General features: G+C 41.4%; 14 protein-coding genes and 1 long non-coding RNA gene across 16 annotated transcripts; 14 read left to right on the forward strand and 1 right to left on the reverse strand.

Annotated features, from left to right (window-relative positions):
- The first annotated feature begins 10084 nt into the window (after positions 1–10084).
- Positions 10085–10378, forward strand: LOC123781917 (keratin-associated protein 3-1). Its single transcript, XM_045781693.1, has one exon. The coding sequence runs from the start codon at positions 10085–10087 to the stop codon at positions 10376–10378; it is 294 nt and encodes a 97-aa protein (XP_045637649.1).
- A 6356-nt stretch (positions 10379–16734) lies between these two features.
- On the forward strand, positions 16735–17034 carry LOC123781903 (keratin-associated protein 3-1-like). The gene has a single exon (XM_087854428.1). The coding sequence runs from the start codon at positions 16735–16737 to the stop codon at positions 17032–17034; it is 300 nt and encodes a 99-aa protein (XP_087710554.1).
- A 2813-nt stretch (positions 17035–19847) lies between these two features.
- Positions 19848–20144, forward strand: LOC148107955 (keratin-associated protein 3-3). The gene has a single exon (XM_087854429.1). The coding sequence runs from the start codon at positions 19848–19850 to the stop codon at positions 20142–20144; it is 297 nt and encodes a 98-aa protein (XP_087710555.1).
- Positions 20145–25923: 5779 nt separating this feature from the next.
- LOC123781883 (keratin-associated protein 3-3) lies at positions 25924–26220 on the forward strand. The gene has a single exon (XM_045781652.1). The coding sequence runs from the start codon at positions 25924–25926 to the stop codon at positions 26218–26220; it is 297 nt and encodes a 98-aa protein (XP_045637608.1).
- Positions 26221–32330: 6110 nt separating this feature from the next.
- LOC123781953 (uncharacterized) lies at positions 32331–178223 on the reverse strand. The gene is made up of 11 exons (XR_015721292.1): positions 178128–178223; positions 169228–169360; positions 139172–143759; positions 130011–130070; positions 124773–124896; positions 121000–123096; positions 117573–117797; positions 82214–85563; positions 75194–77069; positions 40517–53958; positions 32331–40343 (listed from the first exon to the last, which is right to left on the reverse strand). It is a non-coding gene; the product is annotated as an uncharacterized LOC123781953 (long non-coding RNA).
- KRT40 (keratin 40) lies at positions 36750–42517 on the forward strand. Its single transcript, XM_045781675.2, has 7 exons — positions 36750–37254; positions 38136–38218; positions 38482–38638; positions 39980–40141; positions 40221–40346; positions 41664–41884; positions 42418–42517. Exons 1-7 carry the CDS (start codon positions 36808–36810, stop codon positions 42515–42517), a joined length of 1296 nt encoding a protein of 431 aa, XP_045637631.2. The 5' UTR covers positions 36750–36807.
- On the forward strand, positions 49267–55697 carry KRT39 (keratin 39). Its single transcript, XM_087854432.1, has 7 exons — positions 49267–49716; positions 50575–50657; positions 51317–51473; positions 52131–52292; positions 52405–52530; positions 53842–54062; positions 55445–55697. Exons 1-7 carry the CDS (start codon positions 49267–49269, stop codon positions 55695–55697), a joined length of 1452 nt encoding a protein of 483 aa, XP_087710558.1.
- Positions 76116–91780, forward strand: KRT23 (keratin 23). The gene is made up of 8 exons (XM_045781739.2): positions 76116–76511; positions 82239–82321; positions 83878–84034; positions 85213–85374; positions 85462–85584; positions 88326–88546; positions 89672–89703; positions 91302–91780. Exons 1-8 carry the CDS (start codon positions 76116–76118, stop codon positions 91385–91387), a joined length of 1260 nt encoding a protein of 419 aa, XP_045637695.1. The 3' UTR covers positions 91388–91780.
- KRT20 (keratin 20) lies at positions 122886–131379 on the forward strand. The gene is made up of 8 exons (XM_087854431.1): positions 122886–123319; positions 125639–125721; positions 127026–127182; positions 127450–127611; positions 127734–127859; positions 128810–129033; positions 129777–129826; positions 130352–131379. The coding sequence occupies exons 1-8, from the start codon at positions 122915–122917 to the stop codon at positions 130447–130449; spliced, it is 1305 nt and encodes a 434-aa protein (XP_087710557.1). The 5' UTR covers positions 122886–122914; the 3' UTR covers positions 130450–131379.
- Positions 137352–142474, forward strand: KRT12 (keratin 12). The gene is made up of 8 exons (XM_045781741.2): positions 137352–137957; positions 138345–138427; positions 139383–139539; positions 140406–140567; positions 140664–140789; positions 140927–141147; positions 141827–141897; positions 142383–142474. Exons 1-8 carry the CDS (start codon positions 137367–137369, stop codon positions 142472–142474), a joined length of 1503 nt encoding a protein of 500 aa, XP_045637697.1. The 5' UTR covers positions 137352–137366.
- On the forward strand, positions 174752–179176 carry KRT10 (keratin 10). Of its 2 annotated transcripts, none has more exons than XM_045781740.2 (8): positions 174752–175385; positions 176185–176267; positions 176636–176792; positions 176882–177043; positions 177134–177259; positions 177576–177793; positions 178178–178506; positions 178817–179176. In XM_045781740.2, the coding sequence occupies exons 1-8, from the start codon at positions 174759–174761 to the stop codon at positions 178921–178923; spliced, it is 1809 nt and encodes a 602-aa protein (XP_045637696.2). In that variant the 5' UTR covers positions 174752–174758; the 3' UTR covers positions 178924–179176. The 2 variants fall into 2 exon arrangements, with proteins under 2 accessions (XP_045637696.2, XP_087710556.1); XM_087854430.1 differs by having other exon boundaries at positions 178178–178486.
- A 7339-nt stretch (positions 179177–186515) lies between these two features.
- KRT28 (keratin 28) lies at positions 186516–194238 on the forward strand. Its single transcript, XM_045781653.2, has 8 exons — positions 186516–186965; positions 187409–187491; positions 188042–188198; positions 188962–189123; positions 189212–189337; positions 192313–192530; positions 193532–193587; positions 193859–194238. Exons 1-8 carry the CDS (start codon positions 186516–186518, stop codon positions 193999–194001), a joined length of 1395 nt encoding a protein of 464 aa, XP_045637609.2. The 3' UTR covers positions 194002–194238.
- Positions 194239–207200: 12962 nt separating this feature from the next.
- On the forward strand, positions 207201–212058 carry KRT27 (keratin 27). The gene is made up of 8 exons (XM_045781655.2): positions 207201–207809; positions 208269–208351; positions 208951–209107; positions 209377–209538; positions 209631–209756; positions 211164–211381; positions 211605–211654; positions 211770–212058. Exons 1-8 carry the CDS (start codon positions 207396–207398, stop codon positions 211910–211912), a joined length of 1353 nt encoding a protein of 450 aa, XP_045637611.2. The 5' UTR covers positions 207201–207395; the 3' UTR covers positions 211913–212058.
- A 7860-nt stretch (positions 212059–219918) lies between these two features.
- On the forward strand, positions 219919–225027 carry KRT26 (keratin 26). Its single transcript, XM_045781662.2, has 8 exons — positions 219919–220389; positions 221058–221140; positions 221540–221696; positions 221827–221988; positions 222073–222198; positions 222549–222766; positions 224219–224286; positions 224876–225027. Exons 1-8 carry the CDS (start codon positions 219961–219963, stop codon positions 225025–225027), a joined length of 1395 nt encoding a protein of 464 aa, XP_045637618.2. The 5' UTR covers positions 219919–219960.
- A 9367-nt stretch (positions 225028–234394) lies between these two features.
- KRT25 (keratin 25) lies at positions 234395–241588 on the forward strand. The gene is made up of 8 exons (XM_045781643.2): positions 234395–235101; positions 235612–235694; positions 236116–236272; positions 238612–238773; positions 238863–238988; positions 239335–239552; positions 240364–240431; positions 241288–241588. Exons 1-8 carry the CDS (start codon positions 234673–234675, stop codon positions 241395–241397), a joined length of 1353 nt encoding a protein of 450 aa, XP_045637599.2. The 5' UTR covers positions 234395–234672; the 3' UTR covers positions 241398–241588.
- The last annotated feature ends 12582 nt before the right edge of the window (positions 241589–254170 follow it).

Consider the following 254170-nt stretch of genomic DNA (forward strand, 5'->3'; position numbering starts at 1 on the left):
AGAATGGCTGTACCAACTTGCATTCCCACCAACAATGTAGGAGGGATCCCATTTTTCCACATCCTCTCCAGCAATTGTTGTTTCTTGCCTTGTCCATTTTTGCCATTCTAACTCGTTTTTGACGTAAAGTTCCATGATTCATTACTTGCGTATAACACCCAGTGCGCCATGCAGTACGTGCGCTCCTTAACACACATCACCATAAATTTCCTTACAACTTATAGCCCATTGACAAGTATTTGATACAGACAGAGTGACCTTTCTCCAGGAACTCAATTGCCTCCATGTTAATACTTTGCTAGAGGCAAAAGACAACCTTAGCTTGACATTAGCCAGACCTCCAGGATCCTGTAAAAAAATCCCTTTGGAAACTTCCTTTATCTCTACCCCAACCCACGATGCATGTTAGCAATCATCCTCCAAAGCATACGGTCCACTGACATTCACCTGAAGGGTTTCATGATTAAGGTTTTACTAGACAGTAGTAAATGGATTTTTCCTAACAACTCCTAGCCCCTCAAGGTCCTAGAAACCTTGCTCCCAAATTTCCTTAGAGACTTAATGCTATCCCTAACACCCTCCCAACTTGAAAGTATGCAATCAGCCACTCTTCACAACTCTTTTTCACAACCCATTTCAACTCTTTCTGACCACAGGTCCTGTCCCCATGCTTTAATAAAACTACCCTTCTTACACCAAAGATGTCTCAAGAATTCTTTTTTGACTGTTTGCTCCTGAACCCCAACATTTCACATTAGTTACCAGAGGTTCAGAGGTGGGGAGAACTGAGGAAGTAACGGTCAAAGGACACAAAGCTTCAGTTATGCAAGACGAATAAATCTTAGAGATCTACTATGTACCATAGGATGTAGAGTAACAATACTGTATAGTATGCTTAAAAAAATTTGCTAAAAAGATGTATATTATGTGTTTTTATCACACAAAAAAAGAGGAAACTTTGGGAGTTTATGGCATTGATTGTGCAGCTCATAAGTAAAAACTAAAATATGAACCTAACTCTGACTCCAAAACTCATAATGAGACAATGAAATTAAGGAACTGGTAATAAAGAATGGTGTGGGGAGGTTCAGCGGATTTATTTTTTATTTTATTTAAAATAAATTAACATAGAGTGTATTATTAGTTTCAGAAGTACAGTTTAGTGATTCATCAGTTGCATACAACACCCAGTGCTCATCATATCACGTGCCTTCCTTAATGCCCATCACCCAGTTACCCCAACCCCCCTACCCACCTCCCCTCCAGCAGCCCTCAGTTTGTTTTCTATACTTAAGAGTCTCTTATGTTTTGTCTCCCTCGCTGATTTCGTTGGTTCAGCTGATTTAAAAATGCCTATCTGGGAAGCTGTGGGCTTTCAGAGAAAGTTCCTCTGTGCCAGGTGTTAAGTTACTGTCCCAGCTCCATGCCCTCCCGGCTATTCTTGGCCCTGTGATGCTCTGCACACCACTCTATCGGGCTTTGCCACTAGGGGGTGACAGAGGAAAGCTGCAAAGCTGAAGAGGAGGAAGGCACGCGTTCCTTCCTTTTTGCTTCCTTCTGCTTAATCGGGACTTCCTGAATGCTGACAATTCCCAGGATTATCTCTCAGTCACTCCAGCAGCTGCAGATCCTTTTCAGAGAAGCACCTAAATCCAGTCTGCAGTTTTCTCAACACTTGCAGAACCTGCTTCACCGCACACCCCCCTCAGTCACCAGCCAGCCAGGTTCCCTGACACATCTGAGTCTCAGCTCTACAGGACAACCCCCTCTCTAAATTTCTAAGTGTTAATTCCCTCCCTCTTGCCTTGAAAAAAACTATCATTCCCAGGGTTTTCTGCAGTTCCTACATTTGTAACATCTCAGTATCCCCTTTTAGGCCTTTTAGTTACCTAAGAACTTAGCTTAAAATTCGCCATATAAAATTTACTTGATTCAAATAATGGGTGTGGATCTTGTTTCTTGAAGGGACCCTTACTGTTATACTCTTATTGCCTTTAAAAATTCAGGTTATTTACTGAACCATTTGTTCAGACTTTCCACTTACTTTGGTTAATCCTGGGAACAGACTGTGGAAAAGATTAGTCTCTGAGCTTTGGAGGTGGCAACCAGAGAATTACATTGTAGGCCTGACAGAATCTGACTGAGGTATAAGAAAGATTACTCAGCACCATTCGGCTCTGTAGTTAAGAAAGCTCTACCATTTCCATTAAAAACCTTCTATGCAAAGTGGGCTGTGCCATGGAGACCTGAGAGCAGGTGGCCCTTTGTTAATTACTGACTTATCCCCAAAACCATAACTCTGACTTGAGAAACCGGCTTTCCATCATGGTTATTCTATTAAACGCTAATAGGCAAACTTAGTTTTAAACGCCCCAGAATACAAAGGGATTTTGAGAAACTTCAAGGGAGAAAATGTTGAATCATCACATCAACCGAACCATGAAAGCCTTAGGTGAGCCTGGGGATTTGAGAGTTAAGTAAAAGTGTTCTTGTGAGATTCACAGAGACTAATCTGAAGCACCAAATATTTGTCATACTGGGGCTCTTCATTTTTTTAAGAGATTTTTCAATATAGTGTTTATCTTAGGTCAAAGAGACAAATTAAATCTTTTCTCAAAAGGACGGGAGGAATCTTGGTCTGAATGGAGACAGAATAAAGTAAAGATAATATTCATTTGTTCAACAGATGAGACTTGTAGTCCTGCAGGAAAGATCCTAGTAGGCTTATAACATTGTGGGATGGAGAAGTGAAGGAACTCGGGATTTTCAGAGCCCCTCAGGTACTGAGCCATGAGAAAGTGTGAGAAGAGTCAAGATGACAGAGGCTTATGTAGAGTAATAGCCAGGAAGATCTTGAAGCAGGAGGAATTCATGGTTCTCCCCTGGGGGGCTGCGTGGGGGAGGCAGGAGACAATATAATGAATCCTAAAGATAGAATTCAGGAAACTCTGAGATTAGAATTTTGGAACTTTGCCCCAACACTTACTGTTTTATTGAACAGAAGAGAAAAAAATGAGAGAGAAGAACACACAGGTTAGGAATAGAAATTAGTGTGGACCAGAGGCTGAGACTGGAAGTAAGCCAAGCAAATATCTTGTTATATTGTATTTGAGTATAGACTGTGTACTTTGATCACTCTAAAGACCTTTTTACCTGCAGGAAGGGACAAAAAAAGGAATCAGAAGACCTAAGATGAAAATCACAAATCTACCCAGTTTTATCTTGCCTATCAAATGCGGGTTCTAATATCTCACAGCGTCCCTGTTTCAAATAAGTTTATCAATAGTAATATGCTTGGCATGTAAAAAGATTAATTTTTTTCTCTTCCTCCTCTCCATTCAATTGCACATCTTTAGGAGCACAAAACCCTGTTGCCTATTAGGAAGCTAACAATACCCAGATACACAAGCGTGGAGGATAAACCTGAGAAAACTGGAAGAGGGCTGCCCAGGGTGATGGTTTACTCCATTTGGGTGGTTGCTCCTTCTTTATCCAATTCACCTGCACTCTGAAAAATCAAAACACTCTTCATATTTGTGGGAATTTTTTTCCCCACATGTGATGCTCCTCTCCTTTCTGTTCTTTTCTTTCTTCACGTCCTTGTTCCCAACTGACCAAGAAGCCAAATTCCTCCTGATGAATGTTGACTATGATTATAAGCTGTCCTAACAGATCTTGGTTTTCCAGTTAAAATTTCAAATTGAATTTCAATGTGAATTGCATCATTTCCCATAAGCCATAGGTATTAATGAGAAATGCAGAATGGAGAAACCCATACTCAAGCTGACAGAGATGGGTTTCAGTCCCCTCTAAGTAATTAATCTCACTGAGGGTTTGCGGGGACTACCTCCACAAAACGGCAACATGGCAGAAGGTACTAGAGAAGGAGACACTGCTTCCCAGTAGCCTCACAGCGTTCTGGCAAAGCAAGGCTGAGGGCCACTAGTCCTTCCTTTGTAGACATGGAGCCCCTACTAGTTGCAAAGTTAGAGTGAAGACTGAACAGGCAGAAGACTCTTCAGACACTGAGAGACTGGAAAGCTAAACTCCTGGATGTACCCCTAGATCACCCCACTGTTAAATAGAAAGAACTCCAGCTTCCCTTCGTTTACTTACCAACAACTACCCTTTATTTAGAACCATTTATTGAGCACTATGTTCCAGACACTGTGTTAAACATTTTAATGCATTAATGTATTCCTTAAACACTCTAGCAATGTGATATTTTATAAATGGGGAAATAAATGAAGTAATTTCCCTGCTTGAGAAAAACATGCCAGTGGCTCTCAATGGTCGATCTACTTAAGTTTAAACTCCTCCGCCGGCAAGTCAAGAGTCTCCGTCTAGCTTTTGACTCACAAGACTATTTTCCAAACACAGTGCACTATCCACTGCTTCCTAATGACAGTTTGTTCTTTTCCACATCTGTGAATTTATTGCAACTGCTCACTACAGTTGGAATGACTTTCCGACTCTGCTTCAAGTCCTGTGTGCCCAATGAACTCCAGGAGAAACTAAACCACTTGAAAGTACACCTGTGTCCTGCCCATCCCTGAGTCCCCTAAATCTCTTAGCACAGTGCAATTCAAATAGCAGGGGCTCAACAAAGACTGGCTGAAATAAACTAAATTACGTATTTTCTCTTCAAAAATATAATAATCAGCAATGGAGAGATTATGGATTAGTATACAGAGAGTAAGAACACAGACTCTGGAGCCAGACAGCCAGAGTTCAAATCCCAACTCCACTATTTACCAGCTGCTGACCTTGAGCAATTTATTTAGTCTCTCTATGCCTCAGTTTCCCTCATTGGTAAAACAGAGGATACCTTCAATACCAATCACATAGGGCTGTTGTAAGAATTAAATGACATAATACATGTAAAGCACAGAAACATATCTGCTACATAGTAAATGTTACATAAGGGTTTGGTGTTGTTATAAAATCACATGTATATTACAGTAAACTAACAACTCAAAGTATCTTTTAAAGTTGTCATGTCAATCATCGAGCCTTACATCGAAAACCGGGGATGTACTGTATGGTGACTAACATAATATAATAAAAAATCATTATAAAAAATAAATAAATAAATAAAGTTGTCATGTCAGCTAATATTTAAATACATAAACATTTAATTATCTTAATTTTTAAAAATTTCAACTACTTACAGGAATTCTTTGGAAATCCAGTAGCTATTTAATTCAATCCAGTAATCAGATATGTCTAATCAATGGACAAAAATATCTGACTTAAAATAAGATATAACTATTGTTAGCAAATAATTCCAAGGATGAAAAACCCTAAGTTTACTATAGAAAAATTGTGTTTAACTATCTCAGTATTAGATTTCACACAGTGAACAGCTGAAAATTTAATTTTCCCAGTGCCTGGCATATATTAGGCATTCAAATTTTATTGAACATCCGTTTTCCCAACCAGGTTAATTTTACTTAACACATGTATTTTATACCTTCCTTAAGTGTGTATAATTTCCTGTTACTATCTACACATTCTACAGCCCACGAGGACACGAGAATTAACCCCCCAAGAAAAACAGGCAGCACTGCCAGTCAGCAGAAGCTAGGCAAAGCGTGCGCGTGCCAAAGTCCTGTGAGACCGGCTCTGGCACGTTGCACCAGGATCGTACACGTACACGTGAGATAGAACGGAAGGGCTCACCCCCTTTAAATCAGTATCAGCTGTCTTCAAGTTGCAAAACATTACCTCCGTCTAAAAGAAACCTAATCAGCACAGGCTAGTAAGCAGGCAAGCATTGTATCTATCTTGGTTATAACCACACACTAGAAAATATATGGAAAAGGCCCCCAAAGTCCACCACTTAACCCAAACCCAGAATTCTTTGCCTGCCTGCCTGCTCAGCGAAGAATAAAGTGGACATTATGCAATGAAAGGACTGACATCCATAGCCATCCTGATGCTGGCTATTTGTTCTTCCAACTGATACTGTAAAGGAGTTCATCAGAAATTAAAAAGATCATGCAATTCAGAAAACAAAGACCAAATGTTTTTACTTACAGGCATTTTTATTAGGATGACAAACTGAAAAGGCTCCTATAGCCTGCTTTTGTGAAGGGATGAAGTGCTCCATCAGGCTTAAGGAAAACTGAGTTGCCTCGAAGTGTGAAATCTCCCCACACTGACATTCCTGCTGAGTCGGAGGTGCCGTCATGGGAGGGTTTTCCCAACAGCACCCCAGAAATCCAGGATGTTGGTAAGGCACCTGAAGGCTCACAACAAACTGTGACTAACACACATAAAAGTGACCTTTCATCCCAGGCCAAGAACTTGGCAGTAAGCACATTCTGCGTCTGGGTGTTGGAGCCTCCCGTGTCTTCAGCCCTCCCTCTCGTGGGCTTTAGGCTGCTCACCCTGCAGGTCCCACACTGACCTTATCATCCACCCCTTCCCACCACCGCCAGGTGGCAGCTCTGTGGCTCAGCTCCCCTCTCACCTATGAGTAAATCTGAGACCTAAACATGGTCCATGGTCCTTGGTCTCTCTCCACACATCTTCTTGATCAGCACGACCCACAATCTCTACTTTCAAAAATGTCTCTCCAAGTCTTCCACTTCTTACCGGTTCACCCACTACTGGCATCATGGTTCATCATCTCACTTGGACCACAGACTGTTCTGCCTGTTTCCACTTTGGCCCTGCTGCACCTCCCTTTCCCCAGAACATAACACATGTTATCACCCCCTGCAGCAAAGCATCCAGTACATTCTCAGTGCCTTTACAATAAAACCTCAGCGCTGTTGAACCTACAACATCCTACAGGGCCCAGCACCTGCCTACTTCTGTGAACCTCATCTACTCTCACACTCGTCTTTTCCGCACGCACAACAGCCACCTGGCAAGGGCTGTCGCTGACCACCCTGACCAGCGGAGTGCACTTCCTGCATCACCCCCAACCACTCTGTCACCTCACCATTTCATTTTCTTGTGGCACTTGTCACTTGTCATGGTCCCTCCTTCATTCTTTTATTGTCTGTCTTCCCCTACTAGAATGAACCCCTTAACAACAAGGACTTTATCTGACCTGTTAACTTCTGTATGCACAGCACCTGCCATGGTACTGGGTATTCTGCTGAATGAATTAACTAATTTTAAAAAATGAATGAACACAATTTACAGTTATGTAAAATTTATCCCAGAAAAATACTGATTTTATTAATAAGTGTGAGGAATTGCTATTAGACAAGGTGCCATTCACTAGCTGTATGACTTTAAATCATCATTTAATATCCTTACTCTCAGTTTTGTCTTCTGGGAAGTGGGTGTAGTAACAGTCCTGGTCTTATAGGGTTGTAAGAAATAAGGAAGAAAATGTGCATAAAATACTATGCACTATGCCTGGTATGCCTGGCACATGGTATATATATTCAATAAATGCTACCTATTGCAGAGGATAAGATGACCATATTGTAGTCATCTTAAAAACAAGAATATTACTTTTGTTGTGGAAACTGATGTGCCACCAGTGGTCCCCAGTAAATTGAATAATGTGATGAGAAATCCCAGATATATCCCCTCTTCTCTCTGATACCCTCTAAGACAGAAATCACACGCTCCTCAACATTTCCGCAGAACACCCAAATAGCTTCCCATTCCTTGTCCCTGCCTTCAAATTATCTCCTTTCTACCACCACCATTTTGGTTAAGAAAACAGGCTCTAAAATCAGCTCCCTTTTTATGGTCCCAAGACCTTCAATAACCTGATCCCACCCTTCACACCAGTCTTACACCAACTCATCCTGAGGGTTGTCCTCACTGTAGTCAGAACAACACGCCCGCCTGCCCACCCAGTACGAGAGAATATGGCACAGGGGTTGAGAGCGCAGCATCTGGAGCCAGACTGCTTGGCTTCAAATGCCAGCTCCATCACTTACTCACTTACTAGTTACTTAGCCCGTCGATGCCCCGGGTTCCTCATCTGTAAAGCGGCAGGGATAGCAACACTGTGTACATCATAAGCTTGTGGTGAGAACGGTATCACACACATTAAGCACTCAGCACAAGGCCTAGCACTTCGTAAGAGATGCTGCTGCTCAGCCTCCTCAAAAACTAGCCTTTCTAAAAACAAATCCAAACACGTCCCATACCTGTTCAAAGCCTTTAATGTCCATTGCCAAGAGGATGAAGTTCCACATCCTGAGGGCAGCCGACTAGGCACAGAGCAAATTCTTCCTACGGCAGCACTAACCCACCTTTCCAACTCCATCTCCCACTGCTCTCCTGCACAGCCTCCCTAAGCAAGGGAGGTCCAGAGTCCGTGCTCTGTGCCTCCCCCAGTCGACACTCTTGCCATCCCACGAACGCACCGTGGCATTGTTTCCCTACTTTACTTGCTGAAATTCCCTTCCTACTCCGCTCTACCTGCTAAGCCCTTAATCGTATTTCGCTACCTACACACTGTTCCCTTTCCATGAAGTACTTCCTGAGTCTTCCAGGTAAAGTCAGTGGTACCTCTACTTCCAAACTCCCACACGTCACCCAAAAAACGAGAATGTACAACCCGGTTTTGTCATTTGCCGGTTTACTTCTCTGTGTCTCTTCTCTACAACTTCCTCAAGGGCAGGCACAAATTTGCTTCTTTTTTTTACAAAACGATTGACTTGCAGCAGATGTTCAACCAATGAGGGTTTGACTGAACTAAGGGACATCTACGGAAGTAATGTGGACCACAAGCAAAATTCTAGCAGAGGAGTCCAAAACCACAAAATCATTTTAGTAGTGAGAAGATGGCTAAAATGAAAGCAGTTTTAATGTTAAACATCTTTTGGGTCCATCATCTTGCTGATTTTGGCTTCTGACACCTTTATGCTGTACAATTTTCTACTTATTTTGTTAAAGCCTGAGCCATTTTATATGAAGATGGGTCAAGAAAAACATATTAAGACCTTCAAAGTAAAATATTTCTAAAGGTTTACTGGTTTAATATTTTTCCTACTCCAAAGCAATTCTAAAACATCACAGTAAGTTTTATACCTTTATTTATCTAAATAATTCTATCACTAGGGCTCTAGTAGTTTAGATGTAACTTGGAAATCTCCCCAAGTGTGCTCCACAGAACGCTAATTTATGAAGCTAACCTATGGAAACTAACAAACGAAATGATTCCATGGCCAAGTGAGTCTGGAGAAAAATACATGTTATATCTCTTTATTGGAAAGCCACAGAGCACTTTAGCATATACTGAAGGCTCTGGAAGGTCCACCAATGAAGAACTCTAGTTCCCAAACACAGATGTTCACGGAACTCATTTGAGGAAATACTGCACTGTTTAGTCGCTACATGGCCCCATACGACTGGTCTTTGGGTCACAAATAATCTTAATCCATAACATCGTTAGATGGAGTTTTAAAGGCTATCTGTCACTGCACAGCTCCTGGCTTCCATCTGCCTGTCCCTGACAAGTTATCGTTCACTGCACGCATGGAGGGAACGGAAAGCAAATGATTTTTACAGCTAAGGAAGTGTTTCTTTACACAGAATCAGAATATCCTCCCCTATAGATCCCATCCGTTCATCTTAACTCAGCTTCTTGGAGCCATGAAGAATAAATCAGACTTTTATTCAGCCAGAAGACCTAAATTATCACATAGAATCTTTGGTTGCTGGTAGACTAGCAATCAAAAAGCCTACTTAACCTCTTCATCTGAAAAGTAGACAAAGAAATGTGGGGATGATTTCCAGATACCTAGCATACCAGGCCGTCACTAATGATGTATAATGATTAGAGGATAATGACTTGGTGCCTTTGAAGACTGAAACGAAATGTCCTTAAATTGACAAAGAGCCAACATGAAGAGTCCTAATTTGACAACAAAACAACATAAACCCCTTTTATGAGGTAAAGAATGTGTCTCAGATAATAAACACTTAAGTAATTAGATGGTTTTAATGGAGATAGCTATAAACTGAAACACAGGGAAAAAAATCTTGGTAATAGGCTGACGCCCAGGGAGGTGAGTATATAAGAGCCAAGGCAGAAGAGAGAAGCATTGAGACACCAACAGACTTCTCTTCTCAACCCAACAAAAACCTAACTCCTGACACCATGGCTTGCTGTGTTCCCTGCTGCTGCAGCGTCCCCACCGGCCCCGCCACCACCATCTGCTCCTCTGAAAAATGCTGCCGGTGCGGAGTCTGCCTGCCCAGCACCTGCCCCCATGACATCAGTCTCCTCCAGCCCACCTGCTGTGACACCTGCCCCCCACCCTGCTGTGAGCCTGACACCTATGTGCCAACTTGCTGGCTGCTCAATTCTTCCTACCCGACTCCTGGAATGAGTGGGATCAACCTGACCACCTATGTTCAGCCTGGCTGTCAGAGTCCCTGTGAGCCCTGCTAAGCAGCCACATCTCTGCACAGGTTCAGGGATGTGGGGCTCATCATCTGGCCTTCAACACCTGCTACTACCTACATCAAGCTAAATCAATCCCAAGTCCCTGGGCCATGTTTTCATGAATTTGCCTAACTTCTTCTCTCCTCCTCTGAGTGGAGCTGGACACCTTCTTTCCGTCTTTTAGGCCATTTCATTGCTCTTTGAGAAATAACCATTTTGACTATTCCTTAATAAACTTTATTCTTGCTTGGCAAATGTGGCTTTGTGATGATTCATTCTCATGTTTCCTCTCAGGGAAAGTGGAATGCCTACCTAAACCTGAACAGCAGGTCATCATATCCAAGATTTATCCCAGCAGGAGAGTATGTGCGGTGGAATCACTGAAAAATTAGATATTGGCTCTTCGTGATGGGTTGAAAAGCGAAAATTTTACTAGGTCATTTCGTAGGATATTTTTACTCAATAGGTATTTTTTGAAGATAACTACTATGCCAAGCCCTATGCTGGACCCTGGAGATTAGTATGTTTTTTAAATGTTTTACTTATTTTAATTTCCATTGTCCCTGAGATTGATTTTTCTTTCTTCCTTAACTGACTAAAGAAATTGATCACTTTGCTGTCACACAGAAATAATTTTGATTCCCTTATACTCATCAGTGAAATTCCAAGCTCAAAATGTAATGCAATTTGGGGAAGAACAAATACCCATTTCTTGATATATTCTGTCTCCTAGAAAAAACAATTCTGAATAAATATTAGCATTTATTGGGTATTCCTTGCTCCCTCAAATGAGGCTTGGTTTATATTAGTCAGAATTATCTTTAGACGTTTACTAGTCCAAGTGACATATAATATCATGGTGTTGAAATGAACTGAAAATATCAGGCTTTAGAGCAGTATTCTTCATCCACCAGAAATAGGCACACAATTCTGGAAGCAAAAACACACAGTTCCTCTTAGAACAAAACTTTTATGATGACCATTAATTCATCTCCTTAGTTGTACTGGAAGATTCCAAACATGTAAAGTTTTTACAGGAAGTGCCCAAAGTGCAATCTCCTATATTTTCTTGGACTTGCCTTGGAACTTTGGGCCATTCACTTCCCTCTCAGCCTCAGTTTCCTTGTTATCACAGCAGAAATGATACTCTTATCCCTGCTTGTGTCTCAGGATTATTGTGAGAATCAAACGACCCAACGTGTCGACAGCCCCGCTCTGGATGGTGAGAGAGGCTCGCCATTACTGCCACACAATGGTTCCCAACTTTCTCATCAAAAGGCATCCCCTTATTTCTTGAAAAACATTATTTTTCCCATGTAACTTTGTAAAATAATAATTCATTGCTTCCTTCACGTTTGTTCATAAATAACATTTATAAGCATCGGTGAGAATTTTAGGATTCATATACCCAAGTTACCTCTTTTTTAGTCAAAAGCAAAGAAGTTTGATGTTTTCATACATGCTTGTAAGATAAATATTTAGACTTTATTTTTATTTTTTTAAAAATTTTTTTTAAAGATTTTTTAAAATTTATTTATGTGACAGAGAGACAGCCAGCGAGAGAGGGAACACAGCAGGGAGTGGGAGAGGAAGAAGCAGACTCCCAGTGGAGGAGCCCGATGTGGGACTCGATCCCAGACGCCGGGATCATGCCCTGAGCCGAAGGCAGACGCTTAACAACTGCGCTACCCAGGTGCCCCTAGACTTTATTTTTAATACTGAAAATAAGTCTGTGTGTCCTAGTACTACCACTGTGGACCTCTAGGCATTCAAAGACCCTTGGTGGCAGTTAAAACGCTCTGGATGGAGCCCAGGACATGAGTAGCTCTGCCCTTGAGCTGCCTCTGCAGCCCTGAGCCGGTCACTTGAGCTCTGTGGGTCTCAGGTCTTAAACGGGTTGGTTGACCAGAAGCTCTCTAGAGACACTTTCAGCTTTAACATTCTATGGCTCTAGATCATCCAGAAGCATTTTAAGTAACAAGTACTCCATGCCACTAACCAACTCCATCCCACTTTATCACTTCTGCTACTTTCGTTCATAATAGCTAACATTTGGTGAATATCTACTGGGCATTCTAATATGTACTTTGTGGGCATTATTTCTTTTATTTCTAACAAAAGACACAGACAGGTAGCTACCAACATTCTCTCCACCTTACAGGAGAGAAACCTGAGACTTGAAAAAGTTACACAAATAGTAAGTGACAGAGGGGGAATTAAACCTGAAACCACCTGAATCCAAAAGCCACTTCTTTTCCCACTGCACCAAAGCACACACCTCCTTTGCAGACAGCAATACATCCAAAACAAACAGGATTATGTAGCTCTCTTTATCCAGGAGAAAGTATATGCCACTTAACAATGCATTTTCCACTATCCCCCTAAATTGTATATTTGGTTGTATATAGTAACTCACTTTCTCTGGAGTGATTACAGTTTAAGACAAGATGAGTATACACAATGAGTCTAGGAAAAACTGTTTATGTTTCTAAGGTGAAAACAAGTCATCTTTTTTTTTAAAGTCAGACTTCAAATACTGATTAGCAACCTCAGCACAGGAGAAACATTGACTGGGTCATTAACCTTGCACTGAAATATGGAATGTTTGGCAACTCCAACACATTTTTGATTTTCTGATGAGTTTCAATAACCCAGTTCAAGGCAAAAACAAACTACCTATAAAGTTAATTGTTTATCCTTGATAACAGAACAGAAAACCAAGTTACGTCATCTTTCTTTCAACTTTATCCTGGCCTCCAGGCCTTTCTTTCCATCTTCACTGACTCTAGCCTAATTTAGACACTGATCACCAGACCCCTGATCACAGCCTCCTACTTAACCTTGGTTCAATAATCCCATGCCTCTCCTTTCATCCAAATTATACCTCTGTCAGACCAAGCTTCTATCCCTACTATAAATACTGGCTAAATTGAATTGTTCAAAACTCTAGGATAACTCAAGATTTATTTATTTTTTATTTTTACTGAATCAAGGCTAAATTCTTTAGTGTGGCTGTCAAAACCCCCAATAACCTGGTATAGTCATTTCTACCAAATCTTACCTGCTACTAATCTTGGGGCAATGTGCATCCTACACTCTTGTCAGAGCAATGTCCCCTCTATGACAGTCAAGAGCATAGTCTCTGCAACCAGACTGTCTTGCTTTAAATCATATCTCTATCACTTACTAGCTATGTGTCCTTGGTCATGTCATTTAACTTCTCCCTGCCTCAGGTTCTTCAACTGTCAAATAAGATTAAAAATAGTTTTATCCTACCTAACCAGCACACCACAGAACTGTTCACATCATGAAAAACTAGGAAAGCCTGAGAAAAAATTGTTACTGACCAGAGGAGACTAAGGAGACATGATGACTAAATGTATTGCGGGATCTCAGATTGGATCCTGGAACAGAAAAAGGACAGTAGTGGAAAAACTAGTGATATCTGAATAACATCTGAAGTTTAATTAACAGCAATGTACCAACATTGATTTCTTAGTTTTGACAAACGCACAATGGTATTATAAGATATTATCATTAAGGGAAACTGAGTGAGAAGTAGACAGGAACTCTGTACTATCTTTGCAAACTTCCTGTAAATCTAAAATTATTCAAGAATAAAAAGCTCATTTTTGAAATGTATGTATAAATACAGGGAACTGGTGGTTTCCAGAGTGGAGGGGGTGGTGGGATGGGCAAAGGAGGTGAAGAGGAGTGTGAGATACAGGCTTCCAGTTATAGAATGAAAAAAATTATGGGGATGAAAGGTACAGCACAGGGAATACAGTGAATGGTATTGCAACAGTGTTGTACCGTGACAGAGGGTAGCTACACTGTGGTGAGCACAGCGCAAAGTACGGATCTGTCTAATCACTGTACCCCTGAAACTAATGTAACACTGTGTGTCAGCTTTATTTCAATTTCTGAAAAGTTTTTAAAAAGTATATACCTCCTAAAACCGTAGCGACAATTAAATGAATTAAAATATGTACAGCCCTTAGAACAGTGTGTACCGACTGTCAACCTCCAGGTCCACCTTTTTATACCTTGTGACACTGGGGTGAGGACTCTTAAATCTCCTTTGCCTGATTATCTAACAGATTCCACCAGTAGGGGAGCGCTAGAAGGAGCCTGCAAGGCCTGAGGAAGAGGTCTTGCCGCCCCAGCAATAGCTCTTTATCTGGCAGCCACAGTAGATTCCAGTCTCCAGCTTCTTTCCACTGCACCTCCTCAGAAACACCCGCACCAGTAAGGGGGCACCTCCCACCTCCCATCCAAGAAGGCCCACACCCTGGCCCCACAGGGCCTCTTCCCTGAGCTTCTGAGGCAAGAGCACCAGGGGGGCAGCCCTTGGGGTCTGCCCCCCAGCTCTGCAGGGCCACTCTTCCAAGCATCTGGGTTCAGTCACCGCCAACCTCTTCTCTCCAGTCCCTGCCTTAAGGCTGGCAGCCTCCTTCTTACATTTGTTACTTCAGTTTTCCTTTTTGGCTTTTTCGGTCCCCCAATACTTACTCAACCAATCCCCTATCTTAAAACTCTCTCTGTTGAAATACTTTGTGTGAGGGTTTTCTTTTCAGCTTGTTTTCCTGACTAAACTTGATACAGAAGCATTTGCATAAATGTCAGTTGTCATTACTTTCCAACCTTCCTTCCTCAACCATTCATTCCATGTGTTCCAGCCCCAGAGACTCCACCCCATGATCCAGGCCCTACAACTAGGTACTGCAGAAACCAAGAAAAATAAGACACAGTCTCTGCTTTAAAGAAGCTTACATTCTAGTTAAGAACGAACACGTGTACAAAAACTGCAGCCAAGTTTTATGAGTAGATAAGGATTGCAATCGAGGCACAAGAAGGCCTGGCCAACTCTACTAGGGACAGGGGCAGCCTCGGGGAGCCACTGTTTCCCTTGCCCCAAAGGCACTTATCTCTTTTCTAAGCATTGTCTGATCAAAACAACTTACTCCAAACCCTGCAGGCATCTCTGATCACTGAGCCTCTCCACCATATCTCCTCTTGTAGGCCTTCTCAGAGGGCCCAGGGGAGAAACTGCACCGAGGAGAGAACTTGACTGTGCCACACACAAGGCTGAATGATTTGCATAAGCAATTCTCAGTTCATCTTTTATTTAACTCTTGCAATAAGACTATAGTAGGTGTGTATTATTATTTTTCCCAAATTTGTAGTTGAGAAAACTGAAGCCCAGGGTAACTTGATCTAGGGTTCACAACATGTAATTTATAATCTGGATTCAAACCTAGCTCCAGAACTCCTCCCATTACCCTGTCTTGTACTTAATTATACATTGTTTGAGTCATACGCAAAGGGATTTCCAGCCTTTTCCATCAGACCTTGTACTCTTGGAGGACAGGCACCATGCCTTCTATTTTTCTATCTCTCCCACACTTTTCAGAATATAGTAGAGATTGAATAAATATCTGGCTTATAATGAATGGATTTGCTTACCAGTGTCTTTTACTGCAGTCATGTACTAGCTTTGGCCATGACATGTTACCTCATCACTGAATTAAAGTGGAAGGAATTTTTTTTAATGCTTGATAGCAGGTGACTACCAGCTTTGGCAGTAGTTTTGAAAAATGAAATAGGCAGGTCAGCAGTTTATTCTGAAAAGAAAGGACTTTTCATGTTGTTTTGCAAAGAGATGCAAGCACATTTTTCAGACGATATATAGTCTTACGGACCTATGTTTTAATATGTACAGGCTCCTGGTTAAAAAAAAATGTCCTTTGAGAGCTTATTTAAATATTTATACATAATTGCGTACAGAGATAATGCAGTGGATCGGTATAGAAAATCATCTAGCAGGCTCTGAAGTTCCCAATCAAGATGATGTTTTTTTTAATTTTTGATATTCACTTATTCCCTCAAATCCATGAAAAGACAGCAAGGTGAATCTGGCAGGAAAAAAGTCCCAGAGGTTTTGACTTCCCAAATAGTCCAGAGCACACATTTTAAGAAGGATCATTTCTTACTTTCCAGGGAAATCACTCTTGATTCTTAACACTCTGCATTTGTAAGAACAAATTCTGGTTGGTAAAAAAGAGGAAAGTTAGAAAAGACAGTGAAGTATTTACCTGTGATTGAGTAAATGGAGAACCTACGCTGATACCATTTTGGAACCGCGACAGGAAGCACATTTGAAATGTAGCAACATAACCAAATAAAACTGAAGGAGAGCTCATCCCACTGCTGATAAATAAGAAGTTAATTATTTGTATGGGATTATACAAACAACAACAGGGAAACATTCTGATGGACAGAAGCTGTGTTCCCTGAGACAGCTCTATATAAAAGACTCACAGAGAACAACTTTGTAGAAGAAAATCTTCCTTCGCAACAAAATGTCTTGCTGTGAGTCTTGTCTCCAAGGCTGCTGCAGTATCCCCACTGGCCCTGCCACCACCGTCCGTCCCTCTGACCTATGCTGTCAGTGTGGAGTCGGCCTGCCCAGCACCTGCCCACATGAGATCAGCCTCCTTCAGCCCACTTGCTGCGACACCTGCCCCCCACCCTGCTGCGAGCCTGACTCCTACGTGCCATCGTGTTGGCTGCTCGACAGCGGCCACCCTCCTCCAAACCTGAGCAGGATCTCTGTCACAACCTGTGTCCAGCCCTGCGAGTGTGAAGCACCAGGCTGCTAGCCAAAGATAACATCCAAGAGCTTGCCCACACTGCCCCAAGGGACAAGAAGTCATTAAGGGACGTTCACCAATGGTCTTTAATTAAAAGCTCTGGAAGAAAATGTTCTGACCCTGTGCCTTCAGTTTTGCAAAATTGTTCTATATTTTGAACGATGATTTCCAGTGAGAAGTCAAATAAATGCTGTCATGGACCTCCTCACTTTAAAACTAAATAAACACCACTGCGCCACGACCCACGTGCTGTCTCGTGTTTAACGCTGTAATTACCAAACAATTCTTGACACGTGTGCACATCATAAGCCTATAAATATGCCCAGCAGAATGACACTATCTGATGACATCAACATAAATCTCATAGGCAAAAAAAGAGGACTCACAAGCATATGTACATACATGAAGAAAATTGCCTGAATAGTCAAATATATTAAGCTCTAAGCTTAAAATCATTTTAAATTCCAAGGTCAGCACCTACTTTTAATTTTAATGTTTCCCCTGCCTCTTTAAGTAACTACCTCACATATCTCCTTTTAAAGATTCTGAGAAACTGGCAATTAAACATCCACATACAGAAGAGACCCCAAAGACTGAGCTTAGCCATATTTTTTCATTGACTCATTTAGGTGAAGCTTTGAATGTAAAACTGTTTTGACAAGTATAAAAGCACTTCACAAATGAAATGAATTGTTCTGCTTCTGTAAAGTATTATTATTAGTATTATTAGTGTTGGTATTATAAGGGGCTATTCTAAAAATAAATACACACCTTTTTTCATTCTAATTTGTAATTTAATCCAAATCAATACACATTTATCAAATGCCTACTATGACCTAGGTACTTGACAGAGACAAAGAAAATGAAGACATAATTCCCACTTCAGAGAGTCTGCACAGGAGTGAGGAAGACAAAGATAAATGATAAGCCATAATATATATCAGACTGAAACGAGGTCTAAATGAAAAGACAGGCAGCATACTTTGTGAAAGCAAAGAACGAAAACATCTAGAAGAACAACCTAAAATTGCCATGAAGGAGATATTTGAGCTGATGCTTGAGGAATGAGCAGGATTTGAGAAGTAGAGAATCGGGAAGGACACTGCAAGAAACAGTCTGATCACAGAGATGTAAAGTATCTAGAAGGCTCTAACCTCCATTTTTATTGGTAAGCTTTGTGATACATATCAATATTGTAAGCAAAAGTCAAGCCAACTTCACTAACGAGTTCTTCTTCTCATAAAATGCATGGTTTATTTACCAATGACATTTAGTAGTTTCCACTGATTTGTCTCAGCCAGGTTTCTTCTCTTTTAAACAGGCCAAGTTGGTTTCCAGTAATGTCCCCTTAGAAACACCCCACTAAAGAATCCATATTCGTGTTTACGCGACAACAACTTGCCATCCAACAAATTATGTAATTTAGATTCTACTACCTGAATCGTTTTTGTGCTGATCAAGGGGAAGTATGTGGAGGTGCTGGAATCAGGATATTACACCCTGGAGATTATTCATTCCAACTTCCTCATCTGCCAACCTAGACTCCAGCAAATCAAGGCCAATTGAGGTGAAGAATGCTGTAAAAGGCATTCCTCAAAGGAATTTACAACCTAATTGAAGATCCAAGATATAAAAACAAATACGCACAGTAGGAAGTAGGTCCATGAAAAAAGGATTTCTATAGCTCTAAATCACACTGGGTCAGATGCACTTCCAGAACCAAATGGTGTTTTGTGAATCTTAGGACTTCTCCTTTTATTCCTTGTTTCAATTTATTTTAAATTTAGTACAGCATTCATTTGAAAATGAATAAAGATGAGGTGATTTTCTTTTATCGGTACATTTTTTTTTAAGATTTTATTTATTTATTTGACAGAGATAGAGACAGCCAGTGAGAGAGGGACACAAGCAGGGGGAGTGGGAGAGGAAGAAGCAGGCTCCCAGCGGAGGAGCCTGATGTGGGGCTCGATCCCAGAACGCTGGGATCCCGCCCTGAGCCGAAGGCAGATGCTTAATGACTGAGCCACCCAGGCACCCCCTTTTGACGGTACACTTAACAAAAGTCAGCAACTGAGTGGATCCTTCTTCCCAGTGAATTTACATTTTCACTACATATTTCACTATAAGATTGGTATAACTTTGAGTAAAGACTGTTAAAAAAAAAGAGTAATACAACCTTCAGAAACTTGGAATAGATTAAAAATGAAAAGGGGTTTCATCTTATTCCATTCTGGCTATCACCCCACTTACTCAAGATAACCTGAATTATAGCCTCAATAAATAAAGTATGTCTGAAATACATATATGCAACATTCATCTATAAGTAGCCATGTCCTTATTGACTTTATTGAGAGAATGGTCCAATTAACCATTTAAGTTATATGTACTGAAATTAGTAATTAAAAATTGTATCATGTTATGCATATTATTTTAAATTAAGGGGTAGAAAAACAAGGAAAAGAATATAGCCTCTGAAACTATAGCTAAATTGTCTCTCACACTGATTATCCATAATTCATATAAGGTTTGGCATTCCAGGACCCTGTGAAAATGTAATCATTCTATGACAAAAATGACAAGTCAATGAGTCAAAAACATGATTTACCTTAATAAGGGAAGGACTCTTAATGGACAAGTAAATACCAAACTGATTAGAGAATCTTAGTGAAGAGGGGTGGGATAAACAAAAATGAGAGGAAGCCTTCTGGTTGGACCAACACCCACTGGGGAGCGTATATAAGAGCCCCAAAGCAAGAGGAGACATTTGTACCTCAGAAACCTCATCTTTCCAAGAAACCAAGAGCAACCAGATTCCCAGCGTCATGGCGTGCTGTGTTCCGTGCTGCTGCAGTGTCCCCACCGGCCCCGCCACCACCATCTGCTCCTCTGAAAAATGCTGCCGGTGCGGAGTCTGCCTGCCCAGCACCTGCCCACACACAACTTGGTTACTGGAGCCAACCTGCTGTGACAACTGCTCCCCACCCTGCCACATTCCTCAGCCCTGTGTGCCCACCTGCTTCCTGCTCAACTCCAGCCACCCCACCCCAGGCCTGGAGACCATCAACCTCACAACCTTCACTCAGGGCTCTTGTGAGCCCTGCATCCCAAGCTGCTGCTGAATGATGTCTACTTTGCTCCGTGCCTGACAATGAAGAAGCCAGAAGCTGCCTATTCAGAATTCACTTGCCTCGGCAGTTTATCAGATGTTGAAGCAAACCAGATGGCTCAGATATGGAAAACCTACCTCTCATTTTAATGGAAAGAAAAAAAAAATCAAGAAATTTTTTATGGTTATTTGGCTGAATAACCATTTGGTTCATTTGGGCAGGTGAACATCATCTACTATCAAAATACTACTGAAATCTCTAAGAGCTCAGACTATATTTTCTGGTCATGTTGCTTCCTGGATCCCATTTCTTATACTGGATATTTTCATAGAGAAAAAAAATTCTTGATGGGTTTTCCAATAAACTTCATTTCTCTGGCAAGATATGTTGTTTGTGTATGTTAGAGTTCTGGGTATATTTCTTCAATTTTAAAAAAGGTAAAGATAAAATGATTATTTTCTTTAAAAAAAGAATCTATTAGAAGAACGCTTGGAACTAGCTAACTTGCTAACTTCAAATTGATTATCTTTTATGTTCTCTCCTTTTCCTCAGCCAAATACAATTTGGAGGTGAGCCAATATTTATTTACCTACACTTTGCTGGGTAAATCACATTATTAACTCACATAATTCTTAAAACATCACTCATAGATGAGAAAAATGAAGCTTTAAGAAATACTCAACATTCTCAAAGTTACTTAGTAAGAAACCCAGAATTCAGCTCCTTGTATGTCTGATTTTAAAGTCCAATTCTTTCTACCATATGACAAAGGCTCCAATACTAAGAGCCAGAAGCTGACTGAACAGTTACGACATCAACTTCAAATGTGCAAGAGAAATAAAAAAATGTAAGAATCTTTAACAAAATCATCACATCCAATTGTAACAGAAAAGGATCTATTGGCTCACAGATTAAAAGTGGCAGGTATTCGGTTCTAAGATCTGAGTCATTTAGGGGGCCTACTGATTTCAACTTCATTTTCCCTTAAAGAGAACTTCAGTGGTCAACTCTAGAAGCAGGGCCCTAGGAATATATCTCTACTTGCCACCGTCCTTGGCACAGAAATTCAACTCCAGTGATCAACAGAATGCCAAAACTTTTCAGGTGATGAGCTGAAAACTAGAGCTAAAGCCTTGATTAAACATGATTTAATGGGGTGCCTCGGTGGTTCAATCAGTTAAGCGTCTGCCTTCAGCTCCGAGGGTCCTGGGATCGAGCCCAACATCAGGCTCCTTGGTTGGCAGGGAATCTGCTTCTCCCTCTCCCTCTGCCCCTCCCCTTGCTTGTGCTCTCTCTCTCTCTGTCAAATAAATAAAATCTTTAAAAAAAATACACATGATTTAATCTATGACTTAGTTTTACTTGTTTTTAGCAACCTACTTAATTTTATCTTGAGATTATCCTTTACCCAGCCTTAGAGAGAGAATACATATATAATACATATATAACACATATCATGAGGTATACATGTGTAATACATATATAATGTATATATGTGTCATTCATATACAATGGCACAAGTCAAAATCTGAAAGCACTGAGCTAAAACCAAAAGAATAAAGGCAAAGAAGAAAAAAGGCAAGGCAAGGACGGGAAGAAGTAAATGCGTTTAAATAAATATGCTTCTCAATGTCCTTGGTGTTCCTGCCAGTCTCTCCAGAGACGGATTTCTCAGATGATCTCACAGGCTTATTAGTGGTTTGAATGAACAGAACTCACCAGCCATGGGATACATGGGACAAAACCTACAATAACGTCAACAAGAGATTTAGTCCATTCACTCATTCATTTGGCCAGTATTTCATGAGTGCTTCCCCTGTGCCAGGCACCATATCTGTGCTAGGATTGTAAAGATAAAAGATAGAGTGCTCTCAAGTTTCTCTCACATCTGGTTTTTTTTTTTTTAATTTATTTATTTGGGATGCCTGGATGGCTCAGTCAGTTAAGCATCTGCCTTCAGCTCAGGTCATGAATCCATTGTCCTGGGATCGAGTCCCACATCTGGCTCCCTGCTTAGCAGGGAGCCTGCTTTTCCCTATGCCTGCCACTCCCCCGGCTTATGCTCTCACTCTCTCTCCCCTCTCTCTCTGGAAATAAATAAATAAATTTTTAAGATTTTACTTATTTATGGGGCGCCTGTGTGGCTCAGTCGTTAAGCGTCTGCCTTCGGCTCAGGGCATGAGCCTTGGGTCCTGGGATCAAGCCCCGCATCGGGCTCCATGCTCCTCTGGGAGCCTGCTTCTTCCTCTCCCACTCCCCCTGCTTGTGTTCCCTCTCTCGCTGGCTGTCTCTCACTCTCCGTCAAATAAATAAATAAAATCTTTAAAAAAAAAAAACTGCCTGCCTTGGTCATTTCTTTAGGTCTCAATTTCATTATTGGCCTTCCATGTACACGTAATAAAACTATGCTGTTTTTCTCCTGTTAATCTGTCTCATGTAAATATAATTCTTAGGCCAGCTGGAAGACCTTCAAGGGTAGCGAAAGCATTTTTCCTTCCCCACAGCCCCACTGACTATAGATGGTATAATTAAAACTGGGCACGTTCGTGTGTGCGTGTGTGCATGTGTATGTATATAGATTTTCAGCAATTTGAAAATCTACCATCTAATCAGAATCACCATGTTTTTCCTGCATTTGCTTAAAGGAAAAAGGTACCTTTGTTTCTAAAAATAAAATGTTTAGTATCTCTGACACATACTTTAAAACTTGCAGGTTAAACCACAAAAAAGGTAGCTCCATCTCAATAGGTCCTATATTTAGTTTATAACAAGTCAGTCACCAGGCCATCTAAGGCAAATTAGCTCACCTCTCTAGGATTCACTGCTCTAATTTATAAACAAAGGAGAGTTATTCCCAGGTCTCTTAGTCCATGGCAAAGAAAAAAATTTTAATAAAGTATCACAAGTCTTTTCAATAAAAGAGATGAGTTTGCTATCATAAACTTATTACTTTACAACTGTTTCTAATCTATAACTTCAAATATTATTTAGAATTATGGAAACATTACATTCTACACAGAACAGTAACAATTTATCTTTATAAGCTTGACTCAAAGTAACACTGCATTCTAAATGAGAGAGATCTCTTTCTGTCACGAAATTCTGTGAGAGTCTGCAAACCCCTCTGTACCTTTCTTTTAAATGTCAAAATAATTTCCTTCTGCTTATAATTTTATGTTTCTATAACCCTTCCTATCATAATGTATAATAACAGCAACTTATAATATGTGCATGATAAACCTTCCATCAGACTCCAAGTTCCACGAGAGCAAGAAAGAGGTCGATTTTGTTCACTGCTGTATATCCAAAATTTATCACAGTGCTTGACACATGGGAACTGCTCCATAAATGTCTATTAAATTATTTTTAAAATACTGAAAATGTTCATCAGTCCTAAGTAAAAGAGTGAGCAATTGGCAGGTAGTCACTCAAAGATAAATCTGGTTGAAGTCCAAGGACACCAGCAGAGATTACAAATCCTTTCTTCCAAGCAGAGTCATAGAGAACTTTTTTAAAATTTGAAGTTTATTAATTTCTGTACCAGCTGTTTTCTCTAATTGTAGGTATGAACCTTCGGATAAATGCCTGCTGTTTCCTACAAGGTTGCTCTTTTACTTATCTGCTATTTTTTTTCTTCTTTAGACTGTTTTTTCCTCTTTTCTTACTTTGAATTTGATCTGCAGCTTACTTGGATAATGTTTACTGTTATGTAGCACTTTATGGTTGTCTATGGACAATAATCTTCCAAGCAGAAGAATGTAGATATTATGACCCTTATCTTGCAGAGGAGAAAAATGAAGCTGTAAAATGTGAATGACTCGCCATAACAAGGAAGTCAATGAGCAGGACTGGGACCAGAAAGAGCTTTCTATCTCCTAATGTGGTCCTCTTGAATCTACACGCCTTCCGGGAAACCACACAGACATGCCCCCCATTGTGCACAGATGCACAGGTATACTTAAAGGACGAGATAGGAAACAACTGAGGAGAATCATGGCTTGAAGAATGAGTGAGTCAAAGTTGAGTGGAAGTGGTGTGAAGGACAGGATGACCGAAGCCCACACTGTGTTGCCTCTTAAATACTGAACCATGCCTGAAGCCCAAACGGTGTACTGGAACTAAAGAGACCAGGTCCTTGCTACTATGGATACATTTGATTTGGGGAGAAAATGTACTACATTGGGGGGGAAAAAGTGAATAAAATCAAATGTAGACAGATTAACTTGGGCCTTTAACGTCGCTTTCTATTGGTAGTATTTCATGTGAATATTAGTAGCATGGTCTTGAATTATTCTATTACTTAGAACGTAGATCTAAGCTACAAATTCAACTTTCCCACACTTAGCAGTGAATGAAGGAAATGAAGCAAGCCAGTTCTCAATAGAGAGATAAACAGCCAATGCACACATGAAGGAATGTCTCACCTAACTAGTTATAAAAAAAAATACAAATACAACAGTAATGACACTTCATTTTTTTAGCCACTAAATTGGCAAACACTTTTAAAATAAAATATGCATCTTAAAAAAATAAGAAATAAAAAAATAAAGATAAAATAGCCATCAAAAAGTATAAGGAAACAGCAATTCTCAAATACAGTTGGTGGGAATACATAAATAGAGGCAAAAAGAACCATTCTGAAGGGCAGTAGGTAATGAATATCAAAGGCCTTCAAATACTGTTAACTAATATTTGTTCCAATAATTCTACCTACAATTATTTCTGTTCCTGAGATGATCAGAAATGTGCATAAAGATTTCTATCCACAGTTGTTACCACTGCCACAATTACCCCCTTGCAAATAACCTAAATGATCAATCATATAAAATTTTTAACTAACTTAGAAGTATAACTATATGATGAATGCTAGGAAACATTAAGAATAACATTATCAAATACACTTATGATTACAAGATAATGAAAATATGTATTTTAGGCAAAAAGGCAAGTTACAGAACAGTAGGTATGATTCCAGTAACATAACAAAATAAATAAATGTATAGAAAAATGACTAGAAGGATATACACAAATATTCAAAGAGACTTTCTCTTGATGATAAAATTATAAGTGAGTTTTCTTTATACTTTTCTATTTTGTCCAAATTTTTAAATATATAATATTTATAGTCAAAAATGGAATAATAGGTCTTTTCAAAGTCTGCCCAAGTTTCTCAGTAGAGCATTTCTCCATATTAATGTATGATCTTCAAAAGCCCCAACACTTAACTAATACAATGTTACATGCCGATTACATCTCAACAAAAAATTAAGTAATTTTTTTAAAGTGCCAAAGCTAAAAGAAAGTTACTAAACTTTAGTTCAACTTTTTCAAACAAGAATACATCATCAGGCCAACTGATACAGATAAAGGCAAAGAGAATAAACATTAGACCAGCACTAGAGATAAGATCTACATACTACAGGTATACTATTGTGCAATATTCCCCAGAAAATCTGGTGTTGGAATTATAATAGCAGAAGCTTTTGGTGATACGTCATAAAGCTTGTGTTCCAGTCACAAACAGCAAGAGTAATCAGCTCAGATTTAGCAAGGAACTCAAATAAATGTTAATTAGGAGAATAGAGACTCTTTACAAGCATCTAAATGTCAAACCAGTCAAAGGATAATGGGTACACTAATATAAACAAGAACCAGGAAAGAAGCCTTCTGGTTGGACCAACACCCACTGGGGAGGGTATTTAAGAGCCTCAAAGCAAGAGGAGACATTCACACCTTAGACGCCTCTCTGTCGTTACAACTAAATCAATTAAAAACACAGATTCCCAGCGTCATGGCTTGCTGTGTTCCGTGCTGCTGCAGTGTCCCCACCGGCCCCGCCACCACCATCTGCTCCTCTGAAAAATGCTGCCGGTGCGGAGTCTGCCTGCCCAGCACCTGCCCACACACAACTTGGTTACTGGAGCCAACCTGCTGTGACAACTGCCCCCCACCCTGCCACATTCCTCAGCCCTGTGTGCCCACCTGCTTCCTGCTCAACTCCAGCCACCCCACCCCAGGCCTGGAGACCATCAACCTCACAACCTTCACTCAGGGCTCTTGTGAGCCCTGCATCCCAAGGGGCTGTTGAATGATGTCTACTTTGCTCCGTGCCTGACATTGAAAGAATCAACCCAGAAGCTTTAGCATTCACCTGTCTCAGTACCTGCAACTCATCGCTTCTGCTTTCCAAGTTGGAACAAGGATGACATTATCTCTGACAACCATGGCTCAATAAGAAACGAAGAGACTTTCAATGGCCATGTGGTAGATATTAGCAATCAAGGGCAATCTGAATAGGTGGATGCTATTGGCTTCCCAAAGTTTTTCATTTCCTCCATAATAAAGTTTACCTTTCTGTGGGTGCTTTGGGAATTCTGTTTCCAGTGTTGGGTGGTATCTTTCTGGAAACTGAGGAACTTCCTCATGATCATACTAATAAATTTTACATCTCTGGCATAGCACAAATGTCTACAGTTATGTTTGTTTATTCCTATTAATTCATTAAATGTACTTAACTCCAAAAGTCAGCAGTTTAAGAACCAAGAACATCTGCAAAACTAAAAATGGTGACTGTACAAATATTTCTTGCTTTTATTGTTCTTGTTGTTTAAAGAAACTAAATGGCCTTGGATATAAGATGGTCCACTATATCAGCATACTTGCAAATAGACTTTTCCTGACTTGTCCTCCCAAGAAATGGTTTAAGGTAAATTGGGAAGAACTGAACATGATATGAAGACCTAACATATCAACTCCCAATGACCTGATGTGTTTATGCAAAAAAATTAGTAACTTTATAATGTCATTATTCACTTAGTAAACATTTATTAAATACCTAATTATGTGCCCTATATTTTATTGTCCCTGCTCAAAATGAGCAGACTGTGTAGCAGGTCAGGCAGATACAAACACAATACCCATTCATTCCTTCGTACAATTAACAATTATTTATTGAATGCTAGGCACTCTATTATAATAAAAAATATAAGTGTTCTACTAGTAGTATTAGTAAAGTGCTGTGATACCATAAAATTGAGGACAATTAAGAAATTAAGATTGCTGCCATGGTGGTAAACAGGAGAAAGACATAGTCAAAGACAAATTGACTGGAGCTGGTGGTCAAAGGGATATGAAAGAGAAGAAGGTGTCAACGACAGATCAGGCAGTGGGGTTATGTCACCAACCGAGCACAGGAGCAGAGAAGGAAGAGAGAACTGAAAAAGGAAATACTGTATTCTTGCTCTAGATATGTCAAGTTTGAGGCACAACTCTGTATCTAAATGGGAAGTTAGCGAGCTGGAATTTGCACAACAGTGTTCTAAAGAGGAAGAAGATGTATGAGGGAAGGTGCACCAGTCTGTGTAAAAGTTCTTAACCAAGTACTTGGCAAAGGGCTGGGCTGCAGGTATGCAGGATAAAATTCCGTGAGGCTAACAGTAGCTGCTGGGGGATAAAGAGCTGAATGGAGACCCTAACAGAGTGACACATCCAGAGACGACAAAGCTCTCGGTACCACTGGCATTCGACTGATGTTCCAGAAGGACACACCAAAAGAGTAAAAAATCACAAGCCGAGTAAAGAACATACCAAATTATACTTACCCTAGAAAAGTCCAAAACCAAGCCTGAGAGAATCAAGAGACTCTTCCAGTGATTAACTTCCTGTCAGAACAAAACACTCAGCACTCTACAACGTATCAAGACTTCCTAAAATGTATCATCCAGAATGAACGACATATAATTAAAAGTTGCCAAACTGGGGTGCCTAGGTGGCTCAGTCAGTTAAGCAACTAACTCTTGGTTTTGGCTTGGGTTGTGGTCTCAGGTTGTGGAACTGAGCCCCACTTGGAGCTCCACACTCAGTGGGGAGTCTGCTTCCTCTCCCTCTGTCCCTCCCGCCACTCATGCACGATCATTCACTCTAATAAATAACTCTAAAAAACAAAAACAAAAAAACCCACAAAATGTGCCAGATATGAAGAAGCAGGAGAATGTCATCCATAATAAAGAAAAAAAATCAGCCAATATAAACAGGTCCATAGATACACAGATATTAGAATTAGCAGACAAGAATTTTATAATAGTTATTATTATAAAAGTTATTATAAGTATTTTCATGGACATAAGGAAAGATGAACACAATGGGAAAGGAAAAGAGTTAATAAGATGAAGAAACTCACCAGAAAAGTGAAATTTTAAATTTTTATTTAATAAACTAATAACAAGCTAAATTGAATTTAAATTATTTAAATGAGAATCAAATAAAAATTCTAGAACTAAGGAGTACAATCTGAAATACAGAATTCAATAGATGGCCGTAATACCAGATGGGAAATTGCCAATTAGGAGTGAGATCAGTGAAGTAAGATAATTAAAAATAATCGTAAGACAGATCAACATTATCAAAACTAAAACAGAGAAAGGGATTGAAAAAAATGAACTAATCCGAGCAGCCTCCTATGAGACAGCACCACGTGACCCAACAATTATGAAATAGGAGTTCCAGAATGAAAGGAAAACAGGGCAGAAAACTGGGTGGGAAAAAGCTGATTTTTTCCAAATTTGGTGATACAACTTATTAACCTACAAATTGGAGACTCTCAACAAGCCCCAAACAGGTAACACAACCTACACACACACACCACCTAGATATACCATAGTCGAACTGTTGAACAAAAAAGATCAATAGCACACCTTAAAAGAAATAGGAGTAAATACACATTAAACAGAGAGCAGCAAAGAGAAAAAGAACGTCCGACTTCTAGGCAGAAAAAAAACGGAGGTCAGAGGACAATCAAATCTCATTTTAAAGGTCCTGGAAATTTAGGAAAAAAACCTATTAACACAGAGTTTTATAGTTTGTAAAAACCACTTTCAAAATGAAAGGAAAATAAAAACACGTGTAGAGAAGGCTGATAAAAAGCGTCCTCCGAAAATCACTTTCGAGCTCTGGTGCAAGATGGCGACGACCGGGAAGCTCCTGAACGCCCCTCCTCCCACAGAGGCTCCGGTCTACAGCTACACCGGGAACAACTTTCTCTTACAGAAACCTAACGGCTGGGGCTGAGTGCCACACCAGGCCAGCGCAGCGGGTAGGACAGGCGGGCGCACAAGCTGGCCATCAGCCCCCCAACCCTCCCACCTCTGACCCGCGACCAGGAGAGAACGCCAAACCCGGAGCCTCTCCCTGAGTAGCTAAGCGTTCAAACCCCACATCGGGGATCCCAATTTTCAGACACGCACTCGGAGACAAGCTCCCTAAACAGCCAATCCTGAAAACCGACGGGGGCTCGCATGCCAAGCCCCACGAGACAGCGGTCTGAGAAAGGGCTCGGAAGGAGCTCGCGCTTGGACTCACCGGTGCAGGGCCCAGCTCCAGGCAGCCGACGGTGGCCAGACTTCGAGGGAAGGAGGCGCTCCCGCTTGGTGAAGGGTGGGTGGCCGAGGGGCAGGCACTGCTCCACACACACCGAGGAGCCTGCAGGGACCGCACGGACCCCAGGCTGGTGGGCGCCATCTTGGCGTTCTCCCCCGCGCTCGCCAGCTGGAGCATTTCCCTGAACTGAGCGTTTATTATAATCAGCTGGTGCCCGGGTTATGCAGCCACAGCTGTCTAGCGGATGCGTCTGGATCACCTGGCTCTGGAGGGCAGGGGAGCTTGTGTTCCTGGTCCCATGGGATTGTAATAATCCGTGTCACCCAGGAAGGAGCTCAGAACCCTGTCTGGCACCCCGATTTTGGGGCGTGCTACAAGGGGACACCTATTGTGGCCAGTGAAGCTTATGTTCATGTGTCCCACAGGACTGTAACCAAGGAGGAAGTGTTCTTACCCAAGAGCTTGGTCTTTCCAGGAGGCCTTTAGCTAATCATCATGGCTGCACCTGAGGGGCAGATTTCTAATTAAACATACATCTGTAATCCTTTCTAGAGACCCCAGAGGGTGGGTGCCATATTCACCTTCACGCTCTGCAGCACTTCAGAGCACCAGTGTCCCCTGAAAGGGAACTTCACACACGTCTGGTGCCCCGGTTTTTGTCTGGTGCCCTGTTTTTTCAGCTGCTGCCTAAGGGACACCCCTTGATTACTTGGCTGTGGGGGAGGGGTTGCACTTTTGGGTTCCACAGGACTGTGGCAACTGGGGAGGCGGTTCTGTGGAGCTGCTCTCAAGGAACTTAGACTATGGACACCATCTTGGTCCTTGTCTCTGCCTTGCTCCATCGCAGTGGTATGACCCAGAAAAGGGCTTATGCACTCATCTGGAGCCCCTATTTTTGTGACGGCCGCTCAGAGGACACCTCCAGGTCACCCGGCTTTGCTGGCCAGTGGAGCCTATGATTACGGTCCCACCGGACTGTATATATTTGCATACTTTAAAAAGCTAATGCCTAAGGATCTGGTCTAGATGCCGACCAAGATCCTCCCCCTTGGGGCACGGACAGGTCTTGGCACATCCTTAACTGCTGGGAGCTATTAAAAATATAATAGGCTACTTGGACAAACACAGGGGTTTGAAACACAATCAAGAGCCAGGGCAGGGCTGAACGACAAGGTTCATCTCCTACATAAGGCCACTCCTTCAAGACTGGGACAGGTGGTTCTTTCATCTACTGTATAGAAACCAACACAGAGAGTCAAGCAAGATGAAGAAACAGAGGAGTATCTTCCAAATGAAAGAATAAGATAAAAACAAAATGGACTAAAGACTGGAACATAAGACCTGAAACCATAAAACTCCTAGAAAAAAACATAGGCAGGAAGCTCCTGGATATAGGTCTTGGCTATGATTTTTTTAAATTTGATCCCCAAAGCAAAAGCAACAAAAGCAAACAAGTGGTACTATGTCAAACTAAAAAGCTTCTGCACAGCAAAGGAAATCATCAAAAAAATGAAAAGGCAACATACTGAATGGGAGAAAATATTTACAAATCATGTATCTGATAAGGGGCAAATGTCCAAAATGTATGAAGAACTCATACAGCTCCATACCAAAAATACAATCCAATTAAAACATGGGCTGAAGTTCTGAATAGACATTTTTCCAAAGAAGACATACAAATGGCCAACAGGTACATGAAACGATGTTTACATCATTAATCATCAGGGAAATGCAAATCAATACCACAATGAGATACCATCTCACATCAGTCAGAATGGCTAGTATCAAAAAGATGAGAAATAACAAGTGGTGGCAAGATATGGAGAAAAGGGAACCCTTGTACACAGTTAGTGGAAATGTAAATTGGTGCAGACACTATGGGAAACAGTATGGAGGTTCCTCAAAAAATTAAAAATAGAACTACAATATGATCCAGAAATTCCTCTTCTGTATATTTGTCTAAAAAAAATGAAAATACGGACTCAAAAAGATATATGCATTCCCAGGGGCTCCTCAGTTGGTTAAGCATTTGCCCTCAGCTCAGGGCATGATCCCAGAGTCCTGGGATCCAGCCTGCGTGAGGCTCCCTGTCAAGCCAGGAGCCCGCTTCTCCCCCTTCCTCTGCCCCTCCCGCTCGTCCTCACCTCTTGCTCTCCCTCTCTCTCTCTCTCAAATTAAAATCTTTAAAAAAGAAAGATATATGCACTCTCATGTTAATTGCAACATTATTTACAATAGCCAAGCTATAGAAACAACTTATGTACATATATGGAATATTATTCAGCCATAAAAAAGAATGAAATCTTCCCATTGCAATAACATGGATAAACCTCAGGGGTATTATGCTAAGTAAAAAAAGTCAGATGGGGGCGCCTGGGTGGCTCAGTCATTAAGCATCTGCCTTCAGCTCAGGGCGTGATCCCAGGGTCCTGGGATTGAGTCCCGCATCTGGCTCCCTGCTCTGCTTGGAGCCTGCTTCTTCCTCTCCCACTCCCCCTGCTATAGCATGTAATAACCACTTTAGAAAGTTTTCTTTTAAGTTTTACTTTTTGATAATCTTAAGCACAACAATTATTTTATTGCCACTTTATTTCGTAGCTCCTGTGCATTTACCCTAATGGTAAGGGAGGAAGGAAGGAAGGGAAGAAGGAAGGAGGAAAGAAGGAAGGGAGGAAGGAAGGGAGGGAGGAAGGGGGGAAGGGAGGGAAAAAAGGAGGAAGGAAGGGAGGGAGGAAGGGGGAAGGGAGGAAGGAAAGGGGGGAGGAAGGGAGTAAGGAAGGGAAGAAGGGAGGGAGGAAGGGAGGAAGGAGGGAGGAAGGAAGGGAGAAAGGAGGGAGGAAGGAGGGAGGAAGGAAGGGAGGAAGGAAGGGAGGAAGGAAGAAGGAAGAAGGAAGGAGGGAAGGAAAAAAGAAAAAAAGAAAATACTCTCCTGCTGGTACAAGTGACAACATGGATGAAATTAAAACTATGATGTTGAGCCAAAGAAATCAAATTTAAAAAGTATGCACACTGTGTGATTTTACTTATGAAACTCACAAATAGGGAATACCAATCTCTGGTAACCAGAATCAGAGAAATGTTTACCTTTGGGAGGTAGGAAATGAGTGAAAAAGGGTGCACGGCAACATTCTGGTATCGTGGAAATGTTAGATATCTTGGCTGGAGTGATGGTTACATATGTATATGCATTTGTCAAAACTGCATTTCAACATATGTAAATTTTATCTCAATTTAAAAATGTTATGCATTTGGCAATTAGGGAGTTATTGGGAACCAAGATTGATCAGCTGGAGACCTCACATTGGCACTAAATGCTACTGTTTATAAAGTGAAAGATATCCATATTGTTTAGGCCTTGACAACTCGATGTAGAAGTGACAGGTTATTATTTTTCCCTACAGCGAGGACTAAGTCCCAAAGGAGTTGCATGACTAGATGAAGACAATACAGCTAGTTAGTACCAGCACTGGAACAAGAATGCAAACATTATGACCAGCAGGACCTTGCTTTGTCCTCTGCCAATCTCCCTTGTCCTGCAGCATTCAGTTTCTTTCATAAGCAATTATGTGTCAAAACAGAAACGTCTGCTGAGCCAAGCAGTTATATTTTTAGCAAGCATTTATTAAGGGCCTATTCTATTATGTCCCAAGTGCTGAGGATAAGACACACAAGATAGGCTGGTCTTAAAAGAGACGTTTTCCAAAAAGGAAAGAGACCAAAAAACATAAAAATACCAAAATTTTAAGAGACAGGGCAAGTGCTACCATGGAGACGTGTGCACAGTGTGATGGGAAACGTCTCCATCCCCACGTGAGGCAGCTGGATGCCATTTCAGCTGTCTTCACGGGTGGGTTCATTGGGGTGACAGAAGAGCAGTGGCCCGAGGAAGCACCACCCACAAAGCTTGAAGGACGGCTGCAGTCTGGGGTTTGTGAGACAAGTATCAGGAAATTAGCCTAGAAAAGTAAATTGGCACCAAATTAGAAAAGGTCATTTTCCAAGCCAGGAAGTTTGGATTTTATAGGTGGAAAGTGGCAAAAAATATATTTGTATTTTACTAAAGTGAGTCTAGCAGCGGTAAGTGCCTGTTCTGAGGTAAGAGCTCATTACAAGAAGAAGCAATGATGTCATTTTATCATGACCTTTAACGGCATCTACTTATTTTCTCTATTCCCAATGTTCCCTCCTTTTGAGGGTGATATGCCATAAAAAGGAATTCTGGGCAATTTCAATGTTCTTTTTTGTTGTTGTTTTGTTTTTGTTTTTTAAGTAGGCTCCACACCCAGCAGGGAGCGCACAAGGGCCTTGAAGTCACAACCCTGAGATCAAGACCTGAGCCGAGAACAAAGGTCAGACACTTAACCAATTGAGCCACCCAGGCACCCTTGCAATTTCAATATTCTAAGATGGGAACTAAAGCTATAGATTGTCATACAACACTACCTAATTAATCAAGCCCAAAATAAAGTAGTCCTGTGGGTTGGTGCTCTCACTGCTTTCCCTCTCTCTCTCTCTCTCTCTCTCTCTCTTCTCTCTCTTTCCATATATCCACATTTTACAAATAGAATTAGCTCAAGATAAAAGGAAATATTTCTTATTTTTACCTGCAGTTACTTGAAAATAATGACACATTGCTGCATTTTAATTAACTGGAACCTATGACAGAAAACCAAGATGTGGATTCTCTTCAAAGAAATTCTTCCTTTGATTCATTAGGTTACTGTGGAAATTAGAATTTTCCTCCAGGGATTTGTAATTTCTGATTTTCAAATACGTTTTTGAATCCTTCAACTCATGTCCTCTGCAAAACAGCATCAATATGAACGGGCAGAAGACATGAACAGACATTTCTCCAAAGAAGAAACACAAATGGCCAACAGACACATGAAAAAATGTTCAACGTCACACTCATCATGGAAACACAAATCAAAACCACAATGAGATATCACCTCACACCAGTCAGAATGGCTAAAATTAACAACTCAGAAAACAACAGATGTTGGCAAGGATGTGGAGAAAGGGGAATCTTCTTGGTGGGAATGCAAGCTGCTTCAGCCACTCTGGAAAAGATGCGGTGTATATATTCAATGGAATATTACTCAGGCATCAAAAAGAATGAAATCTTCCCATTTGCAACAACATGAATGGAACCACAGTGTATTATGCTAAGCGAAGTAAGTCAGCCAGAGAAAGACAAATACCATATGATTTCATTCATATGTGGAATTTAGGAAACAAAACAGATGAACACAGGAGAACAGATGGAAAAATAAAAGAAAGAAAGAGAGGGAGGCAAACCTTTAGAGAGTCTTAAACACAGGGAACAAACTGGGGGTTTCTGGAGGGGAAATGGGTGGGGGGATGGGGTAACTGGGTGATGGGCATTAAGGAGGGCCCATGATGTAATTAGCACTGGGCATTATATGCAACTGATGAATCACTAAATTCTACCACTGAATCTAACACTACACTACGTGTGAACTAACTTGAATTTAAATAAGATATTGAAAGAAAAAAAAAGAACATTTGGCATTCAGTGTTGAAATGTAAAGAGAATCACTAAAATTAAACCCAACTCCACTCAATGAACAAAAAATCCTAAGAGTCTACAACCATACCTCCCTGAAAGGGCCCAATCCTATCTGATCTTGGAAGCTAAGCAGAGTCAGGCTTAGTTATTGCTTGGATGGGAGAGTAGTAAATCCTAAGAGGCTATTCACATCCATCTATTTAAGATCTCTTGGTTTGGTTTTGGTTTTGGTTTTTCCATTATCAGCTACCTAGTAAGAAGTGTTCAGAGTTAGAAAAAAAATTTAAGTTTTTTCTGGATCATGAAAATTTTAACTTTGTCAGAACAGTGGTTTTTTCCAATTCTTAAAGATTTCTGGAGGCAATCTGCTCTCCCCACCTTTGAAAATGAAATAAATACCACAATTACTCCATGAAAAGTGAAAGAGATCATTCTACATAATGGAGATGAAATTCAAGACATAATCCAAAAAAGTTGTATCTCAAATTCCTATCCATTCGGTATTGCCCCAGGGATCATCCAATGGAACTGCTGGTCTGGAACTCACATTATAAAATTTTATTCCCCAGTCCCAGTATTTCCAATATTTATGAAATTGTGACCTCAAAAACTAAATAAATAAAACAGATTCCATCTCAGAAGAGAAGACTTCTGTAGCTTCCTTGCCCCTATTCTGAGGTGTATCCCATGAGGGTTTAGTTTCCCAAGAGACTAAAAGATTGTAACTTACAAATTGTATTTCACTAGGGGCGCCGGGGTGGCTCAGTCGGTTAAGCGTCTGCCTTCAGCTCAGGTCATGATCCTGGGGTCTTGGGATCAAGCCCCGTTTTGGGCTTCCTGCTCAGCGGGGAGTCTGCTTCTCCCTCCCCCTCTGACCCTCCTCCCTGCTTGCTCTCTCTCTCTGTCTCAAATAAATATATACAATCTTAAAAAAAATTGTATTTCACTCTTATTATTAATACAGATGAAAAATAGTATCCCTAATCTAAAAATGAGGCATAGGAAATGTGGAGAAAACAAGTTCCAGGAAATCAAAGATCACAATTCCAGATCTTGATAACCAATTTGTATTTCGGCCTGGAGGGCACAGATTATGCCCATCAGTTACGTTAAGTCACTTTTCAATTTGCACACAGGTAGACATGGTTCATACACACACACACACACACACACACACACACACACTTTAAACCCAGTACACACCTCACTCCTCCACCACGTGAGCACAGCAAAACCATAAAAAGCATTTGCAAAGATTGCTAACCACATGGAACATTTTTACGACGGTGGCACAAACAGATAAATGGCATTTAATGAGACGCAATATGGATTTTAAAAGGATACATAAACAATTTCCAATACACAGGAGCAAAATCTGTGGGAATATTATTTTCATTTGTAATCAGTTGTATCTGTGATTTCTGAGTGGCCAAATTCTCTCTGCCTTTCCATATTCTACCAATAAGACAATGCTTCCTATGAAGATTTTCTGAACCAAGCATTTCATCCTACTGGCACATGGAAATAGTGCCCTTACTTAGTAACCTGAAGTTATGCCTCTTTTATGAGGCATAAAACTCTTCCCAGCAAACAAACAACACTAATGAATGTTCCTTTGAAAACTGGCACCAACAATGATAAACGGAACATCCGGTACATTCTGTAAATACCCATTTTGCGGGCTGTATAAAAGTCTCAGGAAGGAAGGAGACTTTGGGAGCCAGTGAACTGGACTTTTGCAACTAGTCTTTGTCCTTCAGTTCCAATAGGATGACTTCTGACTGTCCCCACACATGCTGCTCTCCTGAACCCTCTGCCAGGGCTTCGGACTGCGCATTTGCCTCAAGCTGTTCTGTGGAAGCCCCTTGCCTCCCCGGCACCCCTGCTACATCCAGATGCCAGACTCCCAGCTTCCTATCCGGGGCTCACCTGCCGACTGGCCGCCCCACGCCATGCTACTTTGCTGGGAATTGTACCATTCCGCGCTTGGTGGGGAACTGTGCTTGGGGTGAGGATGGCATGTTCAACAGCAACGAGAAGGAGACGATGCAGTTCCTGAATGACAGACTCGCCAGCTATCTGGAGAAGGTGCGTGGCCTGGAGGAGGTGAATGCAGAGCTGGAATGCAGGATCCGAGAGCAATGCGAAGAGGATATCCCACTGGTGTGCCCCGATTACCAGTGTTACTTCGACACCATCGAAGAGCTCCAGCAAAAGGTCTGGTGTCTCCTTGCCCTAATGCTCCACCCCCCCAAGCTGTGATTTGCTTTACCTTTATGCTAAAAAAAAAAAAAAAGGCTGTTCTATGGAAGTCCCCCCAGGGAAAGGGGTCTTCCAAGAGGTAATGCGACTTCGAGGAAAGGGTGGTGGGCTGAGAGTCAGCAAACACCAGCATGAGCCGCGGGCTGCCAGTAATCAGTGAGTGGCCAAAATAAACTCACTCACGTCTAGACTTATCACCCAGAGAATGAGAAAAAACTACATTACACCTAAAGTTACTTCTGTATATAACACTGGACATTTATATTTCTATTTTTAACGTAGATATTGAAACCTCTTCTTTTGAATCATGTAATGCTAACCCTAGTAATCATTTCCTTTTCTTACTGATGAATTTTTATCATCATGGATGGAGATAGAGTCCTAATGCAAACCACCTAGGGAGAAAATCCAAGTTCAACTGCCAAGGAATATTGCAAAATGTCTTAGGCCACTGAAAAACGAACCCTTTTTTTTTCTATATTTCTTTTATAAATTGGTCCTCCTTTTCTCTTCATTGAAGTGACATGGTTAATAAGAAAAGTAGGCTGAATGCTATTTTATGCTTTTTTTTATTATAGTAGTATTTTTTATTATGTTAGTCACCATACAGTACATCCCCGGTTTCCGATGTAAAGTTCCATGATTCATTACTTGCGTATAACACCCAGTGCACCATGCAATACGTGCCCTCCTTACTACCCATAGGCTGGTGATGGGTATTTTATGCTTTCTTATAAAGACTTTTAAAAGATAAATAATGGCATAGCTGTTAAATAAACAGATATTTAGGTTTCTTTCAAAGAGCCTCTATGACATATGACTAACTTATTCACCAGATCTTGTGCACGAAGGCAGAGAATTCTAGACTTGCTGTACAGCTTGACAACTGCAAACTCGCTGCCGATGACTTTAGGTCAAAGTAAGTTAAATTTAAATTTGAAAATAATTTATGGCCGCTTCTCTCTCTCTCTCTCTCGGTCTCTCTCACACACCGGCGCATGTGCACACACACCACAAATATTCTCTATATAAGCTTTTTTAAAGCTAAGAATGCTTGCAGAGCTGACATTTATTATTTGGGACATGGCTTCCTTGAGTCCTTGTGTCACTCACCAGCATGCCCAGCCCCGTGCACGGTGTCTCGCAAAGTAAGCACAGTCTGTATCTCTTTTGCTGTGGAAGGTACGAGTCTGAACTGTCTCTTCGCCAGCTGGTAGAGACGGACATTGGCGGCCTGCGTGGGATCCTGGGTGAGCTGACTCTGTGCAAAGCTGATCTGGAGGCCTACGTGGAGTCTCTGAAAGAAGATCTCCTTTGCCTTAAGAAAAACCACGAAGAGGTGAGGAAAGGTGTAAAATTGGGAATGAACGTGGAAGTGACAAAGTCAAACTGAGAGAGCTCGTGTTGAGTATATAAATCAAACAGGCAGATATCGCTGAAGCTGGAATGAAATTACTCGAGGCACCGTTACAGGATTTTTGTTCCCTTAGTGCCCATGGTTCTCGGTCATGCCGCTTCGAAGAATGAAGAGGTAGACAAGAGTGGCGGGCAGCAAAGCAACGTTCATGGAGTGAGAATATTAAGCTCCCGGAGTGGGAGGGGACCCGAGACGGTTACCATTTTGGCGTTCCCATCTAGCAGTTTTTATAAGCCCTTTCGAAGAACTATCTCGAGCATCCTGAGTGTGGGCCCCCGTGGGCTGGCTGCTAAGGTGCGCCAGTCAGGGCTCTGATCACACACCTGTCTTCCTATCCGGTTATTGGTCACGCGTTGCTGGTCTTTTGGGCTGACATCTGGAAACTAACTGCCTCAACCTGTGACAGTGACCAATGTTTGACGGTTAATTTTATGTTTCGGGATGTTTTGCAAAAGTGACTCCTGCAGAGGCTGCTAGACAGGGTGCGATTGTGGTCTTACCTATGCTGTAGAACAGGACTCTGGCGCGGTTTTGTGTCAGCTGTCCTGGCTCCCGCTTTTCTTACTAGGGACCCTGGCCCTGACTACCTAAGTGTCTAATTAACCTCTAACAGCACTAATGTTGTTCGGCCTGGTGACTCCGGCATATCTCTGGCCCCCGGCCAGTACTACATGGAAGAACCAAACTGTTCACCTGCCATTGCTTTGTGAAGGAGGTAACGCTACAAATGGCCTTCCTTGTAACACGTGTAACTCTAATTTATAAGGTATGAAAATCAGGCTGATAAACACAGTGTGAAGGCCATTTCAGAAAGGGATAACATCTTGTGTAATATTTGGACCGATGTTTTAAAATATTCTGTCTATAAACTTAAAAATCATAAAACATGAAGCATATGATTATCTCATGTTGATGAAGCTAAAAAGTGAAAAGCTGAATGATGTAACATAGCATATTTTCCCTTTGAGCATGTGTTGATGATAATAACATTTATTGAAACCTTCCTATGTGCCAAGAACTTTCCTAAGTGCTTTATATGAACATTAACCCATATCTCTCACAATAACTCTCTGGGTAAGGCAAAATTATTATACCCATTTTGCAGATGCAGAAACTGGGCAATAAAAAGAGACTCAACCTAAGCGATCTGAATCTAAATCCCACATTTTTACTCACTTCTCCAGAAATGGGATGCCCTTGGGATATCAAAGTGAATTTTCCCCCATCCCTCTGTGGCTTTCTTTACTCCATTTCCTCTTTCAGGAGGTCAACTTGCTCCGTGGACAGCTGGGTGACCGACTCAGTGTGGAGCTGGACACCGCCCCCACCATCGACCTCAATGGGGTCCTGGATGAGATGCGTTGTCAGTATGAAACAGTGCTCGCCAACAACCGCAGAGACGTGGAAGAATGGTTTGCTGCTCAGGTCAGCACCCGGAGCAAGAAAATGACAGGCTTCCAGACTTCTGCCTTCTTTGCACCCTCTAATCATACCTGTGTTTCAGACCGAGGAGCTGAATCAGCAGCAGCTGTGCGGCGCGGAGCAGCTGCAGGGCTGCCAGACAGAGATCCTGGAACTGAAACGCACAGCCAATGCTCTGGAAATTGAGCTTCAAGCACAGCAAAGCCTGGTATGGAAGGGAAAGAGAGCTCTGATTTTCTCACTGAAGAATCAGGCCCTGAGATGCTATCCCCTCTTCCGTAACCCCAAGGGGAGACCACAGTTCACATGGCAGGAAGTCTGAATTTCCAATTTGCAATGATTGCTATTTCTTTGCCTTTCCCAAATACTGCAGCTTACCTAGCCAGAAGTGCTAGGTCCACAGCTTGTACTGTCCCAACAGGGATGCCCTGACCTTCCCTCCTGGGCTTGAGCATGATCCTGCAGCACCTTCCAGAGACAGAGAGAGAGAGAGAGCAGGTCAAGAGAAGAATGAGAGCAGAACCTCTGAGCCAAAGGCTCTCAAGCATTCTAGTGGGTTTTAACTCTCTTTTGATTCAGGCCAAATTCCCAAGCTCATCATCATATAAAAGAATGGTATTCAAACTCTGCATTCTACCACTACCCTAACCTTTCCCAGGATCCACACCTCAACCAGACCCTTCACTGCACCCCACTCCACCAAGCAACAAGAATACCAGGCACTGGGGGCGCCTGGCTGGCTCAGCCAGAGGAGCATGTGACTCTTGATCTCGGGGTCGTGAGCTCGAGCCCTACATTGGGCATAAAGATTACTTAAAATAAATAAACAATTTAAGAAAAAAAAGCATACCATGCTTTGAAGATCACACTAGCCAGTTCCAGTCGAACACCACTGTCTGTGCCACGTTAGGGCCTATGGAGACTATGTGGGTGAGTAATAGCTGCGCTTCCATCTTGAGAGAGCCTTAAAAGCCTCACAATAACTTTATGGGGTAAATCCCTTTCCTAACCCCATTATACAGGTGAGGAAGACTGAGATTCGGATTAAGGTGCAGGGGTCATGCAGTTTCTAAGAAGCAAAGTGGAAGCTGGATCCAGCTGGTTCAATCGCAGAGCCTCTTTGGACCACTCTGTACGGTTCCTCCCTGCCTCAAGCCCATACTCAATTTCTCCTCTCAAATGCTGTCGATCCTCCTTTAGCTACCACAGTGTGTTGCACGCTGCAGTGGGCATAGTGGTGGTAGTCATAACTAACCCTTCTACAGCTTTTAAATTTTTTCCAGGCACTGTTCAAAATGCCTTACACACACTAATTCATTTAATCCTCACAGCCAACCAACCTACCTACCTAAGTTAGGCACTTGGCACTGTCCATTCTTTATAGAATAAAACAGAGGCTCAGAGAAGCTAAGTAATTTTCTCAAAGTCACAGAGCTGCACTAGGGTAGAGCAAGGATTTGACAACAGGCACTCTGGCCTCAGGGACTAAGCTACACAGCCCTTCTGAAATCTCTTCCTTCTACAGGCAGAATCTCTGGAATGCACTGTGGCAGAGACGGAGGCCCAGTACGGCTCCCAGCTGGCCCAGGTGCAGTGCCTGATCGACAACATGGAGAACCAGCTGGCCGAGATCAGGTGCGACCTGGAGCGGCAGAACCAGGAGTACGAGGTGCTGCTGGACGTGCGGGCCCGGCTGGAGTGCGAGATCAACACGTACCGGGGTCTCCTTGAGAATGAGGACAGCAGGCAAGTTCAACACGATTATTCCCCAAATCCCCCAAGTCACAAAGAGGCTCATGCAGGAGAATCCTGCTTCCTCAAGAGCTGCCCAAGGTGAAACGTCCCTAATGCGTTAAAGGATCTCCTTACGAGGGTTAAAAACAGACGAACAAAAACGGCTGAGGCTAATCACATGACAGTAGAAGAGTTCAAAAGTATTTTAAAGCAGATTCTAGAGCAGAATCAGTATCATATATAACATTCCATGCTGGGGGGGGTGGGGGGTCTCCCTTTGCTCCTGTCTTCCGCCAAAGGGAAATCAGGAACATGCATACGACGACATTTGCAAAGTGAAGGAAATGCATGAAACTGCATTCGGCTGGCCGGGCTGCAGGGAGCCAGGAGTGCCAAGGCTGGGTCCAGGCCTGAAACAAGCTTAAGTCAACTGTTACTCTGAGAGGTTCAGAACACCATGTGCAGGGCAGATTTTGGCATAATCTTTCCTGAGTTGAAATTTAATCCGGCTTTCCCTTGTTAAGCTTAGTTCAAAATTTCCACAGGCTTCCCTGTAACCCGTGTTCTGCCATAAGCACATCCAGCAACACTTGTGAGCCGTGTGTGGCATATGTCATTTGCACAGTAGAAAACGGCTGCACGTGACTGCTGAGCCCGCGGTCGGCCGGCAGCATCAAAGCCCGCGGTGTCCTGGAAGGGAGAAGGGGCTGCAGTCAGAGCCATCCAAGCCTGAAAGTCAAGAAGGCGTTTCTACCCCAAAACTGTCCTCTAAACACCCTCACTCTGTTTCTGCTTTATCATGTCGTCTCCTGCCTGCTGATTTGTGATATTCCAGGAGGCTATAAAACTTTCTTGCTAATCTCCAAATCAAATGCGTTTCATTCCTTTAGCGTGGTAAATATAGCTTCGTGGCTTCTGTGATATAATAACCATGTGATGCCAAGCTAATTGCCTAAACCCATGGCGGTGGTTTGATTTTGCACAAACCGAAGCTGAAAATAGTTTTTAACTCTTCTTATACAAATAGATTAATCCATGCAAAATGCCATATATCTTGGAAGACAGTTGTATGTATCTTTGAGAGGAAATTTAGCAATAAATGTTATTTTATTTGTAATTATAAAAGTACAGGATACTTTTTTTTTTCAATTTGGCACATAAAAGGGGGAAAAAATCAGTTACAATTCCGCACCCCAAGTGTCCATTGTCAGTATTTTGGAAGCCTCCAGCTTTCTTTCTTAAAATAGGTTTTTCCATACGGTGGTTATCATATTTACATAGGCACATAGTTGAGTAACCTATTCTCTTTCACTATGTCATGTAAGCATTTTCAATCCCAGTAAATGTATAAGATTGTCTTGTGACCATTATTTTAGTGGCTTCATAAAAAATACCATAAGGTAGGGATGCCTGGGTGGCTCAGTCAGTTAAGCATCTGCCTTTGGCTCAAGTCCTGCATTGGGCTCCTTGCTAGCAGGGAGCCTGCTTCTCCCTCTGTCTGCTTCTTCCTCTGCCTGCCGCTCCCCCTGTTGTGCGTTCTCTCTCTGACAAATAAATAAATAAATAAACTCCTTAAAAATATATTAAAAAATAAAAAATTAACTAAATAAAAATACCATAAGGTACGTTGGTCTGTTATTGGACATTTGGGGTGTAAGAATAATAATTCACACACAAATTAAAAAAGCAAAGCAGAGAACTCCACCTCCAGAAAATGAAATAGATGTATATTTCCTCATTCCTCTTCCTAAGTTTGGCTAAAAACCTGGGAAATTATATATAAAACAAATATAAGCAGACTCTGAAAGGTGGAAGAAGCCAAACCAGCTAGAATCACAGCCAAGAAACAGCACGGTGGTGAGTTCCCTGAGTTTCCTTTTACCTCATATCTCCTGTGTTGGGAGCTGAAGAAACCAACAACCCATAAACACCAGCAGGTGCAGACAGAAAAAAATCTCCAAGAAGAGAGTCAAGGGACATGAAGGGAGGTAAGGTTTCTATACTTCACCTGCAGTAACGTCAACACCAATAGAGCATGACGTGTGTGGATGTGTGTGTGTGTGTGTGTGTGTGTGTGTGTGTGTGTGTGTGTGTGTAATGTAATACCTTAAGCAACTACTTAAAAAAACTATGCAAAGAAATACACTTAATACCCCATAGATAAATCAAAGTAGAATTCTAAAATATATTCAAGGAATCCACTGGAAGGCAGGAATATAGGACAGACAGATGAAAAAACAGAAGGAATAAACAGAAAATAAAAAATGAAATGTAGATTTAAGCCCTACCATATCAATAATTATAGCAAATGGAAAGGGTCTATATTCATTAACTAAAGGGGAGAGGTTGGCAGAGTGGATAAAACAGCACGACTCCATGCTCTCAACAAGAAGCTCAGTTCAAATACCATGATATGGGGAGGCTGAAAGTAAAGAATTAAAAAAAAAATCCACACTTGTTCATAGCAGATTTATTTGTAACAACCAAAAACTAGAAACAACCAAGATTCAAGGCCATTATGCTGAGTGAAAAAAGGCAATCTTGAAGGTCCATATATTATATGATTATACTTATATGACATTCTTGAAATGACAAGATTACAATGATAGAGAACAACTCAGGCATAGCATGAACATCTATCTTGAGTGCTGTGTGGTTACATGAATCTCTACTGTGAAAGAAATATACACATCCTGTGTGTGTATATATTACATATATTAATATGCGTATATATTATATACGTGTGTGTATCCATGTTAACTTCCTGACTTTACAACTGAACTATATTGAGCAAGGAGAAGGAGGGGAGAAGGAAAACTGACCAAGCAGTACAGAAGATGTGCAAGATACAAGAAAGGAGAATAACTGATGAAATATCCTACTGAAGGAATCAAAGGGGAATCAGCTCCAGAGCACAAATAAACGAAGGAAAAACTCTGCCTGAGACACACGAGAAGAAAAGTGATAAGATGGAGAAAGGGTACAAAAACAAAAATACAAAATAATGGTCAAACTCTCTGATTCGGAAAGCGATACCTCGAAGTTGTGGAATCTGTACAAAAGCATAAAGAAGAAAATAACATTCATCAATAGCTACAAAATTCACAGAAGTCCACTCTTTACATTTAGGTATCTCTCCTTCTGGTCCTTTTCATATGTTTTTAAAATTATTACCATTTCAAATGCCGTTATTTTATGGAGTCATTTTTTTGTGGTTTCTTGATTTTGAGTCATTGTTATAAGGGCCTTCCATACTCTTAATTTATAAAAGAATTCTTATGCTTTCTCTTAGCACATCTATGACTTCCATTTTTCACAAGTGAATCTATGACCCATTTTAATTCAAGTATATGAAGAAAGTAGTGAGCATTAGCAGAACAACTCAGCTGTATCAAACGTTAACTTTTTATGTTAACCGTACTTCATTGGGATTTAATTTTCATACAATAAAATGCATCAATGGAAAGCATGCAGTTCCATGAAATTTGAAAGCACACACAGTCATGTAATCATCCAGACCCAGACCCAGACTAGCATAGCAAGATGTAAAACATCAACCTGGAGACTTTCTCCGGGCTCCTTGCCAGTCAGCTCCCCTCCATCATGACGAGACAGCCACTACTCTCATACCTGACGCTGTCGAGGAGTTTGGCCTGCGCCCAAAGTTAATATAAATGTAATCGTACCGTTTGTACCCTTTTGTGCCTGACTTCCTTAGGCTGACATAATGTTCCTGAAGTTCTTCCATGTCACTGTGCATACCAAGAGTCCATTTTTTGTGTGATCGAGTACCGACCTAGTCTATGAACATACCCGTTCGTTGATCCATCGTCCTGCTTGTGAGCAGCTGGGCTGTTTCCAGCTTGGGTGCCGTACGCAGTTTTATACTAGTCTTTGTATGTATATATGCACTCATTTCTCTTGGGCACAGAACTAGTTGTGAAACTGCTGGGTCAAAGGGAAGGTCCTTTATAGAACAGTGAATCCTTTCACCCAGCAAGCAGCTTGCCCTTTTGCTTTCTTCGTGGTATATTTTAATCAACGAAAGATTATGACTATAATGAAATCTAATCCATTGGGGGTTTTTTTGTTTGTTTTGTTTTTTAAAGATTTTATTTATTTATTTGACAGAGATAGAGACAGCCAGTGAGAGAGGGAACACAAGCAGCAGGAGTGGGAGAGGAAGAAGCAGGCTCACAGCAGAGGAGCCTGATGCGGGGCTCGATCCCAGATCGCCGGGATCAGGCCCTGATCCGAAGGCAGACGCTTAATGACTGCGCCACCCAGGCGCCCCTAATCCATTGTTTTATGTTCAGTGTTCTCCGTGTGCTAGAAGTCTTTGCTCAGCACGAGTTCATGAAAATATTCTTCCATGTTGCCTTCTAAAAATTCCATACATATAATCTTCACATTTAAGTGCTGAATTAATTTTTATGTATAGTATGAGGTAGAGCTCAATATACAGTCATTTCTTGGATACAATTATCTGACTGATTGGCAACATTTATTGAAAAGGCTATCCTTTTCTCATTGACTTAATTTGGAAACTTTGTCAAAAATCAACTGACTGTATGTATGTGAGTCTATTTCTAGAATCCATATTCTTTTTCACTGATCTATTGCCAACCCTCATGCCAATATCATCACACTGTCCAACTATTGCAGCAGTATAGTAAATTGTATGAATTTATACTCCCACCAGCAATAAAGGAAAGGCTGTATACATTTGTTATCAAACTGTGATTTTTTTCAATCCGATAGGTAGAAAGATAAAATGGTATCTCAGTGTACTTTAAATTTACATTTCCTTTTTTTATGAGTGACATTCAGCATTTTTTCTAAGGCACTTTTTTTTAAAAAAAGATTTTATTTATTTATTTGACAGAGATAGAGACAGCCAGCGAGAGAGGGAACACAAGCAGGGGGAGCGGGAGAGGAAGAAGCAGGCTCACAGCGGAGGAGCCTGATGTGGGGCTCGATCCCATGACGCTGGGATCACGCCCTGAGCCGAAGGCAGACGCTTAACGACTGCGCCACCTACGCACCCCTCTAAGGCACTTTTTAAATTGAGTGCCTTCTGTATTTTCTTTCTGGTCATTATCTGCAGTGTTATTGCAAATATGATTTCCCAGTTTGTCATCTGTCTTCTGATTTTAGAGGTTGTGTTTTTTACCAATGTACAAGCTTTTCGATGTAGTCAGGTTTACAAGTTTTTATGGTTTCATTATTTTGGTCCTTACTAGAAAGGCCTTCTGACTTCAAATTTATAAAAGAACTCTCATATTTATTAGCACAATTCTGATTTCATTTTTTCACATTTGAATCTTTGATCAATTTGTAATTTGTTGGGTGCCTGGGTGGCTCAGTCAGTTAAGGATCTGCCTTCGGCTCAGGTCATGATCCCGGAGTCCTGGGATCAAGTCCTGCATTGGGCTCCCTGATCACTGGGGAGCCCACTTCTCCCTTTGCCCCTCTCCCTCCTCATGTGCTCTTGCTCTCTCTCTCTCAAATAAATAAACAAAATCTTTTTTAAAAAATTGTAATTTGTCCTACTATAAGGCATAAGGTATGATTCCAACATTTCCTGCCCCACCTTTGACCTCAAGTGATACAGAATTGTCCCCAAACTACATATGATAGTCTATCTTTTCCCCCACTGATTTGAAATGTCGCATTTATCATATACTAAATCACAATTTATAAGGAGGTCTATTTTAGACTCCTTATTCTATTCTATTCTATTCATTTTTCTGGTTATTCAGGCATGAATACTATAGTATTTTAATTCTTGAGGCTTTAAAAAGGAAGGACTAATCTTTTGGTGACTTTTCTTTTTTAGAATTTTCCTGGCTATTCAAATTCGATTAATTTTTTCTCATAAAACTTCAGAATTAACTTGTCTGGTTGAAAAAAATCACATTTTGGGAGGATCTCAATAAATTTATTGGAATCTAAGTTAAATTAATGTAGAGATCACTGATATTTTTATAGTGATGAATACAGTACCTCAATCCAAGAACACGATATCTTTCCATTTATTCTAGTTTTCTGTCCTTCAGTGCATTTTAATATTTTATTCATGTAGTCTACCTTTCTAACTAATTTTATTCCTGTGTATTTTATATTTGTTGGTGCTATTGTAAATTAGTGTGTCTTTTCCTTACATTATGTGATATGCAGAATAATGGGCCCCCAAAGATGTTCATGTCCTTATCCTACAATTTTTGTATATGTTAGGCTGCATGACAAAGGGGAAGTAAAGCCGCTAATCAGCTGACCTTAAAATAGCAAGATTATCCTAGATGATATGCATGGGCCCAATATAATCACAAGGTCCTTAAGTGTGGAAGAGGGAAGCAGAAGAGTCAGTATCAGAGTGATGCCATGTGAACAAGATCTGACACTGGGGGCTTTCAAGATGGAAGGGGCCACGAGCTAAGGAGCATGGGAAGCCTCTAGAAGCTGGTAATTATTCTCTCCTAGAGCCTCCATAAAGGATCAGGAACAAATAACTTTCTCAAGAAAATGCTGAGAAAGTATTCCTGAGAAAGAAAACACATGCCTTTCAACAGATCATGTTTAAACAGCAAATATAAGCCAACACTATGACAAATTTTTAGCTAACGTAATTCCACGAGCAAACACTGAGGCGCTAAAAATGTCATAAAATGTAGGCTTTAGAAAACCAAAAGATAACCAGCCTCTTTCCTAAGAAATTTCTTGTTAGCAATCAAACCCTACTTGGCAAACTGAAACAGGAATCTAGCAATCACCTTTAAGAAGGGTCTTATTTTAAAATTAACATTTTAACCCATACTCATGATGTCTGAATGATGAAAATGGGAAAATCCGTGGGCAGAACAAAATAAAACACGGATTTCTAAGTTCTCCAACAATTATTAGATATTAATAGTTTCCCTTTTCTAGAGAAGAAAGGAAAAGAAGGATGAACTCATTCCTGATCAAGCTTAATGCCAGGTGGAGAGGTCAACAAGGATTTAATGAACTTAATATACTCACACCTACTTAATAATGGATGCTGTTAGAACTGTGACGACAGTTCCTTTTGAAGACTTCATGTGAAGCTCTGGGTCCAATGACAAGTAGTAGTTGTGATGGGTCATAACTTAGTAACAGCCGAAATGCACATTTTTATGAGACAGGTAACTCTTCTCAGGCGAGTAAAAAGCAGACTAATGAGATGTTCCTATGGGATTTGATATAAACATTAGAAAGGAAAACATCCTCCCAGCTGTGACCCCACCTAGAGCAAAGGCTATATAAGCACTTCAAAGAGGAAATAGCCAAGAAGCTTGGAATTCAGACACAGTCGCGGCTGCTTGAGCTTTCAATCAGGACCACAGACTGAAATAAACCAAAACTGGATACACACTATGGATGCCAAGGGCTGTACAACAACTTCTTGTTCAACGCCACACCAAAGCTGCTCTAGGATTACAAACTGTCGGACCGTCTCTTCTAACACCAGCTGCCAACATGGCGGTCTCAAAGCCAACAGCTGCCCACCAACCGGTCATGTTCCGAGGGCTGCCAGACCCATTCCTTGCTTTTATTTCACACCCATCTGCTTAATAAACAACTTCAATGCCTGTTGCCTTCTGGATGACTGTGGCTGGTGTGGTGAAGGCATCAACAGTAACGAGAAAGAGACCATGCAAATCTTGAACGAGCGCCTTGCTAACTACCTGGAGAAGGTGCGGATCTTGGAACAAGAGAATGCGGAACTGGAGCGCAAAATCCAGGAGGAGTGTAACAAAGAGCTCTGTGTTGTATGTCCTGACTACAGGTCCTACTACGCTACCATTGAGGAGCTCCAGCAGAAGGTAAGAGTCTTAGCAATGTGTATAATCAGATTGGGGCATGACACTCTCCAAGCAATAGCCATTCGCTAAACCTTAATATTTTTAGTTCCTCTTATGCTGGAAAAAAATACTTCGTAGAATAAGAAAATCTCTTGAATGAAATTGCCATCTTGAGGCAATATTCAGAGTTTTATACTCATTCATATTCCAGAGATACATTCTGCTGTCTCAGAAGTGTGTCAACATGTGTCAACAGCCGATTGCTGCCACTTCTTTAACAAAAATAAGAAAACAGGGATCTGAGAAAGAGCATTTTGTTTTAAAAGTTCCTAAAGAGTTTAAGTTTTATCTATTCTGCTACCATCACCACTGTTTCACCCTCTTATGCTCATGTCATCATCTCCAAATTGTTTCAATGGTTTCTTCCAACACCGAGCCTGTCTCCTAATCCGAGTGATGTGCTGCTTCTACTGCACGTGCCAGATTTATTCCATTTTATTTCTTCAACAAGTATTTCCCAAGCACCACCAACAACACACCAGACATTACTCTAGGCTCTGGGAAAATATTAGTGAACTAAAAAGCCCTTGCCCTCATGGCGTTTAGATTCCAGAGGATGCAAATCGAGGGCAGATTTTATATTTTAACAGTAAAACATATACAAAAGTTTCTATTGGAGTGGGTTTTGCTGATTTTTTAGGAAAATAACAGAAACTCTGATTTTCCAAAGCTTCTCAAGCTTCCTCACCATAGCTATGAAAAGCCTAACTGTCCCCCGCCCCCCGCCCCGTGTTAATTGCAACACACACAAGCCCTTGGTTTTTAAAGAAGGAGATCCTGGTGTTTGTCTCATTTGTGTGTACAATTTCTTAATTCTAGATCTTGTGTACCAAGGCTGAGAATTCCAGACTGGTCTCACAAATTGACAACACCAAACTGGCTGCTGATGACTTGAGAGCCAAGTAAGCCCACCCAGCACTGTCATTCATGACAGAATTCACCCTGCCTCTGACTCTACACACTCCCGAGAAGATTATCCCCAAATCTGCCAAGCCTCCTGCTCCATACCATAGCAGCGCTAGCCCAGATAAAAACCTTCACATTCGAGAAATGATAAAGATTAATAACCACTCACATGTAAACAGTGCTTGCAGTTTCTAACATATGAATCCATCTGATTACCTGCACAGTAATTCAGAAAAATGGGGAGGCCTCATATATAGTTGCCTTGTTTAAGGCGAGAAAACTCCGGCTTAAGGGGGTTCAGTTACATCCAGAGACATACAACTAGGGCAAGACACAGCTAAAACGTGCGCCTGAATTTTCTAACTCCTAATCCATTACTCTTTCCACGACCACTGCAATGCCTCCAGGGGCAGGAGGAGGAGGACCAATTCCCTTATCTCAAAGAACAGCAATGTGGCCTCACGCTGGCAAACTGATAAGGAATAACAATCATGTGGTGATGTTTATCAAGGGGTCTCACCTCTAAAGAGAAGGAAACCCACAACAGAAATATAACACATGAGAGTCCCGAAGGAGAATGTGGAAGGAGTTCTGCTTGGCTTGATTGACACCGTCTGCATTGTAATGCCTTTCTTTTTATGTCTCACTCTTAAAGGTACGAAGCTGAGGTGTCCGGACGCCAGCTGGTGGAGGCAGATGCCAACGGCCTACAGCAGATCCTGAATGCACTGACCCTGGCCAAGGCTGACCTGGAGGCACAAGTCCAGTCTCTGAGGGAGGAGCTCCTCTGCCTCAAGAACAACCATGAGGAGGTTAGAGAAAAACCAAGAGAGTCATTTCAAGCTCAGCCTCTAAAAATAGCAGCAATTCCCTCAAGTCAAACTTGGCAAAAGCTGTCTCCAAAACGTAGATACTACTCTGCTTTTCAGCCCTGAAAATACCTGCTGCTACTACCGTTGGCTCCATGTGTTTTAAGTCCATCGCCTATCACACTATATCTTAGGCCTCCATTGCCCTCTCCAGCTTTTCCAGAAGGAAGCGATGCTTTTCCTGACCTCACTCGTTTCTCATCTTTTTGTAGGCATCCCTACACAGATTTCTGCCACTGTTGGTGTTAAGTCCGTATTGGCAAAAGCCCACACTGGCGTCATAGACTATGGTTCTCTTATTATAAATTCTACCTCTCTGCTGCTTCACCATTACCCATCCCTGGAAATGATCTAAATTCTTTAAGACTCTGATCTTGCTAATTGATTCCTTTTAATGTTCCACGTATTTGAACACAGAGTCATATGTGAAATAGCCTGAGGCCATTTTATAGCATCTCAATAGCACCTATAAGTCATCTATTCCTTCATTGTGAGCTCTATTTCAGATGCAATTAAGCTAAATTATTGCTGTTAGACAAACAAGAACACAAGGGTGTCATCTGTTCACCAAGTGACTTCACATTCTTTTTCTTTCCACAGGAAATCAAATCCCTGCAGAGCCAGCTTGGGGACAGACTCAACATTGAAGTGACCGCTGCCCCTTCTGTTGATCTAAACCGTGTTCTACAAGAAATGAGATGTCAGTATGAGTCCATCATGGAGACAAACCGCAGAGAAGTGGAGCAATGGTTCAACACACAGGTGGGGAGGGTAGAAAACTCAAAACCAAGAAGGTGACATTGCATTTCCAGGTGACATTAAATCAATGTCACATTTTCCTTCATAATAGTCATGGCCTTTGACTGTGTTGCAGATGGAGGGGCTGAACCAGCAGGTGGTGAGCAGCTCCCAACAGCAGCAGTGCTGCCTGAAGGAGATCACTGAGCTGAGACGCACCGGGAATGCTCTGGAGATTGAACTGCAGGCCCAGCACCGAATGGTACCCAGCAAGCTGACCAAGCCCAACACGGCAGGGATGGCAGCAGCCCTGACACCTGCATGGTGCAGTGTTTCCCAAACTGTGTCCCTCAGAAGTTCCTCTGTTTGCTAAAGGGTCTATGGCCAAAAAAAGGGCTTGTGGTCAAGTAAGCCTGGGAAACGCTGGTTCAACAGGTACCTTCCTGCAGGCCTTTAATAAGCCAATATGCCCTGTGGATCTCCCAGAAGGAGATGCATGGTATTCAGCGTTCCAAACTTATTTGACTCTGGACCCCTTGTTTTAAGAGCATCTCATGGCAATAATGATCCATGGAGTACACTTTGGGAAACACTAATGGAGCATTTTACTACATGCAAAACATTTTTACAAACTATCAGATTTATAAAATAATCTTATAAAGGAGGTAGCATCATTATTAAGCCAATTTTACAGTTGAGGCTCAGGGAGCTGAAGTGCTTTTCCCACGCCAAATCCCAGGTGAGTTCCATCTTGCCTATTTTATAGAGATGGAGACACTGAGATCCTGAGGCACTGAGTAACTTGTTAAAACTCACAAAAGAAATGAGTCTGAGCCATAATTCAGTTTCCAAAGCTGGAACCACGTCTGCCTCGTTGTACCGCCTCTCTGAAGTAGGGAATTATTTAAATGCTCTGATGTGAAGGGTATTTGGAAGACCCTGCCCCAAAGCTGGTTTTGTCACCAGCTAGTCATGTGACCATGGGCCACTCACTTAATCCCTTGAACCTCAGTTTTCTCCTCTCTAAAAATTGGGAAAACCATGCAAATAATAGGTTATTCAAACCTAAAATTCCATTATCCGTAGACTAACAGATGATGGAGCAGGAAAGAACTTTAATCACCAAAGTTTCAACTCTCGTGTTTTAGATATAAAGGAATGGACTGAGTGAAAGCGTTGTTTATGGCTAAATGCCGCTAACTTCTTTTTTAAGGTATAAATAGTCACAGAATGAGGTACCATGGTAACAGGTTCTTGAAGCCCAGGCATAAAATAAGTTGGAATATTTTTTTGTCTCACAGGTAGGAGAGTGTGGTAGGATATTATCAGGTGATTAAGAAAGAAGTAAATACTTAAAGAGAGGCAAAAATAAGTAAAGAGGATAAAAGGAAGCGAGCTTTAGCATAGTTGATAATTTTGGTTTTGGATTTGTTTGGTTAGGAAGTAATAAGAGGGCTTGGAGATTCATTAGTACCTGTCACAAAGAAACCATTGTTTAAAATGATGCAGTTTACAAGTGACCTAGGCTCCAACGAGTCATCGTTGTAAATCCTACTTTCCTCCTCCGTGGTAGAGAGATTCCCAGGAATGCATCCTGGTGGAGACAGAGGCCCGCTACACCGCCTTACTGGCCCAGATCCAGTGTCTGATTGATAACGTGGAGGCTCAGCTGGCGGAGATCCGGTGTGCCCTGGAAAGACAGAACCAAGAATACGAGATTCTGCTGGATGTCAAGTCCCAGCTGGAGTGTGAGATTGCCACATACCGCAGCCTTCTGGAGAGTTCGGATGTCAAGTAAGTAAAACAAAAACAGCTTCTACTAGAAAATATGCTCACATGCATGTATTACTGCCACTGGCAACAGGGGGCGTGTGCTTTGATCTTCTTGCCAGTGATGGGAACTTGCGATACACGGTCTCAAGCTGCGCTGTTTGGAGACCTACAGTTGTAACCTAGTCCAAATGTGAGGTCTTAGCTGGGCTGCGCCATCTTGAAGAGCCAGTGCACCAGGTTAATTCCTTATATGTTGAGTTTTTAAAAGTACAAGGGAAAAAAATGGTTTTCCCCAATACTCAAATATTCCTGGCGACTTATAGATTTTCCCGCACGGAGATGAACTTTCATGAGATCAAATAGGAAGACCCCACTCCCTCTGGAGGAACATTCTGCTCAGGCTGAAATGCCCGTCCCTGTCCAGCCACGTGTCCTTGATGCCAACAGCAGCACGTAGATACGTGTGTTTTTGCATCATTTTTAAAGTAGAAATTGTAATGCTTTTCAATGATAAGAAGCCAACCAGCTCACAAGAAACTGACCTAGATAGCACATAAGCTCTTTAGAGGAAGCAACTCAGTCCAAACTAACGCCCCAGATGCAGACTCAGTTACAATTGTTACGGAGACCTTCTTCCCCAAAATAACCAGTGAACTCTGTTCAGGGCATTCTTTTAACTGGCACGTTTTCACTGCTACATTATACTAGCCCCAGGTTAACCATAGCTACAATTTACCGAACGAGGAGCCACAATATACCAAAGTGCCTTGAACCATCAAAGAAAGATGATACTTTCTAAAAAGAGTTCTATTAACTGCTTCCAACTCCCAGTTCTATAAAGTTTCATTTAAATATGCCCAGAAGGCACTTCGAAGCTTCCGGATAAAGCACGGAGGACTCTTCCATCGACGGGGTTCAGGCCACCAGAAGTATTGTGACTCACTGATAAGAAAGATATCTGATGAACTTCTTTTCCTCAGATAATAAGCCCCTCAACTTGGCCCTTATCGCTATTGACCCTGTAAGTCAATGATACCCAGTCTGCAGATGGAGAACTAATGCTCAGGAGGGTTCACTGACTTACCTGAGGTCACCAGCTGGTAAACAGCAGAGCTGGGCTGCACCCTGGTCTTTAACTCCCGGCACGGGGTTCTTCCCCAACACCGTGGCATTGGCCGTAACGGCAGCTGACGTAAGCTAATGCTTCTAAACCTAAGAGGCTGCTCTCTGCTGGGTCTGTTCTCATCCTTCCTCTTTCACTAACGATAGAACAAAATGAATGAATAAGCACTTGGGAGTACTTGTTTTGAGTGACACATGTCGAAAAATTACCCACCGCTCTCGTTCTCCATCACCATCGTTACCTTCGCTCAATCACAGGTAAAATTTTGGCTTTCTTCTAGGCTTCCCTATAGCCCGTGTGCCGCCAAACGTGAGCCTCCGAGTAAGACCAGCGCCAAGGGATGCCCAGCCCCAATTTACAACACATCATCCTCGGCTTCCTGCAGGACACACGAGCCCCGCGGCGCCTACAGAGTCCTGCCCCGAATACTGGTTAAAATCTGCACCACCACGCAGGAGATTAAGGATGGCAAAATCATTTCTTCTCATGAGCACGTGCAGCCTTGCTTCATCATCAGAACTGCCAGAGTCTAACATTCCAAGGTGATGAAAATGACCCTCAGTCATGAAAGAGAGGCCAATACTGGCTCCTACCAGAAAGGCTTAAAAAGTCCCCAGCCCCTTAAGGTACTTGGTTTCTTACTACCACAGTGGGTCTGCATTGCTAGATAGAATTCCTTGTATTCCGATCCTTCCCTAAGTCACCGCTGTCAACATGATAATAAATGACATTTCTCTGGAAGCACATTTCCCATTTCTCTGAGAGACAGGCACTGCTTTATAAGTTCCAAGGAAGGGGCCCACATTACTTGACTCCGCAGTGATAGTCAGGTTTCTCTTTTGTTTACTCGGGACTTGTTTACTTATATGCCTCACGAGAGCCAGTCAGACAAGTTCTAGGATTGTTTTTGGCCACGGTACATGAGGTGAAAAGCTACGACCTTCCCTTCTAAAATCCTTCCTTGGCTATACAAAGAAGCCTATATAAGAAGAGCATGAATAGGGGGAAAGTTCTTTAATGTTTAGTTTCCTTCAGTAGTCATGAGTCTGTCTCCTGTTGAACTCTGCTGTCTGTTATCCATATTCACATACCTTACATTCCCCCAAGGTATTTTTGAAGATGTCCATGTTCTCCAAAACTTTGTAACCATTGGGCTCTCCAAAACTTTGTAACCATTGGGCTCTCCAAATATTTTCATCAAGAATCAGGAAGAGTTGTAGGGAGTGAACCTGGAGAATTTTGAAGGAATAACATGGATCCTTTCATTAAATGTTTGCTATTTCTCTTTCTACTCTTTAGGGAATGGGAGTTGTCTCTGACTGTTTAACAAGGGACTTGGAGCCGGAACTCTCCCTCCATAACCCTATTCTTCCATCTCCCGGGGACTGATGACCATGAAAACATAGCTTAGGTTCCTCCATCGATCTATCCACCAGAGAGAAATGGACTTGACCCCACAAACTTTGCAGAAAAGTAATCATTGAGTAATAGCTGCTTGCAAGCACGAGACATTCTCAAGTAAGAAGATACCGTGTATGTATCGACCATGATCAGAGCTTCTCACAGCAGGGTCGCAGAGGGTTTCAGTCAATCCCTACAAAGTTATTTGACATTTCCAGAAATTTTAGTAAATAATTATAAATCAAATACAGAATGTGGAGTCAAAAGACCTGAAGTCCTAAACTAGACTCTTGGGACGCTGAGCAAAACATTTAGCCTTCATCAAATTTAATTTCCTTATTTGTTAAATGAGGGCCATGGCTACTTGACAGGTTTGTTGTGAGGATCAAATGAAACTGTTTAGGTCATGCTCCTTGGTATACTGAAGAGCATGATGCAAATGTTATTTTTACATAAGCTTTGCTTTTAACTACAGCCCTAGACTTAACTCTGTTATTATCTCATGTCAAAATTCTTTTCTCATAAATGTAGTTATCCACTCATGATTTGGGGAGTTTTAATAGTGCTCAGCTTTGAGGCGTGAAACAAGAACAGAACAGGATCTTCCTGCCATCAACCACGCAATTCTATTCAGTAGAGCATTTCTGAGGTCTTAGGGTCTGTATCAGATATCAGTTGATGGCTGGTGCCCGCAGCAAAGACAAAAGCATCATTAAACTCACAGCTCAGCAGTCACTTCCTCCAGACAAGTAGCAACTTATACTGAGCAAGTGGAATGCAGAACTCCCAGAATGATCTCTTTCCTATCAATAACTTCCTTCCCATCTGAAGGCCCAGATTACCGCTGGTAGCACTTCACAGCATACCATCTCAGACTGAAGGATGGAAATGTGCGAGCAGAGGGCACGCACTCAGAAGCCCTAGGACAGAGTCTCACCCCAGTCTATGTGTATGACCTTGAGTAAAAGAGACATAACAATGTAGGTCCTTAGGCACTGGAGGGATTAAATGGACTAATAACAGTAAAAGGGTCGTGTAAACTGTACAAGGCCAGGCAGAAGAGAGGTTTTGTCCCCTAATTGGAAACCAGGCATTTGTCATTTCACAAACTTCTTCCTCTGTGTCTGGTTCGGTGGTGGTCCCCAGTGGACCTCATATGTACTGTCAACACTAACTGAGAAATCAATTGGAGAAAGGCCAGAGTTGCTCAGTCTGCTCTGAATTTTGATTAACAGGATTCAGGGTTTAGGAACCTCGCCGGACTCAGGCTAACTTTGGGTTGATATGGCAATGCCATTCCCAGTTTATCCCAAAATAGGATCTCTTCCTCCCACTCTAAGCAAAGTATCTCATGTGCCATACTAGGCTGAATTATAGATATTTGAAGCCAAAAAGACTACGAATCCCAGTCCTGTAAGTCAGTTATAACACCAGGTTCCTTGCTCTGAAGTCTATAAAGTCCTACTAAGACACAATCTTAAAAAGGATTGACTCTAAGGAGCAAGAGGGCCTTTGTTTGCTAGAGCTTGTCTCAGAGAGGGAAAGAGTATCAAAACCCATTTGGTGGTCCGCAATTATATTTCTAAACAAGGGAGGTTTAAGGATATATTTTCTCTAGATATCGTCTTTTTCCATGTTGACTCCACCTTAATATGACAGCTGGTTTAAACACTTCCAAATGCAGGGGTAACCATGCTTCTCTCTTCCCCTTTGTCTCTCAACCATTAAGTGCCCCCAAATCCCTATAAATGGCCCACAACCTCTCCATCCTCCGCTAGGATCAATTCCACCAATTTCTATTTAGAAGATGTGGCCTGAAAATTTCTCAAGAGTTCAATCAGTGGTAACCCCTTACATTACTTGCCACCAGGATTTCTCTAGTTGACTCAGAAACCACTTATACCCAAATCCCCTGAGGAACCTATAAAATTCAGATTACTGGGCCATACCCTAGACCTCCTACATGAGCATCTCCAGGTGTGGGACCTGGGCATCCACATTTTAACAAAATTCTCACCCAAAGCATGTGTGCTGAATTATAAAAGCCACTGCTTGCTAACTGACAAATGCCTTTTGGTTTAAAGATCTGGATGAATTGCTGCCTTAGGGGATTAAATTTAAGTCCTGACACTAGCTTGATAGATAACCATGCTTGCAGACAATTCCTTCTCTACATATCCATCCACCTGTTTATGAAGTAGGGTTAATCAAAAAGCTAATAAGTAACTCATTTAATCACTAATTTATTTAATCTTTATTACCATGGAGGAGTTACCCCTAATATTCCCATTTAATAGATAAAGGAACTAATGGATAGAGCAGTTCAATGACAATATTGTGTGAATACTGAGTATTGTGTGACTCTCACCCAGGGTCACACAATAAGATTGAATGTTAAGTACTTTGATTTCCTTAAGAAGGTTAACATAGCACCGGATACATTCTATAATTAGTGTCCAAGAATGGAAACAATTCACAGTAGCAAGAGATTATTTTTTCAACTCTTCAAAGAACTATTCTCTAGCCTGCTTGTCACTTCTAGTGAGAGACCATCTAAGGAGTCTATGATATTAGCATTGGTCATTCTTTTTGTTCATAAATTCATAGACCGAGTTTTATTTTTTAACTTTGTGTTATTGTGGTAAGAATGCTTAACATGAGATCGACTCTTTTAATAGATTTTTAAGTGAACAATACAGTATTGTTAGCTATAGGCACAACGTTGTCCAGCAGGTCTCTAGAACTTATTTTATACCCTTTGATTAGCAACCCTCCCTTTACCCTCCCCCCAAGCAACCTCCTTCCATGGCAACCACCTTTCTATTCTTTGCTTCCAAGAGTTTGACTATTTTAGATATATCTCATGTCTCTTTAAGTGGAATCATATCATATCTCATATAAATGGAATCATGCATTATTTGTTTTTCTATGACTGACTTATTTCACTAGTATAATGTCCTCAAGTTTCATTCATGTTGTCACACATTGCAAGATGTCCTCCTTCTTAAATGCTGAATAATATTCCATTACATGTGTATGTGTGTGTGCACACATACATGTATACATACATACATACATATGTATTGCACATTCCTTTCTATCCATTGATCATCAAACAATCCATTTAGATTGTTTCCTCCTCTTGGCTATTGTGACTAATGCCTCAATGAACATGGGAGTGCTAATATCTCTTTGAAAATTAGAAAGATTTTTGATGGCATCTAATAGACTTTTTTGTATCAGAGGGGAAGAAACTGAGAGAGAAAGGGGACTGGTCCATGACTGCACAGTCAGTGAGAGAATCCAGTGCTCTTCCTTCTACTTCTCATTCCCCATCACATCTGGAGTAGACAGTGCTGAAACTGGGTCTGATGGAAAACAACCCTGGACCAGCAGGCAGTGACCTTCCATACTAGTTCTTAGGACCATCATTTGACTTCTCTGCTCTTGGACCGAGATTTTTCTTTTCTTTTCTTTTTTTAAGATTTTATTTATTTATTTGACAGAGATAGAGACAGCCAGCGAGAGAGGGAACACAAACAGGGGGAGTGGGAGAGGAAGAAGCAGGCTCATAGCGGAGGAGCCTGATGTGGGGCTCGATCCCAGAACGCCGGGATCACGCCCTGAGCCGAAGGCAGACGCTTAACCGCTGTGTCACCCAGGCGCCCCCCAGAGATTTTTCTGATCTAATATCTTCAGCTTCTCTTACAATCCCTGGTGTTACTCACCTTATTATGTCTTGCTTTCTGCATCTGTAAATAGGAAATAACACCAGAGATAACATCCTCCAATTCCTTCTCTCTCTGATGTCTTTTTTAAAAAGGAAATTAGATGCTATTGATAAGATCTTTAAGTTCTTAAGAAGCTAATGATTGTATGTTCTTATTAATTCCCATAATTTCCATTTATCAAATGATGGAGAAAAGTATTCTACTCATTGCCTGAGTAGATCTATTCTAATTCTGTCCACTTTGACTTAAAATGCAAGTTCTGATAATAAAAAAAAATGTAAAAGCAAGTGCCATCCCCAAATAAGGACAGAGAAAGAGATTAAAATTCAGGAGAAACAGAAAGTGTCCCAGAAGAGAAGGGAAGAGCACCATCCACACTAGGAAGAATTTGTAGGCTGAGGCAACCAGCATCCATGACACAACCCCATGCTTGGTATCAATGCAAGCAAGCCTGGAATGTACTGTTTCAACACTGTAATCAAATGTCTTTATAGGAAATGAATCCTTTGGCTGGTTGGCTAGCTGGAAATATCTGGTGTGTTCACAAATGATTCACAAGCTTCATGGGAACAACCCACGCACCCAGTTCAAATGCGAACAACCAACCCCATTTGGCAACATTGGAAAGGTTTATGTAGTCAAATGATCATTTCAGGTTGAGCATTATATTTGGAGGGTTTTCTCAGATGATGCTTTTAAGCCACAGGCCACCACTTACATGCACATAAGAAAATATGTAACATACCAATGTTTCTAAATGTTCCAGTTAAGGTACCACCAGTAGCAGAGTTTCTGAACATGCTTTTTTGCTGTTCCTACCCTTTCCCTTTTCTCTCCCCTCCCTCTCTCTCTCCTCCCTCTCTGTCTGGAACAACATAAGAATCAAGGTGGACATATTGGTGGTACCTGAAGAAAACACCTGAAATTAAAGTTTATCTTACTATGTCCTAGAAAGAAAGCAGGTTTGTGGCTCCCTTCTTTGTCTCTTTCTACAAAGAAAAAAAATTAAAAGGACTTCTTCTAAGCCAGGGGTAAAACTCTCTGCTTTATAGCTCATTGTGGCCTAATGGGCCCAGCAAGTTCTTGAGAGTTACCCTGGAGGGGACAGTACTTACTACTTGATATCTGTGGCTCTTGGAGAAGCAACACAACTCCACTAAACCAGAAGACCTAGAGAGACCACATTTTGGACAGAATTTCTCCAAATCCATATAGTTGGTTATAGAGAATGGCCTATTCCCAATTTGTAAGGATAGAAAGATCTTCTCTTTCATAAGTATTTTCAGCTCATTTGCCACTGGCCCATCAGAAAAACATAACTGTGCCCTCCTCCATCGCTGCCACTCTCTGAGAGACCTCCTCCCCCACCTCCCAGCATAGCTTTTGTGGGTGCAGAGAGAAGTCTCACAGTGGAAGGCAAATAAAAATCACAGCCCATTTAAGAGAACTCTGCAACTTGAGGGAGAAAAGGAGAATGAGGTGAAAATTCTGTACAAGTTGTGCCTACCAAGGCATTAGAAAAAGCCAGAAGATAACATTGGCCACTCTGAGCCAAGAAGCATAATCACATGCTGATTTAGAAGATTTGTGAAGCCAGACCAGCTGGGTCTGATTCTCAGCCCTGACACCTACTGTGAGATCTTGGGCAAGTTACTGAACCTCTGTATCTTCACTTCCTCTTCTTTAAAATGGGGCTATTGATAGCATCTGCTTCATAGGGTTGAGATGATCACGTTAATGAATGCATGCAAAGCTCTTAGGCATGCCTGGCACCCAGTATCATTGAGTATGATTTCATTGTTGCTCTGAGACACTTACATTCGCCTGCCAAACAGTCACACTCAAGCTAATGAAATGTTTCACTGGAGCTGACAACGACATCGTCAAGCAAAGTCAACCCAATAACTCAATGAAAGCACCAGATCAAGGATGGAACCTTTCTTTTTTTATTTTACTATTTATTTTTTAAGTAAAAATTATATCTATTTAAGATGTTTTGATATACATACACATAGGGAAATGACTACCACACGTAGGCCCAACTCTTCTATTTTCTGGAATGTTACGGAACTCAGTTGGAAAGGACCTCCCCATAATATATAAACCTTCATACTCTTTGGCAGCCAACAAGAAGAAGATTGCCCACTAGGAGGAGGGAAAACAGTGTGAAACCAGCCCTATAAACAGGATCATTTTGGGGGAGATTGGACATGTCAGGGTAGCCCAGGTTGTACTGGTTGGTGGCCCTTCTCTGAGAACAGATTCTGCTGCCCTTGTCTCTCCTGTACCTGATGTTCCCTGGAGTCAGGTTATGGGCTCAACAGAGAAAGCAGCAGGAAGCCTCCAAAAAAACCTGTCCCAGTTAACACAGAACAATCAAGATGCAATCAAAGTGCTGAGATCCATGCAGAATCCACAGTGCCTCCTGTGGTCAACATGCAGAAAGAGTAACGCTGCTTCTAGTCAGCTAAAAATCAGTTGAAGGTTCCACCTCAGACACGGTGCCCAGTGCTTTACCTGAGTTTTCTTGCTCAATCCTCACAACAACCTTACGATGCTATTATCAGTCCCACTTCACTAATAAGTGAACCAAGGCTTACAGAAGTTAACTAACTTGCTCAGCATCACACAGTTAGTAAAGGGTCAGGTTAAAATTTGAACAAATTCGTGTCTTCCATACTCTCAATGTCCTGGTTCTAATCACTCAAAGTTGACCATATATCTGTAGCCCAATCAAAGGCCCAAACAGTTAAGGAAATGTGCTTGTCATGGAGTTCCGAAGAAGGTGAGCCCAAAAAGCAACTCGACGGTGTTTATACTCAGCCCAATCCAGGAAGGAGCGAGGCTGCATGCGATCACATGAGCGCAGGGAGAGTCGGGGCAGTTCCTCAGGCCACGTTCCTTAAGACCCCACATCTCTCTTCTGGTTCCATTTTTACCAAACAACTTCCATATCACAGTCTGGTCTCTCTAATACTCAGATACAACACAGATGGGAATTTCATGGTTGCAGAATGGATCATCTCTCAATGTTAAATTAATAAGTTTGCATTCTGGCTCGTTCATCCGGCACCTATGAATTAGGCTCCTGTGAGTTGGCTCCTGAGAATCCCTTTCATTCTGGTGCACTAATAAAATGGCGCTTTGAACTCACCAGCCTAAGAAGAGACTCAGACCAGTGACGGCACAAGGGAGCATCACCCTGCGAAGCCCTTTCTCAGAGACCAGACAGCCCAACTAGATGGCACTTCCATCTCCTCTCATTCCCAATACAGGAGTTAGGTGGTCAAGTTCATGTGAAGTTTACTGTTTGAGGACTGGCATGGAACGGCACAGCACCATACTAGACGTAAAACCAAGAGGTTTTGATTTGGAGAAGCATCAGGAAAACGTAGATCGCATTTCCAACTCTGTTCATAGTCATGGCGAGCACAAGGTCGTGTTTCCAACAGATGACCTGTAGCTTCAACATCGGTCATGGACTGCCGAAGCTGCAGGCGACTTTCTGGCTGTGACCCTAAGACTAATAGGATATAGAGTGACAGGATAGGATGTTAAAAATCCCCCCCCCCCGAATCTCTTTTGATACAGGCTACAAATTATGGGGGGGGCACTCAGAAGTGAAATCAAATGTACTAGGTTTAGATAGTAAAACTAGAAGATGCTATTTTTGGCAAATTCAGGGGAGGTCCTGGACAACACAGACAAAATAAGAAGGAAGAAGGAAGAAAATAGGTATGCTCTTGTGGCCGCGAGTGAGATAAGACAAGAGGGCATTTGCAGCTCTCCGAACAGAACAGAATGTTTGGTGGGAACGGACTGCAGGCTCCATGTCCAGCACCACAGCTATAGCCCCACCTCTTCACATGACTGATACGACGCCTGCACAGTAAACAGCAATTAGTGATAACCACACCTGTGGTTCGGGTAGCTCTCTCTGAGAGGAAGGTCCACAGAGCAGTTCAGGAGCTGTGGCCAGAGGAGATCACATGGGAGACAGTCTCAGGTTGTAACTGAAAAACAAATATTCACATCCACCCCAATGATGATACCCACGTATGCCCTAGCTCTTCAAGAAAAGCCCCGGTTTACACTTTTCAATAAAAATCATTTAGGAAATGTTTAAATGTGGTTTAAATTCCTTAATTTTGTGAGATATATAATATACGGTAACTTGCAAATTAAATCTGCCCGTAATTTGGATAGAGTTTATGAAATAGGTACTACAAACATCTTTGCTATTATGCTAACAATTAAAATCCATATGATACATGTGAAAATATATGTTTTATAAATGACATGGACAATATCCTAGCCACCTCAATTTATTCTTCAGCAAAAATCCATCACTAGAGTTCTCTCTCTCCCTTACTCTCTCTCTCACACACACACACACACACACACTTGCTGTATCAATCTGCTATTGCCACTGTAACAAATTAGCACAAACTGAGTGGCTCAAAACAACACAAATTCACCATTTTATTTCAGAAGTCTGACACAGGTCCCACTGAGCTAAAACAAGGTGTTGGCAGAACTGGGCTCCTTCCTGGAGGTCCTGGAGGAGAAGCTTTTCTTGCCTCTTCCAGCCTCCCACATTCCTTGGCTTGGGTTCCCCTTCCACCTTCGAAGCCAGCAACCTCATCACTCTGACTCTGCCTTCACCACATTCCTTCCCTGATGTGGACTTTCTTCTACCTCCTCTTCCATTTCTAAAGACACAGCCCCACCTGAATCATTCAAGATAATCTCTGCCTTTTAAGGCCAGCTTATTAGCAACCTTAACTCTGCAACATTAACTCCCCATTGCCACGTACCATAACATATTCACAGGGTTCTAGATATTAGGAGACAGACACGCTGGGGGGAGGGTGGTATTCTGCCTGTCACACTCTCCTACAAACCAAAAGAAAACCAGCAAAAGAGAGGTCTCATGTATTATCTCCATAAAACACCAAGACCCAAACTGGAGCTTGGTGCATATGGTAACAAAGTCATGAGTATTTAAATCTACCAACCAATCAAATTTCCATGTTGTATGTCAAGCCTCAGGGAACACAAGTGATGTAAAGATAGTGTATACTTAGGCTTATACCTTAACTAATAGTTTGAAGATGTAAACATACTCCATAACCTTCTGGGGTCACCTTTTTATAGCAACAATAACAACAATTAACATTTACTGAGTACTTCCAATGTGCCAAACAGTGTTCAGTGTTCTCTATGTGCATTTCCTACACACCCACTCATCTTTGAGGAGCCTTGGGCAAGAGACAGTCATAACTTACCAGAGTCTCATGGGCAGTTAGTGTCAGAGCCAGTATTCAAATCCAGGACTGTGTGACTTCAGACCCTCCACTTTCAACCAACATGCAAAACTGTCTCTTCTTTTTTTAACCAACATACATTTTGTAAGAATTTATTCCCTAATTGACTGTTATAATTTCAGTATTAAAGAAAAAGGACAACTAGCTGGAATGATCCTGTCCCTCCAGCCAATCTGGCCACTCTCCTGACCGTTCCTCTCACTCTGGGAGAGAGTGGAGAGAACAAAGGGGAGAGAAAGAGTCATGGTCCATGGGAGAAATGAGAGAGACAGAGATGGAAAGAAAGAATGGGAGTGAGATCTAACAAAAGGTGTTTGGGAATGGCTTTCGCTTGCTCAAAGGAAACTGGATAAATTCAAGCCTTCCTAGAGAAGAACTGTAAGACTGGTTCACTGTGCTTTATGCTACCTTAAACCCCAGTTATTATAACACAGTATAAGATACAGAATGCTCTGGTAACCTCCTCGGAGTGGAAAAAGTGTCCATCCTAAAATAGAAATAATTTTAAACAGATCACATAGTAGGAGTAAGAATAAAATATAACAAAGGAATTGAGATATAATTAAGTGAAAAGTGAGAATTTAAAAGACACTAAGGATACTGAAATAGTGTATAAGTTTAGAGCAATCTATAAAAAATATATATAACTTCCCAGCAAACTGTCTGAAGCCAGAACACAGAACGATATAGGCTTATTTTACCTGACCAGAATAGACTATTCTAACTCAGGCAGACACACACACACACACACATTTTAATAAGCACCACTGAGCACTTTTTACGTGCAGTGCATGAATTATCTAATTTAATCCCCACAATAAGCCCTATCCATAAAAGTATTAAGCTCCGTTCGCATTTGTGGAAATTGAGGCAGTAGATGGCAGAATCAAAATCTGAACTTGAAGCTGGTAACTAGAACATTCATCAGCATAAATGTAGACGAACCTTCATGTGGACTGTATCTATAAAATGTTAACTCTTACAATTAATGTTTATGTCTGAGTTCATCTGGGGACAGAAGTATGCCTGTTAGGCGAGGCTTTTTTATTGAGCCCTTGTGACCTCCTGACAACTTCATTGGTCTCCTCTCTCTTGAGACCTGTGGGATTGGGGCTGCAGGGCAGACTAGGAGTGTTTACAATCGTGACTATCCTCTACCCTCAACTGCACACTGAAGCTTACAGATTACACAGCTCATGTGAGTACATTATATGCCGATTACACAGCTCATGTATGTATACCGTATGCAGATTACATACTTGGTATGTGTACATAGCATGCAGATTACATAGTTCATGTATGGACATTACATACAGATTATACAGCTCATTTATGTACATTATCTCATTCACTCCCCACAACAGCCCTATTCATTACAGGGAAGATAGTTCGTCCCATTTTAATGATAAGAAAATTGAGACCAAAAGATTAAGATGACCCAGTGTGTTGATAGCAGAGCGGGGTCTTTAGCCCTCAGGCCAAAGTCCCTTCCACGAATCCACACTGTAACAAAGATATGGAAAAGGTACAGCACCATCAGGGTGATTTTTGTTTAAGATTTTATTTATTTATTTATTTATTTATTTATTTATTTATTTATTTATTTAATTTATTTATCAGAGAGAGAAAGAGACAGAGAGAGCACAAGCAGGAGGAGTGGCAGGCAGAGGGAGAAGCAGGCTCCCCTCTGAGGAAGGAGCCCGATGTGGGACTCGATTCCAGGACCCTGGGATTATGACCTGAGCTGAAGGCAGCCACTTAACTGACTGAGCCACCCAGGCTTCCCTATCAGGATGATTATTAAAAGGGGTAGGGAATTCTTTGAAACTAGAAGCATAGAAAATGCAATCATTCCTGGGGCGCCTGGGTGGCTCAGTCGGTTAAGCGCCTGCCTTCAGCTCAGGCTATGGTCCTGGGGTCCTGGGATCGAGCCCTGCTCATCAGGGAGTCTGATTCTCCCTCTCCCTCTGCCCCTTTCCCTTGCTTGTTCTGTTTCTCTCACTCTCTCTGTCTCTCAAGTAAATAAATAAAATCTTAAAAAAAAAAAAGAAAAGAAAAAGCAATCATTCCTAATCAAAAGAAAGGAGAGAATGGGGAAAGAATAAATCCAATTTTCCCAAACCAAAAGCCAAGCCATAAATAGTAATAAGCAAGAAAATAGGTAAGAAGATCACCCACAAATATTAAGAGGAACAACCTAGAAATAAATCTGCAAAGCACTATAAACACACATGAAGTCACGGTAAATACATGGATGAAATTTGAACCCAGTGGTTAAGTAGGGAACGGGCCCCCGGGCCCCTGTGCCACTGCCACTGGACAACCTCAGGCAAATCTATCTCCTTTTACTGTGCAAATTCTTTTATCTGTAACAGAGAGTCCATCATAGTAGTTACTTGTCCATAAAACAGGTTAATAGCCTTGAACAAAAGAACACTTGAGCCAGCTCTAGGATGAGTCTACTTCCCGTCTACAAGCAGACTGATTAGAACACATATCAAACACGTACAGCCTAAGACAGCGTACTCAACACTGTGCTCATGACATTAGCCTGTAGAAAAGGTCAACACAGCACATGCGTGTTGTGGACGTCACAGGATCAAAACCAAACTGAATTTTATGACGTCTTCTTTGTCATGGCGGAAGACCAACACGGTGCTACTCCTCAAATACCCTGTGTGTTTCACCAAATCATTCTGTTAGAAAACAATAATGAGCAAACCACCATCGTCTCTCTTCTGGATGGATGCGGAGCCTCCCAGCGGACCCCCACACAGTTACTCTCACTCTCATGCATCTCCCACAAGGCAGCCGGGGTTATCTTTTTAAAACACAAATGTGATCATGGCACGACACTCCCCCACTTAAAATCTTTCTGTAGGAAACTCTTATGTTTAAGATCAAAATACTCAGGGTTGGGAAAGCCCGGAACATCCCCACACAGGATAGCCCGTGTGTATCCAACTTCATCTCATCCCCATTCCCCTTGCTCTCTCCGCTCCAATCACTTAGAGTAGGCATTCAATAAATAATTGTTGAAGGAATGGATGAAGGAATGAATAAAAAGGTGAACAATACATTACGGGTTGTTTTGTTTTTTTAATAGGAAGCCCTGTTTTGGTAAACCAAACAAATAAATGGTTGGATTTCAGGCACCCACAACTGTCAAGTGGACAGAATCCTAGAGCACGAGGACCTTCCCACAGCCTTCCATACACCGACCATGTCCCAACACGCACTACACTGGACTAGAGGTAAAAGCCACCAAGACAGCCTTCAGCAAACTGCATGACATGACGGCTCGGCAAACCAACATCACAGTTACTCAAGACATCTCCTTAAGTGGCAAAAGGAAGGAACGCCCACGAGCACCAAAGCTAATGTGCAGGTTAATTCAAGGATTATCAGTGACAGCAACCTTTGTATAGGGATTTATCTGTTACCTATCATGTTCACCACATTAAGATGATAAAAAGGAGAAAAAAATGAAATCGTTTCAGTCTTGCACCAGCACTCCCCACCCACTGGTGGGATCTGTTTGTCTTCTGCAGCCTTAAATGAACAAAATCACTTCAACAGACCTGGAGGCATGCCAAAGGCAGGGCAGAAGGGCTTGGGGAACCTTCCAAAGCCAGGCTTAGCCTGGATTGTCCTGGCACTCCTTTCAAAGAAGCTATCTGGGGGCGCCTGGGTGGCTCAGTCGTTAAGCATCTGCCTTCAGCTCAGGACGTGATCCCGGAGTTCTGGGATCGAGCCCCACATCAGGCTCCTCCGCTGGGAGCCTGCCTTTTGCTCTCCCACTCCCCCTGCTTGTGTTCCCTCTCTCGCTGGCTGTCTCTCTCTCTGTCGAATGAATAAATAAAATCTTTAAAAAAAAAAAAAAAGAAGAAGCTATCTGGCTGGAACATCTCTGACCTTCTCAGAGAGGTTCAGAGGCAGCTGGAAAAGGAAACTGGGAAAAGGGAGGGGATGGGCCTCCTTTTTTAAAAGTGATAGTGACAAATGAGACTGAACTCCCAGTATCACGGGGTAGGCCGACCCATTCTCCCCAAGCTCCACAATGAGGGACTGAATGACAAATCTGTCACTCAAATGAGGATGACTTCATCGCTACCAGGTGAAAAGATCCCGACAACGAGGAAAACGTGGCTTTCTCTGTTGGTGATAATGCTGAACTGCCATGTCTCCCTGAGCTCCGGAAGCTCTGAATTCAAGGACTAAATGGGTAAAGGTCAGTAACTGCTCCTATGCGCCCCCAGCAGTTTGCGTCACTGGCAAAAAACAAAACGAAACCTTCATATCCATAGACTGAAGGCTGCTTGAAGACAGGAACTGTGTCTTATCGGTCTAGTCCAGAGCACCTCAAAAGGAAACTCCCAATAAAATTAATAATTAAGTAAATTAAATTGGAGGATTTTAACCCTAATTATGTGTGGCTATGGAGTTTAAATCGCAATGGAATCAGAGACAAGATGCATAGTTTAAGGGGAGGAGAAAAAAGGAACAGAAACATTTTAAACATAGCTGGCTATTTGTAAGTGAACAAATATATAAATCAACATCCCACAAGTGCAAAAACGTTAGTGAACCCAAAGCATCAGCTTCATGATTTTAAAAAATAGTAATAAAGTAGAGAGGATAAGGAGCTCTACAACAATGTCATGGAATCCTTCTGTTAGTCCTAACTCCGCTACGAACTAGCCAAGGGCCTTTGCTCAAAGTACTTCCCTTCTTTATTTCCCTGTCTATAAAGTGGTGGGTATGAGACAGGTGATAAATACGGTTCATTCTGAAGTCCAGTGTTGTGCCCCTACAGAACATGAAAATCCTACGCATCTTACCAGGAACTGAAGGCCAGTGAGAGAATGAACCTTTAAAGTTTTACACCATTGGATCCTAACTTTTTCTATTTTTATGCTCCTTTGACACTTAATGAAAGCTTAACTTCCTCCCAGAAGAGTGAACATACGAACACACAGAGACAATTTTGCACACTTTCAGAGATGTTTACTAGCTTCCTGAAATCTACCAATTCCAAATGAAAAATCTCAGCTTAGAATGAGGCATTGTCTTGTTTTCACCTGGGAAATTCTCCCCAGGGACACGGAAGCTACAAGAGCTTGAGCACCAAAGGCAAAGCAAGGCCGATGTAAGGAGTTTTGTTACAGCGTGAACAATAAGAACACAACATTCTTCGGGAAGCATTCTTGCCAAAAATGTCAGACATGAATCTAATAAAGCCTATAGATCAAACTACTACCTTACAAGAAATACAGGGGTCGGGGGAACATGTTAAAAACAAAACAAAACACCATGGGGATGCGATCAGCAAAATCCAGAATTTGGGAACTCCTACAGGATTTCTTTTTCCTTTCCAGCCATTCTTTCTGACTCCATTACCTGGGACCTTTTGCTCCCTCTCAACCACGAGACTCCCTCAAGTATCCACTCCATTAGAGAGCTTGTTTTTTTAACCAGACCCAGCCACCATCATCTTCCTTTTTCTTCTCATCTGTATCTCACGCAGTCTATTCGACGCAATCCATAGAGCAGTAGTGCAACTTCCCAAGACCAAGGTTAATAAACATTTACGGAGGGCCCGCCACAGCCCTCTATAAACTGAAAATAGTGTTGAGGACTTACAGGTGAGCAGGCCAGAGCCTGGGCCTTTCAGCTTCCTTCCCATTCAGTGCTGGGGTAATCAGGCAGTTGGTTGACGTGTAGTAAACGCGGCAGAAGTGTCTTTCGCTTCTTATGCTCTTTTTTTTTTTTTAAGATTTTATTTATTTATTTGACAGAGAGAGAGACAGCCAGCGAGAGAGAGACAAGCAGGGGGAGTGGGAGAGGAAGAAGCAGGCTCCCAGCAGAGAAGCCTGATGTGGGGCTCGATCCCAGAACGCCGGGATCACGTCCGAGCCGAAGGCAGACGCTTAACGACTGAGCCACCCAGGCGCCCCTCGCTTCTTATGTTCTTATATATTCAAATTGTTCAGGAATATGCAAATACAGAGGAAGACCCTAATAAATACTTACGGCCAGATTTTATTGAATTGAAATCTGCTTTCTCATTCCTTATTCTGCACTCTTTCTTCAAATTTCCTAACTCTGCCCATAAGGCCACATGTGCTCTTTGTTTGTGGTCCCTTTGAGGCTCTGTCTACTTCTGCATCCGCATCTCGTTCTTTCCTGCTTTTCAAAATCAGATCAAGAAGAGTTTCCAACACAGTTGTCTCATCACCTACCATTTGAGAAAACTTCCTTCTATGATCTCGAAATTCTTTTGGCCTGTGCGTGTTTTTACTATTTTTCCTTGTACGTCCGTCAATACATACACATATTATTTGGAAGCACCTTAAGTTGACTTGCCTTCCCCTCCTAACCTGGAACACTATACTGAACACTTCTTCACTTAAACCTTCTACCTGTTGGCCCCTTTTTCCTGGAAAAATCAAAATATGAAAAAAATCTAATTTTTATTTGGCCACAGTTTGATAAACTTAGGAACTTACAGAATGTCTGACCTGGCCACAGAGCAGGCACTGTGTTTTATTTCTATAAATGTCTCATCTTGTTGCGTAGCCCTCCAAATCACAGGATGATGACATAGCAGTTTTGCCGGAAGATCTACTACTCATCTGTTCTGAAATGCCATGCAGAGTCAAAAATCTATTTGGGGATTGTTCTTGCCATACTTCTCTCACTCTAAAGAAAAGGGTGCCTAGGGACTGTCTCAGTGATGGAATGATGGTCTTGAAAAGGCATACACATGCTGTGCTCCCAGTAAATGACAGCCAACGGCTGCCAGGGCTCCCTTCTGATCCCCGATATGCCCACGTGCAATCCCCTTCGTTCACTCGCTGCCCAAGCTCTCCTGCAAAATATCCATCCCCTTTAGTGACGACATCTCAATTTATCAGAAAGATGAACCAAATACGAAGATTGCAAATCTTTTAGCTGTAAAGTCATGCAAAGAAGAATAATTTAGAAACAGTTTGAACGCCATAGAAATGCAAAAAAAAAATTATGAAACCGGATCATAGGTGAAATGCTCATTGGCCAAAACGGTGAGTAAATGTTGGGCATCTTTTAAGAAGGTGATTGACCCTTTATCCCTTGAGTTCTTTAAAAATTAGTTTAAAAATAAGCTCAGCAATTTGTGGTGGACCTTCCTAGAAGCAGACAGCTGCAACGAATGACCCGTTCTTGCCCTTCTTTCCAGCTCTGTGATTTCACAAATATACAGGTCATTTTATTCTCATTAAAAATTGTAAAAAGAATGCGATGAAAGTCTAAAAATCCTATAGAAAACATGTAACTAAAGTGAATTCATTTCAGCTTATCATCTAAATTTTTAAAATTTAACTCTTCTAAAATAGAATAAACCGTATGAGCTCATTTTTCTAAAATTATTCTAGTCGTCCCTATGTCTACCAATATGTACAGATAGAGAGTATCTGAAATAATGTTCACTGATTAACCAATGATTGTGTGGTAGAATCTTTTTTCTTATACTTTCATGTATTACTTCAGTATTTTCTCATAACAAGCATGTATCATTTTTACCAACCAACCAACAAAAATCCACCATTTCTTTTAAAATCCAATGGAGCTCTACAGATCGGGAGCTACAAGGAAAATCTTTGCACAATAGTTCTAGAAGAGGTGACTTCACTCCAGTCTTCTCAGATGGAACCACCAAGTTTTCCCTACCCTGGTCCTGCTGTATATAATACAAGAAGTATTTTGCTCCAGGTTAACTCCTATAAACCCAAACTCCCACACACTGATGTAAAATGACGCATGGGCTAATAGGTCACTGCCACTTCAGACATGCCTGCAAAGCGCGGGGAAGTGATCATTCTGATCACCAATCATTGAGAGGCAGTTTCAGGAGACGGCGCACAGACTGGCCCTTGCACGACCTACAGAAGGCTGTTGTCATTTGTGAGGCTGGAGCCATGTGAACACAATCCAGAGCTGACCCAAACTTTGAGTCAAAATCCATGATCAGGAACCACCCACCCCCATCCGAGCACTGCTTGCCACCACACATCCAGACGAGTCTCTCTGCGTCCCTCATTTGCTCTCTTCTTATCTTGTCTCTCCTTTGTCTCTTTCTCATGTTCGGAAATGTAAGTGACCATAGAACACTTTAAAAGGACACTCCCTCTAAGTGCCCCCAAGCCTTCCTTTGGTCTTGGCTAAATTTTTCCTTCTTGCCCACAGTGAGATGAAGAAATTCCAGAGGACTTTTGCGAGGTTTTGTTGCCAGGGTGGACAAGCACTGCAGGTGTGCTTGAGGAATGAGGAATGAGCTTGCCTTTATGGCTGGCTGGTTCACTCCTCGGAGAGGCTTTTTCCTACTATCTGGTTTTACAACTCACACTTCCCAAAGGGGCAGGAGGTGATGACATCAGAGGAGCAGAATTAAAATTCTAACTCTAGAAAGTTCATTACTGAGTTAACACATATTTATGAAATGCCTATAAGAAGCCAGACTCTGGGGCGCCTGGGTGGCTCAGAAAGTGTCTGCTTTTGGCTCAGGTCATGATCCTGGAGTCCCAAGGATCGAGTCCCACATTGGGCTCCCTGCTCAGTAGGGAGTCTCCTTCTCCCTCTGCCCTTCACCCCGCATGTGCTCTCTCTCTCCCTCTCTCTCTCGCTCGCTCAAATAAATAAATAAAATCTTAAAAAAGAAGAAGAAGCCAGACTCTGGTGTTTGAGAGATGGCAGACATAATCCCAGCTTTCAAGACGCCTGCAGTCCCAGAGTGTGACAAATGCAGAGTGATGAGTGAAAGAACAGGGGTGGAGTCAGGTCCAGGGAGGTGGCTGGGCCCAGCTGAGGGGCTCCCAGCTTCCACGGTGGGGTGGGGATACTAAGCTGTCTGCCCCTCTGAAGGGTCTTAGGATCCAGAGGATGTGGTTTCTTCATAGAAGGGGCACCCAACTCGTGCAGGAAAATCCAGTAAACGATCGTGGAAGGAGTAACCCTTGAACTACGTCTGGGAGTCAGGGGAGCAGGTGTGGGCAGTCAGGCAGTGAGTATCCGAGCAGTGCAAACAGCACAGACCGAGGCAGTGACACCGAGGAACTCGTGGCTGAATTACACGGCACAAGCAAATCAGCTCTGAATCAGTCCCCTCCATGAGCCCCTGATTCTTTATCTGTAACATGGGGACAATAACCCTTGCCTGGCTACGTCAAGAGTGGTCATGTACATTTAACAAAGACCATCAGAGGGCCATGGGGAAGTCCCATTACCACCACGATGGAAGAGAATCTTTAGAGGGCTCTGTCAAGATTCAACTCAGTGATGACAGCGCTATGTGGTGGAAAGAGCCCCACCGTGGCTTTGCCTCTAACCCACGATCTGTCCTCTGCCACGCCCCCCCACCCCTCCACCCAGGCCAGTTTTCCACATCTGTAAAATGAGTGGTTTGGATGGAGGTACACAAGTCCCTTCCAACGTTGCCATTTTATTTCAAAGTCCCCTTTAAATCTAATTGCTAGTAACCAGCATGTGGCTCCCCACCCCCAGACTATTTCTTTATTCATTTCTAACCTTTACCTTGGCAGATGAAGCGTAAGATTCATCAAGCACGTTAGACAACCCATGGCTCGTTTCCTGTGCTCCTCCATCCCCTGTGCAGGTCACAGACACACAGAAGCCAGCCTTTTCAGGGCTCGGCCGGGACAGGGCTGCTGGCCAGTTACCAAAGGCTGCATTCCTCCCAGGGGCCAAGGAAGTCCTGGTGCAGGCTGGGTTGTTTGGTTTTGAGGTGTGCTGGGGATGAAAGGCACCCTGGAAGTGGAAGCCTCGGTCATTCATTAATTAATTATAATTGAGGGTTTGTTCTTAAGAATGATCCTTTGAAATTACTTTCCATCAAACAGTAACTGCCACAAAGGCATCAGATATTCAGAACATTCTCCGTCTCCTCAGCATGAGTATTTTTATTCTAGGGCCGGAGATTCTGATCTGGCTCTTCCCTTTGGAGTCTCTCCCACCCTCACTGTAGAGCTGGGGTTTGTTTATTTGGGGCAGGGGAAGGCGTGTGTATCTGTGTGGTTAATGTCTACTTTTTAAAAGGAAATCCGTACTACACCAAATAACCTTTTTGTGAACTTCAGTCTGATTCTTTTCAGATAAATGGTCAAGGAAAAATTCCACAGAAAGATGAGAAAGACACCTGAGACTAATACCCACTCATGTCGTGGGCCACCTCCCAGTTACAAGAAGGGAGAAGCAAACTGGTATACTGATGTGGTTCTAAACAACAACAACGTGTGTGAAGGCCCAGGGGCACTTCGGGATTGACCAAGAGGAAACACCTGTTGCACAATGATAGGATCTTGTTGGTACAGTTGTCAGGGAAGGGAACTCCCACAGCAAAGGGCATAAAACCATCCAGGGCAGTCTGGGGCGGCTCAGTTCTGCAGTGCCAGGGAGCAGAGCAGAGCCCAGCCCTGCACCAAACACAGATGGGACCATGAACTCCAGCCACAACTTTAGCCAGACCCCCTCAGGCTCCCTCCATGGCACGGGAGGCCGCTGGGGCCAGCTGGGGAGCTTCCCTCGGGCTCCCAGTGTCCATGGGGGGGCCGGGGGTGTCCACATCTCCCTTTCCTTCAGCTCGCCAAGCTGCCTGCCTCCTGGAGGGCCTTGGGGATCTAGAAGAGGCAAATCGCTCCCAGCTGCGAGTGGGAAGGAGGTGATGCAGGGCCTCAACGAGCGCCTGGCCTCCTACCTGGACAAGGTGCGTGCCCTGGAGGAGGCCAACGAGAAGCTCGAAAGTCGCATCTTGAAGTGGCACGAGCAGAGAGATCCCGGCAGTAAGCAAAATTACTCCCAGTATGAGGAAAACATCAGCCATCTGCAGGAGCAGGTAAGATCATGGGTGGCCCTGGGCCTCAAGAGGGGGCTGCATTTCCAGAGAGCCGTGGGAGGAGAAATCGGTACAAAAGACAAGTTCCAGGAAAATGGCAGAAGAGCTTAAAGTAATTGCGAACAAAGGTGTTTGAGGATATTTTCTTGTTGTACCTTTTGGACTCGGGAAAGCCTATTTTGTGTATTTTGTCTTCTATACATAAATTATATAGAAAATCCAAAAGCTGTAAGGCAACCAGCTGTTGTCTGGTATCACTTAAGATCCAGGAACGTCACAGTAATGATAAGGGCCGGTATTCATCCCTCCTGCTCAGGGCACAAGAGGCACAAGAGAGCATTTACTTTCTCATTACATCGGTTCTGCTCCATCTCAAAAGTCCTGGCGATAGCATGATTCCCCACAGAAAGAGGGCTGAGTTACATGATTTTGGAGATCATACCTAAAGGCTGTCACTTCCCCCGCGGATGCATCATCCTGACATTCCTGGATATTTCCTCTCGAGGGCTGCTAGGAGTTCTGCGTTCTTACTGCTCACAGCCCTGAAAGGGCGTATTGCTAGAAAAAATAAAATAAAATAAAATAAGCACAATTTTTGGAATCTTAGAATTAGGAAGGGTTATGAAGACTTCTTTAAAACATAAAAAACAATTTCAATCGAACATTTAAAAAAGCTGAGCTTATACCTTCTGGGATGTCTCACAACACTGGTTAGAAGTGCAGGGAATCCAGTCAGCTCATAAATTATTTTTTAAAGCTATGTAACTTCCCTCTTACGTCAATTGGTCCCAAAAAGTTCCCTGTAAGATGATGATTTTACCCATCCTAGAAAGGGCATCACGGGTTTCCAATATTTATACGGTATTTCTCAACCCTCAGTTGTCCTTGCTTGAATGTAGGAAAGACCAATCAAGATAATATAAATCTGTCCTCATAATGAACCCTAATTATTGAATAATCAACCTAATAACTGACTGTGTAATTACCCTAACTATATAGTACATGGTTGTCTTTGCAAAAAAAACAAGGTGACTCAACAAACCTCATCATATTCTTTTCATTAATAAAGTTACTTTTGTTTTAGAATGGAGAGAAAAGAAGGTTTTTGCAAATGGACAGCTGAGAACTTAACTCCCAAAAGAAACGTGAGGTCAGACCCGGTCAAATAATTCACTAACTGACAGCAGAGAGAAGGAGGGAACAGGGAAGAGGGAGGAAAACATGTATTGAGCCCTTATTGTATGCCAGCCTTCATGCTGGATATTTTAATACCCATAGCAGTACCATCCGTGAGCTTTCTGTGCTGATGGAAACATTTGATGTTACCTGATTCAGTTCTTACAATGACCCTGTAAAGAGACTGAAGCTCAGAGAGGTGAAGCAGCCACCAAAACCACCAGCAAGATCTCTAACCCAGATCGGTTTCTAATGGCCTCACAGTTCCCGCAGAGCACAGAGCTCACTAGCCTACCTCCTACAAACACGGTACTGCTTGTTAGTGGAAATAATGCATGACGGTTGCATTGTTAGTCATGCGACACACATTTCATACACATTATCTCATTTTGTGAAGCAAGTATTCTTACCCCCAATTTGTAGATGAGGAGACTGAGACTGAGTGGTTGCCCGAAGTCTTTGGAACAGAACGGAGAAAAGTGAGCGAGGGCAACGCCAAGGAGGGGGCGGCATGTCCACTCTCTAAGCCCGGGATTCTGGGTTCTGACTTTAAATTCTGGGTTATAAATTAAATTCAGGTTTGAATTCTCCACTCTTTTCTGGATTACTTATTTTAGTTGTGTTTTTTTCATTGAAGAAAACAATTCTTTGAGGTTGAGGGTGTTCTATCTGTCCTGACCTCCCCTACTCACAGGTAAGAAAACAGAGGCCCAAAGGATACAACAAAACAGATACAGATACAACAAAACTCACAGGTAAGAAAACAGAGGCCCAAAGGATACACAAAAACCAGGGGCTGACCCCTGCCCAGGCCTGGATGAAATGTGATCAGTAGATACAGTATTCTTCCACCCCCACCTTAGGGATCTTTAATGTTACTCAAAAAGTCTGTAAGAAAATGAGTTCAAAAATTAATCCAATCCTTTTGAAACACCGAGTTGGAATTAGTCATAAGGATATGTGTATTTTAGAATGGCTCTCAATAGTACCATATTTTGGCACTGTGGTTTATGATAAAAAAGTTCTATTCTCTTCTTCCTGGAACAAGATTACACACCCTGGAGCAACAATGCTCTACTAATATGCCAACTAGAGTGTTTTAAACGAATGAACTCAGAGCCTTGGGGGAGAATCCGGGTGATTAATTACAACTCACAATGCAAAACCTATGCTTCAAAAATTATTTCTCAACCCATCCTCATCATCCACTCATGACTGTGAAGGATGTCTCAGACAGAGTGGCTTATCGTAATATTGCATCAAGTAAGCCTGAACGGGGGAAATAATTTTGGTTTTTTTTTTTTTAAAGATTTTATTTATTTATTCGACAGAGATAGAGACAGCCAGCGAGAGAGGGAACACAAGCAGGGGGAGTGGGAGAGGAAGAAGCAGGCTCATAGTGGAGGAGCCTGATGTGGGGCTCGATCCCATAACGCCGGGATCACGCCCTGAGCCGAAGGCAGACTCTTAACCGCTGTGCCACCCAGGCGCCCCATAATTTTGGTTTTTAAATGTGCTCTATATCAAGTGCATTTCAGATCTCCCCATTCATGTACTCGGAGAAGAAAGCTGACTGGGGGACTCAGGTTCTTGATGTGGGTTTTGCAACAGATAAATTACCAATTTAACTCAGAAAAGCCAAATAAGCCCACATTGTATTTTTGATGTTCTGACTCCACGGAGGGAATACCGTTTGCTGTCTCTGGATGTCAATCAACACCTCAGTGCACAGGGTCCCCAGGCTTTCGTGGATGGAGCTACTTTTCGTTTCCTATGAGCTTAGATAATGGAAGGAATAAAGAGCCTGGAAGGAAAAGCATTGGTAGCAGCGCTGCAGTGGGGAGACAAGGAAGTATCTACAGAATCCTTTTTTAGAGCAAAGGAAGTAGTCATAGTACCTTTTGAAATCCACCAAGGGAAGGAAGAAAGGAGTTGGGCAGGGCAGCAGCCTGGGTATCTCCCACCACGGACAGGAGTAGTTAGGGGGTGCACCTCAACATGGAGAACTTGGGCTTTATCCGGTACAGATACTGGCTCTGATTACGAAAGTGCTGGCTTTTTTCTTTTTTAAAAATATATTCCCTATACTGTACTTTTTATCCCCGTGTCTTATTTATTTTATAACTGGAAGTTTGCATCTGGTAATCCCATTTACCTATTTCACCCACTCCCCTTCCCTCCTCCTCTGGCAACCACCAGTTTGTTCCCTGCATTTATGAATCCATTTCTGTTTGTTTATCCATTTCTTTTGTTTTTTAGATTCCACGTATAAGTGAAATCATATAGTATTTGTCTTTCTGACTCATTTCTTATTTCTATGGTATTTTTCTGTCTGACTTATTTCAACCAGCATATACCCTCTAGGTCCATCCATGTGGTTGCAAATGGTAGGATCTCATTGTTTTTATGGCTTGGTAGTATTCCAGTGTGTGTGTGTGTGTGTGTGTGTGTGTGTGTGTGTGTGTGTGTGTGTGTGTGTATGGCACATCTTCTGTATCCATTCATCTTTTGATGGACACTTACGTTGGTTCCATATCTTGGCTCCTATAAATAACGCTGCAATGAACATAGGGGTACATATATCTTTTCAAATTGGTGGGTTTTTTCTTCAGGTAAATACCCAGAAGTGGAATTACTGGGTCATACGGCAGTTCTATTTCTAATTTTTTGAGGAGCCTCCATGCTGTTTTCCACAGTGGCTGTACCAATTTACATTCCCACCACCAATCACAAGGGTTCCCTTTTCCCCATATCCTCTCCAACACTTGTTACATCTTGTGTTTTTAATACTCGCCAATTCTGACTGTTGTGAGGCGCCACCTTACTGTGGCTTCCATTTGCATTTCCCTGATGATGAGCGATGTTGAGCATCTTTTCATGTGTCTTTTGGCCACCTGTAATATGTCTTCTCAAATGTTCTCTTATAAAAGAAAATTAAACACTTTACATTTTTCTAAACTCATATAGTTTCAACTAATCTTTCAGAGTGTCTCCAGTATGCCCAGAATATGCTAAGTATGTTACAACATTATTGTACTTCACTTCTTCTAATCTAATTCTCGTAACTCTGATGAAGTGCCTACTATTATTATTACTATTGCCATTTTATGGATAAAGAAAATGAGACGTGGTAAGCTCACTCAGCTAGGAGGTACAAGAGCAGGACCCCAGGCCCTGCCCTTTGAGTTCCAGACCCAGTGTTATCACTGCATCTGAATCCTGCCATTGTGCATTCATGATACCAAATTCCAAGTAACCAGTGGAGCTTTGAATAGGAGCAGATCTTCAAAAGGTGCCTTTGTACTGGGGTATAACTTTGTTCTAAGGAAATCCTTTCTAAATAAAGGAATTATCTGTTCAAATACGATGGGAATGTCACAGGATTCTCTGCCTCCAACTAAATCACGAAGTTTAGAGCTAGGATCTCTACTAGTTTCTACCACAAACTCCTTATTTAACAGATGATGAAATTGAAACCCAGGGAACAGGGTGACTGACCCAAGTTCATGCCAATGGTCAGTAATGAAGTAAAAAAGAAAATCTCCAGCTCCTAGTTCAGCACAATACTTGACACAAAAGTAAGCCGTAGTATGCTTTTGACGTTGAGACATCTTCCACCCAACTTTCCTGAAGACGGTGACATATATCAAATGAGCACTACTGCGGTTACAACTGCCTAGAATTTACAAATCATATATGTAAACGCAATTGCTCAAGTAGAAACTTTCAACAGTATTTTTCATTTTAAGGTTAAAAAGTATATAAACATCTAGTAAAAGTCTTAACCAGAGGCTTTACCACAGTTAAAGTTTATTAAGCTGCCAAAAAATTGCTTCAGTTAATGTTTCAATAGCTACAATTAGGGCATTCTCATCATGGAATAATTTACAAACACGTACACATACCTACAAGTTATGTGAACGGTTATAGTCACTTTGGACAAAAAAATAATTATGGCATGTCACATGACTCTTATAAAATTCACTTAAAATCAGTTCAACAAACTGGTTTCAGTGATATTTTGATACTTTGCTCAGTATCACGGATCAGGAATATGAATGCTACCACAAGGAAGAATTATGTTCATCTAAAATAACTATTGTGCTTGAAGGGAGCCAAACTAAGAGTCACAATAAAAACAGGATTAGAACCTGAACCTCTTGGAACATCATCAGATGTGGATGAGCTCAAATGAAACACTAAGATACGTTTGCCGCCCTAGAAAGCCAGGAGGTACTTTGAATGATGATTCTTCTTCCCCTTCCAATGTCATTCCTCCAGCAGCTCCATCAATCCTAGCCTGTCAAAGTGAGTGTGAAAAAAGACAGTGAAGTGGCTGCAGGCCATGTTCTTACCTTAAAAACCATTCTGATGCTTTGTACCTAGTAAGTGCTCAGTATTTATTGATTTATTGATTATTGGTTGTTCCGCTGCCAGAAAGGAAGTCATCTATGCTAACAAGTCATCTACCCAGAAAATACAGTTTTCGGAAATGCAGTCCTCCCCTGGGAGAGTGTCTGACTTACGTGAGTCTTGTTGTGTGTTTCACAGATCACGGATGGCAAGATGACCAATGCTCAGATCGTTCTTCTCATTGACAATGCCAGGATGGCAGTGGATGACTTCGGCCTCAAGTAAGTTGCTCCTTCACCCTATTGTGGGGAGTTTTCATTTGCTGTTTTTCTTTTGCTTTGTTTTGTTTTGGGGGTTCCTCTTGTTTTTGTTTTGTTAAAGCAAAACTTATTTCACCCTTAGCCACATGTAATATCTTTATAAAATATAATTAAAAAGCATAATATGAACAAATACTTGACTGGACCCTACTTTAAACAAACTCGATTTAAAATACACCTGGTGATGGGTAGTAAGGAGGGAATGTATTGCATGGTGCACTGGGTGTTATATGCAACTAATGAATCATCGAACTTTACGTCAGAAACCAGGGATGTACTGAATGGTGACTAACATAATATAATAAAAAAACATTAAAATAAAAAAAATAAAATAAAATAAAATACACCTTGTAGCATGGGGAAATTTGAATATGAACCAAGAATTAGACGGTATTAAAGAGTTATTATTAGCTCGTTAGGTGTGATAATGTTATTATGCTTATGTAGAAAACTCTTTTTTATTTTTTTCTTATTTTATTTTATTTTTTTTTTTAAAGATTTTATTTATTTATTCAACAGAGATAGAGACAGCCAGCGAGAGAGGGAACACAAGCAGGGGGAGTGGGAGAGGAAGAAGCAGGCTCATAGAGGAGGAGCCTGATGTGGGGCTCGATACCATAACGCTGGGATCACGCCCTGAGCCGAAGGCAGATGCTTAACCGCTGTGCCACCCAGGCGCCCCCTATTTTTTTCTTATTTTAATTCCAGTATAGTTAACATACAGTGTCATACTCCTTTCAGGTATACAATAGAGTGATTCAGCACTTCCATACATCACCCAGTGCGCATCACCACAAGTGCGCTCCTTAATCCCCATTGCCTCTTTCCCCTCCCCTCACCCATCTCCCCTCAGGTAACCCTCAGTTTGTTCTTCACAGTTAAGAGTATGTCCATCACTTAGATTCAACAGCTGTTAACGTTTTACCTCATTCTTTTTTTTTTAAGATTTATTTATTTATTTATTTATTTGAGAGAGAGAGGGCATGCAGCAGGGAAGTGCAGAGGGAGAGGGAAAGTGAGAAATCCAAGCAGACGCCGCACTGAGCACAGAGCCTGACCTGGGGCTCAATCTCACGACCCTAAGATCATGACCCAAGCCAAAACCAAGAGTCAGACGCTTAACCAACTGAGCCACCTGAGGTGCCCCATTTTGCTTCATTCTGAACAAAAATTCTTGCTTTTAAACAATGTATTCCTAAGTATCTAGGGGTGAAATGTCATGCCTATAATTTAGTTTAAAATACAAAATAGAGTATAGATGAAGCAAAATGTTAACAGTTACTAAGTCTAAGCAACGGGTATATGACTCTATTATTTCATCCTCTCTAATTAAAGCAACAACAACATTGAGTCACCATCAGAAAAACCTGCATGAAACAGACCTATGAGGGATGCATGCATTCATTTGCTCCTATTAAACCTAAAAAGTAAGAGAATCACCTCTAAACTAAGGTGAATCCTTACAAGGCCATGGCTTTCCAACAACAGGTGTATTCTCCTCTTCCTTCCAACCAAAGGTATGAAAATGAACACTCCTTCAAGAAAGATCTGGAAATTGAAGTTGAAGGTCTCCGAAAGACCTTGGATGATCTGACCATTGTCACAACAGATCTGGAACAGGAGGTTGAGGGGATGAGGAAAGAGCTCATTCTCATGAAGAAGCGACATGAGCAGGTAGGACTCCCCACGAGCTCCTGGCAACCAACACAGTTCTTAATCTGCACATTCAGATGATTCAATAGCCCAGGGAAAACCACCATCTGAATGCCAGTCCTAGCGTCCTTCAACCTAAGTAATTATAAGTAAGCATATAAACATCTAATTTTTCCAGCTTCAAGGTTATCTATTCAGTGTCATGTCCAACAGCCAAAATACAATCACAAATTGGGGGACAGTAGAATTAAGAGAATTTGCCACTAACCAAGGTAAATAAAACTAGTGGCAAAAATGAGGAATCTTAATTTTCATAAGCATTTAACCGATTTTGAAAAAGTTACCATCTATCTAAAGTCCCTGAGACTCTGATGCAATAAGAGAAAAGCAATCCCTGTTTTAGGCAAACAAAATTGCTTACGAACATCAAAGAGCCTCAATTCTGAACAGTTGGTTAGACAATGATTGTTAATTAAACTTTTCCTACAGTTTCTGATTTTCTTTTTTTTAAAAAAAGATGTTATTTATTTGAGAGAGACAGAGATAGCGACAGAGATAGCAAGAGAGAGCACAAGCAGGAAGGAGGGGAGAAGTAGGCACCCCGCTGAGCAGGGAGCCGGACAGATGCAGGGCTCGATCCCAGGACCCTGGGATCATGACCTGAGCTGAAGGCAGATGCTTAATCAACTGAGCCACCCAGGTGCCCCTCTTGATTTTCATGATATCCTACCCGTGTCAGCCCTACAGAGTCATAATGCATTGACGAGATATTAAAAGTCTTTATACCTTTTGGCTTTGGGTTGCTGAACTCCTTCTCAAAAGCTTTAGCCTCTAACCTGAAATGTTCAACTGTTGAATTGTGCCATCACTTCACCCATGAACATGTGCTGAAGGGTACTTTACACGCTATGGAAGCATGATTCTTTGCGACACATTTTCAACCAGGGATTAAGTCAGTAATCACAGAGGCCATTTGATTACCTAACTAGTGCTATTTTTTATTCTATAGTTATAACAGAAAAAAAAATACAATGTTTTGCCATCAACGAATAATAACTGAGAAACCAAACCACACCAGTAAAAGAATAACAACCACAAAAGCTGAATTTTTAAAAGATCTGTTAACTGCTGCCAATCAACACACCTCTGGCCTTCTAATTATCACAGCCAATTCATTTTCTTTCTCTGTTATTAAACAGGAAATGGAGGAACATCATGTACCAAATGACTTCAAGGTCAGTGTGAAGGTGGATTCCACTCCAGGAGAAGATCTGATTAAGGTCCTGGAGGATATGAGGCAGGAATATGAGTTTATAATAAAGAAGAAGCATCAAGACTTGGACGCTTGGTATAAAGAGCAGGTAAAGGAAAGGAGCTCAAACCTTCCAAAGGTTCCATTTCCATGTGGTCCCAATGCCAATGCCTCTGTCCTTTGCTTGGTCTCCTAGTCAGCCACCATGGCCCAGGAGGTGGCCAGTCCAGCAGCCGTGCAGAGCAGCCAAAGTGACATCCATGAGCTGAAGCGCACTTTCCAGGCCCTGGAGATCGACCTGCAGGCACAGCGCAGCAGAGTGAGTCTGGGCTAGGGTCCGGTACCACGTCCTCCACAAAGCCTCTCTTGACTTCTCTCCTGGGCTCCCCTCCCCAGCTCCCTTGGAGTTCCCACTTTACATCCAAAGTGTTCAGGATGAGAAAGATAATGAGCGCTATCATTTACTGAGGCGTCCACATTGTGCACATTGTATGCCGGGGGGTCATTAATGTTAACTGCCAACAATCCTCACGTTAACCTTTCCAGGTAGGTCTTTGTGTTCTCATTTTACAGATGAGGAAACCAAAGCTCCAGACAGTTAAGTAAACTGGCCAAGGTCACACAGATAGTTAAGTGGCCGGTGGTGAAGCCACCTGGTGTTTGGGAGAGATGTGAGGATCTAGAAGGCCCTCATACTATCTCCGCCAGTGCTCTCGCCACTCACAACCAGCCTACCCCCTGAAACCCCAACACAAAGAAATTCTGGCGTCACCATGAACTGATGGCAAATCCAGGCCTGGCTGACGTCAAAGTACTGCTCTGTCCACCATGTAGACATCTTATCACCCAATAAACTCTACAGACTTATATCGAAGTCATTTCTATAATTTTCATGGTTTTTCGTAAAATGTTTTGTATGAGTGTCACAAACACTCAAAATTCATTAAATGAAATCTATCATTTGATTCCCTTTGTAGACTATCTGAATCTTCCAATCATTCATCAATATCATTTCCAAGTGCTACTCTGCCCTTGATCTTGAGGAGAAATAATTGGCTCATTCTGTTGGCAGGTACACATAGTAAATTACTGTTATGTTTTAGGAATAAGTGATGATGAACAGACATTTAAAATGTACACTGTCAAGGTGATAATAATGAGCACAGGTATAATTACAGTGTTTTATAGTTTTCAAAACATTTGGACATACGGTATTTCACAACCCTGTGAGGTCAGCAAGATGTTTACATTCATTTTCATGCATTCTACTATCTGACATTATTCTAAGTATTAAGGATTTTATAATAAGGGAGTTTACATTCTAGTGTGGATGACAGATCATCAAAATATACGATATGTGAGACAGAGAAAAGGGCTACCAGGAAATGAAGCACGGAGTGGGGAGGTCAGGCATGCTGGAGTGCGGAGCGGCCATTTTAAACAAGGTGGTCACGAGAGGCTTTGCTGTTAAGGTGACAGTTGAGGAAAAACCTAGAAGTGGCAAAGAGGTGTATTACGCAGCTACAGAGAAGGGGCTCCATGAGGCACAGGTGTGTTGGATGGGTCGGAGGAACAGCAGGGAAGCCAATGTGTCTGTGGTGAGCAAACGAAGAGAAAAAGAAAGATGAGAAGAAGAGGGAAGGGAAGGGGAGGCCCTTGGGGTAATGATGGGAGTCAGACTGCATAGCCTTGTCCCTTGGAGGGAGGTCCAGAGGAATTTGGAACAGCAGGTACGGACAACTCTCCAAGGAACTTTGCTGTAGGTGAAGGAGAACAAAGAAACCGAATGACAACTAAAGGTAGCTATGGATTCAAGAGAGAAAAAATTTAAAGTGGGAGAAATTATTCTATTTGAAAGCCAATGAGAAGAATCTGGTAGAGAGGAAAATATTAATGATGCAAGAAGGCGGGCAGTTGCTAAAATGACTGGAGCACAGATAGCTCAAGTACAGTAGCAGGAGGGAAGCGAGAACCTGGACACAGGTTCACGTGTGTGGGTGGAAGTAATGGTGCGAGCTTGTGGGAATCCTCTCCCGATGGCTTTCATTTCCTCCGTAACACAGGAAACAAGGCCATGGGCTGAGAGAAAGGGGAGGCAAGAGGGGGTCTGAGGACAGAGGAGAAGGAAGGCAGTAGCCCTCTGGGAGAACAGGGGAGTGATGATCGCAGGCCAGGTAACATTAAGTGGCCCCTGAAAATTAGCAGCCATCACCAAGTGAGAGTATCCAGCACAGTTACGAGTTTCTCCTGGAGATTAAAATTATGTGCTCCAGAAAAGCAGGTGGGAAATCCAAACAGAACAGGGACTTGAACTCAGTTCTCTGTACCCTAGTGCAGCAAATTCATTGTGCAGCTTTTAGAATTTCCTCAATAATGAGAATTTGTTTCCATTGTCATAATCAACAAGCATTGCTTGGGACTACGGTTGCCAGACACCAAATTAAAATATAGGTCATCCAGTTAAAATTGAATTCAGATACAAAACAAAGGTGGTTTTTTTTGTGGTTTTTTTTAGTATAATTATGTCCCATGCAATATTGAGGCAATTTTTAGGACATACTTATGCTAAAAAATTACTTGTTGCTCATCTGAAATTCAAATTTAACAAGGTGCTATTTTATCTGGCACCCCTCTTGGACCCTTCTCTGAAGATACAAAGCGACAGTGGTCCAGTTACAGTTTCCCCCGGAGTTTTGCACCTAGCCATAGACACAACAGTGAGCACAAGGAGGGAAGGAATAGATCAGGGCAAGGCAGCATATACCCAATCCCAAACGAGTAGCATACACAGTAAACACTGTAAGAGTGTAACAAAGTTGCCAAGAGCTCCCGGACACAAAGAAATGCCCAGAAAATGGGCTTCAAAAGTCCTGACTCTCGTCCACTCCTCACTGCCCAACCCCTAAACCTCTGAGTCAGCCAGCCGCCCACCTTTGCACCCCAGCAGCCACCAAGACACCTAGCAGAGTGGTCAGTATACTAACTACTCGACAAGCCCACATTATTGAAGCAATCAAGCCATCAGTCAATTAATAGAAGAAACATCATTTCCTCTTTCAGAAATCCGCTTTGGAGAACATGTTATCAGAGACCCAGTCTCGGTACTCCTGCCAACTCCAGGACATGCAACGGGTCATCTCCCGCTATGAGGATGAACTGCTACAGCTACGCCACGACCTGGAGCGTCAGCACAACGAATACAAGGTCCTGCTGGGCATCAAGACCCACCTGGAGAAGGAAATCGCCACCTACCACCAGCTCCTGGAGGGAGAGAGTGAGGGGTAAGGCAAAGGCTGGCAGGGGAGGAGGACGAAAAGAGCATTAGGTTTTTGTGCGTGCATTCCTATACCTCAAGGGAATGTTAGCAATCATTGCTCCAGAGAAAGGTTTATGTCGAATTTCTTCTGGATATTTAGATCAGATTGTAGTTCATTAAGTAGCAAGCATGAATTAATCAGCTATTATTCCCAGGGCACTAAGGTTTGAGGTCAGTAGTTAAAATTAATATATTAAAATCTCTAGAAACAACTAAGAAGGCTTGGCTATAGCATTTCCCACTGGGAATGCACACAATTTTGGCTCAAAAAAAAAAAACAAACCCCAACAACAGAGGGGAGTATTTTAGCCTGACAGCAAGAAAAGATTCCTAAGAAATTGAGAAATCTAGATTCTTCAATCTGGTATTTCTTTTTTTTTTTTAAGATTTTATTTATTTATTTGACACAGAGAGAGACAGCCAGCGAGAGAGGGAACACAAGCAGAGGGAGTGGGAGAAGAAGCAGCAGGCTTACGCTTAACGACTGAGCCACCCAGGTGCCCCCAATCTGGTATTTCTGACCAACTTGTCTGGGAGGTGGGGGTACATACATCCTATGACCCAAAATAAAAGGTTAGAATTTTTTTTTAAGAGATACATAAAAAGGGGCACCTGGTTGGCTCAGTCGGCAGAGCATGTGGCTCTTAATCTTGGGGTCATGGGTTCAAGCCCCACACTGGGTGTAGAGATTGCTTAAATAAATAGACTTTTAAAAAGAAAACAAGTAAAAATGCATAAGTAAAAGACTATCAGACCAAACCCTGAACAGTCTGAAAAGCCCAGGGCTTCCAGGCTTCAAACCCAGATCCTGGAAAAGATCCCAGTGGAGGCAAAGCCTGCAGCCAGCTGAAATAATGGAGGTGGTTTGGTAGACTTCCCTTGACCCCAGGGTCAGTGGGAGGCGGTATGCACTTCCTTCTGGATCCAGGAAGGGTTTCCATGAACTCATGACCTTGAGACTACAGAGCTCAATTATCCTTATGAAGGAGCTATGAATTTACAAGCAGGCAAAGGAAGTCAGTTCACCTTAAGGGGTTTTTATGATTGTTGCTAATACTGGAATGAGCTGTAACTCTTGTCATTTTTATAGGACAATGGAGGAATCAAAGTCAAGTGTGAAAGGTAAAAGAAATTCTTTCATTGTTTGAATCTACTTTTTAAGAATGAATCAACATGTTTATTCATTCTATAGTACTCAGAATCCTCACGGTACTCCAAATATCCTGTGTTGGGTTTTTATTTCACTCCCAGACGGCCAGGAATTTTGAATTAACTTAAATTAGATGAAAAGGAAAAAGTGGGCTCTCAGTCTTGTCTTCAATAATGTACACACAAGTTCTCTGCCAGCAGTAAAGCAGACAGCAATAATCACTCGTACTCTTAGATCTCTGTTAAGTCATGGAGTCTGTTTACTAAACTCCTAGGAGATTACAAGAAAACGATTTCACGTAATTCCCCAACTACATTCTGTTGAACAATAGTGTTCCATAAGACTTTAATTGTGATTTACGAAAGATGTGTCCCATGGCCAGAAATGGTTGAAATGCTAGGTACTACTATCCCCTTCATGAACAGTCATGCACTTCAGTAAGTTAAAGATGGACCAGGCACTCTGTGAGGAAGAAAAGGAACAGGAAAGAGAAAGAAACATCAAAAGTTTTACTTGGCTTAACTCAGTGTCACCTAGTATCTTTGACCTGGGCACCCATTTTCTTTAACATCTCACGGAAGAGTTCTAAGAAACCACAGTCTGGGACAAGGGGCACTTTTCTGATTAGTTTGTGGTAAAAGTGTCCTAAGGTATTAGAGGTTTAGAGAATTGGGGTTCCAGGCACCATCACCGGCAGCTGGTCTAACTGCCACCCCTCTGTGAGATATCAACAAATGGTCCTTCATCCCCTCCTTATACATGTCCAGGAACAGGGAACCATTACTTGAAGGAGTAGCCCAATCTGCTGTTGGAGAGATTTGATTTTTTTTTTAAGATTTTATTTATTTATTTGACAGAGACAGCCAGCGAGAGAGGGAACACAAGCAGGGGGAGTGGGAGAGGAAGAAGCAGGCTCCCAGTGGAGAAGCCCAATGCAGGGCTCGATCCCAGAATGCCGGGATCACACCCTGAGCCAAAGGCAGACGCTTAACGACTGTGCCACCCAGGCGCCCCATGGAGAGATTTGATTTTAACAAAGTTCCCCCTGTGTCTCTCTTAATGTCAAGTTTTCCCCTTGGTCTAGAATCAGTGTCCTGGTGTGTTGACAAAACAAATACTCAAATAAGTAATAACTTTGAAAACTGACCATGATAAACATCCCTGGCTTCTCACCCATCCTTCATGCTTTCTAGATCTTTAAATGAGGTGCCCAGAATAGTGCTGAGTGCTCTGTTAGTTCACAGAATCTGTGCTGCAAGTGCAACAAAGCCTGCATAAGCAGGAAGGCCTCCTCAAGGGCATGTTGCCAGAGCCTAGATCCACCAGGTCTTAGATGCAGGTCTTGGCCTCTAGAAGATGACACTATTCACACACGCTCATTTCCTGGAGGGTGAGGGGAAAAGCCTTCCTTGTTGACATCTCTTCACTCCAGCAGAGCCCACCATATTGCTGAGTGATCATTTTGGAAGCGACAGAGAAGCTTCAGGTACTGATAGCAGGGAACCAAAAATGAGTATTTCAGATGGTGGGAGAAGCATGGCAGTGACCTTTTCATTGCTTTTTCCCTCAGCTCCAAAGATCAAGGCCATCACACAGGAGAGCGTCAATGGAAGAATAATTCTTTCTCAAGTGAATGAGATCCAAAAGTGTGCATAAGGCCAATAAAAGTTTCTGCCTATTATAAGAACTACTTTTCTCCAATGGAAATCCTTGCCCAGACACAAATGGGTGGGAGTCCTAAGATGTATCCTTGGAGTTATCAAACTTACTGACTTATTTTTTTTCTCTGTAACAATCTCACCAGACATTCCATAATGATCTTAATACATTGCTGCACTGTTTGAATCAAAGTATGAGTTCATGAGCTTTTTAAAGCTCTACTTTCCTACTACAATCTTCAGATTGCCATCACTACGTATCTGTTTTGTAGCCAATAAAACTCTATACCAGCTGCATCAAGTCTTTGTTTACGTCACATCATATTCACGTCACTTTTATATCAAGGTCTCATCCTAACAAGGGATTCTCAGGGCATTGTGCGTGAAAGAAAGGGACCTTCATGCTTTGAACATACCTGCAGCAAGAGACACTGGGCAGAATTGTTACCTTGCAACGTAGGGACGAGATGTGGCTCATGAGGCTCTCCAGACCTCTGCCAACAGAGAAGGGGAGGCCTAAAAAGCTTCACTGAGAATGTGAGATGACCAAAAATTATTCTAGCTCAAATACATACCTACATACATAACTTTAAGGGCCTAAAAGAAAGTTAAAGCTAGAAAAGGGAATTCAGGGAAAAAAAAACCCAATCCTTATTACAAATATACACTAAGACCCTAAAAGGGGAAGTGACTTGTCCAAGATCCAAAATGCAGATATTAGGATCTGGAGTATTATGTTGAGATGGAGTAGGGGCTGAAGCACAGAGACTACGCACCTCTGTCCTCTCAAGAAGATGCCTTTTTCTCAAACTGTAGCAGAGGGAGCCACTGTTCCAAGGCTGGTACAGAGGAGCAGTGTTGGAGAAAAGGAAGATCGAAATCCACATATCTGCTAAGGTGTCATCAGAATGCTGTACATGGAATTATAGGATATTCGCAACTTAAGGGACCACAAGCACAGGCTAGTCAAACTCTCCCATTTTACAGACAAATAAACTGCGGCCCAGAACAATAAAGGCATTTACTCAAACACTCACTGGATTGTTGCTAGTCTAAATCCAGCTCTCTTGACTCCATTAACAGTGGTTGAACTAAAAGTGGTGTAATGTAGTTCCATTATCATCTAACACATTGGCAACGCCCCCACGTGTTTTTTTATCTCTACATTTTAATACTTTCTTGGAAAGGATTTCTTTTGATATTTTCTGAACTGGGTATCTGTCAAAACTGAATTAGTCTTCCCTTTAAGGCAATTAATTGGTGTTTCTGATTCTTAATGCCCAAAGAATGGAAAACCAACTCCTAACGATCTGAAATCAGGCAAAAGGAACCCAGGATAATCACATCATTGCAAAAATGTGTTATTGGTTTAAATGAGATATACTAATTCTCTGGAGTAAAATTATAAATTTATCTGTACTATATGATTACTTCAAAGAATCTCAAAAATAACCAATATATGAACAGTTTCAGTGAGGTTTTTTTGTGCGGTCTTTGTCTGCGGAGACGTTTGATGTTTTGGGGGACAAGAGAGGATCCATGTTAGACTTTATTATTTCTCCTTTTCTGTTTCATTTTACTACAAGAACTTCCTTACATTAATAGGGTACTAGAGTCTCAAGGCAGGTCTAAAAATTAAATTTTTTCCATTTTAGCACAAATTTACTCTCTCATTTTAGACATTATTATCTCTTTCTTAAAATCTAAAAATTATGCGTTTAATATACATATTTTCTCAATGTGAAGTTTGAGCATTGCTAGCAAAATCTTTTGAAGTATATTCAAAAAAATATGATAAGCTGAAGGGAAAATTATAATACTATGCCCAGAAAATAATCACTAATCTTCCATTTACCACCATAATTTATATATGATTTGGCAATAGGAAATCATAACATATGAATAATTTTTCAGTCAGGGGTCTAAAATATCCTTGAAGTGTTGTTAATTTTCACTGTATCCATTAAGGTGATCAATTCATCCCAGTTTGCCCAGGAAACCCCTCAGTTCCAGGCAAACTGGGGTGGTTGGTCACCCTATTAATAATTAATTGCTCTTGGGGCGCCTGGGTGGCACAGCAGTTAAGCGTCTGCCTTCGGCTCAGGGTGTGATCCCGGCATTATGGGATCGAGCCCCACATCAGGCTCCTCCGCTATGAGCCTGCTTCTTCCTCTCCCACTCCCCCTGCTTGTGTTCCCTCTCTCACTGGCTGTCTCTATCTCTCTGTTGAATAAATAAATAAAATCTTTAAAAAAAAATAATAATCCATTGCTCTTGCCTTGGTCCATTTAAGCAGCTATAACTACACCACAGACTGGGGGGCTTATGAACAACAGAAATTTATTTCTCACAGTTCTGAGGGCTGCGAAGTTCAAAATCAAGGCACTGGCTGGTTGTGTTCTGATGAAGGCCCTTGTCCTGGTGCACAGTTTGTGTCCTCGAATGCGAGAAGAGGCCAGGGAGATGTTAGGGTCTCTTTTGTAAGGAAACCCATTCATGAGGGCTCTACCCCCATGACCTAAGCACCTTCCAAATGCCTCACCTATCACCTGTGGGGGTTAGGAAGTTAATATATGGATTTTTTAGGCCATAGCATCTCTATTTCACCAAGTAGAGACAAGCAGAAAAAGTTAAACCATTTACCTGAATAAAGAGACAATTGTGGGGCACCTGGGTGGCTCAGCTGGTTGAGCGTCCGACTCTTGGTATCAGCTCAGGTTATGATCTTAGGGTGGTGAGATCAAGCCCCACGTCAGGCTCCATGCTCAGCAGGGAATCTGCTGGAGATTCTCTCCCTCTTCTTCTCCCTCTACCACTCCCCTCCCCACTCTCTCCTTCTCTCTCTCAAATAAATAAATAGATCTTTTTTAAAAAAAGACAATTGCATGTGAGGCAACATAGAATAACTTCTCCCCTGCATCTAAATCATCCCAAAAATATTTCAAAATACCCATTACAAATTGATTAGTGCCGCATGTTTAGGTGACTTACTAAGCACAGAAGTTTTCAGTTGTATTTGGTTTTGACCAACACACACCCAAACCACATAAAGGATTTGGTATTAAGTTATATTGTTTTCATTCCAGAAACACTTTGAGCAAATTGCACCTATTCCATTACCCAAGACCCAACTAAACAAATAGTTGGCTAACCCAGAGAGATATAAAATATTACTTTGGAAATTAATATTTATGGCAACATATTTTCCAAAGGTACCATAACATGGCTGAGTGGATAGACCCATCTAATATGTGTCCATCCAATCAAATACATGCCTTTACTAAATGTTTATTTTTCCATTAATGCTTTTATACACCTACCCTGTTAATGATGTGTGAAATCGGGAATTAAACCTATAAAAAATTCATTATTGAGGAATGTAGCAATTGTACGTCGGGGGAAGAGGTCATAAAATTGAGAAGAGGGCAAGAACCGTAGGAAAAAATGGTAAGAGAAAGAGATCCAAGAATGCTTTAGGGCAGAGGTTCTCAAACTCCACTGCATTTCAGGATCTCCTGGAGAGATTTAAGAATTCTAATGGCCAGGCCATTATAGGTCAATTAAATCATGGTTTTTGAAGGTCGGGACCCAGGCATCAATACATCTGAAAGATCCCCAAGTAATTACAACATATAGACAATTTTGAGAACCTACCACTTCAGTCCATTTCCCACATTACTAATTGTTTAATACTCTCATAAGAATGAATGACAGCTAATAGAAAAAGAAAAGCTTCCAAAAGCTTGTGAAGATAGAGTTTCATTTTACCAGACTGGAAGGTCCTTCCCAGAAGGACAACTGAATAAAAACTTACAGGTAAGACAAATACTAATATGAATTTCACAAAACTCTGCAAACTCACTTCTACCTGATCTTAGTAAAATCCCTTTCAGTTGCTTAGTCAAATATTTTCCCAGTGTTATGCTCCTGTAATACGTTTCTGTGATGAAAATTTGCCATGTTATTCAGTTTCTTCATTTCCTTCACCTCTTACATTTTTTTTAGCAAAACAAAATAGTAACATATGCAGGTAAGAGATTCACGGGGAAAACATCCCTAAGTGAAGTAAGTAAAAAATTTAATTTCAGGAACACCTAAGTAACTCCTTCCTTAAGGTAATATCAGATTGTTTTAGTATTTCCCAAATGCACAGTTTACATTTCTCTAATAGTTAATCAGGCATCACATGGAGTTAAAAAAAAAAAATAGTAGCATTAGAAGAAAACAGGAATCAATTGACCAAACCTTCTTGGTAAAGAGATGAGGAAGCTAAAGTCTAGAAAGGTTAGCCCAGCTCTCCTGGGACTCAGATCTCATTCTTAGCTATATGTAGCATCCCTGACATACGGAAACATCAGAATTGAAAAAAGCACCATAAAATTTTTAAAACTCATAGCAAATTAAAAATAATAATTCTAAATGAGTGAACAATTGAAAAACCAAAATAATTAAGGTATGAGCTTTTAAGCTGGAACCAATTTGTAAAAATGCCAATAATTGCCAGAGAAAAGTAAGCCTGCAATAGGTACTAAAGTTCGGATATTTTTTTTTCTGTACAGATAGTCTTAAATATAAATTATTTAATGACAGCTTTATGTAGCATGGAGATTTTTTTTTTAAAGTTCACATTGTGGGGCGCCTGGGTGGCACAGTGGCTAAGCGTCTGCCTTCGGCTCAGGGCGTGATCCCGGCATTATGGGATTGAGCCCCACATCAGGCTCTTCCTCTATGAGCCTGCTTCTTCCTCTCCCACTCCCCCTGCTTGTGTTCCCTCTCTCGCTGGCTGTCTCTCTCTCTGTCGAATAAATAAATAAAATCTTTAAAAAAAAATAAAGTTCACATTGTGTCAAATAATATAGCATACCATTTCTTTGGGATTAAAAATAACCTAATTCTAAAAATACATTTTATGGACATTAAGCAACACTGTACCATAGTTACATACACACCTATGTAGCCTTTCACAATAGAAAATGGATACTAAGTAACAACATCATTTTCTGGCTATGTCGTAGGTACTGCTGGCCTCAGTGAACCCACACCACCAGGTCTCAGGCCTTTCTGAAGTCTTTCCCACGTAGACTCTGAGCTTGACTGTGTGACTTGATTTGGTCAATGGAACATCAGCAAGCAAGACACAAGCAGACGTTTAATAAATGCTTACACATCGGGGCTTATATCTTCTTAGAATTGCCCTCTAGGAAGCCAGCTGCCATATGAGAAGCTCACTTACCCTGAGACAGCCACGCTGTGAGGAAGTCTAAGCTAGCCTCACAGGGAGGCCACATGGAAAACTGAGGAACCCAGCCAACAGCCATAACCGAAGTTCCAGACATATGACTCCGCTCCAGCCATTGCAGCTGGTTCCCAGCCTTTCAAGCCAAAGAGGCTGAGGCCCCAGACATCATGGAGCAGAGATAAGCCAGCCCCAATATTCTGAATCTGAAATTCTGACCCACAAAATTATGAACAAATAAAATGATTGTTGTTTTAAGCCAGTACGTTTGGGAGTAGTTTTTCATGTGACCATGGATAACAAAACAGAGTATTTAAAATAAGAGTCTATTATTTGTTCAGTGACAACAGCTGATTTAAGTCTAGTCCAAACCTTTCAACCGAGATTTTAGTCGGTGAAATGGATCTCTACGGAAGTCCCAGTCCAATAATCACAGATGAAGCACCAAAACATCCAAGAGAAAAGTCAAGATCCTCACTCTTCAGAGAGAGCAGAGAGCAAAGCCAATGCCCATGTATGTATGTTTACAGCTCTCCTCTCTGCCTCTTCACAAATGGGGACCAAGCAGTGTAAGTCCAACCTGGAAAGGAGGGACGTCCCCTGCCCTTCGTTCAAGCACACCGGGATGCCCACGTAAATTCTCCTTCTTCTTATCTTTGAGTTTTGATTCCTTCTGACTCTGTCTTTCAGTTCCTCATTCCAGGGACATTAACAACATCTCTATAAACAAGCTAACAGTAAGTATCACGCAGACCAAGAGCTTCACTGAAAGGTGACCTGTTTTCCATGTAGGCGAGCAATGCTCTCCTTCACCTAAAACTGCAAGGCCTTAACCTACAGATTAAGGTGATCATGATTATCGGGTAGCTCTTAGTTATAATGTTTTTTAAGTCACTAAGACCCTTAAATATTGTCCATTCATTCTAGGCCTGTCTCTTCACTAGGCTATACTCTTATATCAATAAATACTTTCAAGATTTTTGGTGTTTATATATATATCCTCTGAAGTGTTTTGTTGGTTATTTGTGTATCATAAAATGTTGGTTTCTCCGCCTTACCACATGACTGAGATCACTCCCATGTGGGTGAGTCATTCCCCATCTCATTTATTCTATCATAACATCTATACGTCACCTTCTTTCTGAAGAGGATTAGAGAGTTTCTCAAATATATTTGCAGTGAGGTCATGCAAAAAGGAAAAGATGACAGTGCCTCTGACATACTTCATGATCTAAACTAAACAGACTTAGGAGTTTTACCGAAGAACTCTGAGTATGTGTGTGTGTGTGTGTGTGTGTGTGTGTGTGTGTGTTATACCACTACATGGACTGTCCGATGCACCAAAACTTCTCTTTAAAATTTAAATTAGAAGCCATCTAATAAAATTATGAGTCACTGAATAAAAACCATATGTCAATTTATGCTAATTTTAAGTACGCATGCACAATGTAAACTCACCCATGTGACATATGTACACACATATACTAGAAGAAACTTTAACAATAACAACTATTCTTGACTGACCTTTGTATTCACGATCTCATTGAACACTGTCACAACCCTGCAAGGTATTATTATCCTCACTCCAGGCTAAGAAAATTGGGGCTAAATGAATTAACTGACCTGTGGTCATATAGGTAGAAATGGTGGAACCAGAATTTGTACCCAATGTACTTGCTCTCTTTATTGTATCATGCAGTCAAAAAATGGTTGCTGAAGAGTTCTAGAAAACCTTAATGCAGGCAACACGTTTTGATGAACTCTTGCTGATGGTCTTTATCTAAGGTGAGAGTCCAGAATGTAGTGTGAAATCTGAATGTACACTGTACTAGAATACTACAAAGGAGTCAGAAATACACACTCAGGACTAGAGACGGACAGGCTTTTATGACTAAAAGCTACCTTCCCATGTCCCAAACCTCAAAGCATTCAATCCTCTGTGTACAGAGGTCAACACCAAGGAAGGGCTTAGCAAGTTCCGAAACTAGAGGACCTCGCCCCTTAGTCTGTCCAGTTAGACCTTACACTCACTTCTATCAAAGTTATATCCCCCACACACTCAGAGAATAAGAAAAAGAAGGACAAAGAGAAGATGGTAACGATGGATGAGCCATAGTTACACAAAATATGCTCGAAAGTCATCAAATGGAAACATTTTATCCAGAGTGTCATCACAAAAACATATCGTGAAGATTCCCATTCATCATGTCCAACATTCTGGGAAGCAGTCATTTGGGGTCAACATCTAATCCCAAAACTTATACGTATATCAGTGCTTCTGAAATCTTAATATGTGTGTGTGTATTTTTTAATCTGATGATCTTGTTAAAATTGCACATTCTGGGTTTCTAGTAGGTCTGGGTTGGAGTCCAAGATTCTGCATTACTAACAAGCTCCCAGAGATGCTGAACCTGTTGATTCAGGGACCACACTTTAAGTCGCAAGATGAGCTCAATCCATTAGCCATTGATAAATCCCCTAGAATGAACGTCCTATCCACAAGCTAGTCTCAATAGATTTAGTAGAGGTTGAACTGGATGAAAAATACAGTAGGAAAGGTGGCATCATTCGAATCCGATCGGCACCATCTTGCTCAAGGCAAGTGAGGCTTGCAAGAGTACTCACTGATTAAGAAAATCCTTGAAGAAAGGGTTTCTTGGTTCTGGTCAACAGCGGAAAACAGAATAAAGTCAGGGAACCAAGGAAACTGATCACTTTGTCCCAAATTATTCCTGGCCTCATTGCATGAGTACCTGACATGAAAAGTTCACCACTAGCCAGACCCATTGGAGAGGGTGAAAAACACCCATCAGAAGTTGTCTATCATGCTTCTCACACAGCACTAAAACGTATGCCGCTATTTACACAGGCATATTCGCCTATAAAAGTCTTCCTAGATTCTCTTCAAGGACCATTTTGTCACTCAGTGAACCAAACGATGGCTGAAGTTTTAAGCAAAGCAACAATAACTCTGTGAAATTACGTCCTGTTCCACGCAAACCAGCTTGACCTGGCTGTTTTCATTATTGTTATTAATTTTACCATTCTTTGTTTTCGAGAAATCCACATATGAGTTGGAATTAAGAGCCAATCAGGAGGCATTTATTAAGCTTCTGGCACATGCCTGCTATGAAGCCAGTCACTACGAGGAAGACAAAATAGGGAAGCTCATGAAGTCAGAACTTCTGAGAAGGAAATTAAAATACACAAAACCGTCCCTTTGCCCAACTGTAATGCCTGTCACCCATAATCATAGTAAGTAGTCATAATAATTACACCTTTGTTGGTGTTTTGATAAGGAAATTGATTTGAGCTGAGAGACAAAAGAAAGCATGTCTCTCCAGTAAAGCTCTTTCTACCCTCTTGAAATTTTCTCCCACACTCAACAAAAACTTCATAAAGTCATCCGTGACCCTTCTGCCCATTTCCACCAAGTCAACTCCTATGACTGGGCCTCACACCCTTCTCAAATATCAACGCATTACCACACGGCCTTCCCCTCGTGAGGCCCAGCTTGTTTTTCCAGAGGGCGGCAGTCATTACCTGAATGGCAGGTTTGCGATGCAAACCGCCTTCATGTAGGGCTTTGGAGGCATCACGCCTGGGTTGTCATTAGTGTCCTCTGAAAATCATAATCAGCTGGCAGACGAAAAGGGCATTCCAAGAAAACTCATTAATTCAAGTGTTTGGGGAAACCGTGGAAAATCTAAATGTATTTATCTTTCAGTTATTCAAAGAAAGGTCTAACATACACACAGCGATAACAGTCACCTAAAAGTTTACGAGCTATACTTGCTACAGCGCTGAGAGTTGGGAGAATGTACACACCTACGGGCTGGCAGCTCTGAGGAGGGAGGTAGCCCCTTCCATCATTCCTGCATGGACAGCGAGCTGAGCCATGTTATGGGGACGTGGGTAATTCCATTTCTCACTCTGTCCCCTCTTCTTCCCTCTACAATGTTAGGTGGTTAGAAAGTTCTGGAAGAAGCCTCTCTACAGGAGACAAGGCATCATCATCTGTCTTCCTCCTCTGCCCCTACCTCTAATACGGATGCACCTGAGGCCAATAGCAAGAGAGGAGATGACAGTACTCAAGTCTTCTCTCTTCCACCCCAGCCACACTGTTCCTGGGCCAGTCAGAGGTCAGAGTGACCAGGACGGGATTCTGTGTCAGACCATACTGGGGCTGCCTTCGAATAGCAGATGTCTACAGTCTGTGCCCTCCCTGATCACAGGAAGCAGAAGGTAGAAATAAGCCCCCAGTGACAAGCATAGTCCTGCTGACTATTTTTACAGCAGGCAAAGTGTTAAAACCACAGCGTCCAGACAGGTGCTGCAATGTCTTCAGGCAACTGGCAGAAGGAAGCCTGCACTTCTGGGCAAGCCAGACACCCATCCGGGGTCCAGACCCTGGGCAGGCTGGGTGGGAGGGAGCCACAGGACACCTGAAGTGGGGCAATGATGGAGAGTAGGGTCAGGAGCTGAGGTCAAGGCTTTGATACACAAATATGCTCTGCCAGTTTCTTCCGGGTAGTCCTTAGAGTTCACCGCTCCCCACCTCACCCACCAGGAGCACGTAAGGGGGAGAATTCAGAGCCCACCCCCCAATCCTCTAGAAATAAAACTTTCTAAGTGGCTCTTCTATGCTTAAAAGATCCAAAAGATATCTAGAAGGCCCTCCTGTGCTTGTGTGAGTCCCACAGCAAGGGGAGGCTTGGAGGCCTCTCAGATATTCCCTTCCTGCCCTGCCCCCCAGCTTTGTGTTGGTACCTCGAAGCAACCTCTGGCATTTATGTATTTCCATAAAATCGGCTTGATATAAAAGCCTCTCCTGCCTTTGGTGTCCTCTAGCTTCCCCTCTGCAGCGGCCCCAGATGAAGGTCTCTTTGCAGGGCGGGAGAGGGGTATGGAGCCACCACTATCAGAAGCCAGGAGGGGAAGGGGGAGTTTAAGAGGAGGTGAAGTGGGACTGAAACCACAGGCAGCAATTGTGTACCTCAGTTTCCCCCAACCCACTCAAACTTGAGAGAAACAGAATCATTCACAGAAAGAGTACAAAGATGGGTTTGAGATCAGGCAGTAGACACAAAAGTGCCAGCTCCTGCTCTTACAATGGTCCCTGCTCTGAGTGCTGCTCCCTCTGCAAGACGACTTGTCAGAGTTTATTTCCATATTGGCATCTGTGTCCTCAAGGCATCCAAGTATCTTGTGTATCTTTCAACAGATCGAAAGGTAGAAAGAAAAATGTTCTTGGCTCAACTCCTAGAAAAACCTTAAACCAGATTTTCCTGGGATCTTTCAGGCTAGTTAGTGCCTGTTATTTTATACTGTGGCATTTTTCTTTTAAAATATGGATTAAATGGCGTGACAAATGAAAAGATTAAAAGTTCACAAATCCAGCAGTGCTGGTTTCTAAACTGCTGCGTGATCTCCTTATAAACCTCTGTGGATTTTTATCATCTTCTCGGTTCTTCGGGGCACTGCCTTGCTTACAGGGAAAACAGAAACTCTGAGCTTTCCAAGCAGAGGAAACAACGCTGGTGAGGAATGCTTTAAGGGGGACCAGGCATCAATTCTAAACAGGAGTGGCACCAGACAGCGGACATTCTTGGATTTGATTATTCTCTTGTTCCCGAAACTAATATTACAGTGTATGTTAACTAACTGGAATTTAAATTAATAGTTTTTAAAAATCCTGATTATTCTCTTGTTCATTAGAGAAGAGCTTGCACTTATAAAGAATATAAAATAACAGATATATGGAAGATTAGCCAGTTTTTAAATCTCTGTAGATGCCTATAGGTTGGCCAAATTATAAATAACGTTTCATCAGGACACAGCCACACCCACTTGCTTGCACATTGTCTATGGCTTCTTCGGGCTACAGCAGCAGAGCTGAATAGTTACAACTGAGTTTCTCTGGCCCACAAAGCTTAAAATATTTTACAGAAGGAAATCTGCCAACCTTGTCTATAGACATTAGACCAGGAGAAAATGAGTTGAAATTACAGCAGAAATAGGCCCAACTATAACAACGTCTCTGCCAGGGAAAGGGGACAGACTATTATACCTTTCTGACAGTTGAGATTGCTTTTGACCTTTTGCACACTACTAAACATGAACACGGCTAAATAAAGAACACGTGAATAATTTAGGGCTGGTGTAATAACTTCAGAGATTGAAAAGTATCTGCTCTTCCCCCAGGTAATTCATGCTTAATGGCAAAAATAATATAAAGGATATATTTTGTTTTTTACTGTTAAAGTTGTAGAGTTTCCCCAATGTTTTTTCAGGATGACTGGTCAACTGTTGCTCACCAATGAACAATGCTGTTCTTTGCAAAATGCCAATTTGCACAGAGTAGGAAGGATAAGAATGGTGACTCACAAGCTTAGGTTCCCCTGGCCCCACCTCCCAGGAGCCTCGGAAAGGGGGCGGGGGGCTTTATTAGATAAGAAGAGCAAGAGCGCCCCCTGCTGACCAAAGAGGCAACTTAGGCCCGAACTCAATATTCTTTTTCCTCATCGGGGCTCTCAGGTTGGACAAGGATCAATATCCGCATAGCCCCGTGAGGGAATATAGGGACACCAAACGTTCACAATTCATGCCCAAGGCAACCTTAAATCTCAGTAGTTTGCATAACATGTACGGTAGCAAAAAAAAAAAAAAAGACAACCAAAACAGATTGACCAGATATTCACTTCTCTTCCTTAAGCTTCCCTCTCCACTAAATATAAAAATAAAAATATACAGCCTTCTACAACAGCTCATTGAACACAAATCTCTTTAACAACAAAGAATTTAACTCCTTACTTGAAACAAATACTGGTCAAGGGTTTTGTTCGAAATAGGCCAAACTATATGAAACTGCTGATATTCCACTTGTCTGACCCACAAAAATGGCAATTTCATACGATTCAGGCTGAATGTAATGAGTCCATCAAAAATTGACAAAGATACACAGTAGAGCCTGAGGGTGGGAAGTCGGGGGGCAGGCTTCCCTTCCTGACTGACACAGTGGTCGGGGGCTGGGGACACTGGACATAAACCCTCTAGCCTCACAACTCTCCCCTGGGGCATACTTGGAATTCCTCTGACCAGGAAAAAGAGAGGCTGGGATTTTAATGTATCTTTCTTGTCATTTAGGCAACTCTGCTCTCCATGATACATGAGCATTTTTTTAAAATTAGTCTTCTCTTTTTAACACAAGTGTCCTAATAAAAGAGCTTCAGGGAAGAGGAGATTTTAAAATCATGTTCTCTGCATTGCCTCACTCTCTTAGGCGCTACAGGAACGAGAATGTGGGCCAGTCGGTGACGTGAAACCGCCACTGACCACGACTGTGGGACCAAGTGGTGACTGTGCCATGCAGACCCAGCACAAGCAGACAATGCAGACAGTGCCAAAGACCAAGTGTTAAAAGGGCAGGGGCTTTGGGGCGCCTGGGTGGCTCAGTCGTTAAGCGTCTGCCTTCAGCTCAGGGCATGATCCCGGTGTTCTGGGATCGAGCCCCACATCAGGCATCTCCCTCTCCCACTCCCCCTGCTTGTGTTCCCTCTCTCGCTGGCTGTCTCTCTGTCAAATAAATAAATAAAAATCTTTTAAAAGGGGGGGGCAGGGGCCTCTTCTTAGAAAAAAGAGAATCTGGGAAGAAAACATTTAAAAGGTCTGAATACCAAGCAAATTAGAACATAGGCTCATTAATGCATCTGAGTCTTGCAATAAAATCAATGTGAATCTGGCTTTCTTAATCACAGTGGCCGAGACAACAGCCATTCCTGCAGGCCCATTTTTCAGGCTCACTATTAGCTACAAAAACCGTAAGAGTTCTAGGAAGTCATCTGAGTTATCTGAAGTAATATAACAGTGAAAGAAGAAGGGTAGAAGAGCAACGCAGTCACACAATACTCTTAAAAGAACTTGGTAGGACCCTGAAGGCAAGTTCTACGTAGTCTTATTTGAAGGATCAAGTCAGGAGAAATATGAATGCCCCTACCCAGAACTAGTTCAATATTTTGATATATTCCTTTAAATGTCCATGATGATTTAAAGCAATGGTCCCCGGGTTAAAAACACAAAGTATCATGGCTTCTGGTTTCTTAAATTTGAAATCATATGGCCAAATGCCATCCTCCAGGACAAAAACACTGAACACGGTAAAAGCCTGAATTATATCCTTAGCCTATGATATCAAGCCCCTTGGAGAGTCCAGTGTGCAGCTTAATGACGAGAACCACTGAGTTAAAGGATTTCTCGAGTCTAATTATAGTTCAGTATAAGTTTGGGAATTTTTAAGTACAAAATGAAAAAAGAAAATCCCACAGCTACACGATATATTCATTATAAGAGCAAAGCACAAAGCCAATCTCATCCAGCAGAGGGAGCAAGAGATAAATAAATATTTCTTTTAAAGTTGCAAGGTGGAGGGGGCCGCCTGGGTTGGATAAGATAAGCATCTTGATTTTGGCTCAGGTCAGGATCTCAGGGTCTTGAGAGCGAGCCCATGAGCTCCGCGCTCAATGGGGACTTTGTTTCTCTCTCTCTCCCTCAACCCCCCCCACCCCAGCTCATGTGCACACACACAAACTCTCTCTCACTCCCTTTCACTCTCTCTCTAAAATAAATAAATAAACCTTTGGGAAAAAAATAAAGTTGCAACGTGGAATTTAAGACTTTGGAGCCCAAATGACTCCTTTTATCTTCAATGATACTATTTCCTGGAAAGTAAAGAAACATGGTCACAGCAACACGGAGAGTAAAATCCTACATCTCTCGACTCCGGGTTCTGTGTTCTTTCCCACGACAAAGCTAACATGAAATGATTGTTTTATGTTCATTTACCTACAGAAATATGCAATCAGAATTCCTTTACCGAATAAGGAACATAGTAAAACACGTTTTAATTGGTCCATAAAAACAGGAAGGAGTTTAAAGACAAAGAAGTGTCTTCCTCTTTAAAACAGATAAATGGAAGCCCTCATACTAATTCATTCATTCATTTATTAACTATCAACTGTGCACATACTGTGTTAGACTTTGTATCCAGACCTCACCTAAGATCTCTGCACAGCCCTGTGTGAAGCTGGGGCTATTTCAGCCCCTTCTTCAGACAGCCTACTTTGTGGGATACAGGGCTGGGTATTATTGTGCCGTGTCCTTATGTGGCTGTCAGTGTCACATTTGTGGCTGTAGGGGTACACTTGTACATTTGTACTCACGGTGAGGAAGATGGACAGAGTACTTCCGGAGAAGCATGCCAGACCCCTGCACTTTATTACGCTTAGCCATTCAAAGCACGTTTGGTGGCCAAGATCCATTCCTCAAACCTGAAGGATCAGAAATTGTATTTTATCAGTCCACTCAAGGCTGATAAGGAGCTAAGGGAATGGAATCATATAAACCGCATTAACAAGAGAACCCCTATTCATTTACAGTGAAAGTGGTGTTGGGGTTTGACCACTATCCAGTGCACCTTGTCTCTTGATCAATGTGCCTACAAACTAGATGTCAGAAAATTGCCTGGCGATCATGGAATAAAGGCAAAGGCTGTGAATAAGCTTGAAAGGATTTTTCAAAGGAAAGTGAAAGCTGCTGCTTCAGTACCATGTAACAGTCTGTTGTGATGAGAATACCATGTCTGCCAGATGGGGCCTGCGGCACAATATTCCGCTGTCTGTGCCAGACCCCCCCTATGTGCCACTTTCGCCAGGTGCTCCCATGTCCGTCCACCTGCAAGCCCTAGGCTAGCCTCTCTGCCTAGGCTGTGACTCCTCGAGGGGAAAACACGCTTACTCATATTTGCACCTGGATGACACGAGGCTCCCAGAATTCCTAATGATCAGATGGGTGGAAGGAAAGCCAAATGGATACGTGAATGAAAGGCAACTCAAGTTACCCAGACTCCGCCTCTATTACCAGAGTCCTAAGCTTCTGACCCTACTTGGGAGGTGTTTGGGGTCTCACTCTGAATCATTACCAGTTTGTTCTGTAGCTTTATTTTAATTTCTTTGCATTCAAATCTGTGTGTGTGTGTTACCAGTGATACTACTTTTCCTCAAATGATTGTAAAGAAAAAGTGGTATATTATCTATTCCGGTCATTTAAAATCAGTTTTTATAAAGTGAGGTCGATAGGTCTCTTTTTAAAGATAATACGGGATTACTCCACGGGCAAAGTTCACTGGCTGCCCGTATTACACAGAGGAAAAGCCAGAGTCCTTGCAGGACAAGGCCGTCTGCACACCATAGCCGTTTACCTCTGGCCTCCTTTCCCCTGGTCTCGGCCCTTCCATCCCTCAGCACCAGCTTGGGTTGTGAGGGACCACTGCTCCAGCCACACTGGAAGGTTCCTGCCCCAGATTTCTACACAGCTCTTGTGGACATTGCTGCTATAAACATTGGGGTGCAGATGCCCCTTTGGATCACTACATTTGTATCTTTGGGGTAGATACCCAGTAGTGCAATTGCTGGGGCGTAGGGTAGCTCTACTTTTAACTTTTGAGGAACCTCCATACTGTTTTCCAGAGTGGCTGCACCAGTTTACATTCCCACCAGCAGTGTAGGAGGGTTCCCCTTTTCTGAATCCTCGCCAACATCTGTTGTTTCCTGAGTTGTTAATTTCAGCCATTCTAACTGGTATGAGATTTCCCTGAGGCTGAATGATGTTGAGCATTTTTTTCATGAGTCTGTTGGCCATTTGGATGTCTTCTTTGGAGAAATGTCTGTTTATGTCTTCTGCCCATTTCTTGACTAGCGTATTTGTTTTTTGGGTGTTGAGTTTGATGAGTTCTTTATAGATTCTGGATACTAGCCCTTTATCTGATAAGTCATTTGCAAATATCTTCTCCCATTCCACAGGTTGCCTTTTAGTTTTGTTGACGGTTTACTTTGCTGTGCAAAAGTGTTTTATCTTGATGAAGTCCCAGTAGTTCATTTTTGTTTTGTTTTCCCGGCCTTTGGAGACGTGTCTAGCAAGAAGTTGCTGTGGCCAAGGTCAAACAGGTTGCTGCCTGTTTTCTCCTCTAGGATTTTGATAGATTCCTATCTCACATTTAGGTCTTCCATCCATTTTTAGTTTATTTTTGCGTATGGTCTAAGGAAGTGGTCCAGTTTCATTCTTCCGCATGTGGCTGTCCAATTTTCCCAACACCACTTGTTAAAGAGACTCTCTTTTTTTCCATTGGCTACTCTTTCCTGCTTTGTCGAAGATCAGTTGACCACAGAGTTGAGGGTCCACTTCTGGGTTCTGTATTCTGTTCCATTGATCTATGTGTCTGTTTTTGTGCCAGTACCATACTGTCTTAATGATAAGGCTTTGTAATACAGCTTGAAGTCCAGAATCGTGATGCCTCCAGCTTTGGTTTTCTCTTTCAACATTACTTTGGCTATTCGGGGTCTTTTCTGGTTCCATACTAATTTTAGGATTGTTTGTTTCAGCTCTGTGAAATGCCGATGGTATTTTGATAGGGATTGCACTGAATATGTAGATTGCTTTGGGTAGCATAGACATTTTTATAATATTTGTTCTTCCAATCCATTAGCATGGAATGTTTTCCCATTTCTTTGTGTCTTCCTCAATTCTTTTCATAAGTGTTCTATAGTTTTCCGAGTCCTGTCTTTTACCTCTTTGGTCAGGTTTATTCCTAGGTATCTTATGGTTTGGGGTACAACTGCAAATGGGATCAATTCCTTGATTTCTCTTTCTTCTGCTTCATTGTTAGTGTACATTAATGCAACTGACTTCTGTGCATTGATCTTATATCTTGCAGCTTTGCTGAAATCCTGTTATCAGTTCTAGCAATTTTTGGTGGAGTCTTTTGGGTTTTCTATTGGAGTACTATGTCATCTGCAAAGAGTGGAAGTTTGACTTCTTTACCAACTTGGATGCCTTTTATTTCTTTTTGTTGTCTGATTGCTGAGGCTAGGACTTCTAGTACTATGCTGAACTACGTGGTAGGAGTGGACATCTCTGTCTTGTTCCTAACCTTAGGGGAAAAGCTCTCGGTTCTTCCCCGTTGAGGATAATATTCACTGTGGGTCTTCCATATCCAGCTCCCAGGCAAGGCCAATGTTGCAGATCCATGGACCAAACTCTGAGTTTAAGGCATCACAAATTATACCAAGTGGATTAATATTAAAAATTGAATGGCTTTCTTAGGTCTCAAAGCTTTGAGTTGGCTCAAAGCATTTGATTTTGGGTCTGAGCACTAAAAGTACCAATATGCTTGTACACTTAATTTATTACTACATTTTATTATTAAAATTCTGACAAAACAGAAGCAAGTCAACCTTTTAACTTTCACCCATATACAACTTTCAACACGGATGGACCCAGCTGACTCACTGGCATTGCCCAGATGGACCTGAGCTCTGTACAAACAGTGGATGAATAATAGTAAACTTGGTGGAGATGACTGGGAGGGTGGGGCTATTTGCACATGTTGATTTAGGAACTTATCCTTTGTTCATGGTGAATGGTGTTTTGTTATATAGTCACAGCATTTAGCCTTCATTGACATCCAGTTTTAAAGCACCATTATGTCATACATTATTGAGTCTAGTTCCCCCCAAGGCCTGGGTTATCTCTTTTTTTATTTCTTGGGCTATAAAGAGACTGTGGTGATGGGAAAGTGAAAGAGAGCATCAGCTCCTCCCAAACCCTACTTACTCTCTTACAGCTGCATACGGGTGAATATTAAGAACACACTTAGGGGAGAACAGGACAAGGTACATAATGTGCAAGGCCTGGTGCAAAATGAAAATTCAGAACCTCTTGTTCAAAATTATTAAGAATTTCCACACTGCAACAGCAGAGCATTAAGACAAGGGCCAGACAGGGGTACCTGAGTGACTCAGTCGGTTAAGCATCTACCTTCAGCTCAGGTCATGATCTCAGGGTCCTGGGATCGAGCCCCACTTCAGCCTTCATGCTTGGCAGGGAGTCTGCTTCTCCCCCCCCCTCTCTCTCTCTCCCTCTGTGCCTCCTCCCCTCCATCACACATGCGCACTTTTATGTGCACATGCGCTCTCTCTCTGTCTCAAATGATTTAATTTAATTTAACTTAAAAAAAAAAAACAAGCACCAGACCCTCCTAATATGCCCATGAAGTCAACCCTGGCAGAAGGACTCTGACATAATGAAAAGTCCATGAATTAGGAAACTAACCAGACCCTCTCAATCCCTCCTCTCCTCTTTCTCCCTCTCAGAACATTTTATATGTCTGAAAAGAATAGCTATGATGATAATGGTAGTGTCATCATTGAATAAAAAGTTGACACTGTCTCATCTTTGGCCCTACCCTTCATTTTTCACTAAAATATCTTAACTTTCTGACTTAGAAAAACCTAATGAGATGCCACTGATTCCAACAAGGGCTAAAATGAACCCTACCTTTGGACTGGTTCTGATAAGATAGTTTACCTAATCTCTGACAAGGAAATGTACAGCACGAATATGATCAGAGGTGAGGGAGTGTATGATCTCAAATAATCAGCTTTTCAAGTCATCAGGCAGCACATCCCAAGCGTCAGTGATTCACCAAGGATCTCATTAAAACGTAGATCCTGATTCAGGAGGTCAGTATGGGACCCAGGGCACACCTATACTGTGAGACTGAGTAGCTGAGCTCTAGAACTGTCCGTAAGGCAGCCATTAATCTCATGGACCTACTAGGGCTTGTCTAAATGAAGATATTATGCCATGAATTTAAGTGGATAGATACCACATCTCAAAGACAGTTCAGAAAGGGGGTGCCTGGGTGGCTCAGTCGGTTAAGTGTCTGCCTTTGGCTCAGGTCATGATCCCCGGGTCCTGGGATCAAGCCCCACATCAGGCCCCCTGTTCAATGGGGAGTCTATTTCTACCTCTCCCTCTCCCTACCCGCCCCCCACCGGCTTGTGCTCTCTCTCTCTAAGTAAATAAATAAAATCTTAAAAAAAAAAAAAAAAGACAGTTCCAAAAAAAAAGTAGTCTCATTATTAATTTTATAGATTATATGTTTTGGATATATTGACTTAAACAATATATATTATTAAAATTAATCTCACCTTTTTTCTTTTTTTACCTTTTTAAATGTGGCCCTAGAAAATTTTAATTTGATATGTGGTTGCTGTTGAATAGCACTGTTCTAGGAGTGCCACTGGCCCTTCCCTTATCCATCCTCTCCATTTGATTGTAAACTCCCCAGGGTGGGAACATGAGACCAGCCCTGGACATCATCATCCAAGGAGGGAACAACCTGATAGCTGAGTTTATCCCTCAACTTCTCACCACACTAACTTTGCTTCTCTGGTTCCCTCCACCCCAACACATGGACACACACACACGTGCGCGCACACACACACACACACCAGAGTGGAGCAGACTTGAGGACAGGACCTTGTCTTATGCATCTTTCTATCCTCAGTGCCCAGCACATGAATATCCGATGTGTTGATGCCCTATGTAAATCATTCATAGCTCTTCCCACTTACAATACTTCTGGGTCACTGTATATATTTCAAAGTTATCACGTGCTTTCTCAATTACACTTTCTTCCAGAAGGTTGTCCTTCAGTGTACCTAATACTAGCCACACGGGCTCAATCAGTATCAGTGACACAATGCTACTAGCCTAGTGCACACTGAGTAGGAAATGGTAGTGGCCATTTCCTTGTTTCCATCACCAAGCTTACAATCCTTGCACTTCTACTAGGCTCCCTGCTGCTACTAGTAGCTACAACTCACCGAGTGCTTGCTATATGGCAGGTGTTGTGCTAAGCATTTCAAATACGTCACTTCATTTAATTCTCACAACAATGCCATGCTAGGTGTCATTAACCAGCCTCCACTTTACATAAGAGGAATGTGAAGCTCAGAGAGGTTAAGAACCTTACCCATGGTCACACAGTAAGTAAGTGGCAGAGAGGGGATTTAAATCTAGATCTCTGAAGTCCGTGCTTTCAACCGTTGGTATCTATAATACTAGCAGCAGGTTCTGGATCGGGGGCAGTAAAAAGGCAAAAGTGATGTTGGATGGTTTTGAATAGTGCTTTTCAATATCCACGCCAAGATGAAGATATTCTTTTAATTCTTTTTTTTAAGACTTCATTTATTTGAGAGAGAGAGAATGAGCATAAGCAGGGGAGGGGCAGAGGAAGAGAGAGAGGCAGACTCCCTGCTGAACAGGGAGCCCGATGCGGGGCTCAATCCCAGGATCCTAGGATCATGACCTGAGCAAAAGGCAGACACTTAACCAACTGAGTCACCCAGGGGCCCCTTCTTTAATTCTTTCACTGAGTCTATTTTTTAATGTATATGCTTCTCAATAGAAAGTTGTCATCAAACTTTCATTTCTCCAAATCAGGGAATATGTAAATCTGACATTTCCTTTATAGCAGAATGTTGTGAGCACATGTGTATACACATTTATGAATTTTTTACGATATGCATGTATACACATATGCTGTGATTCAAGTCTTAATACAGGGCACAGCAGAGCAACACTGGGCAAATAGGCTTATAAGGAAAAAGATGGAAGAATAACTCAAAATTGATTATAATGAATTGTTTTATGATGAAGGCACAAGTTCTGGGATGATCTTTGAAAGATGGATTTAAAATTTTTGAGTCTATTTCAGGTTTGCAGCCATTTTTTTTTCTGACTTTATTCTTTCCTCATCAAGAGAATTGGTTCATCCCAAAAGGTAGATTTTATTAGGGTAATTTTACCTTGGAGATTATCACCTGTGTATATAAATATCTTAGTATAATTTTAACGACTTATTTATTTATTTGAGAGAGAGAGAGAGCATGGGGAAAGAGGGAGAGAGAGTCTCACAACCCTGAGATCGTGACCTGAGATGAAACCAAGAGTTGGACACTTAACCGACTGAACCACCCAGGCGCTCCTCTTAGTACAATTTTATAACTCCCAAGCTATGAAATAATAAGTAAACTACTTGCTGAACCCATTTCGACAGAACTTTAAATTTTTTTTTTATTATTCGACAGAGACAGAGACAGCCAGCGAGAGAGGGAACACAAGCAGGGAGAGTGGGAGAGGAAGAAGCAGGCTCATAGCGGAGGAGCCTGATGTGGGGCTCGATCCCACAACGCCGGGATCACGCCCTGAGCTGAAGGCAGACGCTTAACCGCTGTGCCACCCAGGCGCCCCTCGACAGAACTTTAAAAAGGACAAAGTCCTTAAAGATTTCTTATAGCTCTACCAAAAGATTTCATTCGAGTGTCCACATTAAGAACGTGGGATAAAATTTCTGGAATACTACAACGCAAAACGATGGAGACAAAGTGCAATCATTGTGACAAAGTGGATTAAGGATAGTGGCTTTAACACGAGAGCATGGCAAGCCAGGATAATTGGTTTCCATTTTAATCTATGACTAATTGATCATTGCCTCCAGGGCCAGTTTTACTGTCCGGTATTTCCATGTTAACAATGCGAAGGCCCTATGTTGGTACGAATTTGGGGTGCTGGGGCAGAGAATGGATTAGACATTAAAAACCTGACCTCTGGCTGAATGTCATACTTATGATGTTCAATAAACATAACTGGTGACTGAACACATACCACAGTAAATACCGTGCTTTTAAAAAGCCACCAGGTAAATCTTTAATAAAGCCTCCAATGACTTAGGAACAAAATGAGTCCTGCAGTAGGGAACAAAATGAATTATTGCTAGAGATCAAATTGCCCAGAAACCTCATGTGTCAACATTAATGTCAGTTCCTCTGAACCAATATATTGCTCCTTAATTACTCCAGGCTTCCAAAACCCGTAGTCCTCCTGACAGCTCATTTCACAGAGACGCATTTATTTTGAAAGAGTGTGTGTAGCTACCAGCCTGTCCACTCCATCAACATAAGACTCGGCCATAAAATCCTTTTATATTTTGCCCTGGGCAGCGATTATTAAGTATCCCTCAACGTATGTGTCAAATACATAAGAAATCGCTCCAGGCTTTTCGTTGCTTAAAAAAGTAGAAAACACCAAACAAGGAGGCCTTTGTGGAACATGAGGCATCAAAAATATTAGCAGCGTTGTGAGAGCTGAATAGTAGCAACTCATTCTTGGAAAAAAAATTGGAATAAACCAGGTCTCCACTGACACCTAGGAAGTCCCCAGAAAGGTATAAAGCCCCTGGTTAGAAGGCTAGGGACACAGCACAGGAACAAAACGCAAAACTGTAAAAGGGCTCTACTGTGGGCACTGGGTATTGTTGCTAGTGAAATCTTGTGGCGATGATAGTGGTTCTCTGCCTTCACTTTTCTAAATCAGGTTAAATGGGGCTCTTCGCAGTGGGGTTTTTTCCTCCTGACCCTCTGACGCCCCAGCAGGATTACCTAAGGATTGATTACCTTATCATATGCTAGCATCCCAACTCGACAATTAATATATAACCTGGACCCCAGAGCCTGAAGGCTGACTTAACTCATCCAATTCTTTATCTTCAGGGCCCCTCGGGTCTCCATGTTCTACTCTCCCATCCCACACTTGTTCATCTTTCTTAACCACCCACATTAAAATTAAAGTTAAAGCTAAAATTAAGGGGCACCTCGGTGGCTCAATCAGTCAGGCGGCTGACTCTTGATTTCGGCTCAGGTCATGATCGGGGTCCTGGAATCGAGCCCCACGTCTGGCTCCCCACTCAGTGGGGAGTCTGCCTGATGATTCCCTCTCCCTCTCCTTCTGCCCCTCCCCCCTCTAAAAATAACTAAATCTTTTTTTTTAAGATTTATTTATTCATTTACTTGAGACAGAGAGTGAGCGAGAGAGCACAAGGAGAAGCAGGCTCTCTGCTGAGCAGGGAGACCGATGTGGGGCTCAATCTGGGACTCCAGGATCATGACCCGAGCCAAAGGCAGACGCTTAACTGGCTGAGCTACCCAGGCACCCCTAAATAAATAAATCTTTAAAAAATTTAAAGTTAAAATTAAAATCCATGTCAGTATTTCCTGCTAGAGGCAGGAATGCTAGAGGCATTCCCTGAGAGCAATGTCTGACTAATTGATCATTGCTTCTAGGGCCAATTTTGCTATATGGTATTTCCGTTTTGACAATGCTAAGACCCTATGTCTGTGGGGCCTGGGGGGAAAAGGATCTGAATTAGAGATTAAAAACCTGACTTCTACTCAAATGCCATATTTATTACATTCAATAAACATAACTGGAGACTGAATATACCATTCATTTATTCAACAAAGAATAAATGATTTGATTAATTTCTTTTTCTATTTTTAAAAGCCAGTTTTCATGCTTTGCCAACTGCCTAATTCACAAAATGTTGATCTTTATAGACATTTTCCTAAAACCTGTTTACAACTCCTTCCAAAATTAGATGTGGAAAAAGCTCACTCTTTCTGTCTGCCTCTCTTGCTCTCTCTTTCTCTCTCCCTTTATTTCTCTCTCTCACACTCATTTCAAGTTCTATCGTATTCCTTACAACATATTTTCAATGTAAGCATCTAGAGCTTCTCTTTTAATCAACAATCTGCTTTCTATAGTTTTTTTTAACTTAAATGTGTGCATATTAAAAAGTAATGACATACCCAACCAAGCTGAAATGTGAACACATATGCTGTTTGTGTTCCCAAAGACTAATTAATAATACATCTCCCCATCTGGTTTGATGTATCTATATATACTGTGCCTTGTTTGAGGAATATTCTGGGGCCAGTGATCACTGCCACATCGTAGAGCATCTACTTTAACTTTGTGCTATTAGGAGCAAATGAAGGAAGATATTGAAAGAGCAGGTCTTTAGCCCCAGGGTGGAAACTAGAACATATGGGGCATATAACTTATATTATTGGCCTCTTAAGCAATAATTCAATCGGTGAGAGTTTTGTTTATTTATCAGGGTGTTGTTTGCAAGGCAGCTTTCCTGGGCCAGGGAAATTTACTGAAAACCAATTTAGAGAGCAAACATTACGTTGATTAAGTTGACCAACTTTCTATATTTGCATTGTTGCTAGGCAACAGATGCCCCAACAATTAATCTATGAACACCCCAGCTTTTTTGTTTATAAAATAAGAGACATGAGCTACACAATTTCCAAGGTCTCTTCCAGAAATGAGAGCCTACAGTTCTTTGTAATTAAAAATGTGGGGCGCCTGGGTGGCTCAGCCGTTAAGCGTCTGCCTTCTGCTCAGGTCATGATCCCAGGGTCCTGGGATGGAGGCCCGCATCGGGCTCCCTGCTCAGTGGGAAGTCTGCTTCTCCCTCTCCCACTTCCCCTGCTTGTGTTCCCTCTCTCGCTGTCTGTCAAATAAATAAATAAAATCTTTTAAAAAATAAAAATAAATTAATAAAAATAATAAATTAAAAAATTAAAATGAGCACCATGAAATAAATAAATAAGCACTATGAAAAATAACAAAGTGAGTAATTGCCACTTGCTTACTTGTTTTCAAAAATACTAAGTTTGGGGCCCCTGGGTGGCTCAGTCGTTAAGCATCTGCCTTCGGCTTGGGGAGTAATCCCGGAGTCCTGGGATTGAGCCCCGCATCGGGCTCCCTGCTCCGCTGGGAGACTGCTTCTTCCTCTCCCACTTCCCCTGCTTGTGTTCCCTCTCTCACTGGCTGTCTCTCTCTCTGTCAAATAAATAAATAAAATCTTTAAAAAAAATACTAAGTTTGGGTTGTTCAAATAACATGAAAGGACATCATAAAATTGAACCACTGATCACTTCCTCCCATAAAATAAAGTCCAAAAGGTTCAATGCTAATTGATTGTTACCACTTAGTTGCTAAGTCTAGGTCAGACTTGGATCCTTCACAAACTGTACTTAAGCACCGTAACTACTACATTTTTAACTTATCGCAATGAATGAAACGTTCAGTTGTGTGACAGTGCAGCAGAGTAGTCTGGAGAACGGAAAGGAAAAACCTTAGGGCAGCAAGGAGGCCCATGCAAAGCAGGGCTCCTCCCCATCACCTGTGGTCTCTGTGCAGAGGTTTGACTCTGGAGTTCGGAAAAGACCAAGTGAACTAGAGTTGTGGTGATAATTTGTGTATGAGGGATAATGTGAGAATCAACAAAGTGGAGTATATACCATCAGCCCAGTTCTTTCCAGATCAGAGCATTCAACAGTCATCTTCATAGAGGTCTTCCCCATGAACATCTGATAGTGCAGACACCACAAACTTGGCATGTCTGCAAATGAACACGTCATGTATTCCTTTGCGACAACCCCTCCCCGGACCCTCTCCCAGCCCTGTCCCACTGCCCCCCTCAGTAAAGGGCACCATTATCATGGCCCAGTCACCCAAGTCAGAACCCTGAGAGTCATCCTAATCTCCTACTCCACACATCCACACCCATTCATTCAACAACGGAATCAGGACCAGAGTGTATGCATGTGTACCCCAGAGAGACATGCACAGGAGAGATGAACAGGATGACCAACTGTCCTGGTTTGCCTGGAACTGTCCTGATTTTAACATTCGAAGGCTCATATCCCAGAAAACCTCTCAGTCTCGGGCAAACCAAGACAGCTGGGCACCCTGGAAAGGAAGGAGTTTGGGAACACAAAGATGTCTTCCTGGAAGGAATGACACCCATGCAAAGGCACGGAGTGGAGGAGTATCCGTGGCTTGTGTTACTGAAGGGTAGAGCTGGGGAAAGAAGGGGACTCTGGAAAGGTAGGCAGGGGTTAGACCTTAGAGAGCTATGTATTAGACTGACCACGTAAGTGCCAGGAATTTTTCAGAGAAGTGAAACAATCAGGTTTGCATTTGTAGATAGGCATCTGAGATGGACCTCTACATTTATGAACCATTGATGGCGAGAAGCAGGAGCTAAGAGGTTATTTAAGATGACAATAAGTTCTTAAGTGCGATTCTAAGGACAGAAACGGGAATTTGCCTAGAGGAAAAATTATTCTGTTTTTGGAGGAATTTAGTGGGGCTTTCTCTTACTTAGTCAAGCTAATATAAAATAAGTACCCACCTGCTGTCCTTGGTATAACACCAGACTTTGGTGAAATAATCCAGACACGGGGCCGATTGCCGAAAGAGGGTCATTCAGCCTATGGCTTCCCATTCAGAGACTTTGGAGGTTAAATTCCAATGTGGTGATATCTGGTTTCAGTGATCACTTCCAGGGTTGAAAGAAGACCTTCATCTCATCAGTCAAAACTGTCCCAGCACTGGATCTCACACAGCCTACAATGCACTAAAATAAGTGAGCATTTTTTATAAATCTTGTATCGGCACCAACATATTATACTTTTGTGTTGAAAATGGTAATGTGTAGGAAATAAAAATAAACATGGTGATTTTGGCTACCCCATTTGGGATTTTTTTTTCCATTTGTTTAATGTATCAGGAGCCTCAAAAAATATAACTGGTCCAGATGCCCCTCAAACTCTAAGAGGACTTGCAAAGGGTGTGCATACAGCCTCAGGAGGATTCTGTGACCATTACTTGCAATCCACCGCACTATCTGTATGTCTATCCCTTAATCATACATGGAACACTACACCAAAAGCTAATGATGTACTGTATGGTGACCAACATAGCATAATAAAAAAAAATCATGCATGATTTAGTTTTGCCCGTTTTTGTAAATTTTACCAATTGAATTGACTTGCATACATTATGTTGTGTCATTTCTTTCACTAGACATGCTTTTTAGATTCATCCACATCAAGAACGTACTTCCTCCATTTTAAACTGCTGCATCGTATGCCATTGTGTGAATATCTGCCAATGTATTTCTTCACTCTACTGTCGATGAACATTGGGGTTGTTTCAAGAGTGTGTGTGTGTCTGTTAGTGTGAAGAACAATGCTTCTGTGCATAGTCTTGTACGGCTTTCTCTGGAATACGTACCTAGGAATGGAATTACTGGATGACAGGTAGGTGCGTGCTCACTGTTCTGAGATCAGCTCCAATTATTTTCCAAAGTAACTGTACCTATTTACACAGCCACTCCTAGTGGATAAGAATTTCCCTTATCCAACCCTCTAATTTTTTCCAGTTGGCAGGTATGAAACGGGCCATCCAGCTTTCCTCTTCTGGGCATCCATTCATATTTTTGCCCACTTTCTCACTGGGTTCTTTTTTCTCTTTCTTATTTATTTGTAGGTATTCTTTGTATATTCTGGAAACTAATTCCTTGTCAGTTACATGTTTTATAAATAACTGCTCACTGTTTGGGGCTTTTCCCATTACAATTACGGAGTCCTTTAGTGAGCAAAAATTGTTAGGTTAATATCATAGTTTGCACTTTTTGTGTCTTGTTTAAGAAATATTCCTTTACCCTGATTCCTAAAGATATTATTCTATATTTTCATCTAAACATTGTATGGTTTTTACCTTTCACATTTGTATCTTTATTGAATCTGGAACTTACTTTTGTATATGTATTTTTTGCCTGAGAGAATTACAACTTCCATTTTTTAAATATGGAAATACTTTATTCTTTTCCACATCAGTTCACTTGTAACTATTTCATTAAGTACAGCGGGTTTTAAATACAGAGGCCATGATTTCTTTCTGAATTAACTTTGTACGGTATCTAGAACCACAATGCCCACAGACACCCACAATTCCTATATGCCATCCTCCTCAACCAATGAGAGCAATATACCCTAACGCACAGGTCTGGGCAAGACAACCCCCACACCCTGCCGGAGATGGCAGATTCTACATGTATCACATCAGGGCTGCAGCACCTTGTCCATGCTGGGGGAAAAAAGCTGAAAATCCTCTGGCTATGTAGTGCTTATAATAACTTTACAAATTACTGGCCATACTTAATATTAATCATTAACCCCCTCAGCAGAGTCTGTCTCAGAGGTCAAAAAGTACCTCCTATTAGCTATAAGCAAGTGGGGATCTAATAAATATTTATCCGTAGATGCTGTCATCCAACAACCTGGAAGAGCAGGGACTCTAAATTCTAAATGACAAGATCTGTATCTAGTCCTCAGGTATAGTTCAGAAAAATTAATTGCTATGAAATACCTGGTTCCCTCTGGTCACATTACACGTTATAATAATCTACCAGAGCATAAAACTCAACATGGCAGAGGAGCTGGGAAATTCTCCTGCCCTGAAATAAACATGTGGAAATCTTCACAACGAGAACTTTTCTAGATTGGATGACTGAACTCCATAGTAACAGAATTGTTGAATCATTACGTTGTACGTCTGAAACCAATATAACACTATATGTTAATTCTACCTCAATTAAAAATAATAGCCCTACGATATCATACTTTAAATTTGAAAGCTCAAAAAACCTACAAATACTAGCCAAAAACTGGTGGAATAACATAGTTATTTTTCCAAAAAGTTAAAAATGATGTTAATGATTTTAATGAGACTTTAACTGTTTCACTTAATCATAATTGGGCCCAGCCACAAGGAATAATTGTGCTAAAGAAGAAAAGAAAAATTATCATGTCTAATAACTGCACTGATATTCCTAGCTCTTACAAAGCTAACTCTTGATTTAAATAATGCTTCTACACACCTCGATCATATGTGTTAGTGTATTAAACTCTTAGCTGAAACTAACTCACTGCAAAACTTGTGTAATTTAAGCAGCACAATTCTCCAATGACTTTACTCAAAAGACCTCCTTCTCCCCCATTAAGCAACAACAAAAGACATTAATTTTGTGAAAACACATACATGAAAGAACACACTTCATGTGTTTATAAAGGGTCCTTCATTGAAGATTTTAGCTGTGACAGCTATTTACAAAGTAATGTAAAGCTTTGTAACAAAGAGCAAGGTCTGCTTATTACATGCTCAGTTACTGGTGGTGACACTCAGTGAGTATTGGCTGATGCGAATATGAATGGATGAAAGCATAAGTGCTATCCACATATATACCATAAAGAGCATGAAGTAGGTTTAACTCTCCCAATTTTTACTTTTATAATGTAACTAAAGCAAAGTCTAACACAAAATATTATTTTAAAGTACACCATTTATAAAGAGAGAAATAACATAGTCTTACCTTATTTTAGAAGAAAAATGTTAAAAAAAAAAAAGAGTAACTAAAAAAACTCAAACTCAAAAGTAAAAAGCCATTGGTTTTTAGTAGAATGACAACAGATTGGGCCACTAAAAAAGTAAATTTCAAATTCTTCAGAAAGAATGTACAGAGATTTTGGATATAGCTTTTTTTAGATTTCTTCTTTTTTTGTTTGCTTGCTTGCTTACTTGCTTTACTCCTATACAAACCTCAATTAAAGTATCAGAATGAAAATCAATGAGGTGTTTTCTGTAACTTCTCCAAACCTTTGAAATATGTAACCTGATTAAAGAAACAATTTAAGTGTTTCAGTGAATTTTTTGGCCAGGGGGTTTGAATGAGGAAGAACAAATGAATCGATTCCATTTGGTTCGACAATGCTTACCAGAGCTCCACTGGCGAGATCACAACCCAGAGCTCACAGTGTGTCCAGATGTCTACACGCCAGCAGAGGCTTCCAGCCCAACCACAGAGGCTGGGCGTAGTCCCAAGACACTGCACACACCCTGCCTATACATTGCTCCGCTGACGCCGTGAGCCTGTGGACCCGTAGGGAAGATCGGGCTTCCATGAAAACTTCTGCCAGTGAAATCCAGTGGAGATTCTAGGAGGGAGCAGCTGTAGTTTCAGAATGGATGGAGCAAGCACTCTGTCTCACGGTGGGTACTGAGCTGACCTTATAACAGGGGAGAGAGACTTCTTCATGGACCAGGTCAGGTGCAAAGCCCCATGCTATTTATTCTGTTTTCAGGGAACAAGACCTAAAGCCAGGCAGTGACTGAAAAATTTAAACGAATTATCTGGTCTTAGAACATTAGAATTAAGGGGGGGAAATTCAAAATCATCTATCTACCGCTCAACCTAAACTCACTCAATTCACTTCCCCAAACTACATCTCCAAATGTACAAATGTTTCATTCCTTTTTAAATACTTGAGGTTTTGTGTTTGTACAAAATATGTTAATAGTTTTATAAAATATAACTTCTAAACAGGGAAAAACTTAAAAACAAAAAAAAGCACAAAACAGAGATTCTGGAGAGTGATTACCCATATTTATAAACCGCTGTTCTTATGCAAATCAAAACCACAAGGAGATATTACCTCATTGTGTTAGAGTGGTCATCATCAAAAACACAAGAGAGAACAAATATTGGTGAGGAGAAAGGGGAACCCTTGTGCACTACTGGTGGGAATGCAAAGGGGGACAGCCACTATGGAAAATAATATGGAGGTTCCTTAAAAATTAAATATAGAATTACCATATGATCCAGCAATCCCACATCTAGGTATATCTCCAAAGGAGATAAAATCACTATCTCAAAGGTACCTGCACTCCTATGTTCATTGAGGCATTACTCACAATAGCCAAGATATAGAAACAACCTCACGGTCCACAAAAGGACGAAAGGATAAAGATCTCACACACACACACACACACACACACACACACACACACTATTATTCAGTCATGAAAAAGAAGGGAACCCTGTCATTTGCAACAACATAGATAGCTCCCCGGGGGCATTAGGCTATGTGAAATAAACCAGACAGAAAAAGACAAATACTGCATGATATCACTTTCATGTGGAATCTTAAGATAAGAAAAAATGTCAGACTCATAGAAACAGCGGTTGCCAGGGCCTGGGGGTAGTAGAAATAGGGAGAGGTAAAAGGATACAAACTTTCAGCTTTAAGATGAATAAGGTCTGAGGATCTAATGTAAAATATGGGAACTATAGCTGATAGTGCTGTACTGTACACTAGGAATTTACTAAAAGAATAGAACTCAAATGTTCTCACCAGAAAGAAAAGTATAAACTAAAAAAGATTTTAAAACATTGTTCTTGATCACCAGTGTAACTATTATGTACCCATGTCTGTCTTTTTGGGTACCTAAATTATTCATGGCATTTGCCAATATTCTTTATGTGTACATTAGGGTGAAAAAAAATCTGCCAAGGCAGGTGCAAGGGCTAAAAGAATACATCTTCCTGTTTCCTTTTGTTGTCTCTGTTTTAAAAAAGGAATTGCCCCTGAGAAAAGCCTCTAAGAAATGCCTCTAGTGGTAATTTCTGGAATGAAACTAAACAGACTGCTGTACAAAGGGGAAAAAGAAAAAAACAAAGCAAGGCACGGCGGACAGTGGTGTCAATCCAAAGGTGAGAGGTCAGCAGAGGAGGTCAGCGGAGGAGGTGTTCCTTTCCTACGAACTCTATAAAAGGTCAGCTCATCCATCACCGGGAGACAGACTCTGCTCCAGCCATCCAGAAGCTACAGGTGCTCCCTCCTAGAATCCCCAATGGAATTCACTCGTAGAAGCCTCCATAGAGGCTTGAGTTCCTCCTCCCAGGGCTCTGCACGCAGCGTGAGCGGCTCCATGTACAGGAAGGGGGGCATGCAGCACTTTGGGGCTGCACCCAGCGTCTATGGGGGAGCTGGAGGTCAGGGCATCCGCATCTCGAACTCCAGCCAGAAGATGACCTATGGGAATGATGGCACCAAAGGAGACCTGTTTGTTAGTAACGAGAAGACAACCATGCAGAACCTAAATGAACGCCTAGCAAGCTACCTAGCAAAAGTGCAGTCCCTGGAACAGTCCAACTCCCAACTCGAACTGCAGATCAAGCAGTGGTATGAAACAAAGACGCCCAGCACCAGGGACTACAGTGCGTATTACCAACAAATAGAAGAGCTGCAAAGTCAGGTAAGGGACGACACTGTGTTTTCTAGTCCGCTGCTGAGCTGCAGGATATATACCAAGAGGGCATATATGTTAGGTGAGTCCAAAAGGATGTTATAGAGCAATTAGGCTGAAATGCTATATCTACAAAAACAGTGCATTCTATCATCTACCCTTAGTGCTGGGGTAGCTGACTACATCATTGGATGACTGTAATTTTTTTTTCACTTTTTAAAATCTAATTACATGGAAAATATGAAAATATAATCTGTATTTTTCTCACAGTTTACCAGGACAAGTCTAAATGGATAGTAGACATTTTTTTTTTCTGAAAAGAGCTAAAATTCTTATGTGATTATAAATCTCAGGTTTTTTTCACCTGGTTCTCATTAACTTTTGAATTCCCAGTCAACTTAGAGATGTTCCTCCTTTAATTTATGTAAATATGGTAATATAGTATTAAGATACTGTACCATAAATTTCAATGACAAAGTGATTCGGGGTAGAAGTATGAGGAAGGGATGTAGGTATTAATGACATCCAGATTTTTTTTAAGATTTATTTATTTATTTGAGGGGCACCTGGGTGGCTCAGTCGGTTAAGGGTCTGCCTTCGGGTCAGGTCATGATCCCGGAGTCCTGGGATGGAGCCCCACATTGGGCTCTCTGCTCAGTGGGGAGCCTCCTTCTCCCTCACCCTGCTGCTCTGCCTAAGTGTGTGCTCGCGCTCTCTCTCAAATAAATAAATAAAACCTCTAAAAAAAAGATTTATTTATTTGAGAGAGAGAGAGTGTGAGAGAACAGGGGGAGGAGCAAAGGGAGAGGAAGAGAGAGAATATCAAGAAGACCCTCCGCTGAGCTAGGATCCCTATGTGGGGCTCGATCCCAGGACCCTGAGATCACGACCTGAGCCAGTATCAAGAGTCAGCTGCTTCACCGACTGAGCCAAGCAGGCGCCTGAATGACATCCAAGTTTTTAAATACCCTGTTTAATGATCTCATCGTCATCATCACAAGCGGTTCAGAAACCACTTCTACAGTAACAAAATGTTCTATTGCCCCCAATTCAAATTTGTTGCAATCATATCACAACCTACTCCCACAAAAGGTGGAGTTCTGTTTTCTCAATTGTGTGCAATAAAGGAAGTGGACTTTGCTCCTAATTGCAAAGTTCGGATATGACAGGAGCACTTGCTCTGCTTTCAAATTCTTATCTAATCAAGGAAAGAATCCCTTTCAGTTTCATTTTAATATTCATATTCCTTTAGAGCAAAGGCCACCTCCTTACCAGCAAGTCTCTTTTTCTTGCATTTTATTATCAGTGCAATTTGAACCAGATTCCACTGGAAGTTACTTTGGGGGTTTCGGGAACCACGGGGAGGTGAGGCAAAGGTGTCTAAACTGTCTTTCTGCCAAGAGGTCATTCTTCTCAGGCTCCCACTAAAAAACGTTCAAATCAGCAAACCATTCTTCCCTACCTGTCTCATGATTCATGTTTCTGAATCTACTTTGGATCAGCCCAAACACAGAGACACAGCCATCTACTCCATTTAGCAGGGCAGACTCGGTATACGAAGGCAGCTCTCTCCGGGACTGGATCTGCTGAAAGAGACATGTCACCGTAACATCTTCTACAAGCAGACAAGATGCACACACATCATAGAGAACTCACCCATTAGGTAACCCCGTTTTTAAGATCGAGGGCTTATCCATCCTGACAGTGCCAGTGCCTGGCACAGCTCTCACAAAACAGATGCCCATTCACTCAGCCAATATTTAGTACATACCGAGTGCTGGGCCCCAGCTGGGCATGGGGGAATATGATGGCGAACATAATGTGATTTAGGGGGGAACAGGCACAGACAAAGGCAACATACATCCCACATGGAGGGATAAATGCTAGCCAGGAGGGCTGTGTAGGACAGTGAGAACACAGGCACTTCTCATTCAGTTCTGCCTTGAGGAAATCACTGAGGCTTCCTTGAAGCAATGATGTCTAAGGTGAGATGTGGAAGAGAAGCAGTTCACCAAGTGAGAGGGGCTAACAAGAATATTCTAAGCAGGAACATCAAAGGGAAGGCACTCAATGAGGTTTGATGGCTCAAGTTGAATGAAATTTTCCTTTTGTAAAACCGTAAGAAAGCTCACCAAACCCTGGGGACCAGAGTTACATTTTATGACTCAATTATGTTAAATGCCTACATCATTACTCTTCCTATTTTCATGTGGAAATTCTTGAAATGAACATCATCTTTGATAGAATAGTGTTGTATCTGAGGACACACTCAATCATTTGAAACTCCTGTCCAGTTGAAAATGTCATTCTTTCTCATGTATTTTCCAGATTAAAAATGCACAACTGGAAAATGTGCATTATGTCCTGCAAATTGATAATACCAAACTGGCTGCTGAGGACTTCAAGCTGAAGTAGGTTCTAACACCATGGTTAACCTTCCTGAAAAGGGATTCCTTTTAGTAGTCCTTCATGAAACTCAGCTTCCCACATTCTTGTTGGTAAAGGAGCTACCTTAAGTACTTTCAGAATCTGGGAGTTTTAAGGGTGTTAGGAGCTATCGGGTCCAGCCCAGCATGCAGAGCGACAATTTCCTCACCCACATTCCTAAGATTTTGTCACCCAGCATGCAACGGAACACCCCCAGTAACTACTACTGTTTTCACTGGTTAGCTCTGGTTGCTAGAACATTCTTTTTTAGTAACCTCACATCTACCTTTTCGCCCATTGAACCTAACTCTGCCCTTTGGAGTAATACCAAGGCAATATACAACTCCCCTTCTGCAGTGGTGCCCTTCTGTTATCTAAAGCGAGCCGCGTATCTACGTGTGGTGACTCTCCAAGTGAGTCATCCATGCTCCTTCAAGTGCTGCAAGTGTGTGGCCCAAGTTCCAGGGTGTGACCTTTGATGCTTCTGAGTTTGCTAGTGTTTTATAATAGAGTCTGACAAACCAAAGAACTAAGACTATGATTAAACCAGCTCAGATTGTGTTCACTCTCCTATCACCATGTCACACCACATGTGATCACAGCTGTTCCTCATAAATGGCCCCTACACTAGCGCTTTCTCATTCTGAATATGTACAATGCGTTGGTACTAAAAGGTCCTTTGCGGTTTAGAAGGGTAGCATTTGAATGCTACAAGGGATCAAAAAGAAGGAAATGGAAAGCAGATCTGAAGATTCAAGCAGTAAACATTCCAATTCCAATTTTACTAAGTCAGCACCTGAATATTCCCTTGCATTTTCATTTTTTAAACTTTTGCTACTTTAATAAAAATGAGAGTACATAAGATTGTAGGGGAGAATCATGAATTCTTTAAGATAATTCACTTTGGACGCATCTGCTTACAAAGTAATAAAAATTAACTGATCATGTGCATTCATTAAGTAAATCTAACTATCCATTATTTAATATCAATAATGAGAATCCTTTGCTGACACATTAATTAAAGCAAAATATATATTTTAGAATTTGGAAACGTTTAACAGCTCAGATTGCTTTTTTACCAATCACTCCAAATTACAAAGATGATATTATGGAGCAAATTATCTGATTCTTGGGTTCTCATTAACATTTTTGGAATGTATAAAGAGGGACACAGTGTACTGAAATTGATCCTCATATACCACGTAAAAATATCTCGTTATATTAAGACTCTCTCTTCTATAATGGCTTCAAAAGACTCAATTACGTCTGCATACCAATTAATTCACAGGTATGAGACTGAAAGAGGACTACGCCTAGCAGTGGAGAGTGATATCCAAGGCCTGAATAAGGTCTTGGGTGATCTATCCTTAACTAGAACAGACTTGGAGATTCAAATTAAAGAACTGAGTAAAGACCTGGATATCCTCAAAAAAGAACATCAGGAGGTGAGGAAATATTCAGAACTGGTGTTGGGAATGATAGAATGACTCTAATAATGATAATGGGGGGGTTGATAAAATGACAATAATAATGGTGTGAGTGGTCAGAGTTCAATGACAGAGCAGTACCTGGACTAGAATAAACCCTACCTAAATTATTGTCTTTCTTTTTCACTCACCCCCAATGAAAGAAGCCATAAGACCTATGTCTTTTCTGCCCAGCCCCATGTGAGAACTTGCTTCAGACTATAATCAGGATTTTCACTCTTGTAGGAAGTGAACAGCCTACGCAGACACCTGGGCAATACTGTCAATGTAGAACTGGATGCTGCTCCAAGCCTGAACCTTGGCACCATCATGAATGAAATGAGGCAGAAGTACGAAGTGATAGTCCAAGACAACCTTCAGAAGGCCAAAGAACAGTTTGAGAAACAGGTAATAGCATAATTCTGAAGGGTAAGCCAATGTGAAGAAGCTGTCCTTCAAAAAAGATAACTCATCTTCTTTCCTTTCTCTCTCTCCTTACTCATTTATTTTTTTCATTTTTGGAACTTTAGACTCAAACTTTGCAGCAACAAGTCACAGTGAGCAGTGAAGAGTTAAAAGAAACTGAGGTACAAGTAAAGGAGCTGAGACGCACCTACCAGAACCTGGAGATAGAACTCCAGTCCCTCCTCAGTCTGGTAAAGCACCTCTAACTTCTCACTCTCAATGCAGTGTGTGTTTATTAAGTGCCTGTGTGAGGACATCTGGAGATACAGAAACCTCTAGGAAATAATCCTTCACCCCTGCAGAGCTGGCCTGGGGAAACAGGCCAAGCCACTGATTATAATTAAAACACAGCAAGAAATCCAGGACAAGAGCAATGTGCTGCAAGGATGCAGTGGAACAAGTAGATCTGGAAGATTTCACACGGAAAGTGGCATTTCAACTAGATCAGAAAACTTGAGACGAATTTGTAGTTGGAGAATAGCGGTAAAGACCTTCCAGGTTAAGCAAATCAGTCAGCTCTTGATAAAATTATGCTGTGTTAACAACCCCCAAATCACAGTGGCTCACAACAGCAACACTGCATCCATCATGGGCTGACTGCAGGTCTGCTCCAACATTTCCAGGGGTAAGGCCAAGGGAGGAGACCCTGGCCAGGGCATGCCAGTGTTGTAGCAGAAAGAAAACAGCAATGGCTGGACCGTGTGACAGCTCCTAAAGCTACTCCTCAGAAAAGACATTTGTCAGTTTCACCTGCATTTCATTAGCCGAAGAAAGTCACATGACCAAGCATGGCGTCAATGGGATGAGGAAATCTAATCCTCCATTTGGAGGGGCACCACAAATCACAGGGAGAGGAGGCAAATGTTGAGAACAAGAATACAATCCCGGTAAGAGAACAGTGAGTGTGAAGCTAAAAGCAAACAAAAGACCCCTAGAGGTCAGAGCAGCTGGCTGGGGCTCAGGAGCTAGTGGTCCGAGCAGCTGGCTGAGGGTGCCTAAATGGGAAGAGTGGGAGGTAAAGCTAGAAATAGGAATCATGCCCGCAGTGACGAGCTGTGGGAATTCTCCGCAAAAGAAATTAAAACTGAAACACCTCTTAAGTCTTCGACTAAGAAACATCCACTTTTTCTCGTGCTTATAGAAAGAAACTTTGGAGTATACACTAGAGGACACCAAAGATCGTTACAGTAGCAAACTGGTCACCATCCAGGCAGTACTGGACAACCTAGAAGCCCAACTGACGCAGATTAGGACCGATATGGAACGCCAGAGCAATGAATACAATATCCTCCTTGACATAAAGACCCGGCTTGAGCAGGAAATTGCTACTTATCGCCGCCTTCTGGAAGGAGAAGATGTCGTCACGTAAGGCTCTTAGAATCAAAGGATATGTGCCAGTGTCTACATGCTGTGCTATTTCAATGTCCACACGTTAAACCCTGTCACTCATTCCCCAGCACCAATGCAATCCCTAGCACAAAGGCAATTACACACACGCCACTACCAACAAAACAAAAACATACCAAAAGTATGCCCATCCCTAAAATACCAGGTACAGCCTTTGTACCTGAGGTCATGTGTAGGGCTGACTTAGAAGATGGTTATACAGTAAACGATACAGATTATGCTTTTGCTAATTTTTATGACTAATACATAACTGGAAGTACAATAACATTCAAAAATTCTCCTTGAGAGGTCATGAAATGAACAAAAGGCCACAGAGGTCTGTGGGAGCTAGTTTGAGAATCATCAGTGTTGCCACAGCAACTGTCTTCAACTACCACACCCAAGAAACTCCATAAGAGAACACAAGATTCAAACTTCCATTGCAATTTTGTTATTTTAATTACAAAAGCTTCTAGCATAGCATAAACAGGCCAGTTTTGAAGCCATAGATACAGATATAGATATAGATATAGATCAAGTTGAAAAGTAAGAAACTCAAGTTCAAAGTAACAAGCATGGTAAAAGCAGAAAAAATACAAACACAGCATTAAGACACACATCACACGGACTTTATTTTGAAACAGAAAAGGCAGGACGGTCCTGCATTTTCAACATGGCAATAACACCTTTTCCTGTTTCTTTTTCTTTTCTTTAAAAAAAAGAACAAAAAACAGTACTACAGAAAGTGCATTAAGCATCCCAGAGGAGAAAGGTAAGTATTCTAATCTCACATGTTTCGTATGAGACTGACTCCTCACTCAGTAGCTTACCACTTATTAAAATGCCACCGGTGAAAAAAGAGAGATCAGTTCTCAAGGGAGCAGATACTACCCTAGGGATTCTAAAAATCAGGTGCATTACATAAAGAAACTCCCAACATGGAAAGTTTGTCATACTCCCACAACAGGGTGCTTTTCTTGGCCCAAGCTATTGCTGTCCTGAGACATCCTGGGATCCTGAAAAGAAAAAAAAATAAGATGAAAAAGTGCATATGGCTTAATTCAATATTGTAGATTTCTCTTTGGGGGAGGGGGAGTAGAAAATTTGTGAATCTGGGGACAGTGGCATATTTTCTGCATTTGTTTATAAATTGGACAAGATTATTTAAGAAAAAGAATGGGTTTCTTTTTCATTTAGGAAAAAATGCATATAAAATAAAAATTATTTAAAGTTGAATATTATACGCCAGCAGAGTCATGTTCCTGAGCTAACATTTTATACTTAAAACTAAACTCAGATATAAAGAGAAAAAGGAAGATTATGACAGTCGTGCAAGAAGTGGTGGACGGCCAGGTTGTGTCATGTGAAACCAAAGAGATGGAAGAAGATTTGTAAACAGCTACCCGGAGATGCTGCTGAGGGTCTGAAAGAAATGTGGCTATAATTTTTGCTCCCTGTAAGAAAGCGGCCATCAGACAGCACCATTAATGCTTTGTGGTAATCAGAAGGGGACAAAAGCCCATTTATCGGTCTCTATAATTGAATATAAATTGTTTTACTCAGAGGAGCTGCAAATCGCTTACAAAAATGAAATCCAATGAGCACTAGGACATTGAAACATCATTACCACCATCTTTACCATGAAACACATTAATTATAAGCTAGAGACCACCTAATATCAATTCGTTATTGTTGCTGAAAATTACAGCACATTTGAATTACACTAAACCTCACGGAGCAGAAGAGTCCCCAGAAATTGCAAATAAACTACTCTTTCTAATTTTTCCTGTTTCTGAATTGCAAAATCTCCTTTCAGGGGCCCTTGGATTCTTAAATGACCCAATTTCTTGGTTAACTTCATTGGATTTTTGATATTGGTACAATCCTGTTAGCTTTGAGTTACCTCTGCATTTTTTCCATTGTCTCCGCTGCCTTTTAAAACTCAACTCAGCTCTTCAAATAATTTGAGAGTCAGACCCCAATCACAGATGCTGAGCAGAATAAGAATGAAGCACATTATGCTTGAAGTGGGAGTAGATTAAACGCAAAATTAGTGAAACCCTTCTCAAGGCAGAATGCTTCTCCTTGTGACAATAAACTGCATAAATCATCAGGTGTTCTCTTTCTTTATGAAGTGAACATGTGTTATGAAATGTTTCTCACCTTTTTTAATAAAAGCTTTAATGAGATATAATTCACACACCATAAAATTCATCCTGGTAAAGTGCAAAATTCAGTGGTCTTCAATATATTCACAGGATTGTGCAGCCATCACCACTGTCTAGTTTTAGGATGTTTTCATCATGGAGAAAAGAAACCCCAGTAGGAGTCATCCCCCCATCTGCCTTCCCCCCAACCCTGGCCACCATTAATCCACATCCTCTCTCTCTATGAATTTACCTACTCCAGACATTTCCTACAAATGGAATCACACGATGTGTTCTTTTGTGCAGAAACATTCATAGCAGCATTATTCATAATGGCCCCAAAGTGGAAACAACTCAAATGTCCATCAACTGATCAAAGGATAAACAAAATGGGGTATGTCCATACAATAGACTATTATCTGGCAATAGAAAGAACAAAGTTCTGATACATAATGCAACAGGGATGAACCTTGAAAACGCTATGCTCACTGAGGGAAGTCAGACACAGAAGACACAGACTGTATTCTCACACTTTGCATTTCAGTGTGCAGAAACTGCCTTGCAAATGTTTACAGGAAAAAATCAGTTTGCCCACTCGCATTGTATTGTAGTAAATTAATAGCTAGGATTTAAATTTTGATACATAAGTTTGTAAGTAAATAGGATTTTGAGGGTGATTATATTGAAAATAATAATGTGATTTGCTTAAGAATAATAGTATCTACCACTTATTGAGCACTTACTTGAGCTAAGCAGTGTGCCAGGCATTTTATATGCAATTCTCATGTAATCCTCACAATAACCCACGAAGTAGGAGCTATTAGGTTGAATCATATGAACTTGCCAATATGTAATCACTTTTTACCTTTAAAAAAATAGCAATTTCACATGGTTTGACCTTATTCTATTCTCCCCATTTTACGAACGAGGATTATATATGAAGACGTGAAACAGGTACTCTCCCAAAGTCACAGTTACCAAGTAATGGAGCAAGACTGAACCTTAGGACTGTTTGTCTGAAGTCATGATACCCTTTTAAGCAATTAATTACATGACAAACAACTGCACAGTCATACCTGAAATGAGCATTTGCCTCTCCTTAGTTATTTTGCGCTTTTCTGCCATTTTCACTAGCCAGACACCTACAACAGCCAAATGTCACAAATGTGGTCCAGCCAGCATCCCACATGACTGGATTTACCACAACTTTTGTCAGAAAAAATATTATCTTCACCCGTTCTCATTCCTTTGCTTTTCAAAGTAAAGAGGTTCGTTCTCATTTTTTTCTTAATTTCCTTCCTAATACTCTGGTTAGTAAATTGCTTTTAAAGATGTTAAGAACTTTTAGAAGTGAATTCTTTCTCTCCTACTAAAACACATTCCAGAACTGTCTGTAACTTTGATATGCAAATGCCAGAGACTGAGTCTGATTAGCAAAAAACCTGTAGGAGGTGGGTTTGAAATTCACTAGGCATGGCCATCATCAGTATGACAATCATTGCCTTTTGCCATAGACAATAATGACACTTTGTTCAAAAGTAGATTATTTTTAACTGAATTTCCTATCATAAAAAGTGAAAACTAATCCTTGCCTTTGGTCGATCTCCAGTTTCTTCCAAGTAATCTTTCAAAGAAAGTAGGTGAGGCCATATATACATGTGGAGCCAGATGGTTCCACCACCAGGTTCTACCAGTAGTGACTGTGTGAAGTGCTCATCTCCATATCTAGACTTCTTACATGAGCTAGGAAACAGAACAGCACGATCCGATTTCTGACAGACGTACAGATTCAGAGAAGACCTGCAATCCTTAAATATAGGTCTTTTTATCACGCATAGAATCATTATCAATAAATTTCATGACTTTATACAAAATAATCAGTGCACAAGTGGACCCATCAAACTCAGAGAGAAACCCTAGAGGTGATGCGAGGTTGGAGAGAGCTACTTTTTCTGGCCTTGGGGAATTATATCTACACAAAGCCTTATGACATCTAAAAGGAAAGCCTTTGGCACGGTGTAGGGTACCCAGGAAGGGCTTGAGAGTCAGCTACTGTATTAATAACAGTAACAAACTGAGGGCTTCGGGGGGGGGGATGGGATAGGCTGGTGATGGGTATTAAGGAGGGCACGTATTGCATGGTGCACTGGGTGTTAAAAGCAAGTAATGAATCATGGAATTTTACATCAAAAACTAGGGATGTACTGTATGGTGACTAACATAAAAAATATTATTATGAAAAAAAAAGAATGCCATGGAATGATATAAAATCAAAACTTGGGGGCGCCTGGGTGGCACAGCGGTTAAGCGTCTGCCTTCGGCTCAGGGCATGATCCCGGCGTTCTGGGATCGAGCCCCACATCAGGCTCCTCCGCTATGAGCCTGCTTCTTCCTCTCCCACTCCCCCTGCCTGTGTTCCCTCTCTCGCTGGCTGTCTCTATCTCTGTCAAATAAATAAATAAAATCTTAAAAAAAAAAAATCAAAACTTGGCCAATGGACACCCTCTGCTCTCACCCTCGCTAACGTGGGGGCAGTCTAAAATAACAATTCCAACTTAAACCATTGGCTAGTGATTTCTATTTTTTAATTTCCCTTCAAACATTTGTTTTCTCTCCCCGAAACTCACTTCCAAGACTCGCCTTCCCAGGAAAGGGAAGATTCCAAGATTCCTTCTCCTCTCTCTCACCATAGGCAACCCTCCCTACCTTTGAGAACACTGAGCTCTGGAGTCCAGAACTCATCCTTCAGAATGACCACCAGGGTCTTTTTTCATCCTCATTTCAAAAGCACAGCATACAATGTCAGTAACCCAATATTCTTTTACTCACTCACAGGATCTTCAAATGTTATACAAAGCAAAAGTGAAAGGTGTTAGGGACACAGTGATCAGTGAATTGCAAGAAGTGGAAAATCTGTCTTTAATGGAAAGATCTCAGGTGGAAAATCCTGCAATCAAAGAGCAGGAAACTAACCAATGTGACATGAGAAGATGGGCATATGTTTTACTTAATAGATCAAAAGATTTACAAATACCACGTAAATAACTGTCTCTATCTTGAGTATTCCCTAAACTATACAGAAAGGGAAGTCATGATTCGTTTGAGCAGTTCCCGCTTTCTCGTCACTTTCCTCTGTGCCTCAACTTACATAACCACTTTGCCACCAAAGCCCAAGATTGTTTCTGTTTTCTATACTCCCAACTTCCTGTATTTTTATAGCTGTCAGAGAAAATTATTTTTACTTCTAAAAATTCTAAAATACAGGCTTTATTATTTAACTTAGCCCTCCCTCCCAAAAAACAGCCACTGAAGAAGAAATATTTCTCTTTTCAACTTCTGAAGTTGCTCCTCCTTCATAATTGGATTCAGAATGAATCCTGGTCAAAGCACACCAGCAAATTAGAGCAAAGTCACTCTCAAATGAAATGAATTTTAAATGACACATTCAAACATATTAAGGATTAAGTTCTTTCAAGTGAAATAACTCCAGACGTGCAAGGATGAAGCTTAGCCAAACACTAGGCTAAGACTCAGGATAAAAAATTAATTAGACATAGTCCCTACCTGAGAAACTTACAGTCTAGGATGATAAAGAATATGTATAGAGACACGAAGGTATAATAGGTATAGATACCGAGCAAAATTATTTAAAATTTACATATAGGCATTAGAGGTGGAAAGTATACATTTCAGCACGAAATCGGTTCCAAGTTCAAGAATTCAAGTTAATCATATGCCCATATTATGTGATCATATCACTAAGCGACAGGTCTGCATTTGGCACATCCCCTCAGGTCTGTAAGCAAGTAATAGCCTGTTTCATTTCTATGGCAATAATAATAGAATCACCCTTGAAGGCAGAGGAAGGGGGCAAATGCTGCTTATAACTAACTATTAATGACCATATGTCAAGTTCCTGTGCAGGAAGTACAAGTTGAACTAGGACTTTAAATGATCTCTGACAATGCGGTTACATGTCAAAAGTATAACTAAAACTACATTTGCCCATGTGTTTGCAGGATTTCATGTGTGGTGTCATTCTTTGGGTGTCAGCCTGTACACTGAGAAATGAAATTCAAGGAGAAAAGCTAAAGCTCCTGGTTGATGAGCAGGACAGAAACCCAGTCTCATGACTGGGAGGTCAGAGTGACGCCCTGCCCTTTCTGTTTGCACTGTAAGAAGCAGGGTTGTGTTGTCTATAAAAGGCACTGCAACCTGAATCCTATCTTTGCCACCTCCTGGCTGTGTGGTCTTGAATAAGTCACTTACATCGTGACCCTCAGATTGCTCATTTGGAAAAATGGGACAAAAGTATCCAACTTAAGAGGTTGCCACAAAGGTTAAAAAATAATGTCTGCAGTTTACCTGACCCGGCGTCTACAACATAGCAAACTATCACTATCAACGAATCAAACAAGGACAAGCTCAGACAAAATGCTTGTAATATACATTAAAAGAATGCTTGCTAAAATTTTCCATATGAGACCCAGGTCCCTGGCATTTCCACTTAACACACTACCATCCTCTCAAGAAATGAAGCAAATGGATTATGGTGTCTCTCATCAAGCGTTTGATTGCTGCATCCTTTCTAGATCTATTGTGAGTGAGAATACATAGTTTCTGTAAATGTCTTGCTTAAGACCCCTTTATTTAGAAATCCCATTGGCTTGCTCCTTGTGATGTGGATAGGCTGGGGGAAAATATGTCCCTTCACATGTGTCCCTTCTACAGTAAGTTAAAAGGAAGCTGGAACTGGATTTCACCCTGGGTTCATCGTTCCTGTCCCTGGGAAAATACATACATACATACATACATACATACATACATACATACATAAAGTCACGCAGGCCTTCTGCTTGCCAGAATGGACACTGAGTATTCCCTATAGAGACCTGACACGGGCTTCAGTTGCAAGCCCTCTGCACTTGCCCCCACATCACCAGGGGGCACTGGGGGCTCCAGCTCAAGACTGTTCACAGGCTTAAAGAGCCTCACTTTCTGGGAAGCCAGAGTCAAGGCAGAAAATACCTGGAAAAAAAAAAAAAAAAGAAAGAAAATACCTGGATATCAGAGTGAGGGGCAGGGGTTGAGAGTGCAAGCAGTGATAGAATTTTAAAATATAAAAAATCAACCGCATTTTGATACATTAGCAATGCTGGGGGTTGAGCAGTGAATAATCAGACAAGGCTCCAGATTTCACAGAGTTCACTAAGAAGGTAATTCTTATGTAAAGGAAAAGCTGCTAAAAATACTATAATATTCTACTCAAAACCAGCATTTTTCAATGTTTAAAGGGTCCTCTTTCTGAATCAGAAAGAAAGAAACCATGTAACATCCTAATCCTAATCTGAGATCTTAAACTCGAGAGTTCAAATTCCTGTATCAATCTGGAAAGCACATTTTTTTTTAAAGATTTTACTTATTTATCTGACAGAGAGAGAGAGCACACAAGCAGGGGGAGCAGGAGAGAGAGAAGCAGGCTCCCCACTGAGCAGGGAGCCCAGCGCAGGGCTGGATCCCAGGATTCCGGGATCATGACCTGAGCCAAAGACAGACGCTCAACTGACTGAGCCACCCAGGCGCCCCCTGGGAAATGCATTTAGTCCCCACCTTTCACCAGTGCATTTCACAACTGCTTCTGAAACTATATTCCACTAGAAGATAGACTAGATCATAGCCAGATGGTTTACATTTAGTTTTCTAAAGGAAACAAGTAGGAAATATGAGTGAAGAACTTTAAGAAGCTCAAGGCTGAGGACAACGTACAACTAATTTATCTATTCAACAATCACTCATTGCTTTCCTACAGTGCATAAAACACTAGACAGTGCAGAGAATACAAGCAATGGAATAATCTAGAAGAGAAAAATTTCTTGTGACAACCTATCTCTACTCCACCCAGATTGCTTTTTCGTATAACAAATATGTAATGGGCACAATTATTCAATTATATCTATACTAATGAGTTTTCAGTATGCATAAATCATTTACTGGTTGAGCTGGTCAAAAAAGGGGGGGCATGATATTTTGAGTGGAGAGAGTGAACTTTTCAACTGCAACACCCACTTCATGACCTATAAAAGACCAACCTTTCTGCCTTACTGACACTACTTCTTCTCAGGTTGTGGCCCCCTTCCCTGGGCTGTGGATCTCTCCAGCAACACCATGTCCCTCTCAGTGCGCACCTCTGGGCTGCCCCGGCGGCTGTCTTCCCAGAGCGGAACATCAGGCAGAGCCAGGGGCACATCTGCTTCCATTGTTGGCAGTAGCTATGGGGGGAGCACCTTTGGCTTTGGAGACAGCTGTGGGGGAGGCTTTTCTGCTGCTTCCATGTTTGGTTCTAGTTCTGGCTTTGGTGGTGGCTCTGGAATTTCCTTTGCAGGAGGACTGGGCACTGCTTATGGGGGAGCCCTGGGAGGTGGCTCTGGAGCCCTGGGAGGTGGCTTTGGAGGCCTGGGAGGTGGCTTTGGTGGCCTAGGAATTGGATTTGGGGGAGGCCTAGGAGGTGGCTCTATAGGTATTCTCTCTGGCAATGATGGAGGCCTTCTTTCCGGATCAGAAAAGGAAACCATGCAAAATCTTAATGACAGATTGGCTTCCTATCTGGATAAGGTCCGAGCACTAGAAGAGGCTAATGCTGAGCTAGAAAACAAAATTCGAGAATGGTATGAAACACGAGGATCTGGGACTGGAGACCCCGGGTCACAGAGTGACTACAGTAAATATTATCCATTGATCGAAGACCTCAGGAATGAGGTAACAATATGGTTTTTGAAGGGGCTTTGGGAATTATTTTTTCTTTTTCTTTTTTGCTGTTATAACATTTTACAATGATAAACCACCTAAAACTTAAGGTATTTTTCAACTTGACTGTATTTGGAGCAATTTCTCATCTCAAGATACTTAGTTTCATTTTATCATTTATCATAAAAAGTGACTGTATTTCCACTACCTTTCTGCAAAAAAACGTTTCTCAATTTTTAAATAAAATGTTAGAAATGTTTTCTTTTAAAAAGTTAAACTGCCTTAAACTCTTAATAAAATAGCATGTTAACATCACCTAAAAATTTCTTCTCAGAAATGCACTTGCATAATACTAGTATTTTACAACTTCATTTTGTGTGTTTTCCCCTATTTTGCCAGATCATTTCTGCCAGCATTGGAAATGCCCAGCTCATCTTGCAGATCGACAATGCAAGACTGGCTGCCGAAGACTTCAGAATGAAGTGAGCAGAACAAAAGAAAGACTAATGATAATTGCTATGTTTCATCATTTCTTTTCATTCCCTATTTTCCTGCCTTTGTTGATGGCAAATATCTCAAACCCTCTGCAGTACACATGTTCCATACATTTGTTGTTCTGGTAAATTTACATTGGGCATTCTAGGAAGAAAGCAGATTCAAACACAATTCACATTACACGTCCTTAATTATAAGCTACTTAAACCGAGGGCTATGATCGCCACCATGCTTGTAATTTGCTTTTGGCTCATAATGCAACATGATATTTATCCTCAATCTTCCATGTATCAAAATGAATTAATAATGTTCTTACCTAGAAGTGAAATTATCTTTTTCCTGATGACACATACCACTAAAATATTAACGACACACCTATTTTTATATTCCTTCCTCCTTTCCCATATTCCACCCTCCCACACATAAGAGAGAAACACTAACGCTTGTTTTGCTCCACGAAATCTCCAGGCAGGATGCGGCAATGGTGAACGATCCTCAACCTGTAAAATCCTGGTAAAAGCTATTAGAGAATTATCAAGGTCTTAAATTAAAACACGAATAAAAGTTAAGCAAAAAAATTATTTTTTAATTTTCAACTGCTTTTAGGATTCCATCAGAAACTCCACCTGGAGAGGGGCTACCGCTGTTTATAGCCAGGGCAGCCAGCCAAAGGGGAACTGTTCCCTGGGATGCAGAGCTACTGAGGTTCAGTGCTGGGAGAAAAGTCTCACCTCACAATTTTTCCACTTCTCTCCAACTGAGCAATAAACTATTATGAAAAAAAGGAAAGGAAAATGTTAAAAAGGACATAGAGCATCATTCGTTACAATGCTGTCACTTCTACCTAATCACCCAGGACACAAAACAGCCCTGAAGATGATGGCAGGGGCCTTATCCAAAGGGTACATTGACTCCGGAAACTGTTTTGCACTTGGTTTTCAGGTATGAGAACGAGCTGGCCCTGCACCAGAGCGTGGAGGCCGACATCAACGGGCTGCGCCGGGTGCTGGACGAGCTGACCCTGGCCAGAGCCGACCTGGAGATGCAGATCGAGAACCTAACAGAAGAACTGGCCTACCTGAAGAAGAACCATGAAGAGGTAGGCAGATTTCGCAGCTGCTTTTTTCCTGCCAAATCCAAAAATTACAACTGCAAATTTACAAATCCAGACTTAGAACAGATATGGATGACACGTGATACCCCTGTCAAATTGGCCATTTGTTTTGAATTTCTGGGTGAGTGTATGTGTGGTGGTGGTGGGACTGATGGTGGTTCCTGTTAAACAGATTAGAAGTGCTTTCTGATTCTGTCATTTCCATCATTAGATAAGGACAACCAGAATTTTAATTGTCCTAATTTAATGCTTTTTAAAAATGTAGTATCTTTAAAGTTCAAAAACAAAAGTCTGCCAAAAATATATAATGTTATATACGTCTGAGAAACTGGTTACACCCAGTGTAAAGCCACAGTGAACTCTGGTATGCCACACAGTATATCAAAAGCTGGTGTCTTAACAGACATTAATCAGCACCCTGGCAATGGGCTTCTAAAGAGCTTCCTATTGGAAATCAATGACTGTGGTACAAACAGTGTGCGAGCCTTGGCACTGTCTGCAGCCCCAGTTTGGCAGCTCTGGTTGGAAACCCACTGTACCTTTTCCACCAGGCCTTCCCTTCTTTGTAAAGGCCCTGGACCCCCAAAAAGCAGGGCCAACTCATCCATTTGCCATGGTAGGTACAGCTCCTAGGGCCCATGGTAAGTTTAGGGACCCAAGACAATGTCTTAAGTTCTTTTAAGTTAAAAGAAAAATATGAATTTGTAGGTAGAAAAAGAAGTTTTAATATATTATATTATGTCGGTCATCAACATGGTCATAAAATATAACGTTTAATGTCTTTTCTGTTGGAGGAGACCCACGAAGGTTATAATGGGCCTCTGCGCCCGTCTCTCTCTCGCTGTCCCCAGGAGCTCCAAAGCTTCCGGGCAGGCGGCCCCGGGGAGATCAGTGTGGAAATGGACGCTGCTCCGGCGGTGGACCTCACCAGGCTTCTCAACAACATGAGGGCGCAGTACGAAGCCATCGCGGAGCAGAATCGCAAGGATGCAGAGGCCTGGTTCATTGAAAAGGTACCACAAACAAAACCAAAAGGCTTTGCCATATTTGCAGAAAAGACCCGCGGCAGCAGCGCGTGCTCATGTCCCTTCGCCCCTTTGCCGTGGCAGAGTGGGGAGCTCAGGAAGGAGATCAGCACCAACACGGAGCAGCTTCAGTCTAGCAAGAGTGAGGTCACCGACCTGAGGCGCGCAGTTCAAAACCTGGAGATCGAGCTCCAGTCCCAGCTGGCCACGGTAGGGCACGCGCACGCAGCATCATTTCGACTTCACAGAAAACGTGGCATCCACGTGGGTAAGGCCATTGGCCGGCTGCCCTCCTCTGAACAGTCCTCTCCATTGTTCTGTCTGTGCTGTTTCCCTCCCACATGCAGAAGAAATCCCTGGAGGTCTCGCTGGCCGAAGTGGAGGGCGACTACTGCGGCCAGCTGTCCCAGGTGCAGCAGCTCATCGGCAGCCTGGAGGAGCAGCTGCTGCAGGTGCGCGCCGACACCGAGCACCAGAACGCCGACCACCAGCGGCTGCTGAACGCCAAGGCCCGCCTGGAGCTGGAGATCGAGACCTACCGCCGCCTCCTGGACGGCGAGGCCCAAGGGTGAATAGACCGGTTCAAATAGGTTGAAAATAACTTCGGTGGCTGACCAACAGTGGCCACCCGATGCACTTGGGGCAACAGAAGGAAGGGTTCCTTTGCTGATGGAAATTACCACATCTCCTAATAGCATGCCTTGGATTTATTCAATGTTCTACACTTTGCAAAGTGTTGTCACCCATGATCTTACTTGATCATTCATAAAGTGCTGGGATAATGGCACCACAGACAGAGGCTTACCGCAAATGAGCACGAGAGAAGGCACCCGTTAGAGTTCTGATATCAATGCCCTAACGCTAAGAATGACACACAAACGATAGCCACCCAAATCACCTCACAACCTACCGCAATGAACTTTCCAAAAGCAGCAGCACCCTGGACTAGTGGGAAGAGCCCAGGGCTGTAAATCAGGAAATCTAAGTTCTGAGATCGGACCGTACCTTCACTGCCAGTTTGCTTCACTCTGAGAGCCTGCCGTAAGCAGGGTTTGAAAATAAAGGGCCACTGCGCCAACTGATAACTTTCAGGGTGCATTATTCAGTCGTTGTGCATCGAGAAACGTAGACTACCTTCTCTATTCAGCCATAGCTTTATGTACATCTTTAGCTTCAACAGCAAACTCTTTATTTCTCCTCCTCCCAGAAAGCGTCATGTGGTATCATCTCCTTTGTTTTCTTTACAGTGACGGTTTCGATGAAACTTTATATGTGACCGAATCCAAACCTCAGACACAATCGATCGATTCCTCTAAAGGTATGTGGATTCCCTAAGAATCACTTAGAGTAAGTCAGAATCACACTTACTAAGGACTAAAATGATAAGATCTCTTGATTATTGCAGTATTATTAATAATTGAAAGCATATTTGCATTCTGAGCCAAGGAAAAAATATTTATGCATTCTTGCAGAAAAATGAGTAGACTGTACTGTATTAAAACTCCTGGCAAGCCCAGAAGGAAAACAATCTACTCTATGAAGAAGTGTTATGAACATCATAACCACTTTTTAAATTTTTAAAAAGAAAAATATTTTCATTTGTACATAAGACAACACTGAATACATTTCATTTTCACTGTATAAAATGCATTGTTTTAGTATACAAAAGTCACTTTTGAAAATTTACAATAGATAGACTATATCTGCCAATAGCTCATGTAAAGCTTAAGTTAAACAACAACCAACTTTGGATGAATATGTGAAACACTAACTCCTGCCCCTTCATTCCATTTTTATCTTTAGACCAATCTAAATCCCGGAAGATCAAGACAATTGTGCAGGAAGTGGTGAACGGTGAAGTGGTCTCATCTCAAGTTCAGGAAGAACTAATGTAAAATTTTGCAAGATCTGCCCCATGGTTGGTTCCTTAGGAACGGGAAATTTACAAGTAGAAATTATGCCTTTCGGAGTAAGATACTATATTAGTTCAATTCTACTTTAATCTGTTTCATTTTTCTTGGATTCCCTATTCACTCTGAGTCCCTTTTGCTCTTTAATTACAAGTCTCTGTGGCCATGTTGGTCTTTATAACAAACCAAAATCACCTTGTATCTTTCTGGACCTGGTGTAGTCTTCTAATAAACTTTCTTTTGGTGCCTAGGAACATATTTTAATCACAGGATTTTGATCAAGTAGTATTGTTTTAATAGAGTTAAATAAAAGATGAATGGTAATAATGTGAGATATGTACCTTCTTTATTCCAACAATAATGTCAAGAGCATAGAGAGAGGTTTGTAAAATACTAATAGTAAAGTAGATAAACACCGGGATGAACATGTTGGGTTGGAGATTAAGTTAAGAAGATTCTTTTAGAAGTTCTTTCCTTTTTACATCAGCCCATCAAGGTTACAGCAAAATTACATTGTCTACTAGGGGGGATAACAGCTGTCCTGTTCATTTTCTAGGACCTTCTTTCATCCAGTCAAGAAACACTTATGGAACCCCTATAGTGTGCAAGACTGGAGACTCAAAGATGAATAAGATATATGATGAATGAGGTCCCTGCCTGGAGGAGCTCACAACTGAGGGCAGAGACAGACACCTACTGGGAATGGTGATAGGGAGAGATAGGGCACATAGAAGTTCAAAGGGCATATGGAGAAAGAAGTGAACAATTTGTCAGGGGGTAACTAATTGCTTCACACAACAATCAACCAAGAAAGAGTGCCTGGGTGGCTCAGTGGGTTGGCTGTCCACCTCTTGATTTTATACTCAGGTTGTGATCTCAGTCATGGGATCGAGCCCAAGTTGGGCTCTGTGCTCAGAGCAGAGTCTATTTGAGATTCTCTTTCTCCTTCTCCTTCTGCCCCTCCCCCCACTCGCTCTCTCTTTAAAATTAATTAATTAATTAGTTTTTAAAAAGAAAATAAATTAACCAGGCAGAAAAGGGAAAAAGGGAACAGAGGAACACATGTGAAAAAACACAAGGGTATAAACAAACATTGTTTTGATGTCCTTTCTCCTACCTGGCACCAGTGAGGCCCAGAGTGGGGTTTCTATTGGGGTGGATCAGACCCACAAGTCAATAACAGATGTCATGTTCTGGGTTGTGGCAGAAGGTGGGCAAAGTCTAAGCCTGAGTAGATGGGCGTTCAATCTGGATTGCCAAATTCAAAACCCTAAAAGGAAAAATAAGAGCAGGATTTAATGATTAAGAGCCTGGGTTCTGAAGCCAGACTGGGTTTGAATCCTGGCTCTGCTACTTCATAGCAAGTAATCTAATCTCTGTGTGCCTCAGTTTCCTGACCTTTGAAGTAGATGGGTTTTGTGGAGGTTAAATGAGGTAACGTACATAAAGCACTAGAAGCAGTCTCTGGCACTTGACAAGTACTCAATATTTGCATTCTATTATTATTAGTGTATGGAACCAAAATGGGATGCAGAAACCAGGGGAACTGATGAGCAAGGAGTGTCAAGGGGAGCAGAAGGGAGAGGGAGGAGTCATGCAAGCCTAGAGGAATTCCCATGCTGAATGCAAAAGCCCATGGAAGGTTATTAGGCCATTTTAGCTGACTTGCTTCAGCATCCAGCTTTCTGAAGTCACACTTCCTTTTAATATTTGCTAGTGGTTTCCAGTGCTCCATTTATCTCCTTGTATTATGCATAGCAATTCAACTCTCTGCCTAGCTCTCCCCTTCTAGAACACGTCATAGGAAAACTTTACCTTTAGACCCAAAGAGATTATCAAGGTCTTTTCCTTAACAAGGTCTACAGCCCCCAAGTAATAAAGGATGCCCCTTTTCTGGTACTCAAATGTGGCTGTAATAGTTACTGTTTCAAATAACACCTGGTTTCCTTATAACTACATCTGAGTTGTGTGAGACTCAAAGGAGAAAGGGGTTTTGCACAAGGATAAACCCAGTTTCTTGGTTCTTAGCTACTATCTTAGTTTCTCAGCATTCCTTTCTTTTGGAAGCATTTCTCCACTGGGCTCCCTTAGACAATACCTCACTTGCCACTTTTTCTCAGACTCTCCTTTGTGACCTCTGAATGTTGGCCCAATCTTCCTGTCCTCTCTCTCTATACTCGTTTCCTAACTAATCGTTCTAAAATAACCATCTATAGCTTTATTGTAGTGATCACTTCATAATATACACAAATATTGATTCATTATGTTGTACACTTGAAACTAATAAACATTATGGGTCAATTATACCTCAATAAAAAAAAAACAAAGTAACCTATGCATTACTTCTTGTGGTAGCATCCAAGATGGTCCCAGGGATCCCCACCTCGTGGTACTCATGCCCCTAGGTATAGTCCGCTCCCACAATGAATAGAGTAGGTCTACTGAAGAAATGACTGTGTGTGATTTCCAAGGTTTGGTCACAAAAAGCATTTCAATTCTGGGGCACCTGGGTGACTCAGTCAGTTAAGCATCTAACTCTTGGTTTCAGCCATCAGGTCAGAGTTGTGAGATCTGACACTGTGTCGGGCTCCATGCTGACCTCGGAATGTGCTTGAGATTCTCTTTCCCTTCCCCTCCCCACCCCAACTGCGCCTGTGCTCTCTCAAAATAAATAAATAAATCTTAAAAAAAAAAAAAAGAAGAAGAAGAAGGAGGAGGAGGAGGAGAAGAAGAAGGGGCGCCTGGGTGGCTCAGTCAGTGAAGCATCTGCCTTCGGCTCAGGTCAAGATCCCAGGGTCTTGGGATCAAGCCCTGCAGCATTGGGCTCCTTGCTCATCAGGGAGCCTGTTTCTCCCTCTACCTCTGCCTCCCACTCCCCCTGCTTGTGCGCGCGCACTCTCTCTCTCTCTCGCTGTATTTCTCTCTGTGTGTCAAATAAATAAAGAAAATCTTTTTAAAAAAAATAAAAAGCATTTCAATTCTGGCTTGGTCTCTTGGATTGCTCACTCTGGGGGAAGTCAGCTGGCCTTAAAGTTATATTGGGGGGGGGGGGTAACTACATGAAAAAAATCAGTGGTATCACAAAATTTCCCAGTTAAGGTCCAATGGCGAAGATCTCATGGAACAGCCATCAAATCCAAAACTGCAGTCCTTTTCTGGTAATATCTGAGAATATTCTAGTCTTCAGTTGGCAAAGGCTACATTAGGTTTATTATTTAAGTTCACTCTGCCCTATTCTCACTGCTAAGAAATGCAATTAACACAGCACCCTTATCATGAGATTCCGGCCCTCATTCACTAGACCACAAACCCTAATTCAACACAGATGTAAAAGGTCCTTTTGCACTCAGGAGTTAATGAATTGAAGAAGTGAGAGGTCTATCTTTAAAGAAAATAACCTATAAGAAAAATTCCAAGTACAGGATCAGACAACAAAAGACAAGCATATTGTTCATGATTATTTTAAAATATAAACCTTTACAAATTAAAATATTTACTTTTTATATGCATTTGTTGTATGTACAGGCCACAGAAAGGTCTGGAAAACATTGTATATGCTAAGTTGTTACGTGGTTATCTTTTGGAAATTACCAATGACTTTGAAGGCTATTTTTTTTAATGTACATTTCTTAAAATGCTTAACAAAGAGCATGTATAACTCTGATAATTAGGGACACCATGAGTGTTAGTTATCCAGAACAAATGGGTTTGCAAGTAGGTCCCAGTAGGAAGGGAACCATCTAGAAAACAGCCCTAGGTTGCCAAAGCAGTCACTTCTTTAGGCTTTGTAAGAGTGCCACCTGCTGGAATCTCAGGAACTGAACTTTTAAAAAAATTAACCCTGCTCTTCAAGCCACTTGAGGTATGTTTGATACCAGAAAGTTTTTTGTTTTGTTTTGCTTTTTAAGGAGCGGGGGAGGGGCAGAGAGAGAGGAGAGAGAGAATCTCAAGCAGGCTCCACGGTCAGCACTGAGCTGGACACAGTGTCAGATCTCACAACCCTGAGATCATGACCTCAGCGGAAACCAAGAGTTGGATGCTTATGTCCACAATAGCTAAATCGTGGAAGGAGCCGAGATGCCCTTCAACAGATGACTGGATTAAGAAGTTGTGGTCCATATATACAATGGAATATTACTCAGCTATCAGAAAGAACGAGTTCTCAACATTTGCTACAACATGGACGGCACTGGAGGAGATAATGCTAAGTGAAATAAGTCAAGCAGAGAAAGACAACTATCATATGATTTCTCTCATCTATGGAACATAAGAACTAGGATGATCGGTAGGGGAAGAAAGGGATAAAGAAAGGGGGGTAGGGGCGCCTGGGTGGCACAGCGGTTAAGCGTCTGCCTTCAGCTCAGGGCGTGATCCCAGCGTTCTGGGATGGAGTCCCACATCGGGCTCCTCCACTATGAGCCTGCTTCTTCCTCTCCCACTCCCCTGCTTGTGTTCCCTCTCTCGCTGGCTGTCTCTATCTCTGTCAAATAAATAAATAAAATCTTAAAAAAAAGAAAGGGGGGGTAATCAGAAGGGGGAATGAAACATGAGAGACTATGGACTATGAGAAACAAACTGAGGGCCCCAGAGGGGAGGGGGGAGGGGAATGGGATAGACCGGTGATGGGTAGTAAGGAGGGCACGTATTGCATGGTGCACTGGGTGTTATACACAACTAATGAATCATCGAGCCTTACATCGGAAACCGGGGATGTACTGTATGGTGACTAACATAATATAATAAAAAATCATTAAAAAAAAAAAAAAAAAGAGTTGGATGCTTAACCAACTGAGCCACCCAGGCGCCCCTAAGAAGTTCACTTTTAAAAAGAGAGAAGTAAAGAAAAGACAAAAGAGCAAACCTTTTTACAAGCATCAACTTAATAAATTAAAACATTCTTAAATAACAAGTGGCTTTAGTTTCCATAGAGTTCACCAGTAAGGAGGCAAATTATCTCGAGGCATAAAGAAGAAAGGAAGGGATTATTCAGAGTTTAGAGAACCAGACAGCCAATCTGAACTACTCAAGCTTTTAAAAATATGCTCAAACATCAACTGAAAAATTAATTCCCATAGCCGAGAAAATGACTTTTTAATGGGCTAATAAATGTTTCTTAAGACTTGGAGCTGGACCTAAGATTTAAATGTCATTTAATATTAGTCTCATAAACGCAAAATCAAACCAAAAAATATTAGTGTCCTAACTGAATATATCCTCTTCATCCCATGCCACTTCCCTGGCTGAACTTGGCTGGTCAGAATATGTGCATTTTAGTTGTCAGCTTGGAACACACCTCCTAAAGTTATACACACATTAAGTTTCTGCTAAGAAAAGTGTATCCATTTGGGAATACTTCATTTATTTGCAAATACATGGGATTTTTTTTTAAATCATTAAGGATGTGATTTCATATTTCAAATGAACAAAGCTGCAAATACAACCTTTTTAACCAGCTGAAGTATAATTTTTAATTTTTTAAAAAATGATCAATTGGTATATTTATGTATACATGTGGGCATCACATATTTTTATTTGTATATTCATTCAACCAATATTTATTTAGCCCCAACTATATGTAAGTCTTAATATATTCTATTGAAAATAACCAGCTTTTACGAACTAAAGGTAAATACATGATAAAATTTCATACATTATTCTCCATGGTCACATTGGTGCAAATAGAATAAGGCAAGTTGCCATCATTTTTAATTGGCAAAAGCGTCACTGCTCCACACACAGTAAATGTGATTATTTAACAGAAGTATGAGGAGGCTTAGTCAATTCCTGTTGGAAGATAGGACACCTCTTCATTCATTTTTAAGAGTTTTACAAGATTTTTAAAGGGGCAACTCACACTGTTAAACTGGTATTTTCAGGGTATTTTTTAAATTTTTATTTTTTAAGTAATCCCTACACCCAAAACGTGGGACTTGAACCTACAACCCTGGGATCAAGAGTCGCTTGCTCTACCAACTGAGCCAGCCAGGCGTCGGAGCATATTTTAAATTATGATACTCTTAAATATTTATTATATTTTACATGACATTTTTCATTATATTAAATACTTTGAAGGTACTTTAAGATGTTTTCACTGGGCACCCATTTTACACAACCTCGTGTGCTGATTCTGGAATGACAGAGTAATTTTAATGTTAAACTTCCCTGTCTTATCTGATAAGTAATCGAGTAGGTTGATAATAAGGTAAATTTTCATCATTGTTTTAAGTTGTTTTAAAATATATATATATACACAATATACTATACACACACACACATACACACACACACACACACACACACACACACACACACACACAATCAGCATCTAATCAAGACAGAATCCTGGAACCAACACTGCGGAACTAGACCTAGACTAGCAGAGAATTCACCGCCCCTGTGCTCTAGATAAAGCAGAACAATGAAGCCCAGTTTCGCCGTCTCATTCATCAGAGGTTGGGGCAAGGAAAAGCCGTCCAAGGGGTGAGGAAGGTGGGAGAATCTGACTCAGTCCCCCAGCGGAGCCTTTAGTCGTAGCCACCCCTACGTGACTCTGGAAGGTGTTTCTGCAGCTTGCGGAGCTGGAAGGAGCAAGAACTGAATGCTAACCAGTGGGAAGATGAGAAACGCTCTAGGGGAAGGTAGGTCTCAGCGGGGAGGAGAGCCCATGAACACTTTAGTCACCATTATCATCACCATCTGTCACCTCCAGGGTATACAGTGAACGGTTGCATGACAGAGGAGATAATTTCTGAGGAGTTAAAGGATAATATAACATCACAATGGCCCAGATAAAAAGCTAAAGCGGCAGGTTACACAATTCTTTCCTGATTTCTCCAGAGGGAGATTGTTAAATCTGCGTTTTCTAAAGTATTGGGATTCAGAAAACCTAATCATATAAAACCATATTCCAAAAATGCATGCTACGCATCACAAAACACTTGCTACACAAAAACATATCCAAACACCTTATATCATCATAACTTGTCTATGTTTACAATGTTCACGGGTCATTTATGTTTGGTTTAGTCAGAAAAATCACGAAATAAGGGTTATTTTAACAAGTTCATACATTTCAGTCAAATTGTACTTTGGCTAAACAAGCCAAGAAACGTTATCCCATCAATATTGGTCCAAAAATCCTTCCATTGTAACTTCTTAACTAGGTCAAGCTCCGTCTCTCCAGAGTCCATTGATTTATTTATTCATTCAACAAATATTCTAAGCACATCCTGGCCACATCTGGCATTCTGCCTCCTAAAAATTCCTCCATCCCCACCACTACCACAGCCGTCCAGGCCACCGCTCATTGCCCCTCCCTGAAAACCACACAGCTTCCATGTGCACCTTCCTCCATTCTGTTCCTCTCGCCACAGTCAGGGAGAGATTGTTTGGAAAAGACAAACCTGACCCTGTCACCCTATTGCTTAAAACCCTTCAAAGGCTTCCTATAGTCCTTGAAATAAAGACCAAAATCTAGCAAGGTCTGGCCTGGCCCACTTTCCCATCTCTCAGATTGTGTGCCTTCCTCTGTCTTCACCCCTCCCCCTACTGGCCTAGTTCAGCTTTTCTACACCCTGCTCCTTCCCACAGACTTTCCCCTCTTTGCCTAGAATGTGCTTCTTCTCCATTTTGGCCTGGCTAACACCTACTCGCCTTGCCAGGTTTGAATTCAGATGTCATCTCCTCTGAAGAGCCTTGACTAGTCTCTACCCCTCCACCTTCCGCCACCATTAGAACCACATCAGGCTCCCCTATGACACACTCTCATAGTACACTCCAGTCTTCTTATGTATTTATTTACACAACTAGTGAGTTAATGCCTGCCTCTCCCACTGTAAGATCTCTAAGCTCTCCACTGTTTTGCCTTCTACCGCAGCCCTGGTGTCCAGCCCAGTATATAAAACAATCTAGCCTGCTGTGTGAGAAAAAAATCAGTATTTGCTGAATATGCGTGCACGGAATTGTGTACAAGTGCTAGACCACTGACTCAATAAAAGTTGGAACAACACTACTGTGGCATCCCGAGGACTTAGCATAGGACTACCACATAAGAGGCACTCACTAAACATTTGTTGCATGAATACTGAAAAGTGTTGATATATTTCTTCTATTATTTTCTTGAAACATTCAACAGATTTTTATTTATTTATTAACTCTACAATTTATTTATTGACTCAAATTTTCCACCACTTACCTTTGGTAAGACTGAATAAACAAACCAAAATTAATCAATGCACAGCAGCTGAACAGTATCCATCATATGGGAGGCATTAAGAGGATGCTTTGCAGGACTATTTACAAGAGCCAAGATATGGAAGGAACCCAAGTGTCCACTGACAGATGAACGGATAAAGAAGATGTAGGGTAGATCTACAATGGAATATCACTCAGCCACAAAAAAAAAAAAAAAAAAAAAGAATGAAATCTTGCAATTTGCAACATCCCTTCTAACATGGACCTAGAAGGCATAATGCTAAATGAAATAAGTCAGTCAGAGAAAGACAAATACCATATAATTTCACTCATATGTGGAGTTTAAGAAACAAACAAGCAGGGGCGCCTGGGTGGCACAGCGGTTAAGTGTCTGCCTTCGGCTCAGGGCGTGATCCTGGCGTTGTGGGATCGAGCCCCACATCGGGCTCCTCTGCTGGGAGCCTGCTTCTTCCTCTCCCACTCCCCCTGCTTGTGTTCCCTCTCTCGCTGGCTGTCTCTCTCTCTCTGTCAAATAAATAAATAAAATCTTTAAAAAAAAAAAAGGAAAAAATAAAGAAACAAACAAGCAAACAAAGAGAGACAAACAAGAAAACAGACTCAAATACAGTGAACAATCTAGTGGTTGCCAGAGGGGAGGTGGATAGGGGGACATACATATAAGGGGTTATCTTGAAGAGCACTGAGAAATGTACTGAATCGTTGAATCATTATATTGTATACCTGAAACTAATAGAACACCGTGTATTAATTATACTTGAATAAATAAGGAGGATGCTTTGAATATATTTAATTTGACTCTATTTATTTTGGTTAGTTTATTTTTTAAAAACATATGAGTCACATGGAAAGGAATTCCACTTACTTTATTCTCCTTAAAAATCTTAATAAAAAAAAATTAGGCTGTCAGGGACTAAAACACCATGAAGAAGTTGTTTGCATTTTACTGAGAAATTTGGTGAATTCAATTAATATTTTCAGAAAACTTTTAGGATACTTGTCACTTTGTGGAGACATAACTTTTTTTATCTAGAATACACAAATTCTCACTGGGTAATTTCACAAGGCATATTGATATAAATCACATTGCTCAACACACAGTATCTGATGACTCAGTAGGAAGTGATCTTCAGTTTCAATAAGCAGTCTTTACATTAATGATGGTGTTTTTGTTTTGGTTTTGTTTTGGTTTTGTTTTTTAGGAAATTAACCTGAGGACGTTTTCCCACATATCTAAAGAGTCCCAGGAGTTGTCTTCACAAAATGCAGTACCTCGGTCTCTATGAAGTCTTCATTAGAAAAAACAAAACTGTATCCATTAAAGCTCACTTATGAAGCAACCCCACAATCCTCTTATTCATCACAGAGCGTGTTTCGTATACAGGCAATCAGTTCACTATGGATACAAAACTGAGTTCTCTTAAAGCAACTGATAGAAGATAGATTGGCTTTCCATGTAAAAATTGAGTCTGAAACCTTAAACTCCTGGTAATCTAGACCAAAATAGAACTTGTTCCCCTTCTTTAACAAGGTGCTCTATCTAAAATAGATGTTTCTCTCAAATATTTACTGGGCTTTACAGAAGCAACTGGGAGCGAGCATAGACAATATATGCAAAAAACACTACCTTGCAGGGTAGAGACACCTGCCCAGACCAGAAAGAAAATGCAGCTGCGGTGCTACAGAAGGCTGGTGGAGGGACAGAATACACGGGGCCAAGGCATGAGGACCGGGGCCATTCTTATGGCAGGAAAGCATTTGAGCAGAGTTTTGAGGATAGAAAACTCTCAATGTATGGTGTTAAATGAAAATGGGTAGGCAGGAACAGAACCAAAAACATCTCCCTCGGAATGCTTTCCCACAAGACTAAGTGACTTTCTTCTGAGAATCCTATGTTCTTTGACCGTGGTGGTCTGAACTTTATTTATAGATGAGTTTGTGTGTCTGATTCCTCTTCAAAGGCAGGGCCACGTATTATTGACCATCCAGAAATACAGTCCCAGCACTTAATGCACCATCTGGCGGAATGTAGGTTTGCCAAACATGTTGAAGTGATGTTTGGAAACATCACACTCAGGGGCACCTGGGTGGCAGTCGGTTAAGTATCTGCCTTCAGCTCAGGTCATGATCCCAAGGTGCTGGGATCAAGCCCTGCATGGAGCTCCCTGCTCAGTGGGAGGCCTGCGTCCCCCTCTCCCTCTGCTGTTCCCCCTGCTTGTGCTCTCTCTCTCTGTCAAATAAATAAATAAAATCTTTTAAAAAAGAAAGAAAGAAAGAAAGAAAGAAAGAAAGAAAGAAAGATAAACATTCAGTTTAAACATTATCAAAGTGATTGAAAAATTCAAGGGAAAAGACCAGCTAAAATCCAATGAAAACTAATTGTTAACAAAGCCCGTCATTTGGCACAGTTTAAAATAAACGAATTTTTTTCATTTTGGCACCAATTACGCTGTCACGCAGGTATGGCCCTAGTTACGAGTCATTCGAAATTCTGTGATCTGGGAATAATAATACAGTGTATTTTAATCACTATATTACAGCAAGGGAGGACACAGGAAAACAAAACCAACAATACCGCAAAGTGCCCACCGATCAACTTGTGTCAGGAAGAATGTCCTACTCAGCAATGCTATAACAGTAACACCTAACAGCTGAACCCAGAAGAAAAAATACGAAGCGTCAGGGCAAGTCTGTTTAGAGTGAAATAAAAATCCAATGTGTATTATGAGATTTTGCAATAGCTCATGTTGTAATATAGAAATGTGATTTTAACTGAAGGAGGAAGATAATTATAGCTTAGGAGCCAAATAGCTAATCAACACCACAATCTTAAATGTCTGAGTGACAAGCCTTCGCCTCACACCCAAGAGGGTGAACCCAAAATGTGAGTAAAACAAGTTTCCATTGCAAATGCGTTCAAGAGCCATCCTGAAACTAAGGTGGGGGCAGGGGTGGGGAAGGCAAGGGTGTTGGGTTACATGACTAATTATTAAATTTAAATAATTTCTCTATTTAAGAGGAAAACAAGAAATTCTGTGTTGTATTCTATCTCTGGAAGTACTATGATGCTGGAGACTGACTGCAATGTAATACAACACAGCATGAATCCCTTAAAAAAACACATTCCTTGAACTAACACTTAGAAACAGAAAAAAAGAAGTTCCATCAACCCTACAGATTTAGAAGTGATCCAAGTAATGGCAACCCAGACGATAATGGAAGTGAAAACCATGTCTTCCAAGGAGCAATTGAATGAACAGATGACCCCTTAGCTTAGAAAAGAAACAAATTTAGGAGGGTGGAGTAACACTCTTTAAATATCCAAAAGACTCCAGAGCTAAGTTTTATGTGGCAGAGGGCACACTATATTCTGTGTGGCAAATTTCATAGTGTGGCAAATTTCAGTTCGATATAATGAGAGCGTTTTTAGTAGTTAGAACAGCTCGAATAAATAGAATCTTTTAAAAAAAAAAAAAAAAAGAACAGCTCAGAAATGGAATGCCCAATGAGATAATGAGGTTTTCTCTTCACTAGAAATAGTCAAGTAGACATGAGAGATATTTGATTAAGGGAGCTCTGCTTGGTGTTGAATATCAAGAGAATCAAGAAGGGAACTAACATTTGTAGGTACCTACCATTTGCAAGACACTTTGCATGTGTTATCTAAATGGGCAGCCTCTACCTAATGAATTGGATATTATTTCTCAGATGAGAATACTAGGGGTCAGAGATGTTAGGCAACTTACCACACACCCAGTAAGAGGCAGAGCTGGGATACGAAATCTGGGAACATCTAAGGTCCCTCGCATATTGTGCCCTGGTAGACACCATGACAGTGAACATGTTAGTGGCCTAGATGATTCCATTATGATCATTTCTGTCAATCTTTCTAGTCTGGTATTGTTTCCGTCAGAATATCTAGAGACTTTTGATCAAAGGGCATAGTAGCTTTCCCCATGACATCAAACTCAAAAGATAAACCAACCTTTAGGTCCTTTACAGATGAATTCTGTAATGCTGATGACCAGAATCCCTAACAACTCATCTAAACTAGAAAGGGCAGAGAGTTTTAGCTCACATGGATCCAATCTAGGCAACTGATTTGGCTTCTTGGATTAAGGTTATTAATAAAAGTTCCACAACCAGTCCAGGATCAGCAGGAAAGAGTGTCATTATCAATTAGTAATGTCTGCTATGAGTACAGGACAGAGGAGTGGCAGCAAGAAAGTTTTGTGTTTGTCATCTCTAACCTACATATTTCTTAAACAATTTTCTATTTTTCATCCTCAATTCTTGAATGGATACAAGCTCTACTTTTTTTTACTAACTGTTGAAAATAATGCTAATGTTGAAAGTAATGCTTCCTGCTATTATCCCTAAAACCACTAATGGAGGGTATAGGAATACATAATGAGACAGACAGAAAGCAGCCCACAAGACTGATTATCGAAGTACTTATTAAAAATATAAATTAGAATTATGGAAATCTTACCCTGGTCTAGAATCTGTTCCTCTCAGCCTTTCATGTCCAGAAACTGGACTTTACCAAGTATACTCAGAGGTGATGTGGAACTTCATAGTGACTTATAATGATTGTATTCATACAATACTAATGTATAGATTAGAATGCCAGCTATTTAATTAACAATAAGGGACATATCTTTCCAGGTCTTCAAGGCTACTCAGAACACTGACTTTCCTGCTGTACATGTACTTGACAGGATGAATTAGAAATCAGGAAGCTGCTGCATAAGCACAGAATTTGAACAGAAGTTAAAAGAAAGACTTGAGGGACATTTCCTCCAGATCCCCCCGAGGCCAGGTAAGATATTCGGCCACATGTTAGGCAACTCCCCTCTAGTGGCTGGACTGACCATATGCCCAAATTCAGCATCTCTCTCCTTAAGACGAGGCCAAAGGAAGCTTCCCTGAATCCCCTTTTGATATTCCCTGCTGACCACACTCCTTACCCAGTTGTTGGCCCTGGGAGACAGATTATATTTTGGTTTTATTAGTTCAGTTAGGAAGGCAACTATATTTCCTTTTCTCCCAAGCTCATGGGGATACCTCACTGTCACATCCATATTTATAGCTGGGATTACCGCTTTCAAGTATCAAAGTGCAGCTCTTTGGTTCACCATACATAAGTATGAAGCCTTATCATTTTAAAAGTACAAAGGAAAAAGATACACACCTTATAGGCTCCATGTACATTTACCATCGTGATTCTTCTAAAACGTAGAATTTTTCCAGTCATTTTTTTAATGATACCATGTGTCTGTTCTTTAAAAGACCCCTGAGATGAAGCTTAAATTAGTCATCCAACAGGTCATTTCCTATATCACTGAGGCTTCACTGTGTCTTGGATCACTATTACTTCTTTATTAAGTTTTAAATTTTAGGGACACCTGGGTGGCTCAGTTGGTTAAGTATCCGACTCTTGGGTTCGGCTCAGGTCATGATCTTAGGGGTCATGGGATCAATACCCAAGTCAGGCTCTGCTCTCAGCAGGGAGTCTGCCTGAACATTTTCTCCCTCTGCCCCTCCCCCTACTTTCTTTCTCTCTCTCCTTCTCCCTCTCTCAAATAATTTTTTTTTAATTTTTAAATCTTAATTCCAATATAGTCACCATACAACGTTGTATTAGTTACAGGTGTACAATACAGTGATTCAACAGGACCACTACTGTTTCTGATCACTCTTCCATTCCAGATACCTAAGTGCTATTTCACTTCTTGGTTCTTTGCATGTTCCCCTTCTTACTTTCCCAGAAGCCCTAAGGAGTTACAAAATTCTACTTCCTTCTATTCTCAAGTGCATTCCACACCCAACAATCTTCACCCCACCCTTGCTTCCCTCCTCACCATTCTTTTGTCTTCTTTGCCCACTCGGGATGCTGCAGCAATATAAGACACAGATGGCTTCATTCCATCTCATCCTTTCTTCCCTGATGACAGAAGGTCTGGCTTCTGTGCTCTACATTGTCTGGAAAATTCTAGCTTTCAGATCTCCAAGGATCTTGTGGCAATATCATGGACGTTGTTCTAGCCCTCATTCTCCCTGATCTCTCTTGCAGACTTTGAAACTCAAGATTTGAAAGAACCTCTGGGAGGTTCTAGAAACCCCAGCAGGTGAATCATTCACACTTCAATCCATAATGTGATTTCTGGGGACTCTTCTAGCTTTCCAGATCACTCCTTATTCACTCCCTTTACTAGGTACTTACTTTTCCCTCTACGAGTAAGCCTAACTTTGAGGGTTTCCTCACCATTCAGCCTTACCCTTTTACTCTTCTCTCCCTTAAAAAACTCAGTTGTTCTCAAAGCTTCGACTATCACCCTGATATAGATGATACCTAGCCTTATGCACTCTCCTAAATTCTTCTATTAATTTCCTTTTTTTTTTAAGATTTTATTTATTTGACAGAGAGAGAGGTGGCGAGAGAGGGAACACAAGCAGTGGGAGTGAGCGAGGGAGAAGCAGGCTTCCCACTGAGCAGGGAGCCCGATGCAGAGCTCGATCCCAGGACCCTGGGATCATGACCTGAGCCGAAGGCAGACGCTTAACGACTGAGTCACCCAGGCACCCCTTCTATTAATTTCCTTTTTATTTTATTTTTTTTTTAAGAGTCTCCTATTAAGGGCACTCTCTCTTAGTTACTTTATTTTTTTATTATTTTTTTTAAAGATTTTATTTATTTATTTGACAGAGATAGACAGCCAGCGAGAGAGGGAACACAAGCAGAGGGAGTGGGAGAGGAAGAAGCAGGCTCCTAGTGGAGGAGCCTGATGTGGGGCTCGATCCCAGAACGCCAGGATCACGCCCTGAGCCGAAGGCAGACGCTTAACGACTGAGCCACCCTGGTGCCCCTTAATTTTCTTTTTAAAGGGAATTTAATTTTCCTTTAATTTGAGCAAATGGTCATGTTATACAATCGACAAACTATCAAGACTGAGAATATGTATGTATTTTAGTTAGTAGCTTTGAGAGAACTCAGTCCCCAATACTTATATGATCTTTTCAGAATCCAAAGCCACCAAACTGAAAAATGACTTTGCAATCCTGTCCTATTTGCCATCTCTAAACTACTGAAATCTTCCACATTGTTGACCACTCCACCTTCTTGAAATTCTCCTCTCCCTGGGCTTTCTTGAAACTTGTCTCGTAGCTCTCTCCTTTTTCCTTTGAGGGTTACCTTTCAACCTCTTTTGTTTCTCCTTAAATGTTACAGTTCCTCACAGTTTTATCTTTGGTCCTCATTTCTACCAATTCTCCCTGCAAAATCTCATCCAGTTTCATGGTTGCTCTTTGCCAGTAACTTCCAAATCTAGCCACAGTTTCTGAATCTGAGACCCACACTGCAACTGCCTTTGGAATATCTTTACCTGGATGTTGACAGGTGTTTCACCCCAAATCTTCCCTATCCTGAATTCATTATCTTTCCTACAAAACCTGTTCCTCCTTTGCATTCCCACATCAGTTAATGGCACTTCTCAAAGTCCAAAACTGGAAACCTCTTGTCATTTAACACTCCCTCCTTCTCCTTCATCAACCCAAAACTAAGCAATAATCAAATGCAACCATTCCTATCTTCTATCTTCCCCTGCTTTCCACCCCACTGCTACTTTCTTGAAGTTCTCGTTGTCTCTTCCCCTCCCCCCAGACTCTTGCAAATCCTCCTATCTCATCTCCCTGCCTCCAGTTTCCCTATGATGCATCTAGTACACTGGCCACAATGTTATCTTTCTAAAAATTAGGGTCGTGTTCACCCTCTGCTTAGCAACCTTTGTTGGTCCAGCCCCTGATTATGGGACCAAGTCCAAATTCCTCTGGATGGTATTAAAGGCCCTTCCCCAACTGGTTCCAACCTATTTTTCCAGTCTTATCTCTTGGAAGTCACTCATACAAACTTTATGCCCCAGCCAAACCAAACTTCTCAGTTCTTCAAATATGACATGCATATTTACACCTCCTTTATACACACTGGTCCCTCTGCCTCAAAATGTTTCCCCCGCTCATTTTTTAGGATATCATTCAAACGGCATCTCCATGTCCTCCAGAGACCGGTTTCTCTTTCTCGATGCTTCACATGCTTATATAAATCTGTACTGTTAAAATCATCCTATTCTGTAACTATTTGTGTCTTATCCCTCACGCTCTTCCCCCCAAGATGTGGTTTCTTGGAAAGCGAGGATCACATCTTACTCATCTTTGCATCTTCAGAACCCCATAAAGGGTTTCTGGTATATAATATATATTCAGTGAGTGACTTGTATAAAAATGGGGAAATCAGAGCCAAAGTTCCTGTCCTTTCCCTGAAGAAGGTGAAGGGAAAGGCCTAGAGACAAAAAAAGAACACTCTTTACCCTCTTCTCTGCTTCACCTGATCTAATAGTCAGTTGTACTAACTGAAAGAATACAGAAAAGGCCTTTCTGCAGAATTTTTATCACCACAATGCCTGAAATTCCACTTAGGTAAAAGGCACATTTTTTCAATATAAACAGTTTTGGTGAACACCTCTCCGCCCCTACCCACCTTTGTCAGTAAGTCACACTTACTAACCAGACGGTTATCCTCCCAGTACCTGTTCCCCCAGCAGGCTGAAAAGTCTCAAAGAGAAGGAGAAGAAAACAGGGAAACGAAGCACATCAGGGGAGGACAAACTAAACTGGGACGTGGCTTTAGTGTGCTGGGGAGCACCTCCGGAGCATGGGACACAGGAGAGCTGGAGGTGGAGGGCTGCTGAGAAGAAGAGAGCAGCAAAACAAAAATCCAAATTCAGTGATGGAAACTTTGGTAGGTACTTGCTCTACTCCTCCTCAGAGATGGGGGAAACACCCTCTCTCACACTCAGCAAAAGCAGCCCCACCTCTGCACGCAGATTTGGCTCTTGAGGGAAAGAACTCACCTTCCATTGTTACTTCACTCCTGCTAACTCTTGTAACCTAAGTATTGTTCCCACCTAGGGCCCTCTTATCCTGCCTTTCATCTAGGGAGGAGGTGAGGAAGAGAGGGGTGAGCCGGTTTCTGTAGTCCCAAGACACAGGCTGCCACAACGGCTCAGATCTCATCTGATTCTATGATCTGAGACCTTCTCTTTCCTCCTCCCTTACCTGCAGCATCAAGCAGGGTTTCTGAGAGGGAGGTTGGAAGGAAGAAGCCCAGAGTGTTTCCATAGAGCAAACATAACAAGTAACCAGGAACATTTTCAGTCCCGTGTAACGTGTGTCGACATACCTTAAAGAAACTAAAAGCCAAGAGCTGTCTGGGAGGGTGCCCGACTCAGACTGAATGTATGACTTTTGTTGGGGTTTCTGTAAACTAGCCCTCCAGAGCACCCCAGTTCCTATCCTCCAAGCCCTGTTCTCTGCCTTCCTTTGATTCTAGAAGCCATTGATATTCTTCCAGTGAATTCCCTTGCTTAACGTGACCAGTCTGTTTCTGACTGCCATCATTAGCTACACCGTGAAGCCCACCTGGATCCTCCTGGAACAGATGCTCAGCTCCATCCTCCATTCCCCATACTCTTTATGCATAAACCTACCATTCCAGGAGCAGGTAAGCCCCTGTTCTCTACCCAGAATTATGCTAAGTGTCAAGAAAGAAACATGAATAATTCACGGTCTCTGCCTTCAAAGAGCCTATACTTTGATAAGCATGTATTTCATGGTATTGCAATTACTCACTTCCCTATTAACCTCTTGGCCTGCCATACAGTAGAATCCAAGCAGGACACAGCGGGCACCCTCGAATTAGGAAAAACTAAGGAGACTCTAATACACGGACTGTTTGCCCAAGTGTGGGCATGGTGTAGGGAAACCACCAGTAGCTATTATTACCCCCATGCCCAAAAAGACGAAGGAAAGGGACTCAGAATGGGAAAGTCAAATAAAGAGAGTCACCTTGAAAGGAGCTGTGGCTTTTAATGAAAGGCCACACCCAACTGGTAGGGGCCAGGGGAATAAATACCCCAAACTCATTCTCCTCCCTCTCTTCCTCTCATTTACTGATTGGGTTCCCACTGGGCAAACCTAATGAAAGCCAGAGAGCAGCTACCTTCCTGGAGCAGGAGAGCAGGAGGAAAAAGGTAGAGAGTGGAACCAGAGGGGCAAATGGCTTTGCAGGGTCAGCACTCAGTCCACGTTTGCTGAATTACATTATTACTACTACATGGATGCAATTTCTAGTTTCGCTTTTCTCTTCTTAGTTCTCAAATAGCTACATTAGTGTCTTAGTTGACAGTTTTCCTGATACACACAAGTTTGATTCTCTGCTTCCTCTCTGCTACAGAAATATATATACCTACATTAAGAAGACAATTGTCAGGGGCGCCTGGGTGGCTCAATCGTTAAGCGTCTGCCTTCGGCTCAGGTCATGATCCCAGCATTCTGGGATTGAGCCCCGCATCGGCTCCCTGCTCAGTGGGAGCCTGCTTCTCCCTCTCCCACGCCCCCTGCTGGTGTTCCCTCTCTCACTGCCTCTCTCCCTGTCAAATAAATAAATAAAATAATTTTTAAAAAAGAAGATAATTGTCAAAAAAAAAAAAAAAAAGACAATTGCCTTGAATCTAACTTCCCAATAATCAGCATCTACTCTTGAAGCCTTGAGGAAGGCTCAGACTCTTCTGCCTTCCCATGCGTTTTCACCCCCTCCAGTCTGCGCACCCGTGTAACAGAATCACGGGCCCTTAGGGGAAGACACGAGAAGGCAGAACACTCGCCGTGCTCTGGAGATGGGGCACAACGAACAGAGGTGGAGATCGTGGCATGAGGGAGTGGGGTGGCACAGAGCTGCCACTTGCAGACATTTGGGATGCTTAGGACAGACTAGGAGATAAGAAAGGAAGAAGTGCCAGAGAGAAAGTCAGAAGGAGAGGTGACTTCCAGAAATTAGGAGCAGACATCCGGAACAGAGCTCTGAGAAATGGGCATGGAAGCAGGAAGAGATCTGTGCATAGATTAAGAATAAGAAAGTTTGTGCCTTCTCTTCAGTCTATTCCCCCACACACATCCTGACAGATTAAATCACATTTTTGCTTTAGGCTGCCCTTTTAAGTGCAAAACTGTGCTTTCAACAGATTTCTGCCCAAAATAACCTCTCTTCTCCTTACCAAGTAGTGAAAATCCTATCACGGGAAAAAATTTCTCATTTCTCAATTGAAGAACAAGCTCGAAATGCAAATGTTTGGATACCTAGAATAGCACAGTGAATAAGGCTTGTATAAATGAACACTACCATATCTTTTCCTTAGACAGAGAAGGGGGTTAAAACACAAGAAAGCCCATGGCTGGGGTGCCTGGGTGGCTCAGTCAGTTAAGCATCTGCCTTCAGCTCAGGTCATGATCCCAGGGTCCTGGAATTGAGCCCCGGGTGGAGCTCCCCGCTGGGTGGGGAGCCTGCTTCTCCCTCTGCCTGCAGCTCCCCTGTTTGTGTATGCTCTGTCAAATAAATAAAATCTTTTTTAAAAATTAAAAAAAAAAAAAAGAAAGCAAGCCCATGGCTTCAGATGAAGGGCAGAGAGATTTCAACCCAGAGAAGAAAGGGCGAAGAAGAAAGCGAGCCAATAACAAACATTAAGAACTCCACCGCTCTGTCCAGAGGAGTCAAGATAGGCATGGATATCTAGAATCAACACATACTCAGATGCTGAACTTCGGAGGAACTCTGGGCAAGAGGCACACACAGCAACTGTCAAAAATCTCAGGCCCGTAACTGTCCCGTCAGAGTCCCCAGCACACGCTTCAGCATTCAATAAGTATGTCTTGAGTGAATGTGTGATATAATTAGAGTTATGAGTTTTAAAGACCACTCTGGATTCAAGTGGGGGAGTAGGGAGAAGAGGGTACGGGAGAGAACGAGCCTTTACTGAGTGCCTAGTATGTACCAGGCATGAACACTTGTTTCTCATTTGTTTTCCCAACATCTTTTGGAAGTTGTACAGATGAAACTGAGACAAACTCTTCAGTGACTTTTATCCAGGCTGGAAAACAGTGAACCGGACTCAAACACACATCTGTTTTGACTTCAAAGTATATATACTACCCTGCACAGACTCCCTGGAAAGAGACTGGCAGTTGGCTTGCAAAGCTACACAAAGAAGAGCTAGGCTCAAGAGCACGGGAATGTTAGGAGTACAGGGGTCAGAAGGAAACAAGGTTTTTCTGTGAGAGGCATGTATGCAGGGTTTCAATAAAAAATGCTCATTCATCATGGTTCAAAACGCAGTCATGAAATGATGTCTGTTTCTCCCACCCGCACATAGTTTCCTGTCATATATAACCGACACCCTGGGGAGGCATCACTTGAGCATAAATGGCCCATCAATCTCTAAATTAAGTAAAAAAATTAAGCTGCTGCCTAAAAACTAGATATTTTTTACAAACTGCCCTTTAAAGATGATGTAATGTTACAGTGTTACACATTGGTCTCCACTTTGACTTTGAGGCTACATACTTCGACCTTAGGCCTCTGCTACATTTGCACACAATAGCTTATTCCTCTGGGTTCGGACAGCACAGCAGTGCTGGAAGTGGCTACGGGTCTGTTAAGGCCGTGGGGGAAGCTAGGACATTGGAGGGGGCTCAGAGAATTAGAGGGCGTCAGGCTAGAATTAGAGGGCGTCAGGCTCTCTGCTCAGCAGGGAGTCTGCTTCTCCCTCTCCCACTGTGCTCTCTCTCTCTCTCAAATAAATAAATCTTGAAAAAATCTATTCATTGTTTATCTGAAATTTAAATTTACTTAGGCATTCTGTATTTTTATTTACTAAATCTGGTAACACTGGTAATTTTGTAATCTCCCGGGCATTCTTTAAAACCTTAACAATGATTTCTAAAATCTACATTTCCAGTTTTATCTTTTTAATCTATTGGCATTATCATATTCCAGATGCAAAAACCAACCAACCTGGGACATTTCAAATTATTTTATTTTGGATCAGTACACGAAGCGTACCACGAAAAGCAGCTCATGTTGAAGTGAATGTAGAAATGTGTCCCAGGAGTGGACACGACCGCCCTGCGGGACCAGAGGAGCGGGCAGTATGAGGTCTCACCAGAACAAAGCCACAGAGAGGCTGATGCCTGGTTTATGGAAAGGTAAACCAATCACCATGAAAAAAAAATCCAGCACTAAACTGATAGCAAGTGTTTATATTTTCATTCCACTCTAAGGCTTAGAGTAAAGAACTGAATGGGCATGCACTAACTTCTGCTGACAAGTCCCAACGGGAAAAAGATGGGTGAGTTGCAGCAAACTCTCCAGATGCTGGAATTAAAGCTTCAGGCCCAACCATCTCTAGTAAGAATGTTGCAATGTGTTGTTCTAAAGTCCAAATTGTTCTCCACACAGGACAGTTACAAAACCGATCACAGATTTCTCAAACTATTTTAGGTCTCCTTAGAATACTCTTTTCACTCTAAAAACGAAAAGCGACTCTGCTTAAGGTTAAACAATAGAGGAACAGTAAATCAGAAAAAGAGAGGAAGGCACGGTGCCAAGAACAGTTTCTTTAAAATTACAAATCAAGTTCTGTCTGGTAGTAGTTTTAGATTACGCTCTGTTTTTCTACAACTCTCTGTTTTTCTACAATTCTCTGTTTTTCTCCACTGCAATTTTTAACGAATCATCTTTTCACTTTTATTGTCCATTCCTACAGGAACAATCCTTTGACTCCAGTTTGACAAAAACTGAAAGTAACCAACTACTATGGTCAACTTTCACAAATGCAAGAACTGATGAACAATCTGGAGGGTCAAGTTCAACAAACGAGGACCCGAGGGGAGAGCCAGAATGATGACTAGGAATAACTCCTGAGATCTGACCAGTCAATGAGATTGAAAAGTACCATAAACTAATGAATGGAAAATCTAGATAATTGATAAAATAATCCACTAAGACCCTAGCCCTCTATTAAATACTCAGTTCTTAAACTGCTTGTGTACATGCACTCAATCCTAAAATATCAGGCCAAACAGCACTTGCCATGAAATAATTTACCATTGTGACTGACCCACTCCTAATCAAATCCATTACCCTCAAAACATACCCACTTCACAAAGTGTTTGCAGAATACCTGTGAAAATAACATTTTAAAATCACCTAAACAAAAAGGAATATTCTTCAAATCTGCTTACTTTTTTAAAATTCCATTTAGCTCATTTATAAGTAGGAAATGTAAGCCCATCCTAAAACAGGCCTGGTTATAATAAAAAGGTCCCCTTCTCACCACTGTAATTTACATTTCTGGGGCGGTCTTTGAAACCACAAAGCAAAGTTTAATTGAACATCTGACAGTGAAAGGTAGTGGTTAAGAGTGTAGGATCTAGAGAAGACAGAGCTGGTTTCAATTCTGGCTCAGATACTAATGTAGCGGCTGTACCACCCTGTGTGCAACACACAAGCACCATACGTTTCAGTTTCCTCCTCCCTTAAAAAGGGTCCAAAAATAGTATCTGCCGTACAGGGTTGTTCCGTGAGAGGATGTACATAGAGCCCTTAACGGTGTCGGGCACAGAGTAAATGTTAAATAAATGTTAGTAATGAAAGTTCTTGCTATTCATAACATTCTTATGCTTAGAGCAGCGTGATGGCTATCAGTGTGACTGCCGGTTAGAGCAGCTATCCCCATTGGGTTACAGAGGCTGTGTCACTGGATAGTTCGTGTTTGGTTTTTGGTTTTCGTTTTTGTTTTTTTTTTTAAAGCAATTCTACTAGATCATATTTAGATTGTAGCATTTGTATTCCAAATGTCCAAAAAAAAAAAAAATACAAATCTTACAGTTCTATAAATAGCCACTCATTTATATGTAAGCTCTAGGACTAAAAAATTCTAACCTTAGCTCCACATTTTAACCAAAATGATCAATATAGGAAATATTAGTGAGTCACAAAAAAATTTGGTGTCTTTTGGATTATGGAAGCGGGGAAAATCCCAAAGCAACAGAATCCCTTCACAGCACAGTTTACTTTCAAATTAATTCAGATAATACACCACTTGCTCAAGACTTAAGAATTAAAACCTTATAAAAAGCAGTTAATCTCCATAATGGGTGTTAGCTCTGTCTAGAAAAGCCAGCATAATAAAAGGATTAGCACTGCAATTATGCATGGTGGTTAATTGCTCTGATTTGTTATTTTAATGACTGGTCTGGAGCTGAGGACAATCCTGGGAAAGAAGTAGGAACCTCCAGAAACCCAAGAGGAAGGACCCTCAGAAAGTTAAGGCGGAGTCTAGCCAGGGTACAGACAAAACCAACAAGTCTGACCCCTTCAAGAGCAGAATTCTTGCCCCATTAATTCTTTTTCTCTTCAAATTAGTCCATTTTTTCCATCACAAATGAAATGATATTAAAGAAGGCTTATCCTTAATCTGAGGAAGAAAACAGAATCCGTATGTTCTTGTTAATTTTCTAAGTTACAAGACTGGAAAATACATTTCTAGGTCACTTCCACAGAATTTTAAGTTACTCACTATGCTAATGCAAAAGCTCTGAAGATAGATCTGTACTCAAATCCCAGTTGAGTCCTTTCATTGAACAATTTTGGGCAAGCTACTTAATTTTTCAGTTAAAATAAAAGCTACCTCATACAATTGCTCTCGGGATGTGATGAGACAAAAATCAGGTCAAGTGCTTGGCACGGGTTCTGGAACCTAGAATAAGTCTCAATAAGCTTTAATTATTTGAGGACTGACTTTGCAAATGTTACTTACATATTTATTTAATAAATTCAATCCAAGAAACTGAAAGTTCTTTGGGCGTTATCTCTCATCAGCCTTGTAGAGGGAGGCCACAGACTGGTTATGGTAAATTTTCTCCATTGCTATTATGTGTTACATTTAAATAATTACTTAATCTATTCCTTACCATTCCCACCACACACACACACACACACACACACACACACACACACACACACACACAAAGTGATCTGGACAAAGAGCTATGCTCATTTTGTTATGAAACTGACAAACTGTTCGATTCTTTATTTTTAAAAATCTCTAAGCAATAAAATCAAGAGATGAACTTCATAAGATTTTTTAAATTTAAGCACATTACATATATTCATTTAAAATTACGAGAGTGGGGGATTACTGCTTTTATTATATTTTTAACCTCTGTGTGTATCATTTTGAATTCAAAATTTTCTCTACATTTTAAGTAAAAATTAACAAGATTTGATAATAAAGTTACTTTCTCTCATTACCAGCCATCTTTGAGATGATCAATTTTGATAAACAGCCATGGGGCGCCTGGGTGGCACAGCGGTTAAGCGTCTGCCTTCGGCTCAGGGCGTGATCCCAGCGTTATGGGATCAAGCCCCACGTCAGGCTCTTCTGCTGTGAGCCTGCTTCTTCCTCTCCCACTCCCACTGCTGTGTTCCCTCTCTCGCTGGCTGTCTCTATCTCTGTCAAATAAATAAATAAAATCTTTAAAAAAAAAAAAAAATTTTTGATAAACAGCCACAACCAGCCTAAAGGAATTTTCCTGGATTTAGGAATGAGGGAAAAAAAACAGCTACTATTATTTTAGACAGTGTTCAGTTTTGACATCTTCAGATTGAAGCCTGTAGAAGTTGGTTGGTTTGTTGGTTGGCTTGGTACTTTCATCTTTACTACTTTTTATGAAAACCAAAAGGGATATTATGTTTCTGTTTTCTGTTCTAAATCTGTAAATTCTCCTCCAAATGCAGGAAATTCATAGTGACCAACTGTCTTTCATGGAACGAAGTCAACTCCATCAAAAGAAAGAAACCTATGCCATGCTAACAAAACATAAAAGCTAAGTCACATAACATTTAATCCTTAAATCACACCAAATTCATGTGCTATCTAACCAGAAAACCAATTAAAACAGCCAATTCTCCTAATAAAAAGTTTGAAATTTTAGAAGTACAAATATATTTTTAGCAGTTTGCCAGGGTCAAGATCATCTCAACAGATCCAAAACCAAAAAGGGGTTCTTTAATGAAAAGGAAAAAGTGAGGGCCAAAATGTTTTCTTAATATATATTAAATATATATATAGTCTAAGATATGTATCTTTATATATTTTAAGATATCTTAAAATTCCTATGCAGAATATTGGCTTTCTTATCATTCTTATGCAACATTCTCACATCTAAAAGTATTATAAATTATTTTAAAGCAAAATTAGTTGTCTTCAGGTAGCCTTTATTTAAACTATGAACTTGCACCATTGCCAAAACATATGGAGAGTTTAGAGAACAAAATAAAGTCAAAGAAAAGAAAGTAGAAAAAGGCACTGGGGTGATATGAAAACATTCAGAGAACAGTTAAGTATCTGCCAGGTACTGACTAGGTATAAAGTACCCTCCCTTCTCTAAACGGACTTAAATGCTTTATCTCATTGGGAACAATAATAACATAGGATATTATAAAATACTGGGTTACACACACAGGAAATGAAAGAGACAGGCATGACTACATTAATGGTGAGAAACCTCATGAAAGAGAGGGCATTTAAGCCAGAGCTTAGAGTTGAGGCAGAATGTTTGAAAAAGCAGCCAAGTGAAAGAAAGACATTCCAAACCAAGAACAAGAAAGGAAGGCCTTAAATTTATGAATAAAGCATGGTATCTTGGCCAAGATTAAATAGAAAGGCTTGCTTATAATTAAAAAATTTAATGGAAATACTTTTCACTGGATCATGGATTATTATACATATTTTAATATTTGCTAGTACAGGCATTCCCTGCTTTTTGAAAGTTCACCTTTATGCAATTTTGCTTTTTTTTAAGGTCTTATTTATTTACTTACGTACTCACTTATTTATTTATTTTAGAGAGAGAAAGAGAGCAAGCAGGGAGAAGAGCAGAGGAGGAGGGAGAGGGAGAAAGAATCCCAAGCAGACTCCACACTGAGCGCAGAGCCCAGCTTAGGGCTTAATCTCACAACCCTGAGATCCTGACCTGAGCAGGAACCAAGAGTCAGATGCTTAACCCACTGACCACCCAGGCACCTCTATGTGATTTTGCTTTTACAAAAGACCTACATTAGTACCTGTTTCCATTAACTGGAAAAAATCCGAAGAGGATTTTCACTTTTACAAAAAAAGGCACAAAGCAAAAATAGCACTCAGTGTTTCTTGCAGTGAGCCATTGTTGTGGTAGCAAGAATGGCACCACCAAGCTCCTCCCCTGAGAACTACATTCAGCATCTCAGCATCAAGCCACCATGGCTTTGAACTGGGTCTGTGAGCACCTGTGCTTTATCTCAATCTGTTCTGTGGACCCGTTAGCAAGATGTGTCCCAGGGTATCAGAAAAGCCTACAAGAGGTTATTTTGGGATCTGGGGACGCTCAAAAGCTTTTACACATAAATTAACAGTAATTGCTTCTTCGCTTCCCAGGAACACTCTTCTTTCAAATAACGGAGAAACCTACATTATTACCCATATTTTATGGGGTAGTAAAATGAGACACAGAAAGGCTGAGTGTCTTGCCCAAGGCCACGTAATGATGTCATGAGAAGAATGCAGCTCTCCTTCCATGCCGCCATCCTTACTCACCGCAGGGAGCATGAAGCTGGACAGAGTCGGGCAAGGCTGTTGAGAAGACTTCATTCATCCACAAGAGAAATCCATCATAGGTCCTTGAGTACGCTGATGAAGTCATGACAGTATTTTTTCAAGAACATTAATCCTGCAGCGGTAAACAGGAAACATCTTAAGTGACATAGCACTGAACCAAGAAAATGTCATCAGAAGCCGGCGATGTAATATCCATGACGGAAGTGCTGAAAGCCTGGACTAGGGCAGCTCCAGTGGGACCAGACAGAAAGAAACAAATACATCAGCTACGATAAAAGAAATAGTGACAAAACTGGCTATTTGGTGGATGTAGGAGTTAAAGAAAAGAATGAAGTTAAAGACGAAAGCACATACCCTTTACAGAAAAACAGACGACATGGTTTATCTCGAAGTTATCAATAAAACACACCTTTCCTTTGCCCACCCCACTCCCTGGCGATTTTCTCCTCCCTCGCTAGACATTTTCCAATTTCTAACCTTATCCTTTCATTCACTTGTGTTTTGCTGGCCTACTGTGGGTTAGACAGTGGCTTAGGCTCTGAGAAGCAGATCACAGTAATAGTAACAAAAACACACGTCTTAAGCACTTATTCTAGGTCTATCAAGCACTGTTCTAAATGCTTTAGGTTTATTAACTCATTTAACTCCCACTACAACACTGCAGGGTAAGCAAAATTATCATTCCTTCTTTAGAAATGAGGAAACAGACACAAAGTCACAGTGGGGGGTGGGGGGTGGGTTATAACCCCAGTGGTCTGGTTCCAGAGCCCACCCACTTAACCACTCTGCTACATTCACTGAAAAGCCTGCATGCAGTGGCCATATTTTTGTGGCTTCCATCACAGTGCAGTCCCAGAAGTTTCAGGAAAACTGTGTGATATGGGAGTGTCTGCAGATTTTTAGGGCCCTAAATTTTAGATGTTTTCCCATGAGAAGCCATGGGCCTTAACAGTATCTTAGCTAATTATTAATTACTGCCTAGTTACTCGGCTCTCTGGGAGGAGGGTACCAAATCCATCCGACAGTTATACAACTTTCCACTTGGCTTTGACTCTGTGGGTGGATATCACAAAGGCACATTCAGCAATTTACACAAAGTCACAGATCATTCGGGCAAAATATGTCTAACTTTCAAACTTTATGTGATAAACAATAGAAAATTCTAAACATTCAGCTCATCAATCCTGCCATCTTGAGACATAATCTGCATTACCAGAGTCTTTTTTCTGCAACTACCTAAATTACTCATTATATCTCAATTAATCAGAGAAAGAAACTTGCAAATAGAATTTTCAACTAGAAACTTCAAGAGAATTTTACTTGAAGCAAAATAAGGAAGAAATAGGAAAGATCCAAATCCCAATAGTGAGACAAGTCAAACTGAAAACAAAGCTGAATCAACAACATGCTTTAAGAGCCCCAGCCAAATTAATTCCATTAGAATAGCATTTATACCTGCCTTAACCATGATCCCAAATCCAGAAGCAGTTAAAGAAGAAATTAATACATTGGATTACATGAAAACAAAATATAATAAGCAAACTGGTCAATTCTAATATTGGGTATACATTGTGGACCTGCCCCACCAAACTCCAGTAAACCTCCCCCATGGAAGGATGCCAATGGTTCCTAACAGCCAAATCAAGTCTTTCTTCAATCTTCTTTGTCCTTGACCTCTCTGCAGGCCAGCCCACTTATCTGGGTTCCCTCCTCCCTTGGCTTCATGATCCTTCTTCCTCTCTCCCCATTACAGGTGCCCTCTTTCTCAGTATTATACTCTAGCTCTTCTTCCCAGCCCCTAAAGTGGCCATCCATCAAAGTTCAGGCTTAGACCTTCTGCTCATTTCTTTCTAAATTCCTTCCTACCTATCCTGAAGTCGGCTCTAATCTCTCTCCTAAGCTGTAGTCCTATGAGCCTAACTGCAGAAAGACATTTTTACATGAACATCCTGGTATTACTTCAAATTCCCATCTTAAAACAAACTAACTTCTCAAAACCCCACTCTTCTTTCATTGTGCCCTCCCATACATCACACCTCTCTCTCTCTCTGTCTCTCTCTGTCACACACACACACACACACACACACACACACACACACACACCCCAGACTGCTGGAACCCCTCCCTGTACTACTTCAACACCCTGTCCATGCCTCAAGTGTAGTCCAGATTACCCCAGATTATAATCTCTGACTTGTGGACTCCAAGTAGACTGCAAATTCCTTAAGGGGCAGGAATTGTATCTTAGTCACCTGTGTATCCCCAGGGAATATTACAGGTGCTCAATAAAATCTGTTAAGAGAGATTAATAAATATAGATGATCTGTTCCAGCCAAACTGGTCCATTAAGAGTCTCCACCTGTGTGGCATTTTCATAGTTCCCACTCCCCAGAAGAATCCTCTCTCTGCTGCTGCATCCGTGGAAAAATCCTATCAATTCTTTACAAGACTCAGCTTAAATTCCACTGGCACCATGAAATTGCATCAGATGACCCTATTCCAATAAGACTCCTTGCTCATCAGTCTTACAGCAACAGTTCAGTGTCATGAAAAGAGGATCATTTTTGAAGCTACAAAGGCCTGGTTCAAAACCAGGCTCTAGCATATGCTACTCTGGGCAAATTCCTAAAGCTTTCTAAAGCTTAATTTTTTTTTTCAGCTATAAAATGAGGTAAATGATACCTATCAGAGAATTTGGGGAGGATTAAAGGACAGTAAACCATCTAGAACATAGGAGATGTTCAGGAAATGTTAACTCCTTTTCCCCACCCCACCTCTCTTTCACTTCATCTACCATCCACATGGTGTTTAGGTTGATAATGTATGTTTTGTCTCCTCAATTAGATTGGAAGGATTAGCAAAATCCTTAAGGGCAAGAGCTGAATCTCACTCATCTCTCTGTCTTCTAAATACCTATCAATGTGCCGTACGGAGACAAAATAAAAATCAAGAGCAACGAAATTACAGTTACAGTGGATTATAGTAATCAAGTGTACACGGTGCCAAGACTAGACCTGACCTTCATAAACTTTCACCCAATTTAGCTGTAGAATTGTTACATAGTACCTCTGTAATTTCACTCCTGCCAAGAACAGATTTCAACAAATGACAGTACAAATGAAAACAAATCCATTTCTGGAGTATGCAGGTTAATAAGTAATCTTTGATAATACCTTAGAGGTGATTTAAATTAAATGTTACAGTTGGTATTAGAAGAGTCGCTATACATGTATTTGTCCCCATGTACTGTAATGCAAATGTTTCCTTTCACATACTCTTTAATATGATTATAACAGATTTCTTCATACCACTTGTTAAATAACTGAAATAGATTGAAATTTTATATTTCCCTACCAAGGTAAAAAAAAAAAAAAGTAAAAGTAATACTGAAGCAAAACTGGTAAGATCAAGATCCAAAATTCGTGATAATTGCAGGTAAAATCTATCAAAATCTCTCTTTAATTAAAATGGTTTCTTTCCAAATTGCTTTCATTAATATCCAGGCTTCAGCATCCTTTCTGAACTTACTGGAATGGTTTTTTTTTTTCTATCCTGGTTTTTACAGCCTTCCTCTACCACATGCTATCTTCAACAAGGATCAATTCCCATGGTTCGGTTTCATTACTTCTTTTAACTACTGCCCCACTTACATGTGCTAACACGTTGGAGGAGCTGCGATGTGCTGGGTAGCAACCTCTAACAATCGGCTCTTCGTTAACACTCCCAGTCACATTCCCTTTCCCTGAAGAAACTATTTCTACAGTTTTCATAGACTGTAACCGCAAATCTAACATGAAAAAGCAGTTAGTGAGAGAACAGCATGTGCCAAATACTATACCCTTTCAATACTTTCTGGCTTCCAAGTACATTTTGTTTTGTTTTGTTTCTTCCCACACAGAGAAGTTTATGGAAAGAAACAGAGGCATTCAATTCCATCAGATCAAATCCACCAGAGTATATAGACACATTGGCAGAGGAGGAAAGAGCTAAAGCCAGGCATCAAAAGACCAAGTTTCTAATCTCAGTTCAACCACCTATTTTACATTGTTAGGCAAAACCATAACCTCTTGTAGCTTCAACATCTTCTTGTATATACTAGACATAATAATAACCACCATCCCTATTTCAGCAGCTTGTTTCAGAGATTATAAAATCACAGGACCACAAATGGCACTGTATAATTATAAAATATGTGTATGATACACATGAATATATTTTGGGGTAATAGCAATGTCATAGTCTATGGGTAGATAAAAAAATAATTTTATGTCATGTATTAAAGTCTTAAATACTTCACTAGACGAACTGTTACACTAAATTCTATATACAGCGTATCCAAGTAAATTTTTTTTTTTTTTGAGAAACAGAATCTAGCTTGGCTACATATGTTCACAGTCCAGTTCATAATTTTTGGAGCAAGTATCATTCTCTAATCTGATGGGTATTGAGGAGGGCACTTGATATAATGAGCACTGGGTGTTAAAATGCAACTGATAAATCACTAAATTCTACTCCTGACACTAATAATACACTACATGCTAAATAAAGTGAATTTAAATTTAAAAAAATTTGGATTTATATTCTTGCAAGCAAATTTTTAATCACAATCATAACATACCTAAACTCTCCCTTTGGGGATCAATCAAACTTAGAGCAAAGAAAGTACTGGAGGTTAGTGCTAAGAATTTCTGCATTGTGGTCTTCAAATAAACCTTCACTACGATGAATTTAAAAGTTAAAAAAAATGCAGAATAACTTCATGCTTTTAGATATTTTAGTTAAAAAGAATAACACCATTAAATTAGATTCCTAAATCACTACTCACCTCCAACTCCCTAACCAGAGTATCAATATATTTTCATTCTCCAAATAAATTAAAAGATTCCCTATAGATATATACACACACATTTCCTAACTGTGTTTTTACGGCTTTAACTTCTTATATGTGGCAACTTTTGAATACTAATTAAATTGTTTAGCATATATTTTTTCTTTTCTTTTTGGGTGCTTGCAATTTTCAGTAAGATCTCCATCAGAGCATGATTCTGGCAGACTTTATGTTAATTGCTGTTCCAATTCATTAAAACTGTTTAAAACATGAATTTGAAAAATATTAGCTACCATTTTATAGCTAAAATTCTTTTTCTAAACTTTGCAAACACTCTATGCAATTGAAATGAGTGCTGAGGAAAAAACTGGATTTAAGTTGCTCAATGTTCTTCAAAAGGTGAAAAAGCATAATGAACCATAAGCTCGTCTGAACAACACCCATTTTCAATTTCAACATAGTGAACCTCCTGTTTGTTCTTAGGGCAAATTCAAAACCATCCATATTGGAATTGGTTATTACTGAAGATAATGTATGCAATCATAAGTGAAGATGCTAAATTAGCAAAAAGAAAACCATGCAAGTAAGCAAACTCTCACATATGTGGGACACACCCTCTTGGTATATAAAGGCCTGTCACTGTCCTTGGTAGCAAGCACTCCCTGGGCTAAACAGCATCAGCATGTCTGTTCGATACAGCTCCAGCAAGCAGTACTCTTCCTCCCGCAGCGGGGGAGGAGGAGGGGGTGGAGGAGGATCATCCTTCAGGATTTCGAGCAGCAAAGGCTCCATCGGTGGAGGATTTAGCTCAGGGGGGTTCAGTGGCGGCTCTTTTAGTCGTGGGAGCTCTGGTGGAGGCTGCTTTGGAGGCTCCTCAGGTGGCTATGGAGGATTAGGAGGAGGTTTTGGTGGAGGCAGCTTTGGTGGAGGCTATGGCAGCAGCAGCTTTGGTGGGGGCTGTGGAGGGGGCAGCTTTGGAGGGGGCAGCTTTGCAGGGGGCAGCTTTGGAGGGGGCAGCTTTGGAGGGGGCGGCTTTGGTGGGGGCGGCTTCGGTGGAGGCGGCTTTGGAGGCTATGGGGGTGGATTTGGAGGAGATGGTGGCCTTCTCTCCGGAAATGAAAAAGTAACCATGCAGAATCTGAATGACCGCCTGGCTTCCTACTTGGACAAAGTGCGGGCTCTGGAAGAATCAAACTACGAGCTAGAAGGCAAAATCAAGGAGTGGTATGAAAAGCATGGCAACTCAAGACAGAGAGAGCCCCGTGACTACAGCAAATACTACCAAACCATCGAAGATCTTAAAAATCAGGTAAGGTTCCTACTAAAAATCCAACTTGAAGCCTATGTAATTCAAATAGATGAATCTTAAATTAACCACAATGTAGCTATTCACTGTGTTTGCCTATGTTGCCTTCTTGCTTCCAAAAACAATCCAGTCTTATCAAATGTAAATATTTGTGATGATATAGTCACTGCAATCTTCAACATGTATGTTGTGTATCTTACAGGGTGGCTGATTACTGAGAATTTTTTAGGTTTTAATGAGTATATGAGTCTATAGCTAAAATACTAGATCATTTACAAATATAGGAACTAAAAGAATTATGTGAATCAAAACATTATTCAGATTGGTAACAAAAAAAAATATTAATTACCAACGTTGCCATTGGTAACATGAATTCTCCAGGATGGAAATGGGATACTGTTTGCCTCTAGAGAATCTGTGAAATGTACCTACTGTGTGCCAGCCCAGAGTGTATTCATTTAGAATATACATTTAAAACAAGTTAAACCAAAAGGTATGAGTCAGTCAAAAGTTGGCTGAAATACATGGAAATCACCCAGTATAAAAGTGGGGGGACACACATGCAGGAACACAACTTATAACTGCAATTAGTTTTCAGGAAAGGATGATACAGAAATAGCAAAGTATAGAAACTTCAAGAGAACAAATTACTCAAATTTAAGTATCTGGGGAGCCCTGCAATATTTTATATTTAAGATAAAATAAATTCCCCCATGATTTTGTAAGAGAACATAAAAATGCAGTTCACCTATGCCACCATAAAAGCCGTATCTGTATCTGATTTCTTTGCTTCTCCCTCCAGATCCTCCATCTAACAACTGATAATGCCAATATCCTGCTTCAGATCGACAATGCCAGGCTGGCAGCTGACGACTTCAGATTAAAGTAAGCTAGGTGAACGTGGCACAACACTGTCACAACAAATACATGAGTTGCTTTTAACAATGACTTGGGACGCCCACAATAGCATTTACATTTTCTTGAGTTCATGCAAAGTTAAATGGTATTGGAGTTGTCAGAAAATTTTTCAATTTCAATATCACCTTTTTGGCAATATTAAAAGAAGAAAATGCATTTTAAAATAAGTGCTAAACTTCTTTGCATTAAACCAGTAATATCCCTATGTGAATTAGTATACAATAAATGTTGCCATGATATAAACTAAACTATATATTTGCTTCTTAAACAGTCTCAGCCCAGGTATACCTCCCATATCTAAGTTATATCCAGTATTTGTACTATGCCTGTTTCAGGTATGAGAACGAGGTAGCCCTGCGCCAGAGTGTGGAGGCCGACATCAATGGCCTCCGCAGGGTACTGGACGAGCTGACCCTGACCAAGGCTGACCTGGAGATGCAGATCGAGAGCCTGACTGAAGAGCTGGCCTACCTGAAGAAGAACCACGAGGAGGTGATGCAAAAAGTTATACTTCCTCCAGCCAAAAAAAGGGTTCATTGTGGTCATGGTGCAGTCATTAAATCTTTCTGTTCCTCAAACAGGAAATGAAAGACCTTCAAAATGTGTCCACTGGTGATGTAAATGTAGAAATGAATGCTGCCCCAGGTGTTGACCTGACTGAACTTCTGAATAACATGAGAAACCAATATGAACAACTTGCTGAACAAAACCGCAAAGACGCTGAAGCCTGGTTCAATGAAAAGGTAATCCATCTTCCTTCATAATGAGGCCAGTGGACATTTGGTTATCATTTCAGATTTTTCTCATCTTTTTGCCTGTTTTTAATACTCTAGAGCAAGGAACTGACTACAGAAATCAATAGTAATATTGAACAAATGTCCAGCCACAAATCTGAGATTACTGAATTGAGACGAACGGTTCAAGGTCTGGAAATCGAACTACAGTCCCAACTAGCCCTGGTATGTTAATAACTCTCTCTTTTGAAATAACTTCAACTTTATCACACAAAGTTTCATGCCCACATAAGAATACTCAACTCAAGAGAAAAGAGAGGGTAAGAAAGTAGAAATAAAACTGGAGCTCTCCGTTAACGGGAGAAAAGTAGCGGCCCTGCTCTAAACGTGCTGAAGTTAAAATGTTGCCCTTAAACATAAAACACAAATTCTATTCATTTTCTTTATTCTTCTATTTTATGTCTCATTAAATGATTAAATAACCTTCACTGTACTTAAACAGTGAGGTCGCTAAGTCACCATCTGTTCTCTCCTCTTTCAGAAACAATCCCTGGAATCCTCGTTGGCAGAAACAGAAGGTCGCTACTGTGTGCAGCTCTCACAGATTCAGGCGCAGATCTCCTCTCTGGAGGAACAACTGCAACAGATTCGGGCTGAAACCGAATGCCAGAATGCCGAGTACCAACAACTCCTGGACATTAAGATCCGACTGGAGAATGAAATTCAAACCTACCGCAGCCTGCTAGAAGGAGAAGGAAGGTGAATTATTAACATTTTTAAATGATCCCAATTGGTTTTATTCAATGTTCTAAATCGCCAAGCTTTTCCAAAACCCAAAAAAGTGCCAGAGAATGGGAGAAAGGGAGGAGAAAAGAGAAAGGGAGGAGGAGAAAGCAGAGTACGGAAAAACGTCTGCAACCACAGCTTTCAACTTTCCATGCATTTGATTCGTAGGGTCGTGTGCAATTTAAAACTGTTTCTAAGTAATGGGTTTTAGAATCCATACTTGACAGGTTTTTTTCCTTTCTTTTTTTTCCTCTCGAAACACGTTTTGCTTATTTTTAAAGTAACAATAACGTGGAAAGCGACCCACCCTTTTTCAAAGTTAAGAGTTTAACCGAACGTGACCCTTACTCCCGGTAGTTCCGGCGGCGGCAGCTACGGCGGCGGGCGCGGCGGCGGAAGTTCCGGCGGCGGCTACGGAGGAAGTTCCGGCGGCGGCGGCTACGGCGGCGGAAGCTCCAGCGGCGGTGGCTACGGAGGCGGAAGCTCCGGCGGCGGCGGCGGCTACGGCGGCGGAAGCTCCAGCGGCGGCGGTTACGGTGGGGGCAGCTCTGGCGGCGGCGGGCACGGCGGCAGTTCCGGCGGCGGCTACGGGGGCGGGAGCTCCAGCGGAGGTCACAAGTCCTCGTCGTCTGGGTCGGTTGGAGAGTCCTCTTCTAAGGGACCAAGGTCAGCAGAAACTAGCTGGGGTAATCAGAATTAGTTTTAATTTTCTGCGATGGTTTCGTTGCTTTTTTACGCGCTAGAGCTTTTTAAAAAATTAAAATCTCAGAGAAGATTTCCACTTGCATTTTTTTCGCAAACTGTACTCTTGACATCCATCTTGAAGGAAAAATGTCATGGTCCAAGATGCTGTTGCTTAAACATTGCTTTTTTTTTTTTTAAACAACGTAGAAAATGAATTTTTAAATGTATTTTTTAAGAAATTTTGATTAATTAGTAAGGACCCTACAAATCGCTTAATCTAAATTCTATTTTTTTTTCATGATTCACGTACAGATACTAACAAACCCAGAGTAATCAAGACAATTATTGAAGAGGTGGCACCTGATGGTAGAGTCCTTTCATCCATGGTTGAATCGGAAACCAGGAAACACTACTATTAAGCCGCATCAAGAGGAGTCTCCCTTCGCACAGACCATTATGTACAGATGCATGAAAAACAAAATCATCAAAACACTTTAGTCTTAATGGTCTATGGAAATAGGTTCACTTCTTGAAAATAAGGTGTCTAAAAGGTGTTTTGTGGTTTCTGTATTTCTTCTTTTCATTTACCAGAAAGTGTTCTTTAATGAAAAAGAACTTTTCTATTCTCATTCACTAACGAATTTCAATAAACTTTCTTACTGATGCAAGCTATCCAATTTGGTCAGAATTGTCTTTATTTAAATTAAGTGATATTTTTAACTTTAAAGATGGATGAACTATAGACTTTGAAGGTTGATTTATCCAGAAAATCTGAAGACACAGTTATTATCATTATGATTTCTCTTGAGTAAATGTTTTAATTTTGTGGGTATGTTGAATCAATGTCAGTAATCTCACAGAGTGAAAAGTCTCGGAGACCCCAATCTTACTGTTTCTTAAAGATACACAGTATATGGAAAACTCCCAGTGCTCTGGCTCTGAATTATTTCAATCCTGAAAATTCTAAAATATCTTAAGACCCCAAAGATAAAGTTATCAGAAATGTCACATTTTCTGATTACTTGGCTTCTCACATTTACCTACCCTCGTTTTCTTCCCATTCATTTCTGCCCAAATGCTATACACCTTAAGAGATATCATCTACCACTTACCAGGCGAGTACAGTCATATCACCCCAATTAAATTATTTTGTGTCTATCAGATGAACAGGAGAAACACTGTCAAGACATGATGTTATCAGTTTTACCAAAAGGACAACTCTAGGTCCCTGCTTTCACCAAATTCTGTCTAATGATAAGGTCTAAAGACCTGGTACTTGTAGGGTCAACGCAAGCACATCCTTCAGCCATTAAGAACCCAACTGACATGACTTAGTACTCTGCTAGTATATGGAGTAGGTGGATTTATTAAGGGCTGGATTTATTCTTTGCCCCTAAGATTACCTTGTGTTCCCTGGTGAGTTCCTAGATTACCCATGTCTACCCCTTCCTCTGTATCCTTACTGATTTGAACTTGTTTTCCCCAACACCTGAGCCCTGGTCCCCAGGGCATTTACTTGGGAATCCTGCTGGGTACACCTTACCCTCTGTACTCCAAACTGATGACCAGAGCCATATTGCTAAATGAATGGACTTCTGTATAGTTAAGGCTCCATGACCTTCATAGCACCAAATATTACCATAGTTAAGAAACTGTCCACTGTGGTTGGCATGTCTTTTTATGTGGGTACCAGCCTCCCTTCTGGGGAACCAGTCTCCTAAGCTTCACTGTTGAAGTCCCAACATGCCACACTGTAAAACCCTAAAACAGAGATGTTGCTGGGTAAGGACTCAGCTGCCACTGGGAATATACTGTTGAGAAACACTACCTTTTAAAATATCTAACAAAGTTAGACAAATCCTAGGATTTAGAGTAGTATTCATAATCTGAGATGGCCATTCTCCTTATTCTGAAGAAATAAAGTGTTTTCATACTCAATGACACAAATTTAAATATGTTACTATGAGATAGTTTGTTATTAAGCTTTGTCTCTTCTACCCTTTCCCACCACCACCACCACCTGCCTAACTGTCCCCCTCCCCCAAGCCAAGATCTCAGCTAGTCAGAGGTCTTCATCTGGTTGGGTGGTAACCCAAACCTTCATTTTTGAAAGGTCTAAATCATTGTAGTCCTGGCTTCTTACCTGTTCAGTCTTCCAATACCTTCTTAGACAATTACTTACATTACATTTTCTCTGAAAAAGTAACTACTTTATCCCTGATAAAGAACTGCTTTTTGAATGTTAACTTATTGCAGTAATCATTTCACTGTACAGGTAAGTCATTATGCTATACACCTTTAACAGTGCGATATGTCAATTATATCTCAATAGAACTGAAAAAAATTCTAAAATAGAACTTTCTGAACTGGACTCAAACTACAGTTTAATAAAGACTGCCTAAACAAGTTTGATGTTAACAAGGACATTGGTATTTATAGTTTAAAAAAGTTACTGTTAACTGTACAGATCACTATTCTTACTACTTGGATTTATCATGTAACTATTTAAAAAATCCCATACACATTCTTACAAATTCTAAAGTTGTTATAGGGTCCTGCTATTTAAGCAGGACAGTGTCCAGTGAGGCTAGCAGAGCCAATTCTGGCACTCCTGTGGAATGCTACTAAACAGCAAAAGCTTGTCTCTCCAGAAGGATTTGCATCATGCTGCTTAAAGCTTTGCGCCATGAGTCTGATGTCTGTGATGGCTCAATTTTGCTAGGGCATCTTAGTTATGGTCAGGTTTATAAGGGAGATAGCTTGAGTAAGGTTAACTAAGGTTCACCCAGTATCCCATCTATATTGCATCTGGAGAGTGAGAATTAGGGAAAGAGGTCATTTGTGGCTTTAAGAGTCCATTTCAAAGTCAACGGTTCCTGTTCTTCATGTCCTGGCACTGGCATTTTCGAATCATGTAACATTTGGACAAGTTACTTCAACCCTTCTGAGTCTCAGTTTTCTTATCTATACAATAGGAACAATAGCTACTTCAGTTGAGATTATTGTGGGGATAAAATGAGTTAATGCCAATAAAACCCTTAAAAAATGCCTACCATGGAGTAGACTCTGAAGAAACAGTATGCTATTTCGCACAGGGAAGAAAACCATCAACAAAATGAAAAGGCAACCTACCGAGTGGAGGAGATATTTGCAAATGATATATCCAATGGGGGTTAATGTCCAATATATATAAAGAACTTACGCAACTCAAAACACGAAACACACACAAAAACATAAAATCCAACTAGAAGTGAGAGAAGACATGAATAGACAATTCTCCAAAGACACATGAGAAGATGCTCGATCACTAATTATCAGGGAAATGCAAATCAAAACCACAGTGAGATATCACTTTACACCAGTCAGAATGGCTAGAATGAAGAAGAGAAACAATCAGTGTTGGCAAGGGTGTAGTGAAAAAGAACCCTTGTGCACCATTTGCAGGAATGTAAATTGGTACAATCGCTGTGGAAAACAGTATGGGGTTTCCTCAAAAAATAAAAAATAGGAAAACCATATGATCCAGTAATTCCACTACTGGAATATTACTTGGCCATAACAACGGATGAGAGATCTTGCCATTTGCAACAACATTGATGGACCTAGAGGGTATTATGCCAAGTGAAATAAGTCAGACAGAAATACAAATACCATATGATTTCACTTCTATGTGGAATCTAAAAAACAAAAAGCAGAAACAAACCCATAAATACAGAGAACAAACTGATGGTTGCCAGAGGGGAGGGCAGTGGGAAGATCGGTATACTGAGTGAAGGGGAATAGGAGATACAGGCCTCCAGGTATGGAATGAAGTAGTCACAGGGCTTCAAAGGTACAGCATAGGGAATGTAGTCAATGCTCTTGTAATGGCGCTGCACGGTGACAGATGGCAGCTACACTTGTGAGGGCAGCATAAGTACTGAGCTGTCAAATCGCTACATTGTACACTTGAAACTAAGGAAATATTGTGTGTCAACTACACTTAAATTATAAAACAAAAAATACTATACATTTTGAAAAATATTTTCAAAATATTATCAAAAAACTGAAAAAGACAGTCCTGAAATTCGGTAACTGCTATAAATTTTTAATTCTGTTCTTTCAATACATCTGCTTTTATTCTTTATTTATATAAAAAAGGGTATATAAACAACCTTTATAAATTTAGTGCTCCTGGTATGTATTAAATAAGTCCAAATAAATGAGGGTTTTATAAAGCAAAAAAAACAAAACAAAACAAAAAAAGCCTGTGTTCTGTTCATCCTCAGAGAAATATGTTTATTGGTTAAATAATCTAGTCTCTCCAAAGATGGACATGAGCATCACAATGGGTTGTTAGAGTACGTGGTCATTGACGTGGTCTGCCGTGGGGTAGAGATCAAGGTCAGGTCACTGTCCTGGGGCTGCAAAACAAAATTCCAGATAGTAGGAAGAGTGGCGACAGTGTGTCACAAAGGTTTAGGATGAATATAGTCCCTATGAACCTGAGGTCCAATAAAACAGAGCACGAGGTGAAGGTAAGTGGGAAGGACCAGGTGATTGTCCCAAAGTTTTGAGAGAGTTGACCATCCCTAAAAGCTACAGCTGTGGTCACCTTAATCATGAGGCAAACGACCCATGCTGCGTCTCTGAATGACAAAGAGAAATAAGTTATCACAACAAAAATTAATCCAGTCTGGAACCCAGATATGAAGGATATTTTTTTAAGGATACTTTTTGAACTAGGTTGTCCCACAGAAAGTCACGCCAAAGAAGGTAGGACTCTGAGTTGTCACATTGGCTTTTTCTAAATAAAAACACAAACATCATCTCGCACCCCGACACTGAGTATGAGACCTCGCAGCCTAGTACCAGTTAGAAAGGGAATTATTGTGAATTAGTACAAATAGTAGACATTACCTAGGGGGAGAATTTGAGTAGTGCTCCGAAAATAGGTTTGTTCTTCAGGATTTTAGCAAAGAGAAAAATCGCATACTGAAGCTTCTAATTAACCTTTCCTACTCTGAGTAAGTTACCTCAGGAGAAATGCTTGAAAAGCATAGATAAGCAGGTTCACAGGCTAGCTGAGCCATGACAAAGCTGATGACCTTTGTGGAAGAGGAACTCTCATTCAAGTTCTGATCTATAGAGCCTCTGGAAGGTTTTCTAAAGTAAGAAATTTGAAGGCAAGACTAGAAAACAAAATGGTACCAAAATGCATCTCAGTAAATTGAAAACAGTTGTAAAGATAAAAGCAAGCGGGGTACGGCTAATAAACCCATAAAAAGATGCTCAACGTCACTAATCAGTAGGGAAATGCAAATCAGAACTACCATGAGATACCACCTCACACTCATTAGGAAAGCTACCATTAATAATAATAACAATAATAATGATAATAATAATAATAATAACAGAAAAAAAAAATAATAATAGAAAACAGCACTTTTTGGAAAGGTTGTGAGGAAACTGGAATCTCTGTCCCCTCTTGGTGGAAATCAATGGTACAGACGCTGCAGAAACCAGTATGATGATTCCTCAGAAAATTAAAAACAAAAGTACCACATGATCCAGCAGTTTCACTTCTGGGTCTAAAGCCAAAAGAATTGGTACTAAGGTCTTGAAGCACTATTTATATGGGCCGTGTTCACAGCAGCATCACCCACAGTCAAAGCTTGGAAGGCATTTGTTTTCTTCCCTTCTGATGCCCCACTACTAATATAGTGCTCTGTGCATTGTAGGTGCCCGTTAAATACTTCTTGAATGAACAACAACAACAACAAATGCATGAATGACACCTGATAGGCAGCATAACTGTAGTCAAAAGTTTCGTTTTGCTATTAACTAGCAATTCGGAAAAGAATTTTGTAAGAAATATGTTTATGTTTTTCATTAAAGAGAGATTTTGGCATCATTGGAGTTACTTTTCTGACTTTAAGATAACTGTATTTAACAAAAGGACCGCCACACTGAATCCCAAGGCCCATTCTGGTCTGACTCACCCTGCTTCATGCTGTGTGTCCCTGAACAGTCCTTGCCCTGTTTTCTTGTCGTTAAATCGGAAGAAGGAAATCTCTCTTCCTAATTCGCAGATTCTTTGAAGGTTCAAATGAGATAATGCACAAGAAATCCCTTTGGAAGCTGTAAAGCACCATATAAATATAAGGAAATCTTGTCTTTATACTCATCGTGCTCTGGAACTTTGAGAAGATAAATGTTGTGGTTGCTTCTTACCAGGGTCTTAATAATTTCCAGCTGAGGGCTTGTAGGACCCAGGCTGAAGTGGTGACTCAGCCCCAAGCCACATCCATTTGCAGGCGAGCGCTGCCCCCTGGTGGAAGTAGAAGGGCAGGGACAATTGGGGCGAACAGTGTGGGATCACCAGGGGTGATGCTATGGGGGAAACAACTTATTTCAACTTATGCTTTTTTAAAAAAACAGCTTCTTTCCCTTTTTTGTCACAAAACGTTCCTTGGAAATTTTTTTTACATATGCAGGATGTGTACACACTACACCTATAACTTGTCTAATTACTATTTACAGTTAATCTGGCATTGACAATTTACAATTCTACAATTTTGATATTCCAATTCATTAATATTTCAATTTCAATAATGCAATAACTTAAGAGAATAATTTCACAATTAACATAACATGTTAAGACTACTGAGGGCAATATATAAAATAGGTATTTGTATGGGCATGGATCATTTAGAGAAATTATTTGTATCTATAATACACTCATGATGCCAGAATCTCAAGGCTATCTAGAACATATGCCAAGTCTTCATCCGGCATGTTCCTGGTGACTCTGAACAAATTGTTTAACATGTGTGGGTCTCAGTGGCCTCATATGACAAAGGGACTGAATTAGGTAATGTCTTAGGTGGTTGGCCGCTCTAAAAAAAAAAAAAAAATCCTACAACTTTGCCCAGAAAATGCATTTAAAGGCCATGCTGATGACAGCCAGAGCACCAGCTGACCAGGCTTCAGAATCCTTGTGCCAATTCCAGGAGACACCCTGACTGTCCTGGAGGCAAAACAATTTTATACATGTCTTCTCCACAGAACCTGGAACCAGTCAAGCCCAACCAAATCCTTCCTATCTCTCCTTTCCCTGTCCTCTCCCCCTTCTTCACCCCCACCTTCCTGGCCACTGCCCCACAAGGAGGCTTGTCAGGTCACTTCTGGCTCACTTCTCCTGCCCTCTCAGCTGGACACACACATACCCAGTCATTCCAAACTCTTTGATACAGAAGGCTAAACATGACCCAGCTTCTGCCTGATCCTGACCATACATTTCTTAAAGACTGTGCCCGTATCTTTTCCATCTTTGCGTTTATTTATCATTATGTCTTCATTTTTGCATTTAGCTTTGACTACCAGACATAGTGGCCATACATGTTCAACAAAGGAATCAGTTAATACTTTTGTTATTTTTCAAGGTAATACATAGATGTCATAATCATGGTAAGACCAGAGAAGTTACCAGGATCATATTTTTTAAATAACACAATTTTATTTATTTATTTATTTATTTTGCCATGGCACGATAAAATATGTGTTTCTTAGGAAATCGTTCTTTATATACCTCTCTGGTAATGAAGACCCAACTGTAGCTAACTGATGGTACCCTATCACAATCTTACTTTTAAAACTTTATAGTATCTGGTGCCACCTAATGACGGTATATTCCTAGGGTCTAGATGAAAGTAAAGGATTACTCACTCAAAATTAGAAGTTAAAATAATGAACTTAATATAGAATGAACCCTGTTATATTTAAGATAACAAATATCCTGAAGCAACAGCCAGGGATGCTAGACATCAATTTAAAAAAAAATCACCTAATTATACATAATTTCATGCTAATCGGAATGATGCCATTTTTCTCCTGGCATGCATAACTTAAATAGGAACACCCGAATAATTGTGTATAAAAGCCCAAAGAAAGCATCAGCACATGATATCCAGGTCTCCTTTGAAACTACAGCTATCTTGTTACAGACAAGCTGAACGTTGCTCATTCTATCATGTCGCTCCGATTTTCTAGTGGGTCCAGGCAGATTTGCTTATGGTCTGGAGCTGGATCTGTCCGACCAACCAGTGGAGGCTCGGGCTTTGCAGGCAGCAATGCATGTGGCGGCTCTGTTGCTGGAAGTGGATTTTCCTGTGCCTTGGGAGGGGGCCTGGGCAGTGTTCCTGGGGGGAGCCATGCTGGTGGTGTCCTTGGAAACGCTGCTTGTTCTGGCTTTGCTGGAAGTGAAGGGGGACTTCTGTCTGGGAACGAGAAGGTGACCATGCAGAATCTTAATGACCGTTTGGCCTCCTACCTGGACAACGTGCGAGCTCTGGAGGAGGCAAATGCTGAACTAGAGAGGAAAATCAAGGGTTGGTATGACAAATACGGACCAGGATCTTGCCGTGGACTTGATCATGACTATAGCAGATACCACCTAATAATCGAGGATCTTAAGAATAAGGTGAGAAATCACAAATCTGAAAATACTCAAAGTATTTAAAAATAAGAATTACCTAGCAGAAGACACAGAACATGAATAGGAAATGCTTCATAATTATTATCTGTCAGTTATGGTCATACTTATTTATTATTTATTTTCAGAAATAATTCTTCCTATTAGTCAAAAAGAGGCACTTTGATGCATGAATTTCAAGGAGCTTCAATGTTACTGGTTTTGAAATACATTCATTGATAAGAAAGCATTGCATTCTAAAAGTTATGTGAGTAGAGGAGAGGAAATAACTACATTTGTAATTCTTAAAAATCAAAATTTTAAATATCTTGATTGTCACTTAAGGAAATAAGAATTTTACGCAAATGTTAATCGTGTCACATTTTTTATTTCCTGAGATCAATTATAAGAGCGGGCTTATTTGTTGTGTCCTCCCTTTTGGTTTCTTCTAGATTATCTCTTCCACTACTGCTAACGCTAATGTAATTCTGCACATTGACAATGCCAGACTGGCTGCTGACGATTTCCGGCTAAAGTAAGTGATAGGAAATAATCACCCTCTAGAAAAAGTTTCCAGTCTATTTAATATGCTAAATAAAATTTCTATTTCATCCCGAGTGGAATAAACTATAAAGGATTAAAGGAAGTAACGTGTGTTACGATACAACAATACCTTTGACACGAGGCATGTTCTTACAATCAGCTATCCTCACAATTTATACATATTTATTACGTTCTTGGGACACAATATCACTGTATTTCTACGCCTGCCTGGAAGAGTGCCAAGCGCAAGCAGTAGCTCATAAACACGCAAGTAAGGAAAAATAGTCACTAAGCTAAAATTCTAAAATGGCATATTTTCATGTAATCGTGATCCGCTCTCAGAATTTGTGTCACTAAGTAACTGCCAATTTCCTTGCACAGAACTGGGTGGAAGGAGTGGAGGAAGGCGTTCGCTGTATACTTTCATAACAGTCTGAGTCCCAATTCACTTTCCAATGTGCCGCTCAAAGCACCTGAGGTTTTATTTTTCCGCCGCTTGAGGTTGCCTAACTTCGGCTGAAATGCATTTAATGCCCGCCAAGGTATGAAAACGAGCTCGCCCTTCACCAGAACACGGAGGCCGACATCAACGGGCTGCGGCGGGTCCTGGACGAGCTGACCCTCTGCAGAACCGACCAGGAGCTCCAGTACGAAGCCCTGAGCGAAGAGTTGAGGTACCTCAAGAAGAACCACGAAGAGGTAGGAGACGCCGTCCTTCTGGGCAACTCGTGACTCTGCACATTTTAAAGACTTCGCAGGGAGGGCCATTAAATGATCATAGTATTTCGTGCTCATTATCGTAATTTCGACAATGCCAAAGGCATACAAAGAAAGAATTTTCTTTCTCCCCGCTCTCTGCCCTTCTGATCTCATCCCCCGAGGTTAGAAATATCAACCATCTGATCTGTACCCTTCCACCGTTTAGGCTGACAGAACAGTGTATCCTTTTGAAAATGGTGCATGGCTTTTGCATTGATACACCTGTCTTTGTTTGCACCCGATTATTCTGTCATTCGTAAAAGCCCATCCCTGAGGTCAACCTTCTCACAAAAGACCTCTCTGGCTAGGAAACGCTGTCACTGTTCTCTCCATTCAATGAGCCTGGCTGTACTTGAATGTTGGACCCTGCACAGTAATAACCCCAGTACCTGACATGTTATGTAAACCAGGCAGCTTCAAACCCCTTAGGGGAAAAATAAATGACTATCCCCAAAATAGTCTCCAAAACAATGGATGAAAAATGTTCGGAAAACACCGTATGACAGGTTAGAAAAACCTAAAACGCCAACTATTTGCCCCCCAAGAGAGAACTGCGGGGGAGGGAAAGGCCGGGAGACAGGAAAAGAGAAAGAGGAGAGGGAAGAGTCACAGGGCAGAGGGCTGGAAGGGCAGCAGCGCGGGGGAGCAGTCGCACGTCCTGAGCATAAACTGAGCCTCAAGTCCAGCTCCCATTGCCCCGCAGGAAATGCAGGTCCTGCAGTGCGCGGCCGGAGGGAACGTGAACGTGGAGATGAACGCGGCGCCCGGCGTGGACCTCACGGTCCTGCTGAACAACATGCGGGCCGAGTACGAAGCCCTGGCCGAGCAGAACCGCAGGGACGCGGAGGCCTGGTTCAACGAGAAGGTGAGGCCGCCCACCCAGCCCTCCCCCCGCCCCCCGGCCAGCCCGGTGGGGTGCAGGCCCGCTCACCCCCCGGCACCCCACTTTGCAGAGCGCCACCCTGCAGCAGCAGATCTCCAACCACGCGGGCGCGGCCACCTCGGCCAGGAACGAGCTGACCGACCTGAAGCGCACCCTGCAGACCCTGGAGATCGAGCTGCAGTCCCTCCTGGCAACGGTAGGCGAGGGCGCAGGACAGCCTGCGCTTGGTGACTCTCCTTGGAGCCCTCCTCGTCTCCCCTGTTAGAGCTTTACCTACAAATACTTAGAGCGGAAGAGGGCAGGGAGGACAGACGCTGAGACGTTCAGAAAGAGAGACGGAGCGTTTCTTGCTCCCTGAGATCACTGAGGATTTCCTTCTTGGCCTCTGCTCAGTGTCCCTTTCGTGACAATAGCTCACGGTACACACAGTCCCTAACTCAGCCCTTGGGGCAAGCAGCAGGGGTGCTACCCTGCCTGGAAATTGTCAGGCCAATGTCAGGGGGCCATCCAAGGCAGACCTAGCGTCACCAGCATCTCCTGGTACTGATGAAGGCCAATTACAGCCACGTGGTGCTTTTCATCAGGCAGAGGAAAAGACGGTAGGTATCTGAATCCCTGTGAGCTCGGGCAGCCCCTTCCTCCCCACCCACCTCACAGAGCTGGGCATTCAGCCACCTTGGCACCTCCTGCCAGTTAGTTCAGACGTTACCATGGAGACCATCCAGGACTAAAAATGGCTTCCCTTCTGGGGCATGAGCTGGCAGCACCCAAAAAGCTTGAATTACCGCATACCCGTGGCCCAGGGGTTCCCGTCCTCATCAGGGGTTTCATGCTCCCAGAGGACACGAAGTTGGAACCCAAAGAAAAGAGCCATTGATACAAACGAGTGCAGTGAGCAGAGAAGGTAAGGACGACTCAAAACTCTAGGAAGACACCCTAAAAGGGCACAGTGCTCTCTTACCATATAATGTTTAGATGAGAGACTTGTGTTGACCACTGACTAACCCCCAACTTAACCAGGATGCCCCTCTTGTCCTGACCCTGGTCACCACGGCTTGGCTGGTAGCCCCACCCTCCCCCTGCCACCCTGGGCTCCTGGAGCCCTGCTCCCTGCCCTGCTCCCTTCTTCCCTGCGACTAGAACCCCGAGGGCCTGTGACTGCTGCCGTATCCCTGAGCACAAATCTGCCGTCTCATTTCTGAGCTACGTTGAAGGAAATAAATAAACTCCTGAGTTCCGGGATCAGAAGGGGAGCATGTTCACGTAAGAGATGATGTTAGAAAGTAGTTAATTCTGTGCAGTGGGGAGGACCATAGCTTGGGCTCAGGAGATAATCCACACAAAAAAGCCCATGTTAGACAACAAAACTGAATTCTAGAATAATGGTGGCATAGAACCTAACTTCCATACTTGGGATTCTTTTGTCATAGACAGATTCTAAGCAGGATCTTCTATCGTTTAGCATACAAATCACGTGTAAGTTGGGAGTTGTCTAAATATATAAACTTTTCCTATGCTTCCTGTAGTATGCAAATTTGCAAGTTCACCCTGTCCTCTTTCCTCATCTACAAGCTAACCTTTACTGTGAAAGGCTGTATAGATAGGGATGCCGTCCCCTCTCATTAAGAAGAGTATTAGCCATCTTAGAAAAGGAATACCAGGGGCACCTGGGTGGCTCAGTCGGTTAAGCATCCAACTCTTGATTTCGGCTCAGGTCATGATTTCAGGGTTGAGATTGAGGCCCTCGTCAGGCTCTGTTCTGGGCAGGGAGCCTGCTTGAGGTTCTCTCTCTCCCTCTCCTTTAACCCCTCCCCCCTCTCTCCCTCTCTATCTTAAAAAAAGTGGGGGGGAGGAATAAAATGAATACCATATGAGAATACATCATCAGGGAAATTAATGTCTTGAACAGCCAAGCACACACGTCATTGACGTCTTGCCTCTTGGTGCCCCCTCCTCCCCATAACCATCCTGTTCACCTTCCACTCCTTTGCCCTGGAGAACCTGGCACCACCCATATAAGATACCAGCCGGCCTATTTATTAAGCCAGTGGTTCTTAGCCCCATCAAACCCCATGTCCACCTGTTATGATGAATACTTTATAACTCTCTCTTTATTGTAGAATGAAGTGAAAAGAGGATAAATGAAGCAATATGACAAATTTTAAAAACCACTATAATGCCATAAGTGCAATAAAAAGGAAAACTACATTTTTTATTTCATATTTTTAAATAAAATCTATTCCATATGTAAACACTTGGGCCCAACTACCCCCAGAACAGGTAATGAGAGAGACAGAGGTTTACCTCTTCCCTTGATAAATAAGTTTTTATTTTAAACAAGGTCAGATCAGGAGCGGCTCCACCCAAGAACAGGAAAATGAAAGAGTGTGAATGCGGGTGGACCCTCGGATAATAACTAATATCAGGAGAAGTAATAACCACCCAGAGGTACTTATCTATGATAAGGGGGGAGGAGAATTACTTTAGTTGAAGTAGTCATCACATGACCAGACAGATGACAGGCTGTGCAAGTGGAAATGAGGAGGTATAATATTCATAAGAACAGTGTGGAAATAATGACCTGTACTGTGCTATGAAACACATCTCTTGTGTTGAAAGCCCACCCCTGTGAAGGCATTCATTCCATCTCCAGTGCTTCGTAAAAGGCCTTTGAATAAGAGCAAGCAAATCTGGGACAGATCAGAAAAAATAAAAAGCAGCATGCAAGGCCTTGGAGCAGTGGTGGGGTAGGTCTCTGGGGACAGGAGCAGGATAAGAGTGAAGAACAAAACCCAACCTAAAAATAAATATGTAACTTCAACATATAAAATTTCCAATATGATTTCTTTTTGCACTATCCCCCCAAAACAGTTTTAATATTAGGTTGGTCATGATAGGAAAGATTACCTAAATATCATGAGAGTTCATTGGAACAGTCAAAGGTCTCGTGGGAAAGGGTCATTTATGCCATAGGAGGTCCTCCAGCGTGCCGGGCCCCCACCCGGGAAACGCCTGTGACTTCCCCTTCCTCCGCACCTCCCGCGTTGTGGTGACGAGCCCCACAGATTTCCAAAACTCACCTAGGACGTGGTGCTGCTGTTTGCTGAGAAGCTCTGGCCTGCATAGCCCTCAAAGTGGCTTCCTCCTTGCTGTGCCACCCCCTGTCCCCAGAAACACTCCCTGGAGTGCTCCCTGACCGAGACCGAAGGCAACTACTGCGCCCAGCTCGCCCAGATCCAGGCTCAGATCGGGGCCCTGGAGGAGAAGCTGCACCAGGTCAGGACCGAGACGGAGGGCCAGAAGCTGGAGTACGAGCAGCTGCTCGACATCAAGGTCCACCTGGAAAAGGAGATTGAGACCTACTGCCGCCTGATTGATGGAGACGGCAAGTAAGTAATGGCATTTGAAAATCCGGTGTTTTCCCGGATGGGTTTTTACCTATTTTAAACCACAACCAAGGACTGGCCATCCATGTTCCATGCCTCCAAGCCCTTTGCTTTTCATTCCCACTGCAGAGAAGTGTGTCCACCTCTTCCCTCTGCAGTCATCCCTTCCGTATTTTATACATTCACAGCCCCTTTCTCGCCTGCTTTGGATGACCCCAGTCGTCCCTGCAGAAGACCCCATTCGGTATGCATGTTAATCAGTGTAGGTTTCAAGATCCCCCCCAACCAGGCTTTACCCATCTTTCCCTCCATTCCCAATATCATTGCTGCGCTGAAAGAAACGTACTCTATACAAACCCCCAGGATCTCTATGCTCCCCCAGGAGCATGCGACTCTTAATCTCAGGGTTGTGAGTTCAAGTCCCACATGGGTGTAGAAATTACTTAAATAAATAAAACACTTAAAAAAAGAGAAGAAGTAAGGTGCGCCTGGATGGCTCAGTCAGTTAAGTGTCCGACTCTTGATTTTGGCTCAGGTCACTATCTCAGGGTTGTGAGATCCAGCCCCACATTGGGCCCCCCACTGGACAAGGAGTCTGCTGAAGATTCTTTCTCTCCCTCTCCCTATGCCCCTCCCCTGCCTCTCTCCCTCTCTAAAAAAATGTATTATTTTCATCTAAAAAAGTATATATTCATATATGTATAATGGAATATATTATATATGCATATGACTATATATATATATTCTCCTTAGGCTTTAAATTCTTAGATTTAAAAAAATCAAATGAAAACAAAGTTGTTTTATATTCTTTCTTTAGAAGACATTGAATTATTTTCACCTCCTGTACATAAAACTTGTAAGTTTCCTTTATAGAAAACTAAGATCTGTTTTTGGCATACAATGTTCACTTGATTCACATTCATCATTTGACTCAATGAATAGTTCTTAAGTGATAACCCGAAATATTAAAGAATAAACTGGGGTGATTTTTTTTTTTTTTTCAGCTCATGCTCCAGATCAAAGGGTTTCGGGTCAGGAGGCTCAAGGAAGTCACCTCAAGGTAATAAAATCGAGTTCTGTTTCTCCTGTAAGTACTTTTGCATTAATGGCAATTGGATACTGTGGCAACATCTGTGTTTAAGTAATTTTAACTAAAGTGCTCTGAACTTCATTATTTTAAGTGGGTAAAATTATCCCAAACTATCGTGATAAATCCGTACTGCCGTCTCACCAAAGTGTACATAATACATTATATCGCGACCAGCACGGGAATTCTTCCCCATGTAATCTTTTAGCTGGAATATGTGTATTCACAGGTGTTTTGTTTCTAGAGTTATCCAAAACCACACTGGTGAAGACAGTGGTTGAAGAGATAGATGAACGTGGTAAAGTGCTTTCATCGAGAGTTCATTCCATTGAAGAAAAGACATCTAAAATGACCAGCGGCAAAACAGAGCAGAAGGCGCCTTTCTAGGCGCCATTGAGAAAAGAACAATTTGAGAAAAGGTTCCTGTACAACTACATTATTCTAAATATCAAGGAAATAATAATAATAATAATAATAATAATAAAATCTTTCTACCCTTACCGATAAGTTACTTAGCAAAAATACCTGTTTTCTTAGTTAACTTTCACAGGGTCTTGGGTGTTTGTTTTCAAATAAATAAAAAAGTGGATGTGCACTCATTTCCATTCACCCATAACTAATAAACAGCTATTTGAGATTTATTTTTTTTTCTACATCTCATTCACGGGAGTACATTTATGGAATCTATTGTCATTGCCTTTCACTCTAGTTTTAAATAATAGTCAATACCACATGGCATTTAAATATTAGTATTCACTAGGCATCATCTTTAAATATCTCACCATTTTGCATGGGCAAACAAATAATCTGGAAAAAAAAAAATCAGAAATTCTCCTGTGATTGAAAAATCCCATCACTAGATGGCGCATTCCTGGTATTTTATCAACGAGCTTATCAAACTCTTCGGAGATCTGGATACTTCCCAGGATACTGTTCCCCATATAATCAGGATTACTTCTGGAAAGATCCACAGCAATGAGCCTCGTGTGAATGACTTTTTTCCTAGAGCAAACTTTCTGTCGAGCCCCAGATAGGAACTAGTTCCGGCTTAGCAGGCCATAACGTCTCTATTTCAACTACTTGGCTAAGACATTGTAGCAGAAAACAGCCATAGACGACAGGTAAAGGAATGAGCACCATCATGTTCCAATAAAACATTATTTCTGGACACTGAAACTCGGATTGCAACTAAGTCTGTCGTATTATGAACTATTTTTCTTCTTTTGATTTTTTTCCCAACTGTTTAAAAATGTAAAAACCATTCTTAGCTCATGAACTGTACAAAAACAGGTAACAGGGGCGCCTGGGTGGCACAGCAGTTAAGCGTCTGCCTTCAGCTCAGGGCGTGATCCCGTTGTTATGGGATCAAGCCCCACATCAGGCTCCTCCACTATGAGCTTGCTTCTTCCTCTCCCGCTCCCCCTGCTTGTGTTCCCTCTCTCGCTGGCTGTCTCTATCCCTGTCAAATAAATAATAAAATCTTTTTTAAAAAAAACAGGTAAAAAGACCAGATTCAACCCACCAACACCTGGTCTAGAACTTAAAGTCTCATGAGGTTGATGAACATTATGGTTATCGTGTTTCTGGACCAAAATGTATGGTAAGGAGTCCTAACAAACGTTCAAGTCCCTAAAAGAAGAGCTGCTCTCCTATTTCCGTAATATGTGGGCTGATTCTAATGAGAAGTTCCAGTGAAAGCAGGACTTCTACCCAACAGTTCAGCAGCCTCATGGGAGTTCACATAAGTGGCAAAGGATGGGATGTTTACAAACTCTTGAGCCAGGAAGTATCAAATGAAGCAAATACTAGAAATTCGTGGGGAAATAATCTCCCCAATATTCAGGGTTCAGGGGCAGCTGCGTCATTTGCAGGGTTAAGTGCAGGATGCAAATGTGGCGCCCCTTGTTCAAAACAAGTGTCCTTAGAGGCACTGAAAGATAAAGTTTTGTCCTTGCTTCTGCAGTCATACACTCTACTTGTGTTTTTTTTTTAATTTGTCATTTCAGGTCATTTTAAATAAATAAAAATTAAAATGTTAAATTATTGCCATAAACTTTGCCATTCATTTTTCTATTGGGACATACCCATTTTAAATTCAAATAGAAGAATATTTAACTGGTGTACAGAATCACCGAAATAACACAGTGCCTATTTTGTAGCTGACGCATGTGAAGAGAGGGAAGAATCCTTCCTCGACTCTTCAAGGGCTTCCGTCTAGACGAAGAATTAATTTACGTGAATCAGATTAACAGGAGAAAAAAAACCAAAGTCTTATTACATGTGCACAGACACCCAATAATGAATTTGAGACCCAAAGAAACGACCGAAGGCAGGCAGTTTTTATACTTATTTAGACAAAGAGAAAATAAATCTGTGAGCAATTGACAGGAGAAAGAAAACAGTTTTGGGAGCTTCAATTAGTAAGGAATTCTAAACAGAATTTGGGCTGTGGTAGTAAATCGGTAAAAAGTAGCAAGAGTTGTTTATTCAACCTTTTTGGCTCTAAATTTTCCATCTTCAGGAATAAGGATGTCTCTTTACCTCTTGGTATAGAGAGGGCATGTTTCACATGGGGGATTTATTGCCTGCTTTCAGGGGGACAGAGGAGGTCTGAGTGTCCTTCTTGTACAGGCCATCCCTTAAGTAGCTTTTATTTAAAATTGTCAATATGCCAGGGGCACTTGGGTGGCTCAGTCGGTTATTAAGCAGCTGCCTTCAGCTCAGGTCATGATCCCGGAGTCCCGGGATTGAGCCCCACATCAGGCTCCCTGCTCAGCGGGAACTCTGCTTCTCCCTCTGACCCTCCCCCCCTCTCGTTCTCTCTCTCTCTCTCTCTCTCTCTCACTCACTCTTTCTCAAATAAATAAAATCTTTAACAAACATAAATAAAATAAAATATTCAATACGCCAAAGTGGCATATTTTGTGGCAGGCTGCCCTTGGTGAGCCCCTACACATGTGTGTGTATTTTGTTCTTACCAAACCAACACAACGGGGCTCTCCTTCGCTCCTGTATCTGCTCACACTCTGCCAACACTATGTACCATTGGCATAGTGATGAGTAAAAAAAGACAGGAAAAGATGCTGTGGGTTGCCCTATCCTTCTGGATCACTGTTCTCAGCCTAAGTGGTTGGCTCCTACAGGGATGTGACCCTACGTGCTAAGGTTCCTTCGTAGTTCCTGTTCCTTAGAACACCATTGTCTTCTTTCTCCATTTGAGACAAATTCCATTTGAATGGAAAACCTCTTGGGGGGGTGGGGGTTGTCAGAAACCCTACTTGCTCAGTCATAGACAAACTTACCTTGCACTCGCTGGGAGTTTCAGCAAACTCCCCAGGATGGGTCCACCAGCTCGCTGGGCAGCGGGGCATTGCCTATGCTACAGGCTGCGGCGGCAGTAAGGAAAAACTGCAGACAAAGCTATTTCCATCCATACGCCTCTGCTCAAATGCTTGTCCCATTGTCCCAGCAGGCTTCACTTACAAGACAAGCTCAGGAGATAAAATAAAGAATCTCAAGACAGCAACAGAAGAGCATTAAACCAAGCGTGGGGTCCTTCTGAACAGGAGACCTTGTGTCCGCGCACAGGTTTCACACCGATGAAGCCCGTCCTGCTTATCAGGTGAGCTCATGACACACTGACTCACTGTCTTCATGGTGATCGGATTTTCATGGTGTGATATTGTGATTTATGATACGAAATACAGTTTTGTCCCATTCCTGGCACAGAGCTCCTAAAACCCTTGGAACTTCCAAGCTGTCCAGAACTATCGAGGTTCTTTTGTGATGTTACTGAGGTGACTTTTGGAAAGCCTATAAGGAAACCAAAGATGGGGGGTGGCTGTCAGTTGAGCCAACCATGTGAGTCGAGGGTTAGAACTGTCAGTCCCACCCCCAACCCCCACCTCCTGGAAGGGGACAGGCGGTGGAGTTTGAGCTCAATCACCAAAGGCCAAGATTTAATCAACCATACCCATGTAAGGAAGCTTCCATGAAAACCCAAAAAGATGGGGTTTGCAGGGCTTCCAAGCTGATGACCATGTGGAGATTTGGGGAGGATGGTGCATCGGGAGCACCCCATGCCTCGCTTCCATATGACTGCTCCTGAGTTCTAGCCTTTGATCATAAACCAGCGATCTAGTGAGTAAAATATTTCTCTGAGTTCTGTGACCCACTCTAGCAAATTAAGCAACCCAAGGAGGGGCTCCTGGGAAAACCTTTGATCTACAGCCAGTGGGTCAGAAGCACAAGTGACAACCCAGACTTGAGATTGGGGTCTGAACTAGTTGGAGGTTGAGTGAGCGGTCTTAGAGGACTGAACCCTTCGCCTATCTCCAGGTAGACAGTGTCAGAATTGAGTGTAGGAGAATTGTTGCTAGTGTCAAAGAAGTGCTTGGTGTTGGAGGGGTGCGGGGAGCCCACACCCTGGAACTGAAATCAGAGTTGTACTCCCTCGGTAGTTTGGGCAGCACACATTGCACTTTGTGGTAAGGGTGCTTTTGATGTGACAAGATTAAAAAGAAAAGCAAATAACTCTCAGTCATCATTTTGTTAAAAAAAAGAGAAAGATATTACAAGCCTACAATGAAGTCATGTGGCCCCCACAACAACAGCAAACCCGAGACTTAGCTACAGTTTCGACCTTTTCCAGGAATGTGACCTTTTACCAGTCAATCTGAAATTTCCTGATCAGCGCTGGTGAGGTCATCTGCATGATAAAAACCCCTGCCCTTCCCTTTCCCCCCAAAAAGAAGAAGTAACAATCCTTTTGTTTTTTTCTGTTGCTAAAAACCCCTTGCCCCCCCCTTCCTATAAAAGCCTTCCATTTTGTACAGCTCCTCAGAGTGCCTCACTACTTGCAGCATGGCAAGTCACCCGATTCATGCATCACTTCATAAAGCCAATTAGCTCTTCAAATGTACTCTGTTGAATTTTGCTTTTTAATAATTTCTTGCCAAGGGAACAAACCAGAATTCCCTGTGTCTCTATTTAGCAAAGGAACAGATGTGAAATTAAGTGCTGGGTGTGTTTCCTGTGTGCTCTGTGGAGTTCATAGGATCAAAGCAAAGATCCCATCCTCAGAACTTAGTCTTAAATCTGCTCTTCCCTTCGAGGACGGTAAGAAGTCACCGTGGCCTTTAGGTCTGATTTTCCTTTGCTCAGCAGAACTCTAGGGCTCCTGAGTTCTTCAGGAGTTCTACTAATAATTACATGTTTTTCTCCAATCCTTGAAGGGTACTTTTTGCTGGGGTGAGCTTCCAAGGAATCGGTTGCCATCTGAAGGAGAAGGACTTCAGACACTGCGTGGTCGGTTGTTAAAGCAGAAATCACAAACAGATATCCCTTCTTTTAACAAATACCCAACATGCGTGGACACTCATTACAAGAGAAGTGAATTACCATTTGTTGTTGGGAGTCGCAAATGTGTTGCTATTGCTGTTTTCTCTTTAAATATTTTTTGTCATCACACAGACTTTTATAATACGTTACCATATATAGATAAATTTCCATTATAGATTCAGAGTTTCACATCTGTGGAGAAAGGTCTTTGTCATTCCAACACGATAAGTAAAATTGCCCATGTTTTTCTTTCAGTGCTTTTGAGATGATCGTAGGATTTTTGTCACATGACATTTTATTCATGTAATATTTAACCATCCTCATTTCCTATAAATCACTCCGTTGGAATAGTATATGCTATTTAATATACTGTTAAATTGTATTTTCTAATGTTTGATTTAAGATGTGTATTTCCAGAATACGTCTTTTCTCTGGGAACTGATTTCCCCTAAACTTCTCATTGCCTGTGTTTGGATCTTATTCAGTGTAATGATTTTTTTTGCTTTGATTTCTAATCCTTTCCTAAGTTCTGTCTTCTCATTTCTAAGTGTCCTAATTATGGTTTATGTTGATTGTTTTTTCTTCCATCATTTTAATGCATTTGAGATCACTTCGAAATTGTAAGTTGTATCTTAATCTGTTTTGTGGACATTTTTTTCTGGCATACTCTGATTTTCTATAGAGATGTGATTCAGCTCCTAATTTTTTCGTTTGCGTGCGCTAACATTTTGTGGGATTTTACCTCAATCCTTTTCTTCTGCTCATTTTTATAGGCCATTCACGTTCCTTAACCTCTAGAATGAGTATAGTTCCACATGGCTTTTCTAACTGCACACACGTGCCTTTTCTCATTTTTCATCTAGGGTTCAAAAATATATAGGCTTGATTTCAAATTTCCTGTCTCTTTTCCTCTCCTCCATGTATCTGGACCTTCTCTTTCCTTCATCTCTACTGACCCTATTCTGATCAGTTTCAATTCTTCTTCCTGGGGTTTCTTCTTATGGTGGGGCACTCTCCTGGAAGGGAAACACAGCTGGTCGGTTTTGAGAATTCGCAGGGTCTAGACTATTTCCGTCTGAGCTCATGTGAGACTCTTTTCACTCACGTACCTCTGAGTGGGCAAAACTCTTCCATTTGTAGGCAGATAGGGTTAGAGATCTCCAGAAAAGGAAAGACAAGTCATAGCTTTCTTAACATAAGAGAAGTCATTTTAGGCTCCCAGCCATTCTCTGGTCCATGCCCGAACAGCCATTTTGCGATCTGCGCCTGACCAGCACTCCTTGCCCAAGCACACTTCGTGCAGAACTTTCTAGAAAGCATCAGAATGACCAAAAATACAAACATCTCAGTAGTTAGGATTTTAAAGAAATAACGGGAATGCAGAAACTAAGTCTCTACCAGGCCAGGAAATAGCCTAACCATATCAGAGACAACAAATCAATGAGAAGACTTCCAGTGCTGTTTCAAAAATAAAGGTTGACCGGGGCACCTGGGTGGCACAGCGGTTAAGCATCTGCCTTCGGCTCAGGGCGTGATCCCGGCATTATGGGATCGAGCCCCATATCAGGCTCTTCCACTGTGAGCCTGCTTCTTCCTCTCCCACTCCCCCTGCTTGTGTTCCCTCTCTCGCTGGCTGTCTCTATCTCTGTTGAATGAATAAATAAATAAAATCTTTAAAAATAAATAAATAAATAAATAAAGGTTGACCTAACACACACCCTTGAGTCATTTTTTACAGGGTTTAAACCCTTTTGAGCACTCAAACACCAGACTCACTAGAGCAGAAAATTGGTGATGCTGACCCCCCCGCCATGACTTCAATCAACTAGAACCTGGACTCTGTCCACTTAGGATGACTTTTCCCCAATTCTTTACTGAATTCTCCCTTGCCAAGCCCCATCTGTGAATACACATGCACACTTAACTTACAACTTCCCTAATGTTGTTTGGAGAGACACTGCTTTGGAAAATATCCATGGTGTTCTCCTGACTTGTTGCAAGTAAAACCCTTTCTTTTCCTATTCTTTGGCTTGGTTGTGTCCTTTGGCTCCACACCCCTCAAGAGGCAAACCCAGTTTCAGGTTATAATTTCACCTGCTTTTCTCAAATTCACCTGCTGTCCTTTTCAGTTGGCTTTCCATAATTCTCCAATAATCAGATGTTTCAGGTGCCTCTGGATTCCCTCTTCTTCCCACAGAAGTCTAATGGCTAATGGTAATTTGTTCTACCAGGTTACATGTTGGGTTTCATGGTAATACCTAGTCACCGAGATTTGTTATAAAAGTTGTACACGGGTCTCTGGTTTTGTGATATAATTGTTCTGTGTGATTTCTTTGTAAGGATTCAAAAATTCTGCAACCATTGCCATGATTTCCCAGAATCCATACCTTATTCTTGAAAGACAGCTTTGCTTGGCAAAGAGCTGTCTTGAAAGACAGCTCAGTTTTCATGTGATAATTATTTTTTCTCAATATTGTGTACAGGGACGCCCGGGTGGTGCCGTCAGTTAAGCATCCAACTCTTGGTTTCGGCTCAGGTTGTGATATCATGGGATGTGAGATCAAGCCTTGTGTTGGGCTCTGCTTTCAACACAGAGTCTGCTTGAGTTTCTCTCTCTCTCCTCTGCTCCACCAACCCCCTCTCTAAAATAAATAAATAAATAAATCTTTAAAAACATATATTTTGTAGAGCTCATTCCAGTGAGACACTATTGTTGCTAGTGAAAGCTACTGACAGTCTTATTATGGTTCCTCTGTAGATGATCGCTATTTTCTCTGGCTGCTTTAAGGTCTTCTCCTTGTCTTTGGTGTTCTTCCACATCACTACGATATGCCTAGAAGTAGATTTTTAAATTCACTTTGCCTCTTGAATTGGAGGACTGTTTCTAATCTATTCTAGAAAATTCTTACCCTCTGCTCCATTCTAGAAAATTCTTAGCCTCTAGGGAGACTCCAATGAAAAGTGTGTCAGAGTTTCTCTCCAATCTTCCTCTCTCTCCCTCTCTCTGTTTCCCTCCCTCCCTCTCTCCCTCTGTCTCATTCTCTTTTTCTTTCTCTTATTCAAGTATAATTAGCACACGGTGTTATGTTAGTTGCAGGTGTACGATATAGTGATTCAACTGTTCTGGGATGCTCAGTGCTCATCTAGCTAAGCGCACTCCTAATCCCCTTCGTCCATTTCTTTTCCGCTGCCATTTCTTTTTAAAATTTACCTAGTCATTCTTAATAGTTATTCATTTGGAACACTTCCAGTTCTCTCTTTCACTTCTCTAAACACACACAAAAAAAAAACCCACAATTTTTTTGCATACACTCTCTTGTAATCTCATTATCGTTGGTCTTTGATGTCCTATTCTGTAGACTGTAGTTAGTGTTGGCTTAGTCAGACGTGTTTGTTTCCTCCCATGTTTATTTTACTGTGAGTGTATATGTGGTTGGAATTTAACTTTGGGAGTCCTGCAGGGCCAGGACTGAGATGATTTCTCCAGAGTACTATGAAGCAGTACCAACTTGAAAACATCTTTTTAAAATTATTTTTAATTTTTTTTTAAGTAAGCTCCACACTCACTGTGGAGCCCAACCAGGGCTTGAACTCACAACCCTGAGATCAAGACCTGAGTTGATATCAAGAGTTGGACATTTAACCAACCAAGCCACCCACACACCCCAACCTGAAAACGTCTTAAATGAATTTCTTGGACTGGGGTTCTCAGACTAAGCGGGCATAAATTCAAATTGCAAAACTGTATCAAGTAAGGCCATGATTATAAGTCATTATCAAATATCAGCAATATTCATTGTATTGAATTTTTACTCAGTACCATTGGCAACAGAATGACTTGCTGGTTTCTCCACTTTGCCAGCATGGAGATTTTTCTAACTTCATCCTTTCTACTGATGACACAGGCTTTGGGGTATACAGCTTTAAGTGGGGTCTCAAGTTCAGCTACGACACTTGGTCAGATCCAAACCATTTTCCCTCACTGGGGCTCTTAACCAGAAAAATCTGTGTCTGCTCTGAGCATATTTCTAGGGCAGCTCGAGCTTCTGTGTCTGCTCACCACTCTTGTTTCAGCTCTGTGTCTTGTCTTGTCTTTTCTTTTCTTTATGACTCCTTTTATTTTCTTTTGAGCTTAGATATGAATTTAAAAGGCATTTTACAATAATTTATCCAGCATTAGGGTATTTCATCTAGTCTTATTTAACTGCTAGACATGGAGATACCATAGTATCAATTTTTTAAACCACATTCTGTATCAAGTTTATTCATAAATTTTACAGTGAAACCTCCGACGTGCATTTGGGATTTTTTTTTCTTGGTTAGTTTTAAATAAATTTTTACTTTTTGTCAAAGTAATATATGCACTTTGTTTTAACAGTTAAATCGTGCTAAAAGTAAAAACAAAAAACAACAGTGTCTTTTTCTCTCCCTTCTATCTCAAGCTCTGCTCTCCATGGGCAACCATTTACAACCCTTTTAGCTATTCCTTGTCATCTTTATCTTTAGATTTTTAAATAATATGCTTTATTCAATATTTCTTGATTTACCAATTTTACATATTATATATTATGCTCTTAAAAGAAAGTTGAGAATTTTGCCTTTACCACGTTTCTTCTCTTCCTAACATAGCTATACCACAATATTTGGTTAAATCAATGTTGAGTCTTCTCACCATTATGACTAAGTAGATATTGTTCACTGTTGTTGAGCAGTATATGCCATGTTTTCTTGTACAACTTTTTGTTCTTCATACAGTCAATATTTTTCTAACATCTTTACTACTTGGTTTCCTGTATATCTTAATCTCTCATGCCTCTTTCTTACACGAACAAAACCATCCATCGTTTTCATCTATCCCCTGCAGACCTCACACTCAGAATCCTCCCATCTCATGTTTATTTTTCTGACTTGCTACCCAGCTATCATCAGGGTCATGCATGTGGTGCGCTCGTACTGGGACCCCATTTTTTGGACTCTAAGCTTTCTCTTTTCTTGTTCATTTTTCCCTCTAGTGGTTTCCTGACAAAGTGCGTGAGGGAGATAGATTTTTTGAGATCTTTCATGTCTGAAAATAGTTTTATTCTACCCTCACTCCTGATTAATTGTCAAAGCAGAGAATTTTAGGGTGGACATCACTTTCAAGTAGAATTTTGAAGGCATTCTTCACTGGAGTCATGGCTTCCAGGGTTGTTGAGAAGTCCAGAGCCATTCTGATTTCCCCATCACAGGATGGGTGTTGTCTTTTCTTTTGACACTTTAAGTGTTCTCTTTTTCTCCATGGTTCTCTGGCATAAACTGAGCACATGCTCTGCTGTGATTCTTTCTCATTTATCACTCATAGTTCTTGGCGGTGTCTTTCAATTTAGAAACTCGGTCCTTTAGTTCTGAGTAGTATTATAAAATATGTTTATAAAATAATTTCTTCATCATTTCTCCTTTGTCTCTTCCTGAAAGATTTACTTAAGGTTGTTCTTCTTGGACTAAGCCTCTGATTTTCTAGTCTTTTCTTTTATCCATCTTTTTGACCTTTGTTCAACTGTTAGGAAGATTTTTTTTTAAGCTTATTTTCCAACCCATCTATTGAAGTTATTTTGAGACTTATTTTTTTTTTTTCATTCTGATAGCCCATTCTTGTGCTCTGCTGTTTAACTTTAATGACACTGTATTCATGTTTCAAATATATAGTATTTTTGTTACTTCTAAGGGCATTAGTGATAGGAGGTTTTTTTAAGTTTTCCCCAGCTTCCTTTATTGTCTGTTTCTCAAGTGCCATTTTTTGCTCTTTTGTTGAGTCTTTGTCTTTCATGTTGGGGTGTTTTTTAATGTATGGTGATTTTTAAAATTCTGCTCATCTTTAAGAGTAGGGTCCTAAATATTTGGAGGCTGTGTGTGTGTGTATTTCACACCAGGGTGGATGAATAGTAAGCATTCTTTTATGGGAAACACTCAAGTATCTGCAGGTCTTTTCTCTAGAACGCTTTGGCAACCCCAGAGAAGGACCCAACAACCAGAGATGGCTCCCTAATTTGTAGGGCCTGGTGCAAAATGAAAATATCAGGTCCCTTGTTCAAAAGTCAGGGAAAAGTTCAGTTAGAGGTACTAACACATAATTTTTTTTCTTTAAAAATATCTTATTACTTAAAACATGTAGTAGAAGTAGTAGTAATACATACATAATATAATCTTACAAATTGCAAAAAATAACATTTTCGATGTCATAATTTTATGTAATACAATAAATTCTAATGCTTTACTAATATGATTTCTTGATTGATCAACAGATTTTTCTGGCTTGCTTTTCTGCAAATTCACTTATTAGGTCATGAAAATTTATATTTTTAGCAATTTCATTTTCAAAATTGAAAGTGATGTCCATTGTTCTTGGCAAATGCAAGATTTCAAATAATCTCAACTGGAGAGAACGACAAGAGCAAAGACCAAAAGGAGGGGGAGGGGAGAAGAACAGTAAAATGAAAGAATGAACAAGTCAGGTAGGTACGACCTACCTCAAGAAGAAACTTACATGTCAGGCAAAGGAGCTTTCTCAAGCTTATAGTCCATTGATTTTTAAACTGTAGGGAAGTGGAAAAAGGAAAGAAATATTTACTGTATATATATTACTGACAAGCATACTTGCTTTACAAATGTAACTACTATTTAATAGCCTCACAAAAACACAAGTCATGTCTCCCACCTAGAAATGGAAGCTTAGCAAGAAGGAACTCGGCATTGGTCACACAGCCAGAAAGTTGCAGAACTGGGATATGAATGCAGATGTATTTGATCCAAGAACTCACCTTCTTTCAGTGGTATGGATGGTGGTGTATTACTACAGGAATGGTACCTTAACTTACTGCTTTGCCTACTGACCAGGCTGGAAAGGAAGAAGACTTGAACCAAAAATCCAATCATTGAGTTGGAAAAAAAAAAATGATAGTGAGAAGAAAAATAGAAAAGAGAAAAATGCTTCAAGAGACACTGCTGAAGTAGATTCCATTGGACCTAGTGACTTGCTGGATGTAGGCTGGTAGAAGATAATAGAAATTAAAGACCTCTTAGCAATCATGAGTGTGACTCGGGGTAATTCCACCAACAGGCAATGAAAAAAGATACAAAAGATCAAAGTTTGATGACAAGATGATGGAGTGTTCAGCTAGAAATCATCCAGTAGAAATGTCTGGTGGGCGTAGTGAGGCGTGGGTCTAGGACGGGACCCAGGCCAGTGTTAAAGATGTATATTTAGAAACCATTCCCCTACAGTCCAAGTGACAAGAAGATGACAGCAGCAAAGGAGAATGTGTAGAAAACAAGAGTGCCGAGCACAAAACTGTAAGGAAAGACAAGCTCTAGAGCACGGATGTACTCTATGGAGTACATATGGAAGAAAGAAGACGAGCAACCAGAAATATTCTAATAGAACTATTTTCAGAAGGCAATTGTTCAGAATTCAGTAAGCCTGGGGTGGTCGGTATCAAATATGTCCAAGAGGGTGTAGGAGAATAAACATGAGAAATAAAGCCTGGACTGGATGTGGGATAATTAGCCATCTGAGAGTTGATTTCAATAAAGTGCTGGGACCAAAATTCAGGAGGGAGTGGGGGGGGGGAAGCATGGAGGAAGTGAATGCAGAAAATTTTTCTAGAAATAATGAAAGGAAGACATGTAAAAATTCAAGAAATCTAGAAATAGAAAGGGAACATACAGGCCACAGTCTAGTCCCTTCATTTTACAGATCAGAAAACTGGGCTCAGAGAAATTAACCAATACCTTTATTTATACCTTAGACAGAAAACCAGTAAAGATGAAATGGTAATTCAGGAGGGATAAGGATCAAGGAAGACTTTCTGTCTCCAAAGAAGAGTCCATTTAAATCCTCATTTCTCATTTAAGGCCTGGCCTCCTTCCTCTGCTACCATGAGCCCATGGTTTTGAAATTATTTTCAATATATCTGAAAGAAAGACCACATTATCCACTGAAGCCCATAACTATGATGGCTCACTTGCCAGAGAAAACGTACTGTCATTGGTTTGAGCAAGGGAAAGAGAACTCTGTCCATCACACTTTTTTATTCTTATAGGAGTTTTGTAGTCCTGAAACCTGGAAGACAGGAAGGATTGCTCATACTAAATTTGAAATGCATCACTATAATCATCTTGATTTTACTCCTCCCTGTCCCATTTTGGAGATAACAAATCACCCCAAGGTAACTACCCACCTACAGAAATGGACACGGTAGGGTGAAGGCATTCATTAAAAAAAAAAAAAATCACCCAATTATGAATAATTCAAGATGAGCTGGCAAACACCAGTTTGCTATGGGTAGCTGGGTTCATCAAGAAACACCCTGATAATGTGTATATAAAGACAAACTCAACTGTTTGAGCAGGACATTTGCCATCAGGGCTTCACTCCAGGAACAAGCTCTCCGGGTCTGGACACCATGTCTGTGCGCTTTTCTTCTGCATCCAGACGGCTTGGCTCCAACGGGGGAGCAGCTTTTGGGGCTGGAAATGCATGCGGTGTGCCGGGCATTGGAAGTGCCTTCTCTTGCGCTTTTGGGGGCAGCTCGTCTGCAGGAGGCCATGGTGAGGGGCTGGCTGGGGGAAGTGCTTCTTGTGCTGCCTTCACCGGGAATGAGCATGGGCTCCTGTCGGGCAATGAGAAGGTCACCATGCAGAACCTCAATGACCGCCTGGCCTCCTACCTGGAGAACGTGCGAGCACTAGAGGAGGCCAACGCCGACCTGGAGCAGAAGATCAAGGGCTGGTATGAGAAATTCGGGCCTGGTTCTTGCCGTGGTCTTGATCATGATTACAGCCGATACTTCCCAATAATTGATGACCTTAGGAACCAGGTAAGAAGCACAATGTGGTGAGGATTAATACCCCTAAGACTACTCAGCCACTCAAGCAAACACAAATGTCTAAGCTGTCACACACGGCAGGGCTTTGCTCCCGACTTCTGATTTTCCATTGTGCATTCTGAATATTAAAGATAATTTCTATTCAAATTCTAATCTTTGAACATGGCTCACCCATACCTGGTACGAGGTATGCATGTTTATGCTTTTCGTAATATGAAAATGTCAAAAACTGCCCACCATGGCCTCCTGCATTACTTATAACTTTTTCCATAGAAAGGGTTCGTTTATGGGTGGGGTGAAGGGTAAAAGAGGCCATACTTAATTTCCCATTTGCAAAAGAATCATCTTATTATTGGAGACAGAATGCCAGAAAGTTTACTATAACTTGATAGGTGACTTTTTTTTCAAGGAATTGGGACATTTCCTAACTCCTGACTTTCCATTTATCAGATCATTTCTGCAACTACCAGCAATGCCAATGTTATCCTGCAAAATGACAATGCAAGACTAACGGCTGATGACTTCAGGCTAAAGTAAGTAGAGCTGAAGAGAAACTGAAGAATTCATCTCAACGTTTCCGCCTTTAATCGAAGCTATTGGGGGTCACCTCGATTGTTTGACTTTGTTTATTTGTTTTAAACCAAATGTAGGTTGGGGCTCCTAGGTGGCTCAGTCGCTAAGCCTCTGCCTTTGGCTCAGGTCATGATCCCAGGGTCCTGGGATCCTCCCGCATGGGGATCCCTGCTCAGCAGGGAGCCTGCTTCTCTCTCTCCCACTCCCCCTGCTTGTATTCCCTCTGTCACTGTCTCTCTGTCAAATAAATGAATAAAAAATATTTTAAAAAAATAAAAAATAATAAAAAATAAACCCAATGCAGGTAAGAATGACCAGCTGAATGATATATTTTACTTGGGAAATTTAGGAACCCACACAAATGAATGTCAAGATCATAAGAAAGAGAATTTGGAGTGTTCCCAATTCTCTTGCTTCAAAGAAATTTGCTTCTTGCATTATGGGCAGTCTGACGTTTTGAGTATATTTTAACAGTTTGACCTTGAAGCATGGTTGGAGTTTTACGATGACCTCAAAAGTGATGGGACTAAGGCGATGCAACTGTCAAATATTTTCTAAGGTTTGAAAATGAACAAGCCCTTCACCAGAGCGTCGACGCGGATGTCAGCGGTTTGCGCCGGGTCCTGGATGAGCTGACCCTGTGCAGAACCGACCTTGAGATCCAGCTGGAAACCCTGAGCGAGGAGCTGGCTTACCTCAAGAAGAATCACGAGGAGGTAGGGGCTCTGTCTCCCCCGATTCCATGACCCGCCTTGCTCCCAAGATTTTAAAAACTGGATTTCAGATGACAAGTATAACCATGTCCGGCATCAGTATTCCAGAAGGAACTCGTCAGTTTCTCTGTATGGTTTAAACTGACATGTTCCTTTCCATCCGCCTCCAAAGAAACAAACCTTTTTTAAAAGTTTCTAACCTTACGCATCCTGTCGGTCTGGTTCCTTTGAAAATACTCAGCTCCTAACGTGGCGAAACGAATTTCTTTCAGGAAATGAAGGCGCTGCAGTGCGCGGCCGGAGGGAACGTGAACGTGGAGATGAACGCGGCGCCCGGCGTGGACCTCACGGTCCTGCTGAACAACATGCGGGCCGAGTACGAAGCCCTGGCCGAGCAGAACCGCAGGGACGCGGAGGCCTGGTTCAACGAGAAGGTAAAACCCCGCCCGGGCGCGCTTGCGGGGCCCTGGGCACTGAGGCGAGGCCGGCAGCACCCTCACCACCCCCCACGCCCCCCCACTTTCAGAGCGCATCCTTGCAGCAGCAGATTTCTGATGATGCCGGCGCAACCAGCTCAGCTCGCAATGAGCTGACCGAGATGAAACGGACTCTTCAAACCCTGGAGATCGAACTTCAGTCCCTCTTGGCAATGGTCAGTACAAAGTACAAAAAAAAAAAAAAAAAAAGTTTTGTTTCAGAAGCTGAGAAGAAATGCAGAGTGTTTCTTCCACATGATATTACTTATTTGCGTTTTTATCTGTTAATTACCGTGCTTGCCCTAAGACACCTTTGCATTTTGCACAGCAGAATCCTCTTGGCCGGGAACGTAGACCTAGGTGCTCATAATTAGGAAACATTAGAAATTAGCAAGTACAATTATTGTGAGGTACTCGAAAAGAAAATGGTTTCTACCCTGCATCTTCTCTCCCAAGTCAAAAGATTAAAAAAAAAAAAAAAAAAAAAAACAACCATGCTCCGTGGAGTGCAAAAATGCGTTGGCACCCCTCCTATCATATCATCTGGCATTCCTTTGGGCCACTTAATTAAGAATACTTACAAGTTCCTTTTTAAGTGGCATAAACAAGAAGCAAAGTAGAGGCATGAATGTTGCCTATAAAGTTAACACCCTATAATAATAGTAACGTTTTCATTAAGGGTTTGCCCAGCACTTTCTCCCACTAGAATCCACAATAGCCCTAGGGCTTGGGCAGGGCAGACTTTATAATTCCTGTCATTATTTCCAAAAGAACAATCTGAGATTCAAAGAAGTTAAGCAGTTTTCCCAGAGTCCCACAGTTGAATACAAAGGAAGTTGAACTTCTCTCCAAATTTCCTAACTCCCACGTCTATACTTTTCCCACTGTGGCTAGTAAACAAACCTTCAGGGTTTATCCACAAAAGAGGGTATGAATGTATATAAAATTAGGACTTGGCATAAAAATTCTTGCAGCTGAAAGAGGAAGACACTTTTATCTTTATTCCATCTAAAAGTGTAGCAAGCATCCCTCTTTAGGAGAAACCCTTTATAAACCCATTTGGATTCACAAACCATTTAAAGCTTAAAAAGGTCATTCTTTTCTTTGGGTCAGTCTGCTTCAGGAAAGTTTACCCAGTTCACTATGGGTTGTTAATTTTTAATAGAAGAGCTACAATCTCTATGAGACAACACTGTCACATGATGAGAAACAAAGTAGCAAATTGTAGGGGGACTTTTATTCCTGGGAAATGTGGCAAATTGTGGCAGACTCTAGAAGCAGAGGCTATATCGGTGGGGCACAGGGATCTTTAGACTGTGCCCTATGAAGAAACAAGTTCATCTTTGCTAACACTGCTGGACCTATGAGTGACATTCACCACCAACTGTGTCATTCTCGAACAGAAAAACCGTATGGCATCTAATAAAGGCAACAATTAATATTGAACAAGGGGGATTCTTTGGGGTAAATATGGTAACTTGCATCATGTAAGAAAACTCTTTTACATATCTCGTAAATGCTCTGCCTTATTCTAAAACAACACTGCGACATTTTCTACTAAACTATGTCTTACTGATCCATAGAAACACTCCCTGGAGTGCTCCCTGACCGAGACCGAAGGCAACTACTGCGCCCAGCTCGCCCAGATCCAGGCTCAGATCGGGGCCCTGGAAGAGCAGCTGCACCAGGTCAGGACCGAGACGGAGGGCCAGAAGCTGGAGTACGAGCAGCTGCTCGACATCAAGGTCCACCTGGAAAAGGAGATTGAGACCTACTGCCGCCTGATTGATGGAGAGGATGGGTAAGGACAGCTTCTACTGAGAACACACTTTATACTTTATTTTAAGGTTATTAAAGATTTTTTGAAATCAAGTACAGAGTATTTATGACCCTTATCATGTATACCTAAACCCCTTCCAGTGTTATTTCAGAATCCGGAGATGTCCCATCTTAAATCCTTGTTTTCCAGTTTCCTCGGCAAAATAGAGTGAAATAATTAATGCAAGCTCTCTATATTTTTACAGCTCTTGTGTTAAATCAAAAGGCTATGGAGGACCAGGAAATCAGATAAAAGGTAAACAAAGCTGTGTTGAGCATTCAAAATGTACTTGTATAAGTTTCAGACGATGAGTTAATTATTTCCCCTTGGTGGATCTGAGAAATTCTAACAATTCATGTGTTCATTTTAGAGTCATCTAAAACCACCATGGTTAAAACAATCGTGGAAGAAATAGATCCTCGTGGCAAAGTTCTCTCATCCAGAGTTCACACTGTGGAAGAGAAATCCACCAAAGCCAGCAATGTGAAGAGTGAACAGAGGGTGCCTTCCTGAACCCCAGAAGAAGAGCCCCTAAATTAAAATACCAAACTGAAGCCAGGTTCCTAAATAAAAGCCCTCTTTTTTTTTCTGCTTTTCTTCCAGTGAATTAAGACAAGCTGTTTGTCGAATGGTAACATTTCTTTGGCTTTCTCTATGGTGGTGGGTCAATAAAATCTCTTCCTGTTGCAAATCACCTTCACTGGTTCTGGTCAATCTTTGCATTTTAAACGTACCTGCAAGGGGAGCTGAATTTGATTTTTAATTTCTTTTGTTTAATTCAGTGGCCTTCACAAGTTAGGAGTAAGTTTAACAGGTAAACTGGTTGGAGTCTTTTTCACATCTCTGAAAAATGTTAAATCTTCCTCCAGCCTTCTATAAATACTTGTTAAGCACATTTGCTAAGCACTGGCAATGAGAATAAAACAGTCTATAAAATCTAATTCCTGAATGCAACATGCTCATTGAAGTGGAAATAAGAAATTTAAGAATCAAAACCATCCTAAAAATAAAGAAAAAAAACTGTAAATGGTGATATTTAAAGGTAGAAGGGAAGAGAGAGAGATGTGGGAACTAGATAGGGCAAGGGGGGATTTCCACAATGTTAGGTCACAAAACACATCTTAACAAACTGAAGAAGACTGAAATCATAGCAAGTATCTTTTCTGGCCACAATAGTATGAAACTAGACATCAATAACAGGAGGAAAATTGGATATTTCAAAAATATGTAAAAATTAACTAATACACTCCTGAACGATGAATGGGTCAAAGAAGAAATCAAAAGGAAAATTTAAAAAAAAATCTTAAGACAAATGAAAATGAAAATATAATATACCAAAACTTATGGGATGCAGCAAGAGCAGTACTAAGAGGGAACTTTATAGTGATAACCATATATTAAGAAAGAAGAAAGCTCACAAATAAATGATTGAACTTTACATATCAAAGAATTAGAAAAAGGAGAAATTAAGCCTAACGTTAGCAGAAGGAAAGACATAATAAAGATTAGAACAGAAATAAATGAAATAGAGACTAGAAAAGAGATAAGATCAACAAGACTGAGAGTTGGTTTTTTGATAGGTAAAACTGACAAATTTTTAGCTAGACCAACCACAGAGAGAGAAAGGACTCAGATAAAAATTATAAGTGAAAAAGGAGACTTTACAAGTGATGCCAGAAATACAAAGGATTATAAGAGAATACTGAAACATTTATATGCCAACAAATTGGATAATCTAAAAGAAATAAATTCCTAGAAACATGCAACTTACCAAGACTAAGTCATGAAAAATAGAAAATCTAAACAGACCAATGATGAGTGAGGAGATTGAATCAGTAATCAAAAACCCTTTCAACAAAGAAAAGCCTAGGACCAGATGGTTTCACTGGTGAATTCTACTACTTACAGAAGAATTAATGCCAATCCTTCTCAAGCTCTTCCAAAAAATAAGAGGAGAAAACACTTCCAAACTCATTTCCTAAGGCCAGCATTACTCTTCTACCAAAGCCAGACAAAGATGCAACAGGAAAAGAAAATCACAGGCCAATATCCCTGATGAATATAGATGCAAAAATCTTCAACAAAATTCTAGCAAAACAAATTCAACAGCACCTTAAAAGAATCGTATGCCATGATCAAATGCGATTTATCCCTGGGATGCAAGAATGGTTCAACACACACAAATCAATAAATGTGACATACCACATCAACAGCTGGAAGGGTAAAAATCATATGATCATCTCAACAGATACAGAAAAAGCATTTGACAAAATATGACACCTGTTTAGGATAAAAATGCTTTGGCAAATTAGGTAGAGAAGGAATGTAACTCAATGTCAAAGGCCATGTATGACAATACCATAGCTAGTATCATACTCAATGGTGAAAATCTGAAAGCTTTTCCTCTATACCAGGAATAAGACAAGGATGTCCACTCACCAATTTTATTCAATACTAGAATTCCTAGCCAGAGCACTTAAGCAAGAAAAAGAAATAAAAAGCACCCAGATTGGAAGAGAAGAAGTAAAATTGTCTGTTTGCAGATAGAATGCTCTTGTATATAGAAAACCCTAAAGACTCCACCTAAAAACTGTTAGAACTAATAAATAAATGCAGCAAATTTGTAGGATACAAAATCAACATAAAAAATCAGTTACATTTTTATATACTTACAATAAATTATCCAAAAGGAAAATTAAGAAAACAATCCCACTTGTAATAGCATCAAAAAGAATAAAATACTTAAGAATAAACTTAACTAAGGAGATGAGAGACTTTTACATTGAAAACTACAAAACAGTGATGACAGAAATTAAAGCAGACACAAATAAATCAAAAGACATCCCATGTTCATGAACCAGAAGAATTAATAATGTTTAAATGGCCGTACTACCAAAGCAATCTACAGATTTAATGCAATCCCTGTCAAAATCCCAGTAACATTTTTTATCATAAATAGATAAAGCAATCCTAAAATTCATATAGATAAAAAAAAGACTCTTAATAGCTAAAGCAATTTTGAGAAAGGACAAATCACACTTTCTGATTTCAAAATACATTACAAAGCTACAGTAAATAAAAGAGCATGGAAAACAGAAAAATATGGAGAAATTAGAATCCTTGTGCACTGTTGGTAGGAATGCAAACTGGTGCAGCCACTATGAAAAACAGTATGGCAGTTCCTCAAAAAATTGAAAATAGAATTACCATATGTTCCAGCAACTCCACTTCCTGGTATATGCCCAAAAGAATAGAAAGCAGGATCTTGAAAAGATATTTGTACACCCATGTTCAGAGCAGCCTCATTCACAACAACTAAAATGTAGAAGTAACCCAAGTAATCATCAACAATGAATGAATAGGCAAAATGTGGTGTAGGCATACAATGGAATATTATTCAGCCTTTAAAAGGAAGGAAATTCCGACACATGCTACTACATAGATGAACCTTTGAAGTCACTATGTTAAGTAAAATAAGCCAGTCACAAAAAGACAAATAGTATATGATTCCACTTATATAAGGTACCTGGAGTTGACCAATTCATAGAGAGAAAAAGTAGAATGGTGATTGCCAGGGGCTGGGGAGAAGAGAATGGGGAGTTATTGTTTAATGTGTATGTTTAAGTTTTACAAGCTGAAAACAGTATGGAGATGTATGTTGGTTGTATAACATTATGAATGTATTCAATACCACTGAATTGTACCCTTGAAAATAGATAAGGTCATAATTTTATGTTCTGTGTGTTTTACCACAGTAAAAAGAATAGAGAGCCCAGCAATAAATCCACATATAGATGGTCAGCTTATCTTCGACAAAGGGGCCAAGAATATATAATGAGGAAAGGATAATCTCTTCAAGAGATGGTGTTGGGAAAACTGAATATCCACATGTAAAAAGGGCCCCATGTGCAATTGGGCCCCTATGACGCATTATACACAAAAATCAGCTCAGAATGGATTAAGGACCTAAACACGAGACCCAAAACAGTAAAACTCCTCAAAGAAAACATGAAAGATGAGATCGGATGTGTTCAGGGTGGTATGGCCATAGACATAGGAGAAAGCTCCTTGACATTGGTCTTGGCAATGATTTCTTGGATGTGACACCAAAATAGAGGCAACAAAACCAAAGTATATATAGGACTTTTTACATAACTTCCAGGAAAGGATCAATAATTGTGATACCCAGCACTTTGAACTCTATTCTCAACATCATTTCAATTCTCAGAACAACCCTATGAGATAGATACTATTATCATCCTCTGTTTGTACATAAGGAAACTGAGGCAGAGAGTGATTGAGTAACTATCTCAAGGTCACACAGCTAATAACTGGAATAGCTGCAATGCTAATCCAGGCGGTCTGGCTCATAGTCTGTCCTTGACTCCCAACACAACACCATGCTATTGAGAACCTCGTGATTCCACCTTCCTGCTAGCAAAAGAAGGGAGGAAAAAACTAAGTGCATTCTAAACTCCAATCAATCCAAGACTGAGCCATTATCAGAGTCATGGGCCCTGCAGAGTGGCTTCGGACAGTATCTGATTTCATTTCTCAGGTCCGCTGTTCCCTTCAGTGCAGAGTGGGAATATCAAAACCAGAGAAGCCATTTTGTGGGAAGAATTAGCACGCCAGCTTCTGATTCTCAGAAAAACTAGATATCTAGTGACAAAACAAACTTCATTCATGTCTGAGAAAAATACCGTTTCAACTTGGATAACAGAAATGTAGAATGTAAATTTTAAACAACAGCAAAAGTTATTGAAAGACCTAAATGTGATACAGGAATCCATCAAAATCCTAGAAGAGAACACAGGCAACAACCTCTTTGACCTCAGCCACAGCAACTTCTGGCTAGACACGTCTCCAAAGGCAAGGGAAACAAAAGCAAAAATGAGCTATTGGGACTTCAACAAGATAAAAAGCTTTTGCACAGCAAAGGAAATTATCAACAAAATTAAAAGGCAACCTATGGAATGGGAGAGGATATTTGCAAATGACGTATTGGATAAAGAGCTAGTATCCAAAATTTGTAAAGAACTTATCAAACTCAATACCCAAAAACCAAAAAATCCGGTCAAGAAATGGGCAGAAGACATGAACAGACTTTTCTTCAAAGAAAACATACAAATTGGCTAACAGACACATGAAAAAATTCTCAGCATCAGGGAATTACAAATGAAATAAACAGTGAGATACCACCTCACACCGGTCAGAATGGCTAAAATTAACAACTCAGAAAACAACAGAAGTTGGCGAGGATGCAGGGAAAGGGGAGCCCTCCTACACTGTTGGTGGGAATGCAAACTGGTGCAGCCACTCTGGAAAACAGTATGAGGTTCCTCAAAAAGTTAAAAATAGAGCTACCCTATGACCCAGCAATTGCACTACGAGGCATTTATCCAAAGGATACAAAAATAGTGATTCAAGGCACATGTACCCCAATGTTTATAGCAGCAATGCCCACAATAGCTGAAATATGGAAAGAGCCCAGATGCCCATCAACAGATGAATGGATAAAAAAGGTGTGATACACACACACACACACACACACACACACACACACACACACACAATGGAATATTACTCGGCCATAAAAAAAGAATGAAATCTTGCCATTTGCAACGACGTGGATGGAACTAGAGGGTATTATGCTAATAAGTCAGTCAGAGAAAGACAAATACCATATGATTTCATTTATATGTGGAATTTAAGAAACAAAACAGATGAACAAAGGGGAAGGGAAGGGAAAATAAAATAAGATGAAAACAGAGGGAGGGGCGCCTGGGTGGCTCAGTCGTTAAGCGTCTGCCATCAGCTCGGGGCGTGATCCCGGCGTTCTGGGATCAAGCCCCACATCAGGCTCCTCCGCTAGGAGCCCGCTTCTCCCTCTCCCACTCCCCCTGCTTGTGATCCCTCTCTCACTGGCTCTCTCTATCTCTGTCAAATAAATAAATAAATAAAATCTTAAAAAAAAAAAAAACAGAGAGGGAGACAAACCATGAGACCCTTAACTCTAGGAAACAAACTGAGGGTTGCTGGAGGGGAGGTGGGTGAGGGCATGGGGTAACTGGGTGATGGGCATTAAGGCGGGCACTTGATGTAATGAGCACTGAGTGTTACATGCAACTGATGAATTACCAAATTCTACCCCTGAAACTAATAATACAGTATATGTTAAATAAATTGAATTTAAATAAAAAAAAATTTTTTAAGGTATTGAAGCATATTTGAAACTAAACACTAAATTTATCAGGGGCAAAATTAGCCTACTATTGTTAGAATAAGATAATGGGATGAATGTGTTTATCCTGAGGTGAGCAGACATTTACACATCATAACTTACAGCTTACTTCAATGATTTCTGAGTACCTAGAATATGCACCTTATATATTGAATATTCTAATACCTAACAGAGTTTCAAGAAAAGATAATGATATGTGGCTGAATACGTGTTTCTTACTGTGAATCAAATAGCCACTCTCAAGGAAGAAATGTATGGATAGGGATGTAGGGCTAGAATTCTTTAAGTCTATCTCCCACTTCTGGAAAGGACTAAAGGACACCCAAAAGTAAACGAGCAAGTGTTAGTGTAGAGGAAATCTATGAGTAAGAAAAGTCAAGAGATGGGGCGCCTGGGTGGCACAGTGGTTAAGCGTCTGCCTTCGGCTCAGGGCGTGATCTTGGCGTTATGGGATCGAGCCCCACATCAGGCTCCTCCACTATGAGCCTGCTTCTTCCTCTCCCACTCCCCCTGCTTGTGTTCCCTCTCTCGCTGGCTGTCTCTATCTCTGTAGAATAAATAAATAAAATCTTAAAAAAAAAAAAAAAAAAAAGAAAAGTCAAGAGATTTGACCCAATGAGTAAACAGATGACAGTGTTTTCAGAAGGAGTTAAGCATCAGTCATTCCAGTCCTGCTTGGATATAAAAGTGCTTTGAGTTCTGTGTTACCACTTAGCCTCCCAACCCACTCACCCCCAAAAGGTTCTAATAATATATGCTTAACTGGTTCCCCAAAAGATTACAAGTTAATTAGTATTTATAAAATATCTAGAGATAAGTAGATTATGTTAATAACACTTTGCAGCCTCATAATACCTCTTATCCAAGAGACCCAAGATTACACCGACCCCATACTCTGTTTTTCTTGTTTTATTCACAGGAAGTTTGGACAAAAGATGAAAATTGTGACCAGGTCACAAGAACATCAGTAACAAGTCTCTGAATACGAGCTACGTCTCTTATCACACATTATTCTAAACCTGTAGCAATGGTCTGGATTACAGTTTTCTATTAATTATCTTAAAATATTTTGGTCGAAAAAATCCAGGCATTCTGGCCCACCATTATGATGAATCTTTCAGGAGCAGTAATGTTGGGTGTTTTTCAAAGTATGTGATACACACGGCATTGAAAAATCTCATTCAGAAAAAATCACTGTTTCAAATCAATCTAAACCCATAATCAGTAACCAATCAATTTGTACCATTATAAGTCATAGAGACCTGACCCTGTCTGACATGTTCACTTTATTATAATAATTTAAATAATTCACATTTACAAAGTGTTTGTGTCCTGCAGACTGCTTTATAGTCACTAATTATTGAAACCGCTCAAGATTCAGTGTTATTATTTTCATCTGCCCAGCAGGAAAATGAAGCACAACCAATGGAATGTCTTCCCATGGGTATCAAGGAAAGGGAATGAAGGGGCTGCTTACCTATAAGAACTAATCTCCCATCTCGAGTACCATAATTATTGGTTTTCTAGGTAGGGATGAAAACACATCTCTCCTTCATATATTTTACTCCCTAATTATTAATAGGAAGTTCGGTTCTCAAAATAATTCCCCAGACCTTAAATACATAAATTTAAACTAAAAGGCAGTAAACAATACTTTTGAGGTAGAGAAATGAACAACGTGGAGACTCAGAAGTCTGTTGAATGGATATTCTGCTCCTGGACTAAACCAAGAAATCTCAATACAAACAATTTTCTGTCACTGACACCTAGTCATTAATTTTAGTTAAATTGATAAGCAAAATCAATTTAAAAATTCCCACTACCAACAGATCACTGTATTTTGAGAGTATCTGATATTAATAAGAAAGGAAACGCCCAGTGAAGCATGGATAATAGAAATACTCCATAAACATTTGCAGGACATAAGCAGTGGACATTTCTCATGTAAATTATTAATTCTTTATTGTCTAGGGGCGGAAAAAAACTAGACTCTCTTCCAGAAGTCAAAAAGAGGGATGTTTACTCATATTTAATTTTGACCTTTGAAACTATGATTTAGTATCACTCGACCAGGCACCTTGTCCTAGACCAAGATATCCTAGGGGCACCTTTCCACCTACAGACTGGACACTATAAAAAAATCACCCAATGATGAAAAATAACAATTAGGGAGCGAGTAATATTTTATTACAGATTGAAAGTCAAGACTGAAACGACCTACTGAGTCCTATAAAAGGCCAATGGAGATCACATCTACGGATGGTGTGCTTTTGCTTTGCTCCTCGCTGAGGAAGGGTCACTCTGCCATAGTGTTGCCATGTCTTTTCAACTTTCTAGTGGATCCAGGCGAGTCTGCTCACGAGCTGGCCCAGGGCGGCTGTCTGGTGGAGGTCCAGGCTTCGGGGCTGGGAATGTGTGCCGTGGATCAGGAGCGGGAAGCAGTATTTCTTGTCCTCTTGGGAGCATTTCTTCTGCAGGAGGTTTCTGTAATGGTGGTGGGGGCGTCTGTGCTGGTTTTCTTGGAAATGAGCATGGCCTGCTTTCTGGGAACGAGAAGGTCACCATGCAAAACCTCAATGACCGCTTGGCCTCCTACCTGGACCATGTGCGAGCTCTGGAAGAGGCCAACGCAGACCTGGAGCAGAAGATCAAGGCCTGGTATGAGAAATATGGGCCTGGTTCTTGCCGGGGACTAGATCATGACTACACAAGATACTTCTCAGTCATTGAAGATCTTAAAAGGCAGGTAAGAAATACAGACTTGTCTACTTTTACTATGGATTTTGGGTGTACATTACCTAAAAAAGACAAAATATAAAATGTGCTTAAAATTTTGACATGATGCAGAATTTGCTCACTCTTCATTCCCAGGGCTTAAAGCAGTGTCTGGCCAAAAAAAAAAAAAAAAAAAATTGTAGAATTAAAGGCAAATAGTTTCAAAACAGATATAATCGCCTTGCTGATCTTATATTTAGCTCATTTTTTTAAAGATTTTTTTATTTATTTATTCGACAGAGAGAGAGACAGCCAGCGAGAGAGGGAACACAAGCAGGGGGAATGGGAGAGGAAGAAGCAGGCTTCCAGCGGAGGAGCCCAATACGGGGCTTGATCCCACAACGCCGGGATCACGCCCTGAGCCGAAGGCAGACGCCTAACTGCTGTGCCACCCAGGCACCCCTCATATTTTTTGATCAAGAGTAATAAAAGTATCTGTGATTATAAAAGCTTACACTTTGGCTCCTAACCTCTTGACATTTGCTGTCTGAAAAAAGAAAAAAGCCAGATTCCTTTCATGTAGAAAAAATGATAGCAAAGTAGATACTTGATGGGTTGAGAAGGTAAGAATCACACTGAAATCTGGACTGTCCCTTGACTTTCAGCACCTAACTATTTCGCACAATCTACCCTATTTAGATTATTTCTGTGACCACCTGTAACTCCAGCCTTGTTCTACAAAATGACAATACCCGACTGACCGCCGAGGACTTCAGGCTGAAGTAGGTGAAAAGAACGTAATTAACTACAATAAGGGTAAATACTACAGTTGGAGTAAAAAACAGAACTTTTGCTTTAAAAACCAACATGTTTTTATGAAGTCAGACTAAATCACTGAAGAAATTAACTGTGCCCTTATAGAAAGAGCTATCATATGAATTTTGAACGTGTTGATTCAACGACGAAGCACATTGGATGATAAAAATTCCGGGGAAACAACTCCTCTGAGATAATCGTCCTAGATCACTAGGTATTCCAAAGGGTGTCATCTCTTTGCCGATGCACTAAGCTTTAGAAGCACGGACGGAACATCCCGTCATGCAATATACCAGACGTGGAAGAAAGTTATGCTTTGCACCTGCCCACGGTCACAGTTCTCAAGCTTTTTACTCGCCTTTCAGGTACGGAAATGAGCTCGCTCTATACCAGAGCGTAGAGGCTGACATCAATGGTCTTCACAGGGTTATGGATGAGCTGACCCTTTGTACAGCTGACCTGGAGATACAGTTTGAAACCCTCAGCGAGGAATTGGCGTACCTCAAGAAAAATCACAAGGAGGTAAGGGACCCCACAGCGTGGCTTCGGAGAGTACCCGATTTTGTTGCTTCGGCCCACGGTTCACGTCGGAGCAGAGTGGGAAGATATGTCAAACGTCTACCTGGAGGGTTCATAGGGATCCCTTTTCCAGGAGATGAAAGTCCTGCAGTGTGCAGCAGGGGGGGACGTGAACGTGGAGGTGAACTCAGCCCCAGGTGTGGACCTCAGGGTCCTGCTGAACAACATGCGGGCCGAGTACGAGGACTTGGCCGAGCAGAACCGCAGGGACGTGGAGGTCTGGTTCAACGAGAAGGTACGTCTGTGGCAAAGCGCACACCCAGGGCTTGGTGGGCAGACCACCGAGCGGGTCGCTGACCTTGCTGATGATCCGCAACAGAGCGCCCCCCTGCAGCAGCAGATCTCTGACGACGCAGGAGCAGCCGCCACAGCCAGGAGCGAGCTGACGGAGCTGAAACGCAGTCTGCAAACCCTGGAAATAGAACTGCAGTCCGTCGTGGCCGTGGTTCGTAGGAGTCACCGCTGATTTGAATGTGTGTGCGTGTGTGTGTGTGTGTGTGTGTGTAGGTGAATGCACCTCTGAGTATATATAACTAAAATATAAAATGTGGTAAATAATAAAAACACTGTCCGTAAAAACATTACTTCTGACTCACCAATCCCAGTACTGAAAAATCAAACTTTTCCCACTGGAGAGAAAAAAAATTTTTTTAAAGAAACCTGGCTTATGCTGATTTTCAATCGAAAAGATTTAGACCTTGTACAAATGCCTCTTTCCACCTTGAGTATGTTTCCAATATGAACGTGCTGTTTATCTGTTACCCACATGCAAGCCTTGCTTTATTCTTCTTTCAGAAACATTCCTATGAGTGCTCCCTGGCGGAGACGGAAGGCAATTACTGCTTCCAGCTCCAGCAAATCCAGGACCAGATTGGGGCAATGGAGGAAGAACTACAACAGATTCGCACGGAAACAGAAGGCCAGAAGCTGGAGTACGAACAGCTTCTAGATATCAAAATATTTTTAGAGAAAGAAATAGAAACGTATCGCAAACTAATAGATGGAGAAGAAAGGTAAATACTAACTTGTGAAAAAAAAATCATCTCCCATCAACCAGGTTTTCTCGGTATCCACGTATACCAGTATCATATTCTAGAATTTCCTACTCTAAGAATCACAATCATCTGTGGTCTCAGGAATTTATTATCACACCCAGGTGAAATGAAAACGGGCAGCCAAATCAAATGTCCGAGTATGGAAGTGTGTGTATCTATAACATATCGGACATTCAAATACCGAATGTTAAACAATTCCTGCAATTCGGGTGGGGGCGGGGAATTGCGTTCTGTGATTTAATGTTGCAGCACAATTCCTACAACAACACGCTCTATTTTGTTAGTACTTCCTAGTGACCACGCGTGCACCCTGTATTACCTGGGTTATTATGTTTTCATTTGAAAGATAACGGTTTCCTTGGAGAAGTCGCCATAGCTTGTCAGCCAAGAGCAACAGCCCTGGAATTGTAACTCTGAGCACAGATCACACCACTGGGCGAATGTGAACGCATGGTTTAACCTCCTTAAATCCCATTTTTCTTACTGATAAGATTGTGATAACAGCAAAACCACACTCTTTACCCTTGACCATAGCGCCTCGCTACAGAGGTAGAGGAGGGCTCAGGAGAGTGGCTTGCACACAGAAGGTACCCGGTAATCAGCGGCTGTTACGAAATGTTTGCCCGTGGTCACACCAGGAGTCCGCACCATCGCATGCATCTTCCAAGGCTAGTGTCAGCCCTCTACAGTCCACTCTCATAGGAACTCAACAGTGATGTTCCCTCCTTCGAACAAAGCGCTCATGGCAGCATTCATAATTCCCTTCTTTCACTACACCTTTCAAGCTGTGTTCCAGCTACATTTTTACATGCATATACTTCATTCTCCATGGTGTAAACTGCTTGCTTCATCACTGCATATTTGCTGCAGCACCTAGCCCAGCACCTTCTGGATCACGGCACTCTGAACTTGTGCATTGGCCAAGTGATTGACTGGAAGGTCAGTCAGAAACTGGACTCCCCAGATCGCGAGACAAAAGAGACAATAGCTGGTCACAAGGGAATTTCTGAGCATAAACCTTTAATCTCTCCTTCACGATACTGAGGTCATGAAAAGCTTACTTCTATATCTCTTAAACATCAGAGGAATTTAATCTTGTGGAAACTAGAACTCTCAAACTTTTATTCCCAACTCATAGTTATTTCTTTTTTTTTTAAGATTTTATTTATTTATTCGACAGACAGAGAGACAGCCAGTGAGAGAGGGAACACAAGCAGGGGGAGTGGGAGAGGAAGAAGCAGGCTCCCAACCGAGGAGCCCGATGTGGGGCTCGATCCCAGAACTCCGGGATCACGCCCTGAGTCTGCTTAACGACTGAGCCACCCAGGCGCCCCCCAACTCATAGTTATTTCTGACCTTCCTTCTGAATGGGGGAGGAAAAAAAGCAACAATTTACTCTTCTCTTCACAGAAAAAGCAAGTCCACATGTTACAAATTCAAAGGACGTGGGCCCATACACTCCGAAAATCAAGTCAAAGGTACAGCAGGGTTTTTTTACTTGGCATAAATCTTTTCAACTCAAGCAATTTTATGAAACCAGTCACTTATTTGTAAACTAAATCAAATTGTTCTAAGGTTAATTCTAGTGAATGAAGAAATCAGGGGTCATTATGGCAGCTTTTTAATGTATTTTATATTCCTGTAGAACAGACGTGGTCAAAATGTGAAATTTCCGAAATGGGGACTCAATGCCCACACATTTTCTTACCTAGAACCTGTTATTTTCCCAGTTCCAATGCTTTGATGGAAGAGCTACTGCATTTTAAACCACAAAGATAGGGCAAGTTGGCATTTAAAAGAAGACATTACTTGCTCCAGGCCAGTACCTGCCTGCTACTTAGGTTGTTCTAATCTATGTTTTACTTACACCTTCAAACACCCATTGTTCTAAAAACAATGGTAAGTATAAGATCGTTCTGGGCCTTGCTAAGCGTGGTCTTCAAACACAGTGTTATAGCTCAGTGTACTGCAAACCTGCAACCCTGTTTTTCAGAAGCATACTGTTAGGACTGAGTACCTTTCAGCCTGTTAAGAATGAGTACTAAATTTGCATTTATTTTATTTTAGACTCAAAAGAAGAAATTGTTGTCAAAACAGTGGTTGAGGAACTAGATCAACTTGGTAATGTCCTTTCACTGAGGGTCCACTCAGTTGAAGAAAAGTCCTCCAGAATAAGCAACATTACAATGGAGCAACGAGTACCTTCCAAAGCACCGTAGTGAGAAAACAAGTTATTGAAAAAAAAAAAGCCTGCCTTAGCAAAATCCCATTGGCCAAATAACCCAAGGAAATCATTCATTTCTGTTTTTAAAAATGCAAGGGCTAGAATTTGTTTCCTTCTCTTCTTTTTCTCATGTTCTTTCCATGTGTTTCTTCTCAGGAATAGGAAAAATCTTGCTCTGTCTCATTGTTTTGCTTCTATTTCAGGGGACTTTTTGGCCATTCATTAAAAATTTTTCTGTTGCAAAAATTTTTCTGTTGCAAAAATTTTTCTGTTAATGAATCTGGTGCTTTTGAATTTCTACAGTTGATGCCAGTGCGACAGTACTAAGGAAAGGCTGGTAAAACAAGGTGCCTCACACAGTCACATTTACTTCAATTCATGGTAAGATAAGTTGGAAAGAACACAGGACCTCCTCTCTGGCCCCAAATCTGTCCCCAGTCAACCATGTAAATGAGGAGATCTCCTTGGCTTTGGGCTTCTGTGGATGGAACAGTATCCCCCTCGATCACTACGATTTGTTCACCCTCCTAATGGCGAGCCCGCGTGGGTGATCAGTTCATGCGAGTTTGCTGAATCTGACTCTGGAGAGCTGTTTTTCCATTTTGCAGTACATTCATCTCTCTGTTCTACCACATTGGAGAAAGCCCATTGGTTCAGAATGGTGGAAGAATCCTCAACAACAACAACAAAAATACATGATCAAGGAACTGATTGACCCCGTAGAATCCAGGAGAGATTCAGGACTTAGAAGAACCAAGTATGATGGTGAACCAGGCTAAGAGATGAAGTTGAGGGCAGGGTGATTGACAGACGAATTTACCACGACACTAACGATGCATAAGCTGCAGGGGCCTCATTAACACAGGAAGGGCCCTCGCATTATGTTTGCATAGCTATTTTTGGAAAACTTTTGCAAAACTAAGATAATTTTAGCACCATCGGTTAAGTCTGCTATCTCTTTCCACTCCAATTTCTCCTCCATCACTCTTCCCTCACATCTAAGATGGAGTGAACTTCCATTTTTTTATCCAAATGTAACATCTGAGGGAGAGCAAAGGATGCTATTCACCAGGCGTATTAGCAGACATGAGCTGACCTATTGTAAGCATATGGCTATAAAGTCACCCTAAGTCAAGAGGAAGTTGAGAGGAGTGTAGTGGGATATATTAATGAGGTTCTCATCATTTCCAGGGGAAGCTTCTAGGAATGTTCCCACTGCCCACTGTGCCCACGCAGTATCATATCACATCATAACGGTAGAAGGCTGCAAGTTGTGATACGAACAAATCCTATAACACACAGCACCAGAAAGATGTAGAGAACAGAAGAGATACAAGTTATGAAGTGTGTGGAACCAGAAGCTAGGCTAGGGAAAATCTTTTAAGTCATCAGATGTGTGAAATTGTAGAGTTCATTTTCACTGATGCCTATGAAAGATAAAAATCTCCTCTTGCCAGGAATATAATAGGTAATGCAACATATTTGTTATGTTTAGTACTACTTCATGCTCTTTATACACAAGAATTTTTATAAATTTTATTTGTGTGCAATTCCTATAAAAAATCTTCACATACGACAAGTCCACGGCTATGAAAATTGCATTCCTCTGGGAGTGAGCTCAAGGCATATGGCTCTTTGTGACTCATTTTAATGCCCTCTCTAGAACAGCCACCCAGAGAAAAAGCTCCACAACTATGTGGACAAGCTGATTCATCTTGTGGAGGTCAATGAGCTTCCCTCTTCCCCACTTCAATGCGGCACAATGAGCCCGTTGTCAAAGTGGCCATTGTGACAGATACGAAGTCTGTACTTCAGATTCCATCTCCCTAAGGCTGGTCGAGCTACTGACCTGTCATCAGCAGATGTAGAAACTGAGCCCTTGCGATGGTACCACTTTTTCAGAAGGAAAACTAACCGCATGCTCTCCAGATGACTCTACTGAACCCCTTTATCCTGGAGGGAAGAGCAAACTTTCCTTAACAGAAGTAACATTTATTTCATTCAAATGTGGGTTTGCCTTTCAATTCCTATAGTACCTCCGCCAGCACTACCATCTGAGGACCAAACACTGAATAAGCTTCAGGCCCTCAAAACAGGCTCTGGATCTACCCAACAATTGGTTTAAAGTCAGAATATAGAAAATAAACCTTTTCTGACTTCCAGAAGGATAAAACAGAGACAATTGGAGTCAGGCAATATCTGAAGCGATAAAGAGCTGAAATGTTTCCAGAACTGATGAAAGACACCAGTTCACAGATTAAAGAAGTCTTTAATTAAAGACATTGAAATGCACATGGATCAGATCATAGTAAAGCTGAAGACAAAATAAAAAGATCCACATATGGATAAATCATAGTGAAACCACAAAACAATAAAGATAATAGAATATCCTTAAAATACAAATGGGGGGAAATTATTACCTTCAGAGTGGCAACAAGAATGAACACCAACTTCTCAACAGCAACAATGGAATCCAAAAGACAGTGGAAGGATATCTTCGATGTGCCGGGAGGAACCCTAAATGGCCAATAAATGTATGAAAGCGTTCAGTCTCACTAGCAATCAGAGAAATAGAAACTGAAACCATAGGAGACACCATTACACAACTCCCAGCTTGGCAAAACTTTTAAAACATTTGGCACCATTTATCCATCCTACTGTTGAATTGCTTCCAGTTTGGAAGTAGTATGAACAACACTACTAGAAACATTCTGCACGTGGCACGTACTAGTGTGCATGAGTTTCTCTAGAACACAACCCACGTATATGCTATCTACAAAAGATTCACGTCAAACATTAAATACAGGTAGACTGAAAGTAAAAGGACGGAAAAAGATACATCATACAAACATTAATCCACAAAAATTATTTTTAATTTGTAAAATATGTGGGGAGATGGATGTTCTCAACTTACTGTGGTGATCATTTTATAATACATACATACATGGAATCCTTATGTTATACACCTGAAACTAATACAATGTTATATGTCAAGTATATCTCCATTTTTAAAAAAAATAAATTTTAATTTGCTTTTAATAAATCAGGAGTGGTTATATTATTATCAAAGTAATCCTAAATATATAAAACAAGAAATCTTCCAAACACATGAAGCAAAAACGAATAGGGTGGAAAGAAGTCATAGACAAATCCGTAAGAATGCATATTGCATGATTGCATTTATATAACGTTTGTGAAATAAAACAGTTACAGGGATGGAGAACAGATTCATGGTTGCCAGGGCTTAGGGATTGGGAGGGAGGAGTGGGTGTGGCTGTAAAGGGGTTGGCATGAGAGAGTCTTATGAAAATGGTACCGTTAGGTATCTTGATGGTGGTGGTGGTTGCATGAAGCCACACATGTGATAAAACTGCATAGAGCTACACACACATGCACAGGCATGCACACACACCAATAAATGCCTGCATCACTGGCAAAATCTGAATAAACGCTGTGGATTGTGTGAATGCCAGTTTCCTGGATTTAATACTGTTCTACGGTTATATAAGATGTTAACATTCGGGGGCCTGGGCGAAGGGTACACAGGACCTCCCTGAACATTTCTTTGCACACTTTTGCACTTTTCTGTAAATCTATAATTATTTCAAAATAATTTTTTAATTATAGAAGAAGAATCTTTGTAACTTTGGTTTAGGCATAGATTCATTTGATGGGACACCCAAAGCATGATTTGAAAGAAAAATACTCATTTGGACTTCATCAAAATTAAACACGTGTGCTCTTTGAAAGACACTAAGAAAATGAAAAGACAAGACACAGATTATCAGAAAATGCCTGCAAATTACCTACCTGATAAAGTACTATATCTAGAAAATATAAAGAATCCTCACAACTCAATAGTAAGAATGCAAACCTAATACATAAATGGGCAAAAAAACTGAATGGATGACTCACCAAAGAAAAGATGTGGATGGCAAATCAGCACAAGAAAAGATGCTCAACATTATGAGTCATTAAGGAAATGAAAATTTAGGGGCGCCTGGGTGGCACAGCGGTTAAGCGTCTGCCTTCAGCTCAGGGCGTGATCCCGGCGTTATGGGATCGAGCCCCACATCAGGCTCCTCCACTGGGAGCCTGCTTCTTCCTCTCGCACTCCCCCTGCTTGTGTTCCCTCTCTTGCTGGCTGTCTCTATCTCTGTCAAATAAATAAATAAAATCTTTAAAAAAAAAAAAAAAAGGCAGAGCGCCTGGGTGGCACAGCGGTTAAGCGCCTGCCTTCAGCTCAGGGTGTGATCCCAGCGTTCTGGGATCGAGCCCCACATCAGGCTCTTCTGCTGTGAGCCTGCTTCTTCCTCTCCCACTCCCCCTGCTTGTGTTCCCTCTCTCGCTGGCTGTCTCTATCTCTGTCGAATAAATAAATAAAATCTTTAAAAAAAAAAAAAAGGAAATGAAAATTTAAACCACAGCAAGATAGCACCACACATCTAGAATGCACAAAAAATATTTTTTAAATTGGCAATACCAAGGGCTGGAAAGGGTAAGGAGCAACTAGGACTCTCACTCCTTGTTGATGAAAATGCAAAATGGTACAACCACTTTGGAAAACAGTTTGCCAGGTTCTTACAACATTAAACATCCATCTACATATATGACCTCTCTCTATATATCCCACTCCCTGATAGTAAATAAAATCAAACTTACATTCACATAAAAACCTGTATTTGAATATTTATAGTGGCTTTATTCCTATTCATCAAAAACCGGAAACAGGGGCGCCTGGGTGGCACAGCGGTTAAGCGTCTGCCTTCGGCTCAGGGCGTGATCCCGGCGTTATGGGATCGAGCCCCACATCAGGCTCTTCCGCTATGAGCCTGCTTCTTCCTCTCCCACTCCCCCTGCTTGTGTTCCCTCTCTCGCTGGCTGTCTCTATCCTGTCGAATAAATAAATAAAATCTTTAAAAAAAAAAAAAAAAACGGAAACAACTCATGTCCTTCCACTAGTGAGTGGATACGCAAACTGCGGCACATCAAAAAAATGGAAAACTGCCCAATAAAAACGAACAAACTTTAAATATACTCAACAGCATGAATGCATTCAACTGCATTATGCTAAGCGAAGAAGGCAGACACAAAGAATACGTACTGTCTAATTCCATTTATATGACATTCTGGAGTAAAACTGTGGGCATAGGAAAGCAATCTGTGTTTGCCTACAGCTGGGGCTGTGGGCAGAGATTGACTACAATGGGATACAGAGGCATTTGGGAGGGGGTGGTTAGGGAACTGCCCTATATCTTGATTGTGGTAGTGGTTACATGACCACATGTTTGTCAAACTTAGGCTAAAAAGGATGAATTGTATTATGTGTATATTAAACCTCAATAAATCTGACTAAAAAGAACTGGCAAAAAAATTTTAAGGAATCTATCCTAAAGAAAAACGTGAATATGTGTGGCATTATCAATAACAGCAATAAAGCTGGAAACGATCTGAAGGTCTTTAATAAGCTAGTAGTTAAACAAATTACTTAATATTGGGTTTGGCTCCGAGTAACAGCCACAGAATAACAGGACTTCACACAGTTAGAAGTTTGTTCATTTCTTTCACACCTAAAACTCCAGAGGTAGAGACTCAGGGCTCGGATGACAGCTCTGAACTAGAACGCCATCAGAGACCCAGGCTGTTCTCAGCTTCCTACTCTACGTAGCTAGGAGGTGGCCCTGGCTCATGGTCCAAGATGAAGCTCCAACCATCAGACTCAGCCATCGCACCCGTGTCAGCAGGATGAAGGCAGGTGAGAAGATGGGACAAAGACTAGAGTCAGCTTCTTCTTTGATAAAGTCCCTAGAACATGCCACATAGTCTCCTGCTTACATCACATGGGCTAGCTTAATCACATAGCCACAGGGAGCTGCAAAGGATGCTGGAGAAACTAGTCTTTATTGGGGGCAGCCATTGTCCAGGTAAAAAGTGGGGGTCAACCAAGTTTCTGCCACACCAGGCACCTATTCGGGCTCTAAGGCATATTATGTAAGGTGAACAAAGCAAGTTACAGAACAGCGCATATAACACCGATGATTCACATGCGGCATTTGTGTATTTACATGCTACGGATGTGTGCAAATGAATAGAAGACCATTTGGAAGGGTGCAAACATCTGGAAGGGTAACCTAGTCACCTGGGGGGGGAGGGAGGACAAAATGAGGAAGGACTTTAACATTTTACTCTATAGTCTTAGATCCTGCTAGATTTGTTTACATCGAGAGTGTTTTCATGCAGGTGGTGCTTGCCAGGGACTGGGAGGTAGGAATATGGGAGAGGATGGTAAAAGGGTACAAACTTTCAGTAATAAGATGAGTAAGTTCTGAGGATCTAACATGTAGCATGGTGACTAAAGTTAGTTAGTATTGCATACTCGAAATTTGCTGAGAGTAGATCTTACCAGTTCTCTCTCTCTCTCTCTCTCTCTCTCACACACACACACGAAGGTAACTGTGTGAAGTAGTGAATGTGGAAATTAACTTGATTGTGAGAATCATTTCACAGTGTATGCATATATCAAATCGTCACATTGTATGATACAAGTTTCTTTGTCCATTATGCCTCAATAAAGCTGGAGAAAATAAACACTGGGGTGAAGAGAATAGAATGTAGCAAAATCTATCATAATCACTACACAAAGGGACACCTGGGTGGCACAGCGGTTAAGCGTCTGCCTTCGGCTCAGGGCGTGATCCCGGCGATCTGGGATTGAGCCCCACATCAGGCTCCTCTGCTATGAGCCAGCCTGCTTCTTCCTCTCCCACTCCCCCTGCTTGTGTTCCCTCTCTCGCTGGCTGTCTCTGTCTCTGTCAAATAAATAAATAAAAATCTTAAAAAAAAAAAAAATAATCACTACGCAAATATCAATTGCATTTCTTATGTAGTAAAATTTACCTAGAAAATGTGATTTCTAAAAGATATCTTTAACAGCAATATTAGATAAATAACTGGAAGTTATTCTAAAAAATGATATGAAAGTACATACAGAAGAATAACTTTTTACTGAAGAACATTAAGGAAGACCTCGATAAATGGAAATGATATTCAATGTTTTGGCTAGACAAATACAATATCATAGGGATGTCAATTTTCCTCAATCTCTTTATAGGTTTAAGGCAATCTTAGGATCTTATTGTATATAAAAAGCTGATTTTAAAATTTATATGAAAGAGGAGTGGAGAAAGAATATTTGACTTGATGGCGTGGAGTTGACGGAGTTCTTGCCTTACCAAGTATCATGTTATATTGGGGAGCAACTGTGACTAAAATGTCATGGTTCTGGCACAGATAGAAAAACAATACTGATTGAACCCTCACCTATACGAAAATTTTATTGAGGACAGAGGAGGCATTGGACACTTTATGACAGTATGGCACTGCAGGGAAAGGGTGGCACCATTCAGTAAATATGTTGAAATTATCATTATCCATATTTTTAAAATGAAATTTGATTCTATATCAAAGAATTTTTAAAAAGAATACTTAAAAATTATTCTGAACTACCAAAGCCTTAAATGTGAAAGGCAAAATGATGAAATGTTTAGAAAACAATATAGGAAAATATGTGTATGACCTAGGAGAATCAGTCATTTCTTAAATAAGATACAAGAATCGCAATCCGAAAATTAAAAGAGTGAGAAAGTCAACCTGTTTAACAATGAAATGATAAGGGGTTAATATCCAGAATATAGAAAAAACTCCTACAACTCAATAACAAAAAACAAACAATGTGATTCTAAAAATAGGCAAAGAGGGGCGCCTGGGTGGCACAGCGGTTAAGTGTCTGCCTTCGGCTCAGGGCGTGATCCCGGCATTATGGGATCGAGCCCCACATCAGGCTCCTCCACTATGAGCCTGCTTCTTCCTCTCCCACTCCCCCTGCTTGTGTTCCCTCTCTCGCTGGCTGTCTCTCTCTCTCTGTCAAATAAACAAATAAAATCTTTTAAAAATAAATAAATAAATAAATAAATAAATAAATAAATAAATAAATAAAAATAAATTTAAAAAAATAAAAATAGGCAAAGGACTTGAATGGACATTTCTCCAGGTAAGATACTCCAATGGCCAACAAGCACATGAAAAGAGGTTCAACATCACACACCATTGAAGAAATGCAAATCAAAACCACAAGGGGATACCACCTGCTGTGTATTAGGATGGCCACTATCAAGAAAAGAGAGAAAAAGAAAAGAACAAATGTTGGTGATGATGTGCAGAAACTGAAATCCTTATGCACTATTGATGGGAACATAAACTAGTGCAGCTACTATGGAAAGCAGTATGGCGGTTCCTCAGAAAATTAAAAACAGAATCGCTATATGATCTATTAATTCCACCGTGGTGTATATTCCCATGAGAAATGAAAGCAGGGACTCAAACAGATATTTATACACCCATGTTTCTAGTAGCATTATTCACAACAGCCAAAAAGTGAATACAATCCTGATGTCCATTGACTGATGAGTGGGTAAACCAAATATGGTATACACATGCAATGGAACATTATTTAGCTTTAGAAATAGAAGAATTTCTGACACATGCTACTACATGGTTGAACCTTGAAGATATTATGCTAAATGAAATAAGCCAGTCGTCAAAAGACAAATAATGTATGAATCTACTGATCCCATGTGCCCAGAACAGTGACTGGCTCATAATAGAGTTAAATAATATTTGTTAAGTGAATGGATGAATGAATCTGTAACAGCCTCACACCCATAATAAATATTCAGGGATGTTTTGTCCACAAGTCAATTTCCAGATGTTTCAAAAACTTCCAAAATAGTCAGGGTTTTCAACACGTATATGGGAATCCACACCCAGTAAATATTCGTCTGCTGATGACTTTCACCTAAGCTAACCCACAACGAAATAAAAACAGATTAAATATCTCCTTCCAGGTTTGCTTCAGATTTTTGCAGGGTCAGGAAATATGTTAATGTCCTTCGGAAGTCCCACAACACATAACAGCAATTAGGGGTGTGTTCCTAATTGCCAAAACGGATAAGAGAAGACAACGATCCCCAAACATCAGTAAGTGTCAACAGAAGATAATGGCATGTCAGCCAAAATGGAAGTTAACTTCCCATTAGAAACAGTGCCAGGAGGGAGGGGGAAACCAGGGATTGAAGGACCATTCGGAAGGAGTAACAATTACAGATCTGTTCTCTACTTCTGTGGAAAGAACTGTGAAAATAAAAGTAGAAAAGATCTCAGAAACGTCAATATCTATTAGCATAATAGCCCAAAACCATGACGCCAGATTTTTATGGTGTGGTGGACTGATGAGTGTTATCTTCTAAGGATGGAAGTAAAGAACGACTCACTCGCAATTTAAAAAGGCAAGAAGGAAACTGACATTGCTCCACCCAGACCCATTTCTCAGATAACCACCAACCCGAGGGCATGCCCTCCTACAGAAAGGAGCCCAGCTAAGTTAGTTACTAATTAGGAAAAATCATCCAATTATGGTAACTTGCTGAGGCTGGCAAGCCATGTTTTACTCTGTGTAGGCAGAATTCCGTCCAGGACACACTGGAGAATTGTCTATAAAAAGGGAAACAAAACAGTGGAGACGAAGAGGTACTCCATCCCGGCTCTCTCCGAGACAGCGGTGCAACGCGTCAGCCCTGACACCATGTCTCTTCGACTCTCCAGTGGATCCAGGAGGGCCTGTCCCCGTCCTGCTGCAGGATCGCTCAGGCTCTCCGGCGGGGGGGCCAGCTTCGGAGCTGGCAATGCTTGCAGCCTGCCTGGAATTGGAAGTGGTTTCTCATGTGCCTTTGGGGGCGGTTCATCAGGAGGAAATGCAGGGGGAAGCAATCTCTGTGCTGGCTTTACCCTGAATGAGGGGGGCCTCCTCTCTGGCAACGAGAAGGTCACCATGCAAAACCTCAATGACCGCCTGGCCTCTTACCTGGAGAATGTGCGAGCTCTGGAGGAGGCCAACGCCGACCTGGAGCAGAAGATCAAGGGCTGGTATGAGAAATTCGGGCCTGGTTCTTGCCGTGGTCTTGATCACGACTATAGTAGATATTTCCCGATAATTGATGATCTTAAAAATCAGGTAAGAAATTACACTTCACAATCATTTTTACCTAGTTCTATTTCTAAACATTCTTTTCCTTTCTTCGCTGAATACTAAAAATGTTGATCATTCCTATGTGTAAGTTCTTTTTTTTAAAGATTTTTGTTTATTTATTTGAGAGAAAGAGTAATAGAGCACTGGCGGGGTGAGGGGCACAGGAAGAGGGAGAAGCAGACTCCCCTCTGAGCAGGGAGCCCAACAAGGGGCTCGATCCCAGGACGCTGGGATCATGACCTCAGCTGAAGGTGGATGCTTAACCGACTGAGCCACCCAGATGCCTCGCTATGTGTAATTTCTTAAAGGGAATTTCAATTTAGCATTGGAAATAAGCATTAAGCAGATTCACTTGGTGAACCTCATGATAAAAAGGTCACTATCTAGTAACTGTATTAATTTTTATTTTTCCCACTCCCTAATCTTAAAAAAAAAAACTTGTTTTTTATTGGTTGTGCTAAATTGTCTTTTAAAAGTCAGACTCCCCATTTCCAGATCATTGCTTCCACCACCAGCAATGCTAATGCTGTCCTACAGATTGATAATGCCAGGCTGACAGCAGACGACTTCAGACTCAAGTAAGTCGACTTAGAGAGTGAAAAAAATATGCAAAGCATTAAATTGAATTTATTTTTTGAGCCCTCCATTAAATATTACCAACTCTTACTGCAACACCGGTAAAACACTTGGATTTAAATAAACAGAACGTAAAATAAAATAAAATAAAATAAACAGAATAAACGGAATGTTACTTTTTATATTTTTATATTTGGCTATGAAATGTAAAATACAAACTGCTATTAAAGCAGTGTCCAATCTCCTAGTGCAAACGCCTCAAATTAAAGAAAATAATTATTATTATTATGCAGTATACTTTGAAAATGTCTCTTGTGGCCAAATCTACCACTTCAAAATCCCAGAATTCTAGTCCTTGATCATTGATGGGTGACTACTTCTCCTGCCATATGACAGACTGGAAAATCATTACTATTCCTTAAGGTATGAAAATGAGCTGGCTCTTCACCAGAGTGTGGAGAGTGATGTCAATGGACTACGCAGAGTTCTGGATGAAATCACCTTATGCAGAACAGACCTGGAGATTCAGTATGAAACCCTCAGTGAGGAGCTGACCTACCTGAAAAAGAACCATAAGGAGGTAAGAATTGCCTACATGCATTTTGCTATCCCTCTGCAGACGCCATCCATCTGGCGGAAGATAATGCATTTGACTTCTTAAATCAGAAATTGGTACTAAAGACCCATTGTCAGATAGGCACTGAGCCATGAGTTGTCTTGAGAAATGGCAAAGTATTTGCACAGATTCACCCTTGCTCTTGCATCAAGTTTCCCATGGGAAAAAAAAAAAGAAGAAGAAGAATCTTGTTTTCTAGATCAATCAGGATTACGAGAGTAGTGTTTGGCTAGGTAATTATAGCTAAGTTAAAATGGGACAGTTAAGAGATTACATCTAATTACATAAAATAAATATACTGTAAGGACATCCTAAGAAAACTAGATTTAAATTTCTATAGAATAGTGGCAGATTCAAAGCACCTAAACATTTACTTTGTACATACATTAAATATATACATTTAATATTAATGCATATTCTTAATAGGTGTGTCTATAAAAACAGTGAGACTGAAAATAAATTGTCACATCAAAATCTTTTCTGCCAAATAAAGAGTATACTTCAAAGCGGTCATTGTTGGAAGCTAGGTTCAAAATCGGATCCTACGGACACTATTCCAGACACATCTTTGGGATTGCTTTTAGAACCACTGTTTTCGGAAAAAAAAAAACTTCATTCTTTGAAAATGAAGTTGATATTTTTAAACAGCCAAAAGGCTTCTATAGTCAAGCCAAATACTTAGAGCAGGAGATCAGGCTAAAAATGCGATTTGATTAGTCACGAGCCTGTCTTGTAAAAATAACTGCTTGAAGAACAACATTTCTATGGTTCAAGCATGGGTACAGCCCATGGTAGTTACTCAATAAACTTTTGATAAATTGAATGCCATTGATTTTTTTTAATGCCTCACTTACAGGCAAACCCACATGCATCTCTTTTATCTTTTTCTGCTTGAACTGGGGAAGTTTTCACTAAGTCCTCTGAAGTAAAAACCACATTTGACGATAGAGAAGATCTGGGGCTACCAGGGAGGAAAGAATGCTAGAATCACTCGAGGGACTTGGGGCAGGAAGGAAAGAAAACCTCATTATTGATCAGCATAAGGACCTATCCAAACCCAGCCCGTGGGTGGGGAGGACAGTCTGCAGCAGAGACAGAAGCTGACCCGTATGATTTCAGTGCACACAGTCGTAGCAGGGACGTCTGCCAAGCACAGTCTGAGAGCACACACTCACTCCATCCCAACAGCACACACTGCTGATGGAATCATGTGTGGACTTTGACCGCAAAACGGACTGCGACATCTACAGTGATGACAACGATCATAATAACCAGCATGTGTTTAGCATGTATACGCCAGGTATATTATTGGTCATTTTACTAGCAGTTCTTTCATGCCTTTCAACAGCCCAGAGAAGGATTTTTATCCTCAACTTTCTGATAACCATATTGAGATTCAAGTTCATCCAGCCACCACAGGCAGAACCAGGATGCGCAGAGAGACGTGTCTGACACCCGATGTCCCTGTGCAAGCTTAACGGCTTCTTTTTTTTTTTTTGAAAGATTTTATTTACTTATTTGACAGAGAGAGAGACAGCCAGCGAGAGAGGGAACACAAGCAGGGGGAGTGGGAGAGAAGAAGCAGGCTCCCAGCGGAGGAGCCTGATGTGGGACTCGATCCCAGAACGCCGGGATCACGCCCTGAGCCTAAGGCAGACGCTTAACCGCTGTGCCACCCAGGTGCCCCAAGCTTAACAGCTTCTTAAACAGCTAGGATTCTTTAGAGGATGGTGTTCTCCCTTTATTAATTATAAATAAATAAATATATTTGTAAGTATCAATAAATATATACACATAAATATTTATTTATCATTATTTCAATTGTTCAGAATAACTCAGACTCAGCCCCTGGCCCCTGTTCGAGCTGTGTTCAGCATCTGACTGAGTCAAGAACACATCGAAGCTGTTTGCTAAGTGGAGTGAAGACCAGTCCACCAACGTGGAGACATTTCAGCTGTAAATGAATAGAATAAGCGATGATGGATAATTCATTTTAAATATCTTCAGGATTTTCATTCGTAAAAGGAATTAAGACTTTCTGTGCCACAGAACTAAAAGCAGGGAACTGGGGTGATAAGCGCAGGACTTGGGTTCACTGTATGCGAGAGCTCTGGAGCAATGGAAAAGCTCTCTCATTAGGAAGCGGGCTACGTCGTGAGATGGGAAACATAAAAAGTAGAGGAGACTCATGGCACAGTTGGGGAGGTGAAGCCCGACGAACTCTAAGAACCCTTCCAAAGCTAAGCCTCTAGACTTTTCTATGAGATCCCGCATACCTGAGCTCCACACTTTCTTGCCCCTAGGAAATGCAGGTCCTGCAGTGCGCGGCCGGAGGGAACGTGAACGTGGAGATGAACGCGGCGCCCGGCGTGGACCTCACGGTCCTGCTGAACAACATGCGGGCCGAGTACGAAGCCCTGGCCGAGCAGAACCGCAGGGACGCGGAGGCCTGGTTCAACGAGAAGGTGAGTCCTGTCCGAAAAAAGCGATCTCTCTGCATCTTAGTGATGGTCACAAAACTAAGATTTGCTCCCTTGCTTCTATACCTTTTCAGAGTGCGTCCCTGCAACAGCAGATCTCCGAGGACGTTGGGGCCACGACCTCCGCCCGGAACGAGCTGACCGAAATGAAGCGTAACCTCCAAACACTGGAAATTGAACTTCAATCTCTCTTAGCCACGGTATGAAAACGGCAACTGCTTACCATCTCCTGGAGTATCGTTTTAAATAAGCACCAGTCGGTTTTGAAACCCTTGACCATGGTGAGACTATATCCACATGCATATTTATGCAATTAACCGAGAACCCAAGAATAGGATTTTACATCAAACAGCTGAAACAGCAACATTAATGTCTCTAGCTCATTCCACCAAAAAGAGAGATGCACTCATTTTTAAGAATGCCATAGAGTCATCTTCACTCTGTGTCGATGTGACATCGAACACAGTTGGAGACAAAGTAAACAAGAGAAGGAAGTCATCAGAGCACGTTTCTGCAGATCTCAGGTTTGTTCTCGTTTCCTGCCAGAAACACTCCCTGGAGTGCTCCCTGACCGAGACCGAAGGCAACTACTGCGCCCAGCTCGCCCAGATCCAGGCTCAGATCGGGGCCCTGGAGGAGCAGCTGCACCAGGTCAGGACCGAGACGGAGGGCCAGAAGCTGGAGTACGAGCAGCTGCTCGACATCAAGGTCCACCTGGAAAAGGAGATTGAGACCTACTGCCTCCTTATCGGTGGCGACGATGGGTAGGTGAAATAATTTCCAGGGAGGATGTCCGGTAGTGAAGTCCACTTGACACTCAGATCCCTGGAACATGACCGTGAACTAACATGACCACATTTATTATCGTGAATGCTAAACATTAAATATAATACCTGACCGCCAAGATACAAATTAACAACATCTTACAGAACCAAAATGGGACAAGCCCTGTATTAAAGGTATGACAATTAAAAATATCACCTCTTGGGACACCTGCGGGGCTCAGTCAGTGAAGCATCTGCCTTCGGCTCAGGTCATGATCCCAGGGCCCTGGGATTGAGTCCACACCCAGCTCCTTGCTCAGCGGGAGGCTGGCTTCTCCCTCTGCCTGCTCTGCCTGCAGCTCCCCCTGCTTGTGCTCTCTCTCTCTCTCTCTGTTAAATAAATAAATAAAATCTTAAAAAAGAGAATCACCTCTTGATGCTAAAACAGAATAGTTCCAGCTGTGTAACCCACTGCAACTGTTCTCACCAAACAGCTAAAGAAAAACCAAGAGCGAATCAAGAATTGAAAAGGTTTTCTCTAGGGGCACCTGGGTGGCTCTATTGGTTGGGCATCCAGCTAATGATTTCAGCTCAGGTCACGATCTCGGGGTCATGGAATCAAGCCCCACCTCGGGCTCTGTGCTGAGTGTGAAGCCTGCTTGAGATTCTCTCTCCCTCGCTCTCTGCCCCTCCCCCCCACTCACGCACTCGCACTCTCTCTAAAATACAATCTTTTTAAAAAAAGAAAGAAAGGGAGGGGTTCTTTCTAAATCACTCTCTTTTGTGAGTTTCCAACAACATATGTTCACAGGGCTTGCAAGTCTGGAGGCTACAAGTCTAAAGATTATGGATCCGGAAACGTGGGAAACCAAGTGAAAGGTAATTAAAATGAAATTCTGTTTTTATGCTATACTATTTCATTTGCAATGTCCAGCTTGGTTGTTTTCTATTCCCAGGGCTTAGTAGGAATAGATAATGATAGATATTTATAGGGCCTATATCAGAGTATGCTGGGTGTCTAACGATATGCACCAATTTTAAACAAAGTAATATGTCACCATGTTTTAGGTAACCAAGAAATCAAAATTTACCAAAAATCCATCTATTTGTGCTTACTGCATAGTCCATCCTATTTCAAATCCTATTATTCCTGTCATTTATATAATTTCTGATTCATCTTTTTATTTTTTCATTGTGGTAAAATACACAGTTTATAGTTTATATATATAAATACATAGTTATGTATATAAATACATAGTTTATGGTCTTAACCGTTTTCAGGGGACAGTTCAGTGGCATTAAGTACATTCAGCTTGTGGTACAACCAGCCAACCCCATCCACCTCCGGAACTCTTGACCTTGCTCTGTAGCTAGTAAACAATAGCTCCCCATTCCCTCCCCCTCCCAGCCCCTGGCAAGCACCATTCTACTTTCTCTCTCTACAGAGACTACTCTGGGTCCCTCATATAAGTCGAATCATACAATATTAGTCTGTTTTGGGTGATAACTTATTTCACTGAGCACCATGTCTTCCAGATTCATCCACGCTGCAGCATGTGTCTGAATATCCTTCCTTTTGAAGGCTGAGTAATATTCCATTGAATGTACAGACCAAATTTTGTTTATCTGTTCATCCTTTGGGCGGATCCTTGGGCTGCTTCCACATGTTAGCTAGCGTGATCTTATTCATCTTTTCTCAACTTTCTAAAATCTCCTTTTAAATTTTAATTTTTAGATCTGGCCAAAGCCATAGTGGTTAAGAAAGTTCTTGAGGAGGTAGACCAACGAAGCAAAATACTTACCACCAGGCTCCACTCCCTGGAAGAGAAATCTCAAAACAATTAATTTAAGACACAAGAGGGAGCATATGCCAAATACTAAGAAGAGGGAGCATTATGTCTGGAAAAATGAGCAAGCCTAAGAAAAAAACGCCTGTCCTATTTTCTGTCTGTTACTGAAACATAAGCACCGTGTGGGCAATCAATAGAGGTATCTCCCCATTCGTCTGGAAGGATGTCACATACAAATTTGATGAGTCATTGATTGCCATACAAAAAATGTTATCAGTTCTTTGTATTCAATAAACCTTCCTTCAGCAAGTTACCACTGGTGGTATTGTCTTATCTTTCAAATGCTCATGTCCCTGGTACAGATGTATGAACACCTACCAGCTTTTCATTTATATGAAAATGTTTACCAAAAAATGACAGGCTTCCTCTTAGATTTTTCATGAGGCTTTCCCAATAATTCAAAATAAGATAAACTCAGAAGGATAAAAATGCTTCCACTTAAATCTCCAATCTGCCATGCCATGATGTAATAGCAAGCCTCTTCTCATTCATAAGAGCTATGATGTATACATTTCAGAATCGTCTGTAAAATAATATTACTACTTCTCTCGAGTGGTTATTGTAAAGATGAAACAAATTGTTGAGCAAGCATCCAATAAATGCCAACTCAGTTTTTCATATTCGACACTTATAATGATGAATGTTCAAATCTCATTTCCTCTTTGAATACGTATTTTAAAAATATTCCAAGTAGTGGGAGGTTAAGCAAAAGTTCTAGTTTAGAATTCAAGTTCTATTAATGGAATCATTCATTTGTATTACAAAGTATGTTTGATGCTTATAACTCTCTTGACCAATGGATTCATCTTTAATAAAGAGAAATAAATCAGATGAACTGAAAACATGATTTTCTCAGATCAAATATGGCCCCTAGGTGCTCTGTTGATTCTCAGTCTTCTGTGGATGGACTGTCCATATTGTAATCCATCCATGAAAATTTGATTTCATGATTCATCTGAAAATGAGCAGAAAAGATACTGGGATCCTTCAAGGACACTAGAATTATCCTTGAATTACTTTTATTATCTTCCAATGAATCTTAGCCAGAGGCCACTACAGTCAAAATGCCTAAGAGCATCCTCCATCAGATTATGTGAAACAAACCATTATAGTCTTGGAGAAGATTCCACTCAGAAAATATATCTTGTAATTTTCTAAATGCTGAAGGAACTTATACCACCTTTCCCACCTATCATCAAATCCCACCTCATTAAAGTGATGATGCCAAATGTAAATTCCGACCACAAAGGTATACATTTGTCAAAACGTATAGCCCCAGACGCATAAAAAGGGCGAATTTTAAAATTTCTCTTAATGACGCCTACTGGTATCTGGGAGCTGTTTCTCCATCTCAGGAGACCCAATCCCGTGCATCTCTTCCAACCCCCCATTTAGCGATGTCCCCTTAGTAGTTTGAAATCAGCCATGGAGAAGATATTTACACCAGAGAAATTGGCTAACACTACAAATCAGGACACCCTCCTCCCTTGAGGGTTGGCTATTAAATATTTACCAGCACATCACTGATTGCACCTCAATAAAAATGACTTTTCAAAAAAAACCCACAGCGTTCCGCTGCGTGCAGAGCCCAACATGGTTTTCAATCTCACAATGAGATCACGACCTGAGCCGAAATCAAGAGTCAGATGCTTAAATGACTGAACCACGCAGGCGTCCCACACAGTGTTTAATGTTTTAGTAGGTGACCTCTATGACCTGGCCCTCACCCTCAGTTCTAACCATAGTGCCCTTTATTTTATTCCTTAAATACAAGCTCATCCTGCCTCAGAGCCTTTGTGCTAACTGTTCTCTCTGCCCGAAATGCACTTGCCCCAGATCTCCTCATGGCTGGTTCCTTTTTATCATTACCATCAGAAGAGCTGTTTCTCAGACTGAGGGCTTCAGAGGGGAGGGGGGTGGGGGAATGGGATAGGCCGGTGATGGGTGGTGGGGAGGGCACGTATTGCATGGTGCACTGGGTGTTATATGCACCTAATGAATCATAGAACTTTACATCAAGAACCAGGGATATACTGTATGGTGACTAACATAATATAATAAAAAAATATTTAAAAAAAAAAATGTTAGGGGGGCGCCTGGGTGGCACAGCGGTTGAGCGTCTGCCTTCGGCTCAGGGCGTGATCCCGGCGTTCTGGGATCGAGCCCCACATTAGGCTCCTCCGCTATGAGCCTGCTTCTTCCTCTCCCACTCCCCCCGCTTGTGTTCCCTCTCTCGCTGACTGTCTCTATCTCTGTCGAATAAATAAATAAAATCTTTAAAAAAAAAAAAATGAATCATAGAACTTTACATCAAGAACCAGGGATATACTGTATGGTGACTAACATAATATAATAAAAAAATATTTAAAAAAAAAAATGTTAGGGGGGCGCCTGGGTGGCACAGCGGTTGAGCGTCTGCCTTCGGCTCAGGGCGTGATCCCGGCGATCTGGGATTGAGCCCCACATCAGGCTCTTCTGCTATGAGCCTGCTTCTTCCTCTCCCACTTCCCCTGCTTGTGTTCCCTCTCTCGCTGGCTGTCTCTATCTCTGTCGAATAAATAAATAAAATCTTTTAAAAAAAAAAATGTTAGGATGGGAGAAAAGGAAAACCCAAAAAAAAAAGCTGTTTCTGACCACTCTAGCCAAAGTCGCTAATATATCGCCCTGTCTTATCTCCTTGAGAACACTCATCACCATACAAAATTATCTTGTTTATTTCTTGTTTGGTGTTCCTTCCTCTGAGCTAGAATGTGAGCTCTATGATGACAGGGACGTCATCCATTTTGTTCAAGTCTGTATTTCTAGCACCTAGAATAGCACCTGGCATCTGGTAAGTTCACATTAAATATTTGCTGAATGAATGAATGAATTTTTTAAATTTATTTATTATTTGAGAGAGAGAGTGCACACGCAAGAGAGAGCACATGCTAGGGGAGGGGCAGAGGGAGAAGGACAAGCAGACTCCCCGCTGAGCAGGGAGTGCAATGCTGGGCTCGATCCCAGGACCCTGGGATCATGACCTGAGCTGAAGGCAGCCACTTAACCGATTGAGCCACCCAGGCACCCCTGAATGAATGCATTTAAAATCAGAGGTACTTTTAAGTAAACTCTATTTTAAGTAAACTTTTTAATTTAACATACACAGAAAAAAATGCAAGATCATAGGCGTACTGCTCAACAAATTTTTATTAAATGTACAAACCCATGTAATCACTGTCTGGATCAGGAAATAGAAAATTAACTCCCTAGAATCACCCTTTCCTGTCTTGTCCCAGCCATTGTCCATAGTCCCGTCCCCAAAGATAAGCACTCTCCTGATTTCTCATAAAGCAGGTCAGTGTCACCTGTCACTGGACTTTAGATAAGTGAAATAACTCCTTTGCATATGGCTTATTTCACCCAACATATTTTTTTAAGATTTTATTTATTTGACAGAGAGAGACAGCCAGCGAGAGAGGGAACACAGCAGGGGAGTGGGAGAGGAAGAAGCAGGCTCCCAGTGGAGGAGCCTGATGTGGGGCTCAATCCCAGAGCGCCAGGATCACGCCCTCAGCCGAAGGCAGACGCTTAATGACTGAGCCACCCAGGCGCCCCTCACCCAACATATTTTTGAGATTCACTCAGATCGTTGCAATAGCTAAAGTTCATTAATTTTCAGTGCTGTGAGTATTCTGTTTCACAAATAAACAGCTGCTTATGTATCCACTCTGCTACTCATGGGCACTTGGGTTGTGTCCAGTTTTATCCTGTGATGAGTGATGTTGTGATAAGACATTTGTATGTATTTCTTTTGCTGAAAAACCAGAAGGAATATTTTTAGATCAGAAACATGTATCAGACTAAAGTCTGTAATTGAAACTATAACAGGTCACATCTGTGATGAGTTCAGGTGTCTCCTCCTAAACTAGTCTGTCAGCTTTTATTTATTTTTTTTTAAGATTTTATTTCTTTATTTTGAGAGAGAGAATAAGAGAGAAAGAGAGAGCACAAGAGGGGGGAGGGTCAGAGGGAGAAGCAGACTCCCCACTGAGCAGGGAGCCCAAGGCAGGACTCAATCCCAGGACGCCACGATCATGACCTGAGCCGAAGGCAGCCGCCCAAACAACTGAGACACCCAGGCGCCCCGAGTCTGGAAGCTTTTAAAGGGAGAAGAGCTTACTTTACACTTTTTTTTTTACTGTTTCCACACTGTGCTTCAAAGCCCATACCTTGTATCCGCTTGGTGCCCCAGAAGCGTTCCAGTAGTGAGTTTTAGTAGAGTGACCACCTTTGCCTGAAAGAGGGGACTCGGCCCCCTGAGAAAGGGGACATAATATGTCCACCGGAAAGACCAAGGCCCTCCACCCCTATGTCCTCCAGGGTGAGGAGCCTAGGATGTCTCGCCAGAGCTAGACTCCCATTCGAGATGGAGTACTAGTTATCTGCATCAGCGACAGAGAGTTGATAAGCTTCGGTGAAAGAAAATTCGTATTAAAGGGATAAGGAGATAGTTGGGAGTATAAATGCAGGATGGTGTGGTTCGCATACCAAAGACATTATCCCCGCTGAGTACTTCGCTATCTCTGAGAGCTGGCCAGCCATGGGCCAGCAAGCTGTTTAAGATGTTAAAACATCAGGAGGGGGCGCCTGGGTGGCACAGCAGTTAAGCGTCTGCCTTCGGCTCAGGGCGTGATCCCAGCGTTATGGGATCAAGCCCCACATCAGGCTCCTCCACTATGAGCCTGCTTCTTCCTCTCCCACTCCCCCTGCTTGTGTTCCCTCTCTCGCTGGCTGTCTCTATCTCTGTCGAATAAATAAATAAAATCTTTAAAAAAAAAAAAAAAGATGTTAAAACATCAGGAGGCCTGGGTGGCTCAGTCACTTAGGCATCTGCCTTCAGCTCAGGTCATGATCCCAGGGTTCTGGGATGGTGGAGGGGTGGCCTGGCTATGAAGACTCCTACTCATCCTTCTGGGAGAAGCCCTTCCCCAGACACCCACTCCACGGCACTTAAGTCCATATCCTCACTCTGTATTATCATTGCCTATTTCCCATCCAACTCATGATTTGGCCGACTACAAGGAAAGTCTTGGGAGTGGGAGCTCTTTCTATCATCCCCGAATCCTCGGCGCCTAGCACGGGACCAAACTCAAGAGCTGAATGATGGAAGAACGTGGCTCAGGCCTGTACCAAAACAATTCAAAACTTCATCTAAGGCCTAAACGGAATTTAAATAATTAGTCATGGATACTGTTAAGTGCCAAAATAAACGCCGATCATTTCACCCTGTACAACACTTAGCATAATACATCTCCAAAAGGCATCCATGAAAATGGGTGCAAGAGAATCAGACCATTGGTTTGGGGGATAGGGGTTGTACAATAGTTTTCCTGAGATAATTTAGGCAAAACATGTGCCCTTGACCTGTATTGTAACAAGAAACCATTCTATAGTAACATAGCCAAACTATGTTGATTGCCCCTAATGTGATAAAGCAGTGATCCTCAACTCTGTTCAGTGTATGTCCCCTTTGGAGTAAACATGAAAACAGCACGCCAGCCCCACAGAAGGGCTGGTATACACGCTCCTCCCCCATTCTCAGCTGAGATTGTCATTACAAAAGGTCGCCGGTATCGGCAGGCTATGCCCTGCACTAGGGTGCCAAGCTGAGTGCCCAAGAGAGGAGGCACCTTTTCTATTTTGTACAGATTTACCAGGAGTAGAGCAGGGCTGGTGCATGTCATGAAAATACCAAAACATTTCACAGGACTGGTAAGTAGCCACTGCCCAGAGACCTCCTAACTGCCCTCAACTATGGCCCCAGACCTTTCTCCGTGAGTCCCTCCCCACCAGCCAGTGACTAAGCACGTGATGGCGGCAGGGGCCCCTCGGCTCCCACTCCGGACTCGCCAGCTGCCGGTACTCATTCTGATTCATCAGCCCCCCGAGCCATAGGATCGTTAAGTATTTTAAATAGCACACCTGGTTTTATCCCTTTCCCTTTGCTTGTTTCTTTGTTTTCTTGTACACATCCGTAGAAAAGCCTTAAGGAGCCATTTATAGGCTCAGGGATAGTCTGTTGTATCATATAAAACCAATTCCACAATTCCGGGTGATCAGTTTCCAGTGCACAAAAAAAGTGACCAGACCAAGAGCTCTGTGACACTCAGACTGGCGCTGAGCCGTCCTGGCAGGTCAGAGCAGCATGGCTTATACCTTTTCCTCCTATTCATTTCATTAACGAATCCAACTAACATATCAGACTAAAGAAAAACATAGGCTCTGTCTTACTTATTAGAGAACCGTACTACAAAGCATGGTTAAAGGGTCAGGTCCTGACCTGCCTGAACTCAAATCTTTTTTAAGATTTTTATTTATTTATTTGAGAGAGAGAGAGAGCACAAGCATGGGGAGCAGCAGGCAGAGGGAGAAGCAGGCTCCCCACTGAGCAGGGAGCCCGAAGTGGGACTCAGTCCTGGGACCCTGGCATCATGACCCGAGCCGAAGGCAGACACTCAACTGACTGAGCCACCCAGGCGCCCCCCAGCTGTGTGTTTTTGACAAAGTTCTCTAATTGCCCTGTCCCTCCATTTCCTTACCTGTAAAATGAGAATAATAATGATAATAATTCCTTCAGAGGGTTCTTACAAGGAGTAAATATCCAACTTATGTAGTTTGAAAAGCGTTTGGTTCATACGAAGCCCTCGATAAATGTAGCTAGCATGATGGAGAAATAAAAATGTAAAAATTAAGTTCATGATCTCCAAGAACTTTAAAGACGCAGGAAAACGTAGAGATGATCAAGTCCTTGCTTCCCCCGAAGGCTGCTGAGTCCCCAAGGGGATTCAGAGTCATTCATGGTACTCAGAATGAGAGATACAATCACATCAGTCCTTTTAAAGGTGAACAATAATTCTCCCCACTTTTCAATAAGGCTCAGGCAATGAATTTAATAAATCAGCCAACTAAAACAAAAGCATTTGGGGGAAAAAATGACCTAATTCCAATGAGTATGTTCCAAATAGGCAAGTCTGCAAAGAAAACACTCCCGATCGTATCCTTTGTGAGGCTCGTGCCTGCAGGAACATGGAACCCAGCGTGGCCAACATGTTTCTGTTCAGGTGGGAGGTACAACCTGGCACGGTGGGTGACATGCTTGAACTAGTGTCTCAGGCAGGGAGCAGCTGAACGCTTTCCAGAAAGAGAAAAAGAACATCACTGCCTTGGTTCATTAGGGTCCTCTCGCCACTTGCTATAAAAAGGGGTATATTTATACACAGTACTGAGAGAACATAGCTATACATTTTAAATTTTCTAGAAGATTTAGTAACTTTGAAACATAAAAAAGCATATAGGTATCAGAGAAGTCTCCTTAACATGTATACACTAATTGTTCTAATTCTTTAACTCCCACCTTGAAAACTACATACAGACCTTTTCCGCCATCATTTAAGGCTCTGCCTTAGCCTGTGGGTAATCTCAAGTCTCAAGATGCTACAAGGACTTGGAAGTTGTATCGGAAAATGAAAAAGGAAACACCCCTTCCTCTCTTCTCAGAGCTCTGCTCTGTGTAGGTGTGTTGGGGGCCCCAAGGTCATTCTTGGGTTCAATGATTACCCAGAAGGACTCCCAGAACTCAGAAAAGCTGTTATATTCATGGTTGTGGTTAATTCTAGTGAATGGACACAGATTAAAACCCACAAAGGCAAAAGGCACAGAGGGTCAGGTATAGAAGAGACGAGGCACAGTAGAATCACGCAAACTGGGACTTATTTCTCCCAGAAATGACTTGTGACGACAGAGTATTGCCAACAAGGGAAGCTCACAAAACCTTGGTGTCCAGGTTTTTACTGGGGGTCGGTCATGTTGCCAGGGAGACCCATGTGACACACCTGAGTTACTCAATTTCCAGCCCCTTCAGAGGCCACACTGATACAGGGTAGCCCGAGGACCCCACCATAAATCCCACTGTTACATAAACTCTCTGGCGTCTACAAAGGCACCCTAATCAGGCCGGATCTTCCAAGGCTTAGAGGTAATCTCTCAGGAGCTGGGTAAGGGCCAGACCTTTCTTTGGAATGTGCAGGGTTTGGGCATCCTAAGCCTGCTGAGTTAACCCTTCACCACCTGTGGGATCTCACAGCAGAGCCCCAAGACAGTCCGGCATTCAGCTCAGAGCAGTCATTCCCTACAGCTCTTACCCCTGACCTGCCAGGATGAATGAACAGTCCACACTCCAGGCCTCCACGTGCCTTGAGATATCCAGCCTCTGCGGTCAAGTCTAGCTCATGGTAGAGGCCATCTTTTCTTAAAGCGAGTTCTAGCTTAGAGACCTTCTTTACCATGTAGCATTGTCAGGTACCCGCAGATCTACGCCGGCATCTATCCAAAACCCAGCCCCAGAGAAGATTTGTGACACATTCACAGAAGGCCTCTCAGTTCCCACACCACATAAAGCAGAGGATGGAAACAATTACCCCTGGGTGTCCCGAACCCTCCACTCCGGATCAGAGGGATTTAATAGTGTGTTTGGAAGCACTGAATACATTAGAGGGATAGGGGTGTGTGTGCGTGTGTGTGTGTGTGTGTGTGTGTGTGTGAAGAATACTTGAAACATGGCAAGCTTAATAAAAATTTACATGCACTGAAACCATTTTCCAGGCAATCAGAGCAAAAACAGGAAATTCAATCAATACAAATAAGCATGTCTCAGACATATCAGAAAATAGCATTTTCTAACCTATTGCCCCAATTCAGTTTCTAGGCCTAGAAACTCAAGGAGAGGGAAAATACAAACGGGTACTTATGTAACTCTGATATAAAAACTCATCATCCAGACATAAAACTCACTCCTCCCTTCCTCCTCACCTTGAATATCGATTTTTCTTAAAGCCTGGAGATAGAATGGGGATTACACATTATATTTATAGATTTTATATTTAGAATTTTAATACAAGATACATAACAAGAATTTGATCTTCACAAAACCCTAGAAGATAAGATGTGTGATGACCATTTACGGATCAAGAGTCAGACTCAGGGATGTTACCTGTCTTGTCCTCTGTCTCACAGCAATTAAGTGACTGTATGGGACTTGGACTCATTTCTCCAAACTGCCCGTCCAATTCTTTCTACGCCCAACACACTACCCTATGACCAACACACTACCCTATGAATCCGGCAAGGATTTCAAAAACCTCAGTCCCTTCAAACTTACTCCACAAAAGGTGATTTTATGCAAAATGTTTTAAAACATGTAGGGAGACAGAGAAACTAATAGATATAAACTTCTTTTCTTCCACATGGACTTAAGATGTTTAATTTTATGCCACCAATCAATACGAAGTGAACAGAAAGTAAATTATATTTGGTTCATTAAGAAGAATTCACTAGGGGCTCGTGGGTGTCACAGTCGGTTAAGCGTCAGACTCTTGGTTTCCGCGAAGGTCATGATCTCAGGGTCGTGAGATCCAGCCCAGAGGTGGCTCCGTGCTCAGCGTGGAGTCTGCTTAGGATTCTCGCTTCCTCTCCCTCTGCCCCTCTCCCCCCGCTCTCTCACCCGCTCTCTCTTTCAAATAATAAATAGATCTTTAAAAAAACAAAAAGGAGAAGAATTCACTAAAGCAAAGACGGAATGCTTCTAGATTAATGATACAAGTGTGATTGTCCATGAGTCACAGGAATATTGGTAGATTTCATGGGAAGTTTTGCTTAATTGTAACTTTCACCAAACCTGTTTCACAGTAAATATCTCAAAGCAAAGCTGGCAGCATTGAGTCAAGTGATAAGAAAATATTATTCATTAAAAAGATTAAAAATTTAATTTAAAAAAACTGCTTTAACATACCTCTCCCCATCCCCCCCTCAGGTTCTTTCTTTCCCAAAGAAAGAAAATATTATAAAATATAAAATATCCAATGATGATTACTAAACTGCTCCAAAGGGACAGAATTTAAGGTGGGAATATTGAATGTCACATGTAAGGAACCCTAGAAATGAGGACATTCATGGTTTTTACTCATAAACTTCATTCTCTCCAGAAGTGACCCCTTTCAGCCTAGGATCTCTTCAAGGTAAATGGGTGGCCAGGGACACCCTCCCAGAGACTCTCAGTGAAGGTGACAATCTCGAAGAGAGCACGTCAGCAGTCAGAGAGCATTTGATGTAGTGAAATGAGTGTTGGGCAGAGTCAAGAGACCCAGGTTCTAACCCTGGTTCTTGCACCATCAAATTGTATTACATAAAGGAAAACATAAACTTTTTAATTTTATTAAGTTTGTAATTTTAATCTCAGTGTTACATTAGTTTTAGGTGTATAATATAGTGATTCAACGTTCCATATATTACTCAGTGCTCATCACGACAGTGCTCTCCTAATCCCCTCCACCTGTTTCCCCCATCCCGACCCCTGTCCCCTCTGGTAACCACCAGTTTGTTCTCTACAGTTAAGAGTCTTGTTTCTTGGGGTGCCTGGGTGGCACAGCAGTTAAGCATCTGCCTTCGGCTCAGGGCGTGATCCCGGCATTATGGGATCGAGCCCCGCATCAGGCTCTTCTGCTGCGAGCCTGCTTCTTCTTCTCCCACTCCCCCTGCTGTGTTCCCTCTCTCGCTGGCTGTCTCTATCTCTGTCGAATAAATAAATGAAATCTTTTAAAAAAAAATCCTTGGGGCGCCTGGGTGGCACAGCGGCTAAGCGTCTGCCTTCGGCTCAGGGAGTGATCCCGGCGTTATGGGATCGAGCCCCGCATCAGGCTCCTCCGCTATGAGCCTGCTTCTTCCTCTCCCACTCCCCCTGCTTGTGTTCCCTTTCTCGCTGACTGTCTCTATCTCTGTCGAATAAATAAATAAAATCTTTAAAAAAAAAGAGAGAGTCTTGTTTCTTGGTTTCTCTCTCTCTCTCTCTCTCTTTTTTTCCTTTGTTCATTTGTTGTGGGAAAATATAATGTTCAAGCTTCGGTTTCCTTCTCTGTGAAATACCCTGACTGCCTCTCACGACTCTAATAATTATTACATTTGATTACATTGACATGTACAAGTGTGGTTGAAAACTGCAAAAATGAAGTGGAAATGCAAGTATGAGTAGCAGGAGAGATTAGACAAGAAAATTATGTCTTATTTAAAGGAACAAAAGGCCTTGAATGTGGTGAATCATTTGAACAAACTTTTGAGAAATGATACTTACTGCAGATTAGGGATAGTGGTGTAGGTGTAAGTATAGTTTCCATGGTGATAAACACACCTACAGTGAAGGCAGGTGTCATGATAGAAAGACTGGAGGCTACAATGGTGGGCTTTTCCCATGTGAAAAGCATACCATCTGGAGCCTCAATTCCCAGGTTACAGCGTCAACAAGCTGCTGACTTGAAAATCAAAATCAATAGAGAGTTGGTCCAGCCAGAGATTACAGCAAATATTATCCAGTAATTAAAGAATGGATGAGTCAAGCAAGAAACCTACCCTCCTCAACCTCTCTTATAGGTAATAGTTCTGTGGGATTTTTAAAATAAAAAATAATGCATTGCCACATATACATAATCTTGTCTTCTATTTTTCAGGTAACCGGCCCTAGGGATTAAAATCCCAGGACTTTTTTTAAATGAGCAAAGACATAATGGTTATTGATTACCTTAATTTGTCATTAAAAACAAAAGCAGTCTTGGGACACCTGGGTGGCTCAGATGGGTAAGCGTCTGCCTTTGGCTCAGGTCATGATCTCCAGGTCCTCAGATCGAGCCCCACATCAGGTTCCCAGCTCAGCGGGGAGTCTGCTTCTCCCTCTCCCTCTGCCTCTCCCCCTGCTCATGCTCTGCCTCTCTCTGTATCTCTCTGTTTCAAATGAATAAATAAAAAAGTAAAAAAAAAAAAAAGCAGTCTTCAGTTCAAAAGGGTGTTGTATTCCAAGAGGTTTTTAAATACATTTTTCTATTTGACTAACATATTTCATACTTGCCATATGCCAAGTATTACTCCTGGTTCTTTACAACTATACCTTGTTCAAGCCTCATGGTAACTCTATGACGTAGGAACGGTTGTCTTCATTTTACACATGGGAAAACCAGCACAAAGATGTTATGTAATTTTCTCAACGTCACACAGCTGGTAAGCAGCCAGATAGTAGCTGGGGAGCTGCAAGTACAAAAAATGTGGCTCCAGGCTTCTTTAGGCAACATGCCATGCTGACCTTTTGGACACTGAATACATTTTCCTACAGAAACAAGGTCATAAATAGTTATAAAGTTCCACCATAGCCAAGTTTAACCACATGTAGCTGAGCTGAAATTCTGTAGATCGATCAACACATATCCTTGTTTCCCAGCCCAATATCTGTCAAAGAATAAGGGCTCGATAAATGTTTGTTGGATTTAATATACAACAGATACCCCTACTTAGGACATTAGAGCTCTAGGACAACTTGAAGGCCCAACAGCAGGAATGTGAATGTTCTTTCTAGCATCTCCTACATTGGTCCCAACAGTTGGGAGTGAAAAGGAATTCAGGCGATTGGACCTTATGGAGGTGACACGAGTCTTTGGACGCAGAGGACCAATGGGGTCTTAGTCTTTGCAGGGGTGCTGCAGCACAGAACCTCAGCAGAAAACTAGGAGAGAATCAGTTTCAGTCAGTGGGTAGCAGGATAAGGCTGCAAGCCTGCAACAGAAGATGGTGTGAGCTTACAGGACCAAGCTGCATGAAAATGGGGTTTCTAACTAGGGCAACTATCTGTAAACAAGGGAAGGTGATAAACCAACCAGCAGCAACCAAGAGTCTACAAGTAGGTCAACCACTGGG

This window comes from Ursus americanus, chromosome 23 (assembly GCF_024610735.1).
Source record: "Ursus americanus isolate L20-20 chromosome 23, mUrsAme1.1.p, whole genome shotgun sequence".
NCBI classification, from domain to species: domain Eukaryota; kingdom Metazoa; phylum Chordata; class Mammalia; order Carnivora; family Ursidae; genus Ursus; species Ursus americanus.

Excerpts from the sequence above, each read along its gene's own strand:
- LOC123781917 (XM_045781693.1), top strand. The coding sequence starts at position 10,085 with ATGGCTTGCTGTGTTCCCTGCTGCTGCAGCGTCCCCACCGGCCCCGCC.
- LOC123781903 (XM_087854428.1), top strand. The coding sequence starts at position 16,735 with ATGTCTTGCTGTGAGTCTTGTCTCCAAGGCTGCTGCAGTATCCCCACT.
- LOC148107955 (XM_087854429.1), top strand. The coding sequence starts at position 19,848 with ATGGCGTGCTGTGTTCCGTGCTGCTGCAGTGTCCCCACCGGCCCCGCC.
- LOC123781883 (XM_045781652.1), top strand. The coding sequence starts at position 25,924 with ATGGCTTGCTGTGTTCCGTGCTGCTGCAGTGTCCCCACCGGCCCCGCC.
- KRT40 (XM_045781675.2), top strand. The coding sequence starts at position 36,808 with ATGACTTCTGACTGTCCCCACACATGCTGCTCTCCTGAACCCTCTGCC. Across the intron at positions 40,142-40,220 it reads AAGAATGGTTTGCTGCTCAG|ACCGAGGAGCTGAATCAGCA; the intron begins GTCAGCACCCGG and ends CCTGTGTTTCAG. Across the intron at positions 40,347-41,663 it reads TTCAAGCACAGCAAAGCCTG|GCAGAATCTCTGGAATGCAC; the intron begins GTATGGAAGGGA and ends TTCCTTCTACAG.
- KRT39 (XM_087854432.1), top strand. The coding sequence starts at position 49,267 with ATGGATGCCAAGGGCTGTACAACAACTTCTTGTTCAACGCCACACCAA. Across the intron at positions 49,717-50,574 it reads TTGAGGAGCTCCAGCAGAAG|ATCTTGTGTACCAAGGCTGA; the intron begins GTAAGAGTCTTA and ends TCTTAATTCTAG. Across the intron at positions 52,293-52,404 it reads AGCAATGGTTCAACACACAG|ATGGAGGGGCTGAACCAGCA; the intron begins GTGGGGAGGGTA and ends ACTGTGTTGCAG.
- KRT23 (XM_045781739.2), top strand. The coding sequence starts at position 76,116 with ATGAACTCCAGCCACAACTTTAGCCAGACCCCCTCAGGCTCCCTCCAT. Across the intron at positions 82,322-83,877 it reads GTGGATGACTTCGGCCTCAA|GTATGAAAATGAACACTCCT; the intron begins GTAAGTTGCTCC and ends TTCCAACCAAAG. Across the intron at positions 85,585-88,325 it reads TGCAGGCACAGCGCAGCAGA|AAATCCGCTTTGGAGAACAT; the intron begins GTGAGTCTGGGC and ends TTCCTCTTTCAG.
- KRT20 (XM_087854431.1), top strand. The coding sequence starts at position 122,915 with ATGGAATTCACTCGTAGAAGCCTCCATAGAGGCTTGAGTTCCTCCTCC. Across the intron at positions 127,612-127,733 it reads AAGAACAGTTTGAGAAACAG|ACTCAAACTTTGCAGCAACA; the intron begins GTAATAGCATAA and ends TTGGAACTTTAG. Across the intron at positions 129,827-130,351 it reads AAGCATCCCAGAGGAGAAAG|ATATAAAGAGAAAAAGGAAG; the intron begins GTAAGTATTCTA and ends AACTAAACTCAG.
- KRT12 (XM_045781741.2), top strand. The coding sequence starts at position 137,367 with ATGTCCCTCTCAGTGCGCACCTCTGGGCTGCCCCGGCGGCTGTCTTCC. Across the intron at positions 138,428-139,382 it reads GCCGAAGACTTCAGAATGAA|GTATGAGAACGAGCTGGCCC; the intron begins GTGAGCAGAACA and ends CTTGGTTTTCAG. Across the intron at positions 141,148-141,826 it reads CTGGACGGCGAGGCCCAAGG|TGACGGTTTCGATGAAACTT; the intron begins GTGAATAGACCG and ends TTTTCTTTACAG.
- KRT10 (XM_045781740.2), top strand. The coding sequence starts at position 174,759 with ATGTCTGTTCGATACAGCTCCAGCAAGCAGTACTCTTCCTCCCGCAGC. Across the intron at positions 176,793-176,881 it reads TGAAGAAGAACCACGAGGAG|GAAATGAAAGACCTTCAAAA; the intron begins GTGATGCAAAAA and ends TTCCTCAAACAG. Across the intron at positions 178,507-178,816 it reads GTCAGCAGAAACTAGCTGGG|ATACTAACAAACCCAGAGTA; the intron begins GTAATCAGAATT and ends ATTCACGTACAG.
- KRT28 (XM_045781653.2), top strand. The coding sequence starts at position 186,516 with ATGTCGCTCCGATTTTCTAGTGGGTCCAGGCAGATTTGCTTATGGTCT. Across the intron at positions 189,124-189,211 it reads AGGCCTGGTTCAACGAGAAG|AGCGCCACCCTGCAGCAGCA; the intron begins GTGAGGCCGCCC and ends CCCACTTTGCAG. Across the intron at positions 192,531-193,531 it reads CTGATTGATGGAGACGGCAA|CTCATGCTCCAGATCAAAGG; the intron begins GTAAGTAATGGC and ends TTTTTTTTTCAG.
- KRT27 (XM_045781655.2), top strand. The coding sequence starts at position 207,396 with ATGTCTGTGCGCTTTTCTTCTGCATCCAGACGGCTTGGCTCCAACGGG. Across the intron at positions 208,352-208,950 it reads GCTGATGACTTCAGGCTAAA|GTTTGAAAATGAACAAGCCC; the intron begins GTAAGTAGAGCT and ends ATATTTTCTAAG. Across the intron at positions 209,757-211,163 it reads TTCAGTCCCTCTTGGCAATG|AAACACTCCCTGGAGTGCTC; the intron begins GTCAGTACAAAG and ends ACTGATCCATAG.
- KRT26 (XM_045781662.2), top strand. The coding sequence starts at position 219,961 with ATGTCTTTTCAACTTTCTAGTGGATCCAGGCGAGTCTGCTCACGAGCT. Across the intron at positions 221,989-222,072 it reads AGGTCTGGTTCAACGAGAAG|AGCGCCCCCCTGCAGCAGCA; the intron begins GTACGTCTGTGG and ends GATCCGCAACAG. Across the intron at positions 222,767-224,218 it reads CTAATAGATGGAGAAGAAAG|AAAAAGCAAGTCCACATGTT; the intron begins GTAAATACTAAC and ends TTCTCTTCACAG.
- KRT25 (XM_045781643.2), top strand. The coding sequence starts at position 234,673 with ATGTCTCTTCGACTCTCCAGTGGATCCAGGAGGGCCTGTCCCCGTCCT. Across the intron at positions 238,989-239,334 it reads TTCAATCTCTCTTAGCCACG|AAACACTCCCTGGAGTGCTC; the intron begins GTATGAAAACGG and ends GTTTCCTGCCAG. Across the intron at positions 239,553-240,363 it reads CTTATCGGTGGCGACGATGG|GGCTTGCAAGTCTGGAGGCT; the intron begins GTAGGTGAAATA and ends ATATGTTCACAG.